This window comes from Molossus molossus, unplaced genomic scaffold (assembly GCF_014108415.1).
Source record: "Molossus molossus isolate mMolMol1 unplaced genomic scaffold, mMolMol1.p scaffold_m16_p_14, whole genome shotgun sequence".
In the NCBI taxonomy this organism is placed as follows: domain Eukaryota; kingdom Metazoa; phylum Chordata; class Mammalia; order Chiroptera; family Molossidae; genus Molossus; species Molossus molossus.
This window is the reverse complement of record NW_023425349.1, coordinates 19,004,938-19,293,295: the sequence shown is the minus strand read 5'-3', so window position 1 is coordinate 19,293,295 and position 288,358 is coordinate 19,004,938. Positions and strand designations below refer to the sequence as shown.

The 288,358-nt window shown below is 46.4% G+C and overlaps 1 protein-coding gene across 2 annotated transcripts; it reads left to right on the top strand.

Moving 5' to 3' along the window:
* Window positions 1–123,586: 123,586 nt before the first annotated feature.
* ZNF618 (zinc finger protein 618) lies at window positions 123,587–286,586 on the top strand. Of its 2 annotated transcripts, XM_036261080.1 has the most exons (17): window positions 123,628–123,662; window positions 217,462–217,505; window positions 234,996–235,255; window positions 246,143–246,220; window positions 246,774–246,812; window positions 251,820–251,909; window positions 251,992–252,078; window positions 252,775–252,810; window positions 252,904–252,981; window positions 259,923–259,982; window positions 260,533–260,622; window positions 270,488–270,727; window positions 274,274–274,354; window positions 276,427–276,471; window positions 277,434–277,511; window positions 284,252–284,353; window positions 284,937–286,586. In XM_036261080.1, exons 1-17 carry the CDS (start codon window positions 123,630–123,632, stop codon window positions 286,451–286,453), a joined length of 2,958 nt encoding a protein of 985 aa, XP_036116973.1. In that variant the 5' UTR covers window positions 123,628–123,629; the 3' UTR covers window positions 286,454–286,586. The 2 variants fall into 2 exon arrangements, with proteins under 2 accessions (XP_036116974.1, XP_036116973.1); XM_036261081.1 differs by lacking the exons at window positions 251,992–252,078; window positions 259,923–259,982; window positions 276,427–276,471 and having other exon boundaries at window positions 123,587–123,662.
* The last annotated feature ends 1,772 nt before the right edge of the window (window positions 286,587–288,358 follow it).

Genomic DNA, 288,358 nt, shown 5'->3' with positions numbered 1-288,358 from the left:
CAGTGAACTGGAGCTGGTGCTGTGAATGAGTGGACGGTCAATATACAAAACAGCTGGAAACAGACACAAGAGTGTGATTGCCTATGTATCCATGGACATTTCCTATATGCTAATGGCCATATCCACGGACGGAGAATGGGGTAGGGCTGAAAACAACAGGCTACTGGGAAAGAAATAAACTCAGCTTCTGTCATGCCCCAAAATAAATCCAGATGCTTATAAGATTTAAATGAAAACAAATAAATAATAAGAATGTGTAATAATTTGATCTTCATTGTGTAAGATCTTTCTAAATATATAGGAGCAACTACAAAACCATGAAAGTAAAAAGATTGCTATATTTAACTGAATAAAACTTTACAAATTCCATAAGGCAAAAATACCTAAACAGATTTGGAAGTCTAATAGTGAAATGGTCAAAATACTTGTAATACGTGTCACAAAGAGCCGATGGCCGGTGCAAATGAAGAAGAATGAAGAAGAAAGGATATGGGAGGTGAAAAGGCAGTCTAAAACATACGAGTGGCCATTAAATGTATAAAAATATTCATCTTTGCTAATAATAACATAAATTCAGATTAATAGAACCAGTTCTTCTCCTACCAATAGTCCCAAATTAAAAATACTTAGGGGGCCGGCCCACGGACCAATGAGCCTCACGTTTGATTCCTGCCAAGGGCACGTACGTACCTTGGTTGCGGTTCATCCCCGGGGTCGTGCAGGAGGCAGCCCATGGCTGTGTCCCTCTCACGTTGATGTTTCTCTCTCTCTCTCTCCCTCCCTCCCACTCTATCTGAAGATACATAGAAAAATATCCTTGGGTGAGGATTAAAAAAAATAGACTCACTATTGGTGAGGATAGATGGAAATATGAATTTTTAGGTGGAGAGCAAATTCCTGGGACAGCTGTTCCAGGGGAACTGAAAGATGACGCATCCAGTCTTAAAACCGTGCCTGCCCCTTCCAGCTAGCAATTCCATCACCGCAACTCTATCCCGAGGAAACAGCCACCGAGGCCTACAAATATTCAGCCACAAGAATATACATTGCAGTGTGTGTGTGTTTTATGATGACAAAATAAATGAAAACAACCTAAAAGTCTAATAAAAGGTAATTGGTAGCGTAAATTATGAAATATCCCCACAACAGAATAAATCCTTGACTGCCATTAAAAATGACGGTGTAAATCTAGTTTTAATAACAGGGAAAGATGTTCTAATTGTATTATTTAGATAAATAAAACATATCACACAATGGCGTTAAATGGGACCCCGTTTTATAAACATTAAAAAAATCTATATGTATAAATTTGCAAAGGAAAGGGTCTAGAAAATGTATACTAAAATCAACACATCTTTCTGGGAAATGGGATTTTTGGTGACTTACTTTTTTTCTTTTTTGTTCTTTTTTGCTCACTGTTGTTTCCTCTAAAAGATCGCCTTTATTTTTTAAAACCTACGTGGACCAATAAAAACAATAATAAATAGCCCTGGCCGGTTTGGCTCAGCAGTTAGAGCGTCGGCCTGTGGTCCAGAGAGACCCGGGTTCGGTTTCTGCTAAGGGCATGTACCTCGGTTGCAGTTTGTCCCCGGCCCTGGATGGGTCGTGTGGGTGGCAACCACTCGATGTGTCCCTTTCACGTCGATGTTTCTCTCTCTCTTCCTCTCTCTCCCTCCCACTCTTATCTGAGCAAAAAATGGAAAAATGTCCTCGGGTAGGATAATAAATAAATAAATAAATAGATGATTTTGCAGGATGCAGACATAGCAGTACTTATAGAGACATTCACAACTTTAAACAATGTTATCACCCAAAAGAGAAAAACAACCAACTTTATGTACTAGAAAAGAAACAAAAATAACCCAAAGGAAAATGGTAAGAATGACATCATAATAAAGATGAGAGTTAAAGTAAATAAATTGGAGAACAGCAACAACAAAACCCCAGTGGAATTAATAAATAAAACAAAGAGCTAGCTTTTTAAAAAAAAGATTAAAATAATATAGAAACTTCTGGCAAATCTAATCAAAGGGGGAAAAGAAGACACACAAACAAAATGAGAAAGAGGCCTCGCTACCCCCACAAAAGAGATGAACACAGATAAGGACGTACCATGCATGGTTTCATGGTCCTACGTTAGAAACATCTTAATGAAAATGGCTCATTTTCTACAAAATACACGGGCCTCCCAAGACGCACCTCATTTGCAGGACTAAATTCAGCCACCAAGCAAGCCAGGCAGAAAGAACTAGCTTTTCTGTCCAATTGTTCTGAGAGTCAGCTTTCCTTCCCTCTTGACAAAATAAAAATTAATCAAATAAATAAATAGAAAGGGGAACTTCTGCCAGAAACTCAATCAGGCATGTCAAGATTGGCCTCAAAATACTATAAAGATGTGTTATGGTTGCAGGGCGGAATGATATCATTTGACAGAGGCTGTGATCCCTTCTAAGCCACAAACCAGCGCCGCCCTTTCTAGGGACCTGGCTCCTGGGGGCCTTCTGGGTGGCACCGGACCTCTTCTGCGAGGTGAGGTTTAAGACCTGGGGCGTGCTCTCGGCAAGGCCCTCGTGTGCAGGCACACCTATGACCTGGTGCAGTTCCAGCCTTTGAAAGGGTGCCTTCTCCTGGAAAGACCCCGCGTCGAGGACCACCGGTACACTCGGCTCCTTCGGTGTGTCGGCCACGTGCTTTAGTGACCCTGAACTTGCCCCACAGGAAACATGGTGCCCTGGGCATCCCGACACATTTGTGGATGAAAGTAAGAACCACAGGGTGTGGGCGTTGCCTTTTACATTCTTTGCTCTGACATTTTCTAACTTAATCTGGGTCCTCTGTAAACATGAACAGATGTTCGTAATCATAACTGCAAAGTAAGTCTTAAAGTATGTATTTTTTTTTTAACATCTCTTTACAGGAAACTATTGTAGACACCAAAACCTGATGATGGGGATCACATGTTACCTAAGCACGGAGACGGCTGCCCGCCCCACTATACTTGCTGGGAGAGAAATATTAATTTGTCTTAAACCATTTTTATTTAACAAAGCCTAATTTTGAAATGCAATACCAGAAAGGAAATTAAAGGGAAAACATGGGTTAGGGCCTCTCATTTACAGTCCCCCCCGAAAGCTTATCTAATTCCACGCAGCCTGAGTTAAGAATCTTGGTTCTGCCCTGGCCAGTTTGGCTCAGCAGTTAGAGCGGCGGCCCGCGGACCAGAGAGTCCCAGGTTCGGTTCCCGCTAAGGGCACGTACATTGCTTGCAGTTTGTCCCCAGCCCCGGTTGGGGTCGTGAGAGTGGCGACCAGTTGATGTGTCTCTCTCACATCGATGTTTCTCTCTCTCTCTTCCTCCTGCTCTATCTGAAGATAAATGCAAAAATGTCCTTGGGTAAAGATAAAAAAAAAAAAAGAATCTTGGTTCTTACCTTGTCCTCCCATTTCAGCCTAGGCCACCTGCGTGATCCACAGGGTGTAGGAGCTGGTAGAGACTGTGAAGATGGGTCTCCTCTCACAGATGAGAAGACAGAGTCCCCGAGAGGTACAGAGACCTTCTCAACTGCTCAGTGAGTTAATATAAAGGACCACTTGGGACTGCTTCCCACAGGCACCTTGCAGGTCTCCGGCTGGGTGCCTGGGTGTAATAGTCAGGGTTCTCCAGAGAAACAGAACCAGTAGGGTGTGTGTGTGACAAATATAGATACAGACATGGCTGTAAACATAGATTTATTCTAAGGGATTGGCTTATGAGATTGTGGAGGCTGCCATGTCCGAACTCTACAGGGCAGGCTGGCAGGCTGGAGACCCACGGCAGAGTCCCTGTTGCAGCTTGTGACTGGAGACAGAGTTTCCTCTTTCTCAGGGGAATCTCAGTCTGTTTTCTCTTAAGGCCCTCGACTGATTTTATGGGGCCCACCTACATTAGGGACGCTAATTTGCTGGCTCAAAGTCTATTCATTTAAATGTTAGTCTCATCTAAAAATACCTTCACAGCAACATCCAGACTGGTGTTTTACCGAATATCTGGGTGCCGTGGCCAAGCTGACACATAAGATTAACCGTCGCAGTGGGGAACCGATTCTGAGCCAGAGCAGTGCATGCAGGGGAGGGAGGAACACAGGACGAGCAGAGAGAGAAGTTGGGCTGCAATGCGGTGCATCAGAGGTCTCAGCCCATCCCACCAGAGCTGAGCAGAGATAGCTCTTGTTGTTCCAGCTGAACCAAGGCAAGGGGGCTGGGCCTTTACTCCCCAGCATAGACCCATCTCGATGTGTCTGCACCTGGGGAGGGACATATTCCCAGGGAGTCTGAGCTGAGAGCTATTAGTGACCAATCCTCCCTGCACCCTGGGGCATGAATGCCCCCAACTGGAAGGAGGGTATTGGATGATGCATCACAGTGTCCACTACACAGACGGTATTTCACTTGATCCTTTATAGAACTTTGTAAAGTGAGCTCAGTTATCCCCATTTTACAGATGAAAAAACTGAGGCTCAAATCAGTGAAATAACTAGTTAAAGGTGATGGGGCTTGCAAATAGATTCAAATCCAAGCCTGACAGGCTCGAAATTAGTCCAAGGCTTATAACCCCGCAGCTCCAGGGTTTGGCCTTTCTTCAGGGGTTTACCTGTACCAGAGACTGTCATGTGGGGATTCATACTCTTCTCACTGGTTGGATTGGGGAGGCCATGCTTGGCAGCTGGGCTAAGGGCCACACACAGCTTATAAGACAGAAGAAACCACAGGGGTTGGAAAGGAGGAGACCCTCCCTTTAACCCCATTTCAGCACTTTCTGCCTTTACCCTAGCTGTCTGGTGGGGAAAGTCTGACCTCTCTCTGACCTCTGGCCTCTCTGGTTGGGGTCCAGGGTGCAGCAGCAGCTTCATCTCACTGGGTCCACACGGATACACCTACATGGAGTCCTCTCCCTCTGAGTCTTCTGACATCCTACAGGAATTCCTTCGCAGGCCCAAGGTCTGCAAATAAAGAATATTTCAAATAACTTAGAATATTTCAAATAACTTGTACTATTTGGTGGAAGGGTCCAAAAGGGCCGCTGGAAGCTGCTGCTGAAACTGTGGGAGCCAAGGACGTGTGAGCACCCAGGGTGCGCCCTGTGCTGCCCTGACCCACAGCTTCGGGTGGGCACTCCTTCCTGCCACTCCTGGTGCCGTGCTCTCTGGCTGTTATGTAACATCATGTAGGCTCAGTTTGCTCATCTCTCAAATGGGGGCAATAATACCATTTCAAGGGACTCCTGTATGCATTGGAGAAAATGTACATAAAATGCTTAGGACAGTCCCTGGCCCGTGGGAAGTGCTTACCATGCCAGCGTCCTCTAGTCCCTGCGGGGCAATGCGTGGGTGTGTGGGACCCAGGCCCTGCCCTTTGGGAGCTTACTGTTTAGTGCCCATTCGTGTGATTAAGTGAAGCAAGGGGATGAGAACACCCTCAGGGAGAACCAGCTGGTAAACATGTTCCCTGTCTCCCTGAAAGGCCAACACAGGAAGGCCTGCAAGCCCAGCTCTCCCCCAGCCCCGCTGGGAAGGAGCCCCTCCGGGAAGGAGCCCCTCCCAGCTCAGCTGTCTCCTGATCGCTGTCAAGTGACCTTCATGAAAGGCAACACAGGAGGAGTTTCGAAGTGCACTGGAAGCACTGAACATAGCCTTTCCTCAAGGAGCCCGCCTTGTTGGAGATAGAAGTTCTGCTCTGGATGCACACATACACACAAACACACACATGTACACACGTGTGCACACACGAGTGCACGCACACACTTGCAGGCATAATACGCATGCACACACATACACACAATACATAGCATGTCCACATACACATACACACACATGCACATGCACACACCTGTGCATGCACACACATGTACACACACACCTCAGAGAAATTTTAGGAAACATGGACTTTCCAAGTAATAGTGAGCGCTTTCCATTTGCCAGGCCCTGTGCTGACACTCGTGGGCACTGTTTCACTTGATCCCCCAAAGGCTCTATGAGGCAGAGACTATTAACACCCGTTCACAGATGAGAAAACCGAGGCACAGGGAGGTTGACTAGTGTCCCTAGACTCTGACTGCCGCTGGGTGGTGGAACCAGAGTTTGAACTCAGGCTGATTCCAGAGTCTGGCTTTTGACCTCTAAACTCTACTGGCTGCTTCGGATGCAGGATTACAGGTGCTCAGAGTGGGGGAGTTGGGGCGGAGCTGGAAGCATCAGGGAAGGCTTCCTGAGAGAAGTGGTACTGAGTTGAAGTAAATGGCAGCTAAGCAGGACTGAGCACCTGCTCAATTCAGGCTCCAAAGGTGGAGTAGGCCATGGACAGGCAGAGGACCGAGGAAGGCCTCGTGCGTGACGTGTGCAGCAGCAGAGGCAGGAGTGCACTGGGTACGATGAGGACAATGAGCCAACTGCTGGCGAAGGCACGCTAGGCTTGGGGACCTGGCAGAGTGTCCCGGCTGCCCTGCCCTGCCCTGCCATCACTGCTGTTCCTTAGCCCTGGGAGCAGGGACTCGTGGTTCCTCCTTCCTGGCTCTTTCCTGGCTGCGGCGGCTGACACACTGACCCACATCACAGGCAACTGCACACTCAGCTCCAGCGGTCTTGGCAGAGCCTGTTGGCTTCATGGCTGCCGTCACTGAGTCTTACTGTTGGGCGGGCAGCTAGGGACCCATCCCCGCCAGAGAGCTTCGTGCTCCCCGATCCACTGACGTTTCCTCAGAGCCTGCGTCGAGCTCTGGAGGCCCCCACCATCCCTGCGTCTAGGCCTAGGGAGAGGATGATGCTCTGGACCCTGCAGCTGCCGGAGATGAAGCAGCCAGAGGTTGCCCCTCCTCCATCCGCAGAACTCCTCACAGCTCCTGCCCTGGGGGCTGCAGACTGGCCACAGGGGTGGTGGCTCCTGGAGGAGGTAGCTTATTCATTTAGTCAGTCAATTACAGTTGACATTCAATATTTTATATTAGTTCAGCCCTGGCCAGTTTGGCTCACAGTTAAGAGCGTCGGCCCACGGACCAGAGAGTCCCGGGTTTAGTTCCCATGAGGAAGATGTACCTCAATTGCAGTTTGTCCCTGGCCCCAGTTGGGGTCGTGTGGGTGGCGACCACTCAATGTGTCTCTCTCACATCGATGTTTCTCTCTCTTCAATTCCTGGTTAACCCCTCCTGCTCTATCTGAAGATAAATGCAAAAATGTCAGGTGAGGACAAAAAAAAATTTTTTTTAAATATATTTTATATTAGTTTCAAGTGTACAGCACAGTGGTTAGACATTTATGTAATTTACGAAGTGCTCCCCCAATAAGTCTAGTACCCACCATACATAGTTATTACAATATTATTGACTATATTCCCTATACCGTACTCGACATCCTTGAGACTATTTTGTAATTACCAATTTGTACGTCTTAATACCTTCACCTTTTTCACCGAGTCCCCCCAAACTCCCTTGGATAAAATGACTCTTAATGGATGGGCAAGCTTTAAATAGGTAAAGGGAAGAAATAAATGAAGAGAAGAGAACTAAGTAAACAAGGTGTCTGTATAGGCCAATGATCAGTTGCTCATTTATTCAATCAACAAACACTTCTTACCTGGCCGATGTGGCTCAGTGGTTGAGTGTTGACCCATGCACCAAGAGGTCACTGGTTCAATTCCTGGTCAGGGCACACGCCCAGGTTGTGAACTTGATCCCTAGTAGAGGGTGTGCAGGGGCAGCTGATCGATGTTGATGCTTCCCTCTCATCAATGTTTCTCTCTCTCTAAAAAAATCAATAAAAAATTTAAAAACTAGTTTTTTGTGTTTTTTTTTTAATCCTCACCAGAGGACATTTCTCAACATTTTGTTGAGATAGAGTGGGAGGAAGAGAGAGAGAGAGAAACATCGACGTGAAAGGGACACATCGAGTGGCTGCCACCCACACGACCCAACCAGGGCCAGGGACAAACTGCAACCGAGGTACATGCCCTTAGCGGGAACCGAACCCGGGTCTCTCCGGACCGCAGGCCGACACTCTAACCGCTGAGCCAAACCGGCCAGGGCTAAAAACTAGTTTTAAAACAAACAAAATACTTCGCAAGTATCTACTGAGGCCAAGCCATTCACAAGAACAAAAGCACATCGACTTGTCTCTAGGGGTGGTGAAAGGAGGCCCGACTGTCTTGTGGGACCTCTCCCCGGACGCTCCCCAGGCATCCTCACTTCTGCATGCCCCAAACTGGTCTCATCACGTCTATCTGCTCCTTTTGGACTCCCCGTCTCCACGAACGTCACCCCTGGACACCCAACTGCTCCAGCTAAAAATACGGTGATATCCTTAACTTCTCCCTCCCTCATCCTCCACATCCCGTCCATAACCCCTCCCCTCGCGCTGTGGCTCTGAACAGCTCAAACCTGTCTGCTGTTCTGGGTTTTCCTGACCCCACCGTGATGAAGGCCCGTTGCTCTGGCCTGAGCGTCTGTGCAGCCTCCCTCCTGCCATTGTCTGCACCACGCCAGAGGCATCAGTCAGTAGCACCACGTGGAGCACAGCACTTCCAGGCTTAACACCCTCTGTCCCGGTTCTCCCAGGGCCCTCAGGACAGTCCAGAGCCCTGTGTGATCCCCCCTCCCGCTCCAGACGGTTCATTTCTCCCCATTTCCGGATGCCATCATATTTGCTCTGGATAGGTCCCCTGACCCCTCCCAGGAGATTCCATTAGTCTCCGTGGCCCCCATGTTCTCCCACGGTGGGAGTGGGGGACACGTTACGCGTGTCCTCCCACCAAGCTCCCCACTCTCGGCCTGTTGGGGCTCTCTGACTTTGGCTGATGAAATGTTTTGGAACTGGATATTGCTGATTTTTGCACAACACCGTGAATGTACTAAATGCTAGTGAACTAGACGCTTGAAAATGGTGACTTTTATGTTCTGTGAATTTTACCTCAATCAAACAAAAAAGAAGTCGGGTGGATCGGCCTGGGGTGTCTGGCTGTGCCAGTCCTCCAAGCTGCCTCACAGGACCCCTCCCCCAAGCCTCCTGTGCTCCCCCCAGCAGCCAGCCAGGCCCGAAGAGGTGGAGCCAGCGTGGCCTTGGTCCCTCTCCGCCCCTTCCTCTGGGGGACAGGGGAAACCGGCTCACATTTTGATGCTATGTTCCCTGGGAGTGGCCAGCAGAACTGGCCAAGACTGTCTGTCCAGGTAACAACGTCTTGTGCCCAAGGCGTGAGTGTGTCTGTGACTGCTCCCATGCTCTATGTTTACTGTGTTGGTGCTCTGTTTGCGTTTGTGCTGATAATAAAAATTCAATTTCTAATAAAAACAAGCATTTTGTGGTAGAATTGGTTTTAAGGATCCTATAAAGGCTTTGCAGAGACGTATTGTAGCCTAGTAAATATCTTGCCCCTGGGTGAAACTTTAGAGTCTTCAAACAGTTCATTTGGAAGGATTTGTTTATTAGAGAACTTTTATAGTCAGTCTCTTTAATTTAATGGGAGAAGAACAACCAACTGAATGGCCTCCAAAAACAGTGGGTTCCCCATACCTGGAATGTGTTGCCATCCTCCATGGTTGAGGGGTGCAGGACCACGGGGCAGCTGGGGTTGGAAGACTTGGGTTCGAGGCTACTTCAATGCTAAGTAACTTGAGGCAAGTCTCTTTTCCTCTCTGGGCCTCAGTCTTTTCTTTTAAACAATCTGGGGTTGAAATTTTATGTAATAAGAACTTTTGATCTCATAGTCCTATTCTTAGGAATTTTTCCTGAGGGGAAACATTCAACAAAGACAGAGAGCTGTATGTCTAGAACTGTTTGACCCAGTATTACCTATAAAGGCGAAAAAAGAGAAACCAAACCAGAAGTGAAAAAAACTAACCCACAAATAGCTGATAGAATAATAGAATTTATGACAGAATAATAAACTGACATTACAAATCGTAATTGTCATATATATACCACCCCGACTCAGTACCACCAAGACATGGGATGATGCTCATTAAAAAGAAACAATGGTTATTACCAGATGATGGGATTCTGGTTGATTTTTTTTTCCTTTGTGCTTTTACATATTTTTCAAATTTTCTATAATGAACATGTATTATTGCTTTTATAATCTGAAAAAACAAATGTCATTGAAATAGCAATTAATTTTTATAAAGAATACAGGACAAAGAAGAAAATGCTTTAGTTATAATGTGAAATGAAAAGGAAATAGAACATGAAATGAATATTCAGATTGCAACTAGGTTGAAATGGTAACAGGCCAAATGCTTGAAAAATCTCTGCCTAATTATCAATTCATCTAATAACCAATTCTCTAAAGTTTTACCCCCCTGCCTTTAGGTGTTTTTATATCTATTCAATTATCATATTCTTTTTCATTTTATTATCTCTTGACATGTTGAGTTTGTTATTTAATTGTCTAAGGGTACTTCTGATAATTTTATATTTCTAAGAGTTATTTTAAACATTTGCACCATCCCTTGATTATGAGGTTGTTTTTATTCTTGCATTTGTAATTTGTTTCTTTTAAATCTACTCTTGAATAATTTAAGGGCGCGTTAGGCTGTTTGTTAAAATTCTTTCTTCAAAATTTAATATTTCTAACACACTTCTCAGTATGCCTAAAACTCTAAGTATAACCAATTGAAACCTCCTTCTGTCTCTGTCTATCATTAGACTATTATCACCAAGGTTATCGATCAAGCAAGACATAGGTGAATGTCCCAAAAGATAAAAACATTGTTTATGAAATGCTGGTGATTTAATCAGTATAAAATGTCCCAAAAAGTGGCAAGAAAGATTAAGATAGCCGAATGGATTTGATGCAGGGTCAAATTGTAGGTGAATTCATCGTAGGGAACTGACTGTAGGTGAATATATTGAAAACTCATGAAAATTGAAGGAGAATTGAAAAAAATATATATGTATATATATATGTGTGTGTGTGTGTGTGTGTGTGCGGCTGTGTTAAGGTGGTGGAATTTTTTTTTTTTCCTCACCCGAGGACATTTTTTCATTTTTTGTTCAGGTAGAGTGGAAGGGAGAGAGAGGAACAGAGAGAGAGAGAAACATCGATGCGAAAGGGACACATCGAGTGGCTGCCACCCACACGACGACCAGGGCCGGGGACAAACTGCAACTGAGGTACGTGCCCCCAGCAGGAACTGAACCTGGGTCTCTCTGGACCGTAGGCCGACGCTCTAATCGCTGAGCCAAACCGGCCAGGGCAAGGTGGTGGAATTTTTGGTGTTTTTATTCAAGATTCTTTTTAATTTTGTTGTTTCCCCTCCTTCTCTCTCTCTGTCTGAAAGAAGGCATCTGAGTTATTTTAATTTTTCTTTCAGCAATATGATTCCATTAAAAACATCAAAGATGAGAACTTTTGACAAGTTTGTGTTCACATAAACCACTTCTTGTTGTGAAAGGAAAGAGGTCAATTGTCCTTGCTACTTTCTTGTTTTTATTTTATTTTTAAAATTTTTTCCTTTATTGATGTTAGAGAGAGAGAAGAAGGGAGAGAGAGATAGAAACATCAATGAGAGAGAGCATCGATTGGCTGCCTCCTGCATGCCCTGCACTGGGGATTTGGCTCACAACTTGGGCATGTGCCCTGACCGGGAATCGAACCGGCAACCTCTTAGTGCATGGATTGATGCTCTACCACTGAGCCACACTGGCTGGGTAATCCTTACTACTTTCTAAAGAGAGGGCATCCCAGTCCTGGGACTATAGGTAGTAACTTTGCTGGATGGGGCTACAGGTATAGGTAATGAGAATTTTGGAACGGCTACAACAAAGCTAAATTCCCCGCATAAAAACAGGACAGAGGTTAAGAGAACAGGAGTCAAGGAGCTACAGGGAGATGTTGAGAAGACTGAGAGGGAAGGGAAGGGCCCAGGGAAGTCACGGTGCTGCCTGGGTCATTCTGATAGCAGAGGGCTTGGGGCGGGGGTGTCTGACGGGCATTGTTCAGTCGTCTGCAGTCCATTGGGCCCCAAACACTGTCTCTGATCCTCCTACCAAGTCACCAGCAGTGTCTATTCGGCTCACAAATCCTTTGCAATAAGTAAATTTCTTAATGATAAACCTAAAGAGCTTTTGGGTCCTACTTCAAGAATGGTCCAGTGCAAAAACCATAGCTTCCCGTTAGAGCAGGTGACTGATGTGTGGGTTACAACTACTTCAGCATCCGCGTGCGAATACACCAATAAAGAAAGAAGGAGGGAAGAAATGGGGAAGAAAGAGAAAGAAATTTTATGAAAACAACTTTATGCTGTCTGTGCTAATTTAAAATGGAAATGATTAAATTTAATTAAACTTAAATGTAACAACAGAAAAAGAAATAGAATGAAAACTCAAATAAACATTTCTTCAAAAAAGCAATATTGGTTGCTAAAGATTCCTCTAAAGTTAAAGGATAGAACTAAGTGGTCAGAGCCATTGTTATTTTTATTTTTTTATTTTTTAAATCCTCACCTGAGGATATTTTTTCATTTATCTTCAGGTAGAGTGGGAGGCAGGGAGGGAGCGAGGGAGGGGGGAAGGGGGGGAGAGAGAGAGAGAGTGAGAGAGAGAGAGAGAAACAAACATCGATGTGAGAGAGACACATTGAATGGTTGCGTCCCGTATGACCTGGACCAGGGCCAGGACAAACCGCAACCGAGGTATGTGCCCTTGACAGGAATCAAACATGAGACTCATTGGCCTGGGGGCCAATGTTCTAACTACCGAGCCAAACTGGCCAGGGCATTATTATTTTCTTCTAATTAAATTTGATAATCTCTTTTGTTAATGTCAACTTAATCTATTTATATTTATTTGATCCCTAGTTTTTTTTATTGATTTGACATTAAAATGATTGGGTTTTTTTTTTCTTCTTTCCTGTCTTTTGTTGCATTAATAAAGCTTTCTATATATTTCTTTCCCTTTTTACCCCAGCTGATTAGGAAGCTTTGATTTTTCTTATATTCCTTTAGTGATTTCCCTTAAAATTTTAATGTGTATACTTAATGACTAATTATCTTAATACTGTCTAAAGTTATTCAGTATCTCTACTCATCTTTTGAGCAAATCAAGGGCGATGGACCACTTTGCCCATATTCATGAACCAGTCTTCCTTGTTACCGCTATCCAGGAACTTCCTTTCACTTCCGTTTAAATACAAGAAATGCTAGGATAATGATTATGCAGTCAGTAGTTTTAAATTTGCTAATGTGGTTTATCAATTTCTGTGTTCATCATTTTTTTTTGCATCCCCCTCTTCTCTTTGATTTCAGACTGCTTCTTGACATAAAGGTCAACGGGTAGTCAATAGTACATCTGGGGAAAACATCTGTATTTTGCCCTCCCTCTGGAATGACAGTTCAGCTGAGTATAGAAGTCTAGGTTGGTAGTTATTGCCCTCAGTGCTTTAAGTCAGGTCAAATAAAGACAGAATTCTAAGTGGGGTCTTTCAGGCAACCATCAGACAGGTGAAATAATGACACTTCTCTGGAATTTGAAGGAGCTGCAACCCTATTGTTCTCCTCTGGTGGCTGTCAGGTTGCTGTGAGGTTTTTGTTGTTGTTGTTGTTATAATTGTAGGCTGTTAATTTTCAAGGTTGCCATGGAACTGGGGAGCACAAGATGGGAACGGAGCAAATTAAAATGCCACACCACTTTCTGTCCTTCCCAAGACTTAGCTGTTTTTTTCCTTGAACAAATGCTCCTCATGCTGCAAGCCTTTGATTAACTCCCAGAGTTATAAAAATGTTGATTCAGAGTTTTGTTTCTTTAGTTTTCTTATTGCTTTAATGGAAGAGAGAATTTTTGGAAGTTCTTACTCCACCATTTTCACTGATGTCCCTTTTTCATGTGTTCTTTGAATTTTGATTTACTGATTCATCTTCAGTAGATTTCTCTCTGCTCGTTCCTCCCTGTTTAGCAGTACAGGGCTGTCTCCACCCAGCGCCTTGGGACCCCAGTCCTCTCGCATTAGCAGCCTGAGGCTCTCGCCCGGTGACCGCGGTGGGGGTATTGCAGATACTTTCACTGAGTCAGCAGCTTGGCGGAGGTCCTGATGTGAGGTCCTGTCCTCCCCCTGCCACCCTGAACTTACGGTTTCATGTGAGCTGTGACCCTGGAAGCTGCCAGCAGAGTGTTACAGCAGAGGGCATCCATTCCAACCCCCGCCCACCTCATGTTGGAGGCTGTCACTCCTGTCTCATCCCAGGACCCCCACTCCCACGCCCTCTGCTTGCTTCCCATCTGGAGCCTGGGAGGCTCACTGCTACAGCTCCCTCCCCACTTCTCATTTCTGGCCCATGGGCATGCTTCTCTTGATTCTGAGCAGGCCTGTGTCTTTATCACTGTCTCTCTTTTTATTTTATTTATTGTTGTTGTGTGCTTGGAGCAAGAGGACTGGGGAATGTGGGGGTAGACAAGGCATGAATGAACAACTTCATTTTGACTATACATTGTATAAGATCTGCCATCGTTTACAGTTTTAAACTATTTCTCAACCTGAGACACTATCTATTGGCTCTCTGCCCTGATAGATGAGGAAATTAGCCTAAAATGATGTCAACGACGCTGTGTATCTATGGCACGCTCACACACCGGGGGCAGGACTCCCGGAGCTGTTTTTCTGACAAAACTATGGCTGCTGCTTTCAAAATGTTATAACTACAGCCAGCATCGATCTTGATTTTGCTTTCGACGAAAACAAAAAAATGAGGCACCAATCACCATAACAAGGGATTTTTCCTTTCCTTTTGTCAAGCGTGTTTTATGAGGGTAAAGAAGTGGCTCTGTGGAGGATAGAAGTAATTCCCAGAAAAACCATGATTCTGTTTAGTTCCAGTCTTCGCAGGCATATATATGAACCTGCATGAAAAACTAGAATGCCCCACTGAGTTTAAAAAAAACCCACTAACTAGAAATTTGAGGAATCGATTGGCTTGATCCAATTTGACCAAGTTTTATGGAACTTCTACAAGGCGCAACTTTGAATCCTAGGTGTTGAGGGGATTGCAGAAGGGAGTAAATGCCAGGAAAAGGGAGGGGATTAAGGAACTTGAGGGCAGGTGCCGTGGTCCAGGCTGGCTTGAGTCTTCAGAGAAACTGTTTCTGAGGGTAGGCCTGAGGGTCAGATGACTCAGGGCGCCTGGATGTTTGAGCGCAGACTTCGCCATATCATCGAAGGCCCAGCAGCGAGGAAGCGAGTAGTGGCTGTATTTGACATTTTCCCATTGGCTTTTTATGGACCAACTCAGTGTTCTGGAAATGGAAATGTTAATAGTCAATCGGCTGGGGACCTAGCTCTGAAGGGTAGCGAAATTCAGTCGTTTTAATGTCGAGATCTGGAGTGAGCACAGACATAGTTCCGGAGAAATAGCTTCTAGCAAATAGACGGCGCACCAAATCTGTCCAGTTCCAAACTCTGGCTGTTAGTCACTAGCTCTCGCAGCTTCTAAGCTCTCGGAGGGGACTTTACAATGAAATATCTCTGCGTTCCCAGCAGCGCCTAACAAAGCATTTATTACAGGGCTCGTGGCACAGTGCGGTGTAAAAACCTGGGGCTTCCTGGGGCTCCGGGCACCTGTTCGTTCTTGTCTCCCGCTTGGCTGAGTGTCTGTATCAGGACAGCTCGTCGGGGAGCAGGAGTCAAGGATGATGTCCGGAGAACTTTTCAACTCTCCGGCCTCCGGATGTTCCTTTGTTGAGCTTATTGTTTAGGGCACTTTGCCCTATTTTTTTTTTTCTTCCCAAAATCCATTTTTCCCCTGGAGCCTCCTACCACCCCCGTGAGGAGGGAAGGACAAGATGGGGAAGAGACTTACCTAAGGGCAGGGAGGGAGGAAGGACCATGAGTCCTGCTGGTGGTTTAGTTGGAAACTCTTCAAACCAATGTCCTTAAAAATGTGTCTAACATCTATTTCAAGAAGGTGAAGAAAGACTGGCTTTAGCCCTGGCCGGTTAGAGCGTCCGCCTGCGGTCTGGAGAGACCCGGGATTGGTTCCCGCTAAGGGCACGTACCTCGGTTGCAGTTTGTCCCCGGCCCTGGTGGGTCGTGCGGGTGGCAGCCACTCGATGTGTCCCTTTCACGTCGATGTTTCCCTCTCTCTCTCTCTTCCTCTCTCTCCCTCCCACTCTATCTGTACAAAAAATGGAAAAATGTCCTCGGGTGAGGATTAAAAAAAAAAAAAAAGAAAGAAAGACTGGCTTTATATTAATAGAGACTGTACAGAAAAAGAAATTCATTTACTAATGTGCCTCCTCTAGCAGAAGTGGCATCAACCTTCTGAAAAATCCCCGCCACACAGTCCCACTTTGCTGTGGTTCTTATGCTCTCTCCGTTTTCTCCGGCAACTTGCTGAGCTGCACAGCTTCTTGGCGGGTATATTAAAGGGTGTTGTATTTAGATAATGAAATAAGCTGCTTGTTCCCAGCAAACAGCCCAACTCCACGGAACAGACCTTTACAGAATTGCAGGCCACCAGGAACTGTCCACGAAAGACAAGGCAATCTTTAGGAGGAATGTTTTATTTTTATTTTCCACTGGAGGGCGCTGTCTACTTTGGTGGAAGTGGAACCACGGTCCATCTCACCAATTTATTCCAGCAACCTTTTAGCTTTCCTCCTGGATTTGGGCCCTGGGCAGTTGTCCAGCTGTCCACTCCTTAACCTGGCTTTTATCAAAGGCCCCCGGACAGCAGTGTCAGGGCTTAGATGACACCCTGTCAGTTGATTCCTGCCGGGCTAGGTCTCTACACTCAGACTTCTCATCACCCTGGTGAAAATGCCAGGACTTACCCCGGCCTCGACCCATATGTGTGTGTCTGCTACATGGTTCCGTACTGTCTGTGACTTAATTTCCATTATTTTGCCTCCATTGCCGTTGAGAAAACATAAGCCAGGCATCTCTCCAATAGCACCGGCTTCCTAGGTCGCAATTTTTACCTCTGGATCCGCAGCACGATGGTCCATGTTGTCGGCAATGTGGCTTTAAGATATGGCTTCTTCGATTGTAGTGTGCAAAGGAATCACCTGGGCGTCTTGTGAAAATGCAGAGTGTGATTAGGTAGACCTTGGGAGGGGCCCTGGGATTCTGTCCTTCTGTCAGGCCCCCCACGTGCTTAAAGTGCTTTGATACCAACAAGGCAGAATAGGCAGAGGCTGGGGCCAGGGCCCCGGAGTCCGCCTGCCTGCGTTCAGATTCCGCCTCTGCTGCTCTCCAGCGGGGTAGCCTTGGGTGAGTTACTTCCCCCCTCTGTGCCTTAGTTTTCTCATTTGCAAAATGTGGCTAATGGAGCTTATAAGGTCCGTGTGAAGATGAAATGAGATGATGGAATAGGCCTGACACATAATAGGCACTCGATAATCATCAGCGATGTTGTAATTCCTCAATCCTGTGGGGAAGATGAGGAACCCAAGGTCCAGTGAGGAGTGTGACTGGCACTGGGGATCCCACAGCAAGAAGTGTGGCACAGCAGGGGCCAGGCCTGACTCCAGCCGCAGTGCTCGCTGCCCCCCCACCACACTTCAAGCGCTGTTTTATTACCGTTTCCCAGTGCCCTGCTGATCTGCTGTTCTCTCTTTCCTTCTAATGGGGTATTTCCAGCTGGGGTGATTCATGAATCTGGGACCACATGGCTCTCATTAACTTCAATAAAGTCATAAGGCAAAACCCACATCAATCAAGCCTCCCAATTACTCATCCATCTTTACAGGTGATGCGTGGATTAAGAACAGAATGAAGCCGGTGTCATAGGATAACTATTTAGATTTATGAAAATCACATAAGAGTTTATACCAAGTCCCCAAATTGAAGCTTGCTCTGTTTTCTTTTTTTTAAAAAAATTTAATATGTTTTTATTGATTTTTTTAGAGAGAGGGGAAGAGAGATAGAAACATCAATGTGAGAGAGAACCATCGCTCGGCCGCCTCCTGCACACCCTCGACTGGGGATCGAGCCTGCAACCTGGGCATGTGTCCTGACAGGGAATCAGACAGGAACCTCTCAGTCCAGGGGATGACACTCCATCCGCTGAGCCACACTGGCCGAGCGGCCGGGTGCTTGCTCTGTTTTCACAGCAAGGTTGAATGACAGGAATAAGAGACAGGTTGTCACAACAGAACAATCTCAAAGCTTAAAGTCCCAGGAGCTGGGATGCCCAACTTCACTACTTACTAGACTTGTGACCTTGGGCAAGTCTTTTTACCCCTTAGAATCTTTTTTCTCATTGTATTATTCATCCTTGCAACAAAGCCAGGAGTTAGTTATTATCCCCATTTGGCAGATGTGAAAACCGAGGCACAGAGAGGTTGAGAGATTCATCCAAGGTGACAAAGGATAAGGCAGGCTTCAAACCCCTCTATTTGAGTCCAAAAACCTGTGTCCTTATCCCACTATGTCTCATAAGTGAGAGGACGAGTCTAAAAGCAGCAGGCGCCGAGTAGGACTTGATAACCCTTTACTGAATCTGAGCCTTGGGGACAAAACCCTCGTCTTACTCACTTCTTGTTCTCCGCAGCACCTTTGAACGTAGTAGGTTCTCAGTGAATGACTTGAGTTGCATTATTCCCCCCCTGGGAATAGTTGTGTTTTTATTTAATGACTTGCTTAGCTGCATTTTAATATGCAGACCACAATGCTTTCTGTACAATATCTCTGGACTGCGAGGCGCGGGCATTCATTATTTTATGAGACGCATATGCACGGCACAAACCCTTTTCTTAAACCAACACAACATGCAAATAGAAATTTCATGTAAAATCACATTCAGACAGTCTCAAAGTAGAAACAGATGTCTGAAAAATATGAACGCCAGGCTTATTAAATATTTTATCATCAAATATTTCATACATTTCAAAAATGTCATCTGTGAAAACACAGAAATACTGCCTCAGGAGAACCAAAATATTTAATCACTTTCAAGAAATTCTTAAAAATAAGTCTTCACCTCCGAACTGTTCCAGGCAGAGAACAAATTTCCAGGTGCTGCAAGCTATATTTATTATATTTTCATCAAAATCAGTAACCTAGTTGAAGGAGATACAGTAATCAGTAAGGTCATTATTAGGTAAGATAATGACTTCTGAATGAATTCTCTCATTAATCTCATTACAAAATGGTAATGGTACCTGACTAATCACGCCGAAGGGGAGAGCTGTGTTGAATCAGAGCAAAATTAAGGCTGTAATCACTGAGCTGCTCTCGCCATTTCTTCATGAAAGGCTCACTCCGGGTTTGGGGACCGGCTCGAGGTTCCTCTGACCCCGGGGCCCATGGAGCTGAAGGTTGGGGCCTCCGATGAAGTGAGGGGCGGGGTGAAGAACCCTGCTTCCTGGATGACCCCGGACAGTCACGCCTGTCTCTGGCTCCCTTTCTGGTTCCCCTGATCACCTTTGCCCTTTAAACGCACAAGGCAGATGATATCACTCCTAGAATGGTGGCCAGCTCACCCAGGGAAGGATCCAGATCCCACCTGGACCGCACACCCTGTGTTCTGTCCCCACTGCCTTTCTGACCCTGTCTCCCACCATCCCTTCTCTCCATCACTCGCTTCACTTCAGCCACACCGACCTCCTTGCAGTGCCCCCTGCGTGGATTGCTCCCCCTCACCCCATGTATTCACACGACTCACCTTTGCCTCTTCCAAGTCTTAACCCCAATGTAACCTTCTCAGTAATCCCACCCTGACCCCCATACTGAGCACTGAATCTCTCCATCCACACCTCAACCTGCACTTTCTCCAGGGCCTCATTGCTTGCTAACACACTATATCATTTATTAAGTTTCCTGTCTGTCCCTCCATCTGTGCCCCGCCCCCACCGCCCCCACAGGAATGTAGGCTCCACAAGGGCTGGGATCTGGGTACACTCACGTGGACGCCTGGAACACAGCAGATGCGCAGTAACTCTGATGAATGCGGAATGTGTCGCATGCTTGTGGGTTCCCCACCTTGCTGGACACTGAGCGAGGAGCCCCAGGGAGTGAGCAGCTGACCAGGGTGATGAGCGCGCTGTCCCTGCAGTGTGGCCCCTCTGCCTGGGGCTGGGTCTGCTCCTGCCCCTGGTCACACATCACAGGTGCATCCAGTCCCTGTTTCCACGAGGATCGGCCTGAGCGCGCGCATACACACACACACACACACACACACACACACACACACACACACACACACACACATTGTGGCTGTGTCTGGACCCAGAGAGCCTCCAAGCCAGGAGCGATGGACCAACCTGAGTAGTGGAATTGCCAGAGACAAAGGCACGCCCCGTTCCAGGTCCAACCCCAGCATCCAGGTCCAGGCTCAGGGTGCCAGGGCCTCAGTAGCAGGCATGCCATGACCACAGGGGTTCCCACAGACAGGAGATTCGCCATCTTCTAGCAGAATCGTCATGACCCAAGTGGGACAGGCGACAACCTCACACTAACCCCCACTGGGCAAGCCACACAGAAACCGGTCAGGGCTGCAGGCTCCCTCTTCGATCACCTTTGCTCACACGGCTGCCAAAGGGAGACCCCGGAACGTGGCGGGTGTTCACTAAACGCTCTGTGAGTGTGTGAGGAGCTCCCAGAAGGCTCGCGTGTGTTTCCTTCTGTGGGCTCTGGGTTACAGGTGGGAAATGGCAGACTGTCCAGGGCCAGCAAGTCTGCCGGCCATATCACTTAAGGACAAGGAGACGCCAGGGGTGTTTAACCTGAACAACAAAGGCAGGATGGAAATAAACCCAGTTTCCGATAACTGCGGCCCCGGCATATAAAGCTGGGTTACTTTTATTCTGTGTGGCTGTAGTTCAGGATTGCAGATGACGGCCCATGTGTCACCCCACAGCGCTCTGGGGTCCGTGGGCACTTTCCTCTAGAGCCAGACCAGGTTTCAGAACACAGTGCCTCAAATTCTCCCTGCCGATCTGACGCTTGAGATAAAACACATCTGTGAAACTTTGTCTGGAACACAGGGATAGGCACCAATGAAAGTTCGCTGACATCAAGAGAAAACTTTTTGTTAAAAGGAAAGAGGGAGTAGGTTTCCCTGGAGGGCAGGGAGTCTCTTATCACTGCTCAAGAAGAGGCTACTTCTCTCCCGTTTTCCCCATGACGATGTCCAACGGCCAGGAAGCATCGGAGTCCTTGCTGGTATGTGGTGGAGCATTTCCAGGGTCCAGATGGATCAGACCTGGGGTACATGTGACGGGGCACTGAGGAACTGAGGACAGTGGCTGGTGCCTCAAAAGCAACTCTCTGTCCCTCCCTCTCTTCTCCTCCTCCTCCCTCCCCTCCTCCTCCTCCTCTTCTTCTCTTCTCCTTTTTTTTCTTTTTCTCCTCCTCCCCTTCTTCTTTTGTTCTCCTTCCCCTCTCCCTCCTTCCCCCTCCCTCCTTCCCCCTCTCCCTCCTTTCTCCTCTCCCTCCCCCTCCCTCTCCCCTCCCCCTCTCTCACTCCCCCTTCCCTCTTCCTCCTTCCTCCCTCTCTCTCCCTCCCTCCCTTTCTCCCTCCTTCCTCTCTCCCTCCCTCCCTCCACCTCTCTGTCCTTCCCTCCCCCCTCCCTCCCTCCCCCTCCCTCCCTCCCCCTCCCCCTCCTTCATTCCCCCTCCCTCCTTCCCTCTCTCCCTCTCCCCCTCTCCCTCTCTCTCCCTCCCTCCCTCCCTTTCTCCCTCCCTCCTTCTCTCCCTTCCTCCCCCTCCCTCTCTCCCCCTCCCCCTTCCTCCCCCTCCTTCTCTCTGCCTCACTACACCACACCAGAACTTCTTGCAGCTGCCATGCTGGTGCCATATAAACTGTTACCTTCCAAAGTGACAAAAGGTCAGAGGGACCCGAGTGCACTTTGCTTCAGCCCTTGACCTGGAGCCTTTCTGTCACCTGTGTCTTCCCGGCCCCATCCTGGGGTTCCACCCTGAGGAGGACCAGGACACTTGTCTCGCTCAGTCGCTCCGTATGGTCCCTCTTCTCTCCTCTTTTCTCCTCTCCTTTTCCTGTTATTTTCTGATGGGAACTTACCTCACTGGTACCAATTATCTTCTCTATAATGTGACTTTAGAGAAAAGTTCCATAACAGACCTCCATGCTCTGTTCTTGACAGTAAAGGAGCATTTAGAATTTAAAGACTTTAATCTTCTCGACAAACCCCGCCTTTCAAGGCTACTCTCTTCCTATTGCCTCAAATCTCAGTTTGGTTTAAAGTGGTAAAATGACTTCTTTGGGAGTCTAGGTGGTACCCATGTCTCCCCCTGAAATCAGAAAGCTTACTGGTTTAATGGCTGGGGAGTTATAGGATAGTATCGCTCACAGAGAAGGAAAAATGCATGACTGTCTCATCTTAGAAATGTTATTTCTCTATGAAATGACCAGAACACACAAAAAGATATGTGTTCAAGGCTGTGGATATAATGTTATTTGTAATTAAAAAAAAAAATTGGAAACAAATCAAATGTCCAATAAAGGGGGATTGGTTAAATTATTTTAAATGATATCATAGACGATTATTCATTTATATAGCTAAAATTTTATCATGTTATTAGGTAAAGAAAGCTCATATAAAATAGCATATTCCATATGATTACATTTTGTAAGAAGTCTATAACTGTCTTATCTCTGGTTTGTAAAATGATGAGTGATTTTTATTGTCGTCTTTGTGCTTTTTTCTTTTATCTATTCCAAATTACCAGTGAACATGTGTTAGTTTTGTGGTCAGAAATAAGTGAACAATAAATGCTTTACTTGTTTGTTTTTTGGAGGAAAAACATGCAAGTGATCTCTTAATAGATGAGGAGGATGGAATGAAGGACCGGGTGGAGGGTGCTGGGGCTGGTTTCGGAGAGATTCTGGTCCTGTGAGCTCCCAGCTTTGGCCTCGGGCCCAGTGGTGTGGTGAAAGGGTGGAAGGGTCCTCCCCAGGCTTGGTGGGTCCCCACGCCCTTGAACAGTGCCACCCTGCAGCCAGCATAGAAAGTGCCTCCTCCCCAGGAAGCCTCCCCTCGTGGAAACACCCGTTTATTAAAGGATCATAGTGCCAAGAGAGCGTTCCGCCTGTTGTCGCACCTTGCGTACCCTGAAGCTTCAATCTTTTATGAAATAGCTTTTCATTTTTTCTCCTCTCTACTAAGGGCTATTACAAGCCACTGAGTCGTTCTTTGTACATCAATTTTTAATCTTGTTAAGGTATTGTTGTTTTTTCCACTGGACCAATGCTCTGTTCATAAATAAAACATCCAATATCTGCTCCAATGCCTTCCGTAGGCTTTGTTTGTTCGTGTTTGTTCTGGCATGGTCTCCACTGGGAGGGAGAAAGCGAAGAACACGTCACTGCTTGACCATGTCCTTTGCCTGTGTACAACCTTCCATGGCTTCCTACGGCCAACCAAGGAAAGTCTATGCGTCCCGGCATGACACTCAAAGCCTGCCATGACTTGGCCCAACTATCCTTTCTAGCTCAGTTCCTCTCCTCTTTCTTCCACACACCCCAAAGCCAGGAAGAACTGCCATTCCAGAACATACTCTGCTTTCCCATCTCCCCACCTCTGATTGCCCCAGGCCCTCCACTGGGAATGACTGGCAAAGACTCGGAGTGACTTTACTACGTTTCTGTATGGTCCTCTCTGAGTTGTGCTGAGGTTCTGCCTCACTAACTTTGCCTGGTTCCTTTGTAGATAAGGCTGCAACTTAACAAACTCCGGACTTGAGGTTAGACAGATCTGGTTTGAATGACACTTTATGACACTACTCAAGAATTGGCAGCCCCATTTATTTATTCATAAAATGGAGAGAGTAATGCCTACCTACCAGGGCAGTTATCCATTATCTGCCTATCTGTCTACATCTATATAACCATCTGTCTCGTTTTCTTTTGGCTGATGTACTTGAAAGAAGTGGCAGACAGATTGATTCTTTACCCCTTATATATCTAAAAATAAGATTATCTTATATAACCAAATGCCACTTTGTACCCAAGAACATTGCCAATAATTCATTAACAAATAGTATTACCTAATATCCAGTTCTTATTAAAAGACTCCTATTGTCATCAAAATGTCTTTCATAGTTTCCCCCCAACCAAAAGCCAATCGAGATTCATATAATGCCTTTGATTGTTTTATCTCTCTGTCTCTTTTAATCTAAAACATCTCTCACACATAGATCTTTATTGACTCTTTGGAAATACCAGGCCTCTGTCTTATAAGATGTGCTGCATTTTGGAGTTTTCTGATTCCTTCTGGTATAATTTGACTTTTTCCTCTATCCCTTTTATTTTCCATCAACTAATTGGCATAGACTAGAGACCCTCCTACAATGACGAAGTAGGGGCTTAATTCGTTCCCTTTCATTACCAAGTTTCAGAGTAAGGAGCTGGAGTAAACACTTTCAGTGTTTACATTCAAGTCTCTCTCTCTCTGTCTCTCTCTCTCTCTGTCTGTCGGTCTCTGTCTCAATATTCACTAAAGACTCATGGATTTTTAAATCAATTATTACCCATTATTTTCATTATTGGTTTTGATACTCAGATTGTCCTAATTTGGCAAATGGGAGCCCCTTCAAACCAACTCCTATCTTTTAAAAAAATTTCCCCTAACATATTACTTTGAAAATTTCAAACATCAAGAAAATTTAAAAGATTTTTCCAGTGAACACCTGTATGCATAGCATCTAGATTCTACCACTCACAGTCTACTATATATGCTTTAATCAGATAGCTATCCCTCCATCATTTCTCTATTCATCCATGAATTATCTAGGTGTGATGTAAGAATACGATGTTATGTTTCCCACCCAACTATTTAGTTGTCCTATGTCATTTATCTTAAATGTTCATATTTCTTCATGGATTTGAAGTTCCTTCTTTAATAACGTAATAACAATTTGTCCAGCCAGTGTGGCTCAGTAGTTGAGCATTGACCCATGCACCAAGAGGTCGCCGGTTTGATTCCCGGTCGGGACACATGCCCAGGTGTGGATCCAATCCCGAGTGGGGGATATGTAGGAGGTGGCCAATCGATGTTTTTTCTCATCTATGTTTCTATCTCTCTCTTCCTCTTACTTCCTCTCTCTTTAAAATCAGGAAAGGAAAAAAAATTAAACTTTCTATATATGGTGGGTCTCTTTCTAGTCTTTTAATCCTGTTCCATTGATGTATCTGTCAAATTGTGTGTCAATATCATATTAATTTCAGAGTCTTTTTTATGTTTTAACATCTGAGAGAATTGTTCCCCTTGCCATTGCTCTACATTTTTTGGCATTTTCCTGGATGTTTTGCTTGTTTCCATATAAACTTTAAAATCAAATTATTTAGTTCCAGGAAAAAGAAATGTTTAGTATTTTTACTGTAATTGGACTAAATTTGTATATTATCTTTGGATATACTAAGTTGTATTATCTAAGAAGAGCATATATGGAGATGATCATATTATTTTTCTTATTAGAATTATACTAATTTCTTAATATTGAGCCATTTTTGAATTGTTATCATAAAATTTGGCCTTATGTATTATTTTAAATATGCTGTTGGATCTGTTGTTAAAATTCTATTTAGGACTTTTGTATAATTATTGATAAGTGAGATAGGTTTGCTTTCTTTTTTGCACAATATTTATTAGGTTTAGGTATCAATATTATTTTTACTTCATACTAAACATTCAGAAGTTTGCATTCTTTCATGTTATTTTGAACAGTTTAAATAGTATTGGGAATATCTCATTTTTCAAGGAATGGTAGAAAGCATTTGAAAGCATTTTGGCCTGATACTTACATGGGAGTTAGCTCTTTCATAACGTTTTCTATTTATAATAAAGATTGATCTATATAAGCTCTCTCTCTTTGTGTCAATTTTGGTAAATAGAATGTATCCTAGAAAGCTATCTTTTTCATCTAGGCTTTAAAATTTTTATGCATACAATTGTGCAAAGAGATCTTAAAAATTTCATCAATTCTCGGTCTTGGCTAAGATCAAATGGAGATCTTAAAAATTTCTTCTGTTTTAATGGTTATTTCTTCCTTGTCATTCCTTATTTTGTGTGTTATTCTTTCTGCTTATTTTTTATGTTTTAGTTAGCTATCTCTTTAGTCTGTAGTTCTTTTTTTTTTTGTAGTTATTTTTTATATTACCTAAGGTCTTCATTATGACCTAATGTACTGTTAATTGTTGTGAATATTTCATGTGCACTTGAGAAGGAATGTCCCTACATTTTGATAGATATACGTAAGCTCTACCTTAATGATTGTTACTCAGTTCTCTCCATCTTTATCTTTTGTCTACTTCATCTTTCTTAGAGTTAAAATCTCACTTCATTAGTGGTTTCTGTACATTTCACTTTGCATCTCCTAAAATTTCTGCTTTATGAAGATTACTGTGTGTTATTTGGTACATTGATATTCCTAACTGTGACTCATAGCATGTAACATCATCAAGTGTTCTGCTTTGTCTCATTTAATATTTTTAAATTTTACCTTGTTTTAGATCAAAGTATTGTGTGTTTTTTTAAATCTGGCATACCCTTGCCCAATCTTTTATGTTTAGCCTTCCTGAATCATTTAGTTTCAAATCCATGTCTTTGCAAGCCAACCTGAACATCTTGTTTTTCTTTCTAGTATGTAAGTGCTATAGACTGAATGTTTATGTCCCCCTCATGTTCACTTATTGAAACCTAATCTCCAATGTAATGGTATTTGGAGGGGGGACCTTTGGGAGATTCGGTCGAGAGGGTGGGGCCCTCATGAATGGGATTAGTGCCCTTATAAAAGAGACCCAGAGGGCTCCCTCCCTCATTCTTCCGTGTGAGAACACAGTGAGAAGAGAACTATCTATAAAGCAGAAAGCAGGCTTCACCCCTCACCAGACACCGAATCTGCAGGCATATTGAACGTCTCTCTAGTTCTCTGTGATGATCTTTGCACCTGCCATTGCCCATCTTTCTGAAACATTCCATCACTGGCTTTTTTGTATCCTTCAGACCTAAATACCGATGCTTCAGTATCTAAGTAGGTTTCTTCCACACTTACCTCCATTATTCTCTGTTACTGTACATTATAAGTCCTTTTGTAGCTCTTATTACAATTTTTTTTTTTATCCTCACCCGAGGATATTTTTCCATTTTTTGTACAGATAGAGTGGGAGGGAGAGAGAGGAAGGGAGAGAGAGTGAGAAACATTGACGTGAAAGAGACACATCGAGTGGCTGCCACCCGCACGACCAACCAGGGCCGGGGACAAACTGCAACCGAAGTACGTGCCCTTAGCGGGAACCGAACCCGGGTCTCTCCGGACCGCAGGCCGATGCTCTAACCACTGAGCCAAACTGGCCAGGGCTCTTATTACAATTTATATTTATTTATTTGGTTGTTTGCTGTTTCTCCATTAGACTGTAAATTCTGTGAGTGCAGGGATCATGTCTGTATTCAATCACCTCTGTCTATTTACAGTGATACCTCGGTTCTCGAACGCCTCGGTTTTCGACCAAATCAGTATTCGACCAGGAGATTCGAGAAACTTTTGTCTTGGAATCCGAACAAATATTTGGAACTCGAACTTCCGAGATGAGCCGAGTTGAGCCGAATGGCGTTCATTCGGCCCAGCGCGCCTTGCTCGCGTCATCAGTGTGAGTGCAGAGAGAGAGTCACGCTTTGTGGAGAGAGTCACGCTTTACACTGAATTTAACCCTTAGACATACTGTACACTTTTATTTCTTGTTGAGACTTACGTTTTTCTACATATTATATACAAATTAGGCCAGTAAATAGGCATTTTCTGGGGCTTGGAACGAATTAATTCATTTTCCATTATTTCCTATTGGGTTTCATTGCTTCGGTTCTCGAACAATTCGGTTCTCGACCGTCCTCCTGGAACGAATTATGTTCGAGAACCGAGGTATCACTGTATTTATTTTTATTTTTTATTATTATTATATCCTCACCCGAGGACATTTTTCGATATTTTGGTCAGACAGAGTAGTGGGAGGGAGAGAGAGAGAGAGAGAGAGAGAGAGAGAGAGAGAGAGAGAGAGAGAAACAGCAACGTAAAAGGGACAACCCGCACGACCAACCAGGGCCGGGGACAAACTGCAACCGAGGTACATGCCCTTAGCGGGAACCAAACCTGGGTCTCTCTGGACCGCAGGCCGATGCTCTAACCACTGAGCAAAATTGGCCAGGGCTATTTATTTATTTTTAAATCCTCACCTAGTGCCGGGACTGAACCGCAACCAAGGTACGTGCCCTTGACTGAAACCGAATCTGGGACTCTTTGGTCCCTGGGCCAGCACTCTAACTGCTGTGCCAAGCCAGCCAGGGCTCAATCACCTCTCTCTGAAACTGCTGGGAATGTGATAGGACTGCAGGAAATATTTGCCACATGAATGATGCCCAGAGAGAGTAGGCCGTTAGCCCAAGGTCCCACAGCGGGTAAACAGAGGATCCAGAATTAGAATCCTGGTCTCTCCGAGCCAAGTGCTCTGTTCATCAGCAATTCTTCCTCTGCAGCGAGGACGTCACCCTGTTACCGGGAGTACACGACAGATGCCTATTTTTGCCTCAACCCACCTTCTAAAAAAAAGTCTCCATACTCACAGGATGAATATGGGGAAATTTTTTTTATTTTTAAAAATTAAAAAAAAAAAATTTACACTCCAGGCCCCAATGTTTCAAAGTCAACCATGAAACCAAATCCCTGTGTCAGCCAGGCAGCCTGAGGGCCTGGCCCGAGGGTGGGGAGGAGGCGGCCAGGGCTCAGTGGTTGCAGACCTGCAACACTTCAAGATCAGTAGGGTTACCGCAGGGTGCCGGGCACTGGGGAGCCACAGGAGGCCAGGCAGGCGTTTCCCTGTCCCCTGGTTGCTCCCAGTGTTGTGAGTCACCATCACAGCACATTGTTGTGTTTTGAAATGGAAGGATAAGAGGAGACACCTACACTGCTCTCAGGGCTTAGGGAAGAGGGATTCCAGGAGGAAGGGACGGGAAGGATGAGCAGGAGTTAACCAGGTGAAAGACAGAGGAAGGTAAGTGTAACAGGGCTCAGGACCAGATGCGAGAGGGAACAGGGCACTTGACGTAAGTGCAGGGACTTCAGGACGGAACTTGGAGAGCTGGCACTGTGGTGCAATGACAAGAGATGAGACAAGGACCAAGTCACAGAGGGCCTAGGAGGCTGCGGCAGGAGTCGGCGTGACCCTGAGCACCCTGGGCAGCTATGGAAGAGTGTCCTGGCCCTGGCCAGTTTGGCTCAGCGGTTAGAGCATCGGCCCACGGACCAGAGAAACCTGGGTTTGGTTCCCGCTAGGGGCATGTACCTCGGTTGCAGTTTGTCCCCGGCCCTGGTTGGGTTGTGAGGGTGGCGGCCACTCAATGTGTCTCTTTCACATCGATGTTTCTCTCTCTCTCTTCCTCTCTCTCCCTCCCACTCTATCTAAACAAAAAATGAAAAAAATGTCCTCGGGTGAGGATTTAAAAAAAAACAAAAACTTCCCTTTGGGACTTCAACAGTTCTCATAACTTTAAAAGAAAAAAAAAGAGTGTCCTGCAGGAGTGTGACATGGGCAGACACTGACGCACAGCATCTGAATGCAGAAGGGACCTCAGCGGCGATCTATTGCACCCCCCCGCTTCAAGAATCCCTGCTGGAGGTTGCACACCTCTGGTGACGGGGCGCTCCTCTCTCCCTGACAGCCGACGCTGCTGAGTCGCTCTGGCTAGAAGTGAACTCTTCCTTATAACGAGCTGAAAGCTGCCTCCTGCAGCCTCCACTCAAAACATCTCTGCTTTTCCTCCTCCTCTTACCTTCTCTGGGTTGACGTTCCCCCATGCCCTTGACCATGGCAATGCTGTTTGAGGTCTGTGATGCTGATGGTGCCACCAGCCCTGCCACAAATCCTAAACAAGTTCCTCTTGGGGGCAGAAAACCACAGCACGGAACTGCCTCACGCCCCCAGGAATTTCAGTGGAGACAGCAGCAGGTTGCTCTCCACCAAGGAGCCTGACGGATGAGCGTGGATGACTCTACCTGTGGTGGCTGCTTCAACACAGCAGAAGAATGAACGGCAGCTGCCCTGAACTCTGAGCTCCCGAACTCTGAGCATTGGTGTCCCCCTCACTTACCTTGACTCTGTTTGCGCGCTTTGCCCCTATTAGACCACCTCCAGGTCTCCCCAGTTCCTGGTTCTTGGTGGGTTTGGAGACCATGGAGACCCCCGTTTCTAGCTCCCTGTACTTTGGCCCAGACCTGTTCCCTTGCACCCTCTCCCAATCCTGGTCCCTGGCCCTCATTTCATTTTACAGGCCTGTAAGCAAATTCCACGAAGTGGAAGTATCTGCTGCCAAGCACATTTCATGAGGGAAAAGGGAATTTTCATCTATCAAAAGCACATTTATTTCAAGGGGGCCTATCACTCACTGAAATCCATAAGAGTAAGAGAGTCCCAAGAAAATCAAGGGCATTTGCATTACAATCCACCTCCATGCCCAAAAATATCCTGCTGAGCAGGCAGAATTTCATGGAAAGGAGTGTGTTTTGCTTATTTGCAGGAAAGAGATGAATGTTCAAGAGGGGGTGGAGCTGAGGTTTAAAATCTTAGCCTTGCAAAGGAAAGCATTTGGTAAACGTCGACCACAGAATCACCTTTGACCTGCAGATTTTGGAGCCGGCCCTGTGGCAGTGGCAAAGGACCCTCGCCGTGCAGAGGGACAGCCGCTGCACTCGGAGGGACGGGAAGGGTTTGAAGCTGTGGACCCGGACCCCTCCTTGCCTCTGGTTCAACGTCTGTACAATGGAGGTGATGGTAACAGGTCGTAAGGACTTTCTCTGTGCTCTGCAAACTCATCTCCCAAATCTCCCTAATGGTTGAGAAACCAGCAAGAACCTGACCCACACAGCTGCCTCCCCACTCCCCCCCAGCTTGGGGAGAGGCAATGCCCACAGCTGGCTATCACAAAGCAAAAATGCCTTTGAAGTTCTGTGCTTGAGGCTGAAATTAATGTGATTTGTATCCGACTCCGTAATAATCTGTGTTTATAATATGAAAGTGGTTAAAATGATTCCCAACTGGGGGAAAACCAAAAGTCAACCACAAAAGAGCCTGCCTGGCTCGTAGGTTAATGGGGGAGTTGCTTTCGATAACAATTACTGATCCTTACTGACCACGTCCTCTGTGCCAGGAAGCATGCCAAGAACTTGCCAAATATTCTTTTAGATTCAGAAACTTGCCCAGGGTCACATGGCTAGAAAGGGACAAAGTAGGACTCGAAATATGCCCGTGAGCCCCAAGTGTAGAAACAGCGGGACAAGGGGCTGAAGTGTGGTGATGGCCCGTCAGGTTCCACTCCAGGCCAGTTCTTTCTGTCTTAGAGTCACCATATTTTAAGAATCCACTTATGTGCATATGTAGATTCAAGGACTCCTCTTTTAAATTATTGTTTTATGAGCCTCATCAGTGATTTGCAAAGGGCGAGGATCAGAAAGCGGTAAAGAGATGCTGTGGGCGGTGTTCTCAGGGTGACCTCGGGAAATCCTAGATGAGGGCCCGTCCTGTAGAGAGGCGAGGTCCCTTGTCTCGCTGACCCCGGGTTACCCTCTTCTATTCAGGGCAATGCTCAGCCGAGGATCGATCCAGGGAAGAAGTCTGCCCAGGGCTGAGGGTCTCTGTGTTTGCTGATCATGCTATCATTTTCAATGCCTGATCTCCCTCCCACCACCAATTTTCTCCATCTAGCTCTCAGCCTTGTTCGGGACAGCAGATAATTCAGTTTGCCTTGTAGTTGTTGTCTGAGAGTGATCAGCTGAAATGAAAAAGTCTGGAAATGAAATATCTGTGAACACATCTCCCAAGGTTTCATCCCTTCTCCTTTTGTTCTTAAATCCATCCAGAGAGGAAACTAAAGACTCCACGCCGTAGCGGGCAGTTTTCTTCCGGTTTGCCTCCCAGCATCTGAAGCCCTTCCGATGCATCACTGGGGTTTGGAGCAGTGTGAGTCTGTAGAACTACAGATGCGAAGCATTTATTTCCCCCATCACTGTCCTCGTAGCTGACACCTACTGACATCCCAAAAATATCCCTTGGCTTTCGGGGTCCTCATGGAAGTCAGTCTGGGTGCCACAGTTGTTGCACCCAGTTTCCTGGGGCACAGTGACAGTAATGTGAGCATCCAGTGCCAGGGGGGTCAGCGGTGCAAACCGCAGGTCCTCTGCAGCAGGTATGTTGGTAACATCTCCGTGGGCCCCTTCTGCGGCCTGACTTGGGGTGCCGCCCTGGGCTGTAGGCACTCAGCCTTACTCTCAGGCCTCCTGGGAGTCTGTGGGCTCACCCAGTATTCTTTTAGCAAATTTCTTTTAACTCTAACACCCTCCCTGCCATAGCTAAAACAAATGTATATCAGCATAGTTAAGAGGGCTTGAAAATTACTTCCTGTTTCATTACATATTTGTCCATAAAGATGATGAATCAAACTATGCTATTTTTGGAAAAAGTTGCTCTTAAAAAAAATTAAAAAAAAAAAAAAGCCTCACCAACACATTGAAAGTATTGAGTGGAAAACACTTCTAGGCAAAATCTCATTAGTGACTAATGCAGTAGCTGCTGCCCTCAAATTCTGCAGTGGCTTTTCTAACAGCCCTCTCGCTTAGAGTTGACCACTATAGAATTGATCGTATCTTCACAAATATTCTTGATTTTTTTTTCTAGTTGATACTGTCCTTGATTAAAAAAACTCAGATAATATTGAAAATTTTTCACCAGTTATTTTACCATCCAGAGATTGTATCCAGAGTCATTATAAAGCAACCAAAGATGAATAAAATAGCCAAACTGTCAACACCTAAGATGTTACCCAAATGTAAGGTAAATAAATATCGATAATTCCTAAAAGTTTTACTGACTACCTCCTCCGGGTCAGATTTCAGGCTAAGTATGTGTCATTTCATTTACTATTTACAACAACTCTATGAGACCAGAATCATCATTCCCATCTTATAGATAGGAAACTGAGGCTGGCAAGATTAAATAGCCTCACTCTTTCAACCAGTTATCCAAGTACATGGATGGTGTCATTCAACAGCAGCTCTCTCCCCAGTTTCTGTTTGACCCAAAAGATTTGATTTTATCCACAGAGAAGGGTGTAGCATCTGCTCCCCATGCCTTCCGAGGTGCGTCTGCTGCTGTTCCACTGCAGAGAAAACCCTTTCCAGACAGCTGTAACAGAAAGCTCTTGGGCACACAGTTCATTGGGAAGGCTGTGGAAACAAACCCTAGGATGAGCCTCCAGGAAAAACTGCCGAACCCACTGACAGAACCGGGCGTCCAAGGGAGCCGCTGCTCCTGGCCCTGCAGGAAGCGAGGTTAGAGACATGCTCCAGAAACATGCTACAAGCAGAAAGCCGCCTCTGTGAAGCTGCAAAGCTGCTCGAGAGCTATCGGACCCCCGCTCGGATCTGCACCTGCGAGCGAATGCCTGCTGCCTGCTCCTCTCCACACTTAACTTGGCTCCTAAATCAAGCCTAGTAAAATACAATGAAGATAAGATCAGCATTAACTCATATTTAGTTTAATATAGACACAGATGACTCTGTATAGACATATTTATAGATCTGAGCATTGATGTGGGTTAGTAAACACCCATGTATCTCCTTGATCTGTGAGCTGAGAAGGCCTATAGGCAATGACACCCCAGGAGCTATGAGCATAGGTCTTCATTTCTAATACTTTTCTCCAGTAAAGGGAACCAGGGCTCTGTGGAGAAATGGCTGATTTTAGGATAAGGGCAGGAGTTATGTAAGACGAGCCTGGAGTAGCTTGTAGTGCTCATACAAGACAAACAAACAAACAAAAATGATGCCCCGCAATAATGGGGCTGTGCCAAAGGGACACAGCAACCAACAGAAAGAGCTCCCACTGGCCAACACTGGAACCATTTGAGGAATGAAATAAACCAAGTAGTATTGTATTATAACCCCAAGTACAAGATAAAATAATCCATTAATCTATTCTGATACAAATAAGTATAATTGAGTACATTAATACATGGGGAAGAGAGACTAATCTTTTGTGCAGAAAAATCCCAAATAATTTATGCAGATACTTACTGTTAATACTTCTGTAAGTGTGGGCTGTACATAGTGACTTCCTTCTAATGAGTACAATATGGAAAGGGGAGAAATGAATAACTTTATAATAATAATAGAGAAACCTAAAAACACTACTTCAGCCTTGCTCAAGGTCAACACCAGCAGTGATAGTCATGATGATAGTAGGAACCCTTGATATGATGTGATAAAGATAACACTTTAACTCTCTAGTCTTCTTCCCAAAACCCATAATCCAGTCTAATTGTAAGAAAAATATCACACAAGTCCCAAATGAGAAACATTCTACAAAATACCTAACTAGTACTCATCAAATCTCTAGGTCATAATAAAAACAAAAACAAAAAAGCAACAACAAGGAAAATCTGAAAAAGTGTCACAGCCAAGAAGAAACATGATGATTAAATATAATGTGGTATAATGGATGAGATCCTAGAACAGAGAAAGATAAAAACTGAGGACCTGGCCAGTGTGGCCCAGTTGGTTGGACCGTAGTCCTGTACATGGAAATGTTGTGGATTTGATTCCTGGCCAGGGCACATACCCAGGTTGTGGGTCCCATCCCGTCAAGAGGCAACTGATCGATGTTTCTCTCTCACATTGATGTTTCTCTCTCCCTCTCCCTTCCTCTCTTCCTAAAATCAATAAAAACATATCCTCGGGTGAGGATTAAACAAAAACATAAAAACAGGAAATCTGAATAACATATGGAATTTAGTTTAAAATAATTTATCAATATTGGTTCATTAATTGTAACAAATGTTGCATGCTAGTGTACAATGTTAAGAATAAGGGAAACTGGGTGTGGAGTATATGGGAGCCCTCTGTATTATCTTTACAATTTTCCTGTAAATCTAAAACTACTCAAAAAACTAAAGTTACTATAAATAAGTGAATAGCACCTCAGGGACCTGTGAGACTATATGAGAAGGTTTAATATGTATGTAATTAGAGTCCCAGAAATAAAGGAAACCAAGAGTTGGGCAGAAAAAGTTTTGAAGAAGTAATAGCTGAAAATTTCAAATTTGGTGAGAGATATAAATTTTCAGATTCAAGAATCTTGGTGATCTCTAATTAGGATGAATATAAAGAAAACCACACCTAGGCAGATCGTAGTAAAACTGCTCAAAATGTGTGTGTGCGTGTGCGCGTGCGATGGGGGGATGGGGGATCTATAGCTTTAATGTTTATGTAGAAAAGAAGAAATAATAAAAATATAAAAAGAAGAAGGTGGAGAAGGAAATAATAAACAAAAGAGCAAAAGTTAATGAAATTGAGAAGATTGAGGAAGACTTGATATCATAAAGAAGACTGAAGATCAGACTAATTGTATTTAAAAACCCTCTGACAAGATAGATGAAGTAAAAAGGGAGAAGACACAAATAAGAAATATTATAAATGAAAAAGAGGAATATTCATAAATATAACAGAGAATATGATAAGCAGATTTATGCAAAGACATTTGAATACCTAAATGCAATAAAAATTTTAATATTAAAATTAAAGTGTTATTTATCATCATTGAATCAAGAAGAAATGAAGCACTTGAATAATTTATTGCTTTTGAAGAAAGTCAATCAGTAATTTAAAATATATTTACCTTCAAAACACCAGGCCTACACAATTTTAGCAATGACTTCTAACAAACTGTCAAGTAACAAATAATTCCAACCTTACACAAACTCTTTCAGAGACTATTAGATGAAGGAATACTTATCAACTCATTTTGTGAGGCCACTAAAAACCTTCATGTAAATTAGACATGGACATCATCAGGAACATAAATTACATACCGGTCTTCCTTGTAAATATAGATGTAAAAACAAAAATATTTGCAAACCAAATGTATATAAATGTAAATGCAAATACATACAATTATTACTTAATTAGTTGTATCTCAGAAATACAAAGTTGGTTCACATTAAAGGGGGAAAATTACATGATCATCTTGATGGATACAGAAAATTCATTTGAAAACATTTTACACTCATTTATATATATTTTTTTCAGCTTCTTGGGACCCAGAATTGGACTATGAGGGTGGGGCCCAGGAGTCTGCACTTTCTTTTTTAATCTTCACCTGAGGATATTATTCCATTTATCTTTAGATAGACAGGGAAGGAGGAAGAGAGAGAGAAACATCTATGTGAGAGAGACACTTTGATTAGTTGCCTCCCACGCGACCCCAACCAGGGCCGGGGATGAACTGCAACCGAGGTACGTGCCCTTGGCCAAAATTGAACCCAGGACTCTTTGGTCTGTGGGCCGACAGTTTAACCGCTGAGCCAAACTGGCCAGGGCCTCATTTATATCTTTTTAAAAATTTGGCAAAGAAGAAATAGAGGAGCACTGTCTTAACCTGGTAAAAGATATTTGCCAAAAACATACAGGAAGCATTATGTTTAATGTTAAAATGTGAAAAGCGATCCATTTAAGTGCAGGAAAAGGCCAGGGACCCACTAGCACAGCTCCCTTCAGCATTGTACTGAAGACCCTAACCAACTCACCAAGACAAGGTAAAGATAAAAGGTAAAGGTTTGGAAAGAATAAAACAAAATTGTCAATTTTGCAGAATAAATTGTTGTCAATCATGAAAACCCAAGATGCTCTTTAGAAAAATTATAATAACAAGTTTAGCAAGGTTTCTGGATATAAAGATTAAAAATTTTAAATCATTCACATTATTTTTAAAAAGTATATAATAGTTTTAAGGACATAAGAAGCAGAAGAATAAATCTAACCAAACATGTACATGGCATTTATGGAGAAATGTTTAAACCTTTATTGAAAGAAGTTAGAGACAAATCTAAATAAATGGAGAGATATACCATGTCCATGGATAAGAAGACTGAAGATCATAATAATATGAATTCCTTACAAATTAATTCTTAAATTTAATGTACTTCTAAGTAAAATCACTTTGGAGTACCTTGAGGAGCAGGACAAATCGATTCTAAAAGTTTATAGGGAAGAGGAAAAGGCCATGCTAATTAAGATGAGTTTAAAGGAGAAAAATAGGTGAAGATATTTGTCCTGGTAGATTTCCAGTTTTCTTATGTGACTACAGTAATTAAAATAATGTTCTCTAATGGGTATAGAGAAATAAATTAGTGTAACAAAATTGAGAACCCATAAACAGACTGATGCTTATATGAAAACTTAATATGTCCCAGGGCTGACAGTAAAAATCAGCAAGAAAATAGGGCTAACCATTTAATAAAAGGCGCTAGTATAGTTGGTAATGCATGTGAAAAACAATTTGATCTCTACTTCACACCCCACAGGAAAATTAATTCCAGGGGATTATAAACTTAACATAAATAAGCAAAAATTGAAAATGTTATAAGAAAATATAGAATATTTTTTAACTCAGAAAAAAAGGAAGGATATTTTAAAATAAGGATGCCAAAAAATAATCTATGAGAAAAACTGATGAATTCAACTACATTAAAATTTTAAACTTTCCTTCATAAAAAAACACTGCAAAAGACAATGTACATACACCCATCAAAAAGAATTAGTTTCCAGAATAAATAACATTTATGCATTAATTATAAAGACAACCCAAAAGAAAATAATGTGCAAAGCATAGAAAAAGACAATTTGTAGAAGATAGTAAGTGAAAAACACATGAAAAGATGATGTCATTAGATATCAGAAAAGCACAATTAAAGCCACAATAAGGTACAATTGTACCCCATTAACTTAAAAGTCTAACGGTTCCAAGTGCCAAGTATTCTCTATTTTTCCCCTCCATGCTTCTCCATCCAGAAAATGGAGAAAGGGACAGTGTGAGTTTAGGATTTTTTTCCCGGTTCCCACCCAGCTCTGCCTAGGGTTGGCAATGGCTATGCTGCTTTCCTGAAGTCTAAGTCCTTGCAGAATACCCTTTCTACAGTTACACCTCTCTGCAGTTCCAGTAACTGTCTCACTCCTGTGAGTCTGAACAGCTCCATTGTGACACTTCACCATCTCTTGTTGGCTCCCAACTGTGAGAATAATCCCTTCATTAAACCCTCTTGCAGTATCCCACGTGAGCATGTCTTCCAGCCTGCCAAGAGCGCCTGATAGTATATACTAAGTACTGGCAAGAAGGTGAGACCATAGGAACCCACACACTGGTGCAAGCACTTTGGAGAGCCATCAAGCCATATTTAGAAAGTTGGAAATGCGCACAGTTCATTCCTCAATGTGCACACTAGCAATTCCACTCCTGCAGGCAAGCCTGGAAAAACAGCTTCTGTATGTTACGAAACGTGTATAAGAAGGATCTTCACAGCCATGTTGTGACAGTAAAATCTTAGAAACAGCCAAAATATCTATCAACAGGAAAAGGATAGATGAACAATAGAATGGACACAATGTAATACTCTACCACAGTGAATATTAGTGAACGGGGAGTTACATATATGGACCTGGATGAATCTCACATACATCATTTTAAGGTGACCAAAGAAAATGGCAAAAGAACACAAAGCTTTGAAACATGCAAAACAATAGTAATCGTGACTCGAGGACACAATATATCTATACTACAAATGTTTAAAGAAATGTTTGGAAATGATAGGTATCAAATTCAGAATGGTGGCCACTGCTAGGAGGGAGGGTGGGGTGATTCCAGAAGGTTCTATCCAAGGTAGATTTAGCTGTATTGGAAATATTCAATTTCTTAAGTTGGGTAATAGGTACATGAGTATATGTGATATTATTATTATTTTAATTATATTTTTATTGTTGAATCTATTACACATGTTCCTCATTTTTCCCCCCTTGATCCCCTCCTCCCCACTCTCACCCCCCTCCTGCCTTTTCCCACACTGTTGTCTGTGTGCATTGGTTATGCATATATGCATATAAGTTCTTTGGTTTATTTGTTTCCACCCCCCAACCCCCCTTCCCTTTGAGGTTTGTCAGTCTAGCAATCAATTTGTACTCCTTAATCCCTTCACCTTTTTCACCCATTCCCCCATCCCCCCTCCCATCTGGCAACCAACAAAATGTTCTCTAGATCTATGAGAATGTTTCTGTTCTGCTTGTTTATTTTGTTTGTAGATTCAATTGTTGATACCTATGTATTCATTGCCATTTTGTTTGTTCCTATTTTTTATCTTTTTCTTCAAGAAGACCCTTCAACATTTCATATAATAATGGTTTGATGGTGATGAACCCCTTTAGCTTTTCCTTGTCTGGGACACTCTTTATACAGCCATCGATTCTAAATGACAGCTTTGCAGGATAGAGTAATCTTGGTTGTAGGTTCTTGCTTTTCATCACTCTGAATATTTCTTGCCACTCCCTTCTGGCTTGCAAAGTTTCTTTTGAGAAATCAGCTGACAGTCTAATGGGAACTCCCTTGTAGGTAACTAAATGCTTTTCTCTTACTGCTTTTAAGATTCTCTCTTTGTCTTGAACCTTTTGCATTTTGATGATGATGTGTCTTGCTGTGGGCCTCTTGGGGTTCATCTTGTTTGGGACTCTCCGTGCTTCCTGGATGTGTATGTCTGTTTCCTTCACCAAATTAGGGAAGTTTTCTGCCATTATTATTTCAAATAGGTTTTCGATTTCTTGTTTTCTCTCTTCTCCTTCTGGCATCCCCAAGATGTGAATGTTGGCACGCTTGAAGTTGTCCCAGAGGCTCCTTACACTATCCTCATTTTTTTGGATTATTTTTTCTTTTTGCTGTCTGATTGGGTGTTTTTTGCTTCCTTATATTCCAAATCAATGGATTGCTTCTTGTCTTTACCTACTCTACAATTGAATCTGTGTAAATTATTTTATTTTATTTTATTTTTTAATCCTCACCCAAGGATATTTTTCCAATTTTTTTTTGTACAGATAGAGTGGGAGGGAGAGAGAGGAAGGGAGAAAAGGAGAGAGAAACATCGACGTGAAGGGACACATCGAGTGGCTGCCACCCGCACGACCAACCAGGGCCGGGGACAAACTGCAACCGAAGTACGTGCCCTTAGCGGGAACCGAACCCGGGTCTCTCCGGACCGCAGGCCGACACTCTAACCGCTGAGCCAAACTGGCCAGGGCCCTCCTTCATTTCTGACTGTGCATCCTTCATTTCTGACAGGTCCTTTTTTATGCTCTTGAGGTCCTCACTAAGTTCATTGAGCATCCTTATAAGCAGTGTTTTGAACTCAGCATCTGTTAGGTTGCTTATCTCCATTTCACTTAGTTCTTTTCTTGGGGTTTTGTTCTGTTCTTTCATGTGGGACCTGATTCTCTGTCTCCTCATTTTGGTTGCCTCCCTGTGTTTGTTTCTATGTATTACTATGTATTAACGAGAGGTATGGGGCTAGCTGAGACCAGATGCTGCTTGTTTGAAAGAATTTAGGAAAACCTGAAGCAGGATCCAAAACAGGCCAATCCTATGGTTAAGCAAGTGGCAACAGCTTGGGTGGGCCTGAAAGTTGGGTGGGGCGGGGCCTCAGGGAGTCACCAGGGCGGGGCTACCAGTGTGAGCCAGGTTGCTGGAGTCCCAGATATGGCGGCTCTCTGCCGCCCCAGGGAAGGGCTCACCAAAGGAACAAAGGCCTCTGACGGCACGTTTGTCCCGGAGAAAGCCCCCTCTCCAGCCCTCGCTCCAGAGCCAAACAGCTCAGTTCTTCCCTGTATGTCTCTGGTGCCCCTCGAGCTGCCTCCCCTCCGAGCTTAGAGGGAGAGAGTCCGATAAGTCCGTGCGCGGGCCCTTTAAGGAGCTGCCTGGGGCTCCAGCCGCTGCGGCTTCCCTGAGCCTCAGTTCCCGCTGGTTTTTCCAGCCAGAAGTGATCGGGATTCTCCTCCTGGCACTGGAACCCTGAGCGGGGCTCCTGGTGTGGGACGGGGACCCCTCAGTCCTCAGGAAGGACCTTCCCAGCCGAGGTGTCCTCCTGATTTTTATCCGCCACACGTGGGTGTGGGACCAGCCCGTCTGCCTCCGCCCCTCCCTCCAGTCTCAATGCAGCAGCTTCTTTTTTATCCTCACCTGAGGACATTTTCCCATTTTTTTGTTCAGATAGAGTGGAAGGGGGAGAGAGAGAGAGAGAGAGAGAGAGCATCGAGTGGCACACGACCCAACCAGGGCTGGGGACAAACTGCAACCGAGGTACGTGCCCTCAGCGGGAACCGAACCCGGGTCTCTCTGGACCGCAGGCCGACGCTCTAACCGCTGAGCAAAAATGGCCAGGGCACAGCTGCTGCTTTAATTCCGTAGTTGTAGGACTTCCATTCAGCTTGATTTCAGGCGGTTTTGAATGATTGTTGTTCTGTAGTTTAGTTGTAACTTTGATGTGGTTGTGGGAGGACGCGATACCACAGTTACCTACCCGCCATCTTGACCGGAAGTCTATGTGATATAATTTTTAAACCTTTTTTGTAGGTCTTGGATAATGCATATACATTTTAAACTTTAAATAATAAAGGAGAGGGGGGAAACCCTAAAGCTTAATAATAAGGAGAAGAGAAAATGTTCATATGAGATCGCAAGGCAGATAGTAAGGATAAAATAGGATTAGTACATTTAAAGCAAGGGTTAGAACCATGCATATAGTATGCTAGCATTTGTATATGCTTGTGTACACATAATTATTTCTGGAAAGATACACATGAAACTAGTAATAGTGGTCTTTTGGCAAATGGGCCATCTATTATCTATTTTAAAAAAATAAATGTTTGAAAGTGACTTGCTGAGAAATCATGTCCTATAGCCATCAGACCATGACGGGTCTTTAAAATGGGTGCTGAGTAGTCACAACCAAAGACCACATAGCCCTCTAAGCTTAACATATTGTCTACATGGGCCTATAGGGAAAAGCTTGATGTGTCTTGATTTAGAAGGATGTGGATAAAAGAGATGAGTGTGAGGAAAGTACCAATCAGATGTCCAGGTTTTGAGCTTGAATTATGGACTGAAACAATTGTGAGTGGTACTCACTGACCAAGAGCTCAGGGGAGGAACAATCATTGCAGAGGACAGATGTTGGACAAGGAAAGAGTTGTAGAAGATTCTGGATACAGTAGTCCCCTTATCTACTGGGGATACATTCCAAGACCCCTAGTGGATGCCTGACACCGTGGCTAGTACTGAACTATATATATATATATATATATATACACACACACACACACACACACACACACACACATATTTACACACACCATGTTGTTTCCTATACATCAGTGGTTCTCAACCCTCCTAATGTTGCGACACTTTAATACAGTTCCTCATGTTGTGGTGACCCCCAACCATAAAATCGTTTTCGTTGCTACTTCATAACTGTAATTTTGCTACTGTTATGTCTAAGGCGACCCCTGTGAAAGGGTCGTTCGACCCCCAAAGGGGTCGTGACCTACAGGTTGAGAACTGCTGCTATACATACATACCTACGATAAGGTGAATTTATAAATTAGGCACAGTAAGAGACTAACAATAATAACTAATAAAACAGAACAACTATAACAATGTGCTGTAACAAAAATTATGTGACTCAATCAGCAAAAAAGGGACCAATGAAAATGAGCGATGTTTAGGGAATGGAAGGGAGAGAGAAGTCCCTGGAATTTCAAGTCCTAGTAATTTCCTATATTCCGGAGACATTAGGGAACCAAGGCAGGAGGTTGAGTAGAGGAATTAATTAAGAGAAGGTAAATATTTTTTTTAAAAAGGAAACTGCATGCATGGCCCCTCTCTGGGAATACTGATTCAGCCAGATTTCTTTGAAGGTTAGTGTCTCAAGAATCAGGGCCCAGTGCTTCTGCATCAGTCCTTGTGAAGGCTGAACAGGGAAAGAATTCATTTCATGTGATTACATGGAACCAAGCCATTTCCTGATGTACCTACACTTGAGACTTGGGGAAATGGGATGTGGAAGATATGGGTACTAGTAATTCTGATGAGGATTTAATTAAGAACTCAATTTTCCCAGACTTCCAGTACTTGACTGCCTGATGTTTCTTTAATAGGAACTGTTGATATGTTCTAATTACGGTGGGTTATTTATGGGATCAGGTCTCATCTCTCTGCTCAATTATGTTTTGTTTGGGGGACTTGCGCTCTTTTATGAGTCTGGTTCTTAATTGAGTCTATTGTCTTCCCCGAAGATGCACTTAGTCTGGGGACCCATTTGTTTGTGGCTTTTCCTTTACCTGAGATCCCGTCACCCTTTGCTTTTCTCTTCCTTTCACTGATAAACTCCAAAGCCATAGGGAAGGTGATTCCCCTCTGTCATTCTCAGCTATACCTGTGACTGTGCTCCTGGGCCATGACTTTGCCCTGCAGACTCAGCCACCTTTAACTTCTTTGGAGACAGGATTCATGGAAATGGTTCCTCAATATCAGATGTCTTTGAAATTAAAAAAAAAAACACACAAAACCTGAAAATTTCAGGTGCTTAGAATCAAGAAACACATTTGATATTCTGAACTGAAATGGATTTATAGATGTTTATGGAGGAAAGACTTCCGGTTCGCTATCTTGGAAATATGCTCAGCTGTGGGTAAGTTACAGTTGGGTCCTAGAAAACTGTGATAGTGTTATATTAGGTTGTAGACTGAATTCCCTCCAGCATTACAAGATGATGCTGTTTCTGGAACCGTTAAGTGTGGATCTGCATTATTGAATGGCCACAAAAATAGTCTGTGTTACGGATACATGAAAATTTGTGTAACCAATTTTCTGTTGGTGGGTATCCAGGTGGTTTTCAACCTGTGGTGAGTAGCTTTGGACATGCCTCATTATGCACGTCCATAGTTATTTCTGATGGGTCAATTCCTAGAAGACAGATTGCAGAGTCCAAGGACATGCACTATGTTAGGACTTTTAAAGAGGCTCTGGACTGTCGAATTCCAACACATTCCAACAGATCAGATTTCAACTGAAACTGAAGGTATGAGCAGAGGAAATACATGCCTGAGAACGGGAACAGCACGTATGAAAGTATAATGCTGGGAAGTATAGTGCGTGTTTCACTCCCAGTTAATCCACTTTGAAGACACATTTGTCATGATGAGATCAAGTCGGAGACGGAACTGTGATTTTGTAAATGCTCTTATCCCACTTCCTTTTTCCTTGCGTAGCACATAACATACAGTGGGTGTGTAATAAATGTGTGTTGGACTGGACTGAGTCAGCATAGAGGTCTATAACCCTCCTTCTTCAAAGCCCTTTCAGCCTAGACGTGTGGGATAAAATGCAACAAAGCAGAAATTGACAGAGGGGTTTGATTCATCACAATTTTGTGATTATGAAGGAAGAATTTCATCCTACCAACATCCCCTTTTTCTCATCATTTACATTCCCAGTTTTGATTCTATAGCCTTCCAGACATGAAGGAAATACGCAATGGGATGAAAATGTGAAATGCTCGTATAACCATTTATCACATTCGCTGAGGAGGGGTATTGATTCCCTGGAATGCTTGTGAACCCGGGGATGCCTCCAGCACGCGAAGACGGCTCTCCCATCACATACCCCTCTCTGTCTGCTCAGGAGGGTCATCTCCAGTCCCCATGTGCTCTCCTTGGCACTAACACAGCTGCTCCCTGGGGCCTGGAAAAAATCCCCCCCCTTGGAGGGAGTTCCCCCTCCTCTTTCACCTCCAAATCTGACTGATGCCTCAACGTCCAATTCCTGATTAACACCCTCCATTCAGCCAGTGTCTGTTGCTATGCTTTTCTGAGCCCACATCTCTACACAGTGTAGGACCCCATGAGACCACCGACCCCCGTTTTCTCTCCTTGGTCTCAACCTGTGACAAGAGCTCTATATTCATTTTCTAGCGCTGCCAGGACCAATTACCACAAACTTAGTGGCTTAAAAGAGCTCCCATTTATGATTTCACAGTTCTGTGGGAGGGAAGTCTGGGCATAATACCTAGGTGGGTCCTTCAGGACGGTCTTGCATGAGGGGGGCTAGGCTGGTCTCTTACTTGGAAGCTCCGGGGCAGAGTCTGCCTCTTGGTAGAATTGTGTTCCTTGTTTGTAGGACTGAGGCCCCACTTCCTTACTGACCATGAGCCAGGGCCAGGTCTTTGCCACCAGAGGCTGCCTATATTCCTTTTTGCTATGTTCTATGTGGTCCCCTCCAGCCATGGTGGCTCACATTTCTCTCAGGCTGCCAATAGTCATTCTTATTCTGTTGCTTCTCTCCAAGCAACAGGATAATCTCCCTGGTTTTTTTGTTTGTTTGTTTTATCCTCACCCAAGGACATTTTTCCATTTTTTGTTCAGATAGAGTGGGAAGGAGAGAGAGGAAGAGAGAGAGAGAAAAAAAAACATCGACGTGAAAGGGACACATTGAGTGGCTGCCTTCGGCATGACCCAACCAGGGCCAGGGATAAACTGCAACTGAGGTACATGCCCTTAGCAGGAACTGAACCTGGGTCTCTCTGGACCGCAGGCCGATGCTCTGACCACTGAGCTAAACGGCCAGGGCTAATCTCTCTGTTTTAAAAGTCCCTCGTCATTTTAAGCGAACATATTCACAGGTGTTAGGGATTAGAGTGTGCACATCTTGGGAGAGAAGGGGCATTTGCCCTCCTCTGGGGGTGAGGGCCGGAGTCCAGCCTTCCTCCCTGCTGTGTCTCCTACAAGGTCTAGCGTGGGGCCAGTGTCCCCCGGCCCTGCTTTCACGCTCCTCGCTCTGCGGAGGCCTCTGTGATTTACGGCCCAAGCCTGTTTACGGGGAAATCGGCTTCTGTGCCAGTGGTGCCCTTTACGTCTTCCTTTTGTCTGGTACTTTAACACTAGGTGCTAACACTAGGTCGGTGAGGAACCTGAGGTCCCGAGAGGGCAATCCACACGGGATGAGAGCATCGATGGGGCGCCCGGTCACACTGCCAGGCCATCCTCCTTCCAAATCTGGAAAATCCCCTGCAACCAGAAGCCAAATAGTTAAGGGACGTATCTTCCAGATTTCCGAGAGAACCAACGGGAGAAGTGGCAGGCCAGCTGGAAGTCTCCTGCTGCTAAGAACGAGCAGTGGCAGAACTTCCCCCTAGTGAATGGCACACTCTGGGCCTGGCATGGCCTAGATAGAGGCACCAGCTGGACGAAGCTTCCCTCCCTTTTCCAAGCTAACACATGGCTCTGACTTGGCCATGGTCCATCTCCAGGTAATAGTTTGAAGAACAGGAGGAAAGTCAGAGAAGCACAGAACAGCAGAGCTGGGAGACAGTTTAGAGATCATCCATCCCCTTCACCTGATTAAAACAATTTTTTTTTCTTTATTGATTTTAGAGAGAAAGAAAGGGACAGGGAGAGAGAGATAGAAACATTGATGAGCGAGAACATCGATTGGCCTCCTCCTGCACGCCCCCACTGGGGATCGGGCCCACAACCTCAGGATGTGCCCTGACTGGGAATCAAACCGGCGACCTCTTGGTGCACGGGTGGACCCTCAACCACTGAGCCAGACTGGCTGGGCCCCTTCACCTGATTTTAAAGATTGGGAACTGAGGCTCACGTGGGTGGGGAGATTGCACAAGTGAACAGGAGACTCTTGACTACGATCCAGCCATTCTGCTCTCCAGCACAGAACTCAGTTCTCAAGCCCATGGTATCATCTCAGCCCTTTCGATTCAGTCATCCCGTGGACCTCCCCTGACAACTCACAGCATCATGACGTATACAGGTGCACACACACAAGTGTGCTTGTCTGTATTCACCTGCACACGTACAACCACAACTTTCATAGCATTAATGTGACACTGGACTCTGAAACCAGGCTATCTGGGTTCAAATCCCTACCATGCTCACCCCGTGCCTCCGTTTCCTTATTTGTGAATGAGAATAATCATAGCAGCGTGTTCATAGGGTTGTTCTGAGGGTTCCCTGAAATGCAATGTGTAAAGGGCTTAAAACTGTGCCTGGCATCTAGTAAGTGCTGGGGAATCGCCTGCTGTTATTATTTCCAGCAAGTGTACTGCCCTGCCTGCCTATTAGTCTCTTAGTTAGGAAATAATGATCTAATAAAAATAATAATCCCATACAACAATACTCACAAACTGAAATGCCTAGAGGGGAGAGGGATTGAAGTGGGTTGGGCGTAAGAAAAAAATGTGTGACTCCCCTTCCCCCGATTCCATTGGGTTTTCCATTTTGAAAGAGAAATGAGCACAGAACATTATTTCTTATAGTAAAAGCAACAGTGCAAGCACAGTGATCAATGGTGACTGTGCCTCGGCCTCAGTGTTAGGGACAATAGGGAGTGGTGGGGACTGTAGTGAACTGGCGCAAGCGGACACGTGCCCTGTGTGGAGGGGCCGTTGCTACTCAATTTCAGCTGATTGCTGCCATGTGGGAATTCACATCTGATGATGTCAGATCTCTTGATTTTTTTTTTTTTCAAGAGAAGCCAGAAATCTGCATTTTTTAAATGTAAAATCTTTCAATTATTAAATGTTGGCTCAACTCTTTGAAAACATTTGATGAGCCAAACACAACATCTGTGGACCAGATTTAGTCACAGCTGCCAATACTGTTTCTGCCTTAGATGTGAGTGCTGTAGTCATCATTTTACTTACTCCCGTGGTGTCCGTGTGAGCATCACTGGGTGGCTATCAGTGGCCCCGTCTGGGGATGAGATGAAGAAACTCAGAGGGTGGCAGTTCACTGCAGGTAACTCAGCTGGTTAAGGGGAAAATCTGAGATTACAAACTGGTTTTCCAAGGAAGACTGCCGCCTGATCCTAAGATAGATCCTTTCCTTCTCTGGGCTTCAGTTTTCCCATCAGCTAAGCAGAGAAAACCGGTTTCCCCCAGTGCTGATGGAGTACCATTGCCACTTCAGGCTACCCCTTATCACACTTACTCCCTGCTGGGCTTAGGCTGAGTGCCTTTCACGGTAGGACATCTGCTGCCTTTGTCTCTTTACTTCCCTTCCACTGGGGACCATTCCTTCTTTCCCTGTGTTTCTGGTAGAGCCATCGATTACAGTATATAGTAAACATCAGCCATCGGCCACATGATCCAAGATGACCACTCATGCATCTCCGTCTTCCTGGCAATGATGATTAGTTAGTTCGAAGATGATCCAGGCAGGGTCTAGAGGGAACTTACCTGGGATTGCCATGAAGATGCTCACAGAAGAAAGCTCTCTCTTTCTTATAAGGTAGGGCTGCTGGTGTCCGTGTTCCCACCATTTGGAAAGGTCTCTGTGCAATGGGAGAGAAAGGAGCCAACGTGAAGAAAGGCAGAGACAAGACGCAGAGGCAGAGGGAGAGCTGTGGGTCAGAACTAGGCTTCAGTTCCAGATGCCAAGAACCTGGTCCCCACAGCAATTTCTCAGCTTTAATGGGCTACCTCATTATGCACGGAATCATAAGGACCAATCAATTCCTTAATCAATTCCGTAAGCAGTCGGGTTCCAATTAATTGCAAACAAAAAGGTCAGACAATTGCCAAAAAATTTTTTTTACAACCAAGAAATTCAGACAATGACATTAGAATGTAAAGGCTGCCAGAGCATCACTGAGCGGGAACAAGGCCACATCTGTCTGTTCAGTGCTGTGACAGGACCTGGGCCCTCGTAGGTTCTCAGGAAATACTTGTTAAATGGATAAACAATACATGAGTATTGCCTCCTGTAATCCTTATACAAACCCTAATGGGGAGACATTATTATACAAAATGCCAAATGAAAAGGTAAGGGCCAAGTTCACCCCGCTAGACAGTGGCAGCAGCACCCTGGCCAGTTTGGCTCAGTGGTTGGAGCATCGGCCTGCGGACCAGACAGTCCCAGGTTTGGTTCCCTCTAAGGGCACGTACCTAGGTTGCAGTTTGTCCCCGGCCTCGGTTGGGGTCATGTGGGTGGCAACCAGTCGATGTGTCTCTCTCACATCGATGTTTCTCTCTCTCTCTTCCCACCCTCCCCCTCCCTCCCACTCTATCTGAAGCTAAAGGCAAAAAAGAAAAAAGAAAAAAAAAGTGGCAGCAGCCAGGTTCTGACCTTAGACCTGGAACTCCCAGACGGTCAGCCCCCTTCTGACTGGTTTCCTTGCCTCTACATGCAGGGAATCGGGATGATCTTTTAAAGGCGCAGTTTTGATTCAATCACCCCCTGCTTAAAACCCTTTGCTGGTATCTACGCTCTGCCCAGAGGCCGGAGCCCCTCTCAGGGCCCTTCTGCGTCGCGGTCCACACCTTCCCCACTGTTCCCACTGCTCCGGCCCTGCCCTGCAGCAGCGCCCAGCTTCCAGACAGCTTTCCTGCCTGCCGGGTTTTTTTTCCTCCCCATCCTGTGAATCTGTTCCAAGTTTCTGGTGAGTTATTGGATCCTCAGTTTTAAATCTTTTTCATATGAAAGTAGTTTATTCTCATTAAGAGAAATCCTATCTTCTGCTTGTTTAACTCTGTCAGTTAAATCCGTTAAGTTTATTTGTGTTTGCCCAGTGGTAATTTTTATTGAGAGAACATCTGAAACCATCTGCAGGGAGGAAGTTGAAGAAGCCGGTGGAGTGCCCAGCTCTGTGACTGATTTTCCTGACGTCTCCCCCACCCAGAACAGCTCCTTCCATCCAGGGGAGGCTGACCACAGGGCTGCGCAGCTCCGGGTCCTTTCGAGTTTTGAATTTGCATAGGAACAGCCTGACTTTCAAGATTTTGCATTGCGTGCTTTTCTGTTGGAAGGAATTTCAGAGCAGAGCCAGGTTTAATGATGCAGTTTGTTAATGAGCAGTTTTCCGCCTTCAGATGAAGGGAAAGGACCCAGAATTCATCCCGCTGGATGTGATCACTCTGTCCGCTGAGTTCCTGCTGCAATTTGTACCTTTTACAGGCCCTGGCCTTTCCCCCTCAGGTCAGATTCACCTGTCTATTCCCCTTCTAGGCTCTGAAAGCCTTGAGTGAGGGCTCTGTATAATTAGTTATACCCTCTGGTTTATCGAATAGAGAGTCTTGAATAGAGTAACCTCTTTTCATGTTTGATGACGAATGGATGAATGAATGCATCCATGAGCATCCTCTGCACATAGCTCCTGCTTTCCCAGAATGCCTCCTGTCAGGGACAACCACAAGCGAAGGGCCCTAGGACTTCCAGGGAGGTGATTATCATTGCTCCTGTTTTAGAAGGCTTTTAAACATTTATTTTCTTATCTTCGTTTTCTTCAAGAAAAAAAAAAATTCTCACCTAGTTAATCAAAAGTTTCCAATGCTGATTCTTTCAAGGCAAATTGCAATTTCAGAACAAAGATAACCACAATTACAAAAGCAGGCAGCTGGAAAAGAGAAGCTGGAGATTGCAGAGCAAAAAAGAGAACTTAAAGGTTTGCCTGTCGACTCCCCTCATTCCCACCCAGGTTTTTAGCATCTTGTTTTGATTTAAAAGAAGTTTGTAGTAGTCCTGGCCGGTCTGGCTCAGCAGTTCGAGTGTCCGACCGCGGACCAAAGAGCTGCAGGTTCAATTCCAGTCGAGGGCACGTACCTCAGGTGTGGTTTGGTCCCCGGCCCTGGTCAGGGCCATGCAGGAGGCAACCAGTCGATGTGCCTCTCTCACATCAATGTTTTTCTCTCTCTCCTTCCCCCTCCCATTCTATCTGAAGATAAATGGAAAAATATTCTCGGGTAAGGATTTAAAAAAAAGTTTGTGCCCTGGCCATTTTGGCTCAGCAGTTAAAGCGTCAGCCTGCGGTCTAGAGAGACCCAGGTTTGGTTCCTGCTAAGGGCATGTACCCCAGTTACAATTTGTCCCTGGCCCTGGGTGGGGTTGTGTGGGTGGCAGCCACTCAATGTGTGTGTGTGTCTCTCTCTCTTCCTCCCTCTCTCCCTCCTGCTCTATCTAAAGATAAATGCAAAAATGTTCTTGGGTAAGGATTAAAAAAAAAAGTTTGTAATAGATTGAGATTTTAACTGTGAATTGGGTTGTCATGACAGATAGTGAGCTCCCCATCACTGAAGGTAGGCAAGTGAAGGTTAGATGATTAATGCTGGGGAAAACAGAACAGAAAGTAACTGACTAGAATGTAATGAAGAGTCCAATATTGTGCTCTAAGAAGCCCAAAATGACAAATTCAGCTGCACAACGTGCAGGCAAAAAGGCGTAGTGGGAGACAGCCTAAGATTTAGCTTCAGGCAGTTCTGAGACTGACTCTTGACAACAGTGATGACTAGCTGTGTGACCTTGAGGAAGTTACATAACTTCTCTGATTAAATAAGATATAAATTATAAAGAACCTAGCTGGCACAGAGTATGTTAAAATATGCTAGCTTGCTTTCTTTGTTCTTTTTTTTTTTGGTTTTTGGTTTTTTATCTTTTTATCTGGAGGACATTTTTCCATTTTTTGTTCAGCTAGAGTGGGAGGGAGAGAGAGAGAGAGAGAGAAACATCGATGTGAAAGGGACATATCGAGTGGCTGCCACCCTCACGACCAACCAGGGCCAGGGACAAACTGCAACCGAGGTATGCGCCCTTAGTGGGAACCAAACCCGGGTCTCTCTGGACTGCAGGCTGATGCTCCAACCGCTGAGCCAAACTGGCCAGGACTCTTTCTTTGTTCTTATAAGAGGAAGAAGAATGTGGTAGGTTGCAAGAATTTCTCTCATTTGTGTAAGCATACATATATACAATGTGACGTAACCTCTGAATTCTCTCTCTTTCTCTATTCAGGAAGCTGGATGTAGTTATGTGATTTCTTTGGCTAATGGGGCATGAGCAAATTTGGCACAAGCAAAATCTTGCAAAGTACAGTTGGGAAACCCTGAATCTGTGGCCATGTGAGTGAGCCTGCTGGATGCAAGAAGCACATGGCTAGTTGCCCCTGCTCACTCTAACCAGTGTGTGAGTGAGACCATTCCAGACCCACCAGCCCCCAGCCAACCCACCAGCTCACAGTAGAACTGCCCAGGAGACCACAGACTCCATGAGCAATAATAAAATGGCTGTTGTTTTAAGCCACTAGGTTTTTGGGGTGGTTTTGTTACACAGCAAAAGCTAACTCTTACAAATAGATTGGAAAAGTTACCTACCATTGAATAACAGAAATCGATGAGGAAATGGGATTTGCTTTTCAGAAACTCCGTTGATGGGTGACTTTGGCATAATACACACACGGGTCCTGATGCAAGGGCCATCACTGTGAACAGAGCTGGCAAAACATAGGGGAACTGTCTGTCTGCCGGGCCTTTAGCCAATTTACTCTCCAGAAATGCATGGGCGGCCAAGAACAATGCATGTTAATGCCTGGGCTGCTAAATACAGAAAGATATTTAAGCCATATTTACACAAGTGCTGTATTCCCAGAAAAACCCCCAGGTCCTCTTGGAGAGGAGGCTGGCTGGGGCATCCCTGGTGTTCTTCGTCTGGGGTAGACTGTCTGTGATCCCTGGGAAATATTCAAACATTATTTAGAGCCCGCTTTAATATTACCTAAAAAGCACCATTCACAGGCTTTGATGTCTTAGCTTGGTAGAAATAACACTTCCCTCATCAAAAAAGTTGTTTGATCCCTGAATTCTATTTTTTTCTTCCACATATTAACTCAGAGCATTTCAGTGTCCCCTGAGGGTGGAGCGGTTGACTTAGTGAATACAGTTATTTAACATCATTATTATTGCAGCTCTGAATGGAGGCCCTTTCCTGTTGACAATCCCATGGTTCCTGTCCCGCCCTCACCCCACGGCCCCCAGCCAGTTCTCACATCATCTCACACATGATAGTGGCAGTTCCCCTGCTTTTAGCACTATGCCTTTCAAGACTCTGGTATACACACACTGGAGTGGTCTTTTAAAACGACCAGTCTCATGTGATTCCCTTGTTCAGATATCTGCAATGGCTCCCTACTCCTACATCCCTGCCCACATCTGCTTTCCCTGTTGCGTTAGTTTCCTAGGGCTGCCATTACAAAGTGCCCCAAACTGGGCGGCTTAAACAACAGAAATGTACTGTGTCCTGGTTCCGGAGCTTAGAAGTCCAAGACCAAGGTGCTGGCAGAGTTGGTTCCTCCTGAGGGCTGCGAGAGAGCATCTGTTCTGTTCCTCTCTCCTGGCTCCCAGCAGCCTCGGATAACCCTCAGCTTGCAGATGGCATTCTTCCTGCGTCTTCACGTCACCCTCTCTCCATGTGCATCTGTCCCTGCGGCTACATTTCCCCTTTTTGTGAGTCATACTAAATTAGGACCCACCTTCACGATTTCATCTTTTTTTTTTTTTTGGTACGTGCCCCTAGCGAGAACTGAACCCGGGACTCTCCGGTCTGCAGGCTGATGTTCCAACCACTGAGCCAAAACAGCCAGGGCACGATTTCATCTGAACCTGAGCATCTTCAAAGACCCTTTTTCTAGGTCGCATTCACAAGTGCCGGGGGTTAGGACCTCAGCATCTTTTTAATGGACTCATTCGGCCTGTGAAACCTGTTTTTTAAGGCCCTTTATCAGCAGGCCCCACTCCCTGTCCTGGGTGTCTCCTGGATGAGCCTTTTGTCTTCACAGTTGTGGCTGCAATGCCATCAGACGCTGTCCCACGCAGTCAGCTATGTCTGAGGTCCGGCTTCTGTTCTGCTGTCAATCCGATTGTTGGATGGATGGCAGAACAGAACTCTCTGTGCCTCAGTTTCCTCATCTTTAAAATAGACATGACCACAGTACCTGCCTCCAGGGCATTGCCGGAGAGTTAAATGCATTCATGCACATGCACCCTTTGAATAGTGCCTGGCTCATAGGAAGAGGTCAGCGAGTGTTAATTATGGCTATTTTTATGTCGTTCAAGCCTTCCCTTGTTTCTTCCCTCCAGTGAGGCTCATCCTGTCACTGTCCCCAAATAGGAGGCAGTGGTGGTGTCCCAAGGTCACACAGACGAGTCCTCAGGATGAAAACGCCGACCCCTCCCTGAACCCAGTGCTGTTGCATGGTCTCGTGCCCCCTGCCCTTGGTCCACACGCTGCTCACCCTCGTCGGGCTCCTTTCTGTGATCCCAAGTTGTTCCAAGGTTGAGCCATGAAAATCATTTTCTGCAAAACCGAGCTTCCAATCTGAACTAAATGCACCCTAAGTGTTAGCAGCCGTTGTTCTGTTCTGTGTTAATTTGTCACTCGGGGATACAGAGGGCCGGGGAAGTATGGAGCCCTGGGTAATGGCTCTCTCCGGAGTTTGCCCCCGTCTTCATCAGCATCTTAATGATTCCACACCTTTTTAATAGAGGAAGCATTAGCATTCCTAAACTGTGTAGGGGTCTGATTGAAATAATGTCTCCTGAATTATCTTTTCATAAAGCACAAAAATAAATAAATAAATGGGAAGCTCCACAGACAGCCTCCTTTTGGGCTGCTGCCTGGCTGGGTCTTGAGGGTCCATGGACAGGCGGGGGCTGCATGTGACCCACTGAGGGCAGGAGATGTTCTGGCCTGGTCCCTTTACTCCTCCTCCTCCCCATTCTTTCTCACAGTGCTCATCCCTCAGGGTTCAGTTCGTGTGACCCCCTCCTCCAGGAAGCCTTCTCTGACTTCCTTTCTTGATTGCATGTGGAATATGGGCCACCAGACCTGACTCTTAATTCTCTCGAGTACCACTTCTGTTGTTCTGTGTGTGTGGCCCTTGCCAGCTTGAGTGCACATTTCCCAAAACAAAGCCCTGTTGGAACCTCCTCTTGTCTTCTCTGTAGCCTCCGGCATAAGCCCAGACTCATACTAAGTCTCGGTGCATACTTATTGACTTCACTCCCAGAAAGAAAGACAGTCTGAGTGTCAATGGTCTCTGCTTCCTCCAACTGTCTCCCGTTCCAGCTGCCTCTCCAGATGGGAGGACTCCCGGGGACTCAGCATCAGTGAAATGCAGAGTGGAGCCTGGTGAGCAAATAGGTCTTCCCAACAGCCGGTGGTCTGAGCAGGGAATGGGCTGCCTGTAAGGCACAAAGTTCACCATCTCAAGGAGCATCAGAGCAGTGGATTGGAGACCCTTCGTGGCTCAGAGGCTCTGTGGTTCCGTGGCTGCAGTGTCCCATAGCTCTCGAGTGCTTTGACACGCAGGTTCCATTCTGTGTTTCCGGTTACTCTTCGCCAAGGAAAGAGCAGCTCGTTTTAGTAGCTCCCAGGCCATGTGCTAAGAAGGAAATCTGTAGCTGTCACCCGCCACTTTGTTTAAATTGGTACAAACAGAACATCTCACATTTGGAGCTGTCACTCCACTGAGAGTCATTCACGTAAACAACGAGGTCCTCGTGGGTTTGATGGCAACACAAACACCACTTGTGACTCAATTAAGGAAGCGGTAATTAAAAAGGGGAAACAGTATGCAGTCTCTCTAATCATGTCTTCCCACTGGGGGCTGGCCGCTGACTAGCAGGATCCAGGGCACTAGGGGATCAGCCCTGGGGCCTGTGCTTCAGCCCCGGGCAGAACTCTCCAGGGTGGGGTAGGAGGAAGGGAAGACACAGGGACAGTGCCCTAGACCTCAGGGAGTGACCAGCAAGTGAGGTAACAGTAAAAATGATTGCAAATTAACAAACTGTATCTAAGGGGTTGCGATATTGCTCCCCCCCAAGATTACTCGCAATTTCTTGATTCTTAAATAATCATAGCCAATATGTATTTACTATGTTGTAAGAACTTTTTAGGTATTAAATCATAATAATCTCATGTGATAGCTACCATTTTGATTCCATTTTTTTAGATGAGGAAACTGAGGGCCCCAAGTCATTCAACTAGCAAGAGGCAAGACTAGCTAGAATCTGAACTTTGGGGTACGGCTCTGGAGCCCACTTCCTTCATCCCTCTACGTAACCACCTCTCGCCTTTATGAAATGCTCTTTCCTAGGCCTTGGCCTTCCTAGTAATGCTCAACTTGACCGTTTGTTGAATTCCTACTCTGTTCCATACACTTGACGTGGAGGATCTCATTTTATAAAGTATGTATTGTGATGATTCCCATTTTACAGATGGAGAAACTGAGGCTCTTGAAGATTAAATGCTGTCCCTCACCCAGATGAGTGACAGAGCCTAGAATCAAATCCATATTTGCCTGACTCCAAATAATTTCATCCTGCATTTTTCACTCCCAGTTGTGATTTGGGATAGGATTGGTCAAGGCCAAATAGTACACTAATAGATATTTTCACTTGTATCCTGCTAGACGAAGAGCGTGGGAGGGGGGGACCCAGTAAGATGCTCCTGTCCTTGGGGGCTGCTATAGATGGAACTGTGTTCCCCCAACATTCATATGTTGCAGCCCTACCCCTCAATGTGACTGTAGGGATTTTAGGAGTCAATTAAGGTTAAATGAGGTCAATCGGTGGTCTTCTAAGAAGAGGACGAGAAAGCAATCTTTCTTTCTCCAAGTGCACACACCAAGGAAAGGCCATGTGAGCACACAGTGAAAAGGAGGTGTCTGTAAGGCAGGAAAAGAGAACCGGAAGCCAACCATGCTGGTATCCTGATCTCAGACTTCCAGCCTCCAGAACTGTGAGAAAATAAATTTCTGTTATTTAAGCCAGTGAGTCTATGGTGTGTGATGGCAGCCCAAGCTGACTAGCACGAGGGTCTTACAATCCTTCTGAGGCACCAAGACGGTAAGGCATGTGGCAAGCAGGGACCGTGGCTGACCCGTCACCCATCTGATGGAAGGACGGAAGGACAGAAGGACGGATGGATGGATGGATGGATGGATGGATGGATGGATGGAAGGATGGGTGGATGGAAAGCTGGGTATACATATTGTTCATCCAGTTAGGGACAATGCCCATGGGTCAGCACTATTCTGGTGATTGTTCCATGTCCATCTTGGTGGTTTTCCATTATTTCCTCTCAACTTCCATGGATGACTGAGATCATGGAGAAGAGCCTTCCATAGGTGGCAAAGAATCTGGATGCTTCTCAGTGAGCTGTGGCCTTGATGGAATCATCAGTGGATTGACATCCAGCCCTGCCCCATGAGGCAACTCTCAGAAATATTTGTGACAAACAAATACACAGAAGGAGCACCACCTGAAATCACTCTGATGTATGCCTTGAGTTCTATGAATCACATCTCCTATTTGGTGGGCAGGATGTTTGGGAAGATTAACAGCTATGAGAATCCTCCGGGGGCACTTGATCCAGGTTTAGCTTGGGACTTAGGAGATATTTTCTGCATGCCTACTGTGTGCCAGGCCCAGGGAAGGATGCTGGGGACACAGAGGTGAGCAGCCCCTTGCCTGCCTCCAAGGGCCTCTGAGTCTGGGGGAGGTTTATGAAGCCTCCACCCTCTGTCCTCAGAAGCTGGGCAGGTTCATTGAGTGTCTCTGTTGACCTCCTTTCCCACCCTACCCAGGCAAACAAAGGAAGACACATCTCTTCTTTGCCAGGGAACAGAGCACTAAACAAAGGGGAACAGAAGGCAGTGTCCCTGAGAACAACAGGCTCCAAACCCAAGAACAGTCTCTAGGGTCATATCCAAAAGGTTGAATAAATAGAAGTAAAGGGCCAGCACTGGAGAACATTAGGACAAGTTTTATGTTGGCAGAGTGGAGTGGGACAGGGAGGAGGAGGCAGGGCCCAAAGGAGCAAGTGGGCAGAGGGAAGGAGCTGCCTTTTAGGGCAGCAGACCCCAGGGTGGGTGGGAGGTTCAGCTGGAGGGTAGGAGCAGCCGCGACCTGCTGAGCAGATGCGCTGGGCATGTCAGGACACTCCACACGTACGCAATCAAGTCTGAAAATGCCTGCTAGCCCAGCTCCAGGTCCATGGAAGAAACTACTCTGTGGCATAGGTTGTCTTTTCCCCATTCTTCCACTGAAGATGAGAAATTAAAGGTCAGCAAACTAAAGCTTCAAGCCACTCACTGGTCCTGCCACAAACTAGCCAGAAGCATGACTCCTGCCCAGGCAAGTCACCCAAGGGCTGCCCCCCACCCCCATTTCTGCTGTTCCCCAAGGGGGGGTCTCTGAAACTGACAGCATCTCCACCAGACCTCTCTGCACCGACTTCTTTTTCCTTGCCTGTAAAATGAGCTGTTTGGGGATTGAGGATGAAACGACTCCATGCGACAAAGAAGCCTTTGTCAAGCGGGGCATATTACCCAGGTTGGTGGGTATGGCTACGAGGCAGGAGAACAACGGTGGTAAACATCGCTACAGCCCTCGGTCTGTGCCAGGCTCTGCTCTGAGCATCATCCGTGGTATGGTCCCGCTCGATCCTCACCCCAACCCTAGGCGGTAGGGATGATGATCTTCCTCCTACAGGCCCAGGGCATGGGGAAGCGCGCACAGCGTCACACGGCTGCGCACTGGGTCACCTGCCTCCAGAGCCTGAGCTCTTCCCCACTGCAGTCTACAGGGCCGAGCAGAAAGAATGCAGGCCCGGTGCCCAGAGAGGCGGTGAGAAGCCTGGCTCTGCCTAATGGTTCTGTGCCCTTTGGCAACTCCCCGAACCTCTCTGGGACTATTTATCTCTTAAATGGAGATTTAAATGCAGTGCTCAGCTCTCTGGGGCTGTGGGGAGGATTTCAGACATGATGTTCATAAAACACTCAGCCCCATGCTTGGCACATGTAAGTGCTAGATGAGTGGCAGCCACTGTGACGGCGAGGAGGAGGAGGAGGAGAAAGGGGAGGGAGGAGAGGAAAGAGGGGAAGAGGTGGAGGGAGAGGAAGAGGAAGACTGGGAAGGGGATGAGAGAAGAACGAGGACACCCGTTGCCTGCTCTGACTTGCCTCTGTTTCTGTCTCCCCACAATGGCAGCCATGGGCAAGCTGGGTGTAGTCACCCACAGTCCCCAGGCAGGGGCTTCTCTTGATTTTACAGGCCCAGGGCATGGGGAAACTCCTGTCTCCCTGACAGCACCTTCCTTGATCCCAATAGCCCCAGAGCCTCAAGTGCAAGGAGCTCCTTCGACAAATCTGTTTCGGGAAAGGCCATCCTTTGGGCCGTGAGTCAGCAGGCTTCCTGTGGCCATTCGCAGAATCAAAGGCAGAGTCAGCCCCAGAGAACGCCTCAGGCCTGAGAGGCCAGGGACAGAGCTGTCATCTCGAGTCAGCGAGGAGCAAAATCTGCCTCCTCCTGGGCTCCTGGGTCTCACTGCAGGCTGCCCACTTGGTCCCCTGCATGAGCCTACATGGGGCCAATGGCGTGGGACAAGTGACAGTAGCTGGTGTGTGTGCGCGCACGCGCTTAGTTAGAGAGAGAGGAATTTGTTGGGGGTTTTTGTGTTTGTGTTTGTGTTTGTATGTGTGCATGTGTGTGCGCTTTCCAAGAGGCCATTAGCATTCCAGCAGCATCCTGAGAAATTCATCAAATTATTTAACCTTTGCTGGAATAAATAATACATGTGCTTTCTCAGGATTTATTCTGATTAAGCCATTCTGGAGTGGAGCCAGCCTGAGCCCGCCCCAGGAGAGGCCGAGGGGTGCTGGTGGCACAGGAGGGGAAATCAGGAGGCCAGCTGAGGGCTGGGTGGGAGGGGGCCGACGAGGCCGGAGGTGGACCCGTATGAGCCCCTCCGGGATGGTCAGATGTAGAGGAAGAAGGTGAATTTTGCCAGCCTCTGTCTCTCCACCTGCAAGCTGTCTGCCTCCATGTTGGCATGAGGAAGGAGATGCAGTGCAGAGAAAGCTGGACTTGGGGTTCAGGCATGTGGCTTAGACTGCCAGGTGACCTCCTGTGTGTCCAGGAGGCTGGAGACCAGAGGCCTGGGGTGGAATCCCTGCTCTGCTCTCCGCCAGCTGTGGGTTCTGCTCTCTCCTGGCATCCCCATCCATATGTACCTCCCCAGGTGGTCCTGTGGGGCTCCAGCATCTGCTGTCTATTGAGTGCTCAGTAGATATGAGGTTGGTACCTACAAAACTGCTGAGATATGACCAGGTCCTTTCACCTACAAAAGGGCCGTTTTGTAAGGTCAACCTATACGTGCCTGTGGTGATGGAGACCACAGTAGCCCTCTGTGCTCCAGTCTGCGGGCCTTCAACAGATAAGCTGGTTTCACTTCAGCCCCATGAGGTCTGCACCGTTATTATCGTCGTCATTTTACAGATGGGGACACCGAGGCCCAGAGAGGTCAGGAAACCTGCTCAAGGTTACCCATTGACAAGGCGGCTGAGCTGGGATTCAAACCCAGCCTAGCCCCCGAGCTCCTCTCCGTGACACATTACGACGTCGTTTCTACTTTGCCTTCCCTGGGAGGACGCTGCTGCTGTGCAGGGGGGTGAGAAAGGCAGGGAGAGAAGGCTCTAGATGTCCAGATTCATTGCCTGCCTGAAGGGTCAGTAGTCAATGAAGGTGATAAAGTAAAAAACCTGAGCCCATCTGACATGAAACGTGCAAGAACCTGATTTCAGTGAGAAGCTCTAGATAAACCACAGAGACCTTGAAGGAGGGAAATTGTGATGTTCGTGACTTTTGCACACTCAGCAGGGTCCGAGGATCCAGGCAAGGTTCCAGGGAGCACCCAGGAGCCAGCCATGGCATCCACGCCCCCAGGAAAACCTGTGGGTTCCAGGAAAGCTCCCCCTCCTCTGCTTGTCCGGGTCTGTGTGGAGCACCCAGCCTCGGGGCAGCCGGGCTGGCTGCCGTGCAGAATGCCACGCACTTGGGGGAGTCGAACAGCAGGAAGTGACTTTCTCACGCTTCTGGAGGCTGGAAGTCCAAGGTCAAGGTGCCAGCAGAGGAACCTCGCCTCCTGGTTTGAGGATGGCCTTGTCGCGGGGTCCTGGCATGGCCCTTTCTCTGTATGTGGGTACTTCCGGTGTCTCTTCCTCTACCCCACCCATAGGACCTCATTTAACCTTAATTACCTTCCGAAAGGCTCTATCTCCTAATGAGTCACATCAGAGGTTATGGCTTCAGCATATGAGTTTTGGTAGAACAAAATTCAGTTTATAGAGGTCAGTACAGAGGAAGCTGGATAGAGCTGACCTGACCCCAGAGTGAGGGGAGGGGCCCAGGATCAGGCCACCCAGCCTGCCCCAGACTGGAGGCCCCATGGCCCTAGACAAGTGCCTTCCCTTCCTGGGGCCTCAGTTTCCCCACTGCTGACCCAGTTGGTCACCCTTCTCCACAGTCCCGCTACGCTGCAACACTATGTAATTCTCTGGGCATCTGCGCAGCAAGCCAGAGTCGGCAGGGGCTCTGGAGGCTTGTGTGTGGGTGCAAATCCAGTGTCACCACTGAGCAGCTGTGTGACCTTGGGCAAGCAAGCTGACCCCCTGGAGCTCATTCTTTATGTGTCACCATGGGGGTGGTAGTAATTCCTACTCTCAGCTGGTGGGTTTGGCCCAGCTGGCTGGTAGTGTGGATTCCGGAGCAGCAGCTGGTGATCAGGAAATCAGGGATGGGAGGAAGCGGGTCTCAGACTCAGAGGGAACCGAGAGCGCAGGAGCCCAGAGGCATGCCCCGGGGAGGAGACAGCAGGGTGCTCCCTCAAACCCCAAACCCACTCGGGGTTCAAATCTCAAAGCTCCACTGGCAACCTCAGTGTTTCCACAACTGCCCAGTCAGCCCCCCGCCCTCTCAGAAGCAGGAACGTGGGGTCGGAAAGAGTCACGCTTGCCCAGCGATAAACCCAAATAATCTTTCTTGAAACCACATATCATTTTCCTCTTAAAGAAACGAAATCTCTAATTAGAGTTCTCTCTGAACGGTTTCTCTTTGAAAAAAAAAATTAAAAATGTATAAGCCCTTCTGTATCATGTATGTATATTTCATTGCTGCATAATTGGGATCTTTGTCAGTAACCGCGGTAGCGGGCGACAGCCTTTTAACCGGCTACAGATGCTAATGTAGTGGAGACATTTTCCTCCTCTTTGCTCAACTGTTCCAGCCAGAGACTCGAGTCCTCCCTAATAAGTATTTATGTCAAAACCCCTTTTTTGGGGAGTGGGGGGAGAAAGAGCAGCTGTAGCCCAGTTGAGAGACGGGACCCTGATTACAGTACGCCAGCAAAGGGAGGGGGGATCATTTTAGAGCGAAACAGTGTTAATCAAGTTAATCACAAAACCCGCTCTATAATTGCTTCTGCTCTCAGACAAAATTTTACTTTTATCTAAATTACTAAAGTGAGGAGAGTGCAATCCACTCTAATTTAGCTTTTGAGCTAAGGAGAAAGCGTGTGTAGAAGGCTGGAGAGGTTTTTAAACATCAGGAAAACTCCTACTATGGAATTCAACTCCCTTCCTCTCTCTTTCTCTCTCTCTTTCTCTCTCTCCCCCTCTCTCCCTCCTTTCCTCTCCCCCTCCTTTCCTTCCTTCAAGACAGCTTGGCCCAGGAGTTGGAAGCTCAGAGTCCTGGTTCTACCACTTAAAGGCTGTGGGAACTTACTTAGCTTCTCAAAGACCCCGGTTTCTTCATCAGTGAAATGGGGGTAATAATGGCACCTACCCCAGGATTGTGGGGCAGAGTAAATGAAGTAACGAGGACCAAGTGCTCAGATCAGGGCTTGGTGGATGCACACACACACATGCACTCACACACACTCACAACTCACATTCACACGCACACAACTCTCAAGAGTGTTAGTTGCTATTCTTATCCCTCAATTTTCCTTCCTTATTTTGCTTCTTCCTCCTCCTTCCTCTTGCCTCTCCCCAGACTCCCACCTCGTACTATTAAGCTCACGCTCTATAGGAAGCATGACCTGTCTGTCATCAAGGAGCTTACGGTCTGGTTCTCAGTTAGTTCAAATACAAGGGGAAAGTGGGCATGAACTCAAGAGACTACAAAGAAGTACTGGTGTGTGGCCTGGAGGGGGCCCCTTCTTCCAACTGGGCAATCAAGAAGGCCTTCATGGTAAAGGAGGCATTCTGGCTGGGCATTGACACTACAGATGTAGAGTTAGGAGGGTGCAGGAGGACCGGGACCCACACACCCGACAGGAGGACCAGCATCCGCATCCTCAGTGGTCTGCAGGGGGCGTGCAGGAGCAGCCAGTACAGGAACTCTGCAGCAGATCTGGCTGCTGCCCGGTGGGACTCCTCGGAGCATGGTCCTGAGGACAGGCCGAAACTATCACTGGGGCTCTGTACAGCCCTCAAGTCTCATCCAGGTCATCTTCCCTTCCTCAACTTCCAGGAGACCCCAGGCCGGGTCCCATGATGAGCACACACTGAGCCACACAGTCCGGGTGTCACTGGCTGCCACAGCCCCCAGAGCTCCACCAGCTGGACCCTCCCCTCTTGAGGACTTCCCAATTCGCACTCTGTCCAACGAGGAGCTGATGTCAGCCGACTTGCCCGGAAACACAGATTAGAGAAAACACACACAGTCAATTTAACTGGCAATTAAACAGGCTCCCCTATGTAATTAGCGTCAAGACAACTCACAATTACTACGGGGCGCACCTTCACAGCCAAGGATCCTCGTCTAAATACAGCCGCGATTACTGGGCGCTAATGTCTTAACAGGAAGTTGGTGAAGCCATTTCAAGGAGACAGACCGTCCTGTCCTCTGAACTGTAAATAACTCTTCTGTAAATGCAACTCTCAAATTAAAAACGAATGCTTGAAATGCTGCAGAAGAAGAAAAAGACTCCGTTGAGTCTTTTTGGTCCCTCTTTGGAGAGGACTGATTTCGGGAGACGAACCAGTTGTACCACATTAATAATAACAAACAGCAGCGACTGAGGGCCTCCCTGTGCCAGGCCCAGTCATACCTACTGCACCAGGTTTCACATGGTTCTCTTACAGAGAGGAAACTAAGTCAGGGCGGGTGAAGCGGCTTGCCCAAGGTCAGGGAACTCACAAGGATACCAACCTGGGTCTGAGTCCAAAACCTTTGTGCGAAACCTCCTCACACAGCCGCTCTGTGCCGCCTGGCAGCTCCGTCCAGTCCCAAGCACTCGTGAGCAAAGGGGGAGGCCGAGGCTCGGCAGGGCAGGACTTGCCCACGGCCAGCAGCAAGAGCACGGATCCCAGGTCTTGCACCTCTTACCTTCTGGTCCTTGCCACGGGCGTGTATGGAAAGTGAGGCCACCCAAGAGTGCCCCCGCTGGTAACTCCATCCCCCCTAGAACTGCCTCACAGGTCTGTGGCCCTTGTTCCCAGGGCGGGGGAGACCTGAGATAGCTTCAGGGTCATCAGATTCCAGGTAACTTAACCCAGACGAGAGGGCATCTGGAAGCACCGAACACTGCACTGGGCACACAGTAAGCATTCTCCTTTCTCTTCCCTTCTAACCCTGCAGAACTACCCCTGGAAGGAATGCCACCGTCCCCTAAATTAGGAACCCAGCACTGAGGAGAACTTAGCCAGACTTAACACACAAGCTTGGCTCATCAGAGGACTTCAGCGATAAAACCTACTCATCCAAACCATTAGGGCAAGTTGGTGGATATATCAGTTAGCTATTGCTGTGTAACAAACCTTCTCAAAACTCAGGAGCTTAAAAGCAATTATGAATGATCACTGACCCATCTGCTTGTCAACTGGGCTTTGGCTGATCCAGGTGGGGCTAGGCTGGCGCCTCTTCTCCCCACAGGTCTGTGACTTGGCGGGGCACCTCTATCCCATGTGCCTCTCAGGCTCCTGGACCAGCAGGTTGGCTGCGGCATGATCTTCTCATGGGGATGGCAGAAGTGCAAGGGTGTGAGCAGAAACATGTGGTGAAGGCCTGGGATTGCCTCTGGTCCCTGATCACTTTTGTCCACACGCCATTGGCCAAAGCAAGTCATGTGGTCAAACCCACGTCACATGGCAAGGGTGTGAGAGGAATGAAGCATTGGGTAGGGGGAGAGGCGTTGGACTTACCACAGTGCAATAAAACCATTAAGTCATGTCTTTGTTTTACAAAAAAGTCAGTCTGTGATGAGGAAGGACTAAAGCTTTCCTGTATGACTCCGATGAATGAGAATAATCACAAGTAGCTCACAGGGCTGTTGTGAGATTTAAATGAGAGAATCCACATACATTACTCAGCTCCATGACTGACAAGTCATCCGCACTCAAGAATCACCACTAGGGTGACCAACTCATCCTGGTTTATCCAGGACTGTCCATCCTAGAAACCCCTTCAGTCCCAGGCAAACCAGAACGGTTGGTCACCTTAACTCTCCCCATCACTGGACTAATAGGTGTTCATCCGCGCCTGTCAGGCAAACTGCCGGGAGTGTGGGGTAGACAGTCTCATTGAACCCTGACAACCGTCCTACTCAGCAAGAAGCCACTATTTGGCGGCGGCTGCTGCAGATGAGACTCAGGCAGCATTAGAGGATATAAAGATGGACTTTTTAAGTGGACTCCTCCTCGGGGCAACTATCTAATAAACAAGACAAAAAAACAAAACAAAACACACACGCACACACAGTAACACCTGTGACATGAGAGAGAAAATGATTCTGGCAAATTCAACTTTCCCGAGGATGGCGAGGTTGGGATTTCTCGAGATCAACGTTCAGGTTCCTTTATAGCTGCTCTATCTCGTTAGTCAAGGTTAAGAATCCGGCTTCGGAAAATTATGTCTGACAAGAGTTTCCCTGACAAAAGAAATTTGACTTAATTCTCCCACTGGGGGTCTATTTCTGAATATATTTGTTTACAAATTGGAAAACCTTTAAATCAACTGAGGGCTGGTGGGGGCTGTTCCACCATTCTGCTGCCTGAGATCTCGGGAAAGAAGAAGCATCTGTATTCAGGGTGCTCTGGGTAATGTCAACACTCCTCCATTTACTTAGAAATAAGTACTAAATCAAATTCATCAGTCCTGATCATTCATCTTTTTTCTTGCAGCCGGGCCCTTTAATTTTCTGTTTTCATTGTTTTAAAAAGTCATGGGTGAAGCAATATATTACCGGGAACACAAGCAGATGGAGTGCTACCCGAGAAAGCCATTGTTGTCCTCAGCTCTGCTGTTTTCTGGAACAGCCGAGTGCAAAAGGGATGTCCAGGTTTCTTGTGGTTTTTGAGAACATCTTTTTTTTTTCGTTTTCCTTTATTAATTTAAGAGAAAGAGAAAGGGAGAGGGAGAGAGAGAGAGACAGAAACATTGATGAGAAAACATCGACTGGCCGCCTTCTGCATGCCCCCCACTGGGGATCAGGCCCACAACCTGGGCATGTGTCCTGAGCGGGAATCGAACTGGCGACCTCTTGGTGCAAGGGGTGATGCTCAACCACTGAGCCACACTGGCCAGGCTGGTTTTTGAGATCATCTTAAGCTGAGCTTTGGAGCCTGATGCTCGTGACCTTCTCCCGTGGAAACCAGAGGGTATTTGCTGGATTTCAGTCCACCTTCCTTTTAGTTAAGGGGAGTGCTCATGTCCTGCTCCTCCTCACCAGAGCTCTGGCTCCTTCTCGGAGTCTCCAAGTTCATTCATTCATTCACCAAACTTTTACCAAAGAGATAAACAGACCAGCCTTGGAGAGGTTAAGCTGGACACATGCCTAAACAACGGCAAGGCGCCCTGGCCAGTTTGGCCCAGCGGTTGAGTGTCAGCCTGCGGACCAGAGAGTCCCGGGTTCGGTTCCCACTTGGGGCACATACCACAAAAAAACAACAACAGCAAGGCAATGTCAGCCTTGAGAGATCTGAAGAGGGGGCATAAAATGTGTGACCAGGCCAGGAGGGAAGGGGGCAGGAGTCAAGGAAGGCTTCTCAGAGGAGGTGGTGTTTGGGCTGAACCCAGCACATCAAGCACCTTCTCTACAAAAGCAGGCGTCACACAGAGGAAAACTGAACTCTCCGAAGGCAGGAAGTTAACCTGTTAGATAGCAAAACTCAAACACATGTCAGGCTCCAAGATGGAAAGAAATTGGGGGGCTCAAGGATGCTACTGTTCACCCCACATCAATAATTCCATGACCTCCTTGATGTGACGGCAGTGGTGGCCACTGGCTGCTGAATGCTCATGCCGTGGGCTCACCTGGTCTGATGTGACTGCCTATTCCCCATGAGGTCCTGTGTGTCAGTGGCTCTCACACTTTAGCAGGAGGGTTTGTAAAATTCTCCGAGTTTCTGATTGAGCAGGACCCAGAATTTGCATTTCCAGGCAATATTGACAGTTTAGGGGTCACTGGTTTGTAACATTATTCCCATTTTACAGGTAGGGAAACAGAGGCTTTGAGAGGTAAAGTGACTGGCCCCTACACACCTAGAAAGGGCAGGGCCCGCAGCGTGGTGTCGACGTGGTTTGCTTAGGAGTGAGGGGTTTTCTGGGACATGAGACTTTCAGTGCTAAAATCAGGACAGTCACAGGCAACCTGGGGGAGCTGGTCATCCTAATTCCACCCCGGACCTAAATGATCCCATCGTCAAGTCCAGACAACACAAAGGGCCTTTATACCCATTAAAACTGCTGCTATGATTATTAATAGCCACTATTTATGGAAAACAAATTATAAAATGCCAGGAACCATTCTAAGTGTTTTCTGTATCCAAGATCACTCTGAATTCTCATAACAATCCTAACATAGGAGTTATTATTGCACATTACAGTGGTAAATGAGGACATAAAAAAGGGGGTGACTTGTCGGGGTCCCGTGGCTACAGGGCTTGTCCCCTGAGGCCAGGCCCTCGCTCTAGGCTGTCCAACAGTCTTGTGGCCCCAGTGTGGCCTGGGTGGGGGCAGAGGCCTGGGGCTTTCTTTGTGCATTGCTCAGCCCTCAATATTCAGAAGCAGGTTGGGCTCAGGGAACGGGGTTCCTGGGAATAAACAAGACCTGACCCACCTTCAATGTCTCCCTCCTTCAGACTTCCAGAGGACCAGCTGAGATGGAGCATGAACCGTGCCCGAGCCATGGTCCCACAGGCCACCTGAACTGGACCCTCTACTCACGACTGTGTCCTAAACCCCTGGGGGAATTCGGGCACGTTACCTCCTGGGATGGTTCCTTTTACGTGTCAGCTTGGCCATGTACCTACCTATGTGGTCCAACATCAGTCTAGATGTTTCCGGGAAAATATTCTTTAGATGAGATTAACAACGCAATCAGCCGACTTTGAGTCAAGTAAATTACCCTCCATAATGTGGGTGGGTCTCATTCAATCAGTCGGCAGTCACAATAGGAAAAGACTGATGTCCCCAGAAGAAGAGGTAATTCTGCCCACAGACCGTCTTCAGACTTGAACTGCAACATCAGCTCATCTCTGGGTTTGCAGGTTGCCAGCCCACCCTATAGATTGTGGACTTGCCAGCCTTAAAATCTCTCCCTTTCTCTCTCTCTATGTGTACACACACACACACACACACACACACACAGACATATGCACACGCACACACATCCTACTGGTTCTGTTTCTCTGGAGAATCCTCACTAATATACCTCTGCTCTTAGCAGCTCCCCGTCCTCAACTGAAAGAAAGATGAGGATCACTGCAGGATGGACCCCTACCCCGGCTTCTTCCAAAAGCCTGTGGATACATGTGAAACCCAGGCCAGAATCAGAAAGCCAGACTCAGTCAGGGTCGCATTTGGGTTTCAGGAACTCTGTGGACCATCTGGAATAGGGGTAATGTGCTCATCGAGTCATTCAACAAGTTGTTACTGCTGTCTCCTCTGGACCAGTGTGCCAGATGCCGGGAGACAGAGGGAGTAATTCAGAGTGGGATGGCAACGGACCTAGATCGACAAGGACAAGCAAAGAGAGAATGACCCGTCGTGCCAAGTGTCAGCTGGGAAAAGGACAGGAACCAAAAGGAGAGTCCTCATCTCTAGGGAAACCTCCCAGCTGAGACCTGACAAAGGAGGAGAATTAGCCAGCCCCGGAGTGAGAGGAAGGGTGTGGAGGGAACAGCGTGTGCGAGGGCCCTGAGTCAGGAAGGGGTTGGAGAGACAGAAAAGATGTTCCAGAGAGACAGAAAGGGAAGCATGTGGCAGGGAGGAGGTTGCAGAGCTAGGCTGGGACCCAGCCACACAGTCTATGGGTCTCTGTCAGAACTTGGGATTTTATTCCAAGGGCATTGGGAACCACAGAAGGATTTCAAGCTGAGGAACAATAAGGTCCATTAGAGAGTTGCTCTTTGTCTTCAAAGTACTTGGGTGTTCCTGGGGTTGGAGGAGTGTGGGGGGAATCAATGGAGAATGACCCCTGGGAGCCTGCCTTGCTTTTAGGCAACTCTCCCACACGCACTGGAGTGGTCAGACGGAGGCACCCCCACGAGGTGGAGAAGCAGAGCAGGTGGGTTGGGCGATCTGGAAAACCTAGACCCCTAGGCTCCTCCCTACTTCCCTCCCGTCCCCACTGCTATTTGGCTGGCCCAGGAATTGAGCTGTGGCATCAGGCGGCATGTGGTGAGCTACTGTAATTAAGGGTCTGTCAATGTTTCCACTGGAAAGACAATTTTCCCAGGGCATCTGGGTTTTTGTCTCTCTTTCCCGGGTATAAAGGAGTCCAGGCAGAGCGTGCTGATTGTGCATGCGAGACTGGTCTCGAGGTCGTTATGTGAGTGTTAATGTTCCGTTACAATATACAGTAATGAATTGGGACTTGCAGAGTAATAGCGGTCTGTGCTATTGGCCAGAATGAGTGTATTCATCTTAATTTTTAACGTCTATTGCCTTGGAGAAGCTTCGATAATTAAATGTTGGTTGCACCAGTGAGTAAGAGCGAGGGAGTTTCCTTCACTAGGTAGAAAGGGCCTTCCCACCTTCATCCAGCAACAATCCCGGCCTGATTGCCTTACCCACGGATGCAAGTCAGACTTTAGTCCATTACCAAGAGGAATTTCATGATGTTTCACTCATCTGGCAACGGACCAGACATCTTTTGGCGGTAGTAAGTGCCCCATTGCTGGTGGTGTTCAAGCGTAGCTTGGAAACTGCTGAGCTGTAGAGGGGATTCCAACATTAGCAAAGGGATTAGTATTTTCAAAGTACAAGGATTTGTGGACGGGACTTGCCCGGGGGCATCTCGTAGCATGAGCTGCAGGAAACTTTTCTGGGAAGTGTATCACCAGCCTCCAGGATTAGGGGGGCACCTGCCAGCTAAGGACAAGATGATTCCTACGCTCTGCCCCCTTCCAGCCGCTCGTTCCTGCAAGCGGCAGCTGGTGCGTCGCCTGTGTGGTTGCGAATACTTCACAGTAACAAAGCTGAATCTCCTGGAACTTCATCAACTTCACGCTGTTGCTCTTCTCATGCCCTCCCAAGGAAAGTGGTCAGGAGAGCTCAGAAGAACTCAGTGGAGTAAGTCCCCTCTGTGTTTACTACAAGGGGTGGCCTCGGCCTGGGATTGGCGTGCTGGCCTCCTCCTGTGCCTCAGGAATCAGAGTCAAGCGGCCGTCGGCAGGTTCCGGATTCCCTGCATCCCTCCCAGAAAGCCCAGGACTCTCCAGGGCTCCCTGGGGCAGGAAGAAGCCGAGAGGGAAAGCCAGGCTCATTTTGGGGACAATCTCCTGGAATGCATGCTGACCTTTGTTCAAGGAGCCCCGTGCCACTATGGGCTCTGGTGTCTTTCCTCTGATATATCCTCCTGGGAGACCCTGTCCACAGGCGTGCACTGCCGATTTGCTTTCCCGTCTTCCCCCGACTAGACTGTGACTTCACTCTTTGTGCCCGAGGCTGCGGCTCAGTGCCCGGCACGTGGTAGCATCCACGAACGCTTGTGGGATGGATGGATGGATGAATGTCAACAGACTCGGAGCTGTTTTAAACCCCTTCCCTGCTTCCTGAAGTCAGTTAAGACAGAGTTTCCATTCTTTTCTTTCCCACTCCCCCTCTTCCTCCTTTAAGAGCATCTAATTGCCCCCCGACCATCAGTCGGATGTGCGTGCCACACTTCCTGGCTGACCAAACCCTTTCACATCCATCGTCTCATCTGATCTGCCTGTTCGAAGGTGAGGACACCGAGGCACAGAGCAGGAGATGACAAAGAGGATCCCAGCTCTTGTCCTCTGATTTCAAGTCCAAGGCCCTGCGAACAACACATCCACAAGTTTTGCCATTTCGAAGACCATGTCCTCAGAAAAAAGCAGACCCCGGGGCGCCCACCCCTCCTTCCTGTCTTGTCTCACACAGACCATGCACACGATGGTCCCCGCCTCCCCTTCTGCTGTCCTCCTAACTGCTGCAGGACTCTTTTGAACGGGCTTTTTCCTCGGTAGGCAATTACTTGAGTTCATATGGTTAATTGAAATATTCCTTTTCCTAGAGTTTTAATTCATCCAGCATAGTTTCAGGAGCCACAGATAATAAGACCTAATTTATAATTAGGGCTTATCAAGAATCAGCTAATTTCTAGACCCCTGATTCCCAAGGAGGGAGCCTGCAGGGTGGGGGCTTCTCTTCCCTTTCTAGGGAGTTGCTACCTGCAAACGCCAAGAGGCACCAGGGGAGAAGGAGAACTAATTGGGAGCTGGCCCTCCATCTTGGCCACCTTATTAATTGGATTATGGGAAATCTCAGGCCCCAGGCATATCCCAAGGAGACACCGCTGCCTTCCCTGGTTCACTGTGAGAATACCGGGCACAAAGACACAGGACCTGTGTTCCACTCAGTCTTCCAAGAGCTGGAAACTTTTAAATAACTGTGGCATTGCTGAGCCTCAGTTTCCCCATCTATACAATAGCCGAGATCATCCTGCCCTCCTGGCTCTCACAGTGCTCATGGGAATTGCATGCGATGATGGGCAGGTGCATTTCAGGGGCTGTCATGACTTCTTCTGGGGCCTCTGTGCCTGGCATGGGCCTGAAAAGCAACTAGAAAAGGTGTCCCCTCCCAGGAAACTGTGCCTTAGAGAGGTTGAGACTGGCCAAGTTGCACAGGCAGGAAGAGTTGGGGTCTGCCTTTGACCCAAGCTGTCCTTCTGCCTGGTTTCTTGAACCTTTCCTTGCACCTGCAGGTCCCAGGGGTCCTGAACTCTAGTCCCTCTGTCGCTTGTCTACTGCAAGCTCCACTTCTCCCTGGAAGCCACGCAGACATCCACCCACCCAGATTGAGTGTCAGGAAGGGGCCATGCGGGGACAGCGGGGTAAACACGACTCAGGATCATCCAGGCCTGGTGTTGAACCCATACTCTGCCCTTTACTCTCTGTATGTCAGGATTCTTTTAACCAAAAGAATGCGACAAATCTAATTCAAATGACCTTAAGCTAAAAAGAAATATTAGTGGATGTATCTAAAAACTCTAGAGGTATTGGCTTTAGGTATGGCTGGATCTAGGTGCTCAGTGATGATGACAGAACTCTCCTCTCCCCAGGTCTTAGCTGTGGTTTTCTCTATATTGACGTCCTTCCTCAGCAGGGTTTTGCCAGTGATGGAAAGGATGGCCGTGGCTAATCCCTGGAGACGGAGAGGAGGTGGAATGAGCCCACTACGTAGACTAAGTGGAATTCGATGTAGCAGGGAAGAGTGGCTTGGAGAGAGAGGAACATTAGGAGCAAAGAAAGCCATATAATCTCAAGCCAATCACTCCCCTATCTGGTCCTCTGTTTCTTTGCCTGTATAATGGCATCAATAGTGATGTTGCAGGGTTAATATACAAAAGTCAATGAACAATCCAAGAAGGAAATTAGGAAAACAATTTCATTTATAATAGCTTCAAGAACAATAAAATATTTAGGAATACATTAAACAAAGGAATGCAAGACTCGTGCGCTAAAAACCACAAAATATCATTGGAAAAAAATTAAAGAAGACCTAAATACATATAGACATCCTGTATTCATGGAAGACTTAACATCAATAAGTAGGAATACTCATCAAATTGATCTGTATACTCAATGCAGTTACTGCAAAATCCCAACTGCCTTTTCTTCAGACATTGACATGCCGATCCCAAAATTCACACGGAAATACAAGGAAGCAAGAATATTCAAAACAATCTTGAAAAATAAAAATAAAATTGGAGAACTCACAACTTCAACTTTAACTTGCCGATTTCAAAACTTTCTACAAAGCTGCAGTAATCAAGACAGTGTGTGCAGGCACAGGACAGACACACAGATCAGTGGCACAGAGTTGAGAATGCAGAACAAATCCATATCCACGGCCAAGTGCTTTTCAACAAGGGTGTCAAGACAACGGAGTGAGGAAAGAGTAGTCTTTGCAAGGAGTGGTGCTGGGACAGCTGGCTATGCACATGTCAAAGAAAGAGGCTCAATACCTCACACAGTATTCAACGGATCATAGATCTAAATATAAGACCCAAAACTACAAAACTCTTAGAAGAAAACATAGGTGCCTATCTTTATGAGCTTGGAATAAGCAACGATTCTTAGCACCCAAAACAAGAAGATAAATTAGACTTCAAAATGAAAAACTCTTGTGCTTCAAAGGAGATTATCAAGAAAGTTACAGCCCGGCCAGTGTGGCTCAGTGGATTGAGCATCTTCCCATGTACTGGGAGATCACTGGCTCAGTTCCCGGTCAGGGCACATGCCCTGGGTTGTGGGCTTGATCCCCAGTAAGGGGCATGCAGGAGGCAGCCAATTGATGTTTCTCGCTCATGGATGTTTCTATCTTTCTCTCCCTAGCCCTTCCTCTCTAAAATCAATAAAAACATATTTTAAAAAGAACACTGTAAAACATTAACAGTGCGCCATTTAAAAAAAAAAGAAAATTACAGAGAGAACAGGAGACAATATTTGCAAATCATATATTTGATAAGGGAATTGCATGCAGAATACATAAAGAATCTTAAACGTCAATAATAAAAAGATAAATAACCCAATTAAAAATTGGGGTTTTGCCCTGGCCGGTTTGGCTCAGCGGTTAGAGCATTGGCCCTTGGACCAAAGAGTTGTGGGTTCAATTATGGTCAAGGGCACGTATCTCGGTTGCGGTTTGTCCAGAGCCCTGGTTGGGGTCATGCAGGAGGAAAGCAGCCGATGTGTCTCTCTCACACCGATGTTTCTCTCTCTCTCCCTCCCCACTACTCTATCTGAAGATAAATAGAAAAATATCCTTGGGTGAGGATTAAAAAAAAGGGGTTTTAATCAGATCTCAAAAGATATAAATATACATTTCTCAAATGTGGATGTCTTCATGTACAAATGACCAATAAGCATATAAAAAGATGCTCAACAGCATTGGTCATTAGGGAAGTGTAAATCAAAACCACTGTGTGCCTGGCCAGTGTGGCTCAGTGGTTGAGCATCAACCCATGCACCAAGAGGTCGCTGGTTCGATTCCTGGTCAGGGCACATGCCCAGGTTGAGGACCAAATCCCCAGTGGGGGGCATGCAGGAGGCAGCCAACTGATGTTCTCTCTCATCAATGTTTCTCTCTCTCTCTCCCTTCCTCTCTCTCTAAAATCAATTAAAAACAAAAACAAAACAAAAAACCACTGCGAGACACCATTTTACATCCACTAGGATGGCCATAAACAAAAAGCTGGACAATAAGAAACACTGTCAAAGACATGAAGAAATGGGAACCTCCTTATATTACTGGTAGGAAAATGGTGCACGTACCTTGGAAAAATGTGTGTCAGTTAAACATAGAGTTACCATGTGACCCAGAAATTTCACTCTTAGCAATTCTACTCCCAATTTCTTTTCTTTTTTTTTTAAAAAAAATATGTTTTATTGATTTTTTTTAGGGAGAGATAGAAATATTGATGTGAGAGGGATACATTGATTGGCTGCCTCCTGCATGCCCCCTATTAAGGATGGAGCCCACAACCCGGGCAGGTGCCCTGACCAAGAATAGAACCCGGACCTCTCAGTCCATGGGACGACGCTCAATCCACTGAGCCACACCAGCCGGGCTACTCCCGATTTCAAGAGAATAGAAAACATATGTCTCTACAAAAACGTGTACATGAATGTTCATAACAGCATTATTCATAACAGCCAAAAAGTGGAAACTGCCAAATGTCCATCAACTGAAAATTGGATAAACAAGATGTGTTATACCCATACAACTGAGTATTTTCCAGCCATAAAAAGACATGAAGTACTGATATATGCTACAACGCGGAGGAACTTGGAAAATTTCATGCTAAGTAAAAGAAATCAGTCACTGAAGGCCACATATGCTATGATTTCATTTATATGAAATGTCTAGATTTGATAGATCCATGCAGACAGAAGTAGATTAGAAGTTTCCAGGGGCTGGGGGAAGGGTACAATGGGAAGTGACTGACTATTAATGGGTGTGGGGTTTCTTTGTGGGGTAATGAAATGCACTGAGATTAGATAATGGTATAGTTGCACAACTTGGTAAATATTCTAAAACCACTAACCTACCTGTATATTTTTAAAAAGTGAATTGATGATGTAATGGTTAATTCCATGTGTCAACTTTACTGGGACATGAAGTGTCCAGAGTTTTGGCTAAACATTATCGTGGGTGCACTTGTGAGGGTGCTCCTGGAAGAGATGTGCATTTGGATTGGTGGCAGATTGCCCTCCTCAATGTGGGTGGGCATCATGCACCCGCTGAGGGCCTGGCTAGAACAGAAAGGCAGAAGGCTGCGTTCTCTCTCTCCCTGCCTGACTGCTTAGCTGAGGCATCCGTCTTCTCCTGCCCTTGAGCTGGGCTTACACCTCGGCAAGTCTCGGGCCTTTGGACTGGGCCTGGAACTACCCCCACTGGCTTTCCTGGGCCTCCAGCTTCCAAATGGCAGATCCTGGGACTTCTTAGCTGCCATGATCATGGAAGCCAATTTCTAGTAATAAATCTCTTTTTAAATACTTTTTCTTAGAAATATACATATATTTTTATATATGTTATATCTATGTTTATATCTATATCTAGATCGAGATCGAGATCTCCTATTGGTTCTATTTTTCTGGAGAATCCTGACTAATAATACAGATGGCATGTGATTTATATCTCAATCATGCTGTTATTTTGGAAAGTGGTATCAAAACATCCACCATACAGGGTAATATTGGAAAAGAAATGAATTGTTGAATCTGAGGCTCCTAGCAGAGAGCTAGGCACACAGTAAGTGCTAAGTGTTAGTTTTCTTTCCTTTCCAGATAAATACTCCCACCCTGCCCCTACCCCCAACCCTCTTTAAGCCATTCGGTACAGTTTCTAAGGTGGCATCTGAGGCATTCCACAAAGAAGGCTACGTTACGCTCGGCTACTCACAGAGCAGCCAGGGTCATGATTAAGAAGGCTGGGCTGGTCTTCCCTGATGTTAATGAATAAGATATTCATTTCGCTAAGAATGCATCAACCTCTCTAGCAATCCTGGGAACACAGGGGGAGACAGATACAGCTCTATTAATCCAAACAAGCTTCACATCCACTTTGATTCAAAGGTTTCACTCTGGTCGCTTTCCATGAGGAGGATGGTTTATTAGTTGGCGATGACAGGCTAAGTGAACTCAGGTACTGGGTGTTTGGCTAAGGATGACGACGAGGCTATCTTAAGTCACTGGAGTTCAAGGGTATCTGCCTCAGCGCTTTTGTTTAAATTGATTTGTAGTCCTGCTTACTGGACCTTACTGGGTAAAATAGCTCCATGGGGGGAAAATAAAACAGCTCAGTTCTAGCCAAGGGAGCAGATGCGTCCCAGCCCACCCGCCCCTCCCTCACACCAGCGAACCCACCACCAGTTGACCTTGAATTGGGCTTCAACTGTGATGCAGTCACCACTCAGCAGTCATAGGAGTTGGAGAATGGTCCAGCAGGGTGATTCCCAGAACGGAAGAGGCCAGCCCAAGGTCATAAAGTGAATCAGTGACAAAGTTAGAATTTAAATCCAAGTTGGTATAACTCAAATTCCTTTCAACTCTTATAAAACTATTTATTAAGTGCTACCACATTCCAGGTACTCTCTAATGCTTTGTATATGTTAGCTCCCTTAATTCATACAACAGCCAATGGGATTAAGTACTATTGGTAACCCCATTTTACAGATGAAGAAACTGAGAATGCTTGTTTTATATTGAACTTGAGCAATTTGCTCAATTTGCCCAAAAGCAGCAGAGAGGGGATTTGAACCCAGGAAGTATGACACTAGAACCAGCCTCTTAGCCATCACACCATACCACCTCTATTTGCTTATTGCATTGTGACCGAAAATGAAATCAGATTTTGCCAGGGTCTAAGCTGGACAGTTCAGCTGCTGCACAGACCAAATTAACCTGGTAATTGTCACATCCCCAAGCCACTTCCTACAGAATGGAGCCAGATGATGTCACTCTTTGGAATGACTCCTCTGTCTAGGTTTCTGGAGTGTCCCAAGCCGGACGGGCTAAACAGTATAAAGTGCGTTACACCTGACAGTGTCTCCTGGAACTGCCCAAATCAGATGTGTGCCCCTCCCCCCCCCCCAGCAGGCAGCTGTCTTCACCCCTGCTCCTCTCTTCCTGCCTTTAGCTAAGCAGCCTGCTGGGGGTTGTTACCTGGGATGGGCAGAAGGAGCACTGGACTGGGAGTCAAGGTAGTCGTGTGAAAATCCTGCGAGTCACCTACTCTCTCTGGCCCACAAATTCCTCATAGGTAAGATGGACATAAGGATATCCGCTTTCCTCACAGGACTGTTCTCAGGGTTCAGAGAACTTGCATGGCATGGGTGGGTTTTGAACCAGGAAAGAACCAAGCATTTAAGAAATTGTTATCACCAAGAGAGAGCCCTCTGCAAGGGATGGAGTGTCATGAGAGGGAGTGACCAGTAGGTGGCAGTGCTTCAAAACAGCCTGCGGGATGCCTGAAAGTACTTCCTATTAACACTTCCTCATTAGGTACATGAAACTTAACCCCCTCACCCCATACACATATCAACAAAGAAAAAGGTGAAGCTCAGAGAGTAAAAGTGCCACTTCCAAGGACCTACCATAACACCATGGCAGAGCCAGGATCAGATCCCAGGTTGGAGTCGGCTCTGAATGTCTTCCTTCATTCAACCCCTATTTATCAGGTTTCGACTGGGTGCAAATGCTTATGAGTTTTATTGCTTAAGCCTGGGGGCGTCCCATCCAACCTCCATGCCTTCCACCTCCCACTGCCTGTACTTACTGGGATAAGCACTTACCCAGCCTAAACTGGACACCGGACAGGGAGAGGCGATGGACTAGAGGCCAGATGTGGTTCTAGCCCCAATGTCACCTCCAGCTTGCTATGTAACCTTGGCCAAAGCCTTCGTTAGTAGATCATGATATCAATTTAGTGGGTGTTTAATTGTAAAAGAATTTTTAAAATACTAGTGTATATCTGCCATAGTACAGCTAAACATTGTGAGGTGTTTTTTTTCTAATCCTCACCAGAAGCTATTTTTCTATTTGTCTTCAGATAGAGTGGGAGGGAGAGAGGATGGGGGGGAGGTGGAGAAAGAGAGAGAAACATCGACGTGAGAGGGACACATCGACTGGTTGCCTCCCACACGACCCCGACCAGGCCTGGGATGAACCACAATGAAGGTACGTGCCCTTGATTGGATTTGAACCCACGACTCACTGGTCCTCGGGCCAATGCTCCAGCCACTGAGCCAAACCAACCAGGGCGTGTGTGTTATTTTTAATGGTCCCACTTTTATACAGGCATGCGTAAAAATCCTGTGTCCGTGTACATGTGCGTGCGTGTGTGTGTAATGGGTCCTGGTGTAAAAGGCAGTTCTTCTTGTGCACCACAGTCTCACAGTTCTGAGAACCCCATCTGAGGGCAATTCCAGCTCTGTTCTTCTATCCAGTGTCTCCTGCCCCTCGCTATCTTCACATCTTCAAGATGACCCTCAACCCGTCCATGCACCTGGGTACATTTCTACTTTCAGCCTCAGCAGAGGAAAGGTCTGGTAAACTCATATCATCCATTGTTTGATACGCGGATAATGTGCACAATACCATTTATCCTCAGTGCGATGAATCACATGTGCTGGGTATTCCCATCTACCGATGAAAACACTGAGGCTTACGGAGGTGAAGTGACTTGTCCAAAGCCTCACAGCCAGCAAGTGGAGGCAGCACTTGAACCAGGGTCAGCCTCACCCTCAGCGGTTGCTGGCTCTCCTGCCTTGAGCCCCGAGGGGACCTGGGGGAGCCTTCTCCTAAGGAAAGCAACAAGCTCTCTTACCAGCACTTCCATTTCTCTTATTCCAAGTCACTTTTATTTCTCTCTCTCTCTCAAGTTTGATTGGATTTACACTTAATGAATCCAAGTTTGTCATTTAGGGGATGTTGGAGCAATAAGACTTGACAAGGTGTGAGTGATGATGCAATCAGCGGCGCTGGGAGCCCTGGCAGGCAGCAGCCCGAGCCGGCAGCCACGAGCCGGCAGCCACGCCTGCTCCCTCCCTGGAGCCCCGGTGCGCAGCTCAGGCACAGAGCGAGCAGTGACTCCCTGCAAGGAGCACGGCTGGGCACGGGGTCCAGTCACTTTATTCAGGTCAAGAGTTCAGAATAGGCCGTTTAGATTAGAATGGGGTGCGGAATCGGGATAGGAAGAGTGGGGTCCAGTTCTGCCACCGACCTGGCTCCTCTGTGCTCTCGGGCAAGTCACTTCACTTCTCTGGTCCTCAGTCCCTCCATCTGTACAACGGGCCATGGTCTAAACCTGCTGGTGCTTTGGAAGAGGTGGAGGGAGGCTCCGGACTTCATTGGAATTTTAAAGATGGTTGTTGGGCAGCAAGTTAAACTACTTGGAAGTCCATCTCACGTTCTCCTATTTGCTGATGATAAAGGGCAGCTCTACTGCCCCAGGCCCCTCCTTGTGCAAGGTTGGTGGGAGAGGTGCCGGGGAGGAGGGACAGTAACAATCTTTGATAAAGGAACAAAATGAAAAATCAACATTTAGTTAAAGTGTGATCTCACTCCTGTTAGGAAAAACAGTGTATGCACAGGGAAAGTGGCTGGGAGCATACACCCAAGTGTTCAGCCAAGGGTAGAGTTTTGTTGACTTCTTCTCATTCTTACATGTTTATTTCACACATACAGGAGTGCACAGCACACAAATGTCAAGTTTAATGAATAAGTATAAAGTGAGCATGCACAGAATCACCTTCATTGCCTCCCCTTAGGAGCCTCTCAAGTGTCCTCGACAGAACCACTCCTGTTCGGTGACAGGCAGCTCTTTGCCAATCATATCCTTTTGTTTTTTAAATTCTCACCTGAGGATATTTTTCCATTTATCTTCAGATAGAGTAGGGGAGAGAGAGAGAGGGAGAAACATCGATGTGAGAGAGACACATTGATTGGCTGCCTCCTGCATGACCCCAGCCAGGGCCGGGGATGAACCATGATCAAGGTACGTGCCCTTAACCGGAATCAAACCTGTAACTCTTTGGTCGCGGTCCGATGCTCTAACCAGTGAACCATACCAGCAGTGCTCATATTCTTGTTTGTATGTTTCATTGTCTTAATACCTAAGTAGGCATTCCTAAAGAATAATTAGTTTGTCCCAGTTTTGAAATTTATGCAAATGAAATTATACTTTGCTGTTTGTGGGTGTGTGTCTATCATCCTTAAATCTACATGTTTTTGCTTGTGGTGAGTTTCTGATACTTTGTAGTAATAAATCTGTACTGTAATTCATCTACCCATTCTAATGTTGGTGGACGTCTGGGTTGTCGTCTCTATATTTTCTAATTTTTCTACAATGAACACGTCATTATAGGTGGTCTGCCTGGAACACAGTAAGTGTTCAATTAAAATTTTTGAACAAATGCGTGAAAAGTGATGCAATTTTTAAATTATTAATGAAAAGTTTCAGTGGTACCGGAATGGTTGAAGCTATGAGCGAAGATAGATCAAAGGGAGAGTTCTCCAGATTTATTGATTTTCCCTGGAACTCAGAGGGGACGCATCGGGTTAAAGAAGAGATTAGTGGGTGTCATCTTCATTCCCTAGAAAAGCCTCAAGCATATCTGGGCATCCCACTTAAAATAAGAATAAGATAATACTGAAAATGAAGAAAAATTCCTACAATCACAGTGTTAGATGTGTGATCAGAGAAAATGAAAACGTACAGAGAGCATTGCAGTGAAGTAGGCAAAGCAACGAACTAGGAACCAGAGGAGCTGAGCTGAACTCCGTGCCTCTTCAGCAGCGAGCAACATGACCTCGAAATAGCCATCCTGACATCTCTAACATCTCAGCGCCTCAGTTTCCTCATCTGTGTAATTAGACTCCTCGCTCGAAGGGTTGTTCAAGTGAGGTGACATAAGTGACTGAGTTTTGTAACTGTCAAGATACATGCCAGAGGTTTTCAAGGAAACCGCAGGACAGAAAGCAGATCTTTGAGAAGGTCCGTTTCCTAGCCTCTAACATCCATTTCTTTACTGTCCACCGCAGACCACCCCTGCCTGACGTGTGGAAGGTACAGGAGCGAGGAGTCGCAGCCTGACTCTGAGACAGGGAGGGGAGGCCGAGGGGGAATGAAAGTGACCACTGTGCATTATTAGGAATCTGACTTAACCGGAAAGATGGGGAGCAGGAGCGAGAATGGGAGACTCCCTGGTCCCTCCCTGCTGTCTGGGTGGCACCACTAGGGAAGGGACGCTGGCTGAGCTGTTCACGGAGCTGACACTCCACTGTGAAGGAATGAAAGGGGCCACGGTGTTTTCTCATCAGATTTTGGAAGCGCATCCTCCCCAACCCCTCGCCTTTTTGAGCAGAGATCGCTTCACGCAGCTGACAAAGGCTTTGAGTCCTGAAATCCCACAGAGGTCCAGGAAGGCCTGGCTGCAATCATGCACTTGAACAGAGCTCCTGACCTTTTCATTTGTAAGGTGTCGACCTCTTCGGCAGTCTGGGGAAGCCCATAGATTTCTTCTCAGAACAACATTTCTAAACGAAGATAATATGTATATATTTACGTGCAAATGTATTTTTAATGAAAATAGTTTATAGGGTTGCAAAGAAAATCAACTTTATGGAAATATAGTTTCAACATAAAATGAACAAATATGAAAAATAGTAATAGATATGTTTTATTATTAATGTATTAAATAACAAGCTCTAACAACAGGTCTAACAACTAATACGGTTTTGAAATAGTGATGAATCTAAATGATATTTCAAAATACCTGCAACAGCTGTATTGTGAAAGGAAACATCTGGGGTATTTATTGGTGACACACCACAGTTCTACTAATGTGATTGTGGTTTGGTGGCTACATTCAGAAGGGGAGAAAACGCTAAATTTCAGTTATGAAATTAGTGACGATAAAGGAAAAGGTTTTCCCCATCCGAATGCACAGACCCGCTGAGCTCCAACCACACATCAGGCCACGCGCCCTGCAGGTGTTTGAAACTGCTTTCGTTAATAACGAGTGGCCCACACTGCATCACCGGGTCTCTTTGGAAAAGATTTCTTCTTTTACAAACACATGAACACATGCAAAGATTCAGACACCTGTGGAGCTCAGGTGGTGGAGGGGCGCGGGCAGGGTAGAGTGGAGACAGGGAAGGTCTTGTGGCATAAAAGAACCCTGCAAATGTACATGTTTGGGTCAGATTCCACCGCCACCCCCACCCCACCCCCACCGCCATGACCTTCTGATGCCGCAGCCCACAAGTCCATACCACATTATACACTGTGGTACCACATTATTAGAGAACTGGACAACTGGACAATGGGTCTAAAACAGGGCATTTTAAGACCACAAGAAGTAACTCAGATAGTACACAAAGAAAATTCTGTTTTACATGCTTTAGAAATTAAAATACACACACACACACACACAGAGAAAACCAATGACCTAACCTCACTGCTTTAGGTCTCAGATAACAGATTTTCCCTCCCCCACCCCCCACACATACAAACCCTAAGGAAAGCAGTAGGCAGGAAAGAAAGAGAGATAATAACGGGAATAAGCAAATTAGGAAGCACAAAAACAGTGAAATCAATAAATAAAACCAAGAGCGGATTCTTTGAGAGAGCTAATAAAAAAGACCAACCTCTAGCAAATATAATCTAGAAAAAAGGCCCACATGAAATCAGAAATGAGGAAGTGATTACAGCGATGCATCAAAAAGATTAAAAATATTGAGGGGGACATTGCACATAATTCTTTAGCAAATTTGTTTGAAATTATCAATTAAACAGACTATAGCCTACAAAAATATAAAATAATCCAATTCATACAATAAGCAATGTAGGTTAGATCAGCAAATGAGAAAGACTCTGAGGGAATGAGAAATTTATTAGAGAACGACCTGCCAACCCCCCCTGAAAATGCCGTTTGTGCCCACCCCAGAGTCTCTGGAGATATCTGTCCAAATGTTACAGAACAATGCATTTCCATGTTACATAAATTATTCTTTAACATAGGAAAATAGTTTTTTCTTTAAAATCAGCTAATTCATTTTGCAAGGCAAATTCAGTCCTGAGTTTAAGCCTTGACATGGAATTTTTTTTAAGGAAACAGGATGCAATATCATTTGAGAGTACAGTCCCAGCAAATAGCATTCAGCAGCACATTAAGAGATGAAAACACCATGACCACAAAGGCTTTCTCCAGCAATGCAAGGAAAGTTCAGCACATACAACACACCAGATCAACAGATTAAATAATATGAACCATATGATCATCCCAATGGATGCCAAGGAATGCATTTCAATAGATGTCAAAACATTTTTAAAAATAAGAATAGAACAATATTTCCTTAACATAAAGATCTATTAAAAACCAAGCCAGTACCTTGGCCGGTTTGGCTCAGTGGTCAGAGCGTTGGCCCACGGATCAATGAGTCGAGGGTTTGATTCCAGCCAAGGGCACGCATCTCGGTTGCAGTTCTTCCCTGGCCCTGGTCAGGGTCATGCAGAAGGCAGCCTGTCGATGTGTTCCTTCTCACATCTATGTTTCTCTCCCGCTCTCTCTCTCTCTCCCACCCTCACTCCCTCCCCCTCTGTCTGAAAATAAAAAAATATATATATCCTCTGGTGAGGATTAAAAAAAAAGCAAAACCAAGCCAGCATCCCTTTAATGGAAAAACATTAGAGATTTTCCTATTGGAAAAGGGAATGAAATAAATAAGCTCTCTATCACCATTATTATTTAATATTATATTGATATATCTTGCCAATGTAATAAGACATGAAAACCATAGGAATAGTTTTTAGAAAGATAGATTTATTAGCAGATGACATGATTATATCCTTTAAAAAATCTTATGTTCTCATTTAAGCTATTAGCAGTAATATAAAAGTTTAATAATTGACTAGATATGAATATATAATAAATATATATGTATATATTTTTGAATCCTCACTCAAGGACATTTTTTTGAATTTATTTTCAGACAGAGCGGGAGGGAGAGAGGGGGGAAGAGAGAGAGAGAAACATTGATGTGGGAGAGACACATTGACTGGTTGCCACCCACAAAACCCCAACTGTGGCAGGGACAAATTGCAACCGAGGTATATGCCCTAAGTGGGAACCGAACCTAGGACTCTCTGGTCCACAGGCTGAAGCTCTAACCACTGAGAAAACTGGCCAGGGCAATATTTTAAAAATCAATAACTTTCCTAAATAAGTGGAATAACAAGACAAAAAACAAATTTTAAAATGGGATCAAATTCGCCCTGGCTGGTTTGGCTCCCGTCCCTGGTTGGGTTGTGTGGGTGGCAGCCACTTGATGTGTACCTTTCACGTCGATATTTCTCTCTCTCTCTCTTTCTCTCTCTCCCTCCCACTCTGTCTGAACAAAAAATGGAAAAATGTCCTCGGTGAGGATAAAAATAAAAAAAAAGAAGTCGCCAGTTTGATTCTTGGCCAGAGCACATGCCCAGGTGTGGGCCCAATCCTTAGTGGGGGGTATGTAGGGAGCGGCCAATCAATGTTCTCTCTCATCGATGTTTCTATCTCTCTCTCCCTCTCCTTCCTCTCTCTCTAAAATTAATAAAGAAAAAAAATTTTTTTAAAAAGACATTAATGTGGCATACCAAAATTTTTCAAATTTTCTTAGAAAGTATAAAAGAAAATTGGAATTAGAAACACATATTTGTCAACAGAAAGTCTAAATACTTTAATTTCCTGATTTTATGATTCAAGAGAGTCTCAAAATAATACAAAAGGATTTCTTACAGAATACGACCACATGCATCTTTGCAAAAAACAGTCAAAATAGCAAAGAACATTCTGGAAAAAAACAATGATAATAGACAACATCTAAATAAATCATTAAAGCCCTGGCCTGAAGGGCTTCGGGTTCGATTCCCAGTCAAGGACATGTACCTGGGTTGCAGGTTCAACCCCCAGCCCTGGTCTGGGTTGTGCAGGAGGCAACCAGTCGATGGGTCTCTCTCACATCAATGTTTTTCTTTCTCTCTCTCCCCCCACCCCATCCCTTCCACTCTATCTAAAAATCAATGGAAAATATTCCTCAATGGAAAACATCCTTATTATTAACAAAATAAATAAATAAATCATTGAAGAACAATAACTGAAATGGTGTGGTAGTAGAACAGATTAGATCAATAGCTTGATTAAATCAAAGGTCCAAAAACAGACATGATGACGTATGAGAATTTAACACATAAAAAAGGTGTCACTAAATGATAGGAAAAAGAAACACCATGTGAAAAAGGAGTTGACTGGTAGGTAAGCAGAGAAATCAGCTCAGGTCTACACATAAAAATAAATTACTGATTAAGAAAGGATGAATTTTTTAAAATTATAGAAACCCCAGTGGAAGATAAAATGGTGTATTTATTCCATCTAAGCAATAATTATAATAGGCCAAGGGTAGAAGAAATTACAAAGAGGAAAAAGAGACAGAATAAGCTATATTAAAATGCAAATACCACATGCTCTCACTTGTTTGGGGAATATAATGAATAAAATAAGCAGATGAACAAAATAGACCCAGAGACATAGAAGTAGGGTTCAGACTGACAAAGCTCAGAGGAGGAGGGTGGGGAGCTGAGAAGAGGTAAACCAAAGGACTTATGCATATAAGCATAACCAATGGACACAGACAACAACACTGTGGGGACTTATGCATATATGCATAACCAATGGACATAGACAACAACGCTGTGGGGGGGAGGATTGGGAAGAGGGTGTCAATGGGGGGGAAAGGAGAAACATCTGTAACAAAAATAAAATTTAAAAATAATAATTAAAAAAATAAATAAGCCCTGGCCGGTTTGGCTCAGCGGTTGGAGCATCAGCCTGCGGTCCAGAGAGAGCTGGGTTCGGTTCCCGCTAAGGGCACGTACCTCGGTAGCAGTTTGTCCCCGGCCCTGGTCGGTTGTGCGGGTGGCAGCCACTCGATGTGTTCCTTTCACATCGATGTTTCTCTCTCTCTCTCTGTTCCTCTCTCTCCCTCCCACTCTACCTGAACAAAAAATGGAAAAACATCCTCGGGTGAGGATAAAAAAAATAAAAATAAAAATAAAAAATAAATAAATAAATAAAAATAAATGCTAAATGTATGCATATACTAACTAAAAGAAAAAGGATACACTAGGGAAAATATTTGTATCAAAAGGGTTCTTAATTATTTTTGAAAATTTGATGTTTTTGAGAATCTAAAGAAAGTTAGGACTCTTGCCCTGACTGGTTTTGCTCAGTGGTTAGAGTGTTGGCTCAAGGACCCAAGGGTTTGATTCCAGGTCAAGCACACGTACCTGGGTTGCAGGTTCAATCCCCAGCCCTCATCGGGTTTGTGCGGGAGGCAACTAATTGATGTCTCACTCACATAGATGTTTCTCTCTCTCTCTCTCTCCCTCCCTCCCTTCCTCCTTTCCACTCTATCTAAAAATCAATGGGAAAATATCCTCAGGTGAGGATTAAAAAAGAAATAATAAAAAATTAATTAACAAAAAAGAAAGTTAAGACTCTTTCACATATACATATAGACATTTATACATTCCCAGACACAGATACACACACATGTGCATTTCACTGACATAGACAGACATATATACACATAATATATATGCATAAACACACACACATAAATGGTAGGTACACTTGTATAGGGCTGGGGGACTCTCCTTGGTCCCAAGGTTAAGAATACCACATCTAGACAGAACAGAATATATTAGAATATGTAAGAATACACCAAAGCCAAACAAACAAAAAAAAATGAACAAAAGGTATGACCGAACAATTTACTGAAAAGGAAATGGAAATAGTAAACGCAAAGACAAGTGATCAATAGGCATAAAATATGCTGCAAATTTTGTCTACTAAATTATCAAATCGGTATGAAACTGATTTTAAAAAGCAAACTAATGCTGATGAGGTTTCAGGAAAAATGCCACATTGCTGGTCCCTTCTGAAAAGTAACTTAAAATACCTAACAAGAGCCCCAGAACATCAATACTTTTTGACCTAATTGCCCTTTTTCTGGGAATTCATACTCATGAAACAAATCTGAGGAACAAAACTCCTTAAAGGCACTCATCACACCATTTATGAATTGTGTTCGTGCGAACTACAACCCTCTAAATATCCAAAGACAGGTCAGGGGGCAGCCACACACTTTTGGGAATCAACATAACGGACCAATGTGCTGCCATCAAAGTGGAAATGATCAAAATAAAATGATACAGTATGCTAAATGGAAAGTAAAATAAAATGGTATAGTTTATATTATAAAATGGTGGTAAATGATACATTTATTTATTTAAAAAAATTTTTTTTCCTTTATTGATTTTGGAGAGAGAGGAAGTGAGAGAGAGAGAGAGATAGAAACATCGATGAAAGAGAACATCGATTGGCCGCCTCCTGCATGCCCCCCACTGGGGACCAAGCCTACAACCTGGGCATGTGTCCTGACCAGGAATCAAACTGGCGACCTCTTGGTGCATGGGTCGACACTCAACCACTGAGCCACACCAGCCAGGCGATACGTTTATTTTTTAATGTCCCTTAACATTATACATAAAAAGTTGTATTCTATGCTAAGCATGAAGAAGATACCATACTATAATAGAATGTGAGAAAGGGAAGGATCTTAGAGAGCTTCTGGGCTGTGACTCAAATCCAGGACTCCTGACTTAATCTACTTGTGCACATGACTCATTTGAGACAGGTAGGGTCCTGGGCACCTCTGTGATGAATTCTGAGTTCCTTTTCCCTCCTTTCTCGACTTTTTCTCTTTCTTCTTTCCTTCCTTTTTTTTTTTCTCTCTTGTTTCCTTTTTCTTTCTTTGGAGGCATAGGTGATTCTTACACTTCATGATCATTATTCAAGATTACTACCTTCCCAAATCCCATAAACTTATAAAGCATTTAAATTTCAGTGTCAGTGTTGGAATACAAGGATATTTTAAAGGCCCTGGCTGGTTTGGCTCAGCGGTTAGAGCATCAACCATGGACCAATGAGTCTTGGGTTCAATTCCGGTCAAGGGCATGTACCTCAGTTGCGGTTTGTCCCTGGCCCTAGTCAGGGTTGTATGAGAGGCAACCAGTCGATGTGTCCCTCTCATGTCGATGTTTCTTTCTCTCTCTCCCTACCACTCTATCTGAAGATAAATAGAAAAATACCCTCGGGTGGGGATTAAAAAATAAAAATTAAAATAAGTGAAACAAAATAAAAAATTTTAAATGAAAAGGATATTTTAAAGTAGTGTGGTATAACCGAGCTCCGAATGAGGGGGATAAAAGCCCTCACGCCCTGTAATGCAGCCTTCCTCTAGAATACAAGCTCCACTCTGTCTTCTTCCAACACTGAATCTCTAGCATCCAGAAAACTATTTTGCACATAGTAACTGCTCAATAAATGTCAGATGGTTGGGTGGCTAGATGGATGAGACAAAGGACTCACCTAAGAAGCAAAGAGAAGCAAACCTTAAAACTCTAAAACTGGGGACCGATCATGGCTGTGGAGGTCCGTATGGGAGTCAAGAGGGGCAAATAAAAAGATACCGTATTTATTAGAAAGGGCTCCACTCAGATACTGGAAACAGACCCACACTCAAAGCACTTGCCCAACTTTCTCTGAAGTGCACTAAAAGATGGTGCACTAAATTGAGATGGATAGTCAGACTAGTTCGAGCAGAGGCATGCGTCCCCTGCCAACTCAAATAGCAAAAGCAAAATATGCTCGACTGAACCCTGAACGTCGCTGATCTGTGAAGTTGCAGTTCCCTCTGGCGTCTGGATCTTCAACCTCATCCCGATGCCTAGAATCCGGGGCTAGCATTAAAAGTGAGCCAAGAGGCAACAAGAAATGAACTCATCTCAAGCCCAAGAATGACTTGGAAAACAGTTGTGTCTACACAGAGAGGGGATGAAAGGACACATTCTATAAGGAAGTGAACTTCCACGCCAAATGACTGCCTTACCAGTAGTTACAAACTGCACCACATGAGAAACTGAGCACCTTGACCAGCCAACCAAACCTTCAGATACATAAAATTTCTCATTTTCTCCATTTCTGATATTAAAAGAATTAAACTTGTTTCTCCTCTGATAGACTTCACTTTCAAATCCAGCTCTGCCTCCAAAGAGTAGGTAAAACAAGAACAATCATAGCCCTGGCCGGTTTGGCACAGAAGTTGGAGCGTCAGCCTGTAGTCCAGAGAGACCCAGGTTCGGTTCCCGCTAAGGGCACGTACCTCAGTCGCAGTTTGTCCCCGGCCCTGGTTGGTCGTGTGGGTGGCAGCCACTGGATGTGTCCCTTTCACGTCAATGTCTCTCTCTCTCTCTCTCTTTCTCTCTCTCTCTCTCTCTCTCTTCCTCTCTCTCCCTCCCACTCTATCTGAACAAAAAATGGAAAAATGTCCTCGGGTAAGGATTAAAAACAAAAACAAGAACAATCATCAAATTGTTATGTTCACCAGAACAAAAGAAGGGATTAATTCAGATATATAATTTGAACAAATGTTCCCTAATGACATAGATTTACTTCAAGAAACAAAAGGAAAAACTTTAAAGTCAAATTTATATTTTCCATGAGATTAGAGAATATATTGCATTTATGAAAAGATAATTATCTGAGATAAGACAATTTTACTTTAAGATGAAAACCATGATTACAGAATTTTTAAATGTAATAGGGACAGTGAAGAGCATATTAAACATTGAAGAAAACTGCATTAATAATTTAAATTATCTGTTGAAAAAAAAATCTAGAATTCAGAGAGAAGCATAGTGAGATGAAAGAAAATGAGCAAAAACATCAGAGTAAATCTAAAAGCAGTAATAACAGTGTGAGAGAAAAAGCACTTACCAAAAGCAGGTAAAAGTAATTAAAAGAATCCACATCTAGACACATCCTGGTGAAATTTCCAAATGTCAAACATACAGGAAAGGAGTCAAGATTAATAGGATTTGAGTTTTATTTTTATTTTTTTGTTATCCTCACCCGAGGACATTTTTCCATTTTCTGTTCAGATACAGTTCGGGGGAGAGAGAGGGAGAGAGAGAGAGAGAGAGAAACATCGACGTGAAAGGGACACATCGAGTGGTTGCCACCGCATGACCAACCAGGGCCGGGGACAAACCGCAACCAAGGTACGTGCCCTTAGCGGGAACCAAACCCGGGTCTCTCTGGACCAAAGGCCGATGCTCTAACCACTGAGCCAAACTGGCCAGGGCAGGGTTTGAGTTTTAAAGATAGGATCAACCAAAACAAAAATAAGAGAGTACACGTAAGTTCTGAAAGAATAGAAAAAAAGAAAGTAGAAAATATGAATAAACAAAGACTGAGCCCTGGCCAGTTTGGCTCAGCGGTTAGAGCGTTGGCCTGCGGTCCGGAGAGACCAGGGTTCGGTTCCCGCTAAGGGCACGTACTTCGGTTGCAGTTTGTCCCCGGCCCTGGTTGGTCGTGCGGGTGGCAGCCACTCGATGTGTCCCTTCACGTCGATGTTTCTCTCTCTCTCCCTTCCTCTCTCTCCCTCCCACTCTATCTGTACAAAAAAATGGAAAAATATTCTCGGGTGAGGATAAAAAAAAAAAAAAAAAAAAAAAAAAAAAACAAAGACTGAGAAAGAAAACAAGAAACCACATTAAATACAATGACAGAATTAAGAAAAAAAGATATTAGTTATCACAATAAATATAAACAGATCAACCTTCTCTATCAAAAGGCAAAGATTATCATATTGAGTCTAAAAGTAAACTCCACTTAAACCAAAATAATGATGTTTAAAATAAAGAAATGGGTAAAAAAAATGTATAAGGCAACTGTTAGTCTGCAAAAGGAACATAGAGACAATATTAACATAAAAATTTGAATTCAAACCAACATTTTAAATGATCGGAGAGGATAAATTATTTGAGGATCAAAGTAAGATCCTCATTTATGATGTCATGAACTTTAGGCACTAAATAACATGGCATTACAATACACAAAGTAAACAATTATGCGGAGAGGTTTTACAAACACTGCTCTATCCACACTTTCATTTCTGATTATGATGGAGTAACTAGAATCAAACTAGCTTTCCTGTCACAAATCTCTAGAAAATTGAACAGAATATATAAAGCAATCCACAATGAAAATAAATCAATTGAAACTGACCCAGAACTGATATCAGTGAGTATACAAGGACATTAAAATAGTATTATAACTGTATTTCATAGGTTCTAGAAGCTAGAGAAAGTAGAGAAGTTAAGTGCACACATGGTAAAAAATGACCCAAATCAACCTTCTAGGTAGAAAATTACCATACCGGAGATGAAACATACAATGGTTGGGTTAACAGCAGACTTGACATTGCATAAAAAAGTATTGATGGAGTTGCAGACATAGCAATAGAAACTATCCAAAATGAAAACATAGAGACTCATTTTATAAAGTTAGTATTACTATTCTACTGAAACCAGGAAAAAATAGTACAAAAAAATTGCAGAACAATATGCCCTCATAAAATTTAAGAACAAAATACGATTGCAACTATAGGCTAGAAAATTATCATAATAGTGTGTATCAAAACTTATGGGTCTCTGAGGTAACACTCAGAAGATAAGTCATAATTTTTTAAAAATATGTTTTTATTGACTTTTTAGGGAGAGAGAAATAGAATCATCAATGTGAGAGAGAAACATCGATCAGCTGCCTCCTGCATGCCCCCTACTGGGGATTTAGGTCACAACCTGGGCATGTGCCCTGACCAGGAATAAAACCAGGACCTCTCAGTCCATTGGACAATGCTCAATCCACTGAAACCACACTTGCTCGGCTAATTCATAATTTTCAATGTTGTTTTTTTATGAACATATAAAAAGGTATTTATCAAAAACAATTAGAGGCAATTGTTTACTTTCCTGGCTTTCTGAGGCTGTGGAAAATAGTCGGAACAAACAACAGACAAAATAAAAAAGCTTAATAGGAGAATCTGGGGAATGAGATGTGCCCTTGGGACTTGGAAAAGCTCTGCTGTTACATTAAAATTTCAGCAGTTTTTGATGTTGTTGTTTGAGAAAATGACAAGCCAATCCTAAAATTCACATGGAAATACAAGGGACAAAGAATAGCCGGACCTACCTTGAAAAGACAGTTGGGGGACATATACTTCCCAACTTTAAAACCTAGCAGAAAGCTACAATAGTCAAGACAGTGTGTTATTGGCATAGGAGAGACAGATCGATCAGTGATATAGAATTGAGAGCCGAGAAATAAATCCATACACCAATAGTGAATTGATCTCCAAGGGTGCCGAAAAATTTCAATAGAGAACAGTAGTCTTTTCAACAAATGGTGCAGGAATAACATGGATAAGAATGAAATTGGACCCTTACTTTACACCATATACAAAATAAATAAATAAATAAACCAAATGGATCAAAGAGAAAATATAAAGCTGAATTATAAAACTGATAGAAGAAATTGTGTAAAGTTTGAGATTTTCTTAAGCAATATTTTCTTAGATATGACATCAAAAGCCCAAGCAATCAAAGAAATAGATAAGCTGGACTTCAACAAAGTTTAAAACTTTAATGCTTCAAAAGAGACTATCAAGAAATTGAAGACAATCCACAGAATGGGAGAAAATATTTGCAAATCATATGATACTCATATATCTGATAGCTAACTTGTAACCAGAATATATAAAGAACTTCTTTATGTAAAACTCAACACTAAAAAGACAAATAACTCAATTTAAAATAACCCAATAGGCAAATGATGTAAATAGGCATTTCTCCAAAGAAGATATACTTTAGGGAAATGTTAATAAAAACCACAATGAGATACCACTCCACACCCACTAGGATGACCTTTATTTATTTATTTATTTATTTATTTATTTATTTATTTATGTTTATCCTCACTCGAGGACATTTCTCCACTTTTTGTTCAAATAGAGCAGGAGGGGGAGAGAGGAAGAGACAGAGAAAGAGAAACATTGACGTGAAAGGGACACATCGAGTCGCTGCCTCCTGCACGACCCAACCAGGGCCGGGGACAAACTGCAACCGAGGTATGTGCCCCCAGCAGGAACTGAACCCGGGTCTCTGGACCGCAGGCCAATGCTCTAACCGCTGAACCAAACTGGCCAGGGCAGGATGACCATAATTTAAAAGATAGACAATAAGCCTTGGCCGGTTTGGCTCAGAAGTTAGAGCGTCAGCCTGAGGACAGAAGGGTTGTGGGTTTGATTCCTCGTCAAGGGCACATACCTGGGTTGCAGGTTTCCCTGACCCCGTCTGGGTCATTCAGGAGGCAACCAATCATTGTTTCTCTCTCTCTCTCCCTCCCTCCCTTCTAGTCTATCTTTAAAAAAATCAATGGAAAAATATCCTCATGTAAGGATTAACCAAACAAGGGGGGGAAAAAGATTGACAATAAAAAGTGTTAACAAGGATATGGAGAAATTGTAACTCTCATATACTGCTGAAAGTAATATATCATTGTACAGCTATTTTGAAAAAGGTTCTTCAAAAGGTTAAACATAGAATTATCATATGGTCCATCAACTCTACCTCTAGATATATACCCTAAATAATTGAAAATCTGTGTTCACACAAAAACTTATACATGAATGTCCAGCATTATTCATAATAACCAGAAAGTAGAAACAACCCAAATGCCCATCAAGGGTGATTGGATAGAAAGAAGTGATAGATTCACACTTCTCAATCATGGAATATTACTCGATCATGAAAAGGGATGACATACTGAAATATTCTAAAATGTAGATGAATCTTGAAAATATTATGCTAAATGAAAAAAGACAGACAGACACAAAAGGCCAAATAGTATATGATTCCATTTGTATGCCATGTCCGAGACAGGCAGATTTATAGAGACAGAAAGTATATCAGTGGTTTCTAGGGGTTGAGGGGGAGAGAAAAATGGGAGTGATAGCTTAATTGGTGCCAGAGTCTTTTTCGGGGTGATAAAAATGTTCTGGAATTAGATAGTAGTGATGGTTGTAATACTTGTGAATATATTAAAAACAAACAAATGATTCACTTTAAAAGGATGAGTTTTATGATATTTGAATTATCTCTCAATGAAAACATCTACACTGTTGGGAATAATAAAGCAGTTTTAACCAAAGATCTAGAACAAAATGTTATTTTTAAGCACATATTATACAGAAATTACAAAATACAACGTTCCAAAAATTGAAAATTTTAATGAACTAGATTATTTTGTAAGAATATACCTCCCCAAAATAAACTAAAGAAGAAATAGGAAACCTACAAAGACTAAAAACCCTAGCTGAATTTGAGATGGTTGTCAAAGAGTTGTACCAAGAAGGTACTAAATCAATATTGTTTCATTGGTAGACATTTCAAACCCAAGTTTGATAACACACACTTACACAGAAAAGAAAACTAATAACCAGTCATGGTTTGGGTTATGGATATAAAATATCTTTAAAAAAATAAAAGAATGATTGAATCCAGATGTACATTAAAAAAATAATACACCACCACCAAAAAGGGCTCATTATGAGAACAGAAGGTCAATTCAATATTTAAAATCCACTATTATAACTAATCGTATTAGTATGTCAAAGATGGGAAACCATATTAAACTCTTTATATACTTATGAGATAATACTTATGCAATTTGATTTTTTAAAACCTACATCAAATCAAATGTGAGCTTTATGCTTAATGACAAAGCACTAGAAACATTGTAATTAAAATCAGAAAAAAGACAACAAGGCCCTCAACTATCATTGTTACTTAACTTCATTATGTAAGTGCCGCCGAAGCAATTAGACAAAGTGTAACAAAAGCATGGGTTATATTAAAATATTTAACAAGGGGTTTAGTAATATAAACTAATATGTTCACTAAAAATGTTAAAATTTAGTCGCTTTTACTCTAAGGAAACTAAGCTCTATATATCATAAAATTTTCTGCCAATTCATAGCAGTTATAGTTAGGTTTTTTCTTTTTTTTTTTTTATCCTCACCCGAGGATATTTTTCCATTTTTTGTACAGATAGAGTGGGAGGGAGAGAGAGGAAGGGAGAGAGAGAGAGAAACATCGACGTGAAGGGACACATCGAGTGGCTGCCACCTGCACGACCAACCAGGGCCGGGGACAAACTGCAACCGAAGTACGTGCCTTTAGCGGGAACAGAACCTGGGTCTCTCCAGACCGCAGGCCGACGCTCTAACCGCTGAGCCAAACTGGCCAGGGCAGGTTTTTTCATTAAATCATTCTAATAATTTCCAAACCATTTGTTGATTTTTAGAAATTGTTGGTGCAATTTTTAAAACTACATCCAACATTAATTAAATGATACATTTTCTGAGCTATAATGGGACACACAAGCCATACCAAATTCTTTCAACAACTTACATTGATTGGTAGTCAGTGAGTGACTTAGTAAACAAACATTGCTTAAGGTCCAAAATATTGCTTATAGTTTGAACTCATCTCTCAGCTTCTGCTGAACTTACAACAATTAATCTAGAATTTTTCTAGATTTTGAAATATTTGGCTTTGTATATATTTAATTTCTATTATCAAATAAGCCACAAAATTATTTACTATAATATTGCATTTATGTACAAAAATCATTTCTCAATCTTCATTTACTTTTAATTCATGGAGCTTTATTATTATTTGGCCAAATAATGGCCAAAGTAACATTATTAATAATAAATTAAGGAATACAATTAATTTTAAAAAATGAGTTAGAAGAAAATAAAAAAATTATTACTTTAACTTTTGTCATCAAATGCCAATGCATTTTGATAACTTATGAATTGAATATATTTTCTTTTTTAATTAAAACTTTATCTTATTTAAAAAGGTATATTTCTTTACTTCTATAAAATCTCCATTTTCCTTTAGTTTTATACGTTGAAACATTTTTTAACTTGGGACATTAAGCTGTCTACTATAATCAAGAAAACTTTCTATTAAACTAAAGATATTTTTGATATGTTAATTCATAAATTAGCTTAAAATGAAATCTCTTTAAAAGGGCAATTTTCCAACTGTTTGCTCTTATTGCACAATTTTTATTCAGTTGATAAGCTTGATATAATTCTCAAACTGCTTTTGTAATTCTAGCATCATGGCCCAAGCATTATAATGTTCATTGTCTCAATTCCCAAATCTTCAGATATATTATAAATTTTTCCTGACATTATATGATGATAAGTTAAGAAAACATTTACAATTACTTATTCGCCTTATGCATTTTGTTGCATCATCCAGGGATAATTGAATTCAGCAACTTGGACAGTGCCAAATTAAAACATCCAAAAAATTTACTAAATTTTGGCTGAGAATGTAGACTCTTTTCCTAGCTATTCACAGGCACTGTTAGTATAAAGTCCAATAAGGTTTTCATGGAAATATTTCTCACTGAAACCATTTTTCTCATGTGTCAACAATAAATTTTGATAAATTATTTCAGATGTTGCTCCTTCCTGTGTCATGAGATCAACAAAAACCATTAAATTATCTTCAAAGTCTTGAATTTCACATTTCAAGTAAATTATTAAAACTATTTTATATGAAACAGTTGAGGCTTCATCAATAATGATTGAAATTTTACTGCCTTGATTTATACATATTCCAAAAAGTTATTTTCTCATATCAGTAGATAAATATTTTGCAACAAGCAGGTCCATAAATTTAGATTGCTATAAGTCGATATGGATATTGCTCTTTTTTGAAGGTCTACTAAATATTTTATGTTTGACAATGCTCAATTATTTTACAGATGGTATTTTCTGGAAGTTTTTCATTTGTTTTACCAATATTTTGATAATTTTTCAGAAATTTTTATTATTGTCAATGTTTTATATATAGAACTTATTTTTATATTTTTATAATTTTTCTTATCAATGAGAGAATTTTTTCTTTATTTAAATCAATCATGAGTTTTAACATGTTGCCTCTCTGAGAAAAAGTAGACATACAATGCTTTCAGCTTTTAATTATACAACATCTGAGTCACATTTATACACTAACAATATAAAGTCACTTGTACTATTTTTTATGAAAATAACCAAGTTGTTTTTATTCCAATTATACAAATTATTTATTATATTTTGCATTGTTTTGTGCACAGTATCAAACTATATCCCAGGTTCTGGTTTCTGCATAATATCAGAAGGTATCCAGGGTATGGTTCATTATTAATATAATTTCTTCTTTGTTCCTTCCACCACCAGAAGATTCACATTTATAATATTTAAAAAGAACATTAAGCAACTTATCCCAACTCCCTGGTATCTTCACTCTGGGTTTTATTTTGACTATTTAATTATAAAGCCTTAAATTTAGAAACATCAGAACACTGCACAATGACTACTTACACAACGAATTATAGCATACTGAAAATCAAACCTAAGTCAAAACCCAACTACTTAGAAGCAGGGGTAATTACATAATTTGGGCACAGTAATAAATTGGGAATTCTTCTAAAGCAGTGGTTCTCAAACTTTCTGGTCTCAGAACACTTTTAGTGTTAACAATTATTTAGGGCAGCCTTAGATCTTTGTTTATGTGAGTTATAGCTACCGATACTTGCAATATTAGAAGTTCAGACTGAGAATTGTCATTTTTTGTATTTATTCAGTTAAATATATCAATAATAAACTTACAGAACGTTAACAGAAATAACATTTTTATGAAAATGACTATATTTTCCAAAATTTTTTTTAAAGTGAAAAAAGTGTCATTGTTTCCCGTTTTTGCAAATCTTTTTAACGTCTGGCTTAATAGAATTCAGCTGGATTGTGAGATCCGCTTCTGCATTCAGTCTGTTGTGATATCACACACGTAGCTTCTGAAAGACTTGACTAACTCGTACGAGAATGAGAGTGAAAAAGGCAAATGTCTTATGATTAAAAGTCTCAGAGACACCCCTCCACCCCGAGGTCACCTACCCACAGGTTGAGAACCACTGTCCCAAAGCGTTTCCTCAACTGTGTGCCACGAAGCCATTCTGCCACCTAGGAAGTGGGCCAAACTGGCAGGGAATGTCTCTTTGATGGAAGTCCTATGTGTTGGCAGTTGTCACATGTTACAGCCACTAGTCTGCACTAATGGATTTACCCTAGACTCTATCTCATAAACTGATTTTGCTATAGCTGTTACTGGTACACTACTTACCAACTGGTACAGGAGTATTTCAAAATGTAAAGACCAGTAAGCCATACTGGTAAGTACCACAGAATATCAGAGAGCATGTAGCTGGATCATGCTTTGTTATCCAGTCAGACAATCTCTTCCTTTTGATTGAGCGGTTAGGTCATTTACATTTTGATAGGTTGGCTTTACATTTGCCATATTTAAATTTGCTTTCTATCTATAGAGCTCTTATCTTTTTTGTTCTTCTCTTTCTCCTTTACTTCCTTATTTTGTATTAAATAAATATTTTGTGTGTCATTTTACTCCTATATATTTTTAGTTATTTTCTTATTGCTTACATTGGGACTATAATATGCATGTTAATTTATCATACTGTATTTAAAATTAATATGAACTTAATTCTGGTAAAATATAGAAACTTTGCTACGATTTATGTCTCCATTCTACTCTTCCTCTTTTGTGCTATTATTGACATACATATTTGTTTATACACCTAACAATACAAGGCTAATGTTGCTTTATATAATCTTATGTCTTTATTAAAAGTTAAAAGAGTGAAACAAACAATATAGAAAGACTCTCATATTAACTCTTTTATTTTAACTCTTATTACAAATTTATCATTTCTGATGGTTTTCATTTCTTCTTGTAGATTCAAATGACCATCTGGTTTCAATTCCTTTTGGCTCTAAGGACTTTTTATGATATCCGGTAGGGCAGGGCAGGTCTGATAGCCAAGTACTCTCAGCCTCTCACTCTCTCTTTAAATCTGTGAGTGTCTTTATTTAGTTTTCATTTTTAAGGAGTTTGTTTAATATAGAATCCTTGGTTGGCAGATCTTTTTTTTTTTTCAGTACTTTTATTTTTTATTTTTTTCTTTATTGATTTTTTAGAGAGAGAGGAAGGGAGAGGGAGAGAGAGAGAGAAACATCAATGAGAGAGAACATTGATTGGCTGCCTCCTGTATGCCCCCCACTGGGGATTTGGCCCACAGCCTGGGCATGTGCCCTGACTGGGAATAGAGCTGGCGACCTCTTGGTGCATGGGTCGATGCTCAACCACTGAGCCACGTCAGCTGGGCTTTTTTTAATACTTTTAATATGTCCTTCTAGATGCCATTATTTTACATGGAAAGTTAGTAATTAAAGCTCTGATGCTTTTCTGTATGTGCTAAGTCACTTTTCTCCTGCTGCTTTTATGATTTTCCCTGTCTCTCTGTGGTTTAACTAGGAAGTGTCTAGGTGTGGATCTTTTTACATTTATCTTACTTGGGGTTTATTGAGCATCCAGTACATCTAAATTAATGGTTTCTTCAATTTTGGAGTTTTGTGCCATTGTTTCTTCAAAGAAAAAAATTCCCCCCTCTTCTCTCTCCTCTCATCTTGGTGCTACCATTGCATCTGTGTTTGCTGTACCACATTTTTACTCAATCTTTTTCCTCTTTGTTCTTCAAAATGGATCATTTGTATCAATCTGTCTTCAAGTTCACTGAGTCTTTCTTTGGCCATTTTGAATCTTCTGTGAAAGCTCTCTAGGCGAATTTCTCATTTCAGTTATTGAACTTTTAACTTCCGAATATCCATTTGGAATCTTTCAATAATTCCTATGTCTTTGTTGAGATTCTCTGTTTATTTAGTATTGCTATGCTTTGTTAAAACATTTTAAACATGATTTTCTTTAGTGCTTTGAACATATATAAAACTGCTTTGAAGTCTTTATCTGCCAAATCAAATACCTGGAGGGACTCAGAGACAGTTTCTACTGTTTCCTCTGTTTTCTGAGTATGGGTCATGCTCCTGTTTCTTCGCATGTCTCATTATTATCTTTTGTTGTTGAAACCTGAACATTTTAGATAATATATTGTAACAAGTCTGGATGCTATACTTTTCCCCTGAAAGTTATTATCATTAATTTTTTTTTAAATTTGTGTGTTTGTTTAGTAACCTGCTGGAGCTAATACTGTCTCCCGAGTACTATGCAGCTGCTGATATCTCTGCCCAGGTGTTTGTTGTTTCATTTTTTTCTTTTTAAGCTTAGCTTCCTAAGGGTCATTCCTATAGCTTAGTAGTCAGTTAATCAGACAGCATTTGTACTGAAACACCTCAAGCAAGTAAGGCTTCCATCCTCTGCTGAAATATATGTGTGGGTAAGGGAGCATGTTCAAAGTTCCAGTCTTTTTCCAGTCTTCCCAGCATTTTATTTTCTGCTGGGCCCTTTTGGGTCTCTTATACACATGGGAACAGCCTTAGGGTCATCCAGGATTGTGTGTATAGCATGTGTCCTCTCTGGTCTCTGCTGCTTGTATACGTAGCCTCAGCCAGGAATATGGCTGGTGCAACCATGAACATAATCTCAGACCATTAGAGCCTCTGGCCCTCTCTGATCACCTGCCACCAGGGTAGCTTCTTTCACCAATGCTGCTGGGTGGATGCAATCCATCCAATGCAATGGATGCTTACTGTTCCAAATGAAATATAGCCTTCTGATTTCAGCAGTGCAGCTGCCTGGCCTTGGGGCCTGCCCCATTCTGGCAGAATCTCTGTACCAACTAAGCTGAGAGGGAGCTGGAGGCTGGGAACAGCCACAGGCAAGAACACCACACTTCCACTGTCCTACACGGTCCAGTGGTTTTTCAAATATAAATGCTTCTGAGGTTGCTGTTTGATTTAAGCTAATTTCCAGAGGACTGAAAGGGTCATTTTTGTCAGTTTTGTCCAACTTGTAACTGCTCTATGGGAAGAATATTTGCTGATCTCCTTACTTGGCCATTGCCAAAAGTCTGAATTTGAAGCTATAATTTTAAACTGAGGTTAACTGATCCTAAGCATGTGTTCTTTATGCTGTACCATGTGGCCTCCATTTTATGTTGGTTTAAGATCTGACAAGTTTTTTTTTTTGTTTTTTTTTTTTCACAAGTATTAACTTTACTTAGTGTCTAGGGCAATCCTGTAAAAAGTTTTTTATTATTTTAGTTTTAGGCAAGTGAAGTGAAGAGATACTAAAGATGAATACTTATAAGTGAGAAAATTTGGAGAACAATGTTCGTTGGCCAAGGATATACAATGAGTCAATGACTGTCAGAATTAGAACTTGGCTATTCCTTTTCCCAGCTGAGGGTCTTTGTGAATCACCCAGCTTCCTTCCTTTAGGGTAGGATGGGGGATAAGAGTACCTGTCCTCATCCCCCCACCCTTCTTCCCCATCCAACCTCTCCCCTATCCCATCACCCATCATGCCTTACTTGTGTGATGAAAAGAACACAGGTCCAAGGGTATTAGGTGATTGGAGCTTCCTGCCCCTAGAGGGCGCTGCTCTTCCTAGAACATGAACACAGCTCGCCTAGAAGGTGACATAAATGTTAACGCGTTTTGGATTACCGCAATTGCATGCATTCTTTAGATCTAATTATAGCAGGATTAATATGCCTTTAATAGGCGACTATTAATAATTTACATTGTTATCTTTACTAATATAATTCTGTATAAAATGTCCACTTTCATCACTTTTATCAGGGACGTTCCCTCAACTCCTGGGTTTTATAGTAGGAGTTGGTAGCAGTCTATGTAAGCATCCATGAGTGGGGATTTAACAAGGCAAATTTTAGAAAAATAAAAATCTGTTTCCAATAAAAGGAGATGCCCACAAACTACAGTGTTAAAACAAGTAGATATCCGTGTATCATAGTTAAAAGTGAAAAATAAAAAGCCTTTTAAGTGTCTCTGAAATCCCTCCTTCCTCATAAATGTAGGCTTCTGGATCCTTCTGGGGGACACATCCCTCCATTTTGCTGTGGCTTACCTTGACTAGAAAGCCTAATCTTTTGTTTAAATAAAAATTTCAAATTCAGCCCTGACCAGTTTGGCTCAGCGGTTAGAGCGTCTGCCTGCGGATCAGAGGGCCCGGGTTCGGTTCCCACTAGGGACACGCACCTTGGTTGCAGTTTGTCCCCGGTCCCGGTTGGGGTTGTGTGGGTGGCATCCAGTCAATATGCCTCTCTCAGATTGATGTTTCTCTCTTTCTCTCTCTCTTCCTCCCTTTCCCCCTTCTGCTCTGTCTGAAGATAAATGCAAAAATGTCCTCGGGTGAGGATAAAACAAAAATTTGAAGTTCAAAATGGAAAGCGTGTGGAACATTTTTAGGTTGCCTGTCAAGATCCACTCTCTCCTCTTTTCTACTTTGCTCGATGCCCAGGTGGTTGACCTCTAAGGACTTCTGGTGAAAGTCCTCTGGCTTCTAGTAGATTCCACCGACAGGAAGAACCGACAGGAAGAACCGGCAGGAAACCCATGCAGGAAGAGTGACAGGTTGTATTTGCCCCCCCCCCCCCCCCGATTCCCTGCTCCTGTGGTTTGGCAGTGATCATGTTCCTCTACTTAAGACATGTCCCTCCTGTTGGTGGCCTTATCCTGTAGCTAGAGGTCTCACAGGGCCCAGGTAAGGGCTCTTTCTCTTGCCCTTGGCCCAGGGAGAAAAATGGCTTTGCTTGTCTCTGGTACTTTGCCAGCCCCTGCTGCTTTCTCCTAACCCTGCCCTCACCTCTGTAAATAGACATGTAATTAACTTCCATGCCTTCCACTCCTTTCGAGTGCTGAGACCTGCTGGGACTCCGACTGAGACAGAATCCAGCACGAATAAGGAACGGAAGGTCAACTGGGGAGTCCTGGAGCTTTGTTCTCGGTTCTAGCTCAGGTACTAATGACTTTGACAGGTGATCTTGGGGAAATCCTTTTTACCCTCTGGTTTGCAAATGCGGAATCTGTAAAAAGATTGGTTGGACAAAATCATAAGACTTTCCAAAATTTTTTGCTCATGTAGCTTCAAAAGAATTCTCAAAAAAACGCATAATCACATATTTTAAAAAATTTGCCATCATGGTTTTAAACAGTTGTGATGTCTTGCATATTGTACATATTAGCGTTTATAAATAAAACTGTTACATCACTTTAAAAAATATATCCAATAGAATTTAAATATCATAGTGATTTGATACCCACAGTCATCCATTTGAAAAAAATATATATCCAAACAAACTCTTAACAGCTAGACATTTTACAATGTTCCTCTTTCTCCTTTAAATCATTGTTTCCATTTCACTTCCCCCACAGAATTTTATAGGAATGTAATATATTTGTCTGCTTGTAAGTTTCATATCGATCATTTTGGCATAGTCTCTAAATCAAAAATGTTCCTAGATGGAAATTTTAAAATATTTATATTTCCTGTGATCATAACGCTCTAACGGTTAAGCACTTTTCGGAACTGAGTCATCAACAAATTAAATTTAACACACGGTTGATCAGCATTTTGATAATTGTCAAGCATAAAAAGTAAAATTAGCCCTGGCCTAATTTAAAAAGTAAAATTAGTTTGGCTCAGCGGTTAGAGCGTTGGCCTGCAGACCAGAGAGTCCCGGGTTCAGTTCCCGCTAAGGGCACGTACCTCAGTTGCAGTTTGTCCCCGGCCCCAGTTGGGGTCATGTGGGTGGCAATGACTCGATGTGTCTTTCTCACATCGATGTTTCTCTCTCTCCCGCTCTAGAAGATAAATGCAAAAATGTCCTTGGGTGAGGATAAAAAAAAAAGAAAAGTAAAATTAAAGAAAATTTGTCTTTTAATGGGATGGATAGAAGAGTGGCATCTTGATAAAAGGATCCTCTGCTCCCTAATATTTGGAAAGAGCCCTGAGTTTGGTGCCCTAACCCCTACCCCCTGCCTCGACCCAGGCCTTTCCACCCACGTCAATGCCCCACAGTAAGAGCTGGATGGATACACCCGTGTTTTGTCAAGCGGGAGAAGGGCAGCCGAGACAGGGAAAGCAGGAAAGGACAACCAGGCTCAAGTGTCCACATGGAAATTCTTAGGCCGGTCAGTTGTAAGAAATCACCCTTATGGCAGTTGAGAATCTAGAAATGGGTTCTCTTAATACTCTGTGTCAACTACTCCTTGGAAACTATCTCCAGAAGATGTGCCTCTTAATTAAAGGCGACTGAGCACGGTGGTGTCTGCAGGGCGTCCCTGAATGGGAGTTTTCATAGATCCCTATTTAGGGGGCCAGTTCTGGAGTCAGATCACCTCACCACTATGTGCAGTATGACTCGGACAACCCCCTTCACTGAAGCTTCGTGTCACCCAGGTTATGGCAAACAGTGTATCAGGAAGTATCGCAGTATTGTGGAGGTGTCTCCCAGTCCTGACTTATCTGCCGAGCCATTTTGGGAAGGTAAATTTTACTGTGTAATGAGCCTTTTCCAATATTTCCAAAAAATGTCAGTCACTATCTATCCACAGATGGTGACCTTTGCCACCTGGGGAGATGGATAATCCCAGTGCACTCTCACGGCAGAAGAAAGGGGCCATGGAGCTATAGGTTTGGTGACCAGCAGGGCTGTCTTAATAGAGCTCCCCCATTTCTCAGAGAAAAAGAATTATAATCAGGCTATGTGAGCCTAGAAAAATGACAGTGACTGCTTTCCAGGATTGGGAATAAATTATATATTCACTTACACCCTCCTGGAAAAACTGGGGCTGCCTAGGGTTCATTTGAGAAACAAAATAAGGCAGTGATATGCTAAGAAGTTGCTAACTGAGTCCGTTTTGCTCTTGGCTCTGATGTGACTTTTGTGCTAAGGTTACTGCTCAGACACCAGGCCCGAATGATGCCTACCCCGCCGACTGCCACTTTGCCACCAGAGTGAGGGCCTCCCTGGCACACCGGCGGGCTGAGTTCTGCGTTCCAAATTCTCGGTTTCATTTCCTACTGATACAGAGAGATGCTGCTAATTTCCTTTATAAAGAAACCGGGTGTGCATCTTCCCCTGGTTTGGTTTCAACCTCTTTACCACCTCTCACAGCACAACTTTCATTTATGGAATCTTGGGCTGCTTCATCTAAATGACTTTGTACTTTGAAATTTAATTTTGCCCTGACAGTATTTTGAGAAGGAAGAAAACTGGTGATAAATGTGGTAGATTGAGTGTATCAGGGGCCTCAGTTCTTTATCCCTCCCTGTGTCCATGCCTTGAGCTGTGTAACTATGCAGAAGCCTGACTCTGGGCCCAGCTGCATGACTTGTTTTGACCAATGGGAGATGCGCATAAATAGGATTCATTCATTCATTCATTCATTCATTTATTTTCCCTTTATTTTTTAGAGAGAGAGGAAGGAAGAGGGAGAGAGAGATGGAAACATCGTTGAGAGAGAACATAGATTGGCTGCTTGCACAGCCTGGGCTTGTGCCCTGACCGGGAATCAAACCGGCGACCTCTTAGTACATCGGTCAATGCTCAACCACTGAGCCACACCGGCCGGGCGCTCATAAATATGATTTAAATAGAGATTTGAAAAGTGCACACAGAGTTGGGCTTGTCTGTTCTTTCCCCTCTGCCATTGCCAAGTGAAAGTGCTCTGGCTAGCCTGCTGGAGGACGAGGCATGTGTGGATGAGACCCATGTGGCTCTTGTTGTCCCAGCCACAACCAGCGTAGATCAGCTGAGAGCCAGCCAACCCCAGCCGTGTGAACAAGCCCGGCCAAGACCAGAAGACCCCTGCAACTGATCAGCAGACTCATGAACTAAGTTCATGCTTATTACTTGAAGCCACCGAGTCTGAGGGCTACTTGTTATGTAGCATTGTGGTGGTAATACAGAACAAGCATAGTGGCAGACTTGCCCCCGAGGAACAGTATCCAAGGGAACCTTGAGCCCACATGCAACACCTCCCAAGGGCTCTGGAAATTGTGATAGTTAGAGGAAGGAAGGAACCTTACCAGGGAGACTGAAATGTTTCCACCATGCAGGTGGGGGATCCATGTCAGGATGGCAAAGTCAGTATGAGTACAGGCCCTGCAGTCGGACTCCTGGGTCCAAAACCCAGGTGCACTTAGGAGCTCTGTGTCTTTGGACAAATTTATTTGACCTCTTTGTGCCTCAGTTTCCTTATTTGTAAAACAGAGGGGATAATAAATAGTACCCACCTCATCAAGTTGCTACAAAGATTAATGGTTTTAATGCACTTAGAATAGCTCATTGCAAGCCCTAGGAAAATATTTGTTAAATAAACAAATAAACTGTGACCTCATTTATACTCACAGGCTAGTAAGGCCGAGGAAACTTCTGGATTTCATTTGTCTTTTGATAGGAAAGATACATGTGGATTGTGGAAAGACTGTTTCTCATTTCATAGAGTCAAATATTGACTTCTGGAGAATCAAATGCATACTCAAGAGCTCTCAAAAATCCGGAAAAAAAAGTTTTGCTTTGGAAAATTCACTCTTATCATATCAATGTCCTAGGCTTGGTTAATTCACCTTCCCAGGTTCTTGGGCAGTGCTCCTCATGAGATTTCAAGAAGGACCCCAGGAAGGAGGTTATCCATTGCTTAAGAGGCTGGGAAGGATTTCCACTCCAAATTACTGAGATAAAAATTTTGGTGCATAGAGGGGTAATCCTCAACTACTTGAAGCTGAGAATGTTTCTTTCCCTGAAGACTTTTTTTTTTATCCTCACCTGAGGATATTTTCCCATTTTTTGTTCAGACAGAGGGGGTGGGGGTAGAAACCGATGTGAAAGAGACACATCGAGTGGTTGCCACCGCACGACCCAACCAGGACTGGAGACAAACTGCAACCAATTATGTGCCCTTAGCGGGAACCGAACCCAGGTCTCTCTGAACCGCAGGCCGACGCTCTAACGGCTGAGCCAAACCAGCCAGGGCCCTGAAGACTTTTCAAAGACACAACTTTATTGCATTATTATTAGTAGTAATAGTAAGAGTAGTAATAGTATTTATTTATTTATTTATTTTTTGCAAATAGTTGTCAACTTTTAATTTTGCCACATTGGTAACATTGTTGTCATCAACACTCATCATTTTGTGAAAGAAATTAATAACAGCAAAAAACAAACAAACAGCAACCATATATCTCAGATAGTCTCAGAAGAAAGGAAACAGTTGGCAATTTTATAGCCACACACAAATTTTTGTTTTCCTTTATTGATTTTAGAGAGAGAGGAAGTGAGGGAGAGAAAGATAGAAACACCGATGAGAGAGAACATTGATTGGCCACCTCCTGCATGCCCCCCACTGGGGATCAGGCCCACAACCTGGGCATGTACCCTGACCAGTAATCAAACCAGTGACCTCTTGGTGCATGTGTTGATGCTCATCCATTGAGCCACACAGATTAGAGAATGAAACTACCTTGTTTACTTTGTTTTCTTTTTTTTTTTATCCTCACCCGAGGACACTTTTTCATTCTTTGTTCAGATAGAGCAGGAGGGAGAGAGAGAGAGAAACATCGATGTGAAAGGGACACATCGAGTGGCTGCCACCCGCACGACCAACCAGGGCCGGGGACAAACTGCAACCGAGGTACATGCCCTTAGCGGGAACCGAACTCGGGTCTCTCCGGACCGCAGGCCGACGCTCTAACCGCTGAGCCAAACCGGCCAGGGCTACTTTGTTTTCTTAACAATATAGCCCCTTGTCCTTCAGATTGTTTGCTTTGATAAAAGTCCCTAAAGGTTGGCTGACCCAGCCTCAGGGCCTTTGCACTTACCAATTCCTGTTCATAGAAGCTTTTCTCCCCAGATCTTTGCAGAGCTAATTTTTTCTTGTTCAAGACTCAGCTACAATGTCACCTGCTCAGAGACACCTTCTCTCATCCCCAATTTAGATCCCCAGTCATAAGGCCACCACCCTGTTGTTGGTTTTTTTTTCCCTATTAAAGTACTATAAAATATTATTTTGTACCTTTCAAACTTGCAATTTTTTTTGTTACTTTCCTCAATTATTTATTGTTGACAGTATTACAGATGTCCCCCATTTCCTCCCTTTTGTGCCCCTTCACCCAACCTCCACTCCACCCGAGGCCTTGCCTGTGTCCATGGGTTATGCATATATCCATATATATTCTTTGGTTAATCTCTTCCCATCCTCCCTACCCACCTACCCTCTGAGATCTGTCAGTCTGTTCCATGCATCCATATCTCTGAATCTATTTTGTTTGTCAGTTTATTTTGTTCACTAGATTTCACATATAAGTGAGATCATGTGATATTTGTCTTTCTCTGTATGGCTTATTTTGCTTAATATAATAATCTCCAGGTCCATCCATTCTGTCCCAAAGGGTAAGCAATCTTTCTTTTTTACAGCCACATAGTGTTCCATTGTGTCAATGTGCCACATTTTTTTTTTATCCACTAATCTACTTATGGGCACTTGGGCTATTCCCAGATCTTAGCAATTGTAAATAGTGCTGCTATGAACATAGGGGTGCATATATTCTTCCTGATTGGTGTTTCAGGCTTCTTAGAATATATTTCTAGAAGTGGGATCACTGGGTTAAACCAGCAGCGTACTAGGGTTCCCTTTTCTCCACATCCTCACCAGCACTTGTTTATTGATGACAGTCATTCTGGCAGATGTGAGGTGATACCTCACACTGTAGTTATCATTTGTATTTCTCTGAATATTAGTGACCTTGAGCATTGTTTTCATATGTGTATTGGCCATCTGTATGTCTTCTTTGGAGAAGTGTCTATTCAAGTCCTTTGCCCATTTTTAAAATTGGATTATTTGTCTTTCTGCTGTTGAGCTGTATAAATTCTTTATATATTTTGGAAATCAACCTTTTATCAGATATGTCATTGCTGAATATGTTCTCCCTATTGAATTATTTTTTAAAGAAATAGATGCAGGTCAAAATCTCGTGGTCCTGCTATGGTAGGGAAGGCACGAGGAGCGAGCGTGCATGTGTATATGTGTGCACACGTGTGCTCATGTACTCACATGTACACATGTGTGCAGAGGGGTCTATTCTCTTGAGTAAGTCTCTCCTTGGCACAGAAAGAAATGAGGTTGTGTGGTTTTGTTACCGTCATAATTAGCTAGTTATTAATGTCAGTCATTGGAAAGGAGCAAAGGGGAGGCCAGACATTATAAGCATGGTCATCTGGGCAGCTTCATTTATTCCCTGCAGATCACTGGGAAAAGGGATCAAACAAAGAGAGATGGACACGTATGCAGTGAAGTCGGGGTGCCTTGGGAAAGGTGCTTGCCTGTCAGTCTAACCAGGGAAAAAGATAATTGGCTGGGGGGGAGCCCCTGTAAGCACACGAATCTTGGAAGGTTAAACTCTCCAGACAGCCCTGGCTGGTTTTCTCAGTGGTTAGAGCGTCGGTCTACAGACCAAAGAGTCTCGGGTTTGATTCTGGTCAAGGGCACGTGCCCAGTTGCAGTTAGTTCCCCGGCCCTGGTCGGGGTCATGCGAGAGGCAACCAGTCAATGTGTCTCTTTCAAACCGATGTTTCTCTCTCTCTCCCCTCCCCCTCCTTTTCTTCCTCCCCTCTCTATCTGAAAATCAATGGGAAAATATCCTAGGGTGAGGATTTAAAAAAAAATTAGAAATCCCCAGACAAAGAAACTTTCTCTCTTGTCCCCTTGCCTGCTTCTGTGCTCTCTTCCTCCGTGACCTGCACTTGCCCATGTGCTAGCCCACCGTGTGGCCTCACGCAGCCACTTGGCCCGTGGCCAGCGGACCCCACACGCAATGGGCTGCAGCTGGGACCACAAGCTAAGCTAGCCAGATGTTGGGCCGGACTGTGCTTCAACACGGAGGGGAGACTCTGGGCAGTGGGTTTAATTCTAGCCCTGCTGAAGACAAGACTGGACTTTTTCCACAGCAGGACGAAAGGAGACAGGGCCTTGGAAACCCAGGGGTTTAATTCCACAGAAATAAACATCACTCATTCTCCCATGCGAGTGTCAGGAAACTCCTTTCCTTGTGACATCGCAAGAATTCCACTTCCACTGGCATCAGGTGGGGACACAGAGGGCACCTCACTAATAACAGTTTGGGCAAGGGCGTATCCCCATCCTCTTGCTGAGTTCTCGGACCCCTCTTCCCTCCTTCCTTTCCTTCCCTTCCTTCTCCACCACAGACACAGGTCCTTCACTAGAGCCTTTAGGAACATGTAGTTACAGAGATTTGGATTGTCTAAAACTGAAAGAATAAAATCACCCTCATCTATCCAAGTATTGGAAGCAGAGGGCCCCTTGTCTAGAATTTAATCAGGCTTTTATAAGCAATAATATTAAAGTTTTAATAGGATCTCCATGTTGCTAAGCAATTTACTGTTGGTGGGCAACCCTGGGCAAGACCACACCTACCCTTGGCATGGGGTTAACAAAAGACCAGGGGACCTTGCCTATAGAGGGAACTCCTGTGGAGTGACAAGGGTCTGAGGACCCAGCTGTGATATCAAGGGGTGGGGTTCACGTGTGTCATGGGCCCCAGGAAGGGTCTTATTTAATGTACAGTTAAAAATAGCACCTCCTGTTCCACTCTTTACGGCCCTGTTAAAAATGACCCTAAAATGTAGTAGCATTAAACAACCATGTTATTATTCTCCTGGATTCTCTGGCCAGGAACCTGGACAGGGCACAGAGGAGATGGCTAGTCTATGCTGCACAATCTTTGGGACCAGCAGAGGAGACGCTGCGGCTGTGAGGTGAGTCACAGTCTGGGAGCTGAAATGACCCAGACGCTCTTCTCTCGCATGTCCGGTGCCAGAGCTGGAGGCCTCAAAGGCTGGGACTGAAAATGTCATCTATTGATCACAAGCTTAACAGCCCGAAACAACACACATTCATTGTCTCACAGTTTCTGTGGGTCGGGAATCTGCGTTTGGGGTCTCTGAGCAAGGGCTAGGGTCCCACTGAAGACTCAACGGGGGGAGGGTCTGCTTCTCAGTTCATGTACAAGGTTGTTGGTGAGACTCAGTTCCTTTTGGGTTGCTGGGCTGGGGACAGAGGCTCCTAACTGGCTGTTTGCCTGAGGTTGTCCTCAGTTCCTGCCACGTGGAACTCCCCAACGTGGCAGCTAGCTTCATGAAAGCCAACAAGGTGGGGAGTCTACCAGACAGACAGAAGTTACAAACTTATGTAAGGAAATCATAGGAGTGACAATACATTACCTTAGCCACGTTCTACTGATTAGAAGCAAATTATGGGTCTCACCTCCCTCGAGGGGAGGGGATTGTGCAAGGGCGTGAATAGCAGGAGGTAGGGATAATTGGGGGCCCTCCTAGGGTCTGTCCACCAGGCTGTCTACATAGGGGCTACACGTGGCCTCTCAATGTGGCTTAGCTTCCTCACAAGGAAGCTGGACTTCTTACATGACAGCTCAGGGCTCCAAGTATTCTGGTGCGTAAGGTGGAAGCTACTTTGTCTTTCATGCCTCAGCCTCAGTTCCACGGTGGTCTGCTGGTTGAAGTAGTCACAAGCCCACCTACTTTCAAAGGGAAGAGGATGGTACTCAAGACTTGAGGGAGAGGGGCAAGGTCACACTGCGGGAGAGAACATGGGATGGGAGATGGTACAGCCATCTTGGGACTCTCCTGGAGAGTAAAGGGATGACACAATAGAAAAAGTGTGACTTGCCAAGGGGACCATGAAATGTATTAAACAATGACACTCTGGACAGTGGAAGGGAATGCTACAACAACAGGCACACATCAGAACTGTTCAGGGAAAACCCTGGTCTGCCCAGACCTGCCCACATTCTCTCTGCACCCAGAGCCTGTGTGGAAGACGTTGCCCTATTGGATGGACTTTGCCTGGATGTCACAGGCAGTGACCAGCAGTGATAAGCACAGTGGTTCTTCACAGCATTGTGGCTAAGAGCACCATGGAGGAGCCCAAGATGACAAGGAACAATTCAGTCAGGAAGGTGACCCAGGAAGAATGCAAGGCAGGTCCCTTTTTCAGTTACAATGGACAGAATCCTGACTCCAATTGATTTAGCAAAACAAACGAAAAGAGTATTTATTGACTCACATAACTAAAAATTCAAAGGAAGTACAGCTTCAGGCCTGGCTGGATCTAGTGGTTCTAACCATGCCCCCAGGACTCTGTTTCTTCCCATCTCTAGGCTCGTTTTTCCTGTGTTAGCAAGTTATATTCAGGCAAACTTTTTCTACATGGTAGTCCCTGGTTCCTCTAGACTTAAACTATATTCTCTCAGTAATCTCAGTGGGAAAGGAAACTTGGCACTTATTTTCTTTTCTTTTTGATTTTAGGGAGAGAGGAAGGGAGAGGGAGAAAGAGATAGAAACATCAATGGGAGAGAACACTGATTGGCCGCCTCCTGCATGCCGCCCACTGGGGATTTGGCCCACAACCTGGGCATGTGCCCTGACCAGGAATCGAACTGTCAACCTCTTGGTGCATGGGTTAATGCTCAACCCTGAGCCACACTGACTGGGTTGCACTTACATTCTTAAAACTGTATCTCATTGCCTTGACCTGCCATGTGAACATTTTTGAACCAATTTGGGGTCAAGGAAATGGCATCCATTGATTGACCAGGTCTTGGTCATTTGTTGATGACACTCAGGAGTGAGTAGAATAACTCCACCCAGAACACACAGGCTGAGCCTCACGAGGGTTTTGTTCTCTAAGGGACCTTGTGACCTGTCACTAGAATGAGGAGCAATGGAGAACAGGTGTCCTCTATGGCCCACTTTCCAGTAAACTAGAAGAGGGTGACTTTTAAGAGGGAAGAGAGAAGTCAGCCTTTAGATTGCAATGGTCAGATACTAAAGCTGGGTAATTGTAGCTTTCACTTCTCATGACAGCTCTGTGAAGTCAGGGAAATCAGTCATCTCATGCTTTGGACAGAGACAGAAATGGCAGCAGATTGAAGAGCAGGAAGGAGCCTGTATCAGTTTGCTGTTACCACAGTAATGCTTTGTAACAAACCTCCCCCAAACTCAGTGATATCAAATAACAGGTATTTATTTAGCTCATGAGTCTGTGGGCTGGAGACTTATTCTGGATGGTTCTTCTAGCCTCCTCTGAGCTCTCTCAGACTCTGGGGGTGTTGAGCTATTGGCTAGGGGCTCACACATCTAGTGTTCACCTGGGGTGATGGGGCTTTTTCTCCTTTCTCGCCTATTGTTCCAGCAGGCTGGCTTGGGCTTATTTTCATGGTGAAGGCAGAAGTGTAAGAGGAAGCACATACCAAGTAACACAAACACTTTTAAAGTCTTTGCGTAGGTGAAAGTTGCCATTATCCCATTGGCCATCATGTGGCCAAACCCAGAATCAGGGGATGGGGAAACAGACCCTACCTTTGTAGTGAGAAGAACTGCGGAGTCACATGACAAAGAGAGAAAGCTGCAGGGAGGTGTGCAGAGTTGAGGCTTTGAATGCAATCTGTCTTCCACAGGACAAAGTGGGAAGTGCAACATCCCATGATCCTTTGAGGTTGCTAAAGACAGATGTATAAGTTTTGTCTTTCAGAGAACTTGGGATAAAAGTAAAACAAGATTAATCATCATTTCTACTCTTTTTGTTGTTGATCCTCACCTGAGGATAATTTTCCATCGATTTTCAGAGAGAGTGGAAGGGAGGGAGGGAGAGAGAAACATCAGTGTGAGAGAAACACATCGATTGGTTGCCCACCACAAGACACCGACTGGGGCCAGGGATCAAACCTGCAACCCAGGTACATGCCCTTGACTGGGAATTGAACCTGCGACACTTCAGTCCTCAGGATGACTCTCTAATGGCTGAGCCAAACTGGCCAGGGCCATTTCTAGCTTTAGTAAAGCAGCTTCTGAACTGTGCCTTCGTTAACTGCTAAAGGAAATATCATGGCAGTTCCCCCAAAATGTAAACATAGAATTACCATATGATCCAACATTCCCCTTCTGGGTATTGCCCAAATGAAGTGAAGGCAGGGTCCTGAACAGATGCTATGGACACGAATGTTCATAGCACCATTATCTACAACAGCCAAAAGGTAGAAACAACCCAATGGATGAACGGATAAACAAAATGTGCTATATACATACTATGTAATATCATTCAGCCTTAGAAAGGAATGCAATTCTGATACATGCTACATCATGAATGAACCTTGAAGACATTTTACTAAGTGAAATTAGCCAAACACAGAAGGACAAATATTGCATGTTTCTGCTTATAGAAGGTGACTAGAGTAGTCAAGTTCATATAGATGGAAAGTATATGGTGGTTACCAAGGGCTGGGAGGAGGTGATAGAGAGTTCTTGAATGAGTACACAGTTTTAGTTTGGGATGATAAAATATTCTGGCCACGAATAGTCGTGATTGTTATACAATGTGAATGTACTTACTGTCAGTAAACTGTACATTTAAAAAAAAGCCCTGGCTGGTTTGGCTCAGCAGATGGAGCGTCGGCCCGTGGACCAGAGAGACCTGGGTTTGGTTCCTGCTAGGGGCATGTACCTTGCTTGCAGTTTTTCCCCGGCCCTGGTTGGGGTTGTATGGGTGGCAACCAGTTGATGTGTCTCTCTCACATTGATGTTTCCTCTCTCTCTTGCCCCCTCTCTTCCTCCTGCTTTATCTGAAGATAAATGCAAAAATATGTCCTCGGGTGAGGATTAAAAAATGGTTATAAAGGTTAATTTTATATTATGTACATTTTACTACAATTAAAAAAATATTCCTTCTCTTTAAAAAAAAACTTCATTGTTAAAAGTATTACAGATGTCCCCCCCCCCCCACATTGATACCTTCCTCCTGCTCCTGCCCCTCCCCATGCCTTCACCACACTGTTGTCTGTGTCCGTTGATCATGCATATATGCATGTAAGTTCTTTGGTTTATCTCTTCCTGCTCCTCGCCCCTCTACCCCCCCTTCCCTCTGAGGTTTGTCAGTCTGTTCCCTCCTTCCATGTGTCCAGATCTATTTTGTTCGTCAGCCCATTTTGTTCGTTATATTCCATAAATAAGTGAGATCATGTGATACTTAAGGCGTTCCTTCTCTTGGTGATGATATTCAAGAGTTTGGTTGAGCCGAGAACCAAGCACCTAATATTTTTCTGCCTAACTTAACCTATGTAACGGGCTGTGTTGGCTATATGAAAACCACTAACTTTGTCCCTCTCCTCATGGACCTCATAGTCAAGCTGGGGAAACAAAATGTTAAAATAATCCTCATTAACAAGGTGCAGAGAGTTTACAATTATTGTACGACTAATGATACAAGGCAAGTTGGGTGCCACGCCAATCGATGGGCCAGTGACTGCTAAGAAGTTGAGAGGTGGGGGCTTGTTAAAAATACAGGTATTTGGACCCCACCCCAGACCTATGAAGTCAGAATCTCGGGGTTTGGAGGTGGGAGCCGAGGCTGGGAAATCTGTCCTTTCCACATGCCCTTCTCAGCTGCCCAGCCAGGATCGAGACTCCCTCTGAACTAGACACAGTAAATTCAATTTTTTAAAAATCTGGTTGAAGAATTAAAACTTATTGATAACACTGAAAACTGCGAAAATTGAAAAAAACTTTTACTTGGTAGAAATAAGCAACAGAAAGCAAGTCTGACAAAGACTAACAGGGCACGCAGGAGACTGATTGACTGAACATTGACGGGAGAACCTAAGTCTGCCTGACGAAATGTAGTTCACAAGGTTTGCCTGGGGAAATTGGACCCGGTAGGAATGATGGTCACAAAAGAAAACCCTGCTGTTAGAACAAAATAATCGCAAAGTTTGATGTGGACGAACCACAAATCAATGTATCGAATTTTGTCGTCAAATATACAACGGAAAGAATTCATTCTGATGAAGGTATGATAATTTCTGTGTAGGCTTCTAGCTTTTCAAGTATTTCAGATATATTACTTTTCTTAATTTTTATTTGAAATAATTTCAAAGTTACATAGAAGAGCTGCAAGAATGGTACAAAGAACTCTTGCATACGCCTTACACAGATTCACTAGTTATGAACACAGAGCCACATATTACTGCTTTATCACATATACAGGATATATGTACATATATAGGTGTATATGTACATCTATATATGTACATACATGATTTTATTCTTGAACCATTTAAGAGTTGCAGACATCATGTCCCTTTACACCAAGAGTGTGCAAGAACATCATCTTACACAACCACATAATATTTATCAATTCAGAAATTTAACACAAGCAAATATTATTATCTAATATCCTACCAGATTAAAATTTCACCAATTGTCCCCATAATGTTTTTATAGCAATGTTTTCATTCTGATCTAGGGTCCAATTCCAGATCACTCTTTGCCTTTAGTTGTCATATTTCTTTAGTTTCCTTTAATTTGAAACAGTTCCTCAGCCTTTCTTTGTCTTTCATAACGTTGACATTTTTGAAGAACATAGGCCAGTTGTTTAGTCGAGTGCCCCCGATCTGGCTTTACCTGATGTTTCCTCAAGTTTAGATTTGGATTATGCATTTTTGGCAGGAATTCTACGTAAGCACTGTTGGTTGTTCTCAGTGCCTCCCATCAGCAGGTACATCATGTCCATCTGTCCGTTTACTGGTGAAGGATGTATTCCATTTCACCATCTGGGCCTCACTCTCCTCGTCTGCTCATGGAGATCACTGAGGAGCATAACTGAACGGAGTCATGGTCCAGACATGCTCCACCCACAGGATAGCTGTGCCATCGATACAAGCCATTGAAATCACATATTAGCATCATCACTAACACCTAATACCTACTGTGTGCTGGTGTTCATTTTCTTTTCTAACCCTCATATAAAACATGCGCGCCTATGTTACTATTCCATTTAACAGTTAAGGAAACTGAGGCTGAGAGGCAGTATTGTGATGTGTTCAGGCTTACATGGCTCAAAAGGAGCTGAGCTAGGATTTGAATCCAGTGTGGTCTGAGTCCAAAGCCTGAGCCCTGCACTATGCTCATCCCACTGATTAGCGGACCTCATGGCAAAAGGACAGATTAATGCCCCACTTTGGGGGCCTCCAGGTGACATTAGGAGAAAATGATATGGACCAGCTCCTGCCATCTTCTTTCCTCGTTCTTCCTCCCGCTGGTCTGGGTTCCTGTCCATTCTGATTTCCAGCAGAACTGCTGCCGAATGGGGGGCATAGCCTGCTGGACTCCGTACAACTGCCTCCAAAGCTGACTGTTCCCTTCTCTCTCTCTTTTTTTTTTTTGTTCAGATAGAGTGGGAGGGAGAGAGAGGAAGAGAGAGAGAGAAATATCGACGTGAAAAGGACACATCGAGTGGCTGCCACCCGCACAACCCAATCAGGGCCGGGGACAAACTGCAACCAAGGTACATGCTCTTAGTGGGAACTGAACCCGGGTCTCTCTGGACCGCAGGTCGATGCTCTAACTGCTGAGCCAAACCGGCCAGGGCTTTGTTCCCTTCTTGACTGGATAACACTGCTCAAATGAGGTCCCTCCATCACCACCCCCGAGGAACCTGAATTTTCTTACATATATTAAAGTGGCTCAGTGGTTGAGCGTTGACCCATGCACCAAGAGGTCGCCGGTTCGATTCCCGGTCAGGGCACATGCCCAGGTTGTGGGCCCAATCCCCAGTGGGGGGCATGCAGGAGGTGGCCAATCGAGTTCTCTCTCATCGATGTTTCTATCTCTCTCCCTCTCCCATCTTCTCTCTAACATCAATAAAGAAAAAAAAATTTTTTTAAATGAAGTCGAAATGGGTTGGGACTAGTAACAAAAACTACCACATGTTGAGTGTATAACATGAGTGAATGCTTTAAATAACCCTGTACATTAGGCCCCTTATTTTGCCCATTTTACAAATGAAAAATCTGAGGCTTCATGGGAAGGGAGGCCCATGGAATAGGTTTAGAGAACCTGCTGCACATTTTAGATACATGATAAGTATCTGCTGTTGAGTCCTGGGACAGGCTACTGCGATCGGGCCTTGATTTTTTCTAATCCTTGGTCTGGGCCATCAGCTTGGCTTCTCTGTTGGTTGCCAGTCCGCTCCCCTGGGTCCTCGTTCCTCCAGACTTGTCCTCCTGGGCTCACCTGCCCGGGGCTGCCTCCGAGGTCGGCCTGTCCTGAGACTTCTCTTTTGCAAACAACTCGCAAGGACCTCTTCTTGTGGGAAATAAGTTGCTGCCACCTCTTTGCAACTTCTTCCTTTGTGGGGAAGAGGAGGGAGAAATATGAAAAGAAGGAAAAGAAGAATATGCCAGGGCCAAAGCAAGATGATTTCGAAAATCTGTCGATTCGCATTCCAATCACCAGCAAGTTCCACAGGGGCAGCCAGAGCACTGAGGGGAGCAGGGCCTGAGGGTCAGACCGGGCTGCTGCCGGCTGGTTCGGCCAAGGACTTGAACCTCCAATTTCTTATCCCTAAAATGGGGGTGATAGTACCTGGCCTGTCCACCTCTGAGAAGTAGTAAATCAAAAAGGAAAATGCTGCTCTGGCCGGTTTGGCTCAGCGGTTAGATCGTCGGCCTGCGGTCCGGAGAGACCCGGGTTCGGTTCCCGCTAAGGGCACGTACCTCGGTTGCAGTTTGTCCCCGGCCCTGGTTGGTTGTGCGGGTGGCAACCACTCGGCGTGTCCCTTTCACATCGATGTTTCTCTCTCTCTCTCCCTCCCATTCTATCTGAACAAAAAATGGAAAAATGTCCTCGGGTGAGGATAAAAAAAAAAAAATACTGTCTTTTGTTTGAGAAATTACGAAGAGATTTTATGAGACTAGATTGTGGGTTCTCTCCTGTTGTGTAGAGACTCGGGGAGCCCGTCTCTCGGGCTGGGCTGTCACAAAAGCACTTCCCTCTGGGTTTAGGCATAAAAAGGAAACCCAGCTTGAGGAAGACACCATTTTTGCGAAAGCCCTGCCTTATTCTGTCCCACGCCCTTTAGAACCTATTGTTTCACTCTAAAGACATCTTCTCCACCAAGATCTACCCACAGGAGTTTAGCCCCTTTCTTTGGGACGCAAAGGCCACTCTTGAGGCGACTCTTGTCTCCTTGTTCCCCTCATTGCCTGTGACATGAGCTTGACATCTACTTACCACCCTCATTCAACAAAATCTCATCCTCCAGACTCCAGCAAAAGGACACACACCTCTGAGTGTGTCTGTGCCTCAGGCCCTGTGCCTGGCACTTAGCACCCCTGACCTCAGCAAATCCTCACAGTCCTCTGTGAGGTTCAACATTTGAGGAGCTGCCCAGCCCCTGGCACCTCCTTCCCTTGGCGTGGGTCTCAGAGTCTCTGTGAATTACGTGACCTTGCTCCCTTTGGTCGCCAATGGTCGGCTCCTGTGGCACCTGAGCCAAGCTTGTTCAATCGCATTCTTTCCTGAGAGTCTGGATTGGAACAGAGACACTGGTCAGCACCTGTTGGCACTGAAGGATGGTGGGGTGGCCATGTGGACTGTGAGCCTAGAGAAGCAGAGAGTGCCCACCTGGAAGAGGCAGGGAGGAAGGGAGATGAGAGACAGAGGCAGAGAGAATCACTTGGGGCTGAGACATCAAGAGACCTATGGCCCAGAGAGATGAGGAGAGCAAGCCCAGTCCCTGATGATTCTCTAGTTCCTAGCTCCAAACCCTCTTGAGGGTCGGTTTCATTTCCTCCCCTTGGGTACCACGATCCACCTCCTAATTGAATAACACCTTCCTTCCTCCTCTTCTTCTTTTTTTCAGTTCAGTGTGATTTTGTTACTACTGGGTACAACGAAAAGAATGTTGATAAGTCTGGTAGGGTTTAGATCTCCATTTTATAGAGACAGAAACTAGGCCCAGAGATTAAGCCATAAGCCCAGGGTCACACAGCTAGTCAGAGGCAGAGACAGGAAACGGTCTCTGTGTGATTCCAATGGTTGACGCGTTTGGAGTACTTTCGTCATGCCAGGCACTTTCTAAAAGTTTTACATGTGTTATCTCATTTCATCCTCAGAGCAACCCCCTGGGGGAGGTACTGTTGTCAGCACCATTTGAAAGATGAAGAAATGGAGGCATGGAGAGGTTGAGCTGTCTGCTCAAGATCACGTAAGCCTGCGAGGGCCAGAGCCGAGCTTGGAACTCAGGCAGCAGACGAACTCTTACACATTAAGCTGTACAGATGTTAATGGGGCAGTGCTGGTTCTAGGCGCAGCGGGCTGGGCATGGCAGGATTCAGAAGTTTCCAGAATTTGATACACTTAGGTATGTCAGATTGAACCATGGACTGGCAGAGAATGGGTAAGCTCTCGGAGGTCCCTACTGGATTGCATTCCCACCTAACGTGTCTGTTTGTGGCCGCTCTCCCCAGTGGTCACTCGCCCCTGCACTGTGGTGCCTCTGTTCCATCACTGAGTGAGCCTGGTCTAGCCTCCTGGGCTCTCACTAAACACTTGGCTCCTCTCTCTGTCCTTGTCCCCTAATTAACCCTTAGTTAACCTCCTGGACAGGGATAAATCACAGCTCTGGGTGACTGCAGAGCTTCCATTATGGTTTGGGAAATGTGTGTCTTCATTTAGAAACTGGATTTTGTCAGGAAGACAGCAAGTTCAGCCCTTGTCCCTTCAGCATAGCCTTCGTGGCCCAGCTGGAACAGAGTGAAGAAGAGACAGACCCTCCAGGGCTGGGACCCCCGAGGAGGACATGCCTGTCCAAGGCGGTGCTGAGTGCACCCTGGGCTCTCTGCTGGGATGTGCTGACAGAGAGAAGGCCCAGCTCCTGTGGCCGGTGGGTGGTCGAGTAGCAGGAAGAGCTTGCTGTGATTCCAGAAAGAGAAGGCCGAGAAGTACCCACGAGGATTGCCCAGGCCAGAGAACTCTGGAAGCAGGCTGCAGATCATTTCAGTTGGTGTAACTGACCCTTTTGAGAAAATGGTGAAAGTCAGAGATTTTCTCCCCCAAAATGTCCACATAGACATAAATTTACTTAAAACAAAATTGCTTAGTTTATGGGTCCCTAGACCTACTCGAGGTCTCTGTTTAAGAACCCTGATCCTGTTTGTCCCCGGCCCCAGTTGGGGTTGTGTGGGTGGCAACCACTCCATGTGTCTCTCTCACATTGATGTTTCTCTCTCTCTCTTCCCCCCTCCCGCTCTATCTGAAGATGAATGCAAAAAATGTCCTCGGGTGAGGATAAAAAAAAAAAAAAAAAAGAACCCTGCTCCAGAGAGCCCCTGCTATCTGATTATGGTTAGGATCCCGAGAGGAAGGGTGCTGGGAACTTTCCAGCAGGGTGTTGGGAACTTCCCCGATCCCATAGGCTGAGTTGGGTCCTCCCTCCTTCTCCTGAACCTGTTCATTTTGCTGTATTGCAGTGGTTTTTTAAAAAAGTGGTCCTTACAGCAGCAGCTTTAGCATCACCTGGGAACTTGTTAGAAATGCAAATTCTGGGAGGGGCCCAACAACCAGTGTTTGCACAGGTCCTCCCCGTGACTCAGGACTGCTCAAGTTTGAGAAGGGCTGCTTCAAGCAGTCCTCTGCCCCATGTCATGTCTGCCCTACTGTACATAAAGTGCTGGGCACATAGTAAGTTCTAAGTGAATATGAATTGCATCATGTTTTCCTGACTCCCGGTGCAAGCTTTCCCCTCCTCGAGACCTTACAGCTCTGAGGCTGGTGACTGAGATGCAATGTTATTTGGGTCCAGTTTCTTTCTATTCCGGGGCTTAAGGTCAGGCTTAGCTCCACCAGGCAGAGGAGAGGGCTTGGCCTTGAGGCAGGTGCCCAGAAACCTTCACACAGGGATGGAGCCAGAGACATTAAAGCTGGTCACCTGTCCAGGCAACAGGGCCTCAGCCTCCTGGTGGATGAGGGACAGGCAGGCAGGGGGTTGACTGGCCAGCACATATGCCCAGGGCTCATGGGAACCCAACTCTGCCAAACTCTGCAGGCTGCCCTGCTCCCCTTGGTGTCTGCCTTACACCAGCTTTGGCAAAGGCTGCCGAACCTCTGCCAGGAACATACTTGCCAGACTGGCAGGGAGGGAAACGAACATGTTATTTTTAATGACTCTCCAACTTTGGGGGGGGGGGGTAAGGGAATGGTTAGAAGATCCCTCTTAACCTCGCGCGTGTGTGTGTGTGTGTGTGTGTGTGTCCAGGTGTGTCTGGTCCTGTTAAGAGTGTGTCTCTTAATTCTATGCCTCCTATGGAGGGTTACAGTCGCTCACATTTTCATTCTTCAGGGAGAGGAAGTGTACTGTCCCTCATACTGTCTGACACTTAAAACACAGTAACTTTTCGGAGGAGTGCAGAGAAAAACTTCTGTAACCCTTTTTGTCTCATATTGATCCAGCTCTTTAAATTTTTTAAAGGTGAAGGCAGTAAATATATACCCATTTATCCTTAATTTCCAATGCCTTTATTTTAAAAAAAGTATCCTTATATTTTTCTCTTGGGGAAGGGCAAAGAAAGATCTCTCTCATCTCATATATAAGCAGTTCTTCAAATTTGTATTCTAAAAATCAATTGTAGGAGATGTAGGATGGACCCAGTAATCCCTCTTGTCTCTTTAGGGGGAGGTCCTTCACACTTGATTTTTTTTAAAAAATCGATTTTTGGGGTGGGTGAGGAGAACAGAAAAAAATAAATAAATAAATAACCCCTTTAAAATTTCCCAAGTCATAAGGAAGCATTTACTAAAAAAAAAAAAAACTGATATTTTAAGGTGTTGGATAGACATATTTGTGTTCACCATTTATTTCACATAGAAACAGTTTCTCAAGCTTTTCTGTTTTTACAATGAACTTGATTGGGGGATATGGGAGGGAGCTATCACCCCTTAGCCTTTAACCCTTCTTGTCTTACAGAGGGTCACTTCTTCAAACTTTTAAAGAAATAAACGTTCTTTAAAATATCTTTTTAACTAGGGTAGATAGAAATACTCTGCTCATATAATTATAAAGCAGCTCCTCAAATATTTATTTTTAAAATCAATCTGATTGGGGGGCTAGAAAGAGTCCCCTTAACAGCTCTTGCCTGACATAGGGCCAGCTCTTCGAACTTTCATTTTTAAATGACATTAGGTTTCTTGGAGGGGGTGTTGGGCCATAGGCGTACCTTCATAGAGCCTCACACAAGGCCAGCTCTTCAAACTTTATTTAAAAAATCAATTTAATTTTTTGGGGGGTGGGTGGGGGGAGCAGAAGAGTTCCCATTAACCCCTTGTGTTCCGCTGAGAGGCGGCTCCCTAAACTTTTTTTCCAACGTGAAAATGACCTTTCAGAGGGGCCGGAGAACGGGGGGGCGGGCAGAAGGGCGCCGGGGGGCGGGCACCGGGGCGCGAGGAGGGCAGGGCGCGGCGCGGGAAAGTTTGGGGGGCGGGTGCGCCGCGGCCCGGGGGGGGGGGGGGGGCGGGAGCGGCGCGCCCGGGGGCCGGCCGGCTTTGTGTGCGGCGCGGAGGCCGGCGGCGTGGAGGCCGAGGCCGAGGCCCGGAGCTCGCGGGCCGCGCGGCGAGGCCGGCCCGGGGGCGGGCAGGGCGGCGGGGGGCGGTGGCGGCCCCGCGAGGGGCAGCTCGGCGGCGGCGGCGGCGGCGGCGGCCGGCGCGGGCTGGAGGTGGGGGCGAGGGCCGGGCGCCCCCCCCGCGCGCCCCCCGCGCCCCCGCCCCCCCGGCCTGAGCGGGGCGGGCGGAGGAGGGAGCGGCGGCGGCGGCGGCGGCGGCGGCATTGTGCGCGCACCAGCAGCCCGGCCCGGGAGGAGCAGGACGCGCCGGGGCCGCCTCCTCCCGCACGGACCCATGAACCAGCCGGGCGGCGCGGCGGCTCCGCAGGTACGACGGGGGCCGGGGGCATGCACTGCGCGGGGGACCCCGGGGGGCCGCGGCCCGGGGCGCTGCGCCACTTCATTGCAAGATTTGCAAAATGCAAAGTGCCTGGGCACGTTTGAGGGCTTTTTGTGGGCGCAAACGGGAGGGTCGGGGTCTGGCTAGCCCCCCCGGGCGCCGCGGGGTGCGAGGAGGGTGGGAGAGACGAGGGGGTCTCTTCGGACCCCCACCCGGCGCCCTCTTCGGCCCCGGGCTCGGACCGGAGCCCAGAAAACAAAGCGGTGAGAGAACAGAGCAGCCATTTCAGTTTGGACAATTCACATTTTGCAAAAATGCAACCCCTTCCAGCTTTCCCCCCTCCCCTCCAAATTTGCAATTTCCCCCTGACCCCTCAGCGCCCGGGTTCCTGATGGCCCCCCGGGAGGTCTTTCCTCTCTAGCCCCCCATCTTTGCAACAATCTTTTTTTTAGGCCATATTTCCCTTTCTCATTTTTTTTTCTAATTTTTCTTCAAACGGTAGTTTTTTCCCATTAAAACGACGCCACCTAGAGGATACTATTTTGTAAATAAAAAAAGAAATTAAAATTGAAAAGAAATATTTTTTATTTCTTATTTTTTCAAAAGTTTGCACTATAAGGCAGTAGAGGGGAAAGGGATTCTTCTTTTTCCTTTTTGGGGTGAAAATGTTCTCTTTGATCTTTCCAGCAGCTTGAAGACAATTTTTATTTCTGAAGCCAAATCCAGATAATATGTAAATGAAAATTAAGCTGGAATTTGAATGAATTCAGTTTTTGAAGGGATGAAAGCAAAAAGCCTCCTAAAACCGGTTAATTTGGCTGCTCAACTCATTTTAGTTTGAGAAAAAAACTAATTGGAATGAGGAAAGGAGGGAAATTGTTGAGTTTAGGGAAAACTGGGAGAAATTGGCTTTATGAAGCAATTAGAAATTGTACTTCATTGTAATTTGGAACTTGTTTAGCTCAGCGGGCAAAAAAGACTAATTTCACTATTTGGCAATATTTAAATTTTTCTATTTCCAAGAAGGAAGGATTTAAAAGAGAAAATAGACCCTAAAATGTTGGCTTTGGACACACCCAGAAATAGTAGGATTTTTTTTTTCTAAATTTTACATTTATATTTTACTGCATTTAAATCCCAAGGTTCTAAAGAAAAACAGAAACTGGAAAAGTTAGAGTGAAATCTTCATTTTTTCCCCTGCGTTTGTTGGGTTTTGTGTTATTTTGTTTCGTTTTGATGGAATAATTAAGACTGTTTTCTGATTTTGTTTTCTGAAAGGTGTAGGCATTTCTTTTTCTTGTTGTTGTTTTATTCAGAAAATGTCAGAAACCATTTTTGAGCAATATTCAGTGGAAAAAATGTAAATTCATTACATTATACAAATTGAGTAGCCCACAGATTTGTAGGAGAGACCGCCATTAAAATAAGATATGCATAATTAACATTATTATGAAAAAACTAACAGTGGATTCACAGAAGCTCATTTTTTATGACATGTAACTGAATCAGTTGATAAAGACAAGGGTTGAGGAATTCTTGGAGGAAGAAAAATTTCCCTTCTCTGTGCTTGCTCACTCTTCCAATTTGAAAAATTTATTATTAAAAAAAAATCCAGATTGGTCTCAGGCCTCTTTGATTGTGATGTGGGCTTGGTAGTTTATTAACATTCGCTATTTTTTCCACAAATTTGATTACTTTCAAAGGGGAAGAAAAATCCATTAGCCTTGATCATTGGGGGTGTTTGTGATTTTTTTTTAAAACAAATTTTACTGAATTAATAAGAAAGAAGGAACGATAAAAAGGGAAGGACAGAGAGGAGATGAAAATTCTGATTCTCATCCACCTTTACTAGTGGAACACTTACTTTGCAGAAAAAATGGGGTAAAAACACCAATTCAGCTGATTCCAGCATCAAATTTTGATTTTATTTTTGAAGGAAAAAAAAAATCAAAATACAAACAAAAGCCAATCCCAAAGGTACTTGAAAACACATATGCAAACGACATTTGATGTATTTTTGGCCTTAAAATGAATCAAATGAAGGTGAAACAAAAAAAAAAAAAATTTTTTTTTAGAAGACAAATATTGACTGAATTAAAATTTAACAGATGAAAATAGGGTACCCACCCAAAGTTGAAGGGCTATTGGTAATGAATTACTTACTATCTGATTGAACTTGCTGGGATTTTGAACCAAATACAAAAACAAAATTTCTAAATTTTCTGTCTAAAGGGGGGAATATTGTCAGCATTTGCAGGGTGAGATCTTGGGTGGGGAACTGATGGTGGGTTACACGGGGCTGGGACAGGAATCTTTGTGTCACCAGCCACAAGCTGGTCTTCGAAGAAATGGTAGCCCCAGTCCATGGCTTCCCAACCCCGTTTTATAGAAATTCAGATTTCTAAGGGGATATGAATTCTGTGAAATATATTTGACAGTGGCAGAGGTTTGACATTTCCCATCATCACCATTGCATTTCGGAGATTTTATTTTTTTAGTAACAAAATCCTTCAGGGCTGACTGGCCACATTATGACATTATTGGGAATGAACTTTTTTTTTTTTTTAAGTAGCATAATTAAAAATAATTTTTTGCTGGTGAATTATTTAGGCCAATGTCTAGGATAGTCAGAGAATTTATAATTTCCAAAGGCTCTGGTGGCCTCATGAGACAGTAGACCTGAGTTTAGCAAGATAGGAGGGCTGTGCCCTGGGTTGGGGAGGGGTAGGTGGGCACCCCTACTAGGCATCTGAGAAAAAGTGTGGGTTGTAGATAACAGGTTATTTCTGGTGCAAGGAATAAAAATAATTGCAGCGTGTCCCTTTGTGTGCCCTGGCTCTCCTGACACACAACTCAGATTCCTTCATTCCATTCTGCTGAAATTTTGTTGTCTACGTTTTAAAGGGAACTCCTGGCTAGAAATTGAAAATCATTTCTGCTTTGTAGACCTGTTTTTCCCTTTTAAAAAGAAATTGTTTATTCTGATCATGTTTGTTGTAGAGGAAAAAGAGGTGCATGATGGTACTGTTGGAGGCGGGGTCAGTTTTCTTTTGTTTCTATTGGCATCTCTCAGGATTGAGATCTGACCTGGGCCTCTCCTCTCTCACCTCCTATTTTAGATGGAAGTGTGACCAGAAATGGATGTATGAGCTAATTTTTATTAGCCCATGTCTGCTTACCACACTCTCTTATAATATTGGGCAAAAAATCTGGCAAATTGGACTTGAGGGGTGGTAATTTGATGATGGGCTGAGTTATTTTGGTGAAAGATCATTTATACTCTCTTTCACAGTGGAGACTCTTATTACTTAATGTTTTGCTTTTCTGCCTAAGGAGGTTTTTTTTTTCTAATAAGGTTTGAAATTTCAAGGGCCTGCTTTATAGCTTGACTTTGGACCAAGCAAGGAAACAGGGTTTGCTTATACTTGAGCCCTGCACAGTGGTGAACTTGAACAAGGCCTCTTGCTTTTGCAGAAGGAAAGCAACAAAGATGACTGGTCAGTAGAAGGCTGACCTCTCCCCTGGTCCTAGAAAATAAACAGCCAATGGTTTGTTTCATTTGAGAAGCAGAGTTTAAAAACTCCTCCATTGTCAGATACAATTTTACCCCCACCTTTGACTCAGCTCTTGGCATGCTGCTTCCTCTGACCTCAGAACTCTCATGTCTTCTCCTTGGTGTGGTGATAGGGACTTCCTTGCTGTGTTCTACTGGATGTAGAAGCTGACTTTTCATGGTTATGGTGAAATTTGAATTTTTCCACATTCTTGTAATGTTTTGTGTCGGCTATGTCTCCTCTCTGCAGATGTAAAGTGAAGTAGATTTGTGGGTTCACAGGAGTCCTAGCTTTCTTACAGTCTTGCTGTATGACCTTGCACAAATCACTTTTTCCTTCTGAGCCTCAGTTTTTGCATTTGTAAGACGAGAGCTTGGGATCAGAACAACAGCAATAATAAATAGGTTTCATCTCAGATTCTAACTCCAAGTGATTGGCTGTAGCTGCCTGGATCACTGTGTTGAGAAGGATTCTGAGGTCACATCCATAGGCCCATGTTCTGGAGAGTGAGGTGCAGTGGCTGTCACAGAGTGGGCTCTGCACCTCTTATTTACCATACCCAGGCGAGGCTGTGCCACGACCTATTAGTGTGTTGTAAAATCAATTTAGTGGGTCCCAATCAGCATAAAAAATAGAGTAGAATATAGGGGAACAAAAGCCAACAGAGGCACAGCACGGTATTGAAGGTTAAGTGTTGTCTCATGAAACTTTTATTTATACTTGCTGATGTATGTGCATGATAAGAAATGGAATTGCTACTGTGAGTCATGGTGAAAAAAGTTTGAAAGGTGCCGGACTACGTGATCCACCATGATGCGCTGCAATTACACTTTCCCGCTTATACTTTATTTTCTTGTTTATCACCCTAGCTGACTTTCCCCTGAACCCTGTTGAGCGGGTGTCCTGTGCCACATGTTTGCCCCCCGGTTGAGCCTGCCTTAAGGGCCACCTCTGAAGGAGTCTTGGCTGTGTGGCAGGGAGGCCCGCACCCCAGCTAGTTGGCCTTGGATGAGACCTGAAGGACAGGTGCTAGAGTGAAGGCTCATCCTTGCCAGGTGTTCTTGCTGGAAAGGAGATTTTGAGTCCTTCAGAATCCCTGTCCTGGTGGGAGGGAAAGCTGTCACAATTACTTTTATTCATCACTTGCACTTCAGATTGCCAGAAGAATTTTCCTGGAGTTATAGACTTCATGTTTGTGCTGTATTTAAATTTTAATCAGACTCTGTGTGTGTGTGTCTGTATTTGCGTGTGTATGCACTTCCTGAACACTCCAGAATTGCTGTGTTAGTCTCCTCATCTTTTAAATGTCAGACCAGTGCTGTCCAATAGAAACATGATTCTAGCCACAAATGTGAGCCGATATGTAATTTAAAATTTCCTAGTAATTCTTTAAAAGAAGTAAAAAGAAAGGTGAAATTAATTTTAATAACATCCTTTATTCAACCCAATATAGCCACACTCCTGTCATTTCGGTATGTCATTAACATAAAAATTTTCAATGTGATGTTTTACATTTCTTGGGGCGTGTTCTTTTCTGATTCGCCACATTTCATGTGCTCAACAGCCACGTGTGTCTAGTGACTTCTGTATTGGACAGCATAGGGTCAGACCAGTGTTCCAACTTGTTACTGGGTAGCCTTAGAAAGTTAGTGACCTGCCTTTCAGAGCTCTTGGTTTGGTTGATGGGACTTCCTTCCTGAGTCCTATCTGCTTGGAGGCATTTCAGCTGGTAGTGGTGATGAGCTCCATCCATTTAGCCTCTTCTGGCTAACATGGTTCGCACCTCCCTTTTATTTGTCCCAAAGCAGTTTTCCGCCACGGTTTGGCCAGAATGCTATAGTTAAAAATGACAGACGATGGCTGGGAACTCCAGCACCTGTGCCCTTGAAGTTGAAAGGTGCAGTCGGCCGTTGTAGGAGGTGGGTTTTAAATAAAGTATGGCTTGCCCTGGCCGGTTTGGCTCAGCGGTTAGAGCATCAGCCTGCGGTCCCAAGAGACCCGGGTTCGGTTCCCGCTAAGGGCATGTACCTTGGTTGCAGTTTGTCCCCGGCCCTGGTCGGTCGTGCGGGTGGCAGCCACTCGATGTGTCCCTTTCACATCGATGTTTCTCTCTCTCTCTTCCTCCCACTGTACCTGAACAAAAAATGTCCTCGGGTGAGGATAAAAAAACAAAACAAAACAAAATAAATAAAGTATGGCTTGAAAGAACGAAGATGTAAGAAGAAGGTGAGGAAGGCCAGAGTTGGGGTTTGAGGGGGCAAAGATGGCCTGTTGGTGAATTTCATTTCTGAACTGAGCGTGGAACCACCAGGAAATCCCCCCAGGATGGGTTTAGGTCAGAAGCATAGACATTTTCTGACATTCACCCAGTTGGTGAAGTGGAACGTTGGGTTTGAGGTCAACCACACTGGAGTTTGAAATCCAACCTCATTGCATGGTTAGCTTTGTATTGCTTTGGGAAAATCACTTCTGGTTTTGGAACCACAGCTTCTGCATCTGGTACAAGGGTGGTAATACTCTTGACCTTGAGGAGTTATTTTACAGTTAAATGAAGCAGCCATGTGAAAACACTCAGCTGGTCCTTAGAAACTGGTCCTTGGAAGGTGGTCAACACTTGTTATCTCTTGACTCAGTGGCCAGTGGATCTCCTTTGGGGAGATGGAGTCCCAGTAACAAGTCCCAAAATAAAACACAGTGGCTTATCTATAATGGGCAAAGTTAGGTTACAACAGAAAAGGTACACTTTTTGGTTGTTGCTTTAGGACAGATCAGGATAAGACATCTCCTGGGCCTTATACAACTTTCCTGTCAAAGGTGTTCTCAATACTTTCATTCCAGGGATGCTCTAGCTCCTCCAAATAGTTCTGGATTTGTTTCCAAGCCTGTGGCACGGTGTTTAAAAGTGATGAATCTTATTCCTGATGAACTGTTGTACTTTGAGCTTCTGCTCACGCTGGGCCTCCTGTCTTTAGTTCCCTTTCCCTCATTCATCTCCGCTCCACGAGAAACCAGACTCCCTAGAGACCCCCCGCACGTCCTCCTCTGCAGAGTCCTCTCGAGCCTCCCCAGGTAGAGTTCATCTCTCCCCACTCACCGGTACTTCCCAGATGCTCTGGACCCACAGATGAGAGTTGGTTGGTTGCGTTTCTGTTTCTCCAGCCAGCTTGTGAATTTCTTGAGGGCAGAGATCATGGGTTATTCATTTTAGGATCTGGCACAGAGCAGCAGCTCGATAAATATTTGATGACTTAATTTGAGTTTTGGAAATAGCTCAGATTAGTAGGATTGAGTTCAGTGAAGCGTAGGTGACCACTTTGGGTTTGGCGATTTGGTCAAAACCAGTGTTTGATTAGGGGACCATAGCACCTTAGAGCTGGTTCTGAAGCCATGGCCCCCTTGGAGTAAAGCAGGAGGGGCTTGTTGGGTGAGAATAATGCCTTTCTAAGGATGTGGAAATGGGGGAAAGGGCTTGATAATACCCTGTGTTTGCTCTAAGAGCTGGTCTTGGCCACGGGCCCAGGAACTGGACATTAGGGGGCTGTTTGCAGAACCTCCGGACACATGGACCCCTTAAACGTAAACTGGCTAACTGTATGATTTGATGTTCAGCCAGACCCCATCTTTGATTGGTTTCTGGTTTGCAGAGGCCAAAGATTCAGGAAAATTTATGGGAGAAAACTGAGGACATTCTGTTTATTTGCTTAATCATTTTTCGGTAAGTTTTATAAACCACTGCCATTTTTAAACCTTTATGTGTGGATCAGCTCAGCAGGTGAGCACAGGATCCCAGTTTGAGGTAGGCCGTGTTTCCTCAATGGTCAGATTCCCATATTTTCCTCGTTCTGAGATTGAAGTGTGTGTTACAGTAGACGTGTTCTGTTAGAACACTGTTTCTCCCTCTTGTTTATTTTTTCTCAAAAAACTGTTTCAGCCCTGGCCGGTTTGACTCAGCAGTTGGAGTGTCGGCCTGCGGTCCAGAGAGACCCAGGTTCAGTTCCCGCTAAGGTCACGTACCTCGGTTGCAGTTTGTCCCCGGTCCTGGTTGGTCGTGCAGGTGGCAGCCACTTGATGTGTCCCTTTCATGTTGATGTCTCTCTCTCTCTCTCCCTCCCACTCTATATCTGAACAAAAAATGGGGGAAAAAATGTTCTCGGGTGAGGATAAAAAAACAAACTTGTTCCAAAGTCAGCGGTGTATCTAACAGTCTCCGGCACCTTGGAGTTGAAGGAGTAGTGTCGTGTTCCTGGTAGAGTGCACTGTGACATTAGGGATTTCCGGTTATGCCCTTTTTTTCTTTTTTAAACTTCACTTATCTCTGGACTTGCCTTCTCCGCCTGTACAGTGAGGCAGGACTTCACTTTGGGAAGAAGCTTCTGGAACTCTGAGTTAGCACCCCGTTCCTTCCATAACTTGGCTTCTCTCGAAGGTGTACGGAGCCAGTGGGCGGGAAGTGGTGATGCCTTGTCAGCAGGGGTCCTTCTGTAGTCACATGCACGAGCCGTCCTGCCAGTGGTGGGACACCAGTGTGACATTTCCAAGGGTGGAACGGAGAGATGGAAGTTCCAAGCACGAGGCTTGGCTCCCCTCCCTGCTCCACTGTTGATCAGTTTGTGATCTTTGCCAAAGGACTTCATTTCCCTGCACTTTGTTCTCCTTGCCTGTAATGTGGGGATGATGATGAAAACGATGGGGATGATGATGGGCGAGGCACAGGCTTGCAAGAAGTTGTGGGAGGTGTGAGGAAAAAGCTTTGTAAAAGGCAAAGTGCTTTCACTTGCAGCACCGTTGCTTGTATCTCATCTAATCCAGGAATGGTAAATAAGTAACATACACGCCTCTGCGCCCCATTTCCAAGCCTGTGGCAGACACTGCTAATCGGGCATGCCAGTCTTTTCCATTGAGCCTGGCCAGCGGCCTCAGAGTCCTCAGTATGATGCAACCAGTCAATGAGGTTTAGCATGGGACATAAAGCCAATTTGTCATTTTGTATCTAGACACCCCCCTGCCCCCCCCACACACTAAGTGAGGTGGAGTTACTTGTCCAGAATCTCAGTGAACAGGTGGAGGTAGAACTTCAAGCCTCAGATTTCTTAACCCCTCAACCAGTGCTTTTCCTACTGTTTGCACATACATTGTGTCAAAAGGAATTAGAGGTAATTTGGTCTTGAGAAATAGAGGCTCTTGACTGTTATAATTAGATACCCTCAGGGTTGTCATCAAAGCAGGGCTGGGTGACCTGCTTCTCTGCCTGATCCTGGAGTGATCAGGTTTCAAAGGGGAAATATTGATGGCTGGGTCGCTGGGTCGCTGGGTCGAGCGGTGTCCCTTGCTCACTCCCATAGTACAGATGACATGGCAGAGGGGCAAGGTGGGCCCTGGGGTTCTTGGATGACGACCTGGGCTTGTCACAGTTTGCTTTGTACACATTGTAAGACCACAGATGATTTCTCAGTCTCTCAGAGTCTTAATTCCTATATCTGGGAAATGGGATGGAATAATCCTTCATGAGAATGAAATGGAATAACATATTTGAAAATGCTTTTTAAACTGAAGCCCTGTGTATGTGTTATTATTATTTAATTACTTTTAAAAATCCTTACCTGAGAATTTTTTTATTGGTTTTAGAGAGAGAGGAAGGGGGGGGATATTGATTAATTGCCCCCTGTACACATCCTGAGGATCGAACCTGCAACCTGGGTATGTGCCCTGACTAGGAATTGAACTTGTGATCTTTCAGTGTACAAGACAACACTCCAACCACTGAACCACACCAGCCAGGGCCATGTGTGTTATTTTTAAACACGTGTTAATTTTTATAACTAGCACTAATTATTAGTGCCCTGTTGGGTAAATTGTTTAAACCCAGAGTCACAGATTGGTGCCCAGAAGGTGAATTGGTCCCTTATCTTGTTTTGTTTTATTTAATTTTATTTGCGATCTAAGGTTTAAAAAGTGGGGAATTTTTATTCCTTTGACAGGATATGGCTGTCCTGTTTGATTGGCTTGCACCCTCCTCCCGTTTCAGTCGTGCATGTGACCTGCTTGGCCTGGGAGGCCCTGGGGTCTGCCTCTGTTTATCTGGTCAGTGGGTGAACAGCCCACTCCTGCACCCCTCACGGGCATCCTGCGGGCATCATACCACCACTCACAAGTGCTTCATAAACAGCGGAGGACTGGGGAAACATGTTGGTGACAACTCCTTTCTTTTCTTAAAAGGGAAAGGAGGGAGGCTAAGGTGAGGATGGTATTGAGTCCACAGAAAAATGATATAAATATTTTGGCTGACAAAGCAGAAGGAGGCTTCATATATAAGCTAAGGAGAATAAATGGAGTCAGGTGGTGCTCGGCGCCCCAGTCTGCCACGGAAAACCTGCTTTCTAGTGAAGTGAGCTTTGTGTCAGGGATGGCATCTTTGATTCCCAGGGGCTGGGCCTGTTCCTGGGTGGGGTGGAGTGACAGGGGGTCGGTGGGGAGGTGGGGGGTGGGTCGGGGCCCCAGGGAGAGAGAAACCGGATCTCTCTCCGGTGGGTGGAAATGATGCCTGCAAATCGGAGGCCGAGTGTCCTCTGGCAAGCCCCTGGCTTGCTGGTAACATTCAAAGTCAGTAGCTGTTTTGGCCAGCTCACTGTATGTGTTATTGTCCAAGACAGCAGCCTGAGGGCTGGGCCATTTCTACCTCTCAGCTTTGAGCCTCCGCCAGACAAGGCCCCACCGGCCCCAACACTGCTGTAGAGCATTTCGGATGGGAATTTTCACAGGGTGACATTTCGCAGAGAATTTGCATTTTGTTGCATTTTGGGCTCAGAGCTTTGTGAACCTAGTGGACAGAGCCCCCACTCGGAACACCCACAGAGAATAGATGAAGACATTTTTGGATGCTGGGAATTTTTTTTGTTTGTAATTTCATCAACTGGGAAAAATAACTGTAAAAATTTCAGTGTGTTTGTGTGGGTGTTTCTTAGAGGGTAGGCTGGAAAAACAAAGTGAAACTGACCTGAAGTAAAACTGAAACTGGCCTGAAATAAAGCCTCAGGGAGGAACTTCCTGGAGTGCTCCTGGCTTGAGGTGGATCTGTCCTGAGGCTGGTCTCCTCTTCGGATCAGAAGAGTCTGGAGCTAATAAGGGCAGTAGTGATTACCTAAACGTGTGCCAGCCAGTACGCTTTGGTCACCACCAGCCACATGGGGTTACTGGGCAGCTGAACTGTGGCTAGCCTGAACTGGGGTGTGCTACAAAGGTCAAATCCACACCTTTTTTTTTTATCCTCACCCGAGGACATTCCTTCCATTTTTTGTTGTTGTTGTTGTTGTTCAGATAGAGTAGGAGGGAGGGAGGGAGAGGGAGAGGGAGAGGGAGAGGGAGAGAGAGAGAGAGAGAGAGAGAGAGAGAGAGAGAGAGAGAGAGAAAGAGAAAGAGAAAGAAACATCGACATGAAAGGGACACATCGAGTGGCTGCCACCCGTACGACCCAACCAGGGCCGGGGACAAACTGCAACCGAGGTACGTGCCCTTAGCGGGAACCGAACCCGGGTCTCTCTGGACTGCCGGCCGACGCTCTAACCGCTAAGCCAAACCGGCCAGGGCCACACCATTTTTTAAATAGACTTAGTAGGAAAAAAAGACTAAAAGATTTTAGTAATACTTTCAAAAATAGTGATTACAATTGGACATAACATTTTACATACTGGGTTTAAGTGAGAAACATTATTAAAATTATTTTCACTATTTAACTTTTTTTGTTGTCGTTAACAGTGCAGCTACTAGAAAGTTCGAAATTTCCTGTGTGGCTTGTATTATCTTTCTGTTGGACAGTGCTGACTTAAACCAACCTGTTCCCCTCTGAGAGGGGGAGGTGACTTGCTCAGGGACACACAGTGACTCCATCAGGTAACTGGACGGACTGCAAGACTCAGTTTGAGATTGAGAAGGATAATGTAGTGATATAGGTATTAGTCTAACTAGGCGGTTAAAATGAAGGGGTAATGAGAATTTATGAGAGAGACACACACACAGAAACAGACAGTGGGAGAGGAGAAGGAGAAGGAGACGGAGGGAGGGAGGGAGAGATGTATTGATTTTGAGAGATTGAGATTAGTAATTCAGGGGGAAAATTAAGCTGTCTCCCACTTTGCTTATCCATTCCCTTAAACATTAATTAAATTAGGAAGGAAGAAAGTAAATCTAGCAAGGCCAGCAAAAACAAATGTAAAAGATTACCCCCAACAATTTCTCTGCTTGCCAAAAAATTCCAAAGTCTGGTTTTTGCAGAGTCTTTGGGTTTTAACTGGGATTTTTTTGAGAGTACAGTGTAGGGCATAGAAACCCAAGTCACATTAGGGGCTGTGAATTTTGGGTCCTGGAAGCCATTCTCTTGTGAGGTCAGGTCTGTTCTCTGTTGATTTGGGAAGCAGGGCTTCTAGAAGACCCAGAGGGCATATGTTGCCATAGTGGAGAGAGCTGGTAGGATGGGCAGGTCATATAGTAGCCCTGACCTCCAACCGGATACAGAGACTGGAGCGGGGTGACTAGCCCCAGCGGGAGCAGCAAAGCTGACTTGAACCCAGGTCTCTAACGACAGCCCAGTTCTCCTGTCCTTAGTGTTTTGAAAGGAGTTTGAGCCGTGTGTTGGAAATTCAACCTTACAAATTTTTGTAATCAAAAATTTTAGATCAGGAATGCTTTCTGTGAGAAGGTTGAAGTTTAGCATTCTTGTTTGTCTCACTTGATTTTTGCACAATATAATTTTTCTGTCTTGAACTCTAATTATTACCCATTTGCTGAGTGCTTATTATATGTCCAGCACTGGGCTAAGCATTTAACATCTATTATCTCATTTAGTGCAATCACCCTGGAGAGTGGGGTTTTGTTTGTTTGTTTGAAATATGAGGGCATTGAGATTCAGAGGTGAAAGGAATTGCCCGAGATTGTACAGCTGATCAGTGGCGGTTGGATTCAAGTTCAGATGGTCACCAGAAGCCAGGCTCACCATAGCCCTTTGACTCTTCCAAGCCCTGGCACCAAACCCGAGAGTAAAGACTTTAAGGGGACCAGTCCCATTTTATAGTTGTGTAAGATGAAGTAAGTTACTCAAGGTGTGGAGTTGGTGATTGGGCTGGGACTTGAATCCAGGTCCTTTAGTTGCTCTGCCCGTGCCCTCCTGGGGGTTGCACTGAGCCATAGTGTCTTGGGAAGCAGCCCTCCTCACTCTGTGGGGCCTCAGTTCAGGCCCCCAGGCTCCCAGGCTCCCATTCCCCAGCCTCTGCAGATCAGCAGGTTGTGTGTTTCCTGCACACAGAACCTTTAATAAACTGCGTTTGAAAACAGTTGCAGAAGGTTTGCTGTAATTAATTACGTTTGACATACTTGGAATCGAGACCTCCTGGATTCAGAATGCAAATTTATGCCCAGACAGATGTAAGGTATGCTTGGAGCCAAGAGCTCTGGCACGTCCCAGCCAGGGCCTGTGGCATCGCTCGCTGCCCAGACGAAACTGCTATCACAGGCAGTGAGTGGTGGGGGCAGGACTCGAACTCAGGATTCTGGGAGCCCACAGCCTGTTGGAGAAGGAAAACCCGGGTTTCTAGTCAGAGCCCTGCTCATAAATCAACAATGATCTGGGGTAATTTCTTTTCCCGTTTTGTACCTCAGTTCCCCCTACTGCAGAGTAAGGGCTTAGACTGAGTGGTCTCAGAAGACACATGCTGATCTTTTGTGTAGGGGCAGGAGCACATTCGTTACAGTTGGAGCTCGGAGGGCAGGCTTTGGAAGTACTACGGATAAATAGCTGAGGCGAGAGAGGCTTGGAGTAGGAAGGTAAGCAGGTGGCTCTTGGAACAGACAAGAGAGGTGTGCGAGGCCTCCTATTAGCACAAGATGTTGATTTCCAGGGCTCTTTGTAGAGAAGTCATCCATTCAGCATCAGTCCATCCCTCCACCCCTCGCACACTCATCTCTGTATCAGGTAGTTACTGGTGTGTACCAAATCACTCCAAAACTTAGTGGCTTAAGACAGCAATGATTATTTATTGTCTCTCATGGTTTCTGTGGGTCAGGAATTTGGGAGGAACTTGATTGGTTGGGTTGGTTTAGGGTCTTTCCATGGTTGTGGTCATATGGCTCGAACTGGGTCATCTTAAAGTCTTCTCTCATATTTGGTGCTTATGCTTGGAAGACTTAAATAGCCGAAGCTCCTTGGGCATCCATCCATCCATCCATCCATCCATCCATCCATCCATCCATCCATCCATCTGTCTATATCCATGTGGTCTCTCCAGCATGGAGGCTTCATACATGGACTGACTTCTGTATGGTGCCTTGAGTCTCCAAAGCGCATGTCCTAAGAGAGAGAGAATCAAACATGACTTAGCCTTACAAATCATACAGCACAACTTCCATCTCAATCTGTTGGTTGAGGCAATTACAAAGACGTGCTTCAGTTCAAGGGAGAGACATGAACCCCAGCTTTCTATGGAGTTGTGTCAACATCACATTGAATATGTGGGATGGGATATATATTCATGTGGTCATCTTTGGAAAATACAGGCTGCTATACCATTTGTTTATCCATCAGTCTGTCTAGCTATTCACTTAATACATCCTCTACCCCTCCCCCCCACTTATCCATTTAATCTTTCCATCCTTTAGATGTCTGTCCTTCCTTATGATTCTCTGTTCATTCATCCATCCTATTCATCTATGCTGTTCAATTACCCAACACATTTTGGGCACCTAATATGTGTTAAATATAGTTAACGTTCTTTTAATAATGAGCTCAAATTGGAGAATGAAACTAGTATTTATTGAGAACCTATTCAGGATTAGTCTCCTTATCCTCAAAATAACTCCATGATGTAGACTCACCATCATCTCTATTTTACAAGAATCCAGGGCACAAAGAACCTAAATAACTTGCCCAAGGTCATTCAGCTCATTAGTGTCAGAGTCAGAACTTGAACTCAGGACTTCCTGACCACACTGTTCCCAGCTATCTCCATTCTGAAAATGCTGTCCAAGAGTTGATTTTTTACATCTGTTTTTAAATGTTTTTCCTTTCCTGACTTATAAAAATTATGTGCTCATTACAAAGTAGTACAGAAAAATATAACTCTTATAAAAAAATTAATTAGCCCTGGTCGGTTTGGCTCAGCGGTTGGAGTGTCGACCCGAGGATCAGAGAGGCCCAGGTTCGGTTTCTGCTAAAGGCACATACCTTGGTTGTGGTTCATCCCCAGCCCCAATTGGGGTTGTGTGGGTGGTAGCCACTCAATGTGTCTCTCTCACATCGATGTTTCTCTCTCTCCCTCCCTCTCTCCCTCCAGCTCTATCTCAAGATAAATGCAAAAATGTCCTCGGGTGAGGATAAAAAAAAACAACCAAAAAACAACAGAACATTAAAAAAAATCATCCAGAATTCTGTCACCAAGAGAGAAACAACATTCACATTTTAGTGAATGTTAGCCAAGTCACCTCTCTGATATTTAAATATATATGATTACAGTTTTATATAAATCTGAGTATATTCTAAATGCTGGTTTGTTGCCTGCTTTTGTTTTTCTTTTTAAACTCATGGATATCTTTCTTCATTAGAAAATATGATCATTCTTTTTTTTATTAACTGCATTTTATTTCCATATATATGTATCAGATCCCAAGATTCATTGCCCTGTTGGATTTTGGTTATTTATAATCTTTTTACACGTGATGTTTCTCACTTGCATGGTAACCTGGTAACCTCCTTAGCATCATTCTCTAGAAGGCTGAGTACTGAATCATACTGTAGTCACCTTCTACAGGTGGTATAGATTACAGTTCCACTAAGAGATTACCAGTGCTCCTTTTACACATTGTGGCCATCACCTTGTAGTGCCAGTATTTTTAATCTTTGATGTCCCAGTGGGTAAACTAATGAGGTCAAACATCTGTTGGTATGTTTTTATTTAGCCACTTGCATTTCTTCTGTTATGGATTGCCTGTTTCAGCATTTCGGCCCTTTTTTCTCTTAGGGTGTTTATCTTTTCCTTTATGTTTTTTTCAAAGCTCTTTGAATTTTATAGTTATTGACTCTTTGTTCTTTAGGTTCCAAGTATTTCTCACTAGAGTTACTCTTTTTTAACTTTGTTAATGTTATTTAGTGGTGGTGTTTAAATAAAATGTTTATATTTTTGTATTTTGGAGTCTGTCTATATTTTTTGGGGTTGAGGCTTAAAAAGACTTTTCCAAATTAAGAATTTATAGTGAAAAGGCTGCCTACAGAATAAGAGAAAATATATGCAAATGTTTCTGATAATTTTCAGAATATATGAAGAACTCCTACAACTCAACAAAATAACCTTATTTTTTAAAAAATGGGCAAAGGACTTGAATAGATATTTACCTAAAGAAGGTATACAGATAGCCAACAAACATATGAAGATATGCTCAACATTACTAATAATTAGAGAAATATAATTTAAAACCACTGTGAGATATCTCACACCCATTAGGATGGCCAGTATTAAAAAAAAAAAAGTAAGTATTGGCGAGGATGTGGAGAAATTAGAGCCCTTGTGTACTGTTTAGTGTAGCTGTTATGGAAAACAGTTCCTCAAAAAATTAAAAATAGAATTACCGTATGATCCGACAGTCCTACTTCTGGGTATATATCCAGAAGAATTCAAAGTAGGATTTCGAAGAGATATTTGTACACCCATTTCATTGCAGCATTATTGACAAGAGCCAAGAGGTGGAAGTAAGTCATGTGTTCATTAGTGAATGAATGGATAAACGAAATGTGGTATATACATAAAATGGAATATTATTCAGCCTTTAAAAAGAAGGAAATCCTTTTACATGCTACGATATGGATAACCCTTGACGACATCGTGCTAAGTGAAGTAAGCCAGTCACAAGAAGATAGTGATATGATTCCATTCATAGGTGGGATCCAAAACAGTTTAACTCAATAGAAACTCAAAGTAGAATGATGGTTGACAGGGGAACAGGGAAATGGTGAGATATTCAGTGGTATAAAGTTTCAGTTTTACGAGATGAAAAAATTTTAAGAAATCCCTTGCACAAGACCACGACTATACTTAGCATTACTGAACTGTCCACTTAAAATATTTAAGATGATAAAAACAAGTTAAACATTTAGGTAACCTAACAAATGAACAGTTTGTCTTCTAGGACCATGCAGCAGTCGCCCTTTCTTTGCAGGGGATACATTCCAAGACCCCCAGCCAGTGCCTGAAACCATGGATACTGACCTCTGTGTATACTGTTTTTCCTGTGCATACCCTCCTTTTCACTTAAAAGAAGCATGGCTTCTCTTTGGCATATCCGAATTGCCAGCATCACTGCTCTTGCACTTTGGGACTAATGTTAAGTAAAATAATGGCGACTTGAACACAAACACTGTGATACCACGACATTTGATCTGTTAACCAAGACGGCTACTAAGTGATTAACGGGAGGTAGTGTATACAGCCTGGAGATATTCACGGCCTGGGTGGGATAGAGCAGGCCCTCGAGATTTCATCACACTACTCAGAACAGCACAATTTAAAACTTGTGAGTTGTTTATTTCTAGAATTTTCCATTTAAAGTGTTCGGCTGTGGTTGACTGCAGTTAACTGAAACTGGGGGAGTGAAACTGCAGATTAGGGGGACTCAAGAAATCCTTGTGCCTGTGTACCATGCGAAGTATACACTCATAATGCGTGCTCATATTAGAATTGTTTACAACATTAAGTACCTGGGAACAAAATAAAGAATTTATAAAAATTCATCCTCATTTCTTCTATGCTTTTGTATAGATTTTGTTTTCTTACATTTAAATTGTTTGTCTATCTGGAATGTATTTGTGTTAGAGGAAGGACGTAGGGATCAGGCTCTGTGTGTTTTTTTTCAAATGGTGTGCTACTTGCTGTAATTGAATGATCAACCAATAGTTGATCCATCTTTAACTCCTTAAAATGCTGTCTTCATCTTATATTAAATTTCTATATTCTTAGGTCTGTTTCTGGAATCTATTATTTGGGTGCACAGGTATAATACTTTTTCATTTGTCACTTTAATTTTTTTTCCTCATCTGAGATATTTTTCTATGGCTTCTTAGAGTGAAAGGGAGAGAGAGAGAAAGAAACATCTATGTGAGAGACATATCAATTGATTGCCTCCCGCACAACCCTGACTGGGGCCGGGGATCAAACCTGTAACCTATAATTTGATCACTTTAAAATAAACTTTAATACTAATATTGTGTCTTAAAAACAGACTTATAAAATAGCATATAAAGTGCCACATATGGTGCTCACCAAGTTGGGGCAGTTTTCTGTTGGGCTCCTTCACTGGGCAAGACGCCTAGTTACCCCAAGTGGCCTTAGGACTGTTATAGATAGGGAAACTGAGGCTCAGGTTTGGTAACTTGCCCTACATAGCTAGTTGGTGTCTTCATTTACCACACCTGGGAAGTGGCAGAGTGGCGTTTGAAGCCTGGGTCTGTTCAACTTCAAAGCCTACGGACTTCCTTTAACAATATTCTGTGTCTCATAGCTGCATGGATATCTTTCCTTAGGGGCCGACCATACGTAGGCCTCCATTGTGCCTAGCACAGAGTGCTGCTAGTACGTGCTAGTTGAATTGGATGGGAAGCGATAGTCATGGCTTCTTCAAAACAGAATCTATTAAATGGATTATTCCCTGGCTACAGTGAGATGTATGCTAACATTTGTTCTAATAAATTAATTTTTTAATAATTAAAGTAACCTAATGATATTACAGAGAAATCAGAAAATAAGAAAAGGAAAAGATCATGCTAAATCAATTCTAGCTCACTTATGTTCTCTATTGGAATTTGGTGCATTTCCTTCTAGTTATTTTATAAGCATATTTTATTATTTGAATCATATGTATTAGAGTTTTACCTCCTGCCTTTTCTTTCCACTGTCTTGTCTTCGGCTTCCTAATCTCTATTTTTAAAGCTGCATAATATTCACAGAAGAAAATGAACATAGTTTAACATTTAGGTTCTAATTTTTTATTATAAAATTAATACTGTCAAGAACGTCTTCATATATAAAATATTCTGCTATTTTAAAGCCACCCCCTTTGGATATTAGTTTAAAACATTTCTATATATCTTGCCCCTTTTGGGATATTTATTGGTACTAGGCTTTGGTAATCTCTCTGTTGATTTGGAAAATAAATATTTGGTAAATTCTTTAAAAAATGTTTCATTGAGTTGTTATTATGAATGAGGTTCATGTTCAATGAGAAAACCTAGAATACATACAGAAAAAAAGATGACTTTATAATTCTACTCTCCAAGTAGATCTCTGTTAATTTGTTTATCCTTATATTATTTATACACATATACATTTTTTCAGTAAATTATTATTTTTAAAATGTTTTTCTTAATTAATTTTAGAGTAAGAGGAGGAGAGAGAAACATTGATGAGAGAGAACATCGATTGGCTGCCTCCTGCATGACCCCTACTGGGGATCGTGCCTGCAAGCTGGGCATGTGCCCTGACCAGGAATCAAACTGGTGACCTCCTGGTGCATGGGGTGACGCTCAACCACTGAGCCACACCGGCCGGGCCAGCAAATTATTTTTAACCTCATATTATTAGCATTCTCTAGTAACCCATTTTTTTCTGCATTTATGGATGATAAACCTTCCTCTTTTGAGATTCTAAACACCTTCTGAATTTATCCATTCCTCGACCAGCCGTTAAATATTTGTCCCAACTATGTGTGCGAACCTTGATAGGTGCCAAGGTGCTGAATCTGGGTGAATTCTGTTTACAGCCCTTTTAAAGCGCTGTAGATGTTAAGTGCTCCAAGACTGGTTGCCAGGGGTGTTCGATGGAGGGAAAGGGGAAGGTGAAGGGCATCCAGGGCAGCTTCTGGAGGAAGTGGCATTTGAGCTTGGCTTTGAAGGACAGACAGGTAAGGTTTGAGAGTCTAGAGATGGTTATGTGGGAGGAAAGGGGTGGAACAGAGCATTCTGGGCCAGTGTAATAAATAGCATGGATCATCAAAGAAAGATGAACTTCAGTGAATTTTTAGTGTTGAGTATTCTATTTTATTGTAAATCGAATTCTCTGAAAGCTGATGAATTACAGAATTCTGCCCAAATGTGGTTATCGTTTATGTGGGCTCACCAGAGTGTTCAGTTAATCAGAACTCTGGTCGCTGAGGGAGTGGGGGTAGCTGAGAGGGTCAGAGTGTGTATGTGTGGTGTGTGTTGGGGGGATAGGGGATGAGGAAAGTCAGAGGATGAAATTGAGTCTTCCATAACCTGGCCTCAGGTCAGAACAGTGTTCACTTTGTTAAGTGATTTTGCAAATGCGGTCCCATTGCTCCCTCCTGGTGTCCTGACATAACTGACTGCAAGGCCTGTGACTTGTTCGAAGTGTCAGAGCGAGGCAAGGCAGTGACTGTCAGCAGACTTTGTGACTGACCCACAGGAAGAAGTATACTTTATGTCACCATCTGATACATATGTACTGTTACAAGTGGAAGCAAAAGCTGGTTAAGTATTTACACTTAACCACTTGTGAGGTATTCTGATATTTTCTATTCTCTTCTATTTTATTTAAAAAAATACTGGCTGTGATTCATTTAAATTAATTTTAAGACCCAACATGGGTCATGACCTGCTGTTTGGAAACTGCTAGCCTGGAGGCCCCTGAATGAAGTCCAGCCTCCTGATTCTCCTGCTAGGACCTCCCAATTGTGAGCAGATGGAACCCAGAGTGCCTTCTCCCTCCTGTCCAGCAGATAAGGAATAGATCAGGTATGTGCTGCCTTGCTGGTTCCCCATCCTCATGATGAATATTGGTCTCTGCAGCCTCCCCTTTAAGGTGTGAGTACATGGAGCAGGCAGCTGTAGAGCTTCTGAGTTAGTGAACTGAACTGGACCGGTTTCCCAGAAGTGATTAGAAAGCTCAGGTTCCAATGAGCCCCAGGGAACAAAATCATTAATGGAGATTATCTCGGAGAGGTATAGGATTATAGGTCTTTTTTTCCCCCTCTTTTGCATATATATTCTAAATTTTCTTTACTGAACATGAACCTCTTTCATAATAATAAAGTGAGTCAACCAAACATTTTTTGAGGGATTTGCTGTATTAAAAACATTTTTTTTTCTTTATTGACATTAGAGAGAGAGAGAGAGAGGAAGGGAGAGGAAGAGAGAGAGAGAAACAGTGATGAGAGAGAACACAGGCCACCTCCTGCACACCCTCCACTGGGGATTGGGCCCACAACCTGGGCATGTGCCCTGACCAGGGATCAAACCAGTGACCTCTTGGTGCATGGGTCAGTGCTCAACCACTGAGCCACACTGGCCAGGCCTATATTTCTTTTTCAAATAATGAAGTTTCCAAAGCTTGGTACCTATAAATGGTTATGTAGAGAATGCCAAAAATGTGTGTGTGTGTGTTTTGTGTGTATGATGGAAATGTGTTAAACTAATATCTACCATTGACCAGTAATTCCTCTTAGGGTATATATCCAAAGGAGAGGTATTAAAAGTTTCAGAATATTTTATATGTGAAGATGTTCGTTACAGTGTAATTTTGCAGCAGCTCTATGTGAGGCCTGGCAGGAGTGTGCAGTATGGGCTAAGTGTTGTGGCAGACATGCTGCTCTGGTCCCAGGAAGAAGTTACTAGGTTACTGCTCAGGTAAGTGGTGAGCAAAGTGCCTAAGGATGTGCACTTCAGAACAAGATTACCGGATGCAAAACCCAGACCTGCCCCTTTCAGACCGTGTGACTTTGGGCAAATTACTTAACTTCTCTTGGTGTCATCTGGAAAATGGATAGATTCAGAATTAGATGAGTAAAGATAAAGAGCACTAGAACAGTGCTTGACATATGGTAAATCCTACATAAGGATTAGTAGCTAATTCAATCTGAATTTTTATTTTTTCTTGCACAGAAGATGGGAACTTTGTGTAGGTCTACTAGTCATGTATCTGAGTTCTTTTGAGGTATAGGACATAGAGAGTGGAAGGACTGTAAGACCAGATGGAAGAGACTTAGTATTGAGGGCTCTGTCTCTTATCAGGCCTCTGCTGAGCTTGGGGTGGTATTTTCCTACTTGGAAACATTGGGTTCTAGAATGTGAGATGTGAGACTCCGCCTTGCAAAATTGTCATGAGGATAAAACTGCATTCATCCATATAATGAAGGGATTGGATTTGAGAGATGTCGCAGACCTTTCGTTATGAATTCCTGCTGTGGTTGGTTAGTATTGGTTCTGTGGCTAGGCCGTGGTGGGAAAGAGATGCTGAGATTGATTAGTGATGTCTGCCACTGGGAAGGCGTTGTGGTGGTGGCCTAGTTCACATTTTCTAGTCCTGGGCTGGATGGCTTACTAGGCCCTATTTCATCCATCCATGGCTGGATGGTTCTAAGGGTTATAAAAGGATTGAGGAATTGGCTATGTAGTACTATGACCAAGAGATGGGTAGGTTTGAGGCCATACTTTTTCCCAAATGTATACATTAAAATATTCCAAAGCTACAATAGCTAAAAGAGAGTGGAACTGGCATGGGCATGGACACAGATCCATGAAACAGATCCAACAGACCCAGCTGTGTGGTAACTTGAGTTCTGTACCACCCTGTTTTGGTTAATGTTGGTTTTAAATATTTTAGTATTTGGGAAAAAAATCTCTCCCAGTTACTCTCTTTTCAACATTTACATTAGTCTCACTCATATTCTACTAGATGAACTTCAGAATAATTTTTCCCAAGGTAAAAATTGCCTGTGATTGTAACTGCATTGAATTTATGCATTGAAGTGAATAGGAAGGACACTCTCACAATATTATGTTTTCCTGCCCAGTAACGTGGTCCGTCTCTTTACTCATTCATGCTCCCTTATATGACCCACAGTAAAGTTTTGTAGTTTTCCACATAGGTTTTGGACATTTATTTCTAAGTGTATTCCTAGATATTGGATAATTTTAACTGCAATTCTAAATGGGATCATTTTCCTCATTGTATATTTTGCCTAATTAATACAAGTACATAAGAAAGCTATGGGTTTTAATGTTGCTTTGTTAGTGGATAACTTATAATACTATCTTTTTAGTTGTAATAGTTTCTGTGGCTTCTAAGTAACTGATAATATCATATGCAAACAATGCTCATTTCCCTTCTTCTTTTACAATAGTTCCTTTTTTTCCTTATGAGTTGACTAGACCTTCTAGAACAATTTGAGTTATGTCAGGGATACAAGTATTCACGTATTGTCTTGTTTTTTCTTTTTGTGGGAAGGATTGTAGCGTTTTGTAATCAAGTATGAAGTTTTATTTTGGTTTCCAATGTGTATTCTTTATCACTAAGTAAACATCCTTCTGGGTTGCTAAGAGCTTTTTAATTTTAATCAAGATGGAGGTGAGTGGTATGATTTAGGAGTGATTTTCACTTCTCTGTATTTGAACTTTTCTTTTGCATTGGGGTGTGAATCATCCCCTCCCCCACTATAAAGCTACTTAGTAATGAGAGGGGAAAAAAGGATGATGAATTTTTAACAAATGCCTTTTCATTATGTACCCAGATGGCCATATGGTTTTCCTACTTTGATCTGCTGATGTGATGAATTATATTAATAGATTTCCTAATATTAAACCATCCTAGAAGGAACCCATTTTGTTCATGGTGTTTCATTATTTTAATACATCCTGGGTCTGTTTTGCAGTGTTATTTATTAGTGAGATTGCCCTGCAGTTTAATTTTTAGTGTGCTGTTTTTGTCACTTTTTTAATGGGGGTATGCTAGTACAGTGGGTTATAAGTGGGAAAGCTTTCCATCATTTTCAATGATCGGAGACAAGGAGAATGAATACATTTTGAATTGTGTACCTGTTGTTGATAGCTACTGCGATAGCTGTGTTGAGAAGGATTCTGAGGCCCTGTCACATGTAAACAATTTAGTGTTTTGTAAGAGTGTAGGAAGTGAGCGTTTAAGCGTGCATGCCAGATGTTTATTTGTAGTCTCTGCCAGGAATTATTTATATTGCATGGGAATTAGCTATCTTTTGAAAGTTTAAAAGGACTTGCTTTATAACTGTCTATTTTGTTTGGCTTTTGGAGATAATTATTTTCTACTGTAATCCTTTCTTCAATACTTTTTTGGCTTTTGCTTTGGTTGAAATAGTTTTAGTCATTTATATTTTCTTAGAATTTTTGAAAATTTCATCAAGAATTTAACTGTACTTTCATAGAACAGAATTTTTTATTTTATTTAATTTTAAATAAATTAAAATTTATTTAAATTTAATTTATTTAAAATTTATTTAAAATTTATTTAAATTTGTTTATAGTTCCTAATCTGATTTTTCTTGTAGTTATATATTATTTTCTCTTTGTGTTTTTGGTTGAATACTAGTGTCCAGGCCTATTTATTGTTTCTGCATTTCACTTCTTGAAATTTTAAAGTCATTTGTCAATTCTAATTACTTAAAACATTTCCAAATTATTATGTTTATGTTAAATAAATCCACTCTTCTGCTTTCTCTCTAGATTTTTATTTTTAAATTGAATTCTTAGCTCTTTATTTATTTATTTTTGCTATTTAATAATAAAAGGGCTTAATCAGTGAATTTTCCTCTGAGTACATTTTTGGTCATATCCCCTAAGCCTTACTGTAAAGTATTGTTACTATTTTTCTCCCCTAAATATTTTATAATTTTAGTTTTGTTGGTTCTTAGTCTAAAGATTATTTAAAAGTATAACTTAAATTTTTGTGTGATTCCTTTCTTTGCATTAGTTATTATTATTATTCATTTTTAGTTTATTGTGAGAGAATGTTGCCAGTGATGATTTTGCTTTTGGTAATTTATAGAAACTTTTGGATTCATTTTAGAATATTAGTTTGTAAATGTTTAATTTGCTTGCAAAAGAAGTAATTTCTGCTTTTAGGGCTTATTGTTTGTTATATACATATATTTCTCAATTTTATGTCATTGACATTATTAATTACATTTTTCAGATTCCCTGTAGAGCCCTAATCATATTGTTTTTTTTCACTTATTATTTTAATAATTTGAGAATCTGTTAATATCCTTCAATACTATAATGTTTCTTTTGATTTTACCTTTTGTTCTTTATGTTACTTTATATACTTTATTGCTACTGTATTTAACAGAAATATACCTGCCTGTTACATTTTATTTGTTATAGATTTATTACCCCTAATCTGTAAAAATAGGCCCTCCTTGACTTGTTTTATTCTTTCTACTTTCACTTCTAGTTTTTCTAATTTTATAATGTATTTTCTGCTTTCACCTAGAATTTTAGTGATTTTTTTTTTTTCTAGAACACGTCCTGCTTTCTAATGTTGGAATTTACCTAATATAATTTTACCTATTTATTTTACTTCTAACCTTTCTATGCCCTTTAAAAAATAGCTATATTTCTTTCAGATCGCATGTCATTTTTATACTTAAAAACTCAGAGTTTGAGTGTCTGTTTTTAATATGGAACTTACCCCTATTTATATTTATATTAATTTAACTAAGAAGATATTATTGATCCCTTCTCATGAATGGCAACTGGGATGAATAGAGCATTTTGGGGGTACATGTTTTATCTCTCAGTACTTACCTGTAGATGTTCTGAAGTCTTATGTTCATGTTGCAAAAGATAATTCGGAGGACACATGATATTTAACTTTTGTGATTGATTCCCCCAGCCCTACATGTCCTGAATGCCTGTATCATTCTTTTTCACCCTTGAAATTTAAGGGTTATTCCAGGCAATATCTGTGTTTTGATGTCTTTTAATTAGTTTGCTAGGTACGTATATACTTTCAGTCTACAGATTTGCTCTTAATAATAGGAAAATTTTTGTTCCATATGTTCTGCTGGTCTCATCTCTTTTTGGAATGGCAATTATCCACCTACTCCTACTGTTTATTTTTCATAATTTTCTTTTCTTTTGATTACTTTAGTCTCTTTATTTCCTCTGAGTTTTATAAGTGCTTCTCAAGTTTATCCTTTGCCTCACTGCTTTCTGCACTGACAGCTCTGTTTCCTGTTTCTGATGCTGGTTTTAATTCTGCAGTGGCATTATTTGATTCCTTGCAATCTTTTAATTCCTTGAGCTTGCTTTTCATTTTACTCTGTTCATTAAAAAAAAAAAAAAATTATTGATTTTTAGAGAGAAGAGGAAGGGAGGGAGAGAGAGAAACAACAATGTGAGAGCAAAACATCTATTGGCTACCTTCTGCATGCCCCCTGTTGGGGATGGAGCCCACAACCCAGGCATGTGCCCCTACCGGGAGTTGAACCAGCAGCCTTTTGGTACAAGGAATGCCACCAACTGAACCACACTGGCCCAGGCCTTTTCACTCTGTTCTTGTTGTCTTGAATTTTGTTGAGCATGTAAAGGAGAGTGTGTCTAAAATTTATTTCAGCTTCTTAGAGTAAAAGTTTTACTCTATAATGTTCCTTTTCTGAATCTTGAGTGGAATGCTTATCTCCTTTTTTTAAATCCTCACCTGAGAATAATTTTCTATTGACTTTTTTTGTTTGTTTGTTTTTTAAGGGGGAGAGAGAGAGAAACATTGATGGGAGAGAGATATGGAGACACATTGATTGGTTGCCTCCCATATGACCCTGACCAGGGCTGGAGATCAAACCTGCAGCTCAGGTACGTGCCCTTGACTGGGATTGAACCCGAGATTCTTAGGTTCACAGGTCGATGCTCTAACCACTGAGCAAACTGTCCAGGGCTTATGTCCTTTTTTTGTTACGCATTTGTCCTCCTCCTTTTGCTTCATTTATTAATTCTAAATAAGGAAAAGTATGTCTTGATATGGTATATCCTCTAAAATGCTATCAGTAGCTGCTTACTCAGATCTTGAGTTGAAAGGGGAGGGTCAGATGTTATGTTTATATGACAGATGAGTGGTGCAGCAGCCCGGGGTTAAGGGGGTGGGCTGGGGCTGTAGGTTATCTCAGTCTGGGTCCGTCATCTGGTTTAGTGAAACTACACTGTGAAGTGCCAGGGGTCTCTGCCCAGATTCTTTCCTGAGGGAGTCAGAGTTGGGTTGGAAAGACCTAACTAGAAGACGCTTAGCTGCCACTGGCATTTCTCTGTAGAAATTCTACAGATGGGGGTCCCAGTAGATCCTGTTACCTCTCTCCACACCCACTGCCCTGCCATGATTTGTTTTCATCTTACTGATTCTCTTCAGAATCTCAAGGAGGGTAGTTGTGAGATGGTCCATTGTGATGTCCTTGGACTTGTCTCCACCTCCCACGTGTTTCTCCCACGTCTAGCAGAAAATCCTCCATAGATGACTTGTGCATGAAATCCTCGTCTAAATTTCGGGATCTCTCTCTCTCTTTCTCTTTTTTTTTTTTGGTACGTGCCCTTAGTGGGAACTGAACCTGGGACTCGCTGGTCCGCAGGCTGACGCTCCAACAGCTGAGCCAAACTGGCCAGGGCTCTCTTTTTTTTAATAAAAAGTTTTTAGCTCGGCCGGTGTGGGTCAGTGGATAGAGTGTCATCCCATGCACTAAGAAGTCGCTGGTTCAGTTCCCAGCCATGACACATGCCCGATTGCAGGCACAATCCCCAGCAGGGTGCATATAGGAGGCAGCCATTCGATGTTGATGTCTCTCTCTCATCGATGTTTGTCTCTCTCTCTCTCTCTTTCCCCCTCCCTCTCTCTCTAATATCAATTAAAAACATTAAAAAAACATGGTTTTTATACAGTTTAGCAATGTTAAGTACATTCATATTATGCTTCTACAAATTTCTAGAACTTTTTCATCTTGCAAAACTGGAACTCTACCCATTAAACAACTCCCTGTCTCTGAGTCCCCAGCCCCTGGCAACCACCATTCTACTTTCTGTCTATGTATTTGATTACTCTAGGTACCTCATATAAATACTTGTCTTTTTATGACTGGCTTTCACTTAGCATAATGTTCTCAAAGTTCATTCATGTTGTAGCATATGTGAGCATTTTGTTCCTTCCTAAGGCTGAATAATATTCCACTGTATGTATGTACCACATTTTGTTAATCTAGTCATCTATTGATGGGTTGCTTCTACGTTTTGGCTGTCATGAATAATGCTGCTGTAAATATAGGTGTCCAAATATCTCTTTGAAGTCCTGTTTCCAGTGCTTTTGGGTATATACCCAGAGGTGGAATTGCTGGATCATATAGTAATTCTGTGTTTAATTTTGAGAAACTATCACCCTCTTTTCCTCCTATTTAAAAAAATTATGATGAAAAATTTCAAAACTATGAGCGTAAATGAAGTTGTATAATGACCCACCATGTCCCAGCGTCCAGTTTCAACAGACATCAACCTGTTGCCATTCTATTATCATCTATATCTCCATCTGCTCTCCTCACTCCATGATGGTGGTTACATTTTTACAGCTGTTTCAGGAAAAACTTACATAAATAAAATGGACAATCACAGATGAAGTTTTTTTTTTTTTTTAACATCTTTTATTGACTTTTTGGAGAGGGAGAGAGGAAAAAAAATCCATGTGGGGGTGAAACATCAATCTGCTACCTCCTGCACACCCCCTACCAGGGACTGAGCCCTCAACTCAGGCATGTGCCCTGACCTGGAATCAAACCCGTAATGTTTCAGTGCCCAGGACAACACCCAGCCAACTGAGCCACAGGAGGGGGGCCCATAGCTGAAGGTTTTGATACATAGTTATACCCATGTAACTCATGCCCCTACTGAAATAGAACATTTCCAGCTCCCAGAATGTTTCTTTGTGTCAGTTGGCCTCCTCCCTTAGAAGCAACCTCTTGTCTGATTATCTTCATGTCAGACCAGTTTACCAGGTCTAGAACTTTATATAAAATGTGCCTCCTATTTTTATGTTCCTGTAGACCGGAGTGGGGAAGAGAGGAGGAGGTGTCTGGTCCCTGTGCCATCTGCCCCATAGGACTCCACTCTTTTACCCTTTTGCAGGTCTGGGGTTCAGTGTCAGGACTGCCTTTAGTTTTTGTTTCCATTCTGTCCTGCTAGTGCAGTGGTTCTCAACCTGTGGGTTGCCACCCTTATACAGGGGTCGCCTAAGACCATCGGAAAACACATATTTCTGATGGTCTTAGGAACCGCTCCTCTATCCATCTCCAGGCGGGTCCGCCCACATGCAGATCCGCCCACACACGACAGGAGGAACTGTATTAAAGGGTCGTGGGATTAGGAAGGTTGAGAACCACTGTGCTAGTGTTATAAAGGAGGCCATTGAAAAAGCCCCAACATTTCCCCAACATTTAAAACTCATTGTTATTCGTATATTAAAATTTTGAAATATAGAGAACTGGAAGACGATAAATCCATCGTTATTTCACTGCATAATCTTGGTTAGCATTGCTCTCTGTTAACTGCCTTTTTTCTGTGTGCTTTTTCATTTGTGTGATTTAACTGTCATCATAGTGCATACAACTGTATATCCTGCTTTTTCACTTAACATTGAAATATCATTTTTCTAGCTAGCTCTATGAATGTCATGGTGGTCATTATTTATTGGCACCATAGTAGCAATGGTAAGGATTGTCATTCGTGCCTTGCACATTGGATTCTCGTAACATACATGTGAGGTTTGTACAGTTATTCCCCTTTTACAGATGGAGAAATTGAGGCCAAATGAAATGTCACATATTTGATGAGTAGAAAAGCCAGGAATCAAACCCCCAGGTATTCTAGTCTTAACACTTATGCACGGTGGTAATTTCATCATTCCTTTGAGTGGGCTGTAGAGGCATATTTTCTTCCATTTTACAGATGTGTAAACTGAGGCACAGAGAGGAAAACTGACTCGTGAGGTGAGGCAACAGGGAAGTGGCAGAGCTGAGGCTAGAATCCAGGCTCCTGTCTCCTACTACCATCCTCTTCCCCCTGTTTCTGGAGGTTGTTTGTTCTGCCGGGGTGGGGGGGGGGTATACTGCCTGTCTCGTTCTTCCTGAGGGTAGAATCACCCCCTTTTTTGGAAGCTTCTGATTTTCCTTGCATTCTCATTCTGTCGTTCTTCCAACATCCCTCAAGTCTCCTCACCTCTCTGGGCCTCAGTTTCTTCATCTTTAAAATGGGCATCTCCTTTCTCCCACTCCTATCTGGGCTGCTGTTGCTTCACCCCCCCCCCCCCCCCCGGACTTGGCCAGCCCAGCGCTTTCCCAGACACTTGCAGGGAACTGTAGTTGTGGCTGCGCTAGCATCTGCTTCCCCATCTGGTCCCAACTTTTTCCTTAATTGCCCACTGAATTGGCTCTAACAAAACGCTGACAACTTGAATGAGACATTAGCTGATACATCAGTGCTCATGCCAGTGCCTCATGGGCTTTTCCAGGACGTGACGAACCCAGGCTAAGCAAAGCCCTGTGTACCCTGGCTGGAGTCCCCATCCACGCTGAGAGGCAGGCCCAGCCAAGGTGCAGGGTTCCCGTGTAGCTCATAAATGGACCCCGGGCTTTCTTCTGTTTGGCGCTGGGTCACAAACCTGGAAGCAAGTTTTGTCCGCTCTCCCATCCCTCCCTTGGTCCCTAACCCTTTGTGTCATTTGTTCAAGTTAGTGTTCTTCAGGTTATTTTTGTTTGGTTTTGTTTCTTCACATTTCTGACTGGTCTTGAAGCAGCAGGACTAAGTGTGGGAGGGGTGAGGAGGGGGGGGAGTTGGCCTGGGTTTTCTTGGCTTCTGGTGCCGCATAACTGCCTTTTGGGGCCTGTTTTTGCATCCACACGAGGGAGTCCAGGGAGGTGTAATAGGTTTTAATGCCAACTCCTGTGATTCTGCAAAGAAAAGGCAGAGCTTCCGTTTTCTCACCGTAAGTAGGGTAGGTAGAGTCAGAAGCTACCTAGTGGGCGTGAAGAACACAGGCTCCAGGGCCAGCCAGTCTGGACTCAAGTCTTGCCTCTGTTCCTTCCACCCTGTGTGACCTTGGCCAAGTTGCCCAACCTGTCAGTGTCTCAGTTTCTTCTTCATAAACTAGAGATCAGAGAACCCCATGAGTTAATTATAAAGATTAAATGAGTCAATACATGTAAGGCACCTGGCATGTAATCACTTAAGTGTTACTTGTCCTCCCCCACCCCCTTTTTAAAGCTCATGTGCAGCAGGGTAAGTTAATTGTACTCAGTTTAATGCGCATGGTCTTTTTTGGCTCATTGCAGTCCCCTTCTTGCTTCATCCAGTCATTTTTCTTTTTTTTTAATTCCCAGTTTCCCTCTGGCTTTGTTCCTCCTCCTCATCCCCAGGCCATTCATTCTGTGTATTTACCATGCACCCTTTTGTTTCTATGTGTTCTTGCAAAATGCGTGCTGTTGTTTTGTGTGTATGTTTAAAACATATATGTCATTGCTAGAATGTCTTGATCTCATTCTGTTTCTCACTTTTGTCCTCAGCTCCAAGTTTTTGAGATCTATCACATTTTTTTTTTTAATGTTTTTTATTAATTTTAGAGAGACAGGAAGGGAGAGAGAGAAACATTGATCAGCCACCTCCTGCATGCCCCACCCTGGGGATTGAGCCCGCACTCCCGGCATGTGCCATGACTGGGAATCGAACCGCGACCTCTTGATGCATGGGGTGACACTCAATCCACTGAGCCACACCAGCCAAGCCCATCACATTTCTTCTAGCTGCTGGGTGCAGCTACCACATTTTACCTAGCTACCTTTCAGTGATGGACAACCAGGTTGCCTTAATTTCTACCCACCCCAAGTAAAGCTACAGTGAGCATCCTTATACATGTGCCCATATGGACTTCTTTGAAACCTTTGTTATGATATGGACTTGGGTAGAATTCAGGATTGAATGAAATAGAGAGTATTTGAAGGAAGCAATAGGAGTGCATGTTTTCATGCCCCGAATTGAGTAAATCATAAATAGTACTTTGCCATTTAAGAAGGTGACTGTCTGTTGGGCTTGTCTTGAATCCTAATCAAGGACCTCTTTTTAAAAAATGTTTAACTTGAAGTCATATGAATATGTGTTTTTGGAAAGCAATTCAAATGACACAAAAGTAAGTAGAATAAACAATAAGAATAGAAAGGGCCCCTTCACATTGCTCCCCATCCTCCTGAGCCCCCTTTCCAGTAGGTAAGCACTACTGACAATGGGATATTAATGCTAAGTCATTTTCTGTACATTTACAGGCACAGATGTGAACCATTTCCATTGTTTTATAGCTTAGCTTTTCTCACTTTATAGGATATGATAAGGTCATTCAATGTTAGCCCCAATAGATCTGCTTCAATTTTTGTCTGTGCTCAGTATTCCATTTTAAGGATCCACCATAGTTTATATAACTAGTCTCCGTCTGATGAGTATTTTGGGTGTCGCCAGTTTTCTGGATATTGTAACAGAGAACTAGCACTTCTCATGATGGTGTTCTTCTGGTGATGAATTCCTTTAGCTTTTGTACTTCTTTATTTTTGAAAGTTATTTTTGCTAACTATCAAATTCCAGGTTGACAGTTTTTTTTTCTTTCAATACTTTAAAGATGTTGCTTCGTTGTCTTTTGTTTTAATTATTTCTGATGAGAAATAATTTTTATTTTTGTTCGTCTGTATGTTATGTCTTTTAAACATTTTGACTACTTTTTAGATGTTCTCTTTATTTCTGGTTTTAAGTAATTTGATTGTGATATGCCTGAGAGTAGTTTTCTTCTGCTTGGCATTCATTGACCTTCTAGGTGTACTATAATTTGCACCAAATTAGAAACTTTTGGCTATTATTTCTTTAAACATCTTTTCTCTCCTTACTTCCACTTCTTTTTTCTTGGACTCTAATTGCATGTGTGTATTAGGCCTTTTGAAGTTGTTCCACAGTTCATCCATGCCCTATTTGTTTTTGTTCATCTTTTGTCTCTCTGTTTCATTGTTAATAGTTTCTAGTGCTGTGTCTTCAAGTTCATCAACCTTTTCTTCTTTAGTATCTGATCTGTTCTTCATCCCAGGCATTGTATTTTTCAAGTTTGCTATGTGTCTTTTTACATCTCCTGTGTCTTTCTTGAATTTTCTTGTGTTTTCCCCTATATTCTTAAATTTATGGAGTACATTCGTGATAGTTATTTTATGTCCTTAAAGTTTATCATCTATGTCATTTCTGGGTCTCTTCCTATTAATTGGTTTTTCTGTTTCCTTCATGTATAGTAATTTTTGATTGGTAGACATTGTGAATTTTACATTTTTTAGTACTGGATGTTTTAATCTTCCTTTAAATATTTTTGTGCTCTGTTTTGTTAATGCTGTTGTTATTAGTTTCCTATTGCTGCTCTAACAAATTACCACAAACTTAGTGTCTGAAAACCACAAAAACTTACTTATAGTTCTGGAAATCAGAAGTCCAAGATGGGTCCTACTGGGCTGAAATCAAAGTGGTGGCAGGGCTGTGTTCCTTCTGGAAACTGTAAGGGAGAATCTGTGTTCTTTTTCAGCATCTAGAGGCTACCTGCGTTCTTTGGCTCCATTTCTCTGTCTTCAAGACAGCAAGGTTGGGCAGAGTCCTTCTCATGCCGTCATCTCTCTGGTTCTCTCTTCTGCTTCCCTGTTCTACTTAGAGGGACCTTGGCATTGGGCCTAATCAGGTAATTCAGGATAATCTCTCCATCTCAAGGTCATCTGATAAGCAGACTTAATTCCATTTGCATGTGTCCTAACATATTCACAGGTCTGGGGATTAGGATGTAGACATTTTGTGGGGTGGGGGTGGGGGGCATTATTTTTCCTGCCACAGCAGTTACATTGTTGTGTAGGACCAGAGTAGCAGTCTTTAGAATGGAGCAGGGTTTGGCAAACTGTAGCTCATGGGACAAATCTGGCCTGCCACCTGTTTTTGAAAATACAGTTTTATTGGTACACAGCTATGTTCATTCATAAATGTTTATCTGTGGCTGCTTTTATTCCACAGTGGCCCACAGAGCCTAAAATACTGTCTAGCCCTTTATGGAAAAGTTATTTCAGCCCCCTGTCTAGAGATACTTTTTCTGCACTCTTGAGGGCATACTTTTCTGAGTACTCAGTCTGATGCCCTGTGCTCAGTCTGATGCCCTGTGCTCAGTCTGATGCCCTGTGCTCAGTCTGATGCCCTGTATATTATGAGATGTCCCCACTTTGGCTGTTGGGATGTGAACTACTCTTAGCCCTGCGTGAGCTCTGAGAAGTGTTCTGCTGGGTTCCTTCTGGTGGTTCTGTACCAGGCTCAGGTAGTTTCCTGATGTGCCTGTGATGATCAGTGCTAAAGCCGGTGCAGAATCAGAGCTCATTCTCTGGGCGCCTCTCTGTCCTCTGATTCTCTAACCTACATATTCTAGCTTCCTTTTCTTCACAATTCTTTCTTTTTTTTTTTTTTGCATTTATTGTCAGATAGAGCGAGAGGAAGAGAGAAAGAGAGAAACGTCGATGTGAGAGAGACACATCGACTGGCTGCCACCCACACGACCCCAACTGGAGCCGGGGACAAACTGTAACCGATGTACGTGCCCTTAGCGGGAACCAAACCTGGGTCTCTCTTTCCCGCAGGCCGATGCTCTAACCGCTGAGCCAACCCGGCCAGGGCTCTTCACAATTCTTAACTCTGTCTCCTCAACCTAGGTAGACCCCTGAACTCTGCTTGGGTTCCCACTCTCCGCACTGCAGCTTGGAAGTCCTCCAGGCAGTCGTAGGACCCACCTTGTTTGCTTGTTCTTGCAGGGATTACTCTCCTGTCTGTTGCCCAATGTCTAGACATTGTTATTTCACACATTTTAATCCAATTTCTTAGTTGTTTAAAGTGAGTGGTAAATCTGGTCCCTGTTATTCCATCATGACTAGGAGTCACCAGCACTTCTATCAGTACTACCTTACATTTGTGAGGGGACTCTGGGAAGGTAGCATACTGGAAGAGGTATCGTGGTGTTGGAGACTCTCCATTTTAATGATATTATTACCAAAGTAGATCTGGTAAAGGCAGTGCCACTTTATTCTTTTGAGAGGCTCATTCTAACAGCAGGGGTTGTGGGGGGACATGTGATGATGTGATGCTTTGAGCTCTGTTAGGTGCTGGGAACATGCCAAGGGTTGTGGTTCAGAAGAAATGGCTTCTCCTGGCTGTCTCTCCTTTGACTGGGGTCTCTGATGGCATTTTTTTCTCTGCCCAGCTATGCTCAGTCTGGGCATGTAGGACTATTATTATTTGCTAAGCAAGGAGGGGTACCTGGGGGAGTGCCTTCCTACAGGCTGCTACTTTCTTTACTGACATCCTTTGAGCACCTGCAGGTTCTAAATAATGTTCCAAGTGCTTCATGTAGTCATTGTGATAGAATTTAATTCTCCACCACAACTTTGGGAGCTTGGCATGAAATGGAAACCGAGAGAGGTGGCGTGGCTTGTCCAAGGTCAAAGTGAGGATTCTTTCTGCCTTGAAACCAAATCTGCCAGTTCATACAACAGACTATTTATTCATTTTAGTCAAAACCCCTTAGGTTACAAGTGACAGATCATCTCAAAAGGGACACTTATTGGTGTACCTACTGAAAAGTCCAGGGCTGGACCCAGATACTTAAATCATGTTATCTGAAATGTGTTGCTATCTATCTCTTAGCTCTTGTTTCTTTGTGTTGTTGACTTATTCTTCAGGCAGGTCCTCCCCAGGTGGGGACAGAAATGGCTGTGGCACAGCTAGGTTTATTTCTCATCCCAGTGGAGTATCCCAGTAGTACCTGTGTCCCAACAGTTTCAACTAAAATTCCAAGGGAGACTCCCATTGGCCCAGCTTGGGTCACAGGCCCATCCCTGAGCCAATCACAATGCTAGGAGGATGTGCTATTCTGATTGGGTGGACATTGGTCAAATGATTCTCCCCCTGGAGTTGGGGGTTGGGGATGGCCCATTAGATTGTGGTTCCTGGGAAGGATGAGATAGTCTGTTTTGGAACAGGGGATGCTGAGTCAGCAGAAATAAAACCTTGTCCACCTTACCCCCACTGCCCTCTGCCAGGGCAAGCCTGGCCACTCTGGCCCTCAGAACTCCACTGTTCATGGGTCTCACAGGTCTGTTTGGTGCCTGTTGCCCTGAGCGGCTTGTCTCATCTGGCCTTGGTTTAACAACGGCAGTCTACCCTTCCTAGGTGCTATCCATTAGCCTTCCTCTCTCACCACCTGGGGCAGGTGACCCTTCCTGGCTTTCTCTCCCTCTTGTCATAGCTGAGTCTAGCCTAGAACTGTACCACGTTGACATGGAGCCGATTGGGGGGGCTCAGTCTAGGGAGAACAAAGGAAGAGTGTGTGTGTGTGTGTGTGTGTGTGTGTGTGTGTGGTGAGGGGCATATTGAGAGAGAAGCCCACCATACTGTGCCCATTCCACTTCTGAGGCTACTGACCAAGAGGCCTGGTGGGGCCAAGCCTTACACCCCATTTGACAACGAGGAAACAAAGGCCCCGCAGGCTGGGCCCCTAACCCCCCTTCCATCATCCGTAGATGACTTTCCTGAGGGCAGTCTGGGACCTCCTGCACGCGAGCAGCCAGCAAATGCCAACCCTCTCCTCAGACCTGCTGTTTCTGAATCTTGGGGGTCGAGAATCAGAGATCTGAGCAGAGTCCCAGGCTGTCATTGCTCCACACCCACAGGCTGAGGCTCACTCGGGTGACCGTCTGTGAGTGGGCTGAGTTTTTCCTTGCCTAGGTTTTTCTTGAAGGATTTTCCTTTCTCCTGATGGGACTAACTAGTTTATCCAGTGCTGAGCATTTCCCCCCTTCAGATTTGAGCTGCTCCTTTCAGAATAAGGAGGGGTCACTGTTTGAGCTTGGGAGCCAGTCTGAAGTGTGGATCCCTTTCTGAAGAGGTCAGTATTAGGCTCCGTCTAGCACTTTCTTTGTCTCGAGACATACACTGGAAATAACACGAAAGGATCACGCAGAGTGTGTACATTTCACATTAAGAAACTCTGACCCTAAAGCCAGTGACGCATCAGGGCTGGTCCTGAGGACCGGGAGGCCCAGCTTGTCGCAGGAACGGAGCCTTTCCTGGCGAAGCTCAGTGACTCACACGGTGGCGTATTCCATTTGTTCGTGCGTCGAGCCCCTAAAACTCTGTAGAGGAAAACGTATTTTGACTCACTACGAGGTTTCAAAAATTGTTTCAGCCAAAGAACAAATGAAATCTTAACAAGGGAGCTCAGTGCATTAGATAAAAATGATTTGCAAAACTGGGGAGGGAGGTCTGCATTATACCTTCCGTGGGCCCTAGGCACTTCTGCTTTCGTGGGCTCCTTCCTCCATAAAAACATGTACAGTTACAATTTATGACCGCATTGGTATAAAGATGAGTGTATTAACATTATACGTTAAACATTTTCTCTGACCTCAGAGTTCAGCTTCTTGACTCTGATTTTAAAAGAAAGGGAAGCATGTTTGTGGGCCCCAGGTGATGGGGAAGTGGTCTGGAGACGGGTCCTGACCTGCCTGGCCGCCCCCTGGGTGGCTCCTAAAGCAGGCTGGAGGTATGGAACCCAGTTTGAAGAACACGGCGTGGACTCATCACTGGTACCTTATCAGATACTGCTTATCAGTCTGCTTCACTGGGCAAGAAGCATATCACAACCAGGATGGGATGCCAAGTCCTCCCCCTGTCCCCAAACCCAGGTCTCGTTATTCAATCTCTTCAGTATTGTTCCTGCCAAGTGATTATGTGTCCAGCTTCTGCCTGAACCTCTCTAGGGACAGGGACCTCATTACTGTGAGTTCTTTCTGGTCCAGCTCTGTAGGACTTTCTGGTACCCAGCAAGCCCCTGTGCCATTCACCATTTATCCCCTAAGCCAGTGAATCCTGTAGGGCTCAAGCAGCTTCTGAGCTGGCATGACAGCCAGGAGTCGGGGGCTTGAGGCACAGCTGTGCCCCTCCACGCTGCCTGACCCCAGCAAGGACCGCCCCCCTCGCGCTGCAGGTGTTCTCCCACACATCGCTGCTGTGTGATGCTCGAGGGGAGCAAGGCTTATCCTGAGCCGCTGGGGCCCACAGCTAGGGTTATTCTGTTGGCTCTTACTTGGAGGTCTGTGTCCCTGTCCCCCTGGGTCCAGGTGGGGCACTGTCACGGGTCTTGACAAGAAACTTTGGGGAGAGGAAGGGGGGTGGTCCAGTGGCTCGGGATGATCGCTTCACTCCTTGTCTCCCGCTCTGTTGCTGACTGACTTTTCCTGAGATTTAGGAACATTATGGCCATTCTAGAGCCCAGTGGGCAGCCATCCAGTGCCCTCCTGGTGCTGTCTGCCTGTCCACGCAGCTTGGGGGAGAGGGGGCTGGGATGTTGATGTGCTTTTGTCCCTGGGGCTTGCTGGATGAGCTGTGGCAGAGTGGGCACGATCCTTCCCTGTCCCCCCTGTTCAGCCTCTCCTTGGCCCCTGGTGCTCGGAAGAGGGATGCCTGCCCTCATCTCGTACCCTGGCACTCAAGGTCTCTGGTACTCATGGCCCAGCCTCTCTTTGTGACCCCCATACTGCCCTTGGCCCTGCCATACTGGTGGCTCTCCTAGACCCACCCATGATTTCCCACCTCCACACTTGGTGCACACATTGTCCCTCTTGCCTGGGCAGTTGGTGTGATGACTTCCTAGCCCATGGAAAGAGTGGGGGCTGGGCATCCTGTCCTCTTACCCAGCTTCTACTCCACGCCTGGGGTTGGCCCACCTGGTTCCTGCTCTCCACGTTGTCATTGTTGATTCTTGTGCGTCCACTTACCATACGCGGTTGAGGTGAACTTGCTTCCAAGTGCCAGCATCGGGCTCAGAAGTTCCTGGAAACAGTGACTTATTACTGGCTTAATGAGTGTGCCTCTGCCAGCCAGGTGTGTCCAGGAGAAAGCGTGAGTGTGTGCGGTTTCGTGCAGGACACCAGGTGAACTGTCCTCTCTCTCTTTAGGGTTGCTTTGTTTCTCACTGTTACGTTCTACTTCAATCATTTAACTGATGAGATGCCAAGGAAGAAGTCCGAAATCACTCTGCTCCTTCTGCCCATCTCTCCTTCCCTTCACACCTGCTGTGTGTGGGGCCAGCCAGTGCGAAGTAGGCCCAGATGCTGAGTGAATGTCAAGTGAGCATAGAACTTTCTGCTTTCTGAGTGCTGTCTTCTTGCAGAATCCTTGTTTAAACAAAGTTTCTTTACTTCATTATAAAAAGTAGCACAAGCTCTTTATAGAAAAGGCTGGAAAACAGAAAAGTCTGAGGAAGAAAGAAAATCACCTGTATCTCTACCAGATGCTTACACCTTTGACATTTTGATTGTTTTCCTTCTAATTATTATTATTTTTTAACCAATAGGTACAATTTTTGTTCTGCTTAGAAAACAAAACAAAACAAACAAACAAAAAACCCCTCAACATTCTACCGTTAGTGTTTCCCAGTTTTAATATAAACCCTGTGGTTTGGGCTGCCTGGTGATCCCTGAAGTGGTCGTACCCTAGTTTACTCGACAGGGTCCTGTTTGAGGGATGTTTTGCTACTTCTGATTTTCCCTTTTATATATAATGCTGTGAAGAGTATCTTGTGAGTAAATGTGTTTCATGTTTTGGATGGTTTCCTAGACTTTTCATCTCGAAGGAATGTTAGTGATCACCCAGACCCCTTCTTCTCTAACTTTAGTGTGTGTGTCACGGAGGGGGGGGGGTACAGCTCTCCGGGCGTCACCCCAGAGGTGCTGATGCAGTGGGTGAGGGTGATGCTCTGCCTCTGCATCCTCCCAGGCTCCCAGCTGGTGCTGATGCTGCCAGGTTCGTGGGCCACCCTTTGAGTGGCATCAGCCAGCCTCACCTTGAGGCTGTGGAGATGGGACAGTGGGTGACAGGTGGCATTTCCCAGTCCAGGCCAATGGATGGCTCCCATGCTGGGGTTCTGACCTCCTCCCCTTACTGCCCTGTCAGCTGGGGACCTGCAGGAGAAGGCAGCACTCATTCACACAGGGGTCTCCTCCATCCAGGTGTTATTAGGATGGGCTTTCAGCCACGCAGGGCAGGCAGATGTCGGGTGCAGACATGTGCTCAGCACTGCGATGCAGGTGGGGCCAGAGGAAGAGCCAGTTCAGGAAAGAAAGTGGTGAGGATCCCAATGAGAATCGTCTTACATGAGAGTGAGTGACAGCCTTTCTAGGACGCAAGGGGTTAAACAGGCGGCTGGCACAGCCTCCCCGGAGCCAAAGGGGGAACTCAGGAGTAAGTCATGACTGCTAATTAATTCAATTAAACTACTTTGTCAGCTCCGCTGGTGTCAGTAAATTGTTAAAGTCTATTAAAAAATCAGTGGGACGTGATGAGGGTTTGGGGACGCCGCGTCACCTTCCTGGAGCTCTTCCCCCGTAGTGGGTCACTAAAGGAGGGGTGTCAGAGGCCCTGGCTGCTGCCCACACCGACCTGCTGCGTGTTCGAGGCAGACCCCAACTCCTTGGGCCTCAGTTTCCCCATCTGTACAGTTGAGTAATGGACCGGCTCTGAGCACGCACCTGTTCGGATTTTCCAGTCCTTTCTGGTTAGAGGCAGCTGTCACTACGGATGCGCTGCGCAGCCTCTGCCCTTCCTTCACACCAAGTTCATCTGGTCAGTTTCCAGGGCAGATGTCAGGACAGCGGACCCACAGGGAGGTGCAGGGAGGAGCAGTGAGCGGGTGGGTTGCACCTACCGCGGTGCTGTTTACTTAACAGCCCTGCAGAGTTAAGGGGGCTGCTTGCAGCTTCTCATTCAGCACCTCCTCCAAGCTGGGGTGGTGTCCTCAACTTTTAGAGGTGAGGATACAGAGGCTCCTGGGGCCAAAACAACCTACCCACGAGTAAGTGGTAGAGTTGACATTTGAATCAGGGCTGCCAGTCTCCGTGGCTCACTGCTTTCTTCCACAGATTTATTTATTTTTAATTCTTTTTCTTTTTAAATTGTTGACACGATTACAGATGTTCCCTGTTCCCCCCCCCCCCCCCCAGTCTTCCCCTTCTCCCCAGCCTTCACCACACTTCTCTGTCCATGAGCTATGCATACGTGCATGTATATTCTTTGGCTAATACATTCGCAGATGTATTTAAAGCTTCGACTCCCAGCCAAATCCTACAATGGGCAGCATTGCGGTCATGGGAAAGGGAAGACCAGAAGTGTTCTTTCCCTCTAGCCAGTACCCAGACATGAGGAACCTGAAAGAGAGAGTGACAACCCTGTCCTCGGAGGTATGTAAACAATAGTGGGCTGATTGCTTAGATTGGCCTCTTAACAACCAAGCTCCTGCAGCGGTGGTTCAGTTGCTGGTTTCTACTTTTTGAGCAGTTTGTACTTAGAACAGGGTGGGAATTCGGAACTTGCTCCCTTGGTGCTTGGACATGGGGAATGTTGTCTTCTGTCAAGTTGCATCTTGTTCAGCCAAACAGTAGGCCAGGCAGTGTTGGTGTTGAGGGAGGGTGGCTGCGGTCCTGGGTTTGAGGTTAGCTGCAGTCATTCACTAATCAGCTGTGGATCTTAAGCCCATTCCTCTCAATTCTAGAAGTTTAAGCTTGTTTCCCTCATCTCTGAAAGTTGGAGACAGGCAGTATGCCCCATGGGTGGTTCATAGAGAGAGAAGGAGAACGGGAGGATGAGTTTAAGGCCAGATAAACCTATGAATGGAGCATATACTCTGCCGCTGGACCGTTTTAAAGGCTCTGAGAAGTCCTGCAGTAAAGAAAGGAGATTAACTTTGTTTACTCACCTTCCCCCAAGCCAGCCACTCTTTCCCTGTCCAAGCACACCTTTTGTTTCATGACCTGCTGGCTAAGGTGAAAAAACTTAAACACGTAAATATTACCCTAGGAGAGAGCTGTTTCTTTTTTCTTTAGGTGGTGGTTTCTCTGGTTCTTTTTGTCCTGGGAACACCCATTCAGTAAATTGGAGCACTTGGCAAGGTGGTGTCTAAATCCCCTGAGCTGAGTTTTCTTAAACGAGAGTCCATGTTTGTGCGAGGACCCCAGAGCCCTCCAGTTGCCAGGCCTCAGGATCTGGAATATACTCTACTTGGGGTTCCCTTTTGGAGCGTTTGTCTGTAGAACATGCTATTGGTGGGGGTTGGAAGTTGCATAAGCGTGTACTACAAAATCCCAATAATTCGGAGCTGCCAGTTGAAGAATTTGTGAACTGCAGCTGACCTTTGCAAAAGAAGGGTTGCCAAGGAAAATGTTAGTGTAAACAAGATCTTCAGGGGAAGAACTCTAAGGTGTATAAGGATTCATTCTATTTTTACGCCTTCTGAAACTTCTCATTGGAATATAAACACTGTGCTAATTATAAAAACACATTTTCTGTTCAAAACTGGTGTAAACAAGGTGGGGGGACCAGGTGGGAGAGGGGAGGAGTATTTGCACAGAGGTTAAACCAGAGATTGGACTCTGGCCACAGTGGCCGACTTAGTTGCCTATCTTTAAAAATTCAGATGTCCCACTTGTTTCGACAACCCGGAAGCCTGGGCAGTGGAGGGCATGTGCTCCTACTGGCAACATTTAGCAGGCATGGGTGAGATCCATCTCCTTATCTTCTTAGGACCCCCGCCAAGTTTACTTGTGGGAGCTACCTGCACAGCCCCCGACCCATTGAATTCACACTCCTGCCTTTCTAAGAATCATTTCCCTGATGTTCAAGAGCACACATACAATTGCTCATTTCTTCGCCTTTAACCGTGGAGGAATTTCTCTGCCTCGTTCGGCAAAACTTTCAAAGATAAACAGTCTCAACAACAAGGAACCATTATTTATTGAGCACCTACTATGCATCAGGCTCTGTGCAAGGAGCTGGAATTCGTGTTGAGAAAAATTGCCTCCCTGCCTCCCGGGAGCTTGCCACCTACCACAGTGGCCATTGCAGAGAACCCTGGAGGGTGCTTTTCAGCCACCAGCTGCACGTCACCCAGAGCTTCTGTGCTGCCATCTCGTGCTGGATGGGGATTCTGGAACGGTGGACATGGTCCTTGCTCTTGACCTGCTGTTGTCAGAGTGATGTGAAGGGTGAGGTGAACTGAGAAGTCAGGCCGTTGAATCCTTTTTAGCTTCGCGGATGCTGAGGTGTGGGGGGAGGGCATGGGTGCCCTGTGGCAGAGGGGAAAGGAGAGGTCATCCTAGGCTCTAAAGAAGTAGAAAGATTGTAATTGGGGAAGTCTGTATATGCAAATGGTATTTTAAGATGCTGAAAAATATCTTCTGAGGGAGGATGAAATGGTAGGCGGTTTTCTTGAACAGATTATTTGGGGAGTGGGGGGATGGAAGAGAGGTGGGGGTTGATGGGGAGGAAGGAAGAGAGAGGTAGGTGGGCAGATGGACAGATACCAGGTGTCCTTGTGGGGCGCCCTGAAAACGAAGTGGAGGATTTTGCTAACCTAGGAAATGAGGATGAGCAGGCCTGAGCCCCATGAGGGCACAGTCCATGTCTGTCTGTCTGTCCGTGTTGTCCTCAGTTCCCAGCAAGGCCTCTCCTAGCAGACGCATAGTAACTCTGAGGGAGTGGGTGGAGGTACCTGGTTAGTATTGATCACATTTATCTTGATGGCAATATTATGAGGAGATATTATTATTCCCTTTACCAATGAAGATGGGCTGGGTCGTGTGTGTGTGTGTGTGTGTGTGTGTGTGTGTGTGTGTGTTGTGGCTTTGAAGGGAAGCATGGGGATACCAGAAAGCTTTTTTTTGTAACAACACCATGAAATATTGATAATTTGTTTCTATAGGATGACCCAGGGACAATTTTACCAGCAGAAAATATGACCGTGTTATATGGGGCTGTAATAAAAAATCTCAGGTTGAGTCAGGTCCAGAAAACCAGGCAGCTGACCACACGGGCAGGACTAGCCGATTCCATCTTCCTGCTGGAGTTAGTTTGATGTTTATTCCTTCATGGGACTAATAAGGAGCTCAGGTGCAAATAGGAGGTAACAGGTCCCAGCAGAAAATTTATAGAAAAAGAGCTTCACACTGAGTTTAGTTTGTTGCAGTCCTGCAGTTAGGGGATGTCCCGTTGTTCAGTTGTGGATGTGAAATGTGCATCCAGTCTGAAAACCGTCCCCTGGGAATGTTAAAAAAATTTTTTTATTGACACAGAGAGGAGGGGTAAGGTGTGTGTGTGGGTGGGGGTTAGGCTTTCTTGTCATCCATTCTAGCAGATTTGTTGTTCCACTTATTTATGCATTCATTGGTTGCTTCTTATATGTGCCCTGACCTGGGATCGAACCCACAACCTTGGCGTATTGGGACGACACTTGAACCAACTGAGCTACTTGGTGATGTGAACTTGGAACTTGGTTAGGGTGGCGTCTGCCAAGTTCTCTGTAAAGCTACTCCTTGCCCTTTTTCGTATTAGTAAGTGTTTTGTGGGAGATACTTTGCGACTCCGCCGATATCTTTTTGCCTTGTCATACTTATTTGCCCTCTAATTTTAGCATCCACTGATGATCCTTGCCTGCAAGTTATTACTATGGTGTTTTCAAATAGGGATTTCCTGTTTCTATCATTCCTTCTACATTTATTAACTTGAATTCTGTAGAAAGAGTTCTACTTTCTCTCCCATTGATTTATTTATTCACTTATTTGTATCAGTGAAGACTCCTGGGTGTCTAAACCGATACAAGTTTATATCAGTTTAGACTTCTTTTATGGATTATAATGCATTACTCTCATTATTTTGTTGTTCAAATTTTTCTGCATTTGGCCAGTGGCTGCCCTTTCATGCAGGCTCCTCTTTGTCCTTTGGACATGTCCTGTCACCTTTGATCACTTTCTTACATTCGTCAAGATATCCTAGGCTCCCCTTGTACTGTCCCAGCCCCAGCTCAGGAGTCAACCCTTACTCCGTGAAGAAGGGCAAGTGTTTTTTTGTGTATTCCTCATTTTGTGGTGTCCCTATGCCCACAGTGTCTGGCGCATGATAGGGTCACAGCAGATACTTTCTGAATGCGGGAGTGAGGGAATGAATCCTAGGAAGGGAGACTGAGAAGCCCCGCCCCCAGAGGCTGCAGCACAAACTTTTAGTAGCCCTCCTCTGGTGGGCCTGCATTTGTGAGTTGGAAGGGGAGGGTCTTGCCCTGGTTTCCTTTCCTTGTGACTTAGGGTAGGGACTTATCAGTCTCCTTTTGTCCCTGTCAGCCTGTTTTCAGCCCCACACAGTCTGAAAAGCATCCCAGGGCATCCCCCATCTTGTAGAGTGTGGAGGGCAGCCGAGGGGAGCAGGCTGGCTGGAGACTCAGCTGTGCCTGGCAGATCCCTGGACCTGCTCACTGATGATGATGCGGTTGAACACCAGCTATCGCGGGCAAGATGCTCCAGTGGTGGGTGGCACGGGTCCTGGGGCCCCCATGGGTGTGTCTGTAGCGGGGGGCTGCTGAGAGCCATTTTTAGTCTCTTGAGATGCACAGGTCTCGCTTGAATATTTTATGAGTTTTTCTTTATAAAAGATTAAAACTCAGTCACATTAGCTTTAGAAAAGCCTGGGATGATCAGATTTTTATTTACGAGTTGAATTGTGTGTACACGTGCCCCTGAAGAGGAAAACTGGCTGCTAGGCTTTCTTGTCCATTCTGGCAGACTTTTATGCCAGGAGCGAACTTGGCAAGTGGTAGCCTTTTCGTTGTCAAGAGAAGCCTGGCTGTCTCCTGGCCACTGTTGCTGGTGTCCGCGGAGAATGGGCCCCTTCGCGAGGTGGAACCTTCTCCGGGAGGAGTTGAGGGCTGATCCAGAAGTTCGGGTTTGCAGAGCCCCTGGACATCTGCATTCTCACTGATTCTGCATGCTGGTCCTGGGAAGCGGGCCAGGCAAGGATGGTTGTCTCAGTTTGCAGACGGAGAAACTGAGGCCCCAAAAAAGGGAAGTGACTGCCTCTCCATGGTGCTGGAAATCATGGACTTTAACAAAATTATCACACGCCCTGGCCAGTTTGCTCAGTGGTTAGAGCATCAGCCCGTGGACCAGAGAGTCCTGGGTTTGGTTTCCGCTAAGGGCACGTACCTCAGTTGCAGTTTGTCCCTGGCCCCGTTTGTGGTCATGTGGGTGGCAAGCAGTTGATGTGCCTCTCTCACATTGATGTTTCTTTCTCTTTCTTCCTCTCTCCCTCCTGCTCTATTTGAAGATAAATGCTAATACATACATACATACATACATACATACCACAGTACCTGGTGGAGCTGCAGAGGATACTGAGCACCAGCTGCCAACCGCGCATGGCTCCTGGGTTGGGGACAGCAGCCTAGGTTTAATGCATTTGAGGGAGCTGTGGGAGGAGCAGGAGGAATAATTGTATTTGCTTGGAGGTCACCTGGGAGGGAAAGGGTAATGTGAGCTTGCCTGGAACCTGTATTTATTGAGCACTTACTCTGTGGTACTTACTGGGACATGGGCATGGAGAAATTCCAACAGATGTTGGAATATTACCTGTCAAAGACAACAAGCCTTCTATGGTCTTTGGTTAGGGGTGCTGGGGAGCTGTTTGCTCAGCCTGGGGGTGTAGCCAAGCATTTGCCCACCCTGGTATGTCCCCAGTGTAGCACCCAGCATGTCTACCCCCCTCCAGGGTAAGGTGGCCCAGAGAAGGAAAGGGGCCCATTCTAGCATTCTTTTCGATCATTTACTCATCCATCTGAGAAGTATTTATTGAGTACCTTCTGTATGCCAGGCACTGTTCTAGGTGGTGGAAATCCAGGAGGCACCCTTGTCTGCACATTGTGTATATTTCATCCTCAGAACAACTCTGGGAAGGAGGTGCTGCCACCATCTCCATTTAACTGATGAGGAAATTGAGGCTCAGAAGTTGCTTCACTAATAGGCAGCAGAGTTAGGGTGGAGCCCATGTGCCTGACTCCCGGCAAGGGTGGGCCCTGGTGGGCCCCGCCCAGTGTTTAAGTCAGTCCATGGCAGAGCTGGGCTGAAGCCCTCCCATCACCCCAGCCTCCCCCTCTGACTGCGATCTGAATAAGGATGCTGAGGGCCTGTCGCCAGGGTCCCTTCCCCTCTGGACTGGGTAGGGGCCTGGCCTCTGGTTGGAGTTGGGGAACAGGAGGAGCCCGGCTAGGCACTGGGGCCTCTGCAACTCCAAGTTCAGAACGAAGAATTTCTGTTGAAAGAGCTCCCAGTACCCCTGGTTCCTCCTGCCTCAGGTGTTTGTACCCGGAGTTCCTGACTGGCGTGCCTCAGCCAGTGGCCATGAGGATGCAGAAGTCACTTCCATGTTTCTGAGAATTTTGCCTCAAGAGAGGCCAAGAGGCCTCCTGGGGGTGTGTGTGTGTGTGTGTGTTCAGGCCGGGGGGCCTCCTGGGGGTGTGTGTGTGTGTGTGTGTTCAGGCCGGGGGTGGGGTCTCTGCAGGGTGCAGCTCTCTGTAGTGCTGGGAGAAGTACTTTAAAAAGGTACTATAGCCCGGCCAGTGTGGCTCAGTGGTTGAGCGTTGACCCATGCACCAAGAGGTCACCGGTTTGATTCCCGGGCAGGGCACACGCCCAGGTTGTGGGCCAAATCCCCAGTGTGGGGCATGCAGGAGGCGGCCAGTCAGTGTTCTCTCTCATCAGTGTTTCTATCTCTCTCTGGCTTTCCCTTCTTCTCTCTCTAAAAATCAATAAAAGAAAAAACATTTTTTTAAAAAGGTACTATAGTAGATTTTGATTTTTCATTTACTTTTATTAGAGTCTCAATCTACTTCCCTGTAAAATGGGGATAAGGGATAAGTACCTTTTTATAGTACCTCTCCCAGCACTGCAGAGAGCTGCACCCTGCAGAGACCCCCAGCCCAAACACACACACACACCCCCCCCCCCCATAGGGTGGTCATTGGCTATAGTGCCTGGCACATGGGAAGAGCCACAGCAATGCCACTTTGTAGTAGTATTTTTGGGATTTACCAGTGTGCCACGTGGCTAATTGTAGTTTTGCCATATGGTTGTGTTCTGCCTGACTGAGGGTGTGAACTCTACCTGGGTAGACTGTTTCCCAGGCAGAAGTCACGTGATGCTAGTAGGAGTTGTGTGATGGGTTTCCCTTGCTACATGCAAACTCTAGCGGGGCAGAGACAGTGGCTCTCCCTTGGTGGTCCTGTCAGAACCTGGGACAGATCAGGCACTCAGTTTCTTTGCCATTTTCTTTCTTTCTTTTTAATCCTCACGCGAGGACATTTTTGCATTTATCTTGAGATAGAGCAGGAGGGAGTGAGGGAGGAAGAGAGAGAGAGACACATCAAATGGTTGCCACCTACATGACCCCAACCGGGGCCAGGGACAAACTGCAACTGAGGCATGTGCCCTTAGTGGGAACTGAACCTGGGACTCTCTGGTGCGCGGGCCGATGCTCTAACCGCTGAGCAAAACCGGCCAGGGCTCTTTGCCATTTTCAAAAGTTACTTGAACATAAAGCTTCATTTATCATGAAGCTTTAGCATCTGTCAGATCAGGGTTGGAGTCCCGAGTCCTATTTTTTCCCACTTAATAACTGGGTGACCATAGCTAAATGATTTCCCTTCTCTAATCTGTTTCCTCATCTGTCAGATCGGGTCAGCGTTACATCCTTAGATTCTACTCTGAGGCCAGTGTTACACCCGCATATTCTACTCTGAAAGCCTCACTCACGCCTTTCGCCGGTGAGGCTGAGGGTGCTCCTGTCTCCATTGGCCATGAGGGTGCAGAAGTCCATTGACGGCTCCTTCCTGGTTATGGGAGCTGAGAATCCAATGGATGTTTCTCTCTCCCTCTCAGATCAATAAATAAAAATTAAAACAACAACCACCATGATGAAACATGTGCTTCTGAAGGAGAAACCCCAGAGGCGGAGGGATCGGGAGTCATGAGCTCAGAAGCAACAGAATTGGGAATGTGCTGTGACCTCCCTTGAGGAGGAGAGAAGGAAACTGCCTGGCGGGGAGGAAAGGAGAGGACCAGCTCTTCGTTCTCCCTGGGGAAACAAGACTTTCTGAATTTCACACCATCCTGAAAAATTTCCCACAAATCATATCCTTTTTTTGGACTACTCCCTGCATAAAGGTTTTTATGACAAAGCTTTTTACAAAGCAAAAAGTGCCTTCTATAAAGTGAGTCATCACGTCTCATGTTTCCTTTGTACAAAACTGGCATTTCTTACGTTGTGATTTCTTGCCGTTTTCTGGCTTCTATTATTATTTTTATTATCCAATGTAATACATGTTCACTGTTGAACAGTTAGCAAGTTCAGATGAGCAAAAAAAAAAAAGAAAAAAAGGAAGAAAAAAAACATCAAACCTGCCCGTAACCCTTCCGCCCAGAGATAATCGCTCTGGGTGTTGCTATTTGATGTATTGATGTACATACTCAATAGACATATGACATGTACATAACTTTAGGAAGTGTTTACTGAGTGTGCTGTGTACACAGTGCTAGGGAGACGCCAGGGCCCAACAAATAGATACAGTTGTTCTAGGAGGCAACTTATGTAGACAAAAGGAAAGAAATAAATTGGAGTAAACGTGGGCCTGAGGAAAGGCCTGATATTGATGGGAGAGTTGCCATGGGCTCTGAAAATTTTGACCTGACTTGGGAGTGGTTGGGCCTGAAACGGGCTGGATGGGCAGAGGGAAGATAAGTTAGCAGCCGCCAGGAGAGCTGACATACACTGCCCAGGGAAAGTGGTGGCGATGCGTGTCTGTGTAGGCTGGGGACAAGGGCATGTCTGAGAGGGTGTGTTTTTGTTTTTGTTTTTGCATGTAGATGGCCGGTTCTAGCACCATTTGTTGAAAAGACTGTCCTTTCTCTATTGAAGTTTTTCAAATTCTGACTTGCTGGGATTTTGATTAGGGTTGTGTTGATTCTATAGATCAAGTTGGCAAGAATTGACATCTTAACAATATTTTGTTTTTCTTCCATGAATGAGATGTCTCTTCCTTTATTTAGATCTTTCATTTCTTTCATCAGAGTTTTGTAGTTTTCTTCATATATCCTGTACATATTTTGTCAGATTTATCCTAAGTAATTCTCGTTTTTGTTGGTGTTAATGTAAGTGGTATTGTGTTTTAAATTGCAAGTTTCACTTATTCATTGTTGACCTATGAAAGCAATTGACTTTATTATTATTATTGATTTTTAGAGAGAGGGAGAGAGAAACATTGATGTGACAGTGAAACATCAATCTGCTGCCTCCTGCACGCCCCCCTCCCCCGCCCATGTCCCCAGGATCCAGTCTGTAACCTGTGTATGTGCCCTGACCAGCAATCGAACTGGCAATCTTTTGATGCATGGGATGACGCCCAAACAACTTAGCCAAACTAGCCAGTGAGACTTCTTTTGTTGTTGTTCATCCTCACCTGAGGATATTTTTCCATTGATTTTTAGATAGAGTGGAAGGGAGGGAGGGAGAGAGAAAGAAACATCGATGTGAGAGATGCACATTGATTGCTTGCCTCCTGCACAACCCCAACCAGGGCTAGGGATCAAATCTGCAACCCAGGTATGTGCCCTTGACTGGGAATCGAACCTGAGACCCACCAGTTTTCAAGCCAATGCTCTAACCACTGAGCAAAAGCGGCCAGGGCTAGTGTGACTTTTTTATATTAATCTTGTATCCTGCAACCCTCCTATAATCATTATTAGGTCCAGTTTTTTTTTTAAATCCTCACCCGAGGACATTTTTCCATTTTTTGTTCAGATAGAGTGGGAGGGAGAGAGAGAGAAACATCGATGTGAAAGGGACACATCGAGTGGCTGCCACCTGCACGACCAACAAGGGCCGCGGACAAACTGCAACCCAGGTACGTGCCCTTAGCGGGAACCGAACCCTGGTCTCTCTGGACCGCAGGCCAGCGCACTAACTGCTGAGCCAAACCGGCCAGGGCTAGGTCCAGTTTTTTAAAATCAGTTCTTTGGGATTTTGTACATAGACAGTCATGTTATCTGTGAATAAAGATAGTTATGTTTCTTCCTTCTCAATCTACATATTTTTTATTTTCTTATCTTGTTTTCATGCATTAGCTAAGATTTCCAGTGAATGAATAGGAGTGGTGAGGAGAGGACATCCTTGTCTCGTTCTTCATCTTAGGAGACAGGCATCTGGTTTCCCATCATTGAGCATTATGGTAGCTGGAGGTTGTTTTGTACATACTCTTTATCAAGTTGAAAAAGTTCCCCTCTATTTCATTTTCTAACATTTTTTAAAAAATCATGAATGGGTGTTGGATCTTGTCAAATGTATATCTGTTGATATGATAATGTGCTTTTTTTCCTTAAGAATTTATTTTTGAATGTTGAGCCAGCCTTGCATACCTGGAATAAATTACATTCAGTCATGGTGTACACTTTTCTTTTTTATACATTGTTGGATTCAATTTGCTAATATATTGTTGATGATTTATGCATCAGTGTTCAGGAGAGATAATTGGTTTGTGGTTTCCTTTTCTTGTAATGTGTTTATCTGGTTTTGGTATTAGAGTAATGCTGACCTCATATAACAAGTTAGGAAGTGTCCCCTCTGCTTCTGTTTCCTGGAAGAGATTATAGAGAATGGGTGTCATTTAAGTGCTTGTTACAATTCACCGCTGAAACCTTCTGGGCCTGGTGCTTTCTTTCTTGAAAGGTTATTAATTATTGATTTGGTTTCACATATATATGTATATATATATACACACACACACGTATATATACACACACACATATGTGTGTGTGTGCATATATATACATATGTATATATATAAATATATAAGGACATACTTAGATGATCTCTTTCTCCTTGTGTGAATTTTGGTAGACTGTATCTGTCAGGGAATTGGTCTCTTTCATCTAAGTTTTCAAATTTGTGGGAAAAGAATTGTTTATACTATTCCTTTATTATCCTTTTAATGTTCATGGGATCAGTAGTGATGGCCATTTTTTTCACTTCTGATATTAGTAGTTATTTGTGTTTTCTGTCTTTTTTGTATTGGTTAGCCTGGCTAGAGGTTTATTAAATTTTATTGATCTTTTCAAATAATCAGTCTTTGGTTTCATTAATTTTCTCTACTGATCTCCAGGGTGCAGTTTCATTGATTTCTGCTCTAATTTTTATTATTTCTTTTCTGCTGATTGCTTTAAGTTTATAGTGCTCTTCTTTCTCTAGTTTCCTAAGGTGGATGCATAAATTACTGATTTTAGGCCTTTTCTTTTTTTCTATGTATTCAATTCTATAAATTTCCTTCTAAGCATTGTTGTATCTGCTACTTGCCACAAATTTTGGTAATATTATATTCATTTTCATTTTGTTCATAATATTTTTAAATTTCTCATGAGACTTCTGCTTTAACCCTTGTGTAATTTAGAAGTGTGCTGTTTAATCTCCCAATTTTTTGGAATTTTAAATATTTTAAAATTTAACCAGTTTTCCGTTATTTCTAGTTGAATCCTTGTGGTCAAAGAACATATTTTTTGTGGTTTCTTTTCTTTTTATTAAGCTTGTTAAGGGGCATGTTATGGCCTAGAATGTGATCTGTCTTGGTGAATATTGCACATGAGCTTGAGAAGAATGTGTATTCTGCTGTTTGATGAAGTACTCTATGAAGGTCAATTAGATCCAGTTGATTGATGGTGCTGTTCAGTTTAACTATATCCTCACTGATTTTCTGCTTGCTGGATCTGTCAGTTATTGGTAGAGGATATTGATAGTGGATTTGTCCATTTTTTTCTTGCAGTTCTGTCTTTGCCTCACGTATTTTGATGCTTTGTTAGGTGCATATGCAGTAAAGATTACGTTTTAGAGAATTGACCCCTTTGCCATTATATAATGTCCCTCTTTATCTCTAACAATTTTTCTTGCTCTGATTTCTGCTTTGTCTGAAATTAACATAGCTACTCTAGATTTCCCTTTAAAAATTTATTAAATTTATTGGGGTGACATTGGTTAATTAAATTTCTTTGCATTTATATTAGCTTGGTATATCTTTCTCCATATGTTTATTTTAAATCCAAGGAGATATGTCTTTATGTTTAAAGTGGGGTTTCTGTACACACAATAATATATAGTTGGATCTTTTTAAAAATCCACTCTGAAAGCCTCCTTTCTAATTGGTGTCTTTAGACCATTCACATTTAACGTGATTACTGGCATAGTTATATTACTATCTACCGTATTTGGAGCCTTTTAAAAAATATATTTTTATTGATTTTTATAGAGAGAGAGAGATAGAAACATCAGTGTGAGAGAGAAACATCGATCGGCTGCCTCCTGCATGCCCTGTACTGGAGATCAAGCCCACAACCTGGGCATGTGCCCTGACCAGGAATTGAACCGGGACCTCTCAGTCTACGGGACGATCTCAATCCACTGAGCCACACCAGCCGGGCTTTCTGTCAACACTTTAAATGTTTCACTCCACTGCCTTCTTGCTTGCGTGGTATTTGGAGAGAAATCTGATGTAATTCTTACCCTTGTTTTTTTTATAGGTAAACTCCCCCCCCCCCCCCGCTTTCTGTTTTTTTCAGGATTTTCTCTTTATCTTTGATTTTTCTGCAATTTGAATATGATATGCCTAGGTGTCAATTTTTAAAATAATATATTTATTCTGCTTGATGCTCTCTGAGCTTCCTGGATCTGTGGTTTCATGCTGTTGTTAATTTTAGAGAATTTTCAGCCATTATTACTTCAAATATTTCTTCTTTTCCTTTTTTCTTCTCCTTCTGATAGTCCTATTCCATGTGTGTTCCACGATTTGTAATTGTTCTGCAGTTCTTGGATGTTCAGTCCTATTTTTTGCATTTTTTTTCCTCTCTGCTTTGTCAGTTTGGGCAGTTTCTATTTGTGGCATTTCTTTTGATTCTTTGTTCGAGTTTCCACCTCTGCTTACATAACCATCTGTTCTTGCATGTTGCCTACCTTTTCCATTAGAACCCTTAGCATATTAATTATAATTATTTTAAATTCCTGGTTTGATAATTTCTAAATCTGTGTCATATCTGCGTCTGGCTCTGGCTCTGATGCCTGCTGTGTCTTTTTCAGATTGTGGGCTTCTTTTTTGTTTTTACCTTATAGCATGCCTTGTAATTTTTTTGTTGAAAGCTAGACATGATATATCTAGTAATAGGAATTGATGTAATCAGCATTTTAGTGTGAAGTTGAAAGCCACACATGGTGTGCTGGGTAAAAGATAAATAGGCCTGTAGTGTGAGGTTTATGATTATCTGGCCAGGAGTTAGGTGTGTTAACAGTTTGCTGTAGCTGTAGGTGTCAGAGACTAACATTTTCTCTGGTGTCCTTGTTTTTGTTTTCCCTGTTATCTCTGGGTTTCTCTAGAGACACCTTAAAGCAGGAGTACGAGACTCACAGGTCTTTCAGTTTTAATTCCCTGTTATTACTCCGGAGCCCTAATGATGTGTAAGTAAGGTGTGGGAGGAAAAGCAGTTTAGAATCTTATGATTAATTTTCAGTCTTTACTGGGCCTGTGCTCCTGAGCTGGGACCTTAACAAGTGCTTCCCAGATTTTTCTTACCACCCTTAGGTGAGACAGGAAGGCTAGAGCGGACTGGAGTTGGGTATTTCCTTTTCCTCCATCCATATCAGTTAGGCCCTGGTAAATAGTTTATTTTGAGGGTAGGCCTTTGTTGAACAGAACACTCCGGGTATATTTGAGTATTGCTCCTTTTCTCCTCCTCCTGCGGGAACCTCCGTCTTAATCCTGAAGAACTGGTGAAGCTCTTGGAGGAAAAACTCATGAGAGGGTTGCACTCCCTAGAGGTTTTCTCTCTTAAGCTGGTCCATGCTCAGTCTCCCGTGTTCCTACCAGTTACTGGCTGCAGCGGCAGCTACAGCCATGGTAAGTGTTGATCCTTTTTATTTGCTCGTCTCTACTTTTTGGGTCAGTAGTTTGCCCTGTGACCTCAATTCTCTGGTGGATATAAGAAAAGTTGTTGATTTTCTGTTTGTTCAGCTTTTTTCTTTATTGTGGTATGGGAGTGATGACTTCTAAGCCCTTTCCATGTTGAAGTGGAAAACAGAAGTTCAGGTCATCTGTTTCTTCTGTCTCTTTGGGTATTTCAGTTTGGGTAGTTTCTGTTGACCTGTCTTCCAATTCAGTAATTCTTTCCTCAGCTGTGTCTAGTCTGTCGAGAAGCATTCTACATTTTTGTTGCTGTGTTTGATATAAAGCATTTCCTTTTTTCTTAGAATTTTTGTCTCTCAGCTTATGATTCTCATCTATTCTTTCATGTTATGTAATTTTTCCTTGAAAGCCCTTAACATATTAATTTTAGTTATATTAAATTATATTCTAAAATCTGTGTCATAGCTGAGTCTGGTTCTGATGCTTGCTTTGTCCCTCCAGATTTTTTATTTTTTTCTTGACTTTTGTCATGCCCTGTAATTTTTTGTTAAAAGCCAGACCTGATGTATTTAGTAATAGGAACTGAGACCATGAGGATTTTAGTGTGAAGCTTTATGTTTATGTGGCTGTGTTATGTTATTGGGCTGTGTTTAATGTTGGCTGCAGCTGTAGATTTCAGAGGCTTCAGTTACCTCCTTGTTTGTCCCCCACCCTTTCCTGTTACCTTTGGGTTTCCCTAAGAACTACTTCTTAAATAGAATCTATGTCTCGCAGTTCTCAGTTGTATTCCACTGTTGTTATTGTCTAGTCTTTACGATGCAGTGATAAGATATTAGGGAGAGGAAGTGGTCTGTACTGTTATGATTAAATCTCAGGCTTTTTTATTGGGCCTGAGCCCCCAGACTGTTTGTTACCTTTAGAAGTGTTTTTGAGCCTTTTCATTTTGTCCCTTTACATGAAACAGGAAGGCTAGTGGGGCTGGCATGGTCCAGTGGCCCTTCTGGCAAGGCAGATAAGTCTATGATAAAGCAGTTTCCCATGAGAACAGGCTGTGGTCTGTTCTCAAAATTTCAGATGGTTACTCCCTCCTCTTCATTTTCCCACTGAAGCATGAACCTACTGAGGCTCTTGTTGTTAAAACCCACAAGGAGTGGTGGATCCTCTAAGACTGGGTCCCAGGATGTTTAACTCTCAAGCTAGTCCACACTCAGTTTCCAGCAATTAGGCGATTGCAATTTAAGTATTCCTGCCAGTCACTAGCTCCACCTTCTGCTCTAGTTCACAGTCAGCTGTATTCCTCTGCATTTGCCTCTCTCCAACTTTTCAGGGTGGTGGTTTACTCTGTGACCCCACTTCTCTAATCAAAGGAAAATTGTTGCTTCTCATTTTGTTCACCTTTTCTTTTCGTTATGAGGACAGGAGAGATGAGTTCCATGATTTTTCCATGAGAGAGCTGAAACTGGAAGTCTCCACCTGGTGGATTTTGTGTTCTCTTATTTCATAATTGTGCTGGAGGGCTTGGTGCCCTTAAATTTGCCCGGGGATGGGAACACAGTCAGGGCCAGGGCATGTAGTAATTCCTGCTGCCTTCCCTGTTCCCTCTTAGCTGTGCTTGGCCTGGCCAGACAGATTAGTCTGTGCTTTGTAGTACTCCTGCCTCTCATTTGGGGGACAAAGGATGGAGAAACCAAGCTGGGCTGGGAGTTCTGTGTTCAGGTCTGACCTGTGCTCTCTGGGCCTCAGTTTTCCCAGTGGCACAGGAGGGAGGGGTGGGCATCAGGGAGAGCTCAGGAGTGACTTGGTCGGTCCATGTTTTAGATCTGTGCTGTCTGCTATAATAGCCACAGGTGGCTGCTGAGTCCTTGAAACCTGACTAGTCCAAATGAAGACACGCGGTGGGGAAACTTACAGGGAGTCCAGGTGAGAGGTGATGCTGGTAGGGTGATTGGAAGATGGTGTGGAGGGGTCAGGTGTGCGTTGGATGTCGATGTCAGAGCCAAAGGGACTTACCAGTGGGTTGGATGTGGAGTGTGAGGGAAAGCGGATGACTCAAGGCTGACTCCAGCCTAGACATTTGCGGAGCGTGGGTGATTGGTAGCGCCATTGCCAGGTGGGGTGAGATTTGGGGAGGAGCAGGGACTACTGGGGTGGGGGTGAGAAATGGGAACCTTTAGACATATGAAATTTATGATGCCTCTGAGATGAGCAGTGGTCAGGGCTGAATATTAAATCGGTGAATCATCAGCATACAGATGGCATTTAACTCTATGGGACTTGCTTAGGTCACCCACGAAGTGTAGTACAGAGGAGTCCCAAAGCTGAGCTCCTGGAAGTGGAGGAGAAACCAGCCCAAGGCCCCGAGGGAGTGGCCAGGAGGTAAGGGTTCCTCACAGCCAGGAAAAGAGTTTCAGGAAGGAGGGGGAGATCACCCATTTAGCCAAGATGAGGACTGCAGAATGCCCATTGGATTTGGCAACGGGAGATCAGTTCACTGATGACACTGGGGAGAGTGATTTCAGTGGTGTGCTGGGGGTGGGGTTGGCTGCTTAGAAAGGAGTAAAACTAAAGGAAGGGGAGGGAGGAGGTGGAGCCAGTGTGCACGGACGTGTGTTGAGTTTTGCTTTAATTGAGGGGAGTTATGTGGAGGGGCGCATGGGTCCTGGTACTGGTATTACGCCCTGTTCTGTGCTGCAGGAGGGATCTGGTGGAGAATGGAAAATGGATGTTGCAGGAGACAGGAGGGGAAATTGCTGGAGTCATGATTTATGTTGGGGAGAAGGGATGGGACCCAGTGCCCAAGTGAGGGATTGGCCTGGATGGGAAGGGGGTGCATTTGGGCCAGGGTATCAGGCAGGAAGAGGGACTCTTCGGTACAGATGGAGTCGTTGTCTTCTGATTGCTTTTATTTCCTCAGGAAAGTAGCCATCCGCCGAAAGCAGGGTGTTTAAGGTTTGAGGCGATAGAGGAAAGTCTCAAATAGTCATGCAGGAAAGTGAATCGAGGAGGGAAATGGCAGGGCGGTCCTAAGGGCCACTTGAGGTTTGTGGTCGTAAATTTAAAGTAGACAGTCTGCATGGTTGTGTATGTTCCTGCAGCACGGGGCAGGCAAGGGGTTGGCTGGGGTTTTGCCAGGGAGTTAAAGATTACGTCAAGGGGGGTCATCATGCTGGGCCGGGTCCTAGCTGGGGAAGGGTAGCAGTGGGGGAGGCGGAGGGAGGGGGGTTGGAGGTCCCATTGAGGTGCAGACTGGTGGAAGGATCTAGGAGTCTGAGGACAGGATGCTTGAGATTGAGATGGCTGGTGTGGTGGTGTCATTGGCGAGGACTCGGGAGAGGGTAGTTGAGCTGGATTCGGCAGAGGGTAGTTGAGCTGGTGGAGGGGAGGTACAAGGAAGGCCACTGGGAGAAAGATTAAAGGGCTGATTGGTCAGAGTCCCAGGAGCTGCCCATACTGTTGAAACTGAAAACAGGAGAGTGGAGGGGAAGAGTGAGTGGGGGCCACACTCTTCAGCATACCTTGTCTGCAGATGATGCCACTTGGAGGACTGGTAGAAGGGGTGGCCTGGGCCGGGTGCTTCAGCATTGTTGCCATTTTATTTTATTAAAAAATTTTTTTTTCTTTATTGATTTTTAGAGAGAGAGGAGGGGAGAGGGAGAGAGAGAGAAACATCGATGAGAGAGAACATCGATTGGCTGCCTCCTGCATGCCCCCCACTGGGGGCTCACATCCTGGGCATATGCCCTGACCGGGAATCGAACCGGCGACCTCTTGGTGCATGGGTTGATGCTCAACCATTTCAAAGGAGGTTAGAGGAGAAGGGCCCTGGAGGCAGCCAAGAGTAGTGAGGAGGACGCCCACAGACCCAGTCAGCCCACCCAGGCTCGGCCTTGGCTCTGCCGCCAGCATTTTCTGCTGGTCAGGTGACCCTTACGCATCTGGAAAGTGGGGATATTGATTGCACCAGCCTCATCCACTGATTGCAAGGATTACACGGACAAAATACACGGAGCAAGTTTAAACCTGATGCTCGGCTTAGGGTAAGTGCCTAAAGTCTGGTAGCTCTTTTCACCAAAGCAGAACCGTCCTTAAACGAGGAAGCTTTATTCCCAGAGAGGGATTTGCAAATGTGTTCCCCAAAATGGGATTGTTGGAAAGAGAACACAACCTCCTGAGGGCACTTTGAAGGGGATACCCCCTTTTGGTCACGTGTATTCTGGTCTCTTGGTTAAGCATCGGTCTTTAGGTGCGAAATGAGAAAACATAATTATAACAAGGTGGATTAAGTTAATTTCTGAGCTGTGTGTGATTTGGGCAGATATGAGGCATCAGGGACACCTTGGGTAAGAGGATGTGCTTGGACTTGGCCTGAGTGGACAGGCTGAGGGCCGTTAGGGTATCCCATTTGTACAGCCCGCAATGCTTCATAAGCTCATTTGATCCAGCAGCTCCATGAAGGGGCCGTCCTGGGGTGAAGAGGAGAATGGGGCTCAGAAGGGCTGCGTCATGCTTAGGAGCCCAGGCTGGCTCTCCCCAAGTGCAGTCCTGAGCGACCTGAGACCCCAAGTTTTCTGAATGACCACACAGCCAGTTGGCTGGTCAGGGACAGGGGGAAGTGCGATGGCCTGGCTGGAGCCCCTGTGGCAGGCATGGGGCTGAGGCCAGGGTCACCTGCCTAGTGGGGAGTACTGCTTTGTGACCCAGGCCCTGGGATGACTGCTCTGGGATTCCAGCTGGTGCCCCTGGGGAAGCAGGTAGACCTTTCCTCCAAGCTGACACCATGGCCAATTGCAGCAGATTTCAAGGGGGAGCATCTCCCTAAGGTTAAGTGTGTCATTTTAGGAGCTAAAGTGGGAACCAGCAGTCCAGGGGCAACCCCAGGAAAGGACATGGCTGGTGCCCTGTGGCCAGCTCCCCACAAGGTGCATTGGGATAGAAGCTCCACCTGCTCTCTGGCCCTGGACACACCTAGCGCTGTGCTGTGAGCATGTCTTTGTCCCTTCACCCCAGGGAACGATCGCTGTCCCAGGACTGGAGTTGGAAACCTTGAATTTGAGTCTCTCACTTGCTGGCTGCCTGACCTTTGTACAAACAAGTTCTTTCTGGGCCTCAATGTTGCCTCTGTGAAGCCACCCCTTACCTCCTCCCTTGTCCCCCCCACCCCCAGTCATTATTAATTAGTTTCATCCTTAATTGTGGCTGGATATTTAATTGTCTGGACTGCAAGCTCTTTGAGGATGGGGGGAAGTCACCCTGATTCCCCACGGTGTCCCCAGGACCTGGCACATCATAGTCATGCTTACTTGCAGCTCTGAGCACCCCGCACTCAGAGGCTCCGCAGAAGCAGGTTGGGCCGGTTCTTTCTAACATCCCAGGGGAGGCTGAAACCACAGGTTGGTTTTCTTTCTCCTCCTTCTCCAGGGGAAGCTTCTCACACGGAACCTGGCACGTTGAACCTGCAGTAGGAAAGGTGATGCTGCTTAGTGGTCAGGGTCCAGGCTCTCGAGGCAGACAGCCCTGGGTTCAGACCCCAGCTCTGCCTGACCTACTGTGACCTGGAACAGCTCACTCCCAGCGCCTGAGCCTCTGTTATCTCTGCTTGCAAAGAGGTGTAGCAAAAGTTACTTCATGATGGTGCTGTGAGGATGAACTAGAATAAGTGAAGTGCTTACTAGGCGACAATAAAATTAGGTAATTAAAAAAATGTGTAGTAAATATTTGTTGATGGAGTGAATGGGAATGTTCTAGAATCTGGCTGCTCCTGGATTTTTTTTTTTTTTTTTCCTTCAGTTTGTCATGCAGGAATTGCAAAGAACTGGAGCCTTTTTTTTTTTTTTTTTTGGACAGATAGAGTGGGAGGGAGAGAGAGGAAAGGAGAGAGAGAGAAACATCGACGTGAAGGGACACATCGAGTGGCTGCCACCCGCACGACCAACCAGGGCCGGGGACAAACTGCAACCGAAGTACGTGCCCTTAGTGGGAACCGAACCCGGGTCTCTCCGGACCGCAGGCCGACGCTCTACCGCTGAGCCAAACTGGCCAGGGCAAGAACTGGAGCCTTTTTGCCATGAGCAGCTTAGAAGCATAGATAAGCATAGGTGCAGAATTTGGAGTCTGGGAGGTGTCTTAAGCCTGTGACTAAAGGTTCTCTAAACCTCAGCTATGGTCTGGGAATAATAGAACATACATCATCCAGTTGTTTATAGGATCACTTGAGATAATATGTGTGTAAAATGCGTAGAACCGAACCTGGCATATTGGTATTTTTTTGGTTATTGTTTTACTTTGTTTTCTGAAGAGGCTTAGAAATACCTCTTCCAATATTTAAAAAAAAACAAACAAAAAACTCCTATATTTGCTTAGTATTTTTTAGTGCTTTTCTTTCCTGTTTAGCTATCGAATCCATCTGGCACTTATTTTTATGTATTTTTCCAGGTGTCTCACTCTTATCTATTTATATATTTTATTTATTTGTTTTTGTCACATCTGATTGAATTTAATAAAACTTTTACAGAGAGAGTTGAAATCCCCTTCCCAGTCTCAATTCCCTTCCTCTCCAGAGGTAACAACAATCTAGAATTTGGTGTTTATAATTCCCAGACACGTTTTACAATAATTCTTCATATGGACGAAACCACAACTTTCCCAAGGGGTCTCGCAACTTACATTTTTCCTTTTAAAAAACGCACTTTGTCATGATTTCAGGCTTACAGGAAAGTTGTGAGACCAGTATAGATAATTCCTATATCACTTTCACCCAAATTCCCCGTGTTAACATTTCCCACCTTTGCTTTCCCTCACTCTCTTCCTCCCCTCCCCTCTCTTCTCCCTCCGCCCCCAGCTCTCCCTCTCATACTCCTTTTCTAAATCATTTGAGACAAAATTGCAGATTACCCTTGACCCTTAAATGCTTCAGGATGTATTTCCTGAAAACAAGCACGTTTGCTTAGTAACCACAGTTCAGGGATCAGCATTAGGACAGTTACACTGATGGAGTGCTGTTAGCAAGTCCACAGACCTCACTGCAACTGCACCGTCTGTTGCAACAATTCCTTTATAGGAAAAGAGAACTCTGGGCCACAAGCCGTATTCAGTTGTCCTCTCCCTTAGCACTTTACATCTGGATCAGTTCTTCAGCCTTTCTTTTGTCTTTTATGACCTTGACTGTTGTTTTTTTTGTTTTTAGGTGTGGGGCGGTTATTTTGTAGCCTGTCCTTCAGTTTGGGTTTAATGTTTCCTTATTATTAGATTCAGATTAAGCAGTTTTTGCTGGAGTACCCAGAAGTGATGCTGTGACCTTCTCAGCATATCCTATCAGGGGCATTACTATTATTGAATGCTCTATCCTTTCCCCATAGATTTGAAATGGCACATTTGCAGTTGTCTAAATTCTCAAAAATACATGGGTCTGCTTCTGGACCTTTCACTCTTTTAAAGTGGTCAGTTTGCCTAATTTTATGCCCTTTCCCCCCAGCTGTTCTAATTACTGTACCTTCAGTGTGTACTAAGTGTATACTTCTTGGTGTTTTATAACTTATGGTACTCGTGGGAATAGTATTTTTCCTCTCATTATATTTTTTAACTGATGGTTGTTGATGTGTAGGAAAGCCACTGACTTGTGAATATTTGTCCTGTATCTGGTTACTGAATTCCAATCTAATGGTTTTTCAATTGATTCTTTTGGATTTTTTAAAATGTAGACAATTAGATCTGCAGATAATGGCAGGTATGTCTTATACTTTCCAATATTTATATTCTTGTTTCGTTTTTCTAGTCCTTTTATATTGGCTAGGATTTCCAGGATAATTTTGGATAATATGGTAGTGATATTGGGCATTCTTGGTTATTCCTGATTTTTTTTTTACCCCATTTTTATTTTTTTACAATTTTTATTTATTTATTTTTGTTACAGATGTTTCTCCTTTTCCCCCCCTAGACTCGCGCCTCCCTATCCGGTCCCCCCGCCACCCCCCCCCCCCCGCCACCGCCCCAGCATTGTTGTCTATGTCCATTAGTTAGGCATGCATGCATATAAGTTCTTTGGTTCATCTCCTCCATCCCCCCTGCCTCCCTACTCTGAGGTTTGTCAGTCTGAACCATTCCCCTTTCTATGTCTCTGGGTCTATTTCGTTTATCAGCCCACCATGTTCATTATATTACACAAATAAGTGAGATCATGTTGTATTTCTCTTTCTCTGACTGGCTTAATTTTGCTTAGCATAATATTCTCGAGGTCCCTCCATGTTGTCTCAAAGATCTCACCGAGAGATCTTTCTTTCTTGCAGCTGCATAGTACTCCATTGTATATATGTATCACAGCTTTTTTATTCACTCATCTGTTGATGGACACTTGGGCTGTTTCCAGATCTTAGCGAGTGTAAATAGTGCTGCTATGAACAGAGGGGTACATATATTCTTTCTGACTGGTGTTTCAGGCTTCTTAGGGTATATTCCTAGAAGTGGGATGACTGGGTCGAATGGCAGATCACTGTTTAATGTTTTGAGATAACACCATAGTGTTTTCCATAGTGGCTGCACCAGTCTGCATTCCCACCAGCAGTGTACTAGGGTCCCCTTTTCTCCACACCCTCGCCAGCACTTGTGGTTATTCCTGACATATGTTAGCTCTGGCATATGTTAAGTGTTTGAGAGGTCCAGGAGAGATACTCTTTATGTGGAGACAAAAAAATTCCTAGTGAATTATATTGATCTTCTTTTTAAATCTCACTCTATCATAGATGACCTAGGTTGAAGTTTATTTGTTTGAGTTATATTACTTTTGTAATTCATTGCCATATCTTGTTTGCCAATATTTAAGTAGCAATTTTGGATCTGCATTTATATAAGATTTATCTATAATTTTCTCCCTTTGAAATTATCCTTGCCCAGGTTTAATAGGAGTATGTTGGCTTTGTAGAAAGAATTGGGCTGCTCCCTTCTCCTTAACAATTTAGAAAACATAGATATAATCTGTTTATTGAGGATTTGGTAGAATTTGCCAGGAAAATTATTTGGACATTCCCAATCATTTTATAATTCAAATTTTGTCTTCTTATTATTGGTCTATTCGGGTTTTCTATTTCCTCTTGAGTCAATTTTGAGTAATTTTTGTTAATTTACAAACTGATCTATTTTGTATGCATTTAAAATACATATAAATATCAATTAAAAATATATTGTCTTCTTTCCTTCTTCCCTCTGTCCCTCCTCTGATTCATTAGTTATAGCCACCTTCTCATTTCTTAATATTTAAAATTTCATTTTTGGGGATGGAAAGGGGGTGGTGTTAGCTATGTTACTGGTAATTTCAAAGAACATGCTATCTTTGCTTTAATTATTAAATTTTTGTTTTCTATTTCTTTAACTTCTGATTATTTTTTGTTTGTTTTTTGCTTTCTTTTGATTTTTTTTTTTTCCTACTTTGTGTTACTGCTTTGGAAGTATCCCAAGGCTTTTGCTATAGAGTACACTCATTGTTCATGTATTCTCATTGTCCATTTTAAAACAGTCTGCAGTTTAATATCCTCAAAAAAACCCCAAAAACCTCTAAATAACCAGTGGGTTAATTTTCATGTGGTTCCTTTTTTTTGGTTTAATTTTTAGTTTATTGCTTTGTGATCAGAGAATATGGCCTGTGTAATTTCTAATTTTAAAAAATATTGAAATTTTTTTGGTGGCCTACACTATGATCAGTCTGTAATTGTTTCAGGGGTCTTTGAAAAGGTGTTCATTGTTTTATAACTACATGTAAAATATCTGGAACTAGCTCCTTGTTTTTCAAGTCCTTTATTGCCTCATTCTAGTTTTTGTATTTTTAATCCACGTGGTCTGTTCATTTCTGGGAAGTATATTGCATCCTCCTTTTATAACTGATTGTTTTTTCCATTTCTCCTTGTATTTTCAACAAATTTTGCTCCATGGATTTTATGGACTGTAAAAGTTCATTGCTGCATGTTCTTTTTGTGATTGTACTTTATATCAATGAAAATATATTTTTGTTCTTTGTAATTCCCCTCCTTTGAAGTCTGTTACCATTTCTGCTTTTTGACATACGCCTGGTGTCACTTTGTTAGTTTTTTTTTTTTTTTTATCTTTACCTGAGGATATTTTTCTATTGATTTTTCAGATAGAGTGGAATAAGGGGAGGGAGGGAAGGAGGGAGGAAGTGGGGGAGAGAGAGAGAGAGAAACAGTAATGTGAGAGGGACATATCCATTGGTTGCCTCCTGCATGACACCCACCAGCGCCAGGGGTGAACTGCAACCAAGGTACGTGCCCTTGACTGGAATTGAACCTACGATTCTTTGGTCCACAGGCTGATGTTCTAACCACTGAGAAAACCAGCCAGGGCAAGAACATGTTTTTTTTTATCCTCACCCAAGGACATTTTTCCATTTTTTGTTTAGATAGAGTGGGAGGGAGACAGAAGAAGAGATAGAGAGAGAAACATTGATGTGAAAGGTACACATCGAGTGGCTGCCTCCTGCACAACCCCAACTGGGGCCGGGGACAACCTGCAACTGAGGTACGCGCCCTTAGTGGGAACCAAACCCGGGTCTCTCTGGACTGCGGGCCGATGCTCTAACGACTGAGCCAAACTGGCCAGGGCAGAACATGGTTTTTAATGGGGGGAATTTGTATGCTTTTCATCTTTATTGTGATTGCTTGTCTAATTTTCAACTCTGTTTTGCCTCCTTATTTTGCTTTTGATTTCCCATGATGTTTTCTCCTGTTTATTGTTGGATTACTAAAGTGTTCTTAGTTTCCCATTTCCTTTGTCATTTTCTTTCTTCCTACCCCTGCTGCTTGCCAGGTCCCCCCCACCCCCGCACATGCACATTGGTTTGAAAGTCATAATCCTGTTTCTCACTTATGGTTAAATTTTTAACCATATTTGAACTTGGACAAGAACAAATTAATATCTCTTATTATCCCCAGCCCCCCACACAAATATTTGACTTTTAAATGCACTTGTAATTTTATCATTCTTCATAATCAGTCCTTGGTTAATATGATGTGGAATTTTATTTCCAGCTTTTTTTTTATCCTCACCCGAGGACATTTTTCCATTTTTTGTTCCGACAGAGTGGGAGGGAGAGAGAGGAAGAGAGAGAGAGAGAGAGAAACATTGACGTGAAAGGGACACATCGAGTGGCTGCCACCCGCACAACCCAACCAGGGCCGGGGACAAACTGCAACCGAGGTACGCGCCCTTAGCGGGAACCGAACCCGGAACTCTCTGGACCACAGGCCGACGCTCTAACTGCTGAGCCAAACCGGCCAGGACTATTTCCAGCTTAAAAAAAAAAAAATCTGCATTATGTTTTTGGGAATTATGCAAGAGCTGCTTTGAGGTTATATTTTTCAGTCACTATTTAGAGTTAACTTTGTTCTGTTGCTTTTCTTTCTCTTTTAAAAACGCTGTCTGATGTCTTCTTTCTTGAATTCATATTCCTTACTGTTTTCCAGCAAAGGTGCTGGGTGCCTCAGAATCTCTGTATATCTGAAGAGGTCGTTATTTTTCCTGACGCTTGAGGGATGGGTTGTTTGTGATGGAGTTCTAGTCCTTTTTCTCAGACCCTTGTAGTAATTAAACTCTTGTCTTCTGGCCTTTGGTATTGCAGAGAAGTCTAATTCTAGACTAAGTGTTGTTTCTGTATGGTTTTTTTTTTTTTTTTTTTTTTTTTTTTTACTTCTAGGAAGCATTTAGGATTCTTCTCGGTTCTTGGAGTTGGGAAATTTTATCAGGGTATGCCTGGGTGTCTTGTTTCATTTCTCCCCCTCAGCCAGCACTTGAGATTTTTGCTCTGAAAACTCCAGCCTTTATTTCTGTTCTGTGCTCTGCAGAGATGAGTCAGTATTGGGTCAATATTGGGTCTCCAGGGCAGAGAGTCGATGAAGTCCCAGGAGCTGGATTGCTTGGGGTGCAAGTGCCGCTGGACAGTTGGTTGACCTTCTCCAAGCCTCACGTTGCCCACCTGGGAAAGGCAGATGAGAAGAGCGCTCACCACGTCGGGTTGCTGGGAAATGAAGTAGGACCCACTAGCGGAGCATTTAGGACGCGTCTGGCACAGAGTAGGTCGTTAGTAGTGGGAGCTGCTCCTACTATAATTCCTTGGAGGTATCAGAAATAGAGGAAGAAGTGGGCATGTGAGCTGGACTTTGAAGGATGGACAAGGTAGGACCTTCTCTAAGCTTTAGTTTCCTTACTAAGGCTCTCTCTTTTTTTTTTTACACAGAGGAATGGCTTAATGGGAGATAATTTCTTATTTCTGAATCTTAAGTCTGGTTTCTTCTCCCCTTTTCTCGTTTCTGTCTCTCTTTTTTCCCATTGTATTTGATCCTTCTGGTTAATGTGACTTTGTTGAAGGCAGGATCCAGGGTTCAAACAGAACTTCATTTGCCCAAGAGAAAGGACTGCAAGACGTACGTACCCACGCCCGGTTTGATAGAATGCACGGAAAGTTAGACACCTGTGCATGATGTGTATCTGGCTTGTCTTCTGGTGTCTCCTCTGGGTCTGTTGCCACTTTCCTGGGCTGTGCACTCACCTCTGCATCCCCAGGTCTTACATGCAGCAGGTGCTCGGGACATACCTACGGAGCAGATGGTGAATCAGGCTCCATGTTTCCTGCACGGAGAGATGATTGCTTCTAACTTTGCTGGGCAGGTCCCCTTGCATTTGTTGTTTTATAAAAGATTTTATTTGTGTTGAATGACAGTCAGTTCTTTGAGCAAAACTAGAAGAACTGGTTTAGGACCATTATGAAACTTCATTTTAATAGCAACAAGACAGGGCTCTGGCAACTTCAAAAAGGGCAATCAAGATTTTCTTGTTTGCTCAACAGAAAAAGCGATTTAGGGTGGTTACATGGGTTCAAAGTCACTCCAAACTCCATATAATTTTCAACTTCTAATGATTTTTTTAGGCTGTCAGGTAATTGGTGAAAGTGTAATTTATGTAGAGGGGTGTTCTAGGTCGGTTTCGCTAAGTTGACGACTATCCCAGGCTCATCTTGAAACATCACCAGAAGAAATTCCGCTGGGGAGGAGACAAGGGCCGGGCGTAATTTCCAGCATGTTCTCTCTCTCCTGGCATGGCTCACCACGCCAGCATTTTTGAGCATCTTTTCTGCCTGGCCCTGATGAGACAGGAGAGAAAAGCAGGACGTGATCCTTACCCTCAGATGGCTCAGTGTCCAGTGGAGGAAGCAGGAGGGGCATGAATGACGGTAGCAGAGTGTGGTAAGTGCAGACTGCACCCAGCCAGGGGAGCTGGAGGGACCGGGGCAGCTTGACGGGGGAGAGCAGTGTTGGGTAAGAAGGAACTAGCTGTGGATGAGAGAGGGAAGGGCGTTCTGGCCAGTGGTTACCTCAGGTGCGGAGGTTCCAGGGCATGTAGGATGTGCTCAGCAGCTTGAGTGGAGGGAGGGGGCAGGCACAGACCCACATGTGGTAGGGATGGGGAGCCCCCCTTTTCCGTTTCAGGGAAGCCATTGCCACTCAGCTACAGCTCATTGTGGCCATGTTAGAACATAGGCACATTGTGGCCAGATTTTACTTTGTATTTTTAAGAGAAGCTTTAAATGTGGAGTATTGTGTAAAATTCCCTAAATTTCCAATTGGGCCAACTAATTAAAAATTAAAAAAAGAAAAAAAAAAAGAATGTGTGCGTGCGCCCCCCCCCACCCCCCAACAACAACAACCATGCCAGGCCACTAGTTTTTGAAACCTATTTAGGGGCTGGAGAGCAGTGAGGATTAAGAGGGACTCGACCCCTCGTCTGGCCTTGACTGTCCCTTCTGTTGCCAATGTCAGGAAGGAGAGCTTGGCCTTGAAGTTTGACATGGAGTACAGGTGACTCTGGAGAAGATCTTTTCTTGACCTTACGTTACTGTGACTTAGGTGGCGGGAGTCCGAAGGGTCTTAGGATTTTAGATTTTTTTCTCCTTGTAACTTATTTTTTCTGACCAAGTCTGGATGGGGAATGTGATGGTGATAGTTGGGGCTGGTTTGCTTTTTAGAATGTCCAGCCTTCTCTGCTCCTGCCTGGCACAGTTCTGATTCTCTGGAATATCTACCTTTCTCCTGTCCTGGAGAACAGGATGAGGGCCAGATAAATACAGTCTTGGGCCTAAACGAACCACAATAGCCACGCATGCTCATCTTTCCCCGAAGTAGATGAATAAATATTTTATTTACAATTTTTTGTTTTTAGCCCAGCTGATGTGGCTCAGTGGTTGAGCTTCGACCCACGCACCAAGAGGTCACTGGTTTGATTCCTGGTCAGGGCACATGCCTAGGTTGTGGGCCCGATCCCCAGTGGGGAGCATGCAGGAAGTGGCCAATCGATATTTCTATCTCTCTCCCTCTCCCTTCCTCTCTAAAAACAAGAAAGAAAAATATTTTTTTAATGTTTTGTTTTTATTTTATTTATTTATCCTCACCTGAGGACAATTTTGCATTTATCTTCAGATAGAGCAGGAGGGAGAAAGGGAGGAAGAGAGGGAGAAAAACATGGATGTGAGAGAGACACATTGAGTGGTTGCCACCCACACGACCCCAACTGGGCCCAGGGACAAACTGCAACCGAGGTACATGCCCTTAGTGGGAACCTAACCTGGGTCTCTCTGGACCGCGGGCTGACGCTCTAACCGCTGAGCAAAACTGGCCAGGACTAGTTATTTATTTATTTATTTTTTATCTTATTTTATTATTATTTATTTTATCCTCACCTGAGGACATTTTTTCACTTTTTGTTCAGATAGAGTGGGAGGGAGAGAGAGGAAGAGAGAGAGAGAAACATCAATGTGAAAGGAACACATCGAGTGGCTGCCACCCACACAACCAACCAGGGCCGGGGACAAACCGCAACCGAGGTACGCGCCCTTAGCGGGAACTGAACCTGGGTCTCGCAGGCCGATGCTCTAACCACTGAGCCAAACCAGCCAGGGCTAGTTTTTTATTTTTAAAGACATCATACATAGTTGGTCAGTAAACATAGAATGCAAGCCATGTATGTAACTTTAAATTTTCTAGTAGCCATAAAAAAAAATACAAAGAAATGAGTGAAATGGAAAAAAAAAATTTAAAAAATGGGTAAAATCAGTTTAACCCAATATCTCTACAAAATGTTATTATCATTTGACATGCAATCTATGTAAAAAATTCAAAGCTATTATACATCTTTTATTTCATATGCAGTCTTTGAAATTGGCATGTTATTTTCCACAGACAGCACGTCTCACTTTGGACTAGCCCCATTTCAGATGTTCAGTAGCCACATGTGGCTCCTGGCAACAGTGTTGGACAGTGGATATAACAGGTGCACAAAAGTGATATCCCACAGATACAAAAGAGTGTAGTGTTTTCCCCCTTATCTGCGGTTTTGCTTTCTGTGGTTTCAGTTATCCATGGCCAGCCACGGTTCGAAAACATTAAATCAAAACTTCCAGAAATAAACAACTCATAAGTTTTAAATTGTGCACTGTTCTGAGTAGTGTGATGAAATCTTATGCCATCCTGCTCCGTCCCTCCTGGGTGGGACGTGAATCATCCCTTTGTCCAGCATATCTATGCAGTATGTACTGTAGATGAAGATATTTCGAGAGAGAGAGACCACATTCACATAATCTTAACTACAGCATACTGTTATAATTGTCCTATCTTATTACTTATTACTATTAACCTCTTACTGTGTCTAATTTATACCTTAAACTTATGAATAGGAAAAAACGTAGCATATATAGGGTTCGGTACTCTTCTGTGGTTTCAGGCATCCCCTGGGGGTCTTAGAATGTATCCCCTGTGGACAAGAAGGGACTGTGGTATTCAGGCCAGTCATGAACCAATTATTTGAAAGGACACATTTGATCATGCTTCTTGAGCCTTGGTCACTTCTCCCTTCTGCGCAGGATGGAATTCCACTGGCTTTGTCGTCTGTCCGGCCCCGTCTCACACCCTCCCTCCCTTCCTCTGCCCCACCGGGCTGACCTCTTTTCCCTCAGACATGCCAAGCACCTGCCAGCCTCTGAGCCCTCACGTATGCTGTTCCATAGCCCCCTTCCTCCACCCCTTCCTTTGCCTGGCTTATGCCAAACCATTTCTCAGGTTAAATATTAATTTTTCATGGAGGTTTTCCTGATTTCCCTGCCACCAACTGCAGACTAGATTATTTTTTCCATTTGGTGCTGTCATGAGGGGAGAGAGCGGTCTCTTTCTTCTCAGCACCTACCACAATTTTAATTCTCTAGTCATCAGTGAGATGATCGGCTAGTGTTTCTCTGCCCCATTAGAGGGTGTGCTCCAGGAACGCAGGGGCTTGCGAGTGCTTTGTTTGCTTGTTTTGTCCACAGCGGCTTGTAAAGTTAGTGGCTGTAGAAAATAGATGGTCAGTAAATACGAGATGAACGATACCGGGCTGAGCTTCAGTCTTGTAGAGTAAGTAACCCAGGCCCACGGGACCCCTGAGGACTCAGACCCCTGACGGTGAGGCCAGAGGGTCAGCCCCTGTGGCCAGCGCTGGTTCTCCTGCTTTCTCATCAGCAGGATCCGCCTCTCCCTGTTTCTCTCTCAACTGGCTTTGGGTTGCCTATAAATTATATTTTTGGTGGCTGTTAATAAAAATATAGGGCTGAGGAAAAAAAAAAAAAGACTTCTCCTAATAGAATTTTATTAAATGGCACTAGTTTAAAAATGTCTCGTAAAAAGTTAATTAATTTGGGATTTGGGGATGAAAGGCGTGATATAAATGTCAGTTATTATTATTACAATTTCAGCCTCATGCTCACGCTCACGCTCCAGCCCCTGATCTGGAGTTCCTCCTACACCGGGGGCTGGCAGCTCTGCCGAAATGCCAGAGGCAAGCTTGAGCTTTGGGGCTCCACCGGGGACGGAGGGGACTTTGCCAAGGTAGGCCGTCCTGCCTTGCGTCCTGGATATGCAGGCCTCGGGAGCCAGTGCCACTGACAGGGCTGGGAGCTGCCCCGAGCCGCACGGTCCTGCGCGCTCTGGGGAGCGCCCATGCCTAGCCTGAGCCCCGAGTCCTGGGATGGCGAGCTGCCTGCCAGGGCTCTGGGAGGTTAGAGCCCACGCTCACTTCACACAGAGAGAAGCTGAATTGGGAGAGGGCGGTGGCTTGCCTAACCCAAGGTCACATAGCAGGTTAATTAAATTTACGGAGAAAAAGGCAATGAGAGCAATTAGTGAAGTGGGGGACATCTTCCCCCCCTCCAAAAAAAGATTAAGGCAATTTATAGGTAATAAGTCTAGAAACTGTTTTCGAAGGAAATAGGGAGTCCTGGGACTTCACGTGGGGTCACAGAGACAGACAGCCCTGCGCACCTTTAAGACATCCCACCTTCATTTCCCTGACTGCAGACCTGACCCAGTGTGTAATTACTTATGAGAGGTAGGGGGCAAGCTGGGATGTTAATCATCCCCACAGTCATTTAAGTTTCTGTACGGATAATGGGCTAAAGCGAAAGGATCTGTGCATGTCAGTTTCCTCGTCTCAGAAGTGGGGTATGAAATACTCCCTACAGGGATGTGATAGGGACCGGGGGTTGGGAGAGTGTGCACTTGTGTGTCGTGGAAAGGGCAGTGTGCAAGCTGGGGTCTCATGCTCTGGGGCCTGTCTGTGCTCACTGAGCTCAAAGGGAGACCAGCATCTGGTCGTCAGGGGAGCCCACCGCAGGATTCCTGACCCGGGGCTGCTTGTTCCCAGTGGTGAGGGCTCACCCGCTTCTTCCCTACAGCCCATTCATTCTGATTTGCTCTGGGAAGGCCTGCCTCCTCCTGACTGTCCGCGGCTCTAGAACCCTGGCTCTGTTTGGAGGATTCATCAATGACCTCTGTCCTCTCCCCTTCCAAGTGGGGGCCTGCTGTTTTCCCTCACTGCCCTTCACTAAATTGTGCAGGCGGAGTGTCTGTCAGAGCAGGGACTTGGGGAGGGTCGTGGAATGAAGGAAGGAAGCAAGCCCATGCCCATTTGGCTCTCCTGACAAAGGATCTGCTTGGGGGCCTGGTAGGGAGTCCGTACTGAGGGGTTGGTTGGGATTGACCAGGGAACTCGGGGATCACACGGAGCTGCCCGTGAACCCCAGCCCCTCCCCTCACAGAGACACTTCATCTCAGTGATTCTGGTTCTTCCTCTGGAAGTTGAGGTGTGGGATACCTACCCCATCACGTTGTAAAGATTAAAACAGGTGATGTGCGGCAAGTGCTTCATACGCCATGTGCACGTAGTGGACGCTCATGATGCAGAGCATTGCGTGCGCGTGACACGGGAGTGATTTACGAGGGACACCCTCTTGGCTGTCCCAGGGAACGCGTTCTTTGACGTGTCCTGCTATTTAAACCCCCAAAGTCCAGCACAGGGCTTGGCACATAGGCTCCGTTGAGAAGCTTCCGAGTTCCCACAGCCACTTGCCTCCTCCGGCTGTTAAGTGGCTGTGGCACTGGGCTGGACTGAGTTGAGAGTTCTGGCCTGTGTTTCGAAGCTCAGGGTCAGGCCCTCAGGATTCCCTGGTTGGGACCGGGCCTGTCCCGTGTCCCTGGCTGCTCTCTGCGTCGGAACGGCCCTGCTGTGGGGGCTTTTGAACAGGTACGAGGTCTCCCAGCTTTTTAGGATGTGGAAGCAGCCAATAATGGTCTTGACTGGAAAGCAAGTACCAGGCTCTATTTTGTTATAAATAAAACTGTTGCCCTGGCTGGTGGCTCTGTTGGTTGGAGCATCGTCCCATACACCAAAAGGTTGTGGGTTCGATCCCAGTTGGGGTACGTATGGGAGGCGACTGATTGATGTTTCTCTCACATCAATGTTTCTCTCCCCCTCCTCCAACAAATCAATAAAAACATCCTCAGGTGAGGATTTAAATATAAATGAATGAATGAATGAATGAATGAATGAAACTGCTAGTCTCTAGTGCCCTGCCCTGTCTCCCAAAGAAAACCACAGCTGCCTCAGACTTTTGAAGGCCTTTGAATGGAGCCCCTGGACTGCGGGGGAGAAGGGCAAGTCCAGTACATCTTTTTGGGTCACCATCTCCTTGCTCTTGACAGAGAGCGTCCGAACAGCAGCCTGTTTTCCCCTCGGTCGAAGGCAGAGCCGGGCAGAACGGGTAGGAGACGCTGCTGGCCGCTCCAGGGGCAGAGCAGCCTCCCCGCCCTCATCTTTATTGGGTTTCAGGGAGTCTTTCTGCTCTGGGTCCTCAGTGCAGTGCAGCCTCACCCGTGGCGCGGTGGATTCTCGCTCCCTTCGTACGGAGGGCCGCAAGCACACTCCATCGCCGTTGTCAGCCTTGAGTGGAGCAAGTGCAGGAAACCCGCCCAGCAGAACTCACTTCTCCCGGGCAGCCTGAGAGTCGAATAGGCCAGTTCTGCTGAGAGGCACAAGGTAGTCAGAGGCGGGGCGAGGAGGAAAGCAGAGATGCCCTTCCACACTCCATGGTCCCCGCGTGGCTGTCTTTGCCTGGGAACCCGAATCCTCACACTTTTCTGTGCAGTGGTTCTGGGCCTTAAAGAGTATTGCCCGGCCTCACAGCTTTGCCGTCATCAGATCAGGGGAGGGATCCCAGGAGGCATGTGGCTGTGGGAATTGAAAGCTTCCAGAAGGAATCTGCAGGCCCTCTCCTCTGGCCCTGAAGCTAAGACGTTTCAGACCAAAACTTACTGCATTAAAAGGACACACATCCATTTCATCAGACCCGCCTGGTGGTTGCCAGTTAGGTGACCCACTCTGTGCCAGCACTGTGCTAGGAGCCAGCTGTGCTAGGAGCCAGCTGTGCTGGGGTGAGCGGATGGGAGCCCCTGGCGTCGTGGCAGGTACGGGTGCAAAGACTTCAGAAGGCAGCGCCCCCTGCAGGGGAGGTGTGCACGCAGGGTCAGATCTTCCGGATGAAGTTAGCCCCGCACTTCCTGCGTGGCAGGGAAACTTCCTGCTTGCCTGCGTTTGGGAACTGGGGGTGTTAGGATCTGTTTTCCCCTTTCTCCCCAAGAAGGGAAACCAAAGGACAGTGGGTAGTTCATCTCTGCTTGTTTTCTCGACCTCACAGTGGCGGAGATGAGGCTTAGTGCAGGCTCTCCAGTCCCCAGTGCAGGCGTGCTTATGTTAAATGGGACGGCGGAGGGGAAGGCCCTGGAGCGGCAGGGCCACTGTGGTGACCAGAGCTGCCTGTGTGAGTGCCTTGCTCTTGGCTTCTGCCTTGGAGCTTCCCACTTCCCACATGGAGGTAGTGTTTGCTTACTGCAAATCGCTACCTGTAATTGGAAAAAAGTAATTAGAGAAGGAGCATTACTTTGCCACCCAGATATGAGGGCTGGGTCTTCAGGGTGGAAGTCCCATAACTAACACACAGGCAGTGGTTGGAGGCGGAAGGGTCCTCTGATGTGAAGAGAACATTTCTCTCCCTCGTGTCCCTGCAGGTCCCTTAGAGCCCTGTCCTCTTCATGGTCCGGAGACAGGTGTTTGTACAGTTACTCAGAGGCGTTTGCCTCTTCCCTCATCCCAATCCCTCTGTGTCTCCCCTACAAGATCATCCAGCTTGAATGCCTCTGTTGTCAAGGTGCTCACTATCTCTCAATTGCCCTCCTGCCCTGGAGGAGAATGTTCTCCTTCATCCTGAACCCAGAGCTGCCTCCCCCTAATTGCTGTCACCAGGGTCGTGTGTTCCCCCTGCACAGGACACCCTCCCAGAATGAAGGACAAGGCTCTGGCCCCACCCAGCCCAGCTCTGTTAGCTGCCAACACACTCACCCCGCCTGGGAAAGCGCTGCCCGCCGACGTGTAAGTGTGTCACTGCCAATAATAGTGCAAAGGCTCCAAATCCGAGGGCTTTTCTAGGATCCTTTCCTGATTAATTAGGTCAGCGTCTACAAAATCAATTTCCAGTGAAGTCGCGCCGCCTGGTAGCGCCGTCCCCGCCAGCCAGGCGAGGGAGTTGGCGGGGACGCGATTCCCTGGCCTCTGGTGCAGTTCAGACTTCGTCTGTACCTGGGAAGAAAGTCCCATTACACACCTCTTCTGTGATTATCCTGACTTTTTATTTTATATGCCCTCCCCCTGAAATCTTCCATTAAACCCCCGTAGATCCTGCTTCAAACAGGCAATTAGACTAACAACGTAATTATATCCCTCAACACTAATTGTAACTGGTTTAGGGGGAAAACAAAGAGAAAGAAGCTTCAAAATCTCTGGAAACTAAAAGCAGCTGTTATAATTTCCAGGTATTTCACGTCCCTGTGCACCTCTGTGCCAGCCCTGGTTTCTGGTAGGCTGCTGTCTGCGTCCTCACCGCTTTGCGGTTGGCCCGGCTCACCCTTAGGACAGCTTTGGGCTGTGTCCACTGTCCTGGCATGTGATGTGCGTGGCACTCCTGTTCCTGTCCTACTGTGGCTTTCTGTCCCTTGCTCTCATTGCTCTGACTCTATCGCAACCCACTTTTATCCTCTGAGAAAAGAATGAACAGGCGAGGAGGTTGGCGGAGTTGGAGGAAACTCCATTTCTTGCAGCTCTTGTCAGTGCTCCATCTCCCCGTGGCCATGGGCTGCTGGGCCATGCGATTCTCCCTCGGGAAGGCTGAGCAGAGCTGGACCTGAGCCCAGGGTTTGAGCCTGTTGTGTGACCAGGATGCCACAGGAAGACATCTCCTGTCACCCCACCCATTCTCAGCATTTTCTGGGTCTCTTCCCTGGGCCAGGCTCTGTGTTCAGTGAACATGCCCTGGTCCCTGCCTTCAGGCTGCCCGTGGCCCAGGGAAGGCGGCAGGCGGTGTGTAGTTGTGCGGTGGGACCTTTGGGAAGAGTGCACATACGAGGAGATCCAACCCTGCCTTCGGTGGCCAGAGGGGAGTGGGAGGTGGAATGGACCGAGCGGGGTTGTTGAGAAGTTTCCTGGTGCAGTGATGTCCACGATGAGACTTGCCTGAAGGATGAGGAGGAGAGTTCACTAGGCAGTGAGCAAGGAACCCTGGTGTGGCCGGAGCATCAGGTGTGAGGGTTGTGTTGGTGGGAGCTGGGAAGGAGTGCGGATTTTACCTTGGCAGGAAAAGGGGACTCTGGAGTGTTTGAACAGGGCAATGATAGGGCCAGACTTACCTTACAAAGACCAAAGAGGCTGCAGGTGGGGGCGGTAGGGTTGGAGGACTTTGAGTGGAGGCTGGAAGGCCTGTTAGGAGGCTTCTGAAGGAAGCCTGAGTGATTTTCCACGAGTGCTGACTGCCAGCCTATCGACCTGCCTTGGTGGGAGTGGACTCGCCGTGGGACTTTGAGGTGGTCACTCCTCTGAGCCTCCCTTTCCTTACCAATTAAAGTGAGGGTCGCCATGTTTACTTTTCCATGTTGTACGGGGGTGTATCAGAAAGACTCAAGTCTATAGAGGTTCTAGCTCCATGCCTGACCTAGACAGTAGAGTGGTAGATCTGATGAGGGAGCTTGTAGCAGGATGGCCTGGGGCCTTCTATAGTCTCTTCTGGGGGCGCCAGCATTTCCGGAGGAGGGGAGCTCGGTGCTTACACTGTGTTGGTGGACTCTCCTGGGAGCCCTGGCAGTGTCGGTGGTTCTCAGTGCTGTCTTTTCCCACTTAGGTGGCAAGTCCTACACCTTGGCCTCATGCCTCAGAGCACGTGTGCCAATTTCTTTTTCTCAGAAACAGGCGTCCCCCAGCTTGACAGTGGAACGTGCTGGCGATGTCTCCTGTAGGGTCGGTGTCACTCATGCTGCCACCTCGGATGCCGTGAACTTGGGACCCCACTCCCTTTCAGGAAAGGTTCTCCAGCTCTTGTGGCGCCCAGCTTGGGCCATGCAGTGCCAGGTAGTCTGTCCCTGGGTTTGCCATCAGTTATGCAGATGGGACGTTTTCATTAAAATTTCCATTAACTGTTTTTTTTCCTTCTTTTTTTTTTTAAGCCAGTGAGCAATTTATAGATTCATTAACTTTTTACTACACTTGTGAAGCCAGGAAGAGGGGAATAAAGGAAATGAAATATTTGGTCCTAAAAGATGGTGGCCTTTAAATATGGAGGGTGAAGAGCTGGCTAATTAGGGCTGATCTGAAGAAGTGTTAGGACGGTCTGGGACCTTCCAGAAGGATCCAGAACTGGAATATCCTGGCAAGGAATACCACCTTTCTTATCCCCTTCCCCCTTCCCTTTCCCCCAACTAAGCTGATCCATCCTTTTGCTTGTAGCCACTGATTATTTTTCACGAGATGGCTGCCCATCCTTTGATGACACAGCCCCCCAGGGAGCTCACGGCCTCTGAGCGGACGCATTTCCTTAGAGGGTGGCCCAGCCCGACTCCGAAAGCTCTCCTCTCCTTTCCACTTGGGGGAGTTAGGTGTGGCACGATGGTTGGTATGGTGCGTGGGCTTTGGGGCCAGACAAGCTTGGGTACTGAGACCTGTTCCTTACTAGCTGTGTGATTTTTTTTTGGGGGGGGGGCAAGTAAAGTTGACCTCTCTGAGCCTCCGTTTCTTGAAGTGTAAAATCATAATAGTGTTAGGAACTCTGGGAAAGCCAGAGAGATGGCAGCAGTGTCTTCACTGCAGGTTTGAGTGGTGAGGATGAGATGAGATGCTTTACTAAAGACGCCAGCCTGTGCCGTTCCAGACTGTGCCATGTGCTTGGACTGCTCCTCTCTGAGCTTGCTCACTTGGCTCCAGTTCCCTACAACAGCAAGTCACGCGGCCGTCAGTCTCCCTAGTCGCAAAGTAGATGAGTAATTTCTGGTTAGTGAGGATTTTGGATGAGTTCAAACGCATTTAATGAGCCTTTTAGAGTTGCTGGTGCATAATAGTATCTCAATACACTCTATTGGTCTCTAGTTATTGTGGTCTATTTTATTAAAAAGGCAACAGGCTTAAAGATGACCTCCCCCAAGAGCCTCTTAGAAAATCTCAGTGCTTGAAGGGGGTCTCAGGGTCACCCCGTTCAGCTCCCAGGAGGAGCTCGAATGCCCTGAGTGCTGAATGTCCCAATGGATGCTGAGTACCTGGGTCCAGCCACCATGTCTACTCAAGTTGCTGCATTCTTGAGAACAAGCTGTAAACACATGTTGGGTAGAGTCACAGGTCTTCCATCTGGAGAAGGATGTCATCCCAGGAAGTCACCTCGTCCTGATATCCGCCTTTATAAATGTGCAGCATGTGTAAACGAGTGAGTTTTCCCTCAAAAGCAGTAATGATAGAATGCTAAGCGGGAAGGAGGAAACCATGTCATGTGTAGTTGAGCCACCCAGGGCAAGTGCTTTTGGGGATACCGTATATGTGCACATACTGTTTGTTTATATGTGTATATAGTTTTGATTCTGTTCTTGTCATTTCGCTTTAGCACTTAGGCATTCTTCATGAAGCTCTCCACCATTCACAAACATCCATTCTAATGCCTCTGTAAGGAGATACTTGTTTACATTGTTGTGCATGTAGGTGGTTTCCCAGTTTTTATTGTAACTAATGCAATGGCCATCTTCGTGCTTGAATCCTTTTCTTCTTTCTTGCGCTATTCATAGAATTTGTTCCTCCAAGTGAACCACTAGGTAAGAAGATAGGAGAGTTGGTAAGTCTGTTGTGATAGTGCCAACTTAGAATTAGAGAAAGGTCGCAGTGGCTGAGCGCGGTGGGCACGTAGCTGCTTTGGAGATTCTTGTGGAGGAACTCCGTTTAGGGGAGTTGGCATGGCAGAGTGCTGCCTTCTCATCCTCTGTCTTAGCTGGGTTGGTGGTTACTGACTTGCTTTGTTGGCACAGGGACTTAGGGCCGAGCAGTGAGCTGGGGCTGGAGGGTTGATTTTTATGTGCCTGGCCTAAAACATGTATTTAGTGCCCATGATTGCAGAGCCCCACACTGGGCCTGACAAGGCAGCAGTAAGGCTAATGCTCATGAAAGGAACTTGAAGATTGTGTTTAAACACATGTGACCTTGAATGTCTTACCTCCGCTCTGAACCTTTATTTTCCTTCCGAACAACAGGCTTTGTAGCTCAAAAGACAGGGTATCAGTGAGAAAGTGCTGTATTTTGGGCACGGAAGGTGTTGTCCATGAAGTCACTCAGGAAGGGAGATTTTAGCCTCATTTTGAATAAAGTGTTGGAGGTTGCCTGGTACAGGGGAGGTCAGTGCTTTGGCTACACTTGTGAGAATTATACAGTGTCTTCAAATGTCTCTTAACTGTTAAGTCATTTGACTTTCTGTATTTTCCCAGTTTTAATTGAATGTAGGCATTTTCCGTGTTCTGCTGCTTTGGCCTTGAAGGATGCTAGCTGTTGAGGTTGTGGTGGGTTGACATTCTGAAATGAGTTTTACAGCATGAGGACGGTGGTAGCCATTACTTACATAGCACTTAGTCTGTGCCAGACACTCTCCTAAGTGCCTTACATTTATTAACTCTCTTTATCACTTCATGATTTCATTAAATCAATTCATTTCTTGAAGGAGAAGCAAGACATGGGGTCTTGGAAAGGGAGACTGGAGCCAGGAGAGGGAAGGAACTCGGTATTTGTCTTGGAAGAAGTGTGGGTTTAAATCTTACCCCTGCCAGTACCTAGTGCTTGTGGGCAACCCCACTTACCCTCCTCTCCCTCCTCTCTGAAATGGAAATCATGACTCCTACCTTGTAAAGAATTAAGTGAAGTAATGGATGTAGAAATCTCGTCAGTCACTAAACAAATCAGGGGCATTGATAGAATGTGTTATTGCTACCTCACCCCACACTCAGCTCTGGGAGCCTGGGTCATCTTCCCCTTTAAGGATGCTGTGTAGACCCCCTCTGTGTGCTGGACCATGTGGCTGGCACTGGGGAATCCAGAGGCATGGCCCCTCCCCGGGAAGATGTACGGTCCAGCTGGGAAGACAGGTCATAAAAAGATGACTGAGTGTACCAGCTGGTTGATCAATACCATTTGAATGGCCCAGGCAATCAGTGCTTTAAGAAAACAGAGGAGGGAGATCTGCAGTGTGGCTTGGGGGCGGGGGATGGAAATTTCAATGAAGGGGAAGGCAGAGTGTAGTTGGAAACCAAGCCTTCCCCACAGCCAGGACAAAGAAGTTTACGGAATTGAGTTCATGCCTTGCGGGACACGGATGCTCTTGTCTTCTATGATAGGATTCATAAAACAGCACCACAAAGTTCCAGTGTGAATGTGGAGTAGTGACCCTGGAAAGTCCTGGGGCGCTAGGAGTGTTCTCCCCTCAGCCAATCCAGCTGGTGTCAGACCTGGGTATGACCGAGCCCCCCGTCCCGATCCTGATGAACGCAGTGCTCCGGATCTGGTTAGGAGATGCTTCTAGAGCGGTCGCTGGGTGCTTGGGTCTTCTGAGTCACCGCGTGGGGACAGCGAGCCTTCCACATGGTGAGTTTCCTGTCAGTAGCAGATCCTCCGCAAAGGCGGAAGTGAAAGTATGCAGGCAGGCCATCCGAGCTCATCCTGGGTGTTGGACACCGGGACTGGATGGCCAGGCTTCCATTCCTCAGACTCCGGGGCCCTTTCAGCTGAGCCTGATCCTGCTGGGCGGTGTGGGAAAAGATGCAATCGAGGCCAGATAGTCCTTGTGTGTGAGGAAGTTACAGTCCACACGGGGAGCTGGACTCAGGCGGACCCCTTGTGGAGCCGCGCAGTCCACTGCCATCAAGAGGTTGCCGCTCTCCAGGACTGTCCTGCTCTGAGGACCCCCTGTTGGTGTGACCTTGCTCGGCTCCATCCCTGCTTTCCCCCACTGTGCCCTGTATTACAGGGAACTGCACTGCCCACGTGCCCTTGCTTTCTGGACTTTGAATAGTTTAGCAAGAAGCATGCACGGCAGGCTCATTGGAAGGTGGGAAGAGAATTTTTTCCCACTCACTCTCTGCCTCTTGCATTGTTTTCTGTGCAGCTCCAGCCCCTTTGTGATCCATTCCCATTAGGCAGCCCTAGCTGAACAGCCCCCAACTTCTAGTAACACCACCTCTCCCCTTTCCGGCCCCAGGCCTGGAGGCAGGTAGCAGCAGACTCCCTCATATGCAAATCCTTGATTGCCTTCCTGTCTCCTGTTTGATTTCTCAGCCTGTTCATCACCTGTGTACTCAAATGCTTATATTAAATTGCCTCCGTTTTAAAGACCTAGAGTGGCTTCCGTTTTTCTAGTCCAGATTGTGTAGAATATACCACCCAGATGAGGCCCCTTAGAGCATTTGGCTGTTTCCATGAGGAATAATTCCATGGAAGGCATTGTAATGTCATGGCTGTCCTGATAAATTCAGGGTACCTGCTCTCCCCCCCCTGCAAAGAAAACAGAATTATAAAATAATTTCAGAATAGTCTGGCTGTCTAGATTTCTCAGCAGGTGCCAATTGGGATGTATAGAATTACAGTCTTTCTTTTCTTCATGGGCCTCTCATTTTGTAGGAAAATGGGTGACTCCTTCCTTTCCAACTGTGAGAAGAACTATTTTTATTTTTAAAAATTCATGCAGTCATTCCCCCCACCCCCCCACCCCCATTTGCCTGGGCTGTTGATCTTGTGATATATTTATAGAGATTGTGGTTGGCTGACCAGGAGTTATTTTGCCATCGGAATTTGTAAGATTTCTACTTTGAGCATGTGTGGCAGACTTTTCTTTTTTTAAAAAAGAAAAATTCTTTCTTAGAACATCTACTTTACCCTTCCGTAATAATTTTTCTTTCACACCAAAGTGAACCCTGTGTTTTATGCATAGTTTTCTTCTGTGTGTATTTGTTTGTCTCTGGTCTTCTCTCTTCTTTAGGATTTCTTTGCTCTGGATTGTAAAAGGCCACAGCCCCTCCTTCATGTAGGAATGTTTTCACAAATGAGAATGTAGTGACTAGAAAAGGAGTGCCTTGGGGGTCAGGGGACCTCAGTTTCTCTATCTATAAAAGGAGGGTATTGGACTAGGTTAGAGGGGGCAAGCATGCTGCCATCCCCAGATTTACCATGCTCACTGTAGACGTCCGTAATCAGTCACGGCACTCTTCCTAGCTGAGCTTTGACATGGCCCCAGAATCCTTCTCAAAGCATTGTCCCAGGCAGCCAGGATTGGTTGAGTAGAATCGGCACTGAAAATATTGCCATGCTTGAACTAGGTGATATCCTAGACACCATTCACCACTATGGTTCTCTAAGTATTGGCAATACAGTGTTTTAAACCAGTTAGTTGCCCTTTATTGAGCCCCTTTTGTATGCAACACAACCTTGGGTGCTGTACAGCCACAGGTAAGCTGTTTATGAAGAGCTGGCCATGCCCTTAGAACTTGCAGTCTGGTTGGGAGCGAGGCTGCAGAGAGTGGTGGTGTCCCCAGGTTTGCTCAGGCACGCCCTTGGACCTCTGGGGGTTGTCGTCCCTGTGTTCAGGGAAGGCTTTCTGGAGCGGAGCCTGGGATCCAGCCAGTCAGAGTGGATGGCAGTCACGGCAGGGGGATGCATGAGCACAGACACAACAGCATCAGCAAGTGTCTGAACTTGGGGAGTCCTCCAAGCTCAGCTGGTGAACATTCTCCAGTTAGTAGCTAGGGAAGCTGCGGTTCGGGTTAAAATAGAGACTTGCCTGAATTTTAATAGATGATACAGCTAAAGTTTAATAAAGGATTTGTATATAGCGTTTACTGTGTGCCAGGCATTTTTTGGAGAGGTTTACATCTGTTAACTAATTTAGTCCTAAGTAACCTTGTGAGGTGAGTACTGTTATTATCCCCATTTGACAGATGAGGAAACTGTCAGAGGGTTAAGTGGCTTTACCCCGTGTCACATGACTCCTAAATTGTGGAGCCAGGGTTTGAACCCAGGCCAGTCCATTCCAGGTTCTGTGCCGGGAACTACTATGCCAAGGAAATCCTGCTGGAGGGACTGGAATATATTGGGGTTTTTCTTTAACATACTAATTTTGCTCACTGCCCTCAATGGAGAATCATGACATCATTCAGATCGGTGGCTCATGGAGTCCTGTTATCACTAGCTGAGAATGTTATATGCGTCCAGCCTTTTCATCCACCCAGCAGCTGTGTTTTGAGGGGCTTTCCCCCTCTCTTACATCAGAGGAAACAGGCTAAGAGCAGTGATTTGACTTGGGCCAGGTCACCGAGCTCCTAGTGGCCCAGACAGGATTTGAACCCAGGTCTGCCTGACTCCACGTGTCACAGTTGGATGGTGTCTGAGAGGCCGTCAGTCTAGCAGCCTCATTGGATGGAAGGGCAGATGGAGGGAGGGCCAGAGGTGGCCTCTGCCCGCAGCCAGAGCAAGGCGTCTGCTGGCTGGGGGGCTGCCGCTCTTCCTGGGGGCTGTGTGGACACTCCGGCGTCACTGTGGCCATGTCACAGGAGCCCTGGACTCTGTCCCTTGAAGAGGTTTGAGGAGCAGCTTCTCCGCCTTTGCCTTACTTAAAAATACCTAAGGGGACAACTTTTAAAAACCCTGTCCCCCAATTCTGGGTCCACTAATTTGGAGCTTGTAACTCTCTGTAAACCTATTTATAATAGATTTTTTTCCCTCATGAAGCAAAAAAAATTTTCCTTTTTTTTACATCCTACCCCCCACTTCCTGCTGATCTGAGGCGAATATTTATCACATATTTAATGAGTAATCGGAGTCTTGGCTGGTGAGGCTGCACCAGGACATGGTTTATGGCCGATCTGGTTTTAACTCGCTCCAGGCGGTTTTCCCTGGAGTTTTCTGTAAAATCATAAACCTGGAGAGAGAATTTTTGTGGAATTCAGTCACATGACTTACTCTTTTGTAAATTGAGAGATTAACTGTGTGACTGAAGAACTGAGACTTTTTTTTAAGAAAACAAACAGAGCAGCATTTATGCACCCAGAGGAGCGTGTCCACTCTAAAGATGGGGAAGGTCACTTGCCAAGGTCACCCGCTGAGCCTTGGGGGCAGCATGGCATAGGGTTTAAGGACTTGGGATCAGAGCATCCGAACCTCTTCCCGGCTGGTCCCTGCACCCTGCACGCCTGGACACAGGGCTGGGGATGGTCGCTACCACTTAGGGGCTTGAGATGCTGCATGCAGTGCCCGAGCCCAGGCTGGGATACAGGAGATGCTCATTAGATGCTGGGTGCTCCAGCATTGCCAGCATTGCCTCACCCGAGGCCTTGTATACCGGATTAATAGTACAAGCTGCCACTGTGGATGTAAAGGCCCTGCATTCAGCGTGTCCTCGCGGCAGGCCCTGAGGTGGGCCCTAGCACCACTCCCATTTCACAGCGGTGGGACTGAGGCAGGGAGAGGTCAAGTTATTGCCTGAAGTCCCACCAGCAGGTGTCAGGGGGCTGTGTCCCTCGACTCCCAGTGACCACCACCCCTGTGCTTTGTGTCCTGCATGGTTTGGTCTTGGAGCCTGAGGACCTTTTACTACTAGTCCCAGGGAGGGAGACCAGGCTTCAGCTCACCCTCCCTCGATGCTGGCATCAGCCCCTAACTGGTCTTAAGGCCTCCATATTGCCCCCTCCGGCAGCCCTTTTACAGACAGACTTCTAGTTATGTTTCTCCTCTGCTTAAAGCCCTTCATGGTGAGTGAAGGGTAGAAGAAAACTTGTAGTTTCTCTGCAACTCTTCTGTAAATGCAAAATTATTTCAGTATGAAAAGTTAAAAACAAAAGCAAAACACAGAAACTTCAAACCCTCGCTGAGCCTGGCCACAGGAATAACCTTACACTTTTTGACCAGCCCTCTGTGATCCAGCCCAACTGGGCATTTAGACCTTACACACGTTAAACAACCAGGAATTATCACAGACCCTTTAGATCCAGGTGTGGACTGTGGGCTTCAGCTGTGGTGGCATCTGGCACCCGGCAGGCCTCTGGGATGAAAACAAGGCTTGTGGTCTGGGTGGTCAGTTCCCCCACATGGCAGCCTGGGGGAGGCTGCTGCCCCTCCTCTCTGAGGCCAGGACTCCCCTTCTGAGGTTCATGAGTCAGGCCTCAGGTGGGGAGGTGGATTCATCTTTTACTTCTGCCCCTCCCAGGTGCCCAGCTCTGTGCACGGAGGAGATAGGCCCTCTGCACACCACAGCTGCAGCAGTTTATTTTCTAAACGTGTCATTTATTGCGCAGCTACTGTGTACCAGCCCCACTCTGGGTGCTTCCCAGCACTCTGGGTACTCTATCAGGCGATCTTTGTCAGTCCTGGAGCTTTGCCCCCCACCCCTGCTGTCCCCAAGCCCTCATCATCTCTTCCTTGGAAGATGACAGTGGCCTTCATGGTGGGCTCCCTGTCTCCATACTGCAGCCAGTAGTGGCTTCCAGAGGTGCATGTGTCTTCCAGGGTGGCCAGTGAGCCTGGGAGTAGAGCAGAGGTTCCCTAGCTTAGTGTACAGGTGCTCAGTAATTACCAGCTGTTGGTGGTGACAACAGAGACAATGATGATGGTGATAATGTCATTATTAGGGTCCTGCTGCAGTCTGCATGGCTGCCCACCAGAGAGAGAAGAACCTCTCTGTACTGGGACACTCACATGAAATAGACAAGGCCTGTGCTGGTTCCATTCCTAGGAAGTCTGATTTATTTCTTGACACTTGGGAAGAGGCAGAAGGACAGCATAACCAGAAGAATGGAGACATTGGTCATTTCTCATGGGCTTCCCTTGTAGTCGGAACCTAATCCTGTTGATGATGGCATTTCCGGGGCCTCCCTTAGCCTCTGGGCTCTGGCCTGGAGTCTAGGCAGGAGCTCTCTGGTGAGCCTGGGCATGTCGGTGGGCTGGTCCTTCCTCCAGAGGTGAAGGCCCGTAGTTCATCTGCAGCTCTGTGGAATTCAGTATCCCAGGCTTCACAGCTGGCAAGATGGGACCCTTTTTGCTCCCTGGCACCTGGCTTGCATTGCCTCATTTGCGTCTAGATTTTGCATTGCCCCCATTGAGTGGGAGCTCCGTGTGCCCTGTTCTAGCATCCACCCCTCGGGGAGCCCTTCCCGACCCTGTAGATTCATGGGATCCTGTTGTCAAAGATGCTCATGGCACCCAGGCTTTACCTTCAGAGTACATTTCTCAGTTGGCAATTATAAATTGACAGCATGCAGTAATTAAGTAACCACTGCTTGTCTCCTTCACTATTCTTGTTGGCTGTTGTGTCCCCAGTAACGGCCCTGGTGGCCAGCACATTGTTGGTACGTAATCGGTAGTACTTGGGTGAATAAATAAGGATCCATGTCTGATTCAACTTAGCATCTGTCTCCCAAGGCCTTGCTCAGAATCACACATCTATTATGAACTGTATAAATGTCTATTGAAAAATGGCATCACCCATCTGAGTTCCAGTTTTTTTAACTGAGAGCCTTTTCTGGCGGCTCCCATCACCCCTCAAGCATGGACCCAGGGCTGCCAGTGCCTCCGAGTAACCGTGTTCTCTTGGGAAAGCAAATATACATAATTAAAAACCAGCTACCACATGCCAGAAACATATTGCTGAATGTGATCTAAGAAGCAAGGTCTAATTCGGGATTTTATACTATATTTAGTTTCTTGGGAATGCAGTCCTCTTTATAACTTGCAGAGCTATTGTTCAGTATTGGCAGAGTCATCCTTAATAGGTGTTTCAGGAGCACCTGGTGAATAGAAGTGGGGACGGCTTTTGCTCCATCTGGGACCCTGCAGTTAGATAGAAAATCAGTTCATCTGCGTTGTTTGGGGCCAAATTTGATTTCTTGGTTCTAGAGAATGAAGGTGTATATAGAAAACATGTGAACCCTGGCCAAGACATTGACCAGCTCTGTGACCTTGGGCAAGTCACTTGCCCCTCTGGGTGCTTGGTTAATTCTTGATCAAAGGGGGATAATTAAACTGCAGTGCCTCCTTGGGGTTGTGGGAGGATTCAATGCAGTGTAATGATCTATAAAGTGCTGGCAGTGCTGGTGATTAATATTTCCATGCACCAGAGAGATGCAGTTCCATTTCTCTTGGTGCTGAGGGGCACAATTCTTGGAATCTTCCTTGACTCTTTCCGCCGCCGCCGCCTTCAGTTCATCAGCAAGTCCTGTTGGTTCTACTTTCTGATGTACTCAGAACCCAGCCCTTCCTCACCCGACACAGCCACCCTCATCTTTGACCTGGGCTGCTGCAGTAACCTGCTCACCGGCCTCCACCTCTGCCCACAGTCTATTTTCAACACAGCAGCTGCAATGATCTTTTTTAAATGAAATTTAAATTGTTTAAAATTATGTCACTTTGCCAAAACCTTCCATTGGCTCTGCAGAGTGAAAGCCAAAGCCGTTCAGTGGTCTCGCTTGAACGTCTGGCCATGAGAGCAGGGCTATATCCCAGCTGCCTAGAAGATGTCTGGTGCATGGAAGGAGCTCAGTAAATACCTGTTGGAGGAGCAAATGACTGCTCTTGGTTTGGGTCTTGTGCCTCAGTGGGAGAGAGAAAGCACGAGTTAAATTTGAGGGTTCACTGGATATTGGGAAGGGAAGAGAGAGGTAAATGAGGCTTGAATTGTTTTGGACCCACTAAGCCTCCTGCCCTCTGGCAGGTGCTTCTCACAGGTGTGCTGCCCCCTGCAGGCCTCCAGGTCAAGTGCACTTGGTTTCATTCGCCGCTGAGGCTGAGCACCTTCCAACAGGATCAGTTGGACCAGTTGGTAATTTAAAACAGAATTTTTCAAATTAACATGCATATATTTGTATGAAATACGCACATGTGTTATGGAGTGACATGCATTTGATACTTGTGAATATAACATTCATGTGGGTTAGTAAGAATACAAGACTCCAGGGGCATCTGAGCACACGGAGGACTTCCCTTCCCCCTGGGTTTGTATCCACACTTCCCTTCCAAGGATGGAGAGAAGCCCCAGAATCAGTGAGCACTGGGGATTTGGAATGGTCCATCAGTGGATTTGAACTTGCCCACCCAAAGCTGAGCACAGTGCTTGATGCATAGTAGGCTTTCAAGGAAATATCTGTTGAGTGAATAAAGGAGTGATTGATTACTTAAGATCAATTGCTATATTTCATCCAAGTATAATTCCTGATGCATGCAGTTCATCAGTCATCTAAGCAACCTCATCTGCATTTCCTGAGAAATGCTAGCTAACGGATTCGGCCATATTTGCTAGCTCTTTGCTCTGTGCCAGGCCCTGAGCTGGGTGCTGGAGACGTGGCCACACGTGAGATGTTGGCTTTGTCCTGGGGGAGCGTATGGTCGAGGGGGAGAGGGGTCCAGGAACCGTGGTCCCAGCCCTTTGAGTTGGTGAAAGGCTTTGGTGGTGTGTTCGCAGTGCTGGAGAACAGTGAGCAGGGACAGTTCATATCTGGTGGGGGAGGGGATCATTGAAGTCTCCAGAGAGGAAGCAATTTTTGAGTTTCAGTGGGGGAGGGGGAAGGCAAGATCCTAATTAGACCCTCACGGAAATGTGCTGCGCCAGGTCCTAGGCTTGACCGGCCAAGGCGCCATCTTGGAGATGCCCCCCTCCAGGATGTGGGCCCCCCTCACTCCCTCACGGCTCGGGGAGCTATGAGCCCCCACATTTGCTCTGGCACCCCAGCCTCCCTGAAACTCTTGCTCTGTTATCGAAGAAAGACATTTCATTCTTTGAGATCAGGCAGCCAGGACCCAAGGAGCTGTTTTCCTCCATTGTGCAAGCATGACAAATCATTAATTTTTGATTGATTTGCTTAGAATTATGGGCGCCCCAGCATTCTTTCCGCCGCTGAACAGCTGTATAACAAATGAATATATCAGTGTGCACAAAAGATTGGAGATCTAAGAGAAGCAATTACATTGGCCACCCTCCCCCACCCTCACCCCTTCCGGGGCAGTGAAGGGAGGAAATTTTTACCAGAAATTCCTCAAGTGGCTTAAAGGGGGAAAAAAAAAAGCCTTTTTATAATTGAATTAAATCTTTATCTCTTCATCTTTTGCAGCAGATTTCCAAACACACACCAGTTCCCCACGTGCTTGGGTTTCATCCATCCAGGAGGAATCTTTAATAATGAAATTTCAACTCGTGAATTAAAACCAAAATGAAAAAAAAAAAAGCAAATTCTAGCCCTCCTCTTTGTTTTTTTTTTTTTTTTTTCCTTCCGGTCTCTGCTATTCCTTTAAGATTTTGGAACCGTACCAGTGCACTAAATGTGACCTCCATAACTTTTAAATTAAGAATTTATGCTGGCTTGAAATTTATGAAATATTTCAGCATGAAAGAAAGCCTTTTTCCCTCAGGAAAATTGAGCAATAAATCACAGCACTGTGGATTTACTGCCCTAGAGCCAGCGAGAGATAGGATTTTTTTTTTTTTTTTTTGCTTCATTCTGAAAAAAAAAATGTAATCATATAAGACAGCTTAGCTGCTATCCTCCCACTCTCTAGAATTTTTAATTTCAGCTGTTTCTGCTTGGATTTATTTCCAATATTCCTGCTCGGCTTTTCAATTTCCTCAGTTATTAAATTTTAATTCAGTGCATTAGCATTTAAATTAAAAAAGGGTTTATTTTATCGAAATCGTTGGCCAGCCCCCATCCCGTAGCACACGAATTGCCTGTTTCTGCCATTTGCACAAAATGTGAAATGCAGCTTATGTATTACAACTTACATTTGCACAAATTTAGAAATAAAATTTCTGGGTTTGGAATAATATTTTCTTTCCAAGAAAATCCTTAATAAGAGAATGGAAAAGAACAACTTAACATTCATTTGGGAGGGAAGAGGAGGGTCAAACGAAACCAAAAATAGCCTTGCCCAGGTCCTAGGGAGAAGCTGGTGTGTAGGGAATGGATAGGGCTAGGAAAAGGGGACAGGTACCCTTATGGGGAGCTGAAGGGTTGGGTATCTTTACCCCCACCTCTGTGAGAGTGAGCAGCAGGGCCTCTCATGGCCCACTGTCCCCCAACACATTTCATTTGCCATTGAGGGGTTTGGTTGAGGTTGGGTCAACTCCACAGAGAATGACAGATGGAAGTAGAGGGTGGAGATGATCTGGTTTAACTCTCATGCTCCTGTCCCCATTTTTGCCTATGGAGAATCTCAGGTCCAGGGAAAGGAAAGAGCTTGCCCAAGGTTCAAAGTGAGACCCAGACAGAGCCTGGGCAGGAAGCTGCATATCCTCTAGGAGCACAGGGCCCAGTGGTGGCGGCAGCCGTAGACTTTCCATTACTTAAACGATTACAACAGGTACCTGGCCTGCGCTTAGTACTTTACCTGCATTGCGGTATTCAGTGGCTGGGGGTCGGGTGGAAGCTCCTGAGATGCTGACTGGCAGTAGGGGTTCGGATCAGGCCTGACACAGACTGGGAAGACCCCTGGTGCTGTCCAGGCCAGCTCTGCCACTTGCTCATCTGCTGGGTAATCTTATTCTAGTCACTCCATTTTTCTGTGCTTCAGTTTCCTGGACCCAATACATGGTGGCCTTGGTAACTGAATCTAGTGTTAATGATTATCATTATTATAGCTGAGCCCATGCTAAGTATTTTTACATGTGTTAGTATATTTAAGTTACCTTGTTTTAAGTCTCATGCCAGCCCCATGCGGTAGGTCCTGGGATTACTGTATTGCCATTTTGCAGATGAGGGAACTGAGGCCTTGTGAGTACAAATGAGTTGCCTAGGAACATAAAACCAGACAATGGCAGAATCAGGACTCGAACGCAGACCAGCTGAGTCTAAGCCCAGTGCTCTTAAACTTTGGTTCAAATTGAGATCAAGTCAGGTTACCCTGGGTAAAGGTGAGTTTGTGGTTTAGGTTGAGTCGCATGAATTTGCTAGTGTTAGACTGTTTGGGCCTAGGAAAATGGCAGTGTCAGGATCTGAACAGTAGGGATCGCTATGGTGTGCTGCTTGGTGAGGACACAGACCAAGCCACCTGGCACCTTAGGCATCTCTATGACTTAGAGTCGGCACCTTTAGCACTATGGGCTTCAACTAGGCCTGGGAGGGCCCAAGAGGTTGTCCCCTGTCATTATGGTGGATCTAGACTCAGCCAGGCCCAGGTGCTGTAACTGACAGGTGCTACGATACTGACACATGCTGTCGACACCTGACATGCTTGTTGTCCAGCTCTAAATGGACAGTTTACACCCTGCCGAAGTAGCACTCCTCCAGCAGTTCGTTTTCCCCCGTGCCACCGTCTTAGGCTGTCCAAAGGGATTTGTTTGGAGAATTATTTGAACATGTTGAACATTTTCTTTATTTTATAAAATAGAGTGGAAGCCCGGCTGGCATGGCTCCGTGGACTGAGCATCATCCCATGGACCGAGTGGTCCTGGTTTGATTCCCAGTCAGGGCACATGCCTGGGTTGCAGACTTGATCGCCAGTAGGGGGTATGCTGGAGGCAGCTGATTGATGTTTCTCTCTCACATCAATGTTTCTCTCCCTTCCTCTCTCTCTGAAAAAGAAATAAAAAAAAACATATAAAAAAATAGGGTGGAAAACAAAAATGAGTGTTGCTAGTAGTGATAACAAAACTCAAGTATCATAAGCATCATGAAAGGGCAACATGGCTGGGGATGATAGGTATGCCGAAAACAGAGCGTCTCCTCCCCTGCGCACCCAGCCACATGTTCATTGCACTTGAACGGTTGGCTCTGTGTGAAATTACGAAGGAAAAGGATGAAAAAAGACAACATTAAAAATATGTATGAAATGCTAGAAATAGATGCCCAGAGTTTAGTCTGAAAGACGAGAGGTCATTTGGGATTTTTCAGTTTTTTTAGGGTCTCTGGGGCAGAATTTCCAACCCCTATCACTTCTGCCTCTTATGCTGTGGGCATGAAAACAATGTCTTCCCGCCGCTTTACAGACAAGTTTGGAGGAATGCCGTTTCCAAGAGGCTGTAATTGATCCTGTTCTTTTGCTCCCAGTGAAATGATATGCAAACCATTTTCTGCTTTGTTTCTTCTGCTGAAATAATACAACAGCATTCCATTAATTTTTCCCGCTCAGGCCTCTCCATTCATTGGTCCTTCACCTTTCTACTTCCCTTGTGTGGGCAATGGGGGTGATGTGGGCTCACCCCATTTCCTGATTGACTCTCCTGAAAGTTGGCAGGAGGTAAAATATTACAGAGCTGAGGAAGGAGGCACTGGAGTGACCCAGACCTGGGGGGTGTTGGACAAATGACATAAGGACCCTGTGTGCCTCACCTGTAAAATGGGAATATTGTGTATGTGTATTGAGGGCCTATTGAGAGGATTAAATAAGGTATTTGCTGGCCAGGCACTAGCACCTGCTGGGAAGTTCTTCACCGGGGAGCGAGTCTGGATGCCCACAGGGGCCAGGCTAGAGGCCTGGGTGGGAGGCAAGAGGCACAGGTGGAGACTGTAGAGAACCAGGCATGTCAGCTCTAGTTGACTGTGGCCATGTGGGACTGTGTGTTGCTGTATTAACTGGTTTTTAAAGAGAAGTTGGAATGTGGCCTTTTGCGGGGTTGGGGGTGGGCAGGGTAAATGCCTTTATTTTTACATATTTACTCTCTGGATCAAAGTCTGCCATCTGGTTTTGCCAGTTTGCAACTTCCCGTAAGCACTCGTCAAAAGGTAGCTGCTGCTGTTTTTATTCTGGGTCCTGAAATTCGAAAAGCTTGAAAACAAAAAAGATTTCTTGTAACCGACGAAGTGGCAGAGCTTGACCTGAGGGAGGAGAGGCTAGTTGCCCTCTTCATTTCTCCCGGGCAGGGCGGACTGCATACCTTCACTGTAGAAATATCAGTGTGCTTGAGTTCTGGGGCCTCTCCAGACCCTGCCAGGGTTGTTTCTAAATATAGAACACATGTGCCAACATTACCTTGCTAAAATTGGAAGGATTCTGAATTTGGGAGCAAATGTGTGTGAGAGTTTTGAACCTACATTATATGAACTATGATCACTATTATAAATGTTTCCACAAAGCTAGGGAATGCTTCTGGCTGAAGAAGCATTCCCTAGCCTGGGCGTTCCCCCCACGTCTGCAGCCTCCACATTAAGGTCCCCCCAGCAGTGGCCTGGGAGTCAGGATCCCCAGGTATTTGTCATTCAGTCCTCATGAGACTCCAGACAGCCCCTTGTTCGCCCAGGGCCTAGGTCTCTCCGTCTGAACCAAAATTTTATGATTTCTGAAAATTTCATTTGGTCAGCCTTATTTCTCCACCTCCCACCCCCAAATAAGAAGATTAAGAACTGGCACTCTCTTACCTCCCCCTGCTTGGAGGGCTGGGGGAGGGCAGAATATTTTAACATAAGTAGATTTTCCCCCTCAGCTTGGTAGGAATAAATCTGCAGCTACTGTTTTATTGGAAATCCCAGCTGAAAATAAAAATGGTGCAATTCAATCTCAGATTTAGCTGGTTACTTACTTTTCACTGAGTCCCCAGGGCTCTGTGGTTGCTGGGTTTGTGTTGGCAATGGGTGCTCCGCTGGATTTAAAGGGCCAAGCAAATTTGGATCGGAGGTGTGCTGACTCCCTCTCACCACTGGGGGCAGATTTTTCCAGCCTAGAGGAATGGAGCAGGGGGTGGCGGCCAGCTCACCCCTGTGTCTGACAGCTGGTGCTGAGCAGCAGCCTGATGGGTGGCAGTGGGTGGAATCCGTCCTCCCCCTTGGCTAATGCAGGTGTTTTGGGTTTCTCTTGTAGGCTGACGGAGCCAGTGCGGCTGGAAGGAAAAGCACGGCGAGCAGGTACACGCCCCCCACCCCAGCCTCACAGCTTAGCGGAGATCTCTTCCTGGTTCTCCTCTTCCACCGGAAAGGAGGGATGGTCCAGGCCGGCCCCCTTTGCGAGAAGTATCCGTTCTTCCCTGGAGGGTGTGCAGTTGTGGGCAGCACTTTCCAGCTCTCCTGGCGTCCTCCGTGGGCACCTGCGACTGGAACCAAGGGTGACCCAATCCAGAATTGGGCCTTTGGCTGCTTGAGTTGGGGGGAACTTAGGGCTGAAGCACAAGACTGGGCAGAAAGACCTGGGCTTGAATTCCATCTCATCTCCTTCGTGGTGAATTCCAGGGGAGCCAACCCCCTCCTAGTCTGGAATCAGCTGGCCTGGCTTAAGTCCTTTGCTTGCCCCCCCGAACTGGTCACTCCAAAGCAGGGGAATGGAATACCCTGCTGAGCCAGACCAGGGGTGGATCCTCACCCTTGGAGCTGGCAGGAGATGGGGAGGGGTGGTCCCCAAAGGAAAGCTAGGCTCATTACCAAAGAAGGGAGGAAGGGATACTGGCTGGCCCCCGCAGTGGATGTCCATCAGTGGCACAGGCAAGCACTTGATAGACGTAGTCCTGCTGCTGGGGCTGTTCCCTTGGGCAGACTTTATTTGGGGCATTGGAGGCAAGAAGTGAAGAGACAGATGAGAGATGGCCCCCCAGGCCACACCTGTGATCTGGAAGAGGATCTAGGATTACCTACCGACACTGGGGTCAGATCGTGAATGTCAAGCAGAGGAGTTTGCCCTTTAGCCCATGAAACACTCTTTTTAAAATGTTAATAAATTTTTGTGGGACAAAAGGGGTTCTGTGGCCAAATAAGTTTGACGGACAGTGTAAGGTTAAACAAAGTCAAGCAATTTCTTCACGGTGTAACTTTTCAGAGCCTTTCATGTGCCAATAATGTGTATGATCGAAAACATGAGAGAGAGAGGGGGAGAGAGGAGAATGTCATGTTTCTCAAACTTAGGGAGCCATAGAACCCTTTTATTGAGGTTCATCGCATGGAGAGAGTGTTCCTTGGGATAGCCTTTGGGAAACCATGGGAGCTGTTCAAGTTCTCTGAGCAGACAGTGCCACGTTTCAGGGAGAGCACCCTGGCAGCTGTTTGCGGGTAGAGTGGAGGGATGACAGCAGGGTGGAGGGCATTGTGACCCACACAGCCCAGCCTGGGGCGGCTCCCATCCACCTCCCCGGTGTCCGTCTCCCCCCTCGTTCAGTCTGTGTTGGCTTCTCTGACCTCTGTATTTATCTAATACTCAGTCCGGGGTCAGCCAAGTTTACCTGTGGAGGGTCAGATAGTAAATACTTTATGTTTCACAGGCCGTAGTCTGTGGCAACTTCTCCGCTCCGCCCGTGTGATGCCCAAGTGCCATAGAGAAGACAGTACACAGACGGCCACGGTCTGCGGGCCCTGCCTCAGAGTCTCTGCAACTGCTGTTCCTTTGCCTGGAGTGTTCTTTTCTGGATCTTCCCATAATTAGGGCCCTTTCATACGTCAGGCCTCAATTCCATCCCGCTCCCCAGAGAAGCCTTCCCTGACCCCCTTCTTCAAGAGCCTGTGGCCTGTTCACGCTCCATAAATATTGCACTTATTTGTGTATTTTTCTCTGCTTCTCTAGTGCCAGTCGGCGAGGGTCACGTCCGTGTTGTTCACTGCTGGGCGGGCGTGTAGCAGGTGCTCAGTGCTTCCGGGCCAGCTCTGCTGGACGAGGTGGGAGTGATGTGGGAACGATGTAGGGACTGGCGTGTGGGCTGGCATGGAGGGGTGGATGGCCAGGCTTGTGAACACAGGTGTGACCCATGTCATGACCAGCAGTTGCTCAGTGCCTTGTGCCTCTCCCCTCTGGCCCTGGGAGGAGTCTTCGTTAGGACAGTGTAGGAAGCCATGGCCTGCGGGCCCGCGTCTTCAGAAGAGTGGTGCCTGGAAGTGCTTCTTGGAGTGTTGGGACCGGAAGGGGCCTTGGGCTTTGTCTGGCCCCTCCCTCTCATTGTGCCCCTGGGGAGGAGAGGCCCTCAGGGTCTTGGCTGTGTGAGGTCTTGAACCTCCCACAGTCGGGGGCTTTCTCTGCTCACCGATAGTGTGCTCAGTGAGGGTCTAGCAGGCCCCTTCCCCCGTCCTCCCACATTATTGAGCACCTGCCAGGTTAGGCCCAGTGCTGTGTGCTGTGCACTTGGATGGAGTTGATGCGAATTTATTCATGTAACGGACATGTAAGTGTCTGCCGCATGGCCGGCACTCTGCAAAGGGCTGGGTCTGCAGACAAGGCTCCATCCGTTTCTCCTGCTTCTCATGCGGATGCGGGCCTTGCCTTTGTGCGTGAATCTCCCAGACCGGCATCTGCCCGTTGATCAGAGGACAGCAGGTGGGTTTCCCCATGGCCCCGGGGCTGCCCGAAGCTCTGTATTGAGGCTTACCAGCCCACAGCAGGTTAGAGATGCCTGCCCCGCCTGGGGAGCGGGCTGGCGCCATGCATGCCATCCCTTTGCTCCCTCTGACTAGCCTAGGCAGACCCGCATTATTACCAAGATGCCAGAATATATACCAGGAAGGACCAGTCCAATCCTTAAGGTGACTTGAACTTTCTAATAATAGTGAGTACCATTGAGTCAGCTCTTACATGTCAAATCCGGGCTGACTGACGTACATATATGAATTTACTCTTAATTTATGTAATCTTCGTAATAGCCTTAAGAGGGAGGTGCCCTTATTATTCCCACTTTACAGATGAGGAAGTTGAGAGAGGGTTCAGGCTGCCCCGCTGGAAGTGAGCAGTACAGCCAGGATGCTCAGCCAGGTCTGACTTCTCTGATGCATATGTTTAACCACTGTGCCCTCTCACTTCTTGGTGTGAAGTGGTCAGTTAACAGGTGTTAATGGAGACTACTGGGGGCCAAGGGCTGTGCCATAGGCTGGGGGCTTGTTGAGAAGGCAGGGACTCCAAAGGAGCTAACAAGTGAGTTTATATTGATTCTGTCATTAAAGCTAATAGAGCATCTTTGGAAGACCAAAGCAGTATTATATAGTGACCCAGCATTCAGTCTGAGAAGGGACTTATGTATTAAACATTAGAGAATGTCATTGAAGGCCTTAGCTGATGCTGGTGTATTTGACCCCAGCCTTGGGTTAGAATGGCTGGGTGGAACATTAGACTCACTAAGTCTCTGTTTCAGATGGGGAAACAAAGGCCCAAGCCTCCCTGAAGTCACAGGTAGGCTAGATGGCCCTGGTCAGGAATGACCTTGAAGGACCCATGACCCTCTGACATGGGCTTCCACTCAGCTCCCATCCAAGCCACAGAACACTCGATTACCTCCTGGGGTCTGCTTTAGTCCCAGCTCCTTCCCTTTGGCCCAGAATTTTGTTACTTCTCCAGAGGGCCTCTGGCTAAACCCCAAAACCAACAGCATATGGGCTGCTAAGGAATTAGTGTTAAATTGAGGGGGATAAGGAAAGGTGGTGTTTCTGATCCTAAGAGACAACCGAATGTGGTTTGGTTTACTCCCCTGTAACCCAACCTGGGTCAGTTTTACAAGACCAGTGATCCCAGCACTTGAGGTTAATGCTGACCTGGTGTGCAGGTTACACATCATGGACACAGCTCAGCCAAACCTCACTTATTCTCAGGGGCATGGGGCTGTGCGGCCTTGACTGTGGAAAATGCTAAAGGAAATGTGGTTTTTATAATCAAGTAAATGCAGCTACAAGCTTGCTCTAATGAAGAATTATGCTTTTCTTTTGTCAGTTGAAGGTTTTCAGAGCTGGAAGGACTCTAGAGATAATCTAGTCCAACACTCTCATTTTGAGATAAGGAAATCAGGGATGGAGGAGATTAAGGGACTCATTTGTTCACTGGGTATACCAGTTGCCTAACAAATGGTCAGGATCAAGTAGACAGGGGGATTGCTGGGGCGGGGAAAGATGAGAAATAGTCTCAGTCATTCATTCCACAGATACTGAGCACCTGCTAAGGGCCAGAGTCTGTCCTAGTGCTGGAAATACAGCAGTGAACAAAGCAGACAGAGTCCCTGGCCTTGTAGAGCTGATGTTCTAGTGGGAGTTGAGGAGACATAATAAATACATAAAATATGTGGTTTGTCATGTGGCAAAAGTGCTGTGGGGGGGAAAGTAGGCAGGGGGATTAGCGAACCAGAGGGAGTATTGCATCACTAGGAAGGTGACATTTGAACAAGGATCTGAAGGAGATGAGGGACTGAGCCAAGCATTCATGGGGGAAGCACATTTCAGGCAGAGAGAACAGTAGGTGCAAAGGCCCTGGGGCAGGAATGTGTACATCATTTTGGAGCAACAGCAAGGAGGCTGATGTGGTTGTTTAGGGCCTTGGAGGCTGTTATCCTGTGTGAGGTGGGGAACCACTGGGGATTTTGAGCAGAAGAGTAACATGAATTTGGCTTTATTTAAAAAAATTTTTTTAAATTATAAATTTGGTTTTAAAAGGATCATTCTGGCTACCAGGAGAAGAGGTAACAGCAGGGGCCAATAGATTATCAGAAGTGTTGCTAAGGGTTCAGGACAGGCAGGATCTTAGAAGGTAGGCTTGGAAGTGAGTTTCTAGAAGGTTATTTTATCCAGACCTAAGGACTCCAGTTTCACAAAGAACTGTGTGAGTCCTGCATCCAAAGTGCACAGCTTCCTGATTGGTCTTCGGAGGGTGTGGAATAGCCATAACCCGTGTGGCTCCAGACAGCTATCTTCCTTGTCCTCTTTCTAGCCCCACTAAGGGCCAGGCAGTTTAGCACAGTGTTGAAGAGCCCAGGTGGCCTGGGTTCAGATTTTGGCACTGTCCACCTCCTGGATATGTGACCTTGGGCTAGTTACCTGACCTTACTCTGTTTCTTCATTGGTAAAATGGGGATTGTACTAGTACCTCCCTCATAGTGTTGTGAGTGATAATGATATTAATAATTTAAATGTTACTATTATTGTGTAATAATACTTTATATACCCTTAGCACAATGTCTGGCCCATAGTAGGTGTTCAGTGAAAGCTTGGTTTTATCACGTCCCCATCATGCTGGATTCCATTCCTAGGAAGAGGTAACAGTGGGGTGGCAATTGATTTCTTATAGAGTCTAGACAATGGAGAGAGGGCTGGAGGCAGGGATAAGGTGCGGATGGCGCTTGTATTTGTGGAGGGCCTACCCTGACCCAGCTATTTTGCTATGCAGTGTATGCATACCTCATCTGGTCCTCCCAGAGCCCCTCCGAGGCAGCGATCGGCATCCCTCTTCCTCGGAGGGAACTGGGAAATAGACCTGTCCAACGTTACCCAGATAGTCAAATGGCTTTGGGCCAGACCGAGTCTTGTTCTTTTTAGCCAAAATTTTTCACTGGTGGACCATTTAATTTGATAACCACATGTGTGTAGCTGCATGATTGTTTTTTGAATAGCATATTCTTGTTGTTTGGCATTTTGGATTTCAGCAGTAAAATAAAAGTAGCCCTAAACAAATTAACTTCATTGGCACAAAAATTCACAGTAACCGTGGGCCCAGTCAGTGAGCACTGTGGTGTTAGCAGAATGAATCACATGGGAACTCTGGGTGTGTTTTAGTCAGCCTGCTTCTCCTCTCTCGACTCTAGGTTAATGCTCCTCTTATTGGAGCTTATTTGATGTCCAGAAATGTATATTTTCACCCTACCAAACTTCGGGCAAAGTTGGCTCTGAAACTTCACTTCAGTTCAGTGCCAAAGTAAGTGTGTGTGTGTGTGTGTGTGTTAGGGGATGGGGAGTGGAGAGGGGCAGGTGCTTGTTTGGTGGGCAGAGTTCACTGTGCTTTATCAGGTACTGTTAAACCAAGACTCTGTCAATAGGGTGTATTTTTGAAAATTCAGACACATCCTTGGGTTTTGCCCTGTGGAGACAGCCACAGAAATTCATATTTACTTATGCACAACAAAATTGGTGAATCGTGTTTGCCAAGTGGCACTGTGGCTCTTGAGCTCGGCGTGGTCCTGCAGAGTGAAGTGATGGGTCTCTAGGGAGCCTCTGCTCAGTCCCCCCACCAGCTCGGGTCTCCCACTTCTGCTCCTTGAGCAAGTTAAGAAACTTCTCGTGAAGCTGCAGCGGTCAGTTCCGAGCGTTTGGAAGTCCTGCCTTGTCCTGAAGAAGTGCCGTCTTGAGGATGGTAACTAGGGTGCTCTGACCTGTTCAGTTCCTCAGTGACCAAAGCCCTTGATCTGAGAAAGCAGCTCGGGAAATTCCCACAACCTCATCGTCTGTCTGTCTGAAGGGAAAAATCCTCACCCTTAGCTTCAACTTCCTTTGGGTGTCTTGTAACACGTGATGTTAAGAATGCCAGCATACTCCGAATCCACCTGGATCCCTCCTGCCTTCCCCTTTGGCAGTGAACTTGGCTTGGCCGCAGGGTGTCCTCAGCTCTCCGCCTCATCATTGCTGAGTGGAGGGGACCATGCCTGCTATTCCCATTGTTTTGATTGGGCCTAAAAACCCCTTCTGCACTCATTTATGAGTACTTCATCCATGACCTACGAGCCCATATGTTTCATAGTTTCAACTAACTTTTCATATTTTGTCTGGCAAGTGCTTGATAAGGATGGGAGGGAAATAAGCAACATTTATTGAGCCCTACTATGTGTGCGGTGCCATACTGGGCGCCTGTGTGCATCTCTGTGCTTGAATCTTCTACACAACCCTTAGTGGCTCGTGTTCACCTCCCCAGCCTACGCGCGAGGAGAGGGTGTGGGCAGGTTAGGGAGCCTGGATCTAGAGGTCCACACATCTAGTTAATCATCCCGATACCTTGGGAGGACCTGGACTGTGTAGTTAGGAGTCTCGTTTGTGTGTCAGGGGGCAGCGTACCTCGGGGCAGTGAGGGACCAGGCTGGGTCCTCACCACAGAGTGTGTGGACACAGCTGGCTGTGCATTACAGACCTCAGCCTGTCGTCAGCTGGCCTCCAGGACTGGTGGGTGGAGTGTGGAGGGGAGGAGGCCAGATGTAATGCCAGGATGGGGTTGTGGGGCACTGCCGTTGGAGGGATGGCATCCGGACAACACCGGGTGTCCCACGTTAGTGTGGGCAGGATGTTGGAGGGGAGGTGATCCTGTTGGGTAGGACTTTTCATTTTAAGGAGAAAGTGGCCAGAGGCATTGTAAGGGTAAGGGATGGGAGCCAAGTCACAGCCTTGGCAGGAAGTAACGTTGGTGGCAGAGGGAGTGTATTTATTCTGCTTACACATTGTTCAGTGTGAGGACCAGCGTAAGGACTGCCTCACTCTTCACTGATTGAGTTACCTGCCCTGGTGTCTGCTTCGGCCCTGTGGGCGCCTCAGAGGTGCAGAACGGTGGGCATGGGCCCCTCTCCGGCCTCCCCTTCCCCACCTGCCCGTGAGCAGACTCCACGTGGGCGAGAATTCCTGAGTGGGCAGGTCCCTGCAGTGGGTGTTCCGAGAGCAGCGCACTTCGCTGACGAGCCTTGCCCCCTGCCAGGCCCTTTGGAAGACGAAGCCGTGCTCCCATCCGAGACGCGGCGAAGTCCTTTCAGCGGCCCGGCCAGCCTTCCGTGTGCCAGGACCCGGGAAGGAGGCTCCCGGCTTTCCCCGGGGCCCACCTGCTCCACGTCGGAGTTCGGGACGTGACGGCGTCGTGAAGACTCCCCGCTTTTCTCTGTTTCAGGTTTCAATTAACCAGGGAATTAACTCTTAATGTTTAAATCTTCACGCTGTCTTTCTGAGCTGCAGAGTCACCCCGTGTCGTGGCTGACTGACACCACGCACTGACGACAGCTGGGCGCCCGGGAACGACCTCAGACGAATGGTGTATGTCTGCGTTGTGGGTTATTTTGAATTTCTAGACTGTTAGAGTTGTTTAATAGGTTAATAGTTTTAATCTATTAATCTCACCTCTTCTACTTGACTATTTATTAAAATATATCAGTGATACATGACAGAAATGGCAGTGCTGGTAATTCCGAGGGTGATTAAGGCTCGGTGATAGCGTGGAGATTTGCGGCGTGGGTGGAATAGAAAATACGGATGTGGGCCTCCTTGCCGGGGTTTGTGGAAATGGGGGTTTGGCTGTAGGTTCCCTCTGTTGTCCTTCCAGGCTAGTGGACAGACGGGGCGACCTCCCCCCCCCCCATTATGATGTCCGTCCTTGCAGCGAAAAACAGGGGCCTCTTTCTATCCAAAGGTCATGTGTGAGCACAGCAGTCATTTTAAAACATGTCAAGGAGAGTTGGAGGTCAGCGGTGAACACAGAGCCGATGCATGTTGCTCCATGGCAGAGATAGGTCCCCTCATAGCATCTAGCATGTGCCCCATTCAGTCAGGATACTAAGGGTACTGCAGGAAGGAAGGGTATGTGTTCCCCATCTCTCTCTGTTTTTTTTTGGTAAATATGTTTTTTAATTGATTTTTTAGAGGAAGAGGGAGGGAGAGAGAGAAACATCCATGTGAGAGAGAAACATTGATTGGCTGCCTCCTGCACACCCCCTACTGGGGATTGAGTCCACAAACCCGGCATGTGCCCTGACCAGGAATGGAACTGGGACCTCTCGGTCAGTGGGACGATGCTCAGTTCACTGAGCCACACTGGCTGGGCTGTTCCCCATCTCTTGGAGCTTCCAGTCATTTGGTCATTTATTTGTTCATTCAACAAGTTGTTTTTATTATTTTCTCTTCCCTTGAAGAGAAAACAGAAATCATCCAAGTGATCAAAAGCACAAGAGTTAGAGTTGGGCAGACCTGGTTGAATCCCGCTTTTGTCACTAGGAAGCTGTGGGATCATGAAAAAGTCACGCTGCTTCTCTGATCCTACGTTTTCTTATCAGTAAACAAAACTGCTTGCCATGTAGGGCACTGTGGCGTGAAGCACCATGCCTGGGACGTCATAGCCACTCGGGGCGCCTTAGCTGCCCTCGTTCTTGTTTGAGTCTTTTGCATCATCATTGCCACCACCACCAGTACCTCTCACCCTGCATGCTGTCGTATTTACGTGGGGTCTTGTTCTGTTTTTACCATTCAGCAGGTCTTAGCTGACATCAGCCAGGGGCCAGGCACAGGGATTCAAAAAGCAGGGGGGTGGAGGCCTTGTTTCTGGAGGTCTCCCAGAGCCATGCGGAATTACAGGGGGCAGAAGCCTGTTAGAAGCAGAGGGGGCATTCCTAGAACCACTGGTATGAGACTGCAGGCCCCCTGAGGACACAAGTCTGCCAATTGATGATAGGATGGCGACCCTGTATGCTCGAGAGTTGGTGTCATTTTGCAGTATCAGATCATCACGTGGTATACGTTCCACTTACATGTGTTCTATGCCAGTACTATCTCAATAAAGCGGGTGTTCAAGTATTACCAGACTACTGGCACTTTAGGAAGTAGGAAGAGTGTGTTACATTTGCGGAAATTTCCATCGGAAAGGAAATAGATAAGGCTTGGATGGAATAAGCGTCACTTATTCAGTTGGCTCGTGAGAAACATCTCCAACCCATGTTAGGCCAAGGGAAGGTGGATGGGGCACTGCTGCCTTCCATTCTGAGCATCAGTGGACAGTGAAACCATCGACAGTTCCTTGGCGGTGCTGCTGGAGGGAGATACTGCGGAGGCGACGCCGGCATTGCCTTCCAGGCCCGTGCCTTGGGTCCTTAAAGGAACAGGTGCTTACTGATTACCTCCCACGTGCCAGGTGCTGCTGTAGGTGCTGAAATGTGACCGTGAACCAATGAGACAAAGTCCCCGTTCTGTTGTAGCTCGTGTTCTAGTTGGGGTGACAGACAGTGAAGAGGATGAGAGGTAACAAGTGTGCTGGGTAAATGCTGAGCAGAACACATAAGGCAGGGGAGGGGTTGGAATGTCGGAGGCCTTGGGTCAGGCAGCCAGGACATCTCCACTAGCACTGGGATGTGTGACCGGGATATTCGAACCTGAGACCCTTCAGTCTGCAGGCTGACGCGCTAACCACTGAGCAACTGGCCAGGGCTAGCACTGGGATGTTTGAGAAAAGGCCTGAGGATTGGAGAGCTCCAGCCATGGCGGCATCTGGGGAGGGGCAGAATATTCCAGGCAGAGGCCCAGGGTAGCAGTTTGCCTGTGTGCTCAGGGGACAGCTTGGGGACCAGTGTGGCCAGTTAGGAGGAACGAGAGAGGGGGAGTGTTAGCAGACGAGATCAGCAGGCACAGGGGGCATGTCATGGAGAGCCCTGAGGGTCGGGTGGGGACTGTCGCCAGTTACTCTGGGTGAGATGAGAACCGGAAATGGATGTTGAGCCGACCTGGTTTAGTTTTATAGGCTTGCTCTGGCTGCTGTGTTGAACCTTGATTTGGGGGCCAACGTTGGGCTGGGGTAGGAGCAAGGAGACTGCCTATGAGGTTATTACAACGAGACAGGAGAAAGGAAGGCGGCTTGGATGAGAGTGGTGGCCGTGGGGTGAGGGGAAAGGAGAGCTCAGGTTCTGGGCATATTTTGAAGGTGGAGTTTATAGGATTTGCTGGTAGATTCAAGACAAGGCTAATTCCAGGGTCTGGGCCTGAGGAGGTGGAGGCATGGAAATGTTAGTGAAGGAAATGAGAAGAATGCTGTTTGCTGGTGGCATCTTAGACCCGGGGTGAGTGGGGAGAGCACAGGGGTAGGCGTCAGAAGAACAGTTTCTTGAGTTGGGCGGAGGGCGTGGCAGCGGCTCGGTGTGGACCTGTTACGTGTGTGTGCCGGGAGTTCAGGGGGCAGGGCCAAGCTGGAGATAGACTTTGCCATTCATCTTCATTCACGTAGTTAATATTTAAAAGCACGAGTCTGGAGAAGATGACTTAGGGAGAGAGTGTGGATAAAAATAGAAGAGGTTCTAGAGCTGATCTGGGGCTGGTGAAGAGGGGTCAGCAGAAGGCACAGGAGGGGCCGGAGGTGAGGCCCACCAGCAAGCACAGAGCAAAGTGGGGAAAGAGTCGGATGCAGGGGGGCGGGTGGTTCCTCAAAGGATGGGCTCAGTGAGGACCGAGAAGGGACCATTGGATTGAGGAGCATGGAGGTCACAGGAGGCCTTGGGAAGAACAGCTCCGGTGGAATTGGGGAGACGATGACCTCATTGGACTGAGGAAGCACTGCCAAGGAGGGGCCCCCCGACATCTGCAAACAGATGATCGTCAGCACTCAGATCATTGGTAGGTGGGCGGATGGGCAGAGTTGGAGGACTTGGTCCTGCAGCAGGGTAAACACGGCCTGTGAAGTCATGGCTGGATGTGCGTTAATTTATTTAACACCCCATGCATCCGTGTGCTCATGGAGAGTGTGTTTAAGCACAGCTTGAGGTCAGTTAACCCTCATTCCTAATGAGTGGAGTCTTTAATGAAGTTGTATTCTAGAGGGAGTTAACGGAGTCATCATTTACACACTGTGATTAGAAATTTTTTCCCCTACATTGTTTCAGGTGCCTAAAGAACCAGAGTAAATAAGCAGTAGCCGTTGGAAGGGATGGAGGGGTCCTCAGGCTGAGTCTTGGGGTATGACTGGATGCACTGCTCCCCATTCTGTGCAAGGGGATAGGGCCCCTGCTGGATTGAGGTCTGGCCTCGTCAAGGGCCTGGGACATCAGAGTCCAGCTCCCTCGTTGTGCAGATGAGAAAACTGAGTCAAGCAGGGGCAGGACTGAAGTGTGGCCTGCTGAGGACTTCTTCCAACTACGGCAACTTGGTGGGACTTGATAGACCATCAAGCATTCGCATTTTGGGTGGAATGATGTAGAAATTGTACCCAGAAACAAAGTTGTCTGACTCACTCCTGGGCACCCGGCATCACCTGGACTCTTTCTCCAACGTGGCCAGAGGGCTGCAGGGCTTCGTGGGACCGGCTCCAGGATGGGAGGCAGAAGAATTGTTTCCAGAACAGACTCATCACTGGAAGTTGTGAGACCTCAGGCATGCCGTTCCCTCGCTGTGTTGATTGAGTCCCTGCTGGGCACCAGGCTTGGTGCACGAGTCGGACGTGATGTGAAGGGGGCTGTTCTGTGTTTTGGATTCTCCCTCTGGGCCACGGGGTCTTATGAGCGCCAGATGTGATGGGGTAGGTCTAAGCACTTGGAGAACCATCTGGTAAGACCCAGAGGACGAGATTTGTTTCTGAAAGCTCCCCAGGCAGGCTCTGTGGGTGCCTTGGACTGGCCAGATGCAGTAACAGGGATGAGTAGGAGCGAAGCAGAAGAAAACCGAGGGTCGTGGAGGGCCGTGGTTTGCAAACTTAACCACTTTGGAGCTGTTTCTTTAAACTTCGTCTTATGTAGTGTATTAGTTTCCTATAGCTGCTGTAACAAATTCCCACAAACTGGGTAGCTTAAAACAACAGAAGTTTGTTCTCATGGCTCTGGAGTCCATTTAGACAGAAGTCCAAAGGCAGGGTGTGGGCAGGGTCACACTCCTCCAGGCTCTGGGGAGAATCTTCGCTTTGCCTCCAGTGGCTGCAGCATTGTTTGACTTACAGCCACATCACTCAGCCTCTCCCTGTGGTCCACGGCCGCCTCCTTCTCCGTATCATCCCTGTTCTGTCTGTCCAGCCTTCTGTGAGTCTCTCTTAAGGACTTGTCATGGCTGTAGGGCCCATCCGCATAGTCCGGGATGATCTCATTGCAGAATCTTCAAATTAATTACATTCGCCAAGAGCCATTTTTCCAAATAAGGTCTCATTCACAGGTTCTAGGGATGATTAGGATGTGGGCATATATTGGGGGGCCACCATTTAGCCCACTACAGGGAGATAGAAGCCCACATATGTATACATCAGGCCAAGCTGTGCATATCAAAGGGAGAGTAGGGATCCTGGAGCCCTACCCAATATCACCCTCCTCTTTCAGGCCTCATGGGTGCTTTGGGGCCACTGCCATGGAACCCTGAGGCCTTTCAGGAGCACACTTTGAGAACCATTGCCTTAGTGAACGGCGAGGGTTCTGAGGGAGTTCCTTGGGCGAGGCCTGCCTGGTCTGGCTTCTCTCCCAGCACCTGGCACAGGTAGTAGCCAGCGACCACCGACACCGTGTACTTGCTGAGAAATCTCCTAGAGCCCGACTTTAGATTTTATGTTGAAGTGTGACTCGGGTTAAATATAAAATTCATAGCGTATCTTGAGCAACTATTTTGTAGTTATCTATATATAAATCTGTTTTACAGAGACACAAATAGAATAGATTGTGGAGTGTCAGCATGTAGATGGATTCCGAGGGCTTTTCACTAATATACCTAATGATTCGTGCTGAGAATATCCAAGGCCTCCACTGTACATTTAAATGGATATAATTAAAATAATGAGCTCTATTTTAAAAAATGATATAAGAAAAAAATATTTTACAGAAGTTAGAAGGAGCCGCGCCACTAATTCAAAGTGATGTAAGTACTCCTGTGATCCCATTGTTATTAGGACGCCTAATTAAATGCAAAGCAGCCGAGAAAAGCAACATTTGGGCTTGTAAATCTGAAGCGTGAAGCTGGGGAAGAGAAGTTGCCTGTGTCCTCTGCGCAGCGAGGGCTCAGGGTGGCACATGGGAGGGAGTGTGCCGTGTGCCCTCGTGCCTGTGGGCGAGTGGACGGCTCCACAGCTCCATGTGAAGTGCCGGAGCCGCCTGTGCGGGGCGGGTGGGACGTTCAGACAGGCGTCTCGCTCCATCTCCAGTGAGCAGGGCGGGCTTCCCAGAGGCGGGGATGTCATTCTCACGACAGCCGCCATGGAAATCTGTCCATCAGCTCCCTGGCCCATCTGCCCCCGCCCTGGCAAGGATTTTGGTCCCCCTTTAACAGACAAGGAAACTGAGGCTCAGAGAAGGGAGTCTTTTGCCCGAGGTCACAGGGTATGCGGACACCCAGCCTTTCTGACTCGCAGCAGCTCCTCTCTCTGCAGGACACCACGATGCTAGTGAGGTCCTCAAGAGCAGGAGGGGACACTGAGTCCGTTCAGATGGCATGGTCAGTGCTCACAGGACTCGGGCTGAGCTTCAGAACGTGGGCAGTGAAGAAAGGGCTGAGGCAGGGGACCCAGTGTTCCCTTCCCTGCCCGTGACCTCCGCTGTGGGGAGCACTGGCAGGTTGTGCACCCGCTCTGGTGGGCCACTTTGCCGGTCCTGGGGAGCACTGTGCTTGGGCAGCCAGGGCAGGGACTAGCGAAGGCTAAGCCGGGAAGAACCCTCAGCTGCCTGTCCAGCACCCCACCCACCCCCAGACCTGTGGGCTATAGTCTTGCTGGGTGGCACTGAGGGTCAGACAGGACCCTGGCTGACCACTGGCACCCACGTGGTCTCGGCTAGGGAATGGGAATTCCAGCCCTTTTTCACAGTTCTTCACCAGCATGGTCGTCTCTCTGAGTCCATTTAGACAAGGTCCTGGATTTACATTTTTGCAGTTGATCCTCACAAGACCTTTTGAGTAGGTGTGGGGGGTCCCCGCTTCACAGATATGAAAACAGGCTCAGAGAAGGTCAGGGTCTCGCTCAGTGTCACCAGCCAGGAAGTGATAGAGTTGGCATTTGAGCTCCTGTTTGTCTACCTCCCCAGCCCCTGCACTAAAATCTATGCAATGTAAGAACCTTCCCCTACGTCCTGTGCACACTCCCTTCCCCCACCCCCATAAGACAGTTGCTGCCCATAGAACATCTCCCCTGGGGCCACTATCCGCGGTCCATGCAGGTATTGCCTGGTTGTCTCCGCATCACAGCGCTGAGAGGTAGGTGCTGTGTTCACCCACTGTGTGGGTGTGAAGACAGGCTTGAGGTGGAGGTAGGTATGTGTGAAGTCATTTAGGCAGAAACCCACGGCTTGAGAGGGGCAGTGCTGAGAATTGGCCCCCAGGTGATCCTACTTCAAACCCTGAAGTTCTTTCCATCTCAAGTCCTCACGTCCCATCCCTGCCCGGCCGCCAGCCAGCCTCTGCTCCAGTGCCGCAGGGCCAGGGAGCTCCTTACCCAGCTTGTCCCCTCCTGCTGCTGGCCGGCCGGCAGAACTATCTCCCTCCACACCCGCCACCACCACCACCCCACCCACAAAAATTAAAAACAAAACAAAACAAAAAATAAATATTCTCCCTCTCTAAGCCATAGCTGTCACCTTGTAACTTCTCAAACCTGTCGGTCCCGGTTTTGCTCCTGGGCCTCCCCAAACTCAAATGCTTTCTTTCTGGGACGGGATAGGCACGGCTTCCTCCCAGGGGGCCCTGGGCCTTAGCAGGGGGGCTCAAGGGCAAGAATGGGTGCCATGGGGGCTGCCATGGGTGCGGGTGGGCAGGCTTCCCTCGGAAACTTTCTCTCCCAGGCGGGGAGCATTAGCTGAGAGCCAGGATGCCTGCATCAAATCTTGGTTCCCATGTGACTCTGGACAAATTGTTTCCCACCTTGTGCCTCAGTTTCCTCATCTGTAAAATTAGGGCAATGCCAGGACTTACTTCACAGGGCTGTAGCTGAGGATGAGAAGAGGCCGTGCGTTGGAACAGTGCCTGGCACATAGGAAACTGTTGAAGTGTTTCTTAAATAAATACAGGAAATGGATGCTGAGGGGACTGAATCACCCAGGTTTACGTTTCCCGCTGAGGAGAAGGGCACAGGTCAGATGGTGTCCGCCCGGCATGGCAAGCACACTGGGAGGAGGTGTCACTGGGCCCCCCGGTGCCGAAGATGTTCTAACTATTTGTCAGCTGTTAGAGGCCAGGCACTGTGCTCAGTGCTTTTCAAGTGTTGATTGAAATCCCTGCGAAAACCCTGTTAGCTCCATTTCGCAGATTTGAAAACTGAAACTCAGAGGTTAGGGAGCTGGCTCAAGTCCCGCAGGAAGTAGCTGACCCGATAGCCCTTGCCTCTGGCTGGTGTCCCCTCCACCTGTCTTTTCATCCCTGTCCCGTTCGTCTGAGTCCTGGCCTCATTGGCCAGATTTCTGTAGCATAAGGAGAGATGAGCCAGCAGGCAGGTGGTGGGGACCATGTCCAGCCCAAGGTTAGTTAGCGCAGGCTGCCATAACAAAATACTATAGATTGGACACTTTCTCACAGTCTGGAGGCCGGAAGTCTGAGATTAGGGTGTCAGCATGGTTGGGTTCCGGGGAAGGCCCTCTTCCTGGCTTGCAGACAGCCACCTTGTCCTCACATGGTGGGGACAGGGACAGAGAAAGAGCGATCTCTTCCCCTTCTAAGGCCACAATCCTATCAGATTAGGGCCCCGCCCTTATGACCTTATTTACCCTGAATTACCTTGTAAAGACCCTCTCTCCAGATAAGTCACAATGGGGATTAGGACTTCATGTAAATTGGTGGGTTGAGGACACAGTTTAGTCCATAGCACCTTCCCAGTGGCCTTTCTCAGACCTCTTGTTAGCTGGGGCCTTCTCCCTCTCTCTGCTCCGTTTCTCCACCCTGGCAGAGAGCTGGGGGGGACAGCGGAGGTGATGCAACTCACGCTGTTGTGGTAGATGGAGCTGGAACCGAGAGGAGGAGAGTCTTGTCTACAGTCACACTGCAAGTCCACTGTAGGTCCAGGATCAGAACCCGGGTCCCTGCCTCCCAGTTGGCTGCCAGTGGATCTTGCCTGTGTGCCTCTGGTCTGGGCCTGAAGCTCACAGTGCAGAAGGCTGGACAGGCCTGAGACAGACTTGATTTCCTAGTTTGTGCATGTCTCGGCTTCCCCACTCAGACAGGAGTCATGGTGACAGTCCCCTGCCAGAAGGCCGAGGGGGCCCTTATAATAACATGGTTCAGGAGTAGATGGCGGGACCTGGCTCATGCCTCGGCCTGCCAGCAATCTTGTGTGTGGCCCTGAGCAAGTCACCGCTCTGCTCGGGCCTCAGTGTCCACATGTCCCACCCACCTCAGTATTGAGCTCTTACCTCGAGGCTGTTTTGTGATATTTGAAGAGCCACCTAGAGGCCAGCGTGTTGGGCGCCAAGTGTTGGCTCCGGGACATCTCAAGCAAGTGAGCCGTTTTGGCTTATAGCTTCCCCATCTGTAAAACTGGAGCGGGGACGAGCTCCGGTGAGATCTCCAGGCCTTCTGCCAAGGAGCGAAGGGAACAGCACCAGACACTTTGCACATCGAGCCACTGAAGCCCTTGCTGCTGCAGGTGCGGCTGGAGGACTGGCCGCACCCGCCTCAGTGGCGCTTGTTCGAGACATAGACTCTCAGGCCGACCGGCCTGCTGACCCAGAATCTGCATTTTACCAACATTCTCAGCTGATTTATGTGCACGTTGTAGCTTGAGAAGCGATTTCAGCCAGCCAGAGCTGCCCTCGTCGGTCTCTTGTAACTGCAGTTACAGGAGTTCCTTGGCACATCTAGCTTCCCCATCTGCAAAATGGGTGGAGTTGGAGCCACGCCAGCCCAGTATTTTCAAACTGCTTCTTGGAGCCCAGGGTCCCCTGGAGGACCCTGAGGGGCAGCCATGTGCTTCAAGGAGAGGTTTATTTGAGGTGGGTCTGTAGCTAAAGATTTTGCAACCCCCTGGGGTGGGTCTGGGGTCCACACTGAACAGACTCTCTTCTTTCCCAGGGAGCGCTTGAAGCGCAGCCAGAAGAGCACCAAGGTGGAGGGGCCAGAGCCCGTGCCGGCCGAGGCCTCCCTGAGTGCCGAGCAGGGAACGATGACGGAGGTGAAGGTGAAGACAGAGGTGCCCGACGACTACATCCAGGAGGTGATCTGGCAGGGCGAGGCCAAGGAGGAGAATAAGGCAGTCAGCAAGGATGGGACCGGCGATGTGCCCGCTGAGATCTGTGTGGTGATCGGCGGCGTCCGCAACCAGCAGACCCTCGGTGAGTGCTGGTCGGAGAGCGCTGGGGTGGGACAGAGTCCCTGGCTGAGAGCCTTTGGCTGCTGCCCTGTGCCCTCAGGGAGAGAACTGGGCTTAGACATACCTTTGCTGGCATAGTTCTAGCCTAGAGCTCTCTTCTTTCCACCTGACGTGGCGAGGCCTACTCATCCTTTGAGACTTTTAAGTCAAGTGCCTGGAACTTTCTGTGGACTGGTGAGTCCCTCCTGCCTTGGAGCTCCCTGGCCCCGGGTGGGTCTGGCACAGTACATGTTGCCTGGGGTCCCAAATGCCTGTCTGGATTTCTCTTCCTCTGCTTTACTGGAGACTCCCGGGGACAGCTCCCAGTGCAGGTCCTGCTCAGAGCAGATGCTCAGTCAGGGTCGGATCGGTGGCACTGGTCCCTTCCCCTGACTCTTCTGATCTGGGCCAGGCTCCGAGGAGCTCTGGGAGTGAGCTTCTTAGACATCATCTCTCCCTTCACTTTCCAGCATGAGCCAGGGGATACCCCTTGGGCTGCCTGCATCCCCACCAGGTTCGCAAAGGCCCAGCAGATAGGTTTCTGTAGCATAAGGAGAGATGAGCCAGCAGGCAGGTGGTGGGGACCATGTCCAGCTGGAGCACCCACACCCCAGGTGCAGAGGGGGGTCCTCCTCGCTGACTACAACTAGGTGGGGGTGGGTAGGCCAGCTCTCTGGACATACCACATGCCAGAAATGAGAATTTTCATGTAAATTGTTTTGGCTTTAAATGTTGGCAACTAATTCGACTTGAAATGTGCCAAACGAAACATGTCTGTGGGTCAGTCATTCTGTGGGCCCGAAGTGTGCAAACCCAGGTCTGTAAGCTAGAGTCCATGTGCCTCAGCCTGCCATCGAGGCTTGCCTGGTCTGTTTGGGGGTGCCTTCCTATTCGTGCCCCATGTCCAGTGTGTTCTTAGAAGTGCTGCCATCTCCCTGTCCTTCCAGGCCCAGCTGTAACTCAATCCTGACTTCTAGGCTCACGTCCCATGAGTGGCATGCAGGGCCTCGTGGGGAAGTTCCGCTGTGTCTGTTTCCCCAAGTCCTGTTGTCCTTTCTTTCCAGCCTCTGGGAATCACCCTCGAGCTCCCCGTTCTACCTGTTCCTTTGCTGCTTGTGGCCACCTGGGTCATCGCGGCGTCCCGCTAACAACCTTGCCTTTGGGTCTCCCTGCCCTCACCTGGCCTCCATTCTGGCTGCAAGAACACTAAGCGTGTCACGCCCTGATTAGACACTTGAGGTTCCCCACTGTGTCTAGGGGATAGCATCGAGATCTCTACAACTTAAGCCCTTTAGCCTCATTTCTTATTTCTCATCTTTCAGGACCTTTTATCTCAGCACAGTCTGTTCTGCAGCATTTCCTGTCCTTCGTCCTTGCTCTTCCTTCTCTCTGGAATCCTTTGCCCATTTCCTCATGACCCAATCCAACCCGTTCTTAAAGGCCAACTACATTGCCACCTCCTCCCAGAAGCCTTCCTTGACCTCTTTTGGTCAGAAGTGGTCTGTTTCTACCCTGACTCTCCCTTGGGCACATCTCATTATCTCCTTTAGATAAGAGGTGCCCTGTCCATGCTGATCTCTGCCACAAGCTTGGGAGCTCTTGGAGATTGGAGCTCCAGGACCTGTTGGATCTCTGTCCCTGTGCTGTCCACCCCCACCCCACAACACCTAGCAAGGTGCTGGCTTCTAGGAAGCGCTGTTGACATTGGTGCTGTAACTGTCAGGAACGAAGATCCCAAAAGTAAAAGGCGATCTTGGTAGCTCAAGACCCCAACAGTTTATTTCTTAGTCACACCACGTGTCTGTTGTGGGTCAGTTAGGAGCTCTGGACCCAGGCTGAAAGCAGCCATCATATGGAATACTGCCACCATGTGACAAAGGGAAAGAAATGGACCTGCTGCCACCCAGAAGTGAGAAGTGCTAATTCCATGCAGTCATTGGCCACAACTAGTCCCATAGCCCACCCAACCTCAAGGAGGCCGGGAAAGGCCCTGCTAGCATGCGGCAGAAGGGGAATGAGCCGGAAGCATTTGGTGAAGAGCATGAGGAACTTAGCCCAGTGCCTGTGAGAGAAGACTCTTCAGGGGCCCGTGCCTGGCCTCTGTCTCCCCGCATTCACTCCCCGAGGCCAAGGGCTTTTAGCCACTAGATGTGTCAGTTAACCGAGGAGAAGATATGTCCTTGCTCGTGGGGGTGGGGGTGGGGGTGTGTTTATGACTCACTGGATTTGGTAGCTTTTTTTTTTATCCTCACCCGAGGACATTTTTCCATTTTTTTGTACAGATAGAGTGGAAGAGAGAGAGAGAGGGAAACATCGACGTGAAAGGGACACATCGAGTGGCTGCCACCCACACGACCAACCGGGGCCGGGGACAAACTGCAACCGAGGTACATCCCCTTAGCGGGAACCGAACCCGGGTCTCTCTAGACCACAGGCCGACGCTCTAACCGCTGAGCCAAACTGGCCAGGGCAGTAGCTTTTTTAAAAAAATTAATCCTCACCTGAGGATATTTTTTCATTAATTTTTAGATGGGGGTTGGGTAGGGGGAAAGGGGAAGAAGAAACATCGATGTGAGAGAGACACTTCGATTGGTTGGGTCCCACATAACCACGATGGGACCGGGGGTCACATTCAGGACCCTTTGGTCCACGGGCCCGTGCTCTAACCACAGAGCTAAACTGCCAGGGCAAAGACAGTAGCTCTTTATGCCGTTCACCAGAGGATGCCCAGAAGGGTCGTCGAATTTGAGGCCATCTGGATTTGGCGGGGAAACCTGGAGCGGCCATGCTAGGGAGATGTGGGGAGCCTTCCCTGGGCCAGCTGCCTGCAGAGTGGGAGGCCCCGGGGCCCTTGGCCTCATGCCAGTCACCACACTGGTTTCCAGCTCAGCCAGTGCTCAGCAGCAGGGTCCTTGGCCTTGCTGTGCCTTAGTGTTCTCTTCTGTTAAGTGAGACCTGCTCCCTGTCCTGGCCACCCGAGGGGTGTGGGATCCAAGGAGGCAGTGGCAGGGAACACCGTTGTGCGAGGAGAATGAACTCAGCTCCTCGGATGGGGAGTGAATCCAGGCTCTGTGACTTAATAGCTGTTGTACCTTGGGCAAGTTACTTGACTTCTCTGTGCCTCCGTTTTTACTATTGCAGATTCATTGGGCTATTTGAGGATTCAATAAAGATGATGAATGCAAAGCCCTCAATATTGTTCTTAGTAAATGGTTAGCTATTGTTAGTGCTAGTACTAGTATTAGTAGTATAAAATACCTCTTCAAGGGGAAAGAATAGTAATATTTGTGCTTTTCCCCCCATGTTTAAGAAATAAACCAATGTGATAACAAGGGGAAAATGGATGGAGGAGAAACTTGGCACAGGATGAGGTGCCAGAGACCTGGGTTCTTAATGGGGCCTCGATTTTCTCATCTGAGAACTGGTCCAGTCCCTGGAGCTCTTTCTGGTACCACCTCCCTAGAATTCAGAAACTTGAGTATCTTGGGAAATTTCCGAGTTACCTGCGTTTGGCACAGCGACGGGTTAGAAATGGAATTGCCATTTTGGAGCCAGTACCAGACAGGCCCAAGGTGCTCCCTGCCGGCCAGGGCCGCCCATCTCACATCTGTCCAGCCCGTGCTTCCATGAAGGAGTAGTTTCTGCCAAGGGTCAGGCTCAGAGGAGTGTGGCTTGGCCTCGGCACCGGGAAAGAAAAGCATTTAACAACAGCAAAGAGGAATCCGTGTTAGAATGGGACCTTTGGCACTCATCTAAGCTACCTAAAGTGGATTTTCTTCTGTGGGCCTCGGCCAGGGAATTGCAGCTGGCTCGCAGGAGTCTGTGTTGAAGCTTCTGAGGGTGGCATGATTGATTATTGATGTCTGCCACGGATGTGGAAGTGAGCGGGGGGCTGCCCGTGCTAGAGATTCAGTACTCTCGTGCCCTCCTTTCATAGAAGGACAAACAAAGGCCTGAGCAAAGAGAGAGAGTCACCCTGAGCCACACCGCAGGTCAGTGGCATTTCTTCCACTTTGTGGAGGCCCTGCTCCCCCTCCCACTCGCTTCTGGAAGGGAACGGCTCCCAGGGATCTCGCCTGGGGTGGATTGCTGGTCAGAGCCATTCCTTTAGTTGAGCTCATGCCACGGGGTGCTTCTGTGCCCCAGAGGCCAGGCGTGGGGGAGTTGGTGTCCCCGAGGCAATTGGCAGGGGGGTGTGGGGCCCTGCGGAGTCCAGGGCCTCCTGAGAGCCACGCTCAGGGCTCGGCGCCTGGCTCGGCGCAGGGGCTGCACAGAATAGCGGTCCTGTTTGGTCACCCAGTGCCTGCCATGAGGGCACCTCCCATTTGCCTTTTCTCTGAGCTCCGTCCCTCTGCCACCCTCCCCCAGCGTCCTCACTGGCCCTTTAACAACCATCAGACAAACAGTGTTCCCAGTGACACAAATATTATCCGAGGCACTTCCCATGGACGAACCCGGGTCAGGGACACGTGGACGGCAGTTGGCAGCTTCTCAGGCTGGGAGAGTCGGGAGGGGCATCAGTGCCCAGGAGGCTGGCTGCCAAGCTTGCAGTGGTTGCCGCCGCCTCCCTGCTGCCCAGCACGCCCTGTGCGGAGAAGGGTAGCCCTCATTCTTAGAAAGACCGTCCCTGCCGCTGAGCCAGTGTGGGGCTTAGGGGCAAGGCCTTGAGCTCCTTATTTAGGAACAGGAGCAGAGAAAGGACTGTCTGTGATGACGCTGTTGGATAACACCAGAATTGAGTGAGCAGCTCCCTGTGTCGTCCTGACAAGCTGCGTGGAGAAGTCTGCCCGGCAGCCCCAAGGGACAGCAGGACCACACTTGGGGTGTCAGGAGCTCCTCTGTGAGGAATGCCGCTAAGCAAGGGACTGCCATGGCCACTCCCCAGTTCCACAGTCAGGGCCCCGCTGATTGGTCACTGCCTACTGTCCCAACGATGTCCCTCAGAATCCTTCTCAACACAGCACACCAAGAAGTCACTGCCCGTCAGCCAGAGGGGGAAAATCTGAAGTGGCAAACTGCTTGCCATCCTTGTGGATGGTGGAGAGAAGGCAGGCTCAGCCTCTGGCAGTCAGGACCTGTAGCCCGTGGAACGTGTTCTGGTTCAGAGAGAGAAGAGCCCAGGTCCCATCCTGGTGGTCAGAACGCACTGCCCAGCAGTAGGTGCTCTTCTGTGCACTGGGAGACTGTTGGGCCTTAATCCAGAGGGGTTACAGTGAGGGTGCCCGGGGAGAGCCCCCTGTACCTGGACACCTGCTGGTCCAGAGCTGCTTCCCCGGTGGTGTTGGGAGCCCGCGGACCGAGCGAGTGACCCAGCTGGGCCCCTCCTTAGATGAGGAGTGTGGGCCAGCAGGTTATTTCCAGGGAGTTAACTGACTCTGGGGGGAGAGGGGCCGTGGCCTGGGGAGATGATAGAACCTAAGTATTTTGGTGGAAAGGGTTGGAGCGGACACATTCCAGGCAGCCCCAGCCCATGGGAGATAGTTATAGTTACCAGGTGATTTCAACTAGGTGAAAGGGAGGACTTTGTAATTGTGGGAACCATAACCAGATACAGGCCTGTGAGGAGTGAGTTCCCACTCTGGAGATGGATGAGCAGAGAGGGTCACTGGTCAGGGTGCAGGAGGGCGAGTCAAGGGTCACCAGTTTCCTGGGAGACTGGATCCTGCAAAGATGTTCCTAGTCAGTGAGCTCGGAGCACCAGGAGGTAGAGATGTTTCCACACGCGCAGGGCTGCGGGGAGGAGGGGGCTCGGCCACAGCTCTGGAGGAGCAGCAGAGGAGCAGACAGCCACTCAGACAAGGCCACGTGGTTCTCGTCTGTGACAAACGTGGCAGCGAGGGTGCCAGGTCCTGCTTCATAGTGCCAGCTGATAGTTTCCTGTTTCAATGGGTTGTTGGCAGGGCTTAGCGCCCAAGCCTGCCAGAACCAACACTCAGCTCTGTGCCGCAGCCACTCAGAGAGGAGGGGCTTGGCCAGCCTCCAGGTGCATCTTGTCTCCGCTGAAGACTCTTCATCTGGAGGTCCAAGGTGGGAAGGGAATCCCAGTTGGAGGTTCCCCCATGGAAAAGGCTGCAGGGCTCTAAGCCAAGAGACTCCGTGTCTGCCCTGCCGTGGGGCCTTGGACAGGCCCCTTAACCTCTCTGGGCCAAACTGCCTTGACTGATCAGTGGGCACAATAAAATCTGCCAGTAGGTCCATGGAGAGCGGAGGGAAGTACTAGGTATGAAAGCGTTTTTAAAGAGGGACCAAAATGCAAAACAGACACCAGTGGTGTTAGCCGAAGCCTCTGATGTTGACACGTCTGGGGTTACCCCCGGAATGAAGAGAATCTAAAGGACCTATGGCTTCCCACTTTTCTGTTCAGTATCCCCGAAAAGAATTTTGAGAAACGGTATTCTCTTTCACATGTTCGAGTTGACATCTAACATTTTAATCCAAAGATGAAGTAATTACAAAGGATATAATTTATGGAGGATTGTGTAAGAAAACAATGTGGCATTTGGAAATGAAACTGTGAACCACTCGTTTAAATGTATCCAAACCCCACTGCTGCCCGGTATCTGCCATCATCCATTCAGGAAACATATGAACAGGCCCATGTTTAACAGTCAGAAATCTACATCTTTCCTTTTTCTCCTTGAACTCATATTTCCAGTCCACTTCCCTCACAGGATTTTATCCTAATGTAATATATTTTTTATGCTTGAGAGTCTTTTATTGATCCCTATTTCACACTCATCTCCCACAACAAGATGTATGTAAATTGAAATAGAAATTCCTAAAAAATTTGTTGGGATCATAAAGCTCTATATTTTAAAACATTCTTTTTTGCCAGATTGAGTTATTATTAGCATACAATTTGCCAAAAACAAATTTAGAGCAGTCGTAAATGTACAAGTGAAAAATTATCGAAAATACACCTTTTCATAAAAACGGTTGGGGCTTTATTTCTTTTTCAGTTAGCTCATGTTTCTGTGAATTAATGCTGCTTATATGTCAGATGAGACAGGATTCAGCATTAACTTAATTCCTATGTTTCAGTTTTCATAAGTGTAAGTGCTTAGAAAGCTCGAGCCCATAAATAAGGAGCCAGGGAAGGGTGGAGTTTGGTATTAGCAGCGTCACTTAGTCCTGTAACTCCGAGTTGTCTGCCCAAAATGACATGGGAGTTTCTCATCAGACAGTATTTGTGATAGTCTCCCCACTGACAACTTTGTTGAGAGCTGAGACTTGGAAAACACTCGACTCACAAGAGGAATTGTTGCCAGTCGACAGATCACCCACTTGCTCAGTCCGACGCTGATATTTCAGATCACGCCATTGCTTGGCACCCTGCGATGGTAACGCCCCGGGGAGGACCCCCTGGTGGGATTAAGTGGATGAGAGAATTGTCTTGTTTGTGATGTGGGAGGAGGTGAGGAGGAGAGGAGAACCAGCGGGGGGGCTCGGGGCTCGGGGCTCCTGCCCGCTGCCTCATGCTCCGTGTGTTGATTTTAGGAAAACTACATTTGGAAGTTGATGATGGGAATTGATTATTTTAAAAGTGCCTGGGCTCACAGGTCCCTAAGGGATTTGCATTCTACTTGGAAGACCCCGATTCAGAGGACATTTGGTCTGAGGCCAAGCCCCAGAGAGCCCCAGGAAACCCACTCATGCACGACTGACCTCTCCAGGTCCCCTGTCCCCGCCAGGCCCTGGGCCCAGCTCCTGTCCCGCCCTAGACCCGAGCGGGCTGGCCGCTCCTCAGCATTTGATCTGTAAGCAGTGCCCACTGTGATGCTCTGAGTTAAACAGAGGACTGCCCGTTGTGAGGGGCCATCCTGTCCGCCCCCACTTCGTTTCTCTTTGCCCCTTCACCTGCTCTGGATTTCTGCCTGTTGCATTTTGTGTGTCCTGAGACCGGTCTGAGCTTCTCTGGAGCAGCTGGGTGCAGATGAGAGAGCTGAGGGCTGCTGCCCACGTTTCTTGTCCTGAAGGGACCTCAGCCTCGGTGTTTGGCACTTCCCCTTCCACGGAGACTAGACGCCCGCTGGCCGCCGCTGTCTCGCCTGGTCTGTCCAGGGCTCTGGAGGAGGAAGAGCCAGGTTCTCTGCCAGGAGGCTATGGAAAGCGCCAGACGGGCTGTTGCTCAGTGCCTGGGGATTCTTGCCGTCGCTAGGGACAGCAGGATTCGGAGAGGAACAGGCTTGCTCCCGTGTGCTGGCGTGCCCTGCCAGCTGTCCCCGGCTCCTGAGGGTGGACTCCGGGGGTTCTACTGCCCTGCGTGGGGGCATGACGGAAGGGGACTCACGGCCCCGTTGGCATCAGAGGGGACCTGCCGTGGTGGTAATAGGAGGGCTCTGGAGCCTGGTGGCTGCTTTTGAGCCCAATTTCTCGTAAACCAGTAGCTGAGTAGCCCCAGCCTTGGGCCACCTGCACCCTAGACGTAGAAGCTCATTGTAGAAGTGGGTGCTTAGCTGTCCCAAGCACACGTGGACTTCCGGGAAGATGGAACTCAGGAGTGAGACCTGGGTGCACCCGGTAAATATTAACGTGCACAAGCGCCACCTCTTCTTGGTGCTTCCCCAGAGGCTGAGTGTGTGGCGGGCACACACATTGGCTCTGGATCGAGACATTGGGCAGCCTCTGGCTGTAGTTGTCACCCCTCTCGTCCTCACTTCCTCACCTGGAAAATGGGGGTGATAATTGCCTCTGTCTGCCGGCTGGGGAGGGCGACCTCAGCTGATGGGTGAGAAGGCCGAGTCCGGCCCCACTCCCACTAGGAGGCTGTGTGGGGTGGGCAAGTTGCTTCTGCGTCCGCACCGGTGCATGAGGTCAGAGCCAGGCCTGTGCGGCACCTGGCACTTAGTTCAGAGTGACAGTGACAGAAAGGTAGTTGGGGATCCCAAGAGTGAGGAGTCAGGCAGTAGGGACAGGGGCCGTCTGAGCTGAGAATCCCCAGAAGTCCCTTCAGTGTGTGTCTCACTACGTCAACTTGGGGTACGTGTGGCCGTGGAGTCGGTGACACATGAACAGAACACCATGACTGTATTGAGCCCCTGCTGTGTGCCGGTCATGGGGCTAACGGCAATCTGTTCTTTGCCCTCCGCGTGTTTATACTCTTCCCTGTGACGAGACACATAAAATCACTAGACAGCGGACTGCGAGATTCCGCACCGGTGTCAGGATGCCAGCCTTCCCTTGAGTGCCCACAGTAGTAAGGTGACGGTGCCCCAGGGTGTCAGCTGACTCGCACGTTGTATCTCATTCATCCTGACCTCAGTTATGAGACGTAGGAACCATAGTCCTGTGTTTCAGGTGGGGAAACTGAGGCACGGACTTGAAAAGGCATGTGCCTGAGATCAAGCAGCTCGGGTGGCGGAGCTGAACGGACAGACTCCAAGCCCAGTGCTCTTTTGACTTAATCTGATGCCTCGAGCGCACACCCGGTAGGAATTGGTGATGTTTCCACTCACTGAGTATGGTAGGAACACTGTCGTGCTTCATCCACATCAGTGCCCTTGCATTATCCAGTGAGGATGCTGAGGCCCGGCCAGAAAATGGTAGAGCTGAGGCTTCATCGAAACTAGTGATTCTCATTACCGGGTTGCAGGACATCAGAATCCCCTGAGGACCCTTTTAAAAAGGCAGATTCCTAGGCCCCTAGCCCCGCTCTTCCACATTCAGCCCGGAGTGGGGCCAGGGCCTCTGTATTGATGCAGGCTCCCTGGCCATTTTGTTAACAAGGATGGGCCAGGGCCAAGGTGGTGGCAGGCCTGTGGGAGGCATGGGTAGGGCCTCCAGTCCTGGGACCCTTGCCAGGCTGGGTCCAGTGGTTTCTCTTTGGCCCCGTCCCGAGGGCATTTGCCCTCTGCCTGCACGGTGGGCTCCTCTGCCTTTGATCTGTCTGGGAACCCAGCCTTTTCAGTCTGTCTGCTCCTGGGAGAAGGGGCCAGCAGAAGGCTGGGTCAGGTGTTGACACCATGTTGTCTGCACATCTGAGGGAACAGGACAGCTCCGCAGCAGATGACGGGGTTTTTTCCTTGTCAGGCACATCTGTAGTAGGTTTGCATACTTCCTGGGGCCACCTCTGTGAGGTAGGTACTTTTAGCCCCATTTTACAGATGAATTGACTGAGGCTTAGTGTGTCTAAGGAATTACCGAGGACATGCTGCTGGTAGGTGGCAGAACAGGAACAGGGACAGGCTTCTGATTCGAAGCCTGTTCACTTTTTTTTTTTTCCATTGATTTTTATAGAGAGAGGAAGGGAGAGGGAGAGAGAAACATTGATTGGCTGCCTCTTGCACGCCCCCTACTTGGAATCAAGACCGCAACCCGGGCATGTGCCCTGGCTGGGAATCGAACCATAAAACGGTGTACAGGATGACGCCCAACTACCTGAGCCACACTGGCCAGGGCTCAAAGCCTCTCCTCTTAATGCCTGTCCTAGCAAGGACAAGTAGCTAGAAGTTATTCTAATGCCTTCAAGCGATGATTTTCTTACATGGGTACATTTAATTTATTCCTTCTTGTGAGGGAGCCCTTTTACGTTCATCTCCCTTGTCCTCGAGGAATAAGTATGAGAGTTACCTAAAGAAGCTACCTTCTTTGTCTCTGATTTGGAAACAGGCCCAGAGATGGCAAATGACTCGCCCAAGGTCACTCAGAGAGTTGAGGCAAACCTGAAAGTAGACCCAGGCCGACTTCCAGGTCAACAATGTCTCTGCTGGTCCCTGCTGCCTTTTTGCTTCCTGGGGACAAGATGGCCATTGGATGAGCCCTGCCCCCTTAATGCAGAGTCAGCAGTCCCTGGAGGCATCGCGGGTCCCGGGCCCTCGGGTTGCGCTTATTGGGTGCTCGCTGAGGGGTTCCTTTCTTTTCTGTTTTCCAGGGTCCTATGAGTGTGGAATCTGTGGCAAGAAGTACAAGTATTACAACTGCTTCCAGACCCACGTACGTGCACACCGAGGTGAGTGGTGTGTCCCTAGGGCAGAGTTCAGGGGTCGCGCCTCCCTGCTCTCTGCCTGTTTTTCCACCGGGGCCCCTCGTGGGTGACTCCTGAGTCCCTCAGAGCCCAGTCTTCTCTCTCTCTCTGCAGCAGGAGAGGAATAGCCTCCTTTACTTGGGAGAGCACACGGGTAGGGGCAGCAGGACATGGTACTAGACTTGTCCACCAGTCCCCCCTGCCCGCTCCGCAGAGGCCTGCTTTCTCCCAGAATGCTTCAGTGCTGCTCAGTGTCATCTTGTGTGCTCCCCATGACGGCCTTGGAGTGGGGGTGGGGAGGCTGAGGGGACAGGAGGGCTGGCACCTGACCCTCCCTGAGCCTGGCAGACAGGGAGGAAAGGCACTGGGTCAGGGTCGTGACTGACAGAGGGGCGTGGAGAAGAACCCAGGGGCTCAGTTCCCTGCGCCTTGTGTTGGAGAGAGTGTCCCTGGGCACGTTATGGTGGACTCACCAGCCCTGCCGCCGGTCCAGCGGGCTCGCCTTCCCATTTATGCCCTCTGTCCCTCTCTCTTACAGACACTGAAGCCACCTCAGGGGAGGGAGCCTCCCAAGGCAGTGAGTATTTTCCCTCATTGTGGGCTTTGGGGGTGGGGGCTACCGAGCTGGGGTGGAAGGAGGAGACGCTCTTATCCACCCCCCACCAGGAGGCCCCACGGGGCCTCTGGGAGACACCTTGTTATGGTTCAGGCTTTGGGGCCAGAAGGTCCTTAGGCAGTTGCAACACGGTACTGCAGGACAGCCTTTCCCAAAGTGTGTTCCATGTCACACTCATTCTAGGGAAGCTAATAGGTGTTCTGTCGGTAAAGGATTCTCTGGCCAAGTAACCCAGGGAAACCTTGAGTTCTGCTAAGATGAACCTATAGACTTCTCAGGGCCCTTCATTGGCAAACGCACCCAGGCACCTCCTAGAGGGTCCCAGCGTATGAAGTCTAGGAGACGAGTCCTCTGTTCTTTTGACTCCCATCGTGGGTCTTGGGCTCCACAGCCAATGTCTGGGAACCCCTGCTTCAGAGATTTATCTCATGAGTATCCACGGACACCAGTCACTGGGGTCAGTATCCCCGAGCCTGGGACGAGCAGAGCCTTGACAGCTGGGGTCAGTGCTCGGCTTTGCTGCCCACAGGCCCTCTTGCCCTCCCTCCAGATCTAAGCCCGTGACCCGGTAAGCAGCCCGCAGATGAGTGTAGGCTGCGACGGAACCGTCCCACCCAGCAGCAGTGTGTGCGCATGCTCTCCCTGGGCTGAACTGGGGTGTTCTCAGCACTATTTGTAGCAGCTCCACACCGAGACTCCCGGGTGCGGGCCCAGCTCATCGAAGGGATGAGTAAGCCACGGCGTGTCCACGTGAAGGACTGCAGTCCAGCAGTGAGAAGCAGAGACGTGGCCCACACACAGCACAAGGATCACCCGTGGACTCATTAGCACAGGAAGCCTAGGAGTCCCTCCCTAGAGCTGCTTACAGGAAATGCAGAAACAGGGGACGCGTCCGGCCGGTATGGCTCAGTGGTTGTGCGTTGACCCGTGCACCAAGAGGTCACCAGTTGGATTCCCGGTCAGGACACATGCCCAGGTTGTGGGTTTGATCCCCAGTGGGGAACATGCAGGAGGCGGCCAATCGATGTTCTCTCTCATCGATGTTTCTCTCTCTCCCCCTCTCACTTCCTCTCTCTCTAAAATTAAAAGAGAAAAAAAAAACGAAAATGGGGGACGCAAATGCATGCTGGAAGAGTCAGGATCCTGGTTACCTTGAGGAAGGGGCCTCTGGCTTCTGATATTTGCGCTGGGCGCTGGCTGCACAGGGGTTTTGGGTGTACGCGAACCGAACAGGCTATGCACTCAGGATCTGTACTCTCTGCATCGGGGCCAGCACACACTTTTGTAGGGACCATACAGCAAGCGTGTCGACTTTGCAGGCCACCATCTGCTCACAACTGCTCATCTCTGCCGAGGAGCTCAGACGTGAACTTCTGTTCTAGCTACATCTTTGTTATACTGCCAGAAAAGTTTCTTAAAATGAAAACGTAACACCCCCCCCCCCCCCCCAAAAAAAAAAAATCCAAACCAGGGTCTGGAGCTCAAGCGAGATCTGAACTGCACTGGTCCTAGTAGCTCATCTCCTGAGGCCCTTTTCCATCCACTCTCTCCTGGATTCTTACCCACACGGCAGGCAGGTGGGGCTGAGGCTACCCCTCCATTTTCTGGAGGAGAAACCGAGGCTTAGATTGGCTGGCACCTGCTAGAGGGCCCCCGGCTAGGAGGGGGCGGAGACCTGCCCCTCCCCCCAGCCCACCATGCCCAGCCTTGCCCCTGGCTCCTTCTCCCTCAATAGCTCCCTTCTCTTCCTGCTCCCAGGGTCCGCCTGTGGTCAGCCACCCATTTAAAGAACTTCCCCGTTTATCTTTCCTTCCTCGGCTATTCTGGGCCCCTGGCCTCTCCGGCAGCCCCTCAATGATACGTTGTGTTCCATCTGGCTTCCGTTGTTCCCGCAGGCCTGCTGGTTGTTAAAGACTCTAGCCGGGGCTATTTTTAGCCCTTCCATCCCTTTTCCCTTTCTCCCCGTGACCAGTGTGCTTTGTTTTATTCCCTGTCCTGCACCCCTGCCCTGACCCCGGCCAGCAGTGCCTGCTCAGAAAGTCTGCCAGCCTCGTTCCGGGAGCCTGGCTATGGAGTCCTGGAGCCAAAAGGTCCCGTTGAGAATAGCAGGTCCAGCCGACCCATTCTGTGGATGAGGACACTGAGTCCCAGGGACAGGTCCTACAGCTTGTTAGGGGTGGAGGTAGGCACAGAGACCAGGTTTCACGCCTTTAGTCCAGGAATCTTCCATTCGTTAGAAAAATTGTACAGTCATACATAGAGGCATCTACCTACCCACTTAACCCCTCTCTCAACTAAGACAATAAAAGATCCAGTTCTCGCCCTGGCCGGTTTGGCTCAGCGGTTAGAGCGTCGGCCTGCGGTCCTGAGAGACCCGGGTTCGGTTCCCGCTAAGGGCACGTACCTCGGTTGCAGTTTGTCCCCGGCCCTGGTCGGTTGTGCGGGTGGCAGCCACTCGATGTGTCCCTTCACGTCGATGTTTCTCTCTCTCTCTCTGTTCCTCTCTCTCCTTCCCCACTCTACCTGAACAAAAAATGGAAAAATGTCCTCGGGTGAGGATAAAAAAAAAAAAAAGATCCAGTTCTCTTGCTACTGTCACACAGATTCTCTTTGCACAACGATAATATTAGGTAGCATCTACCAAGTATTTATTGTGTGTTAGCGTTGTGCTTGTTTATTTTTTATTACAACTCTAGGAGATGAAGGAGCTATTGTTCCCATTTCACAGATAAGAAAACAGTAGGGCAGAGGTTAGGGGGTGTGTCTGGAGTTAGTTGCCCTTGTAAGCTGTGGAGTGGGGTTGGAGCTTGGGCAGCCAGACCAGAGCCTGCCTCCTGGGATGGATTTGGCGTGGTGTTTCCGGAGACACGGAACTCTCTGGGAGTTCTGAAAGTGTGGTGTCACTGATAGAAAATCATTTTGCTTTTCTTCCTTTGAGGATAACTCTTGTGCAAATCCAATCCTGCCTGAAGTGGGTCTGAGGATGTGTTCCCTGTGAGAAGTAGTGGTGTGGGATTCGACAGAGCGTGGTGGAAGGGGGCGCTTCTCTGTGGCGGGACCTGGGGGTTTGTTTTATTGGAGGGGTGGACGTGGCCCCGCTGGTAGGAGAGGCTGTGTGGGCAGACAAGGCATGTGGGGCAGGCGCTGCAGAGGGTGACCAGGACTGGCTAGTGTGGGAGAGGAATTTCAGGGACAGGGTCCCCCTGGAACCAGCAGACCCTAGGTGGCCTTGACTTTGCCACCTCTGTTCCTCAGGTGTCCAGGATCGAGAGAGGATTAGGGTCCTGATGGGGGAGGTGGTTGTCTAAGCTGGATCCCTGGCCATGGAACAGGATGGAAGGCCAAGCCAGGCTTGGGATCCTGGAACCACCAGCCTGGGAGAGGCCCCAGGAATCGGCTCATCTACTACTCTCCCCTTCCCTCAAATTAGGGGGAAAGAGGGGACGCTGAATCCCGAGGTGGGGTCGGCACAGGTGGGCAGTCGGGATGAGGTAGGGCAGGACCAGGCTGTCTGTTGCTGGTTCAGGCACGATGGTGGAGCCTGGTAGGAGGGTGGCGTGCCTGGACCCTGCTTGGTCCCCACACCCTCAGAATGTCTGCATGTGCCAGGGTTGTGTGCACACCTCACTCAGGGACCCGTTAGTCTGTGGCCCTGGCATCTGCCAAGGCTCTTTCTGAGACTGCAGGGGTAGTGGAAGAGGCGGGGAGATGGCCAATGTCATCCGTGTCCCAAAGTTCCGCTACCTAAGGGCCAGAAACCCTCTCCGAGAATTGCCTGGCATCTTGTCCTTGGGGTAGAGGGATCTCATCAGAATTAAGTCGATATTTGAATCCTGGCTCTTTCCCACCCCACTGTGCAGCCTGAGCAAGCTGCCCGGCCTCCCTGTGCTGGGCATCCCAGAAGGATGCGGGGGATGGGCCATCCCTGGATCAGCCCGAGGGATGTGCACACAAGGTCGGTGCTAGATCCCACGTGAGACAGTGTTGCCTGTGCGGTGAGGACAGCATTGTGTGTGAGTCCAGCCTCTGACTGTGGCTAGACCTCGGGATTATCCAAACTCAGCCCTGTATATGTTGTCAATTGCTGTATAACACATTTCCCCAAAACTTAACAGCAAAGCAACAAGCCTGATGATCGCACGGTTTCTGTGGTCATAATCTGGGGGTGGCTTCACTGGGTCCTCTGGCTCTGGGGCTTTTGTAAGGCTGCACTCAAGGTGTCGCACAGGGTCCTGGTCTCATCTCAGGTCTCAGCCAGGCAGCAGCTGCTGCCACACTCACTGTGTGGTGGTCAACAGGACCCGCCTTCCCAAGCTCTTGGACTGAGGGCCTCAGTTCCCTATTGGCTGTTCACCCGGCTGCCACCTGGCCTCCACGGGACAGCTTACAGCGTGCCAGCTAGTGAGAGCGAGATGGTGTGAGCCAGACTCAAGTCACCTTGTGTAACCTAATCACAGAAGTGACATCCCATCACTTTGCTGCATTCTCTTCATGAGAAGCAAGTCCCTGGGCCCTGCCCAGACTCGACGGAAAGGAAACACAGGACGTGAACACCAGGAGGCCAGGGTCCCTGGGAACCATCTCTGAAGCTGCCTACCACAGGCACGCTTAGCTGTGGGGCTGGGATGGATCCCTCTCAGCCTCAGTTTCCCTGTGAGGATGTAGTAACCTTCAGTTGTGAGGGCTAGTGGGTACAGAGGGAGGTGGGCCCAGTTATGATCCAGCCCACAGGAGCTCAGCTCACGTAAGGTTGGCTTGGGGGTTGGTCTGAAAGTCATGTCAGGGCTTCCTGGTCTCCCCGTGCAGAGGACCCTGAACCACCCAGAACTGATTCTTCATGGAGTCACCAGTTGGGGCCATTCTGAGCTAGTCCCGTCTTTGGTTCCTGAGGCAGATGAGCTGGCCCCCAAAACCCCACCCCATATGACTGAAGCCCTGGTGACCACGCGTTGTTTGCATCCCCCACAGACAATTTCAGGTACACGTGTGACATCTGTGGGAAGAAGTACAAGTACTACAGCTGTTTCCAAGAGCACCGGGACTTGCACGCAGTGGATGGTGAGTCAGGCCCCTCTCTCCTGCAGAGCAAGTCCCAAGGAACCGCCCGCCCCAGGGCGCTTACCTGGCCCCTTACCTTCAGCCCCCTGCTTCCTACCCAGGAGAAGGTCATGCAGCAGCCAGACCGTGAGGGAAATGACCAGCCCCTGTGGATCCTGGGGGAGAAAAGGTCCCCATCATACTTCATATATTCTGCTGACTAGGGTAACCCAAGTGAAATTGCTGGGTTTGTAGGTCAAAATCAGTCGAATACTTGCAATTTTGTCAATCCATTATATGATTTCATATTGAGTATTCACATGCTCTGGTGAAATTAAACCAATTTTTAAAAATGAATGATGGTATTTTAGTGTCTTTGATTATAGTTAGAAATTACAACAATAAATCTAGGTAATTTGTTTTTGGGAACTGAAGAATACTAGAAACAGGGTCTTGGGCCTGGGAAGGATCTTGGGGCTCCCTCTGTAGCTGCACCCCCCCCCCCCCCCCCCGCCTGTCTCCAGCTGTAACAACCAGGATTGCTGCCTACCAGCTCATCCTTCTTGCCTCCTTTTCCTCTCTCCTCTCCATCTCTCTGTCTCTTCTCCTGCCCTGGCCCCTCAGATGGGTGCTGGTGACCCAGACACGGGGGTGGGCCCTGCCATGGGAGGAAGAGGCGTGGAGACACAGGCGGTGCCCGGGTTGGGACTGTCCTGGCCCCTGGGGTTCTGGGGCACCCACGCCAGCCAGGCAGCTCCCCTAGGCCGCAAAGGCAGGCTCACCTGGCCGGGCGGGAGCGGCGGGCAGCGGCAGCTGTGGGCGGGGACTAACAGGGCTCCTGTTTGCTTCTTTCCTTCTGCGGCTGCTGCCTCCTGCCCGGGCGCAGTGTTTAGTGTGGAAGGGGCCCCCGAGAATCGGGCAGGTAAGTACCTGGTGACTGGCCACCTCCCTGGTCCCCAGCTGGGCTCCTGAGGCCTGGTTACCAGGGTGCTAAGGGCCATGTGTTCTCCCACAGACCCCTTCGACCAAGGCGTCGTGGCCACTGAGGAGGTGAAGGAGGAACCCCCGGAACCATTCCAGAAAATCGGGCCAAGTATGCGGGCCTCTCCTTGGGGGCAGGGGCTGGGTGGGGGACCTGGGGGCTGGCTGAGGGGGGCAAGGCGAGTCCTGCCGCTGGAAGAGGGTGGCATTGCTCATCTGGTGAGCCACTGGCCTTCTTGTACCTCATTTTACCCACCTGTCGAAGGGGCCAGTCCGTTTTAGGATTTAGCTATTGAGAAGCAGCTGGACAGCACAGGGTCAAAGTCAGGGCCGTGGAGGCAGCCCAAGCTCGGTGCCCTGGCAGTCTGTTAGCCGTCCTGAGCCTCGGCTCCTCACCTTGGCATGAGGATGACATTTCCCCACAGGTTTGTTGGGGGATTAAATGCGATCATGGATATCACCACCTACCTATTCATTAGCACAGTGCCTGGTACATAATAGGTGCTCGGAAAATAAGTCGTTAGTGTCATCTGACGGGGTTTGTCAGCCCATGGAGCTGTCCAGGGGAGCCATGTGGAGACATTCTGTCCTTGTCCCAGTGAACCCCCGAAGGCAGGAGCCTCACGTGTGGCTCGGTTTGCAGCACCCCTGGATTGAGAGTTGTGGGGATGCAGCAACGAACAGGACAGCTGAGGCCCTCCCTTTGGGTAGTGCGCACAGGGAGGGCCCGTGGGTCAGCGAGGAATGGTCACAGAACACCCAGAAGCATGGACTGCGGGTGCCAGGGGTGCCTGCCCAGCCTTGGGAGTCCAGGAGGCTTCGGGTGGGGACCAGGGTGGGAGTGAACCCCTGCATCCCACTCGAAGGCAGGAGAGCAGCACTTTTCTGGGAATTGAAAGAAAAGTCCGCTCTGAATTTTTTGTTTAGAGAGCCTTGGATGCCGGACAAAGTTATGTAGACTTAGCTCTGAGGAGAATGGGCTGAGCCCAGAATGTTCCCTAAATGGGGAAGGGACTTAATCCCATTTGCTTTTTAGGAAGACCATTCTGGATGCTTCGAGAATGGATTGGTGATGGCGGTGGTGTCTCACAAGTGAGACTCATCCAGCCCTTCAGAAATTTACATGTGTGCTTCTCTCTCTCTCTCTCTCTCTCTCTCTCTCTCTCCACCCAAGGAACCATTCCATTGATTTTTAGAGAGTGGGAGGAAGTAGAAGAGAGAGAGAGAGAGAAGCATTGATGTGAAAGAGACACATCAATTGGTTGCCTCCCACATGCACTCCACTGAGTCCGGGGATTGAACCTGCAACCTGGGTATGTGCCCTTGACTGGGAATCAAACCCATGACCCTTTGGTGCATGGGCTGGTGCTCTAGCCACTGAGCACACTGGCCAGGGCACTTATTCGGCTCTTAGTTCCTTCCTGTGACTGTCTTAATACACAGCAAAGAGGACCTTTATTGACTGGCCTCCCAACGTGGACAAAAGAAGTGGAAATTCGAGGGAAGGGAAACCAAGGGGGCTCCCACGGTGACACCTGAGATAGTCCTAGGTGGGGGTGGGGGTGGTGCCAGGTCCTTGGAAGGCATTGGCCACGTGCCTGCATGCCTTTCCTTTCTCCTTCCTCTTAGGGGATATTCTCTGCTGTCTTTGTACTCTCTCTTTTTTTAAAAATAATTTTGTATTGATTTTTAGAGAGAGAGAGAAACATCGATGTAAGAGGGAAACGTCAGTCGGCTGCCTCCTGCACGACCCCCAGCAGATCAAGCCTGCAACTTGGGCATGTGCCCTGACTGGAAATCGAACAGGCAACCTTTACTGCACAGGCCAGCACTCAACCACTGAGCCACACCAGCCAGGACTCTTTTTACTTTAAAACTCTCAGTTAACTGCAGATGTGATAATATCTGTAAAGGTTAGCACAGTGCTTGTCATATGCATAGTAAACACTCAATAAACAGTAACATTTAAATAATCTTGAAGAGCCTGGCCAGTGTGGCTCAGAGGATTGAGCATCACCCCATGGACTGACAGGTCCCAGTTCAATTCCCAGTCAGGACACATGCCCAGGTTGCAGGCTAGATCCCCAGGGCGGGGCTTGCAGGAGGCAGCCGATCGATGTCTCTCTCTCACATCGATGTTTCTATCTCTTTCTCTCTTCCTCTCTCTAAATAATAAAAAAATATTTTAAAAAATAACCTTGGAGATAAAAAAAAAAAAAAAAAAAAAAGACAAAATCCTCAGCATAAACACTGCTGGAAGGCAGATGGTGGGAAGTCCAGATGTGAATCAGACATGTTCCAGGCCAGGTACAGGACAGGGAGTGTCAGCATAGCACCGCCCTTCCCTCTCTCTCTAGGGTCGTAATTATGAAAGTTGACTTTGGAATCCAACAGGCCCCGGTTTGGATGCTGATATTGCCCACTTGCTAGCTACTCGCCCCTCTGAGTCTCCTGGACACATCGGTCAGTTGGGACAAGAACGTCGATCTGTTCGCAGGGTGAACACGTCAGGTGTCTAGCCAGCGCCTGGCTTGTGTTCAGGGCGTCACAAGTGAGCAGGGCTGCCGAGGGATGGCTGAGAGTGAGAGCCCCGCCCCAAACAGGAATCCCAGCGGGCACTCCATCGCCCTGTGACCTCCTGCAAGTACTGTGATCTCTCTGGTCCGCCTTTCCTTAATTCTGAGATGGAGTGATGACAACAAAACTCACCTCTCAGGATTGCCATGGAGATGCGCTGAGATGACACTTCTAAAGGAACGAGTCCTCACGCTTCCAGGGAAGCATTAACAAGTGGTACCTATTACCCGGACAGGCAAAGAGCAGGGTGAGGCCTGTTCTGTCTCTGAGTAACTAAGCCTTCCAGACCCCCCGTGCTAGGACCTGGGAGGAATGATCACAGATGACAGCGGGTAGGGAATTGCATTGAGAAAACGGAACTGAGTTTGGCTTCCTCCGCGCTCCCAGCTTGATGCCAAGGGCAGGAGGTCGCTGGAGCAGTGTGCGGCTGTCCCTTGTTACCACTCGGGAGCCGCCTTGTGAGAAGAGAATGCTGCTGCTTGGGCCAGTGCCACAGAACCCTAAAACTGATGAGGCATGGACTAAGGGGAGCTGGTAGCCGCACGGTACACTGGACGAACTAGTTGCCGCAAGTAGCAATTGTAGGTCGGGGAAGAGGGAGAAACCTGGGAGCAGGGCATGCTGGGACGTGTGCCTTCTGCATCCACATCAGCTGTGCAGATTAGAGGTTTAGGTACTTGAGGAGGACGCCAAAGCTGTAGCAGAGCAGAGGGATGCTGCTAGAAGATGGAGCTGGTCCAAGGAGTTCTGTGTCAGCTTGATCTCCAGCTGCAGATCAGAGAATAATTACGAAGCTAATGGTCTACCATGATAATGAGACAGTTCAGGGCAGTTTATTAGTGTCTACTGAAGCAGAGTAAGTCTGGATTCACTTACAGGTTCCTTGATTTTTATATGTGGATAAGGAAGACTGACCTGAAAAATAAATACATAAACTGTGGGAGCTATGAAATTCCACATCATAAGAAAAAGGATTTAGGAGACTCAGGGGAGGAGCATACCTCTGAAAATGATCTACCACAAAATCGTGACGAAAACCCTGTTGGACAGCCACCCTTGATTATAAGGAAACATGGCCTGTCTTGGGCCACTTGGGCTGCTTTACCAGTGGGTGGCTTACACAACAGACATTTATTTTTTCTCAGTTCTGGTGGCTGGTAGTCTGAGGTCAGGGTGCCAGTATGGTTGGGTTCTGTTGAGACCACTTTTGGCAAAATGGCTTCACGTTGGGAGGTAAGGCATGGGTATCTGAATTTGTGGGGGACACAGTTCCGTCTGTAGCCTGAACCCCGTGAAAGAGGAGCCTGGACTTGCATGGTGAGAAAGCAATGGGGTAAGATGAAAAGGCACAGAGAGCTATGCGATGAGGGGAGGCTGCAGAGAAGCTGAAAATACAAGGACAGGACGGAGACTTCCCTTGTATGTAGTAGAGAGCAGAGGTGATCTACAGAAATGGAGTTGATGTGAAGGACAGATCTGAACAGATAATAAGAGGAAAACATGATAAATTTGGAGATGGGGAACCAGATAATTGATGGTATTGTGTACCAGCGGAACAGAAGCAACACTTCAGAGATATAATAGAAGAGAAATTTGGCTCAGCTGAAGGAAGACCTGTGAAAGCAGGTTTAAGGGATCATCAGATGTCAGGTAGAGTCAGTATAAAGAGACCCCCTAACTAAATAGATCTTAGTGAATTCTCCAAACTATAAGCATAAAGGAAAAAAGTCACACGGTCATCTAGAAGTAAAAAAGCAAGTTACGTACAAATGAATGCAAAATGGACATGCCTCCGTCTTTTCTGCAATATTTAAATGCCAAAGATAATGAAATCGTTTTGAAGGAAAAAGGTTGTAATCTAAGAATTTCATATCTAGACAAATTGTGATTTATGTGTTAAGAAAAATGCCAGGTCTCAAAAACATACTACATCTCCTGTGTACCCCTCTTCAAGGAAGGATGTGAAGTTGTGCTCTGAGGAACTGGGTGGTAGAGCGGGTAAGGGTCCAATTATGAGGACGTAACTCAAGTTCAGAGCACTTGTGAGTGCTAGAGCCATGCAAACTAGACGTAAGCTTAAAATATTGCAACTCTGGTTGTAAAAAATGAATGCAAAAAGTATCAAAAATGAGTTAAAAACACAAGAAGGAAGGAACAGGAGGGATGCAGTCCAGGTGGGTAAACCTGCCCCCTCACAGTGTGGTCCCTGGAGCAGCAGCAGCAGCCCCCAGAAGCTCCGCAGGTCCCACGTCAGACCTGCGGAATCAGCCTCTGGGGTGGGGCCCAGCAGTCTGAGGGTAACAGTCTCTCTAGGTGATTCTGATACGTGCTCAAGTTTGAGAAGCACTGAGTTCAACTCCCTTTCTCAATGGTAATAGGCACGAAAATACCATTTCCTGCTTGATTATAACATTTAGAGAAGTAGATTTGATATACTGTCTAAAACAGTGGAGACTGTTGGAAAATAATTGAATATCAGAGGATAATAATGGAAAGGCAAAGAAAAGAGCTCGTGCATCAAACAACCAAAAATTGGAGAGAACAAACCAGAAGGGTGGAGCGTAAGGAGAAAGGAGAATCCTGAAACAAGTTAAACCAAGTCAAATACAGCCATAAAAGCAAATGGCATGATCTCCTTTATTAGAAGACAGAGATTCTCAGGTTAATTTAAAGTAATCCAATTGTTAATGGCTTATTAGAGACATGCCTAGTTAATTCATTATCTTTTCTCTCTCAGGAAACTCTTCGCTGCTTCCTTAACTAAACTGAATTCCCTGTGAGAATTTCTGTAGCACTGTAAATGTCTCCTTTAAGAGCATCGACCATGGTTGCAGTTTTCAATATGTATGATTACTTGATTTTCCAGACTGGAAGTTCCTTGAAGGCAGGAACCATGACTCTTTTTGCTCAACGTTTTGTGCCAGCATTTAGCATAATGCCCGTTTGCTGAATGAAAGGACAGGGAAATGTCTTTAGGTACAAGCAAACAAGTGGAAAGGAGAATCTGACAAAATAATTACCAAGAATTAGTAACATTAATGCCAGGCGAACTGATAACATTGTATAATTAGATAGAGCAGTGGTTCTTAAACTTTCCCAAGCATTGGAAGTTTCTAGGGGTCTAACAGGTTGCTGGATCCCATCCCTGGAATTTTCTTTCATTGTGTTGGTTAAGTCCTGAGAATTCGCATTTGCGCCCGACTCTCAGGGGATGCTGATGCTGATGCTGCTGGCCCAGGAACCTCATTTTGAAAAGCGCGGCACTAGGAAGCAGGGTAATCTAAATAAAAGGCACTGTTCACAGTGAAGGTTTGATCTCCTGAGCCTACGTGCATCAGACAACATTGTATCTAAATATACAAAATACACTTAGAAATACATTGATATCAATGAAATAAATGGAAGGGTTTATTACGTTTAATCTTTGACAGAGCAAGTAGACAAATAAGTTTATGTAGGGGGATAATTAATACAGCTGACATAACAACTTTGAAGCCTAGAAATAGCAAAGAGGTCTTTTCCAGTGTTCATGAATCAGCTACAAAAATTATTTACAAATTTTAAAGCTTCTATATTGAGAGAGAAAAACCATAAACAGAATTAAAGAAGCCAAGTTGAGCAAAAATACTTGTAACTAGCATATAGAACAAAATGCTGGTGTCCTAATCTACAGAGTTCTTAGCGATTTAAAAAAAGGTAAGTAATCCTATAGAAACATTGGTGGTAAACACAGAAAAGTCGCGAAAGAAAAACTGCAATTAAACATGAAAAAGAGTCCATTTCCTTGCAACTCAAAGAGCTGGAAAATAAAATCAGCAGTGCATTATGTCAGTCACAATTTAAGAAGATAATAACACTTAGTGCTCACTACCGTGTGTGGAAACAGTCATTTTCACATCTTTCTGATTGAGACAAAAATTGGCCCAACCTTTTGACAGATAGTTGGTGCTATGGCTATCAAACGCATTGAAAATGCATACCCTTAATTTATCCTGTGGAAATAATATGCAAAGATTATGCACAATTTTATTTTGCAATGATATGCAAAAATAATGAGCACACGTGCAAAAATTTGTATAAGGATGTGCATATTTTATATATATATGAATATTTTTGGAAGCAATCTGAACATCCCCTGGTGTAGGAGACCAGTGCAGCAAATTCTAAAGTCCAGTGGGGACTGCAGCCGATAAATGCAGTAGAAATCGAAGTTTATTGATTGATCCACTAAGTATTGTCGATCGAATGCAGCAGGTTACAAAGGGAATATAGATCAGGGCTGCTAATTCAGGGCCTTCAGGAGCCAGACAGATGATGTCAGTGTAAGGGGAGTGAGGGGTGGGGTCTGGGGCAAGTTGCAAGGTGCACGTTCTACCCAAGGGGTAGCTGCTACTCTTTGTTTGGGGATTACAGATGATTGAATATCTCTTTACTTTTCCAAAAATTTTGTATTAATATTTTATAATTTTCCCCCAGTGAACAATATTACATCAGAAATTTTTAAGAAGAAAGAAGTTAGGCAGACCCAAAAGAGAGGTAAAAATAAAGTTTGGTGGGACCTGAGAGGAAGAAGTGACCTCTTCTGCCGGGGGGGTGTGGGGTGCTTGGGGGCAGGGGAAGGTCCTGGAGATGAGGGGACCCAAGTGTGGCCATTGCACAGGGCAAGGCTTGCAAAGGGGCTGATAGAGAGGTTGGCCCTGGAAGGCAGCTTGGGTCGCCACACATTTCCTGAGCACCGGGGCCTGGGGGTGGAGCAATGAAGGAGAACAGCGTGTGCCAGGTACTGTTCTAAGCACTTGACATATAAATTTAATCCTCACAGCAATCCTATAAGGTGATCCTATTATTACCCCCATTTTACAGATAGGAAAACTGAGGCACAGAGAGGTTAAGAGATTTGCCCAAGGTCACACAGCTCCAAATGGCAGAGCTGGGATTTAAACTCAGTTAGTAGTCTACTCAAGTGGGCTCCTGATTCTAGTCTGTTGTCCCAGAATGAGGAGTTGTTTGGGGGGCGGGAGCACGCTACTGCTTCCGGATGGGAGCCAGGTGCCTGTTCCCACACTTCTATCTCCTTCTTGGACAGAAACCGGCAACTACACCTGTGAATTCTGCGGGAAGCAGTACAAGTACTATACACCCTACCAGGAGCACGTGGCCTTACATGCCCCCATCAGTGAGTACTCTTTGTTGTTGTGGGAGCATTGCTAGGTGGGGGTGAAAGTAAAGGTGAGCTTGGTATGGGCCGGTGTCCAGGTGTGACCTGGGGCCACCTTACTGCAGTAGCTGGGAAAGCCTCACCCTTCAGCCAGGAAAGCCTGAGTCCTCCCTTGATGGATTCAGAGGGTGGACACCATTTATCCAAGTCCTGTGGCCCTGTCCTCACCTCCAAGCACCTCCAAATCATGTTCCTGAGTTCTCACCCCCAAAGCCAGCACTGTGTGATGCAGGCCAGTCTGAACGCATGCAGAGCCTAATCCAGGCTACGGATGGCCAAGCAGACAGGACAGCTCCCTCTTTGTCCTTGGTGGTGGGAAGGGCAAGGAGCTAGGGGTGCTAAGCCAGGACTCAGAGCCCTGGGTGTTAATCCCAGGGAAGTACAGGCTTGAATATGACCTTGGGCAGGCCCTGTCCTGTCTCTGGCTCCCCAATCTCTCCCTCCTCTCTTGACCCAGAAGGGAAAAGGTTCTAAGTGCCCTTCCCACAGGGACATAGCAGCCTTCCATCTCCTGATGCAGCTGATTTCCCAGCTCTGCTTCTGGATGTTGGAGCAGGCTCCGTCACCCTTCCATCCCAAGTATATGAGCTTGGAAGGCTTCAGTCCTCAACCAGAATCCTAACGGGGCGGAGCTCCACCACCTTTGTAGCGCGGGATGTTTAGGAGTGGATGTAGGAGCACCCTGCTTGTTTCTCGGGGCAGAGCTATGTGGACCCCACTCCAGTCTCTGGATGGGAAGACTTAGGTCCAGAGACAGGGAGGGGTTATGCATGGTCAGCAGGGGTTTAAGCTGTCTACAGTCTGGGAGGCCCAAGACCCCTCTGAAGACCTGAAGACAGCAGCACAGGCAGGTTGCTCCCCAAGGGTATTCAGGTGGGCAGGAAGGTGTCCAGAACTTAGAGGATGGTGTAGGCAGCTTCCCCAGGAAGTCCTCCCTGCTGGACAGAGCAGCAGAGGCTGATGGTCTCCCATGGGCAAGAGTTTCCATCCTGAGGCCCATAACTGGGCTAGGATTCTTGTCCTGATCAGCCTCTGACCTTGTGCCTGTCCCTTCCCTTCTCTGGGCCCCGGTTTCCCATCTGTGGGAGCTCTTGAGGTCTTTCCAGCCCAGGGGTCTGGATTCTAGGCATCTCTACACCCTCAGGCAGGTATCCCTGGTGCCCACCTAGAAGAACCCATCCTGCCACTGAGGCTAGGGATGTATGGGTCATCCATTTCCCACCACACGTTCAGGTCCTCGGGCGGGCTGGGAGGGTGGAGTGGACAGTTTCCGCTTGGTGGGTATGACCCATCCATTTGACCCACTAATGGTGCTGTTGCTGAGTCATTAGGGCTGTGACTGGGCTTGAGCTTCATGGCCTGGACCCTCTGAGGGTCCCTCTTTCCATGGGCCAGGACTGGCTGCTGTGTGTGGACATCTGCCCTGCTGTGCCCCGTGCCTGGAGAGGATGCTACCCAGAATGCACTTGGGTGTTAGTTACAAGACTAACCTGCAGCCATGGTTTCAGCTTTTGGAGTGCCTTCAGTGCTGCTTCTGCCCTTCTCCCAAATTTCTGGAACAAGTTAAATACAGTTATGGAGTTAATAAGCGATAGAGCTGGGCTTTGGACCTTGGAAGGCGAGTTCCAGGCCCATACCCTTAACCATGAAGCTATCCTGCGTCACATGTCAGATGGTACAGCATGAAGGGGTACATTGCTTGCACCCTGATTTCTTCCTAATGTCTAGGTGCTTCTTTCCTGAAGAGCTGTCTACTGTTTCTCGTTTTCTTCTGTTTGTTATAGACTCTTTATCTTTCTTCATCTGTTGAGTAAATCATTCTTCTCTGTTACTCACTGAAGTCTGAAGACTCTAGGATCAGCTGTGTTTAAAATACAGCATGAGAGATTTAGGCTAGATCCAATAGAGGACTGAGTCTCCAAGGTTGACCAGTAGCCTCTCCAGTGGCCTTTGGATCTAGACATTTGTGTGCCCGTGGATTCTGTGTGGAATTAGGGCCTGGACTGGACAGCTTTGGGTGGTACCCAGGGCCAGGCCTTGAGAGACCCTGGGTCTGGTGAGAATATCCAGAGGGACCTAGCTGACTTCAGAAGTTTTTACGAATGGAGTCAATAATATGTACTGTTTTGTGTCTGTCTGCTTTCGCGCAGCAAAATATTGCTAAGCTTCATACGTGTGGTTATATATATATCAATTGTTCATTCTTTTGACTACTGAGCAATATTTCATCATGTGAAAAACTACCAGTTTGGCCATTTGCTTATTACTTTGAGTTATTTCCAGTTTTAGGCTGTTATGAATAAAGCTGTTCTGAAAATGCTCACATGAGGCTTTTTGTGGACATATGGGTTCATTTCTCTTGGATAAATACCAAGGAATAGAATTGCTAGGTCATAGGGGAGAGTATGTTTAACTTTTAAGAACTGACAAACCATTTTTCCAAAATGACTATAGCATCTTACCTCCCTCCCGCCAATCACGGATTCCATGTTCTTGCCAACATTTGGTGACAATGGGCTGTTTAATTCTAGTTATTCTGGGGAGTGATATTCTCATGTTAAATTGTATTTTCCTGATGGCTAATGATGTTGAGTACTTTCATTAGTTTATTGGCCATTTGTATATTTCACTTTTTAACTCTTTTGCCCATTTTTTGGTTGGGTTGCTTGTCTTTTTATTATTTTTAGTAGTTCTTTATGTATTCTAGATCCAGGTCCTTGATCAGACACATATTGTAAATATTTTCTTCCAGTCTTCAGCCTGCCTGTTGATTTTCATACAGTATCTCACTTTGATGAGCAGTTGTTTTTATGGTTGGTACTTTCTGGGTCCTACCCAGAATATTCTTGCCTACCTCAAGATGGTGAAGATACTCTCCTTTATGATCTTTTAGAAGTCAAACGTTCCAACACTATTTGTTGACTAGATTGTCTTTTTCCCATTACATTGCATTGAATGTATAAGTGCATTTATTTCTGTTCCATTGATTTATTTGTCTATGGTCTTATTTACTGGAGTTTTATAGTAAGTCTTAAATCAGGTACTCCATTTTTCAGGGTTATCCTTTTTTAAAGAATATTTGTCTATTCCAGGAACTTTGATTTTCCTTATAAATGTTATTCTTGCCATTTTCTATAAAATATCTAACTGGGATTTTGTTTAGGGTTGCGCTGAGTCAGTAGACCAATTCAGGAAGAATAGACAATAATATTGGGTCTTCTGATCCATGAACATGGTATCTCTCCCTAACTATTTCTATTAGTAGTAGTTCATACTTTTCAGTGTAGAAGTCTTGCATATATTTCATTATATCACTTCTAAGTATTTTATGTTCTTTGATATTACTGTGATTTTTTATTTTCCAGTCATTGTTGGTAGTACATATAAACACAACTGGTTTTTGAATGTTGAATTTGTAATCTACAACTTTGCTAAATTCACCTATTAGTTCTAATAGGTGGGGGGTTTTTTTGTAGATTCTTAGGATTTTCCTTGTACATACTGATGTCATCAACTAATAAAGATAGCTTTGTTTTTTCCAATCTGTATTTTTATTCTTATTTTTTCTTTCTTACTGTACTGATTAGGACCCTCCAGTAGATAGTGTTGAACAGATGAAATGAGTGAATTCCTCTGCCTTGTTCAGTTTTTATCATTAAATATTATCATCCTTAAGTATTGTGTTAGGTGAAGTAGGTTTTCATAGATACCCTTTTTCAGTTGAGGAAGTTACCTTCTATTCCTAGTTTACTGAAAGTTTTTATTATAAATAAATTGGTTTTACATATTTTTTCCTACATCCATTGAGATGCTCCTATGATTCTTATCTTTTATTGTGATAATGTGAATTGCATGGATTGATTTTTGTTTTCTTTAATAAGTCACTATGCCTATACTTATTAAAATACACTACACCACCCAGCCAGTGTGGCTCAGTGGTTGAGCATCGACCCATGCACCAAGAGGTCACCGGTTTGATTCCCGGTCAGAGCACATGCCCAGGTTGTGGGCCCGATCTCCAGTGTGGGGCATGCAGGAGGCGGCCAATCAATATTCTCTATCATTGATGTTTCTGTCTCTCTCTCCTTCTCACTTCCTCTCTCTCTAAAAATTGATAAAGGAAAATAAGTAAATAAAATACATTAAGACTATCAGAAAGTCAAACTGTGAAATGAACTGAAGAAGGTTACAATGTCAGGATATTTCTTTTTTTGCTAGAAGAATGACTTCTTTCTTTGACGCTTCTTTTTCTTGAGTAGGTATCTAAATGACTTTAAGACCTAGGGTAGTTTGTAGAGTTAAATTGCTTTCAAGAACACGTTTTCTGTCCGGGCCGGTTTGGCTCAGCGGTTAGAGCGTCGGCCCACAGACCAGAGAGTCCTGGGTTCAGTTCCTGCTATGGGCATGTACCTCGGTTGCAGTTTGTCCCCAGCCCTGGTTGGGGTTGTGTGGGTGGCAGCCAGTCTCTTTCACATCAATGTTTCTTTCTCTCTCTCCTTCCTCCCTCTCTCCCTCATGTTCTATCTGAAGATAAATGCAAAAATGTCCTCGAGTGAGGATAAAAAAGAAAGAAAGAACATCTTTTCTGATCACTTCCATCTAAAATTACCCAGAATTTTACCTGGATTTTAGTATCGCTTCCAAAACCAACCGCCCAGGAGCAAGAGAACTACAGTCCTAGGATTAGCAGAGTGCTCCATATTTAATTAGTTGTTTATTCATGATGTTCATAAATGAGAAAATAAATATTTCTGGTGAAGTTTTTTAAACACCTTTATTGAGGTATATTGTTATATAATAAAGTGCCTGTATTTAAAGTGTACAAGTTGGTAAGTTTTGACTTATGTGTGCACCCATGAAACCATCATTTCAATCAAGATTTTGAACATATCTGTCATTCCCAAAAGTTTCCTTGTGCCCTTTCATAATTCCTTGCTTACACTTTCCCATTCACAGGCACCAATCTGCTTCCTATCACTATAGATTCGTTTGCATTTTCTAGAATATTACATATATGGAATCTTACACTATGTATTCTTTTATTGTGAGTATCGGGATATCTGGCTTCGGGATATCTGGCTTCTTTCACTCATCATAATTGTTTTAAGATTCATCATGTTTGCATGTATCAGTACTTCATTCCTTTTAATTGATGGGTAGTAGTATTCCATTGTCTAGATACAGTAAGTCCTCACTTTAAGTCATCAACAGATTCTGTAACTTGAAGTGAAATAACATATAACAAAACCAGCTTTACCATAGGCTAATTGATGCAACAAGAGTTAAGTTCCTACAGCATCTCATCAATGTTATAATGAAATGACATTGAATAAAATTATGTTACTCAAGGACCTACTGTATAGATACCACAATTTTTTTTTTATTCACTTATGGATGGACATTTGGCTTGTTCCAGTTTGGATCTAATACCAATAAAGGTGCCGCAAACATTTCTGTACACATCTTTTGTATGAACAAATGCTTTAGTTTCTCTTGAGTAAATACCTGGGAGTGAAATGGCTGGATCATATAGTAGGTGTGTGTCTAACTTTTAAGAAACAACCATATTGTTTTTCAAAACGATTATGCCATTTTACATTCCAACCAGCAGGGTATTTTTCATATAATGTTCTCGTCTCGTTTAGGTATCAGAGTAATGCTGGCTTTATAGAATGAGTTGGAAAGCGTATTCTGTGATTGGAGCATCATTACATTGATTGATAATATTGCTCACTATACCTTTTCAGGCTTAAAAAATATATATGCTTGTTTGATCAAATACTGAGAGAGAAGAGTTAAAACCTATAACTTTAATTGTAGATATGCTGTTTCTCCCTTTAGTTTTGTCATTTTTTTAAATTAACGTATTTTGAAACTTGTTTTTAGGTGCACTCACTTGGGATCATTATGTCATGATGAATTGACCCTTTTGAAATTGTATAATGTCTTTCTTTATATCTGGTAATACCCATTGTTTGAGATCTACTTTATCTGATATTAATATAACCACTACAGCTTTCTTAGGATTAGTGTGTGCATGGTATATCTCTTTTCATCCTTCTCTTTTAATCAGTATGTGTTTTCATTCTTAAAGTGCATACATATAGTTGGTTCTCATTCCTTTATCCAGTCTGGCAATCCCTGCCTTTTAAATGAAGTGTTTAATTCATTTACATTTAATATATTATTTTGATATGGTTGGATTTAAGTTTATTATCTTGTTGTATTTCTGTTTCATTTCTTCTTATTGTTCATTTTTTTGTCTTGCCTTCTTTGATATTAATCAAGAATTTTTTCCTCTGTTAGCTTTCCACCTATACTACTTTTTCTTTAGTGGTTACTCTGTAGTTTATAATGTTTATCTTTAATGTATTATGATCTATCATGAACTTATAACACATTGCATATGAGAACCTTATAACAGTATACTTCCATTTACTGCCCTCCTGTCTTTTATGCTATTCTTAAATTTTGCATAAATCTTATATCATACATATATATTATATATAGAAGTCTAAATAAGTTATAAACCCAACAGTCATTTTTTGCTTTAAACAGTCAATTATTTAGTAAAGTAATTAAGAAATGAGAAAATGCTTTTTATATTTACTCACATATGTACCATTTTCTATACTTTTCTTTATATAAATCTGAGTTTCCTCTATTATCTTTTTCCTTTATTTCCTGAAGAACTTACTTGAACATTTCTTACATTGTACGTCTGTTAGTGAAAGATTTTCTTAACTGAAGATGTGTTTTTTTTTTATCTCCACCCGAGGACATTTATTTATTTTGCAATTTTGTCTTCAGATAGAGCGGAAAGGAGAGAGGGGGTAAGAAAGAAAGAAGCATCGATGTGAGAGAGACACATTGACTAGTTGCCACCCACACAACCCCAACTGGGGCTGGGGACAAACTGCATCCGAGGTACGTACCCTGAGCAGGAACCGAACCCGGGACTCTGGTCCGCAGGCTGATGCTCTAACCGCTGAGCCAAACTGGCCAGGGCAACTGGAGATGTTTTTATTTCACCTTTTGAAGGACATCTCTGGATATGAAATCTGGATTGAGGAATTTTTTTTTAGCATGTTAAAAATTTTATTTTTTTTATCTTCTGGCTTATGTTGTTTGTGTCTGATGAGAATCAAAGATCATTCTGGTCATTATTCTATACTTAATGTATTTTTTCCTCTAGATCTAATCTTACATATTTCTCTATATTACTGGTTTTAGTAATTTGATTATGGATATCTAGTTTTCTTTGGATTTATCTTGTTTGCAGTTTATTGAGCACTTGGGTTTATAGTTTTCAACAAGGAAAATTTTCAGTTAGTATTTCTATAAATATTTTTCTTCATCCATCTTTCTCCTCCCATTGAGACTTTATTTACATGTACGTTAGATTATTTGATATTTTTACACATCAACTGAAGCTCTATTCAGTGTTTTAGCTTTGTTTTCCCTCTGTGTTTCAATTTGGATTGTTTCAAATGCTCTGTCCTCAAGTTTCCTGATCTTTTCTTCTACAATGTCTTAATTTTTTTTATTAGAAATATTCATTAAATGAATTTTTCATTTCAGCTGTCATATTTTTTATCTCTGTAATTTCCATTTGGTTCCTTTTTACATAATTTTTTCTTCATTATGTTCATGTTATCCTTTAAATCTTTGAGCATATTTATAATAGCTGCTTTAAGGTCCTTATCTGCAAATTTGATTATTCCTGTCATTTCTATATGTTTCTATTGACTGTTTTTTTCCTCTTGAGTATCATTCATGTTTTTCTGATGAATACTTTTTTATTCTGTGCTGCACATTATGGATGCAGTGTTGTTGAGTGTCTGGATTTTGTTATATTCTTTTGAAAAAAATGTTTAATTTTGTTCTGGCAGACAGTTAATACAGATTAGCCTGGTACTTTCAAAGCTTGTTTTTAAGTTGTGTTAGGCAGGTCTAAGTACAGTAGCCCCTCCTTATTTGCGGTTGCACTTTCTATCGTTTTAGATTCCACAGTCAACTCTGGTATAAAAATATTAAATGGAAGGTTCCAGAAATAACCAATTTATATGTTTTAAGTTGTGCACTGTATTGAACAGCATGATGAGGTCTCGTGCCATCATGCTCCATCCCTCCCAGAACTTGAATCATCCCTTTTTGCAGCTTATCCATGCTGTGTAACTACTACCCCATAGTAGCCATCCCAGCTCTCAGGTCAGTTGTTACAGTATCAGTGCTTGTGTTCCAAATAAGCCTCATTTTAATAATGGCCCCAAAGCCATTCACATAACTTTTATTACAGTATATTGTTATAATTGTTCTATTTTATTATTGTTGTTAATCTCTTAGGGTGCCTAATTTAAAAATTAAAATTTATTGCAAATATGTATGCATAGCCAAAAAGGTAGTATATCTAGGATTCGATACAATCCAGTTTCAGGCATCCACTGGGGGTCTTGGAATGTATCTCTCATGGATAGGGAGAACTACTGTAGACTTTATGCTAGGGTTAGAGTAATCCTTCTAGAACCAGGCTCTTCTGGGTCTCAGCTGAGTCCTCATGATATTCAGCAAGGTCCTTCTGGCAGGTAGGAACTCCAGCATCCTCTACCTTTGTGCAGCCTCTGAATCCGGACTCAGCTCGTAGCCCCCTTAGCTGTTGTCAGCCAGGCTTCGCCGAGGCTCCCTCTGCACCCATCAGTTTGGCATCCAGCCAAAGACTCTGCATATTTGTGGAGTTCTTTTATTTTTGCCTGATTCTCTCTTCTTTGTTATTCTGCCCTGCAAATTCCAGCCGTCTTAGACTCCCTGAACTCTGATCACCATCTACGAAGTTCAGGGTGACTACAGTGCTTCCTGTGGGCTTCACCTCTGTGCCATGGTCCAGAAGGTCTCTCCAGGCAGAGGGCAGGCATGGTCATGGGGCTCCCGGGAGGTCTTCTTTCATGATTCACAGTCCTGCACCTTCTTCTGTTCAAAGTCTGAAAACTGATGTTTCATGTATTTCGTCCAGCTTTACATTTGAATTCGGAGAAGGGCTAGTCCTACGACAGCTGCTGCAGCCTGGCCGGAAGTGTAAGGTGTCCGGTTCTCTTCCGAAGACAGATCCACGAGGATGGTTTCCCAAATTAGACCCTCAGGCACCCCATCTCCCACTGTAGGTAGAGGAGTCCTTGCCTCTCCCTCTACCTAGTAAAGGTTTCAGGGAGATTCCCCCACCCCCATCCCTCCTCTCTCTCAGTTGCATGGTTACTTTTTTTGAATCCATATATTCTCTGAATATTTTGCTCCAGTTAAACGTTTAGCTTTATAGAAAGGAGAGACCACTGTTCTCTTATTTTTAAACATCTCTTGTGTGTAAATAGCTCACATGTTTCTTTCAAGAGCAATCAGCCAGTCTGTCTAAAACTTTTCTTGGTGAAAGCCCAATAGGAATTCCAGCTTGATAGCATTTCATGTAAGAAAGTCAACAGACGGTGCAGACTATTGTGTGAGATGAGTTAGGAGCCTGGGAAATTCATCCTGGCTCCATCCCAGACCACTCTGTGACCCTGGAGTGGTGTGTGTCCCTCGCTGAGCCTCTGCCTCCCTGTCTGCCTTACACCCTTGGGGCCAGCGGGAGGATAACGTGTGATAGAGTCCCTGGAGGAGAAGCTGGGCAAGGTTCTAGACTCCCAGACTCTCTCAGGCTCCAGGCAGGAGCAAGAGTCTTTGCTTTCTGTGGACTGAGAAGAGGTGTCAACCCTCGAGCATGGGGGTCTGTGGCTCAAGAGGCCACTTGTCCAGCTCCAAGGGCTCTTGGGGACTGAGAGCGTGACCCTCTCAGGTACCGCCCCCGGGTGGGAGCCACCGGACGATCCAGACACGGGCTCTGAGTGTTCACATCCAGAGGTCTCCCCATCTCCACGCTTCGTGGCCGCGAAGACCCAGACGAACCAGTCGGGGAAAAAAGCTTCGGCCTCCGTGGTCCGATGCTCCACCCTCTTACACCGCACTCCTCCAGCCACCCAAACCCAGACGTTCCGCACTCCAAATTCAGGATCTCCGGCAAACAAGGCAACTGCAGGTACCAATGGCCTGTCACCCACACTTCCTCCACTCCCCCCTTCACCCACCTGCCACAGCTGCCCGGGGTCATTGTTCCCTTGCAAGAGCAAGAGGTGGGTCCCATGGTTCTCCGGGACAAATCTGGGTCCTAGCTCTGCCTCTGACTGGCCCTGTGACATGGCCAGCCACCTCACTAACCTCTGACTCTGAGTTTTCGTATCCTAAATCAGAGGCTTGTACGAGATGGTTTACAAACTTTTTTTTTTTTTAAACAGGAGAATATTTTTTCCTGAGTCATGTCCTAAGGTGTTTTTAAAAAGTGTTTTAAATTCATTGCCAACAATTGAACAGTAGAACGTTTCATGTAAGACGTGATTCCGAGCTGACGTTGACACGTCAGATCTGAGTTCCGGGCCCACTTTCCTGCAGGGCAGCAATTGGCCTGGGGCTGAGCCACAGCCGCCTCCTTTCAGAGAGCATGTGCTCTCCGGTTTGCCACAGTCCCCACCACTCCCTCCTGCCTACCCAACACAATAGCCATGTGGCAGGTGTCATTTCTCATTGTGGTCACACTGTCGTCTGTCTTACATCCAGCCCCGTTCATCCATTTATGTCACCTGCCTGGACCCCCCTTGGCATGAGTCTGCATCCCCCATCTTTCAGAACCCAGTCTAAAAACTCACTTCTACGAGGAGCTGTTCTCTTTGAAGCAGAGTGGTTGACCTGGCCTCCCTCTCCCTAGTTCTACCTGTGAAATTGCTCCATGGGCCACAGCCCAGCAGGAAGCCGATGGATGCCAGCTCCAGGGTTCTTTTGAGTCCATGCAGAGAGAAGCTCAGACTCAGAAGGATGAACAGACAGTGATAGGTTCACAGCAGCATTTCTCCTGGGAAACCAGATGCACTGTGTGCTGAGGAGCAGTTATGAGGAATCCTGATCGCACCCAGATGGAGGAGCCCTGGGCCGCCTGCCTGGATATGTGGGGTGTATGGTAGAAGGATGATGTGCTCTTCTGGGAACAGGGGCCTTCCAGTTGCTTTCCAGAGGCCCACAGCCATCCACGAATAGACACGTGATCAGTTCTGTGATCAGCAGATTGGACTGGTGGTACAGCCAAGTGACTAGTCGCGTTTGCCATTACTCTTTGGTTCAGGGGGCTGCTGTTGGGCAAGGATGTGGTTTTTCAAAATGTTTGAAGATATGCTTATTATGGTTACATGTCCCAAAAGGAGAGTAAGTCCTTAATCAACCTTGAACGTAATGGATTTTCAGGTTACTGTGTTGAGAAAAGCCGATAGCCATTGTATTTTTCTAGAAACAGACTGGTCATCATGGGCTTGGTGGTGGTAGATGTTGGCTCAGCTAAATAATGGGATCATGGTTTTCACATGCTGCTTTTTTGCTCTTGACCTTGTGGCTAGAAGGTTTTACACCCGTGGTTTCTGCAGGAAACTGCGTGGAGCGGGCTGTGTGGTCTTTCCGTGGAAGCTCTGGGACTTGCTTCTAGCTGCCTCGATGTGACCTGGAAGACGTGGGGTTGGGGGACACACCTGGGCTCACCAGAGGGCAGAGCAGAGGACACCAGGTTGCGAGCAGGAACCCCACGGTGGAGCTGGAAGTTGTCGCCGCCTTCGTCGTGCCGGAAGAGGCAGCTCTTCCGTGTGGATGTGCGGGCGTGGGACCTCACCTACGGGACAGCCCGTGGTTTGCGGCCGCGGTGCCGGCAGCAGCGGGTCAGAATTTGCTTTGTGAACTGAGTAAGAGGAGACGAATGGATAACTTCGGTTGTCCTGAGTTCTACCAATAAGTTGGATAGGCTGCACGGAGATCCTCTGCAGAGGGGTCAGCATCGCCGCTCGCTCGGGTTAAGTGGAGAAGGAAGCATCTGCCTCGAGAACGGGTCCCCTTGTTTGCCGTCTCAGGATTTGCAGCATCTTCAGCCTCAGGAACTTGTCAGACTCACTTTCCTCTGTTTTTCCCCGTAAATGGAAGTGACAGCGCGGACCTCATAGAGCGATCGGGAGGATCGAGGGAGTAAGACGTCTGATCAGTGCCTGGCACATAGTAGGTGCTCAGTAAGTGAGCATGCCCCCACCCCATCCTCGTTTACCCTAGGCAAAGAATTGAGAGGCCTTTTTTTTTGCCAGTTTACAGAAGACATCTTGAAGGAGGCAGATATGTAGCTGCAGCCCAGTCTGTAGATACATTTGGAAGAGAGGGTGGTGTATCCCGAGATGCTGCGGACGGCCCCCCGCAGGGAGGAGTCTGCATCGGGAGACACCATTGCGGTTGGGCAGTGGGGCATTGAGCAGGACCTGGGAGAGTTGCCTCTGCTTCCTTCCCCGTCACCCGATGGTCGTTGGAACCCCAACCCCCACAGCCTGAGTGTGAGTGGACTGGGTGACAGTGGCGTCTCCCAAAGTGCGTTCCTAAAACCACCGTTTTTTGAGGGATAGTAAGGAATCTGATAATTAAGAAATAGACTTTCGTGGCCAAATCCATTTGGAAGGCTGGGTTAAATACAGCAAAGTGGATTCTTTTCTGCTGAACTTCTCAGAGCCTTTGACATCCTTATGCAAATTGTTTCTCCTTAAGAAAGGGGCTGGGTCAGCTGCTCATCCCAGTGACTTGTTCCCAGAAGCCCGTCTCCTGGAGCATCCAGCACCCATGGTGCCAAGACCCATTTGGAAAAGCCGACTCACCTTCCGTCTCCAGTGCTCTGTCCCAGTACCTCCTGCAGGTCGGGGAGGGGTGGGGACTAAACTGGTATTTTCCCACCGGTTGCTCGGTTGGACGCTGTCTGTCCTCCGGGGTTTCAGCAGTGCTTGGGAGAGGGTGAGCCACTGAGGACAGTGCCACCTGTCAGCAGACGCCCAGGAAATCACTCAGGAGCTCTCCCTTCCCCCAGGTGAACTCTGACCAGGCCTCACCTGGTCTTTGGCCTCCTGGGTGTGGGGCTGCCCCGCTCTGCCTGGCACAGCTTCTTTCCCGGGCACCTCCTTGCCATCCAGGGGCCACTCGGCATGTGGAGCTGGAATTAGCTGCCTGACCCCCTGCTCTGCCAGAACCACCTCCAGAAGACAGTCTGCCATCCGCCCTGCTCCGCTGTGGGCGGAGCCAGCAGAATCTGGCACCGGGACTGGGGAGGGGCAGGTCCAAATTACTCAGCGTTACAAATGTGGCTCCTCCAGGGCCAAGGCTGGGAGACCCAGGCCCACTTGCCGTCTGCTCACTTGGCTGTAGTCTACCTGTGTGCACTTGGACAGGCCACCCACACATCCCCCCGTGCCTGGGCCTCCACGCCCTCCGGGCACGTCAGGAGGGTCTCCTGGGGCCCTGACAAGGTATCAGGCCACTCAGGTGAGCTCGAGGAGCTGGGGGTTCTGGTTTGGGATCCTGGAGCTCCCCACTGTGCCGATTCCCCCAACATCAAGCCCTGCGCAGCCCAGGAGCTGTGGCGTTCCCAGGCACCCTAGCCTCTGACCGCCCCTGGCACACCCCCTTAGACCTAATGCTGACCAGTCACCATCATTTTCTCTTGCTCTCTCCTGTCCCCACCCAGCAGAAAGCGCTTTCAGTCGGAGAGTAGAAAGCAAAGCACAAAACCACTTTGAAGAGACGAATAGCAGTTCCCAAAACTCCAGCGGTGAGTGTGCCCGGTGACAGGTGTCCTGGCAGAGGTTGCCAGTTCTGTGAGCTCCCACCGCGGTCGCAGCAGCAGGCCTCGGGCTGGGGTCTCCACGGTGCACGCTGGTGGTGGTGGGAGGAGGCAGGGAAATAGGCTGCCCGGCTGGGCAGAAGCACAGGGGCCTTTTCTTTCAGGGACATCCTTCTGGGCCTCAGGAGCCCCTCGTGGACTCTGACCCTCCGCGTCTCTTCCCCATGGAGAAAGGAACTCCCCCTTCCCCATGGCCGACACCATCTACTTATGTGGCCCTAGAGCATTGGGCCTAAAGAGACATTTCTCTGTTTTTAGGGTAAACATCATAGCCATTTTCTTTCCAGGCGAGGCTAAGGGGTTACAGCAGAGAGAGTGTGGCCTGATAGCCAGAGACCCTGAGTTCTGGCTCCACTTTGGACCAGGAACCATCCAATGGTTTCCTTTCAGCCTCCACCAGCCCAAGGTTTGCCTAAGGTGACTCGTAGTGTTTTGGCGCCCCCTGGTGGCTTCCTCCCCCCCAGGACCCGGACAGAACAGAGAGTGTCTTAGAATAGAGCAGCCAAAGGCCACTCTCCAGATGGACCTGGGTCAGCCTGGTGGGGCTGTGGGTGATCCCCAGGAGCCTGTGTATGAGAAAGGCATAGCAAGGCAGTTCACAGTGACAGCCAGGGCAGGAAGGGAGGAGAATTCTGACACTGGTTATATTCAAATAGGGCATCCACTCTCTTGCACAGTTGAAGTTTTATTCATCATAGGAGGTTTCAGCGTGTGCCCGGCATAGCCTGGGCACTGCTTGCGTATAGACAGATGATGGACACAGCTTGACCATCCATCAGGGGCTTTATGAAACAGTTGGGAGCAGAGATTTGAACGTGGAGACTTCTACGTAGGAATCTGAGCTCCGGCTTCTGTCTCCAGCCAAGGTTTGAACCTCAGCTCTACCACTGATGAGCTGGTGACTGGGGCTCACCTCTTAATTTCTCCTCCGCTGTAAAGTGGGCATAGCACCCATGTCCCCGTGCTGGTGAACATTCAGCAAGTGTCCTGCATAGATGACGTACGTACCCGCTCACATGGTGGGGTGGTTTTTTGTTTTTTTTTTCTTAAGTAAACCAAGTTATTGGATGAGTGCCCTGAGCAAGGGAGTGAGGTATGGTCTGGTAGCCCTGAGAATGTAGACACGACCCCTTATGTAGAGAGCGTGTCCACTTTTCCAAGCTGCCGCAGCCCTTTCAAAAAACGTGATCCAGCAGCATCTCCAGGAGGCAGGCCCGAAGCGATGGAGTTTTGCCCACGGCCACCCAGGAAGCATCAGGCCTGGAACCCTGGTCTCCCAGGAGTCTTTGCTCTTAGCCAGCCAGGCTGCACCCCTGCCTCCCCTTCCGCCAGAGCTGATACTCAGAACTGGGAACCGACGGTGTAAAGGGCAGCCCCCATTTATTGAGCGCTTACTATGTGCCTGGCATGTGTTCAGAACTGTGTGTGTCTTATCTGTTTTCACTTTTACCACAGCCCCAGGAGGAGGGTCAGTCAGTGTTCTCTGGCCTCTTTGGATGAAAAATCTGAGGCTCAGGAAAGTGGATTGTGCCCCAGGGCCCCAGCTTGTAAGTGGTGGAGCTGGGAGGCCAGCCTAGTGCTGCTGCCTCTTGCGTCTGAGGCTCACCTGACAACACCAGGAAACGTGGGGGGCTTTCCGGTGGGCAGAACACCTCCAAAGCACAGCCCTCGCTGTGGCTGCTCTGGTGCTCAGTGCCAAACACCCCGCACGGTACCAGGACTTAGAAGCAGCTTCCTGTCCTGCAGCGGGCAGCCGGGTGTGGACATTCCTTATTTCACTCTGGGCCCACTTTCTGAGAGTTGAGTGTGTCCCAGAGAAATGGCCCTGGCTGCCCTTGCCCTGCGGGGTGCCCCAGCCCCGCCCAGGACGTGAGCCTGGCCCAGGTGCCCCCCCCTCCCCTGAGGCCCGGCTGGCTCACTGCTTGCTAAGAATGGAAGTAACGAGTCATGTCAGAGCACCGGAGCGGAAGAGACCTAGCTAAACTGTTTCTCTTTTGCAGAAACTGCAAGTCCCCTGATTTCCAATACTTTCCCTCTCCTACAGAGTAAGTGATGGTCCCACTGGGGGGCTGGTGAGGGCGAGGCAGGGCAGGGAATGAACTCGGTGGCCTCATGCTCTCAGGGCCCCCCCCAGAGCATCTGACCTTCTCCGGGCAGACAGGGCATCTGAAGAGCAGGAGGGCCCAGCCCCAGGCGGGTGGAGGCGTTTGTACCCCCAGCCCTGGCAGGAACACAGACCCCCCACACCTGCTCACGGCAGCAGCCTCAGGACACTTCTTCCGAGCCCCCTGCAGCCATCCTCCTCCTCTCTACCCCTGGACCAGCAGCCCAGCAGGAAGGCGCTAGGGCCATTCTATCCCGAAAATGACTACTTCGCACCCCTTTTTTCTTCTTCCTCCCTCGTCTCTGCTGGGCACTGACTCGGGTTTGGAAACAGAGAGGAAAGACAGAGGCACCCTCGTCCCCGTTCCGACATGCCCGTTCCCCCTCCCGCCCGCCCTCTGTCTCTCCTCTCCCGGCCTCATCTTACTGGGCTGCTTCCTGGGTTTCTGTGGCTCCCTCCACTTCTCTCTCGTCTCCTCCCCTGCCTTCCTGTGCCCACTGCCTGTCTGGTTCACTCGTGCCTGGATGCATCCGTTCACCCAGCGCGGTGAGGCCACTGTGCTCCCACAGGCGACAGGTGGGCCGTGGAACCAGTGAGACAGTGCCCGAGAGCCCCCAGTCCCTCCTCCAGCCGTCCCCAGTGCCCAGAACAGTGCCCGGCACACAGTAAGCACTCAGTAAATAGCTGCCCGACCGCATCCGGTGGTCCCGTGTCTGCCGTCTCCCTCTCTCCATCCTCATTCCTCTCCCAGCCTCCCCTCACCAGCTAGTGCAGGGGCAGGGCAGGCTGGGCCCGGAGCCCCAGTGTGTGTTTGGGTTCCCAGGTCCAGATCTGCCCACAGCCCAGCGGGAAGGCGCCGGGGCCGTTCTGCCCCTAAAATGGCCACCTGGTTTCTCCCCGCAGAACCCTACACGTGCGGCGCCTGCGGGATCCAGTTCCAGTTCTACAACAACCTGCTGGAGCACATGCAGTCCCACGCAGGTGAGGGACCGGCCGCCCCCCGCCCCGGCCCGCCTGACGCCCCAGGTGATGGTCAGGGGCCACGGGTATGCTCTGGGCGACAGCCGGCTCAGGAGAGTGCAGAGGGCACGGAGCTGAGGAAGCTTCTGGGAGGTTGTGGCTCCCGTGTTGAGCCTAAAGGCCGAGTAGGAGCTGACCAGGAAGGAGATGTGCAGGTGGACATCAAGTGTGTGCTGAGATCGGGGTGAGCAGAGGCAGGAGGTGCTAGCGGGGGGGCCTCAGCCCAGGCCTCTGCTCCATCGAGGGGCAGAGGCGTCAGTCACCGGGGCGGGGGCTGGTTCCAGTGTGGATTTCTGTGCCCACCCCGAGGTGGGGATTGTGTGGGTCTGGTCTGGGGTGGTGGGACCGCACTCTGCACCTCTGGGACGGCCGCAGGCTGTGCCCCTGCTGCTAGTCCAGGGCCACGCTGTGCGAGTCCCTGCGGTGGGCGTCAGGCCAGCAGACTGCTGCGGACACCTGTCCTCGGCTCTGCCATCTTTCCCGCTTGGTAGCAAGTACCTCCGTTTTGGGGGCTGTGTCACAGTAGCACCCCACTTCTGTCTCATTTCTGTTTTAGTCAGGGAGACGCCATTTGCTGAGAACAGTAAGTGCCACGTTCTCCGTGGTTCACCATAAACACTTATTTCTCAGTCACATCACAGCCTACTGTAGGTGGCCTGGTGCGTGGCCTTCCACACGGTGACTCAGGGACCCAGGCTCCTTTCTTGTGTGGCCCCTGGGTCTTCGGGATCCTCTCTGTGACTGATGAGTGGGAAAGCGGCACACTTTCTTCTTTACCACGTAGATGACAAGTGGCACGTGTCACACATGCTCAGATTCCAGGGGCAGGACAGATGCCCAGAGCCTTTGCCCAGGCATCTGGGGGAGGCAGCGAGCTGTCCCTGCACCCCTCCCTCAGAGTGGTCCTGTGGAGGCGTTGGACGTGATGTCCGATGTATAGAGATCCAGTAATGGGAGCTGCCGTTATCTCTGCTGTTTTTATTATCACTGCATCTCTCTCAGGTTTACACATCTTCCATGTCACCTTGCAGCTCTAACCCACGAGCACAGAGCAGTACAGGACTGGACTCTCTTTCAGGCGAGGTCCTGTTTTGTTACGATGGGCCTCTCTTCATTCGTCCGTTCACCCATTCACTGTTCAGCGTATATTTATTGGGTATCTGCTGTGCACGAGGGGGCTAAGCCACATGGTTTTGGGGAACCTATTATTTCTAACGGACTTGTTAAAAGCAGGGCAGAGTTGCACTGTCAGCCAAGACGTGTGAGTTCCATGCTCTGGTGCGGCTGCAGGCCCTGTGACCTGGGGCAGGAAGCTTGTCCCCTCTCCGAGCCTCTAACACGGGGCCCAAACCTGCGATCTCCAGTTGCCCCCCTCGCGTGGGTCTCACACCTCCCTCGCGTGGGTCTCACACCTCCCTCTCGCCTTTGCCGTCAACCATCCTGCACCAGGGGAGGCCTTGGATGCCAGCTCGGGCTTTCAGACTTGGCCTATGAGGAATAGTGACAGCAGGTGGAAGGCTGTTCTGGGCCTGCTTCTGAGCCGCCCACAGCCAAGCTCCTTCCGCCACCTCTGAAACCCAGCCCCCCACCTGCTCCTCCACCTGCCTCTGGAAGCAGAGGCTAATTAGGGAAGAGGCCGGGCCTTGCTGGGCCAGCCCTCGGGCACTTGCGCAGAGGCCATTAAAATGCAAATCAAGGCTGCACCTTGTAGTGGCCCCACCTCCCCCAAGCACGGCAGACTTGTTTTCCAGGGAGAGCTTTGGGCCGCTTTGTTCTGGTCCAGTGCTGGCAGAGAATGCGGGAGGCAATCCAGTGCAAAGCCAGGCTGAATCCCAGCCAGGCTGAGTCGGGATTAAAGGATTGACTCCATAGAGAGAAATTAAACGTCATGATCTGCGCATTTCACAGCGCTGCTGATAAGGGGATCAGCCTCCAATAACACCAATCTCATTAAGAGGCTGCTGAATGGCACAGGGTAATTCCCACTAATAAACTTCCTCTCTGTGCTGTGAGGAAGCCTGTCTTGCTGCTGGTGCCAGGCCAGGAGCCTGTTTTGGCAGTGGTCCTACTGAAGACAGCTAGTGTTTAGTGAGCGATTAGTATGTGCCAGGTGGTTATTTCGGCAGAGCTCCCGAACAAGCCTGTTACCTGGCTGACATGATCCCATTGTGCAGGTGAGGAAACTGAGGCTCCGAGGACAGAATCACTGGTCCAGAGACGCACGGCTGCCAACGTGATGTGAAGTCCTCCTTGGCGCCAGGACTTATTCTAAGAGTTTTGCATGTACTAGTTCACTTAACCCTCAGAACAGCCCTCTGAGTTAAGTGTTCGTGTTAGCTCCACTTCACAGATAAGAACATTGAGGCACCACAGGGCTAAGTAACTTGCTCAAGGCTGTGCAGTCGTGATGTTAGGCCAGGATCCCGACCCTCTCAACAACCATCCTCTTCGGCTGGATGAACTGATAGATGAGGTGGAGAGTTTGCGGAAGCAAAGCCCCCTCAGGGGTCGTCCCTCCCTGTCCCTTTTTACAGTTACACTGTGGAGGACCACCGCCAGGAGAGGCATGGGGACTTTCCCAGGGCCCCGGCTTAGAGGCATGGGACTCCCAGGTGGCAAGCAGGTTGGCATTTGCAGTTTTAGGATTTTGGAATGGCCACACCTGATCGCTAATCTCTGAACCACTTTCTCTCTCTGGGCCTCGGTCTTGTCATCTGTAAAGTGGGCTGACCAGCACTCTCCACAGGCTGGGGTTCTGAAGATGAAGTATTCGGGCTGTGGCACGTTCTAAGATAAAACTGAGCAGCAGCCGGCGCCTCTCTCCATCCCCTGCTGGAGGCAACCACTTCCTCCCCCCTGCACTGGTCTCTCCTTGGGAGACAGCCTTTATTCCAGCTTTGCATCCAGCCCTTTACGGGGGGGTGGGGTGTGTGTGTGTGTGCGTGTGCGTGTGTGTGTTACAGGGGATAGCCACGCTGAGGAAACCTGATGTCCAGCTCAAGCTGTGAATGAAGCCTTTTACAGAGCACTTACCGAGCACCTCACCAGTGCCACGGCAGTGCCTGAGAGGTGGAGGGGAAAAATGTTTTTTTATTCAACCAGTACCAGACGTTTTCTAGTGCTAGGTGGAATAATTTTGATTCCAAGTCCTGCAGATAGTCAGAGAATGAGGGAATCACCCTGTAGCTTGCCCAGCCCACCATTATGGGAGAAATTGAGGCCCAGGGAGCAGAAGTGACTCCCTCTTGGTCACACCCACAGCCATGGCAGAGCTGAGTGCAAGCCCGGGGTTTTGAAACCCCTGTCCTCTGGTGGAGAAAGTAAACAAGAAAGGCTGCTAGTGTCCGCTTCAAAATTTGTGCTTCCCTTTTTTATTTTATTTTATTTTTTTAAATATGTTTTTATTGATTTATTTTTAGAGAGAGGAAGGGAGAAAGATAGAAACATTGATGAGAGAGAGACATCAATTGGCTGCCTCCTGCACGCCCCCTACTGGGGATCAAGCCCACAACCCGGGCATGTGCCCTGGCCCGGAATCCAACTGGGACCTCTCAGTCCATGGGAGGACGCTCAGTCCACTGGGCCACACCGGCCGGACTGGGCTTCCCTCCCTTTTTTAAAAAAAATTTGTTTATTGATTTTTTAAAGAAAGTGGAAGGGAGAGGGAGAGAGAGATAGAAACATCGATGAGAGAGAACATTGATCGGCTCCCTCTTGCATGACCCGTACTGGAGATCAGGCCCACAGCCTGGGCCTGGGCCCTGACCAGGAATCGAACAGGTGACCTCTTAGTGCATAGATCGATGCTCAACCACTGAGCCACATGGCCGGGCTGTGCTTCCCCTTTTTAAATGTAAGATCTATTCATTAAAAGAAATCGGGAAAGTGCAGAGAAATTGGGAAACGAAGAACTGACCACAATCTCACTACTCAGTTAACCAGTCTTACTCTTTTAACGGGTTTTTTCCTTCAGTCATTTTAAATTCGGCTTTATGGAGATCGCTGTGTAGAAACAAAGGTCACCCGTTCCAAGAGTGCAGTTCGATGGGTTTCCCATCCACCCAGAGCGCTCCCTCCTGGCTCTTGGCAGCCCGTGCCTGCCTTCACCCCAGCCCCGCTACCACTGGCTGCTCTCCTTCGTTACCGTTGTTCTTTACTGGAATTTTATACCAGTGGCATTATACGGGATTTAGTCTCCTGTGTCTGGCTTCTTTCACTTAGCATGCTTTTGACATTCATCCACATTCTGTGTTACTGGCCATTCCTCTTTTTATTTCGGAGTACTGTATCGTTGTTTGGATATACCACAGTTTGTTCACCCATTCACCCATTGACGGACGTTTAAATTGTCTCCAGTTTGGGGCCACTGAATACACCTGCTATGAACATTCAAGTACAAGTCCTTATGTGGACATGTGTTTTTAACTCCATGGGTATATACTTGGGTGTGGAAATACAGTTTCTCTGTGTTTAACCATCTGAGGAGTTGCCAGGCGGTTTCCTGATGTGGCTGTACCGTTTTTACATTCCCACCAGCAGTGGATGAGGGGTCTGGCTTCTCTACTGAAGTGTCTGAATGTAGCCATCCCAGTGTGCGTGAAGGTGTACTTCATTGTGCCCTTTTTCTGTATATTCCTGGTGACTGAATGGTGTGGAACATCTCTTTTTGTGCTTATCATTTGAATATCTTCCTTGGAGAATTATATTGAGATTCTTTTCTCATTTTTTAATTTTTTTTTTTTTTGTCTTATTGGATTGTGAGTGTTCTTTATATATTCTAGATACAAGACCTCTATTGATACGTGATTTGCAAGTATTTTTTCCCATTTTTGGGGGAAGCCTTTTTACTCTCTTAATACTGTCCCTTGAAGTGCAAAACCTTTTCATTCTGACGAAGTCCATTTATTTACTTTTCTTTCACTGTGTGTGTTTTTGGTGTCCCATCTAAGAAACGGTTGCTAAGCCCAGGTCACAAAAACTTGCGTTTTCTTTTAGGGTTTTATAGTTTTAGCTCTGACATTTATATCTGTATTCCATTTTTAGTTAACTTTTTTTCCTAATTTTTTATTTTTTAAATCCTCACCTGAGGACATTTTTCCATTTATTTTCAGACAGAGTGGGAGGGAGAGAGAGAAAGAGAAACTTTATATTCCTGGAATAAATCCCACTTGGTCTTGGTGTATAATCTGTTTATATATACATAGCTGGATTTGGTCTGCCGTATTTTATTAAGGATCTTTGTGTCTAGTCTTATGGGATAGTGGGCTGTAGTTTCTTTTCTTGTAATTTCTTTGATGTTAGTACCAGAAAAATACTTCCTCATAAAATGAAAGAGTGTTCCCTCTTCTGTTTTTAGGAAGAATTTATGCAGATATCCTTTAACATATGGTGGACTTTATGAGGGAAACCATCTGAATCTTTTTTCTTTTTTTTCCTGTGAGAAGTGTTTCTTTTGTTACTGTTGTTGTTTTAATCCTCACCCGAGGATATTTTTCTGTTTATCTTCAGATAGAGTGGGAGGGAGGGGGAGAGAGAGAGAAACATTGACGAGAGAGGGACACATCGACTGGTTGCCTCCCAAACAACTCCGACCAGGGCCAGCGTCGAACCACAACTGAGGTACGTGCCCTTGGCAGGGATTGAACCTGCGACTCTTTGGTCCATGGGCCGACGCTCAACTGCTGAGCCAAAGCAGCCAGGGTGAGAAGTGTTTTGATTACTAAATCAATCTTTTTTTATAGGTCTATTCAGATTTTCCATTTCTTGTATCATTTTTTGGTAGTTTATGTCTTTCTAAGAATTTGTTTTATTCAGGTTATCTAATTTGTTGGAATATTACTATTCATGCATGGTATTTCCTTTTAATCCTTTTGATTCCTGTCAAGTCAGTAAACTTAAGTTTTCTCGGATGCCCTTTATCAAGCAGAAGTTTCTTTCTCTTTCTGGTTTGCTGAGAGTTTGTGTCATGGGAGGCTATAGGAATCTCACCGCATTTTCATGTGCACTTACATCAGTGGGGGTGATTTTTCTTTTTTCTTTGTTTTTCACTTAGTATAGGGCATTATACTTACTGGTTTTCAGTTATTACCCCCAACTTGGATTTCTGGGATACATTCTACTTAGCTGTGATATGTTATTCTCTTTATATATTACTGGATTGATTTGCTAACATTTTGATAAGGATTTGATTTTTGTGTGTGTGTGTTTATGAGAGATAGTGGTCTGTCATTTCTTTTTTTGTGATTTTTTTCCCCTCTAGTTTTGGATCAGGGTTATGCCAGCCTCATAAAATGACTTTCTGCTAAATTTGCTGTAAAGACCAAGAACAGCATACTTTGAGGCAGTGAGTGTGAGGTGCTTTAGGCCACTTGGGGTGTAATCGGCACCCCTCCCCCGTCTCAGAGTGAGAACGCTGTGGCTGTGTGTGGGAGCGGGGCCTCCCAGCCGGACCTGGGCACGCCATTCCGTTTCCGGTGCTACTCCATGCTGGGCTGGGCTCCGCGCTTTGCCTGCGGTATCTAGTGATTGTGTCCTGTCTGTGCGATTGTCTCCATTCTTCCAAATGAAAATGAGGGTTTGCAAACCTACAGTAGTGTGAAGAGGAGCCAGGATTGGACCACCCACCATGCTCTAGTTCTCGTCGGTCTGTCTACAGGCCTTTTGGGTACTTTCGGGTAACTCGGTGTCCCTTTGGCCCGCAGCGGACAACGAGAACAACATCGCCTCCAGCCAGTCCCGGTCGCCGCCCGCTGTTGTGGAGGAGAAGTGGAAGCCGCAGGCCCAGAGGAACAGTGCCAACAACAGTAGGTCTCTTCCGGGCCCGAGCCCAGGGTGCTCCCCTCTGCCCCATGCCCACCCCCTGTGCCCCCGTGATGACGAAGACCACGCACCACAGCTTCCAGAGCACTTTCACACCTAAACCTCACGGGATCAGCAAAGGAGGCCGGGGCAGAGGAACTGATCCACTTGTGGTCAGAGCACAAAATAGTGACAGAATCAGAACCGGACTCCACTCGCACAATTTCTGTCCGTTGCTCTTTCTTGACATTGTGACCTCTTATATTTTATTCCCTAGAGATTCCTTAACGGGAGGCCATTGCTATAGTGAGGAAGGGGTTAGACGAGTTGGCTACAAACGTCTGCGTGAATGGGGCGTGTAGCATGTATGTTGCACACATACCACTGTGTGCTGTCCCCACGCCTGTGGCGGGCGTTACTAATCCATCAGTCATAGACTGTTATTCTCATGAAACGCATAGCACTTGTGTGCAAGATGAAATCTGTTCATAGTTCCTAATACTAGATGCTTGGAGTGATAGGCTGCTGCCAGATCAAGGAGCCTCCCAGGCCAGGATTAATCACCTCTCTCCTTGTGTCCCCTGCCAGCCACGACCAGTGGTTTGACATCCAACAGCGTGATCCCCGAGAAGGAGCGGCAGAACATCGCAGAGCGGCTGCTGCGGGTCATGTGCGCTGACCTGGGCGCCCTGAGCGTGGTGAGCGGGAAGGAGTTCCTGAAACTGGCCCAGACGCTGGTGGACAGTGGAGCCCGCTATGGAGCCTTCTCGGTCACTGAGATCCTGGGCAACTTCAACACACTGGCCCTGAAGCACCTGCCGCGCATGTATAACCAGGTGAAGGTGAAGGTGACCTGTGCCTTGGGCAGCAATGCCTGCCTGGGCATCGGCGTCACTTGTCACTCGCAGAGCGTCGGCCCCGACTCCTGCTACATCCTCACTGCCTACCAGGCCGAGGGCAACCACATCAAGAGCTATGTGCTGGGTGTGAAAGGAGCGGACATCCGTGACAGCGGCGACCTGGTGCACCACTGGGTGCAGAACGTGTTGTCAGAGTTCGTGATGTCGGAGATCAGGACAGTGTACGTGACGGACTGCCGGGTGAGCGCGTCCGCCTTCTCCAAGGCCGGCATGTGCCTCCGCTGCTCAGCCTGTGCCTTGAACTCAGTGGTGCAGAGCGTGCTGAGCAAGCGGACGCTGCAGGCCCGCAGCATGCACGAGGTCATCGAGCTGCTCAACGTGTGCGAGGACCTGGCGGGCTCCACCGGCCTGGCCAAGGAGACTTTCGGGTCGCTGGAGGAGACCTCGCCGCCGCCCTGCTGGAACTCGGTCACGGACTCGCTGCTGCTGGTGCACGAGCGCTACGAGCAGATCTGTGAGTTCTACAGCCGGGCCAAGAAGATGAACCTCATCCAGAGCCTCAACAAGCACCTGCTCAGCAACCTGGCAGCCATCCTGACGCCAGTGAAGCAGGCGGTCATCGAGCTGAGCAACGAGAGCCAGCCCACCCTGCAGCTGGTGCTGCCCACCTATGTCAGGCTGGAGAAGCTGTTCACGGCCAAGGCCAACGACGCGGGCACCGTCAGCAAGCTGTGCCACCTCTTCCTGGAAGCCCTCAAGGAGAACTTCAAGGTGCACCCGGCGCATAAAGTAGCCATGATCCTGGATCCTCAGCAGAAGCTGCGGCCCGTCCCGCCCTATCAGCATGAGGAAATCATCGGCAAGGTGTGTGAGCTCATCAACGAGGTTAAGGAGTCCTGGACCGAGGAGGCTGACTTCGAGCCCGCTGCCAAGAAGCCCCGCTCCGCCACCGGCGAGAACCCCGCAGCTCAGGAAGACGATCGGCTGGGGAAGAACGAAGTGTATGATTATCTGCAGGAGCCCCTCTTCCAGGCCACCCCTGATCTCTTCCAGTACTGGTCATGCGTCACCCAAAAGCACACGAAACTCGCCAAGCTCGCCTTCTGGCTCCTCGCGGTTCCGGCCGTGGGGGCCAGGAGTGGGTGTGTAAATATGTGTGAGCAGGCCCTTCTCATCAAAAGGAGGCGGCTGCTCAGTCCAGAAGATATGAACAAACTCATGTTCCTGAAATCCAACATGCTTTAAGACTTCTGCTTCCGGACAAAAGACAAGAAAAACAGAACGGTAGAAAAAATACACAACACTGTCGCAAACAAAGCAAAGGAATTTAAGTTCTAAACACTGTGGACCTCATTATAAATGCCCCCTGGAAACTTAAGTGCTTTTTTCAGTGTGTGTGTGCATGCGTGTGCACACCTGCACCTGTGCGGATGTGTCTGAGCACACGTGCCGTGGATGCGGGCGTGGGGCTCTTTGCTCACCGGCGTGGCCACAGAAGCTTCGCGCACGCGTGCACACACATACTACCCTGGTGCATGTACACGCCTGCTCGTGGGCGCGTGTGCATTAAACTGGGTGTGTCAGGAAAGCTGAGTGTTGGAGAAAGAGGGAAAACGCTTCACCTCCTTTTCTCAGTAAGGGGCTTTTAAGACTTCGTTTTCAGGTGTGCAGATTGGTCGAACGCCGACGTTGCAAAGTGTTCAGGCAGCTGAGATCTGAAGTGACTTGACGCTCTCTGTCCTTCACCCCGTGGTCCCCATTTTCCCTTCATGCCCCTCCCTTGAGCCCTCCCAACCCTAATGTACCCTGCCTCTGCCCTCCCCAGCTGCCCTGCTATGGGTTCTCCAGACTGCATCAGATGGACAGTTTCTGCACTGGACTTCATTCTTGTTCACCTTCAGGGCATTGAGCTGCTGCCTCCGAGACGCTCCCGGGGTCCCGGGGTCCCGCGGCAGCCGCCTTAGAAACACACTATCTCCCCAAATCAGGAAAGGAGACTTTAAGAATATAAAGCTGACTTTTGGCTTTTTAATATAAGAGAGAAAAAAAAACATATTTCAGAGAAGTATAGATACTGTCTCCACTCCTTAATTTTTTTTCCTAACATTTTAGCAGTTTTTACCTTCTTGTTTTGTTCTTTCAAATTTGATGTAGACTCTGCTAAGAGGCACTGAATGTCTGTAACTTATATTTTGAAGTGTTTTTTTTTTAATTGCCCTTTTGTTCCTTAAGTCACACTGTAAACTAGCTCATCTCAGTGGTATGTATATTCACTCTGCCGAGGTTTTTATTAGCCTTCCCTGTACAGTCCAGTTTTCGTGTATTTGAGCAGCCAAGACCATGAACTTGTCTGTGCTGTTTGGAGACCAGGAGCGGGGCGGAGTCACAGGTCCCACAGACGTGGGGTTGGTGGAAGCCATAGGGAAGCGGTGGCTTAGGAGCCCCTCTGAATGTAGGTGGAAGGCCCCCCGGCTCGCTGTGTCTGGTACTGCGAATGTCTGACTGATAAACCCAGAGTGCATTACACTACTCGCCACGTCACTGACACTCCCGGCTCCGCAGGGACTCCTGAGATGACCCATGTTCACGTCCGTCACACCTCAGACCCTCGGCCTCCCCTCCCTCCCCGGACCCCAGGGGTTCTGGTTCCGTTGCCCACGGCCCTGGGGTCCCCACGCGAGCCCCAGCCCTCCTTCCAGGACGATAGTTGAGCACGGTGCCTTGTGGGCCAGGTGATTGCTGTCGTGAGGGGGTATGGCGTTAGGCCGCGTTTAACTTGATGCTGTGAAAGATGTCTTTCGGCTTCCTCTCCGTGAGCAGTTTCCTTTCCACACACTCGGTCCAAATGCTGGGGGTGGCCCCTTCCCCTCACAGAGGGTCCCGGCAGGATCACTGATCAACCCCGACCCACCTCTCTGTGAAAAGTGCTGTGGTCTCCCCTCCGGTGCCCATGGCCGTGGCGTGGACGGCCATCCCACGGGCTTCGGGCTGAGGAAGGCCACCGTTGTGGGGGCCGTTCCCCCAAGCACGTTCTGCCATCCCGGGGTTGACTGAGCCCGCTTCCTCCCTTCCTGGTACAAAGCATCACTCAACTGCAAGATACCTCGACTACAGAAGCACTGCTCAGAGTCCTCTCCGGGTCCGGCAGGT

What these genes read in the sequence shown, in the direction of transcription:
- ZNF618 (XM_036261080.1), top strand. Translation starts at nt 123,630, where the DNA reads ATGAACCAGCCGGGCGGCGCGGCGGCTCCGCAG. An exon ending in CCGCAACCAGCAGACCCTCG is followed by an intron (nt 235,256 to 246,142) that starts GTGAGTGCTGGT and finishes TCTGTTTTCCAG; the next exon opens with GGTCCTATGAGTGTGGAATC. An exon ending in GGCAAACAAGGCAACTGCAG is followed by an intron (nt 270,728 to 274,273) that starts GTACCAATGGCC and finishes CCCACCCAGCAG; the next exon opens with AAAGCGCTTTCAGTCGGAGA.